Source organism: Staurois parvus, unplaced genomic scaffold, assembly GCF_062004578.1.
Source record: "Staurois parvus isolate SC_StPar_1 unplaced genomic scaffold, SC_StPar_1.0 ptg000299l, whole genome shotgun sequence".
In the NCBI taxonomy this organism is placed as follows: Eukaryota; Metazoa; Chordata; class Amphibia; order Anura; family Ranidae; genus Staurois; species Staurois parvus.
The window spans coordinates 4,675,592-4,963,949 of record NW_028318095.1 but is presented as its reverse complement, the minus strand read 5'-3'; the positions used below and the strand labels follow the sequence as shown (position 1 = coordinate 4,963,949).

The window sequence follows — 288,358 nt, the reverse complement described above, 5'->3', positions numbered from 1 at the left end:
TCAGAGATTCACGAATTTGATGAGTCCGTAAGGAGAAAGGGATCTAGTCTCCATGTTTTGGATGTAGGTGGGGCATCGGGAAGATGTATGGTCATCATGATCGGGTGATGGTCAGAAAGAATCATTGGTTCAATAGAGGCTGACTTTAATGTGTGTAAGTCTTTTTGTGAAAGAAAGAGATAGTCGATTCTGGAATAGCGCTTGTGAGGCGCGGAGAAAAAAGTGTAGTCTTTGTCAGAGGGGTGTAGGGTACGCCATGTATCATGGAGAAGAAGGTCATTGAGTTTAATTTTAATCTGTTTAAGTGCTTGGTAGGGTTTCGATGAAGAGCCAGAAAAAGTAGTACTCAAGGTCTATAATGTGCAGCAGATGGGTGTGAGAAAAAGGGGGGGCAAATGAGAGGAAAGGGGAGGGGGAGAGGAGAGAGAAGAAAGAAAAATAAAACACACCAAACAGCCCCCCCAGAGGGTAGAGGAAATGAAAAGTAGAAATAGGAGTGAAAAAAATAGAGAGGAAGAGCCAAGAAATCAGAAAATAGTAGAGGTGAAAAGTGTTAGGAGCCCACAATAAAACCCATACCATGTGGTGTTATGTGGTCCTAAAACTTCTCTTACAAAATAAACTCCGGAGACAGTGTAGTCCGGCTACGCCGTCCTGTATTAAGAATCGTATGTGTTGGTGAGGTACTTAAGGTACTGTGGGTAGATGTGAAGTTCAAATCGGAGATGTTTAGTCGGACCCAGAGGCGCCCACTGTGGGGGGGTCACGAGAGAGTCCCCGGAAGACCGTCTAGGATCTACTAGGTATATCAGGGACAAAAAGTGTGTATAAGATAGGGTCTAATAGAAGGTAGCAGTGACACACGGAGATAAGTGGATGTTAGAAAATTTTTGTAGGGAGAGGTATTCAATTTGTAATAAGGGGGCACGGGTAGGAGATGTGATATGTAGAGGTGTGTTGGTTATAATAGTGTGAGTAATTGTATGTAAATCTAGGGTTGCTCACTAATAAGAATGAAGGTATGGTATTCTGAAGGACGGTTCCTATGTGTCTAGTTGTATGTAAAACTGTCTTGGGAGGGCATCAAGGAGGGGCTGTTTAGCAGGATGTGGCATAGTCATACATTAACATTACTATCGTATCACAAGATAAACAGTATTCACTAGTAGTAAGTTTCGTTTTGTAGTTGCCCATGAGCCGTAAAGTGCGATCACAAAATATAATGTGAAAAGGTCTCCTTATACTGTGTCAGTTCAGACTTACAATATCAACCTTATATGAAACCTTGCAAGGAAACAAAACAACAATTACATAATGCAGTAAGATTCAGGGCTGCAGGCCGAGGGCAAAACCATCTGGTTAAACTGCATCCCTGAAACCTTGACAGTAGAGAAATATTGGTCCCAACTGAGGTGTTCCACGCAGTGCAGCAGGCTGTTACCATGGGTGCAAGCCAACCCCAGAATTAGCGAGGTTGTGATAAACCGCTTGACTGGTATCGTGATTCTGTGGCCTGTTGAGAGCGTGGTCCATAATAATCTATGTACACATATCAGAAACTTGCATAACCATAGAGTGAACCGGTAGTATGCATAACAGTTAGAGAAATCCTATGCCTTAGACATATCTTAACACCTTGGCCAAGGGCCGTTAGGAGGTTTGCATTTGAAGATGGCTTGGAACCTGGGTTTCGAAGGTAGTCACACTATATACTGGGAAGAGTGTGAAGGCAGCCAAAATATAGGGGGGGAGGGAGACGATGTACGGAGGATGGCGGGGGGGAAAAGTGTATGAGTGCATTGCATATAGTATCTCAGGTGTTCGTGTGTAAATCTGGGGATGATCACGAACGTGTAGGAAAGTATGGTAGTCGGAAAGAAGTTCCTATGAGCTCATATGTAGTTAAGAAGCTCATGAAGAGACACTATGGGCAAGATGTGTATCAAGGTATGGCATGGTCACACGATAACAGCACCACAGAACCACAATATAAACATTGAATAAGAGTGAGAAGGCTCGCTCTGGAATTGCCCATGGACCATAAAATGTGTTCCCAAAGGGCAATGCAAGAAGGCCTTAACCTCCTTGGCGGTATTCCCGAGTGTAGCTCGGGGTAACATTTCAGTACCACAAACGGTAACCCCGAGCTACACTCGGGAATACCCTGCGGCACTGCTCCGGCATTTGTTCTTCACTTACCTTACCCTGCGCTCCCGCGATGTGTCCCCTGCAGCGTCCCCGGCCATCTCCTCCGGCCGATGCCGGCATCCGGCTTCTGTGTCCTGTCCCTGTGACGTCGGGACGTACGGGCGCCGCTGGCGGTGGGAAATTTAAAAATTTTAAAAAATGTCTTTTTTTTTTTTACATTTTACATAGTAAAACATTGCTGTCTCAACCAATTTCACATACATCTTGTCCCTAATGCTTTGTCCTGCGCCCTGCCTGCATTTTGTCTGTTCTTTCTGCCTGGAAACTGAGAAATGTCCATGGCATCCAAAAAGTGTCCCTTTAGGTCAAAAGCGGTTTAGATCAGCTAGGAGAACAGTGATAGTAAATCAGAACCACTTGCAGAATTGAGTGATAATGATTTGTGGGGAAATTCGTCATCAGACACTGAAAACGATTTTGCGACTTTGCTCAGCAATGTGCTAACTTGGCGCTATATTTCACATTTCAGTGTTTTTGGTTTGATTATATTATTGAATTAAATGTATGATTATTATATTATTATTTTTTATGATTATTTATTAAATTATAATTTATGATTACGTGTTTCAAATTTTATCCTACCCGGGATGTTTACTAGACTCTTGTTCGGACAGATTTGTCCGGCCTCAATGTGCTCTGGGGTCTGGGACCGGAATAAATCCGGAATGCTGCGGCTGGCAGGTCTACTCGTCTGGCGGGGAGACCGCGATCGTGGGACGGCGGGTCTCCTATCCGCTTTCCTCATGTCAGCGGCGTCACTCCCTGCTGTGGTCACGTGTTCCTATCTCCGTGTGTCGAAGCTCCGAGAACTAAGCTGCCATCCTCTCTGGGCTCAAGCCAAGCCCCCCAACAATTATAAACTTGAGGTGTATGATCCCAATAGAGGCCAGGGGCCCAAATGTAGGCCTCAGACTGTGTGTGGGGGCTGACAGGCACAGGGGCTGTAAAGATATAAATTCCCTGGGGTGCTGGCTCCAGAGCCCTACAGGGGGGGTGCAGGAGGTACTTATTTTGTCCCCCAAGTGGCTGTCCATCTGCCTCAGCAGGCCTTCAGGCCCAGCAGTGGCCTTTTTCCAGCTCCCATTAAGGGAGCACCTTCGAGGCCTTAATTACAGGCCACGGTCCCCTGGATCCCGATGGTCCGGGTGGAGGGGCCCGACGGTCCGAGTGAGGGGGGGCCCGATGGCCATCAAACACCCTCCCCCACCGCAGACCGCACTCACTTGTCTCTTGCATGGGCTCGAGCCCAGAGCCAAACGATGCCTCACTAGGCCGCAACAGGCTGCGATGGTCCGCTGCCGCGGAGAGGGGCCAAAGCCACTCGGCACCCCACCACTGAGTACCAGCAGGGACGGCGGGACCTCCGATGCGCTCCATCAGTCCGCTGCTGCCAGGATGGCAGCGGATTAGGTGGAGAGGTGGCGGAGCTCCGGATTATGCGGCCGCTCTGGTCGCCATCTTGGACAAGCCCCCCGCGGCTACGTTTTTTGAGGCATCTGGTGTTGTCTGTTTGCCAGGGCTGCAGCAATTGAGGCTTAATTCTGTGTGTAGTAAGGGGGGCCAATGTGTCCAGGGTGGATGACAGTGAACTATTGTAAACAGAAGTGGCCAAGTTGGGGCAGAACAGGGCTGAGATTTTGTCATAGAGACAATCTGTTGCAAAATAAGAAGAGAAGGGTAAAGAGAATGAAGGTTTCTACGGGTAACTGTTTTGTAGTTGACCACATGGTCCTGTTGCCTGCCTTTTTCCATGTTCCATACTTGTCGTCCCATGATTGATCTCCAACCCAACAGTGACTGCATAGTTCCAGCCATGGTGTAATCCGGCCTCTAGAGAAGCAGCTGAGGATATGGAGCATGAGCAAAGTAAGTGACCACTGAACACCAGTACTGGGGCATTATCTCTCTTACTGATATTAAAGATGGGGCACCATTCCTCCCAGTGACTACAACAATGGGGTACTAGCTCTCTTACTGATACCAAAGATGGGGCACTATTTCTCCCACTGACTCCAACAGTGGGGTACTGTCACGTACCTGACCTGAGGCTGCAATAGAGAGAGGGCTCCCCTTACGACTAAGTGCAGTGCGCCCCTGGAGGTGGAAACAGGAGGTGCAGTGCCTAAAGAAGCATGGGTTGCCAGTGGTGTTGCTGCTTGGAAATGCCTGATGAGATGGAACCAATGGGTGCTCCAGTTGTAGGATGAATTTCTCAAGAGAACACGTGGATCCCAGAGGATGGGTAGAGTATTCAGCAGCCAGAGCCAGGATCACTATGGAACAGCAGACAAGAGCAACGTCAGGATCAAGCCAGGGTCATTCACAGAGTAGCAGCAGACAGGAGCAAGGTCAGGATCAAGCCAGGGTCATACACAAAGTAGCAGCAAACAGGACCAAGGTCAGGATCAAGCCAGGGTCATACACAGAGCAGCAGGAGACAGGATCAAGGTCAGGAGCAAGGCGGGATCATACACAGAGCAGCAGACAGGAACAAGCTCAGGATCAAGCCGGGTCGGTAATGGATAATCAGCAGTAAATTCAGGAACACAGGAACGGGAGGGGCTGACGATAATCCAGCAATCACTGAGTGTCAGCAATTAGTGCACCCTGCGTGTGCCGGTGCGTTTTCGTGCACAGGAATGCATGGTTACATGTAACCCGCCTATGCGCATGCTCACTTTGGCGTGGCCATATTGTGCATTGGCAAGGGTTTCCTCATCTTTTCCTCTGACAGGTACTATGTCTCTTACTGATCCTAAAGATGGGGCACTATTCCTCCCACTAACTCACACAATGGTGCACTATCTATCATACTGATATTAAAGATGGGGCACTATTCCTCCTAATGACTCAAACAATGGGGTACTATCTCTCTTACCGATACTAAAGATGGGGCGTCATTCCTCCCAATCACTCCAGCAATGGGGCACTATCTCTCTTACTGATACAGAGAATGTGGCATTATTCCCCCTCCCACTGACTCCTGACTTTTAGGCATTTTTTGCTCGCATTGATCTTACTGACCAATGGGACACAACCCACCCTGCTCCCCAACAATATGAATAACAGTGAACTTGTCCTTTGTTTACAAAGTGTGAGGATGTCTGATATTATTATTATTATTATTATTATTATTATTATATTATTATGCAGGATTTATAAAGTGCCAACAGTTTGCGCAGTGCTTTACAATATAAAGGAGAGACAGTGCAATTACAATGCATTAGTACAGAAGGAATAGGAGGGCCCTGCTTTTGGAGCTTACAATCTGAAGGACCTTCATTTTACAATAATTATTTCCCAAATGCTATTACCTCTGTTTATGCAGCCAATCAGTACTGGTTCCTTATAAAAGGTCAAAAGAAACAGTATATATTGTATTTTTACGCAGTCAAAAACAAGTAATTCAGTGGACTGTGTGCATAATGCGCCTTGATCTTATCCTATGAACTTTATTGTGTAAGGCTGAGACACTTTTACTTAAAGAGAGGAAAAAAAATGAATGTGCAAATTCATCTTTTGCCAACCTGAAGGAACTAGTGAAACTCATATGGCTGTTAAAACTTAAAAATGTTACTTGTCATTCTCTGCATTTCATCTATATGTCAGGGTGTCAGTGGAAATGCTGCCTAAGTGATATATTACAAGGGAACTCATTTTCTGCAGAAGCCTGCCATAATCAAAGTACTTTCTCTCTCCAGTTCTGACTGTCTTTGGAGTGTTTAAACTTCAGATTCCACCTAATTTTGAAGGATATTTTTTATCACCGAAAGAATAAAAAAAGGGTTATAAAATAGTTTTGTTTTAATTGGGTTTTCATTCTCTTTTCTTCAGGATGACTAGTATCATTCTCTAAAAACTGTTCTCTTTGTTGCAGGAGACAGATAAGTACGTTGACATTTCTGATCAAGATGTCTGACCTGTAAAGAAATTGTACCTTATGTTAATCCACATCAATCAGTGAGACTTGCTGCACGTTAGCTACATGTACAAACACAGAATACTAATCATTCTCTTCCCAGATCCGCTCTTCCCAATCACCCTGTTGTGTCAAGCGGTAATTGTATGGTGCAAACAAACGAGGAACCCACATCACTTCATCTGATGAGATAGAATTACATCTTTGATCATAGATGTGCAGACTAAACTTTAGATATTAACTTCTGATTTTTTTTATCTTTTTTGTTTATACATCTGTGTTAAAGGAGTACACTGGTCTAATTGGAAAACAGGTTATTGTTTTAAAAGGAGAAAGTACTACAAGCAGTAAAACTATCCAATTAAACTGAAACTCCAAGAGCACAAAATAAGTATTTAGCTAATCAGTCTCTGAAGCATGAATATGTACTGACAAGGAACATGCCAACAGAAGGAGAGAGAGGAGAGATGGCCTCATTAGTCTGCTACTGCTTCATCGTTGTCCAATCACAGGCTGTCGCAAACAGGTCGCTGAACTTCATTGATTAACTGCAGCACGGGAAAACTAGGTCACTAAACTAGTTGTGCTGTCTGTAGTGACTACATTTTATACGCTGCTCAAAAAAATTAAAGGAACACTTTTTAATCAGCGTATAGCATCGTCAATTAAATTCCTTGGATATTGATCTGGTCAGTTAAGTAACAGAGGGGGTTGTTAATCAGTAATGAAATTAACAACAGGTGCACTAGATGGGCAACAATGAAACCCCCACAACAGGAATGGTTTTACAGGTGGAGGTCACTGACATTTCTTTCCCTACTCATCTGACTGTTTTTCACAAATGCATTTGGCTAGTGTCATTGTCACTACTGGTGGCATGAGGCAGTACCTGGACCCTGCAGAGGCTGCACAGGCAGTCCAACTCCTCCAGGATGGCACACCAGTATGTACAATTGCCAGAGGTTTGCTGTGTCTCCCAGCACGGTCTCAAGAGCATGGAGGAGATTCCAGTAGCCAGGCAGTTACTCTAGGAGAGCTGGACAGAGCCGTAGAAGGTCCTTAACCCATTAGCAGGACCGGTATCTTCTCCTTTGTGCAAGGAGGAACAGGACGAGCAGGATGTCCTGAGGAACAGGATTAGCAATGCCAGAGCCCTACAAAATGACCTCTAGCAGGCCACTGGTGTGAATGTCTCTGACCAAACAATCAGAAACAGACTTCATGAGGGTGGCTTGAGGGCCCGACATCCTCTAGCAGGCCCTGTGCTCACTGCCCGGCACGATAGAGCTCGACTGACATTTGCCATTGAACACCAGAATTGGCAGATCCACCACTGGTGCCCTGTACTTTTCACAGGTTCACCCTGAGCACATGTGACAGACGTGAAAGAGTCTGGAGAAGCCATGGAGAACATTATGCTGCCTGTAACATCGTTCAGCATGACCGTTTTGGTGGTGGGTTAGTGATGGTCTGGGGAGGCATATTCATGGAGGGATGCACAGACCTTTACAGGCTAGACAAGGAATTGATACCATTGAATGACCCCCATGCTTGCCTGACCTAAATTCAATAGAACATCACTGGGATATCATATTTTGGTCCATCCAAAGCTGCCAGGTTGCACATCAGACTGTCCAGGAGCTTAGTAATGCCCTGGTCCAGATCTGGAAGGAAATACCCCAGGACACTATCTTTCATCTCATTTGGAGCATGCCCTGACATTGCCAGGCATGCATACAAGCACATGGGGGCCATACAAACTATCGAGTACCATTTTGGGTTGCTGCAATGAAATTTCAGAAAAATGGACTAGCCTGCTGCATAATTATTTTCACTTTGATTTTTGGGTTGTCTTTGAATTCAGTCCTCTGTAGGTTGATAATGTTCCTAACAGATTACCCAGTCCATATCAGTATCAATATCCAGCATGATATTTTTCCCTATTGAGATACGATGTGTTTTCAAACTGCTCCTTTAATTAAGGAAAAAAAATCCTGATCACTTGCCCAGCGTAGTTTAATGTTACTATGGTAACATTGTATTACTCTGGTCAGAATGTTGAAAAAAAATAGTAAAAAAAAGAAAACAGAATGTAATAAAAAATAAAAAAAAATTGAAAAATTAAAAAAATATATAATATATAATTTCTTTTTACATACTGTCACCAGTCAGTGTCCGTGATCACTGCCACACCAGTTATAAAATAATGCTGTACTGGACTGGTGACAATATGTAAAAAAAAAAATTGTAATTTTTTTTTTTAATTTCTTCAGTTTCCAAAAAATCGTAACAAAAAATTACAATTTCAAAAAAACTCACCATACCTCTTACTAAATACCTTGGACTGTCTATTTCCCAAAAATAGGTCATTTGGGGGGGTATTTGTACAATCCTGGCGTTTTCGGGCCTCCAGAAATGAGAGGCTATCAGTACATCAGGATTTGTTGATTGTCAGTTATACGTATATACCATGGTTTGTGGACTCTATAACTTTCCTACAGACTAAATAATATACACTAATTTGGGGTATTTCACCAAAGAGATATAGCAGAATAAATTTAATTTTGACCTAAATTTATGAAGAAAGGTTATTTATTTGCAAAATTTTATAACACAAACAAAGAAAAACGCGTTTTTATTTTCAAAAGTTTCAGGCTTTCTTGTTTATTCATCAAAAAATCAAAAAATCAGTGGTAATTAAATACCACCAAAAGAAAGCTTTATTTGTGTGAAAAAAATTATAACATTTTTTATGGGTACAGTGTTTCATGACCACACAATTTTCATTCAAAGTGTGACAACACTGAAAGCTGAAAATTGGCCTGGGCAGGCAGGGGGCAAAAGTGCTTGGTATCAAATGGTCAAAAGTATGGGAATTCCTTTTTACCCAAATCATACTTACCTAGGTGGATGCTGCGTATGTCTCCCGCTGGCTCTAAGAGTGAGAGTCTGCGCCAGGTGCCACTCCAGACTCTGGGATGGATTCCGACTTTAAAGTTGGGATCTATCCCCAGCCTGTGTGAGATGGGGAAACAGCTCTCATTGTGAATTAAATGTTTTGAAATATTTTACTGACATTCTGCGATTTAGCCACAAGATGTCACTGTTTTTCTAACACAGCCTCAGACTGCATAGATATTTCTATATTCAGGAAGGGGTGGGTTTTACACATGGGAGCTCAGTGAACAGGAAGAGAGACTGCAGCCATGTTTTGATGATGGTGAAGAAAAAGAGCCATGTGAGCAGAGAATCCGTTGGCATCCAGGTGTGAGAACTGCAGCTAGTGAAGCTGATGGTGTTCAAGACGCTGATACTGTTCAGAGAAAGGAAGATCGCTGCCAGGAAGGCTGATGAGATCGCATGCTTGTTGGAGAGACATTTGTTCTGTTCTGAGTCACCAGCGGATTCAAGGCAGACGTTGGTTGGTAAGATCGTCTACGCACCTCATTTCAGTGTTGGCGCCTCCAGAGACTGAGTCCAGGCCAATAGTTAGTTAGTTAGGGTCTCTGTTTGTGTCAGGCCGCAAGTGTTGTTACTGATTATTGGAAGGACTCCACAACTTAAAGTGACATTTCACATTGGAGAGCTGATAAAATCCCACAAACTCAAGCCAGACTGGCGTTTTGCTCAGAAGGAATACTCAGGCACATGCTACAGGACCAGTTATGGGAGGGGGAATACTGTAGATTTGTGTAAGATTGTAAGCTGTTGTGCTGCACCACAGGCTAGCCCATACCATACACCATACACTGATTCCTGCTCTTTTAGGGTAATAACAGGTAAGGTGTGGCAGCTTAGTTGTGCCCGCCAGTAGGTAAATTACTATACTTTCTACCTTCATCCATCAGAAGGCGCCGTGCTGTGCAGCACAAGGGTCTCAGCCTTTGGGCTGGGTGTATGTAAATTTATTGTATGTTCCCAGCATTTGTGGTTCTGTTTATTTGCCACATCTAAGTAAAATTCTGTTGTGGCAAAACCTGGTCTTAGGGTTGCCTTCCTCGTTTGTGGCTTCACTGTATCCTGGGGAGCCCACCCTGGTACACGGCTTACACCTGGATCGGGTTGAATGACGTCAGCTGACAGCGGGGGATGCAGCACCCTGTTTTTTTATTGATATTCAGGAACTTCTTTTTTGAACATTAAAAACTTAACAAAACAGATTAAATCACTGATATGGCCAGTACATTGAGCTGACCTTTGGTTTATCTGACCTGCGACCATTCATGATATTATAGTGCCAGCTAGAGTATTTTAGGCAGAAGACTTTGCTAATTGAAAATGCTGTGTGAGACCCAGTGGGAAGGGCTAAAAATCTCAATCAAAGTGCTTTAGAGGCAATATTTTTTGGTTTTCACAAAGAAAAGAATAGCAAGATCATCCACTGTACCTGGACCAAGATCAAGATCTAGGAGTCATGAATCCAAGATGACCAAAAATGACCTAAACTGAGCATTTTAATTTATTCTTATTAGAGTTGCACACAGGTCAATATACATTTTGCCAATGCAGTAGGTCAGTACAGTTCATGCACACATATTTGTATTGCTCTGTATATGCTATTAGTTAAAACATTGCCCAATACTACAAGCAGGGCTGTACAAATCTCAGGACTGGCTGGAAAGAACTGAAAATCCTTTGACAGGTTAAACTGCTGCTAAACTGATTATTTCACCTATGTAATAAGCATTTTGCCTTGAAGTTCAGCTATTATGTCCTGTGCACATAGACTTTAAAATGACGGCTCCTCCGACACTAGCGTATAGGGAATGCACTGTACCAAATAACTCAATATGTTGGAGAGTTTAGTAAATTGTTCACTTTGTGGTCATTTTTAGGCCAAATTTCCCTTGCAGATGATTGGATTATTGAAATAAATGCAACTTAGCTAAGTGAAAACTGTACTCCTTTATTAAATTATCTCATAATTGGTGCTTTCTGCTGGCTTTGATGTTACCAAGCTTATTCAATTTTGGTGCCCAGATCAGGACGCTGGCAAGGCAAGGGGGGATTTCACAGTTGTGCTGACTGCAACTTGGAAGCCCAAGTTACAAATTATTTTTACTTCAGGGTCAAGAAAGATGAAGGTTGTTGCAAACTCGAATAATGTTACAAGAAGACTGGATTTATTATGAGCTCATAGTCAATGCAAAATCAGATGATTGGGGCCACACAGGGCCTTGTGCTTAAAAAGGAGCTTCAAGCAAGTTAACCACTTGCCTACTGGGCACTTATACACCCTTCCTGCCAATTTTCAGCTTTCAGCGCTGTCACACTTTGAATGACAATTGCACGGTCATGCAATATTGTACCCATATGAAATTTTTATCATTTTTTTTCACATAAATAGAGCTTTCTTTTGATGGTATTTAATCACCACTGGGTGTTTTATATTTTGCACTATATACAAAAAAAGAGCAAAAAATGTGAAAAAAACGTTTTTCTTTGTTTCTATTAAAAAAATTTTGCAAACAGGTAATTTTTCTCCTTCACTGATGTGCGTTGATGAGGCTGCACTGATAGGCAGCACTGATAGGCAGCACTGATGGACACTGATGAGGTGGCACAGATAGGCAGCACTGATGGGCACTGATAGGCGGCACTGACTGACAGCACTGACTGATGGCACTGCTGGGCACTGATGGGTGGCACTGCTGGGCAGCACTGATGGGGGGCACTGATGGGCAGCACTGATGGATGGCACTGCTGGGTGGCACTGTTGGGCACTGCTGGGCGGCACTGCTGGGCACTGATCCAAAAGACACAGTGATCACAGAGATAGCTGGTTGCGTACTGCTGGGGGCAAGCGGGAGGGCGCGTTCTTGGAGGACGTCATATGACACCCTCTCAGAACCGGACAACCGCGCTGTAGCCGTCATTCGGCTATAGCGTGGTTGCCAAGTGCTAAAACAAAATTACACATTAGCAGCTTCAAATACTGTAACTGCTGGTTTTTAATAAAAAGTCACTTGTCATTCCAGGAATCCAGAGTTGTCTTTACCCAGGCCAGTTATTTGCCAGTCTTCGGGTTCCTAGTGTAGGCATATAAAATGTGTGTATCCTAACTCTGTCCCCATCTTTGAAGCAGTTTGGGAACCATGGGATATTTCCAATTCCAATTTGCCTACCTAATTATCTGAAAATGATGGCTAATTCACTGTTATGTATTGACACTGTATGTACCTATATGCCTCTCATCAATGAGCCTATTTCTCTGTTTCTTTATTGCTTTGTGCTTGTTATGGTACTCTGTTTGTTGTAAGCATTTTGAAAATCAATATAAAGTAAATTATAGAAAAAATGTGTGTATCATTGATATAACTACATATATAAAATATGAGTAAATGCACTGTATGTAAAGTTGGCACTCATAGCAGACCAAACAAACTGCATTTTTTTTCATATCAAAATAGAATAAAGACTCCTTACTAAGTTAATGTACAGTATGCACAAGGTAATTACCTTACCTTTGTTATGTTGAGCTAACCTGTTTTTAGATAAATATGTGGAAAGTCAGGGGGAGTTTAAGAGCAGGTTATTTGCAAATCTACCAGCATTGTAAAATGCAAGTTTGTCTGATTAGATTTGGAAAGGTCTTAATTATTCAATGGGCCCTTGTTTATGAGAAATAGCCTTTTTAAAGAGGTGGAGTCTTTACCTATGCAAGAAGGGTAAAACAAATACAATTTTCCCTTAAACAGTATGAGAAGTATATGGTAAATAGGTTTAAGGCATCTTAAATATTCATAGTGCACTTGTTTATGGTGAAGAGAATTTCAGCGTGAGTATCCTGTCCACCTATGTTCAAGGATGTTAAAGATTGCAGTTTTGCCATAAACAACACAAGGAGTATCTATTTAATTTTTTTTATTAAAATCTAGGCATATGGCTGTTCTAGGCCTAGACACATTGTAACACATAAGATCAAACATGCTTATAAAACCAACCAATCAGATTGCTTGATACTTTGATCAATGGGGAAAAGGTGTATATTAGGGAATGTTTTTTGGTTGAGTTGTGACAGGAGAAAGTGGGTCCTCTGAATGCGTCTGATAATTGCATGAATATTCTAAGTACCCTGTCATCTGCCTTGTCTCAGCCTCTGTCTTATGGATTGTTTCTGAGCCCATTAAATCTCTCTCTGGAAAAGAACAGTTGGACTTGTTGCTGCGAGAAAATACATTTATAAATACACTTGTCATCCTATGTGATATAAGACAACACCCAGAAAAGCCATATTGATTGTGGGAGGTCGGCTGTGCCTCTCTGCCACTTCACAGCTGGCTCCCCAATGCACATGCTCGAGCCGCGCTTTGCTCAGTCAATGGAGTTTGCGTGCTAGTAGGGATGGGTGAACTTCCTCTGGATTTCCCAGGTGATCCCAGAAAAAGTAAGAGAGGGTATCTGTCAAAATTAGGTACCTGCCCCCCCACTTAAAAAAAAAGTTTGCAATAAAGAGAGAGGAGGGGCGAAGAGGGGAATAAGCGGAACTTGCCTTTCTAAATGAAGTTCTGCTTTAAATACCCTACAGGTTAATCCCTGCATCATTAGCATGTGCTAATGCTTTCAAAACCAAGAAGAGTAACAGGGGAATCATGGCCTGCTGCAGGGAACAGAGAGATGGATCGAGGCTGGAAATAAGCAATGTCTGAACAGAGCTGGACAGATCTTTAACAGTCCTGTACTACCAGATGGTCATGTGTGCACTACCAGCAGTATGCTCTCGCATGTTGAGGAAAAACTGATTTACACCAAATCTAAAACAAGCAGTAAAGTGTTAATAATATATAACATATATTTTTAAGGGAAACCAGTCACAAGAGAAATATGTTGTTTGTTGAATATAAAATATACGGTTGGAACATATACTTAGCTTACTGCATCTGGCTGAAGGAAACGGATAAGGAATCTTTGAAATTTTCATGTGCATATGAAATAGGAAACAGGAATTTCCTTTTTACTTGACTAGGTAATTGAAGTGAATTTTTACACAACAAAATGTATGACAATTTCCAGCTCCTTTAGTAAATCAGTCTCCTGTTTCTGATGTTCTCACACCCAGGAGTAGTAACTGACTGAGCTGTGCATGCTAACCATTTTCCGTCCCGTCACCAAGTTCCAATGAGGGCATTCAATGCAGTCCCTCAGGTTAGGAGCAGTCTTTTCTTCATCTAAATTGGCTAATTGTGCTATGAATAATCTATGCTATCTCTCCAAATTATTTTGGTGGCTGTTACATGTGTTTCAGATTATGAAAATATACACAACTCTGTAATTTTATACAAATGAATATTGCCCCACCTGTGCATGAATATTCAATTAATAGGTAAATAAACTGAATTGCATAAACAATCTATAAAGTATGTATAATCCTATATATAAAAGAAAATAGTACATATATTGGTAACATGTAAATCAAGGGTGTCCAACCTTCGGCCTACGATGGATATGAATGTGGCCCACACAAAATCACACACTTACTTAACCAGTTCCCGCCCGACCGTTATTTAACATTAGGCTGGGTGGGTCACTTGTCATTCCTGGTGAATGTCATATGAAGTCCTCCCAGGACAGAGCCTCGCAAGCTGATGACCAATCAGTGTACCGGTTGCTGCTGGTACATAGTGATCGCTGTGACCAATCACAGCAGAACAAATGACAATTGTACAATATGGATGGATATTCATTCATGCCACTGATTGAGTACTATTGTGCTGATCTCTGTGATTGGTCACAGTGATCACATGGTACAGACAGAGCCAATCACAGCCCATTTGTACCATGTAATTAGCTGTGGACAATCACAGCTAAAAATAATAGTAAGTACTGAATGAATCCATTTAATTCGGTAAACATGCTTGATTATATCAGTGAAATTAACTGTTATAAGCAATCATAGTATGTAAAAAAAAAAAAACCTAATCACTTCCCCAGAGTAGTACAATGTTACTCTGGTAACACTGTATTGCTCTGGTCATGGTATGTTAAAAAAAATCTTTAAAAACTAGAAAAAATTGTAATAACAAGGGACAAAAAATATTAAAAATATGGAAAGTATGTAAAAAAAATTTAAATAAAACTATAAAAAAAACACTGTTAAAATGTTTTCATTTTTCAAAAATGTTTGTTAAAAAATTACAATCATCAAAAAAGTTCCCATACCTATTACTAAATAGCTTGGACTGTCTACTTTATAAAAAGGGGTCATTTGGGGGGTATTTGTACTATTCTGGCATTTTCGGGCTTCAAGAAATGAGAAATGAGGTCGTCAGTACATCAGGATTGATCAGTTTCCAGATACATTTCCCACAGTTTTTGAACTCTATAACTTTACTACAGACTAATTAATAAACACTGATTTGGGTTATTTTAACCAAAGAAATGTAGCAGAATACATTTTGGCCTAAATTTATGAAGAAAGATTATTTATTTGCCAAATTTTATAACAGAAACGAAGAAAAACATAAAATCCCCCCCCCCCCAAAGTTTGGTCTTATTCCATTTGTTTACCAAAAAATAAAAACCCAGTGGTAATTAAATACCACCGAAAGAAAGCTCTATTTGTGTGAAAAAAAATGTTAGTATGGGTACAGTGTTGCATGACTGCGCAATTGTCATTCAAAGTACAACAGCACTGAAAGATGAAAATTGGCCTGGGAAGGAAGGGGGTGAAAGTGCCCAGTATTAAAGTAGCTAAAAATGTTGATTTTTTTTTTAGAACTTTTTGTAAAAATGCATTGACACTTAGTAAACACATGTTGCCAAAAGAACAATTTGACAGTGTCTATTTAGTAGAGTTTTATATGTTTTATATCCCAAAGAACAATATCCCACTCCTCACAATCACACCATATTCATGTCATCAGTTTTCGGAAGCACCTATATTTGTGAGCAACTATTTTCAAGGATGAAGCTCACAAAGGGCAATACTAGAATCAAAATATCTGAGGAATCTATTTTTAAAAAATGAAGTTTTATTACTCGGATAGGTACATTGTCTTATCAGTGATCATTACCTTGTGATCTGCCCTACTTTTTTCTGCTCATTAGCTATTCATATCGTTAGTGGGTTTTATGTGTGGCTCAAGACAATTCCTCTTCTTCCAATGTGGTCCTAGAAGGTCAAAGCCCTGGTTCATGTGTGCGGTCATGCGGGCCATTATTTGTATGGGCATAAGAGCCCATTCATTTGAATGGATTCCCGTGCCCTGGGACACGCAGGGAAGAAGTTGCCTTACTTTGGAAATTGCAGCCTGCGCGGGAACCGAGGTTCCCAGTACGGTTGCGATTTCCAGAGTGGGCAGCGTGCCATTAGAATTAATGGCACCTGCAGAGTCCTGCATTCCTCTGTGTGGGCGGTGGGGCTGCAGGCATTTGTGCGGGTCCCACAGCGGCACCACCCGCATAGATGTGAACCGAGGGAAAAGATTGGACACCTCTGATGTGAATCTTTTCATAGACCCACACCACTGCAATTCTCAGCAAACATTAAAACCATTTCCTTGATCAGCGCTTTGCCCTTTTTCATAAGTCTGAAAACTCACCAGATCCTATTGACCCTAAAATTAAAAAAAGGTCATTATACACACTAAAGTCTATCCTTCACTTTTCTGACTTCTGTTTTAAAACCTCATATTTCCAATCTCTAATCTCTTCTCTTAAATCATCATCTTCAAAAACACTTCAGTCTACTCATGTGGATATTTGTTGTGCTGTTCTGGCAGCAGAGTGAGTTTCTGCTCCCTGCATTAGGTGTGAACTGCTGAGTGTAAAACAAGCAAGATAAACTGATGCTAATTTAGCACCTTTCAGTATTTAAAGGGTTTCTAAAGTCATCTTTTTCTCTATAAATATCTGAAAATCGATCAATCCTTTCATCATCTCATTTCTTGAAGCCCGAAAATGTCGGGACAGTACAAATAGCCCCCAAATGTCTTTATTTTGGATAGTAGACAGCCCACGGTATTTAGTAAGAGGCATGGTGAGTTTTTTGAAGCTGTCATTTTTGCCATTTTTTTTGGAAAGTGAAGAAATCAAAATAACTTTTTTTTTTTACATAATGTCACCAGTGAAGTAAACGTCATCATATAAATGATGTGGCGGTGATCAGGGACACTGACTGGTGACAGTACAAAAAAGAAAAAAATAATTGTTTTGTTTTTTTATTTATTTATTTTTTTATTACTTTAAAAAAAAAATGTAATATACTATGACCAGAGCAATATAATGCTATATAGTATCAATACTCTATAATACTACATTACTCTGGGGCAGTGATAGGGATTTTTATTTTTTTACACATCATTATTGCTTATAGCAGCGAATTTCATTCAGTGGAGTAGATCTACTAAAACTGGTGCACTCAGAATCTGATGCAGCTGTGCATGGTAACCAATCAGCTTCTAACCTCAGCTTGTTCAATTAAGATTTTGGCAGTAAAACCTGGAAGCTAATTGGTTTCTAGGTAGAAATGAGCCTGATTTTGCACTCTCCAGCTTTAGCAAATAAAGTTCACTGTGTATTGTTGTGACTAGCTATGATTGGTCACAGCTAATCACATGGTACAGGTGGGCTGTGATTGGCCCTGGCTGTACCATGTGATCACTGTGACCAATCGCAGCATGCAACACAATCGTACACAATGAATGGCGTGAATCAAAGATTTGTGGTGATTGGTCACAGCAATCACATACAGAAGCAAGCTGGTACAGTGATCTGTTATCGGCTGCATCCCGGGGACACAGCCAGTGACAGATCACGCCCGCAGTACAGCTGCACAGCTGTGTGTGAGCCGTGTTTCGGGAGGACATCATATGATATCCATATGATGTCATTTTGCAAAAAGCTGGGCAGTAAGTGGTTAAGGTAAAAAAAAGTTTTAGCTTTAGACCCACTTTAATGAGATGATGATTAAATTCAGAATTATATCTTATAATCTTCTGGAAGTTGGAGAAGCAGTGGATGATCTTTGGTGTGTATACTGGCCTTTTATGACTTTAGGGTCAATAGGTCTTGTTGTGTTTTTTGACTCCAAAGGTAATGCACAGCACTGGTCAAAAAATGTGAACCCTTACCTTGCAAAATTGCCCATTCAGTTTAAAATAGAAATGAAAAGCAAAACATTTGTGTATAGATATAAAAAAAATCCCTTTACTTTTCCTTTTTCCTAAGTGATCACATAGCTTCTGTTCTCAGCTGCATAAGGATCTCAGAGAGCAGGAGAAACAGCAGCACACTGGTCTTCCCAGTAAATAGCTGTGCAAAAGGGGGTGTTAGCAGAAGTCTAATCATTAAAGGAGAGCAGGCTGAATTCTCAGCACAGCCAAAAACCTGACCACGCTGTGCCTCAGTGTGGTCAGTTTGTAAACGTAAAGCAGAGGGTCTGGCAGGAATGCCAGGGATCTCACACAAAGGAAGCAATACAAAGTGGACAGGATACTTTTTCATAAAAGTACATGGTACAGCAGGTACATATCAGGAATATGAAATATTGGGTTTACATATTCTATACTGTCTGCTGAGAACAAAAGGAAAGAAGTCTAATGGTGTGAGCCTTTTTTGGGACACCATTTTCATATATATATATATATATATATATATATATACACACACACACAGTACATATGCACAGAAGTACTATATGAATTTTGCATTAGATAAATGTTCTTTATTTCCTCCGTTACACTGCTGTGAGTGGCAACTAAAAATAGCACTTATGCCTCATATACATTCTTTCAGCAGTCATGTTAGCGAGTGCATAACACTCTCTCATGGTGGATATATTTGGTGTGAAGTACTATAAATGTATGTACATACGTAGGATAATAAACATACTGTGTGTTAGAAAAAAAACTAACACTATATAGAAAGGTGTGTTAGCAAATAATTACAGATTCCGTGTCAAAATAGCTTTCTAGAAAGATAAATATGCAATGTAAATGTTTGTTACTCAGAAGGAAATCAGAATCCAGATTTATTAGATGTAGCTATATGAATGAAATTGGCTAATCTAAATATTCTCTGTAACCACTTGCCTACCAGGTACTTTTACACCCTTCCTGCCCAGGCCAATTTTCAGCTTTCAGCGCTGTCACGCTTTGAATGACAGTTGCGCGGTCATGCAACACTGCACCAAAACAACATTTTTATAATTTTTTGAGACAGATACAGCTTTCTTTTTGTGGTATTTAATCACTACTGGGGTTTTTATTTTTGCTAAACAAACTAAAAAAGACTGAAAATTTGGGGGTAAAAAAGTTTTTTCTTAGTTTCTGTTATAAAATTTTGTAATTTTTCTCCTTCACTGATGTGTGCTAATGATGGGCACTAATAGGCAGCGCTCATATATGGCACTGATAGGCAGCACTAATGGGCACTGATAGGCGGCACTGACTGTCACTGATAGGTGGCAGTGATTGCAACTGTTAGGCGGCACTGACTGGAACTGTTAGGTGGCACTGGGGGGCACTGATAGACAGCACTGACTGGCACTGATAGGCAGCACTGATTGGAACTGTGAGGTGGCACTGATGGGCACTGATAGGCGGCACAGACAAACACTGATAGGCGGCACTGACAAACACTGATAGGCAGCACTGACTGGCACTGATAGGCGGCACTGACTGGCGGCACTGACTGGCACTGATAGGCAGCACTGAAAGGCAGCTCTGATGGGCACTGATATGTGGCATTGATGTGCACTGGTTTGTGGCATTGATGGGCACTGACAGGTGGCAATTATGGGCACTGACAGATGGTACTGATGGATCTACACTGATCATCAGGGCACTGATGATCAGTGTAGATGCCCCCTCTGAGGAAAACGTCTTACCAGCTCTCCTCTCCTCATGTGCTTTCAGCGTGAGGAGAGGAATGCCTATAACCGACATTTCCTATTTACATGTGATCAGCTGTGATTGGACACAGCTGATGACATGATAGAGCATACGTCATCGGCTCTTTACTGCGATCAGTGATCCGCTGTGTCCCAGGGACACAGCGCACTACTGATCGCCGTTCCGCTTGCCCCCGGGGGTACGCACGCATGCACAGCATCATATGACGTTCTCCCAGAACAAGAGAACCGTGCTTGTCTGTCATTTGATTATAGGGCTTTTTTCACTCTATTTTTCCCTGGTGATCTGGCCAGTAACACACCTCCTGTATTAGTGTTGAATGAGCACAGGAGGCCCAGCAGATAGCAACATTATCAGTTGGGGGGGGTTAAATGTATTAGCAGATTTCAATACACTAACAAATTGAAGCCAAGCTCCAACTCACACTTTATAGTCAGTTATCTATAACCACTTGGTCATCCTCTGGCTCTATCCTTCACTATTTAACTCATATCTTCAATCTCTCCCTTTCTACTGGCATCTTCCCCAACTATCTAAAACATGCGCTAGTCACCCCCATATTTAAAAATGCCTCACTGGATCCCGCCAATCTTAGCAAACTAAGACCCATCTCCTTACTCCCTTTTGCCTCCAAACTCATTGAACATCTATTCTACAACCGGTTGCACTGCCACCTCATTGAGAATAACCTTCTCGATCCCCTTCAGTCTGGATTTTGCCCACAACACTCCACAGAAACTGTTCTCCTAAAACTCACAAACGACTTACTAACCGATAAAACCAACAGTCACTATTCCATACTCTTACTCTTGGACCTGCCTTTGCTACATTTGACCACTCCTCCTCAAAAATAAATTCCATTTACTTGGCCTCTATGACTGTACTCTCCGTTGGTTCAAATCTTACCTATCTCACCACACCTTCAGTGTTACTTACAACTCTACTTCCTCCTCTCCTACTCCTCTTACTGTCAGAGTCCCCCAAGGTTCTGTCCTTGGACCTCTTCTATTCTCAATCTACACTTCTTCCGTGGGTCAACTGATAGCTTCCCATGGTTTCCAATACCATTCTTATGATGATGATACATAAATCTATCTTTCTACTCCTCAGCTCACCCCATCAGTTTCCTCCCGTATCACCGATTTACTAACAGGCATATGAGACTGGATGTCCCACCACTTCCTAAAACTAAATCTATCCAAAACTCAACTCATAATATTTCCTCCCCCACGTGCCTCTTCCCCTGATTTCTCGGTCAGGATCAATAGCACAACTATCAATCCATCCCCGCATGCCAGGGTGCTAGAATTAACCCTGGATTCTGAACTATCCTTTCAGGCCCACATCCAATCCCTGTCCAAATCATGCCAGCTCAACCTTCGCAACATCTCCAGAATACTCCCCTTTTTAATCAATACCACAAAGCTCCTAATTCACGTCCTGGTTATCTCTCGCCTCGACTACTGCAACTCCCTTCTCATTGGCTTACCTTTACATAGGTTGTCCCCCTCCAGTCAATCATGAACGCTGTTGCCAGGCTCATCCACCTTACCAACCATTCAGTGTCTGCTACCCCTCTCTGCCAATCCCTCTACTGGCTTCCATTCGCCCAACGAATAAAATTCAAAATACTAACGACAACTTAAAAAGCCATCCACAACTCTGCCCCCAGCTACATCACAAACCTGGTCTCATAATATCTACCAAACCACTCTCTTCGATCCTCCCAAGACCTTCTGCTCTCTAGTTCCCATGTCACCTCTTCCCATGCTCTCCTCCAGGACTTCTCCCACGCTTCTCCCATCCTATGGAACTCCCTACCCCAATCTGTCCAGCTATTTCCTAATCTATCCACCTTTAGACAATCCCTGAAAACCTTTCTCTTTAAAGAAGCCTATCCTGCTTCTAACTAGTAAACTGCCTTTTATTTCCTCCATCAGCTGATCCCCCACAGCTATTACCTTTTGTATGACTCACCCCTTCCTCTTAGATTGTAAGCTCTAATGAGCAGGGCCCTCTGTTTCCTCTTGTACCAAATTGTATTATACAGTGGGGATCAAAAGTTTGGGCACCCCAGCAAAAAATTTGTACTAATGTGCATAAAGAAGCCAAGGAAAGATGGAAAAATCTCCAAAATGCATCAAATTACAGATTAGACATTCTTATAATATGTCAACAAAAGTTAGATTTTATTTCCATCATTTACACTTTCAAAATAACAGAAAACAAAAAAATGGCGTCTGCAAAAGTTTGGGCACCCTGCAGAATTTATAGCATGCACTGCCCCCTTTGCCAAGCTGAGACCTGCCAGTGTCATGGATTGTTCTCAATCATCGTCTGGGAAGACCAGGTGATGTCAATCTCAAAGGTTTTAAATGCCCAGACTCATCTGACCTTGCCCCAACAATCAGCACCATGGGTTCTTCTAAGCAGTTGTCTAGAAAACTGAAACTGAAAATAGTTGACGCTCACAAAGCTGGAGAAGGCTATAAGAAGATAGCAAAGCGTTTTCAGATGTCAATATCCTCTGTTCGGAATGTAATTAAGAAATGGCAGTCATCAGGAACAGTGGAAGTTAAAGCAAGATCTGGAAGACCAAGAAAAATATCAGACAGAACAGCTCGCAGGATTGTGAGAAAAACAATTCAAAACCCACGTTTGACTGCACGATCCCTCCAGAAAGATCTGGCAGACACTGGAGTTGTGGTACACTATTCCACTATAAAGAGATACTTGTACAAATATGGTCTTCATGGAAGAGTCATCAGAAGAAAACCTCTTCTACGTCCTCACCACAAAAATCATCGTTTGAACTTTGCAAATGAACATATAGACAAGCCTGATGCATTTTGGAAACAAGTTCTGTGGACCGATGAGGTTAAAATTGAACTTTTTGGCCGGAATGAGCAAAGGTACGTTTGGAGAAGAAGGGGCACAGAATTTAATGAAAAGAACCTCTGTCCAACTGTTAAGCATGGGGTTGGATCAATCATGCTTTGGGGTTGTGTTGCAGCCAGTGGCACAGGGAACATCTCACGAGTAGAAGGAAAATGGATTCAATAAAATTTCAGCAAATTTTGGATGGTAACTTGATGCCATCTGTGAAAAAGCTGAAATTAAAGAGAGGATGGTTTCTACAAATGGATAATGATCCTAAACACACCTCGAAATCCACGGGGGATTACATCAAGAGGCGTAAACTGAAGGTTTTGCCATGGCCTTCACAATCTCCTGACCTCAACATCATTGAAAATCTATGGATTGACCTTAAAAGAGCAGTGCGTGACAGACAGCCCAGAAATCTCAAAGAACTGGAAGACTTTTGTAAGGAAGAATGGGCAAAGATACCTCAAAGAAGAATTGAAAGACTCTTGGCTGGCTACAAAAAGCGTTTACAAGCTGTGATACTTGCCAAAGGGGGCAGTACAAAATATTAACTCTGCAGGGTGCCCAAACTTTTGCAGACGCCATTTTTTTGTTTTCTGTTATTTTGAAAGTGTAAATGATGGAAATAAAATCTAACTTTTGTTGACATATTATAAGAATGTCTAATCCGTAATTTGATGCCTTTTGGAGATTTTTCCATCTTTCCTTGGCTTCTTTATGCACATTAATACAAATTTTTAGCTGGGGTGCCCAAACTTTCGATCCCCACTGTACCTGTAATGTCTACCTTCATTTTGTAAAGTGCTGCACAAGCTGTTGGCACTATATAAATCCTGTATAATAATAATAATAATAAGTTACAGCAAATAGCTATTTCCTTTTGGAGGAAATGTCTTACATGAATAAATAAAAGCTGATCATTTTAACCACTTCTGTCAAAATGGTTTGTCTCATCCATGTAAACTGGTTAATTCTGCTGGAGAGATTGTGCTTCTGAAAAACAACAGACTTACTGGCTGGATCACCAGATGAACATAGAGGAGAGAACGCTTAAAAAGAAAATTAATGCAGCCATCACAGGTAGGAAATGGTAAACTGCAATATAATAAATGTTTGCTTTTGGGTTTAATACTACTTTAAAGTCTAACTCTTGCAATATTTTTTATTTTGTTTTAGATGGAACAGGGAGGAGTTAGTGCCCCTGTCTTGTTTTTTATCCCTTCTGTGTCCCTTTGACACAGAAGGAAGATTGACAAGGATAGCAAGAAAAAGAAATGCCTCCAACAGGGACACAGACAAAAATAAAAACACATTTTCGTAGTAATGAAGGGCTAGAACCTCTGAAGATGCTACTTTTGCTGTGTGTACCTTCCTGTCCCAGTGACAATCACACCTCCCATTTTTTTGTCCAGGTGACACAACGCAGGAAGTGAGGGAGAATCTTCCCAACATGGTCACAGGCAAGAAGTAAAAAAAAAATGCCTGGGATTAGACTAAATAGATTAAATGTAAAAGGGTTGTAAAGTCTGAAGGTATTTTACCTTCATGCATTCTTTGCATGAAGGTAAAAAACCTTCAGCATGCATCCCCCCCACCACACACACACACATCTGTTATTTAGCTGAGCACAACCTCAATCCAGTAATGTGCATGAGAGCTGTGGCTCTCTCAGCTCTCTCCCTTCTCATTGGTTCAGAGACAGCAGCAGGAGCCATTGGTTCCCACTGCTGTCAATCACAGCCAGTGAGGAGCAAGTGGGGGGCTGAGCCCCGTTCTGTGTGTCTTATGTCCACACAGAACAGGGCTGAGGTGTAAGCATGCACGAGTGCCCCTATAGCAAGCACCTTGCTATGGGGCATTCAGCAGGGGGGAGGAGCCAGAAGCATCAATGTTGGGACCTGAGAAGTGGAGGATCAGGGCTTCTGTGTGCAAAACCACTGCACAGAGCAGGTACGTATGACATGTTTGTTATTTTTTAAAAGGGAGACTTTAATATCACTTTAATCTTATATTAAGGGGTCAATTTGCTAAAACTTGGGAGTGCATAAATCTGGTGCATGGCAACCAATGAGCTTCTTACTTCAGCTTGTTCAGTTAAGTTTTCACAATGAAATCTGGAAGCCGATTGGTTTCTACACAGAGCTGCACCAGACTTTGCACATTCCAGTTTTAGTAAATCAACCCTTTTGCATAATAGTTAATCATGCAGGCACATGGGGGACATTATATATAAACATATAATTGTCAGTTATAATTGTGAACTTCTGCAATAAATAGTGCAAGCAGCAATCTGACCCACAGCGACCAATTAGAATTCACAAATTTAAAGCGGGACCAGCACAAGATGGATTCTGATCGATTGCTATTCACCTATTATCTCAAACCAAGCCTATCGACAAAGCATTCAGTATTTTATAGCTAGCTAACAGAATTCTGCAAGTGTTTGACATACTTATAGATGCTAGAAGAAAAGGAAAATGTTACAAATATATCTTCACACACCTGAGTCACTCAACAGAGATGCCATCAACAGGGATCAGTCCACGATTCCAAATATGTAGTAAACCAGTGTTGCAGCACCCAGGTTTATTTTATTATAAAATTGCTACTTTCAGATTGAGAGCTGCCTGCAACATTGCCATTTTATATATATATATATATATATATATATATATTTATTAAAGAACTCAGGACACCAACTCAGCAAATGATCAAAATGTCTAATACACCAGCAGTAAATGAAAGATTTTTGTATAGGGATGTCAGAGCTAGAAGATATGTAGAGTACTGAGTCAGGGCTTTGATTAGCCTGCAGTAAGGTTCCCGCATCCAATGACTGACAAGTGAAGCCCTCTTTCTTATTGCTTTATTTGCAGCTATATCGGTCGGTGGAGGTTCAGGATAAATCTATGATATATTTTATGAAGCTGATAATATTAAGTCAAGATGTTAACCTTTTCCTTGAATTATTGTTCCCTTAATAATGTATAAAGTGAAAGATCTTTAAGCAGTCTTGGCAAAAGTGCTTATGTTTTCAATGCAATTGCATGGAATAAAATGACATTTCATATAAAGATTACATTCATTTTACCTACGGAGAAGCCTCTTGAACTTTAGAAATGCCCTTAGCTTTCTACAATAGATGATCCGTTTCTCTGGGTCCATAGTTTTCATTTAGGAGGCTACAATAAAATACTTTGGATTTACAGTCTATGGGTAAATAATACAGAGCTGTACTTTTTTTAAAGTGAACCTGTCCTCAGAAAATGGTAAATAAACAAAGATTATCATGAAGTAACCACAACAATAAAGACAGTTGCAATGATATAGACCACTATTTTTTTAGTAAAAGGAATTTTCTCAGGGTGGGCCACAACTGCAACACATCATAAGTGATGACAGTTCATTTAAACAACTTTCACGCGTTTTTATATTAAAGTGTTACTAAACCCAGGACCCTGCATTCACTGTATCTGGTCTCCCACAGAACACAGAAATGCATCTATTGTAGTAAATATAAACTGCGAAGCACCTTTTCTCATCAGCACTATATAGCAGTCTTGTGACTTCTATCAGTGTCAGGCTGAGCACTGGTTAAAGCTTGTAGGAGGAGTTTTCATGCTCCTCTGACTGTCCTATGAGGCTGCATGATCCCTGACCCTCTGTCTGGACAGTGCTGATTTAGATCACATGCACCCTCCGCTCAAAAAAAAAATCTCTAGCAATACACACCAAACTAAGCATGTGCAGAGTGCCTCCTAGGGCTCTATACTATTGGCAGATGGATTGGGGACTGTGGAAGAAGGTGAGGATCAGAGAAGACAGGATCAAACAGCCATTTTACACAATGCGGAGGACGAACCCCTTAGGTTCCACAGTGAGTATAACAAGCATGCTTTACTGTGAAAATTTGTGAATCTTAGGTGAAAGTCATATCATTCCTATGAGAAAACATTAATCAAATAGACCCATTATTTTGCAAAATTATTACAATCTTTAAAATTATCAAAATCACTAGCAGAGCTGCCCATGTGTTCCAGTATACAAAGTTCACTGTACTGTTGTAAGGGACCACCAGACGGTACCACTAGCACTCCACTGGCCAGGCGTCCCCAGCGCACGGTATCTAAGCCCCAGGGCACGTGTTCACCAGAGCCCCTGATGGTGGGGATGGACTTGAAGTACCCCGAGACCAGGTCGTGGCTACTGAGCACGCCTGTCAGTGGTAGCGGTATTCGCCAGGGGCTCCTGCAGGGAAGAGCCTGATGTGAGGAGGTCGGGTGATCCCGTCGGGATGGATGGATGGATGGCTGAGCAAGTGCGGGGTCAAACGGGCCGGGTTGGTAACAGTGGGGACGGAGCAGTACAAGGCAGCGGGCAGAGAGTAGTCGGGTCACATGCCAGGTCAGCAACGGAAGGTCAGATCCAAACGGGGGCATTCAGGAGAGAGGTCAGGCAAAGCAAGGGTCTGGGCAGGAGAAGGCAACAAGGTCAGGTACAATCCGGGTCAATAACTTACTTAGAACAGGTTCGCAGATACAGGATACAAGGAAAGCCCAGAAGGCACTGAATGACAGCTCAGGGCCGTTTAAATATCCCGCCCTGCGCTGCCATTGGTGCCACGCACGCGCCCGCGGTCCCTACTGCGCATGCGCGAACTCCCTCGCCGCGGACGGCCAGGTCTCAGTGCCCACATTCTGACACGGGGCAGTGCACTGCGCCTGCGCCGAGCCCGTCGCAGCGGGGATTCCTGACATTGCCCCCCCCCTACGGGCAACCTCTGGGTGCCCACCCGATCTCTCCACCACGGGTGATCACGAAGGAACCTCCGGACAAGTCGGGGTGCATGGACATTATGGGCTGGTTCCCATGAATTATCCTCAGGGCCATAGCCCTTCCATTTAATAAAAAATTGGGTCTGACCCCCCCTCCTTCGGCACTTCAGGATTGTTTCCACCTCAAATTCTTCTTCTCCTTCGACCGTTATGGCCTCCGGAGGTCGAGATTCTCGTTCTGGGAAGGCATCGGGGATTACTGGTTTCAGCAAGGACACATGGAAGACCGGGTGTATCTTGAGTGTGTCGGGGAGGACAAGTTCGTATGCCACCTCATTGACCGCCCGCTTTATGCAAAAGGGGCCTATGAACTTTGGTCCTAATTTCTTTGATGGACATAGCATTTTCAAGTTCGTTGTTGCCAACCACACTTTATCCCTGGGCTGCAGCACCAGGTCCCCTCTTCGTCTTTTGTTAAACGCCTTCTTGTAGTCCTCCTGGGCCCGAGCAATAGCCTCCTGTAGTATCTTATTGTTGGAGGAGAAGAAAGCTAGCGTGTCCTGTGTCGCCGGAACTGGGCATTCAGGGACCAAGTCAGGGAGAAAGACAGGGTGAAATCCGTAGTTTGAAAAAAACGGTGATTGCCCTTTTGCGGAATGGTTGGCGTTGTTGTACGCTAACTCCGCCAGGGGTAGGAGTGGTAGCCAATTATCCTGTAGGAAGGATGTGTAGCAACGCAGGTACTGTTCTAGGGTCTGGTTGGTCCTCTCGGTCTGTCCATTGGTCTGGGGGTGGAACGCAGAGGAGAGGGATAATTTGATATCCAAGGCCTTACACAGTGCCCTCCAAAATTCAGACGTGAATTGGACCCCTCGATCCGAGACGATGTCCTCCGGGATTCCATGTAGTCTTACAACTTCCTGGATAAAAATTTGCGCAGTCTCGGCTGCTGACGGAGTCTTCTTTAACGGTAAAAAGTGAGCCATTTTCGATAACCGATCAATGACTACGAGGATCGCGGTGTGGTCTTGAGACGGGGGGAGCTCGACTATAAAGTCCATTGCGATCCTTTGACAAGGGCGCTCGGGGATCGGCAAGGGCCGCAGCAGCCCCCAGGCCTTGTTCCTCGATGGCTTGTTCTTCTGACAGATGGTGCAAGATTTTACGTAGAGCCTGCAATCCTTGGCCATGTTTGGCCACCAAAAGGAACGTTGGAGAAGTTCCAGGGTCTTCGCTGGGCCAAAGTGTCCCGCCATTGGATGGTCATGACACTGCCCCAAGACAAGGGTTCGGACCTCTTCGGGTACCATGATCAATCCTTCCTTCCAGAGGAGTCCCCCCTTGTTTTGGAGGGGTACCCCAGCTGGGGTCACTGTGGTCGTGGATGCATCCATTAGTTTGGACCGAAGGTCAGTTTGGAGAGCCAAGAAATTCCCTGAGGATAGAATAGTATCAGGTACCGGTTCTTCTTTGGAGTCTTCGAACATGCGTGATAGCGCATCGGGTTTTGTATTTTTGGACCCAGGCCTGTAAGTGATATGGAATATGAATCTGGAGAAAAACAGTGCCCATCTTGCCTGCCGCGGACGTAACCGTTTGGCAGTCCTCGGGTACTCGAGATTTTTATGATCAGTGAAGATCAAGATGGGGTGTGAGGCCCCTTCCAGCAAGTACCTCCATTCTTCCAGTGCAGTTTTGATGGCTAACAACTCCCGATCACCAATATCGTAGTTCTTCTCGGCTGGGGTGAGCTTCCTTGAGAAGAACGCTATGGGGTGGAGTAATTCTTTGGTGCCTTTTCTCTGGGACAGGATGGAACCCACCGCATTCTCAGATGCGTCTACCTCCAGTACGTAGGGCAGGGAAGCGTCTGGATGGCCCAAAATGGGTGCCGTGGTAAATAGTTTTTTCAAGGCCTCAAAGGCTTCCTGAGCCTCCGGTGTCCATCTGAAGCGGGTTCAAGTTTGGTTAGCTGAGTTATGGGGGAGACCAGACCCGAGAAGTTCCTAATGAATTTCCGATAGAAATTCGCAAAGCCTATAAAGCGCTGGATGCCCTTTTTGTCTGTGGGCACAGGCCAATCCAAAATTGCAGAGACCTTCTGAGGGTCCATTGCGATTCCCGTGGTGGAGATAATCAACCCCAGAAACGCAATGCTGGACTGCTCGAAACTGCACTTATCTGCTTTGGCGTATAACCCATGCTGGCGCAATCGACCCAATACCTTTGTCACGTGTATTCTGTGATCCTCCAGAGAGGATGAGAAGATCAGTATATCGTCTAGGTAAACTATTACAAAAACGTCAAGGTAATCCCGGAAAATGTCGTTTACAAAATGTTGGAATGTGGCTGGGGCATTGCACAGTCCAAATGGCATTACCAGATATTCGAAATGCCCAAACCGGGTACGAAATGCTGTCTTCCACTCATCCCCTTCCCTTATGCGAACCAAGTTGTAGGCCCCCCTGAGATCTAGTTTAGTAAATATTGCCGCAGCCTTCAGGCTCTGAAATAATTCGGGTACCAATGGCAGTGGGTAACAATTTTTAATCGTGACTCTGTTCAGTTCACGATAGTCAATGCAGGGTCGCAGAGATTTGTCTTTTTTCTCTACAAAGAAGATCCCCGCTCCGGCTGGTGAAGTAGAGGCACGGATGAACCCCTTCTGGAGACTGTCCTCTATGTATTCGTTCAGGGCCCCCAATTCTAGCTCAGACAGGGGAAAAATCCGTCCAAAAGGGATCTCGGAGCCGGGCAACAGATCAATTGGACAGTCATACGGGCGGTGGGGGGGCAAGGTGTCTGCCCCCCGCTTACTGAATACATCTAAGAATTCGTGGTATGCTGCGGGAATAACCTGTTTCAGGTCGGAGTCTCCCTCGGAGCACAGGAGGACCTGGGGGGCTGCAGAGCCCGCAGTGTGACAGTGTTCCTGACAATACGGGGATGGAAACAAGATAGACCCGGTTTCCCAGTCAATTTGGGGGTTATGGGCCCGCAACCAAGGGAGTCCCAAAATGACTGGAAAAAGAGGTGACGCAATGGCATCTAGGCGGAGGAATTCCTGATGCTGGTTAGCAATGGTAGTGGCGATAGGGGGAGTTTCCTGGTTAACTACTCCTGACTTTATCTGGGAGCCATCTGCCAGAAATATGTTAAAGCCCCGTTTTCTGGGCTGGAGGGGAATCCCCTGCTGATGAGCAAAATCTAAATCCAGGAAACAACTGCATGCCCCTGATTCAACTATGGCCGTCACCTCCACGGTCCTTTCTGGAAGCTGAAAGGAGAGGGGCACCACTAAGTATTGGGACGGACTGACCTTGCCAATAGCCAGAGAAGAAAAAGAGGTGCACTTACTCATTTTCTGAGGGCAGGATCGTACCATATGATCGGCTTCACCGCAGTAGAAGCAGAGGTTCAGAGAGCGTCTCCGCTGGCGTTCTTCTGGCGATAATTTAGGCCGAGCCAGGCCTAGTTGCATTGGTTCCTGCGCATCTCCTGGAAGTGGGTTCTGGATCTTTGTTCTGGTTTGTTGGCTGGGGCCTGGAATTGGACCCCATGCATTTCCGTGACCCTGACCGGACCTCTCCAACCTGCGTTCCCGCAGTCTACGGTCTATTTGAATCGTCAGGGCTATTAGGTCTTCTAGTGACTCGGGAACCCCCACTCGGGCCAGCTCATCCTTCAAGGGCTCTGACAGACCCATACGGAACTGGTGTCGCAACGCAAACTCGTTCCAGCATGTGTCCCCCATCCAACACCTAAATTCAGAGGCGTATTCTTCTGCCGCCCGGCGGCCCTGTCGAAGCGTGGATAACGTTGCTTCAGCAGAGGCTGCCCGCTGTGGATCATCATAAAGGATGGCCATAGCTTCAAAAAAACCGCTGACCGTTCCCAGGTGAGGGTCATGGTTTGCCCTTAACCGATGGGCCCAATCTTGGGGTTCACCCTGCAATAGTGAAATTAAAAATCCCACTTTCACTGATTCCGTTAGGAAGGTGCGGGGTTGCAATTCAAAAAACAGGAGGCAGGAATCCCGAAAAGACCTGAAGCGTGTTCGGTCCCCGTGAAAACGCTCAGGTAGTGGTACTCAGGGTTCAACCCTCGGTAGAGGAGCAGAGGCCCCTGAAGCTGGCCCCAGAGCTTCTTCTACTGGGGGAGCGGAAACAGGGGCCTGTGGAGCAGGGCCAGATGCAGAGCGGGTCTGGAAACGGTTTTCCAGGTGCGTGCATTTGTCCTGCAAGGTTGCCACAGCCTGTGTCAGGGCTGATAGGTGCCTGCAAATATCTCCCAGCGGGGCTGACCCTCCTCCAGGCTCAGTCATGGCCTTCTGGTACTGTAAGGGACCACCAGGCGGTACCACTAGCACTCCACTGGCCAGGCGTCCCCAGCGCATGGTATCTAAGCCCCAGGGCACGTGTTCACCAGAGCCCCTGATGGTGGGGATGGACTTGAAGTACCCCGAGACCAGGTCGTGGCTACTGAGCACGCCTGTCAGTGGTAGCGGTATTCGCCAGGGGCTCCCGCAGGGAAGAGCCTGATGTGAGGAGGTCGGGTGATCCCGTCGGGATGGATGGATGGCTGAGCAAGTGCGGGGTCAAACGGGCCGGGTTGGTAACAGTGGGGACGGAGCAGTACAAGGCAGCGGGCAGAGAGTAGTCGGGTCACACGCCAGGTCAGCAACGGAAGGTCAGATCCAAACGGGGGCATTCAGGAGAGAGGTCAGGCAAAGCAAGGGTCTGGGCAGGAGAAGGCAACAAGGTCAGGTACAATCCGGGTCAATAACTTACTTAGAACAGGTTCGCAGATACAGGATACAAGGAAAGACCAGAAGGCACTGAATGACAGCTCAGGGCCGTTTAAATATCCCGCCCTGCGCTGCCATTGGTGCCACGCGCGCGCCCGCGGTCCCTACTGCGCATGCGCGAACTCCCTCGCCGCGGACGGCCAGGTCTCAGTGCCCGCATTCTGACACGGGGCAGTGCACTGCGCCTGCGCCGAGCCCGTCGCAGCGGGGATTCCTGACAACTGTACTGTAGGTTTTCCATCGATAACTGGTTTAATAGTCTCACCCTGCACTAGGTAGTGTACAAGGAATAGTACTTTCTTTAAAAATAACTGTTCTGCTGAAATACCCATACCATAAATATTAAGCCCCATTCCACCTAACATAAAGAATCCAACCGTCAAAATGAGCAAGCTTGTATAGGACTTCAAAATTTTTTTGGGGGATTGCAGAGTAAGGAAAATGTAACACAATTATTTCAATGAAATCTAAAAAAAGGTTAATTTCTTGTACAATTTGTAATAGTGTGTTTTATGCAAGTGTAGTAAGATTGGCTTCAGAGTTTTGCATTTAACTGCAGTGTTTTACTATATGCCCTCTAATGAGTGTTGCCTTAAGGCAGTCCATTCATTCTGACTAGGCTCTAATGCATCTTAGCAAACCTTAAAACTACTTGACCCTTTTTTTTTTGGCAACATAGTACACCAACCATGGTGCAAAACTTTGCATTGTGGTATAACACACATTATAGGCAAAGCAGGCATAATCAAAGAAAATCACAATATGGCTACAGCTGGCTTTCCTATCACCAGGAAAGTCCCTTAGTCTTACTTGTGGACACAGACACAATTCAAAACTTGACAGGGGTTCTTTTCTACTATATTCAAATATTTCCAATTATTACAGTTCAACAATAATTATACATCTAAGACTTTATGGGGTTTATTTACTAAAGCTGGAAAGTGCAAAATCAGACTCACTTCTGCATAGAAACCAATCAGCTTCCAGGTTTCATTGCTAAAGCTTCATTGAACAAGCTAAGGTTAGAAGCTGATTGGTTTCTATGCAGAAGGGAGTCTGATTTTGGACTCTCCAGCTTTAGTAAATAAACCCCTATGTGTCTATACTGTAGTCATAAAGATTATATTTGCATACTGTACCACCAGCCCCTCCCTTTTAGATTGTAAGCTCCAAGGATCAGGGCCCTCCTAACCCTCTTGTATTAAACTGTATTGTTGCTGTATTGTCTCCCTTTATATTATAAAGCACTGAGCAAACTGTTGGCTCTATATAAATCCTGTATAATAATAATAATTATTATTATTATTATAATACAGTATTTATATAGCGCCAATAGTTCGCTCAGCGCTGTACATTACAATGGGAGACAATACATGAGACAATACAATAACAATACAATGCAATACACGAGGGGTTCAAGGGCCCTGCTCCTTGGAGCTTACAATCTAGGAGGGAGGGGATAGTGGTACGGGAGGAAACGCTGTGGGGGATGGAGTGGTGGGAAGAGTGGAGGAGATCGGCAGATAGCAGGGGGTGGGGTAGGCTTCCCTGAAGAGGTGGGTTTTCAGGGTACGCCTAAAAGAGAGGAGAGTAGGTGATAGTCTGATGGATTGGGGTAGGGAGTTCCAGAGGATGGGAGATGCCCTGGAGAAGTCCTGGAGGTGGGCATGGGAGGAGGAGACTAGGGAACTAGAGAGAAGGTAGTCTTGTGAGGAGCGGAGAGTGCATTATGGGTGGTATTTGGATATTAGGTCAGTGAAGTAGTTTGCGGCAGTATTATGGACAGCTTTGTACGTTAGTGGGAGCATTTTGAATTTGATCCGTTAGGCAATCGGAAGCCAGTGGAGGGATTGGCAGAGGGGGGTGGCAGAAACAGAGCAGTTGGTAAGGTGGATGAGTCTGGCTGCCGTATTCAGGATCAACTGAAATGGGGATAGCCTGTGGTGAGGGAGGCCAGTAAGGAGGGAGTTGCAGTAATCGAGTCGTGATATGATGAGGGAGTGGATGAGCTGCTTAGTGGTTTCCGGGGTTAGGAATGTGCGGATTTTGGCGATGTTGCGGAGGTGGAGTCTGCATGAGTTTGTTAGCGATTGGATTTTGGGCTGGAAGGATAGATTGGAGTCGAGAATGACACCAAGTACTCTGGCGTGCAGGGTGGGCCTTATGGTTGCATTGTTGGACGTAATGGAGAAGTCAGTTGGGGGATGCACGGGGTGGGGGGAAAACTAGGAGTTTTAAAGAGGTTCAGTTTAAGGAAGTGGAGCGACATCCAATCTGATATGTCATTCAGTAGGCTAGTGATTCGGGCGGAGACTGAGGGGGTGAGGCGAGGGGTTGAGAGATAGATTTGCGTGTCGTCGGCATAGAGGTGGTAGTTGAAGCCGTGAGAGTGTATCAGTTGGCCAAGGGAGGAGGTGTAGATGGAGAAGAGAAGGGGCCCGAGGACAGAGCCTTGAGGGACCCCGACAGAGAGGGGGAGTGAGGTGGAGGTGGTAGCGTTATAGGTAACACTGAAGGAGCGTTGTGATAGGTAGGATGAGAGCCAGGAGAGAGCGGAGTCTCTGAGGCCAAGGGAGTGTAGTTTTTTAGGAGGAGGGGCTGGTAGACTGTGTCAAAAGCCACGGAGAGGTCGAGGAGAAGGAACACTGCATAGTGGCCATTAGCTTTGGCGGTTAGCAGGTCGTTGGAGAGTTTAAGTAAGGCAGTTTCGGTGGAGTGTAGGGGACGGAAGCCGGACTGTAGGGGTTCAAGGAGGTTGTTGTCGTTGAGGTGGGAGCTTAGGCGATTATAGACTAAGCGCTCAAGGAGTTTGGATGTAAATGGCAGCAGGGAGATGGGGCTAAGGTTGTTCGGGTCAATGGGGTCCAGGGAGGGCTTTTTAAGTATGGGAGTGATGTGCGCGTGCTTCAGAGGGGAGGGAAATACGCCAGAAGAGAGGGAGCGTAGGATGGAGGAGGAGGGAGGTCCTAGGAGTTGTGAGGGGATAGGGTCAAGGGGGCAGGTGGTGAGGCAGGCTTCAGAGAAGACCTTAGTGACCTCCTCAGTGGTAGTAAGGTCAAAGGAGTGAAGTGTTGAGGGGGCTTCAGTGTGAGGGATGTTAGGTGGGGTGGAGGTCTGAAAAGTGGTGAGGCCAAGGGATTGGGGTGTTGAGGGGGTTGCTGTGTGAGAGGAGATAGGTGGGAAGGAAGTCTGAGCAGCGGTGATGTCCCTGCGAATTGTTTCAATCTTGTTTTTGAAGTGATTGGCAATCTCGAGGGTGGTGAGTGAGGTGCTGGGTGGAGGTGGGGGCGGAGAGAGTAGAGAGTTGAAGGTAGAGAAGAGCCGGCGAGGATTGGAGGAGAGGGTATTTTTAACGGACCACCTGACAGCACCTCTATCAGTCCCCTGATAGAGCCTCCCCAGAGTGCGGAGTCTAAGTACCGGAGCACTTGTTCACCAGGCCCCTGATGGTGGGGATGGACTTGGAGCGCTCCGGGACCAGGTCGCAGCTGCTGGGTATCTCTGCCAGAGGTAGAGGAGTCTGCCAGAGGCTCCTGCAGGTTAAGAGTCTGATGTGAGGGAGCCCGGGGATCCCTGAGGGATGGATGGATGAGCAGAATCAGAGTCAAACAGGCCGTGTCGGTAACTAGCGGGTCGGTGTGGTACAAGACAGTAGGCAAGGGAAGGTCTGGTCACACGCAGGGTCAATAACGGAAGATCAGATCTAAAAGGGAATATCCAGGAGCAGAGTCAGACAAGCCAAGGGGTCAGGACAGGAGAAGGCAGCTAGGTCAGATAATCCAGATCAGAGTACTCACAAACAGGCAACAGGATACACAAAGACCAACAAGTGACAGCACTGGGCGCTTTAAATATCGCGCCCCGCGCTGTCATTGGTGCCAATCGCGCCCTCACGCCCGCCAGTGCGCATGCACGATCTCCGATGCCGCAGTGGATTAAGCCCTAGCGCCCGAATCCCGTGTGAAGTGGTCTACTGCGCGTGCGCCAGGACCAGCGCCGCGGCAATCCCTGACAGTATTGATGAGGGTCAGAAAGTAGGCTTTTTTGGCAGCGTGGAGGGAGGAGGTGTAGGTGTGGAAGGCGGATTTATAGAGGGTGAACGCTAGTTGGGATCTGGTTTTGCGCCATAGTCGCTCCAGCGTCGTTTGAGAGTTTTGGTATGATTAGTCTGCCAGGGCTGGAGCGGTCAGGGTCTGATGTTTCGTGTGGTAAAGGCACTAGCGAGTCAAGGGAGGTTGACAGTGAGTTGTTATAGGCAGTCATGGCCAGGTCGGGGCAGGACAGGTGAAGGATGCTGTCGTAAAGTTGATCAGCTGCAGAATGGAGGGGGGCAGGGTTCAGGTTTCGGAGGTTACGGCCGGTAGTAGTATGACATTTGGAGGGGTAGGTGTTTGAGGACAAGGAGATAGAGAAGGTAATGAGGTTGTGGTCAGAGAGAGGGAAGGGGGTATTTGTGAGGTTGTGGGGAGCGCAGAGATGGGAGAAGACAAGGTCCAGGATGTTCCCGTCAGAGTGGGTGGTGGATTGTATGCACTGTGCGAGTGCAAAAGAGGAGGTTATAGACCCTGCAGTTCATATAATTCAATTGACAAACCATTTTTAATACACAGTATATTGACTGTAATATTATTCTGTTTTATTGAAATATTGCCTATTTTTCTATTTCATTGTTTGCTAATGAAGTACTGTGACCTCTTGGGATTGTATGTAAGATATTCTTTTCTTTGAGTCTGTTGTTTACTGGAAACCGATACTATATACAAATGGGTATATGCCCTTTGACTTTTACATTCATTACTTTTTTTTTTATTTGAATTATTGTCTTTTATATTTGTGATCTTTTATTTTTAAATTTAGAACCTTTCTATTTGTACTCATTTGGTCCCCGAAACACCTCGGTTCTATTTTGCTATGAATACATTTTATCGTTAAATTACCTTGGACTCTTGAACATTTGTTTGGTGATCTCATTGGTTTGTATGTGTGTGGATTTTCCTTTTCCTGAGTACGGTCTTGTTTTGCGGAGTTCAGCCAGTGTGCCCAGTGACAGTTTCAGTGACCCTTAGGAAGGAGCAGAGACATTAGGAATTATTGTCAATGGCAAAGCTTTTTGTGTCAGCAAAATTGAGGTGGACCAAGCCAAGTGTCAAAGAGGTCAAAGTATATGAATCCATCATGTAGAGAATTAAAAAAAAAATGTCTGTTATCACACCACAACCTAACCACGCCTCAAGGCATATCATTTTCTTGACATCACCTCCCCTTTAACCACTTATGGACCACCCGCCCGCAAAGTACTGCTGATAGGCAGCCTGTGCAGGCAAAGCAAGGTACCGTGCAAGTACCTTGCTGCCTGCTTCCGGGTTTGAGGTGCATGCATATGTGTCCCCTGCCAACACCCACTGTGATTGACAGCAAGTCCCAGCCAATGACGTTTTGGCTGGGACATGCTGATTGGCTGTGTGCAATCACAGCCCAGAGCCCTGTGTTGACATTCAGTACAGGGCTCTGTACAGAGGGATCAATCTCACTCTTGCAGGGATGAAAAACAAAGATCTCCTAGTAAAAGCAGCACACATTACACAAATTACAAATTGCTAGGCACACATTTAACCGTCTGATCGCCCTAGATGTTAACCTTCTCCCAGCCAGTGTCATTAGCACAGTGTCAGTGTATAGTATTATCACTGACCACTGTAGTGGTGTCACTGGAGATGTCAGTGGCAGGTAATCAGTTCCCCTCAGTGTCAGTTAGTGCCAGATTACCCGCTGCACTATCGCAGTCCCATTATAATTCGTTGATCACCACCATTAGTAGTATATAAATAAATAAAAATTCCAGTATATTTACCATAGTTTGTAGATGCTATAACTTTCATGCAAACCAATTAATATACATATGTGATTTTTTAATTCAAAGACATATAGCAGAATATATTTTGGATATTTTAAAAAATGTTATTGGATATGTTTTATGAGAGTTTTTTATTCAACATTTTTGGTCTTTTTTTGTTTATATTGCAAACATTTTTACTGGACATGTTTTAAAGCAGAAAGTAAAAAATATTGAGTTTTGTATTCAAAATTTTCAGTCTTTTTCTGTTTATTTTGAAAAAATTTAAAAAAAAGCAGTGATCAAGTACTACCAAAAGAAAATTCTATTTGTGTGAAAAAAATTATTGAAAGTTTGGGTACAGCATTGCATGACCATGCAGTTACCAGTTAAAATAACGCATCGCCGAATAGCAAAAAATGGCTTGTTCATGAAGGATGGTAAAATCTTCCAGAGCTTCTGAAGTGGTTAAACACTTCCTGCTAGAAAAGCAACACTTTCATGGGCATTTAAGAAACATTCTTGAAGCATTTTCAACGCTTCATAAGCACAATGAAAACATGTCATAAACACATCATAAATGCTATAGGAGTGTTAACAAGCATTGCTTTCTTCTTTATAATTAACACATGTGTGAATGAGCCCTTAGAGCCTGGTGCAATAAGCTTTTGTTTACATTAAGAGGGTTATGCGTTCTCATATAAGCCCATGTCATTATAAAACCCACTTGAAACAGGTTAAATTATAAGTTCACCTTTTGACAAAAAAATAATAAATGCACATTTTGAAGGTAAAAAAATGTGCATTATTTTTCTTTGCCGAAGCCTATAAGGCATTGCACCAGCGATCACCAGATCGCTGGCACCATGCAGGTCTCCTGAAGACCTGTCAGTATATCTGCGTGCCTGTATGGAATGCACGAACAAGCAGATATACTGACAGGAAGTATCAATGAACCACCATGGCATGCCACAGCGCTGTGGTAGTTCATTGAGAACTACAGGCCGACATCCGCTAATGCTGTAGTTTCTCATTCACGGAGCACTGTCAATGGCCGTGCTGATTTAAAAAACTGATGGCTAGTATGGGGAACGTCTCCCTATATTGTTGTCACAGGGAGGGGGGAGGATCAGGCAGCGGCTGGGTACATGTTATGTGTTCCACCCTAAAAACCAGTGAAACATGTAACATGTTCCCAAAGGTGAACTTATCCTTTAAGTGCAGGCCAAATGCAGGTCTTTCAATGAATTCAGAAAGGTGTCTGTGACACACAAGTCCAAATCCCATTGCCAATGACCCTTATTCTAATTGTTAACTTTTACTTTAATGTGATCCCAGAGTACACATGCAGACTGCAAGCATCTCTAATGCAGGAAATGACCAGTTCCATGTTCCTTATAAAGAATTCTGGTTGTGTGGGAGCACTCAATTAGGTTAACCACAAAATAATTTTTCTACGTATATCTATAAAGAGACATAGCCTGCAGAATGTGAAGTAATGTTCTCACTCTGTACATATTAGCCATGTACAGACCATTTAAAATGATTAATTGCTATTAGAAAACTAACAACACATACAGACAGGCTAAATGTTTTTTGATCGCTGATAGCAATAAACATGCCAGATATCAGCAGCCACATTAATTTGTATTTAACTGCTTGCCGACTGCATCACTTAGATGTGCAGAAGCAAGGCAGTGCTTCTGCCTGGATCACGTACCTAGTCATTTATCCAGCTCCTCTGGGTAGTGGGCCCGCGATCCCACTGCCCTGACTATGTTGTGCTTAGACACAGCACAAGCCAATCAGCAGGTTTCAGACAATGATTGATTGCCAGGACATGGTGATCGGCGAAGAGGCTAACAGGACAGAGCTCTGTGCATGTAAATACAGAACTCTGTCCTTTCAGCAGGGATGTGCCAGTTTTTCTTTCTCTGCAAAGCATGGAATAAAAACCAGCTCGTCCACTAGTAAAAGCACCACGCTGTACACACACAAAGCACTGTTAATCTTATGTTTAACCCTTTGATTGTCCCTAGATATTCACCCTTTCCCAACCAGTGTCATTAGTACAGTGTCAGTGTACATTATTTGCATTGATCACTGTATTAGTGTCACTGACTCCCACAAAGTGTCAGTGTCAGATTGACCATCGTAATATTACAGTCCCATTATAAGTCGCTGATCACCACCATTACTAATATATATATATATATATATATATATATATATTTATTTATTTTTTTCTTAAATCCACTATAAATGCTATAGTTTGTAAACACTATAATGTTGGCGCAAACCAATTAATATACACTTATTGGTATTTTTTTTTACCAAAGATATGTAGCAGAATTCGGGCCTACATTTATGCAGAAATTTGATGTAGTGTTAACCTCTTGAGGGCCGCTGAGTTTTTGTGTCCCCTTAAGCTCTGCATAGCCAGGCAACATGCATTTCTCACACTTGCATCCACAGTCAGGAAACAGCCCATGAGTTTGGTTTTTGTTATTTTATGAGGTGATAACAAATTAGATGGGGTCTAGGGGTATATGGAATGCCCAATGGAACTGAAACAACTTGGAGGACAAATTTTTAGGCACAAAAAAGGCAACAAATTCTACAAAAAGCACAGAAAGAACAGATCATAGGATATCTACTCCTTCAGGAGTGGCTCTAATTTTCTGAACAATCAACACACAGTCTTTGCAAGGAGCACTTGGTTCCCTTAAATGAACCTCCTCAGACCCTAGATGAAAATTTCCTCATCTACCTTGCTGTCTTGAGAGTATTGAGGCATTACCTACATTATCTGAATGTCTCTTACCCCTCTACAGGATTATTATGTTGGTATTCTCTACACTGTAACCATTGATTGCCATCATTACAACTGTTTGGTGGGTTGTTGTATATTCACTGTGGGTGAATTGTACAATAATATCTTATCAGATAATTTTTAGATATGATGTGATGTTGAATAAAGGAACATTGATTTTACATTTTTGTGTACCGAGCTTATGTTCCTAGAAAGTCATTTTCACATTTTCTTCTATAAATAGTCTGTATTGGGACGTGGCATTTTCTTACCTATTGGGTGTGACCTCTTATCACCCGAGGGTCACCCCATCTCTCTATTATACACAAATAATGTAGTTCCAGGGAGACCTGACCTGACCGCCCTCTCCCTTCTTTATCCCAGGGGGTGTAGAAGTAGTCCCACTGTCCTGTTCCTGTAGATTTAAAAGTTGAAGCTGCTTTCAGGCCTGATGCTGGGCTGGCTCCTTCCCTGCTGACAGGCTGTCTTTCCCCGGTAGACTGTGAGACAGCGGAGGTCCTTTCCAGCTTCCAGCCTGTAGGCAGATCCCCCCCCATCATCAGCACTTCCTCACTCCATCTTCCACCCAACTCTCCTGCTGACCAGGCTATCTCATATTTAAGGGCTGACCTAACCACCATGCAAGGCGTCCTGTCTGGGGATTGGCCAGTTTTCCCTGTATGTGTGCAGATCAGTCCCTCCTCACCCCTGCCTAATGGCTTCTAGAAACTTTCAAGTTTCTAGAGCAGGGGGAGGTATCAGAGAACTGACCTGTAGAACCCTCCAGCCCTAATCTTAAGAACCCTCGCTGACTCACGTCCAGGCTGACTCATACCCAGGCTTCTAACTATGCACACAAAAAAACTATTTTACACTAGAGGGCGTTACATTTAATTTTTTTTATTGGATATGTTTTACAGCAGAAAGTAACATATTGCTTTTTTCACCATTGACAGTCTTTTTTCATTTATAGTGCAAAAAATATAAAACCCCAGTGGCGATCAAATACCATCAAAAGAAAGCTCTATTTGTGTGACAAAATTATATATATTTTGTGTGGGTACAGTGTTGCATGACCACGCAATTGTCAGTTAAAAATAGCACAGTGCAGTATAGCAAAAAATGGCCTGTCAGGAAGGAGGTAAAATCTTCTAGGGGGCAAGTGGTTAAATACTCACTAGAGAATTCCACAAACATGCAATTGTCTGTGACTTATTTGATTTTTAAATGATTTGTAGAACCTAAAGCAGCATTAATCCCAAAAACAAAAATGTATTATATTGCAGCCTACCAGTTTTAAATGTGGTGGTTGCATTAGTTTCCTTATGTAGGCTTTTTTCCCTTTATTTTCATAGCGTAGTCCTGCCAGTGAATGTTATTTTTCAACGTAACAGACAAAGCTGTGCAGCAAAAGTGACAGTTATATGGTACTTACATTGGTCAGCTTTTATTTATTTGTGTAAAACATATTTCCCTAAAGGAAAAAAAAACCTGTTGCTGTAACTGCCTAAAAAGTGTTAGTCGGTGTTCAGCTTTAAAGTATTAAACTATTTAAGTATTAAACCTAAATTATTAAGTATTAAAAGCAAACATTTAGTATATTGCAGCTTACCAGTTCTTAGATGTGATGGCTTTTTAGGCTTTCTTTCTTCTCTTTTCATTTGGGGATCTGGCCAATAAATCTGCTGTTTTTCAGAAGCAAAGCTCTCCAGCAGAATGTATCAGTTTACATGGATGAGGCAGACTAAAATCCCAAATTTATATATCCCAAATGGAAAAATAACTGTTTGCTGTAACTGATTATAAAGTGTGAGCAGGATTGTGGCTTCAATTTGTTATTGTATTTAAATCTGCTGGTACGTTTACGACTCCTTTCCATCCATTCCATCCATTTTTGCTATTGGGTTTAATACTGCTTTATTTTCAAATGACAAGGAGAAGGCAACTGTACTAAATACATTCTTTTTCTTCCTTTTTACAAAGGAAAAGGAGGAGTATAATAAGCATGACAGAACTGTTAGTAACACTGGACGGCATGTACCCTTGTGGCTAACAGAGGCCAGTACTAAAAAAAGGTCTAAAAAACTTATTGTGAATAAGATCAAGACCAGATGGCTTACACCCAAGAGTCCTCAAAGAACTTAGCCGTGTTAAAGCCACACCATTATTCCTGATCTTTAAGGAAAGTTTACTGACTAGAATCGTAGCGGCTGATTGACAGAAAGCCAACTTAGTACAAATATTCAAAAGAGGGCCAAGATGTATACTTTGAAACTACAGACCAGCCAGTCTAACACTAACAGTAAGTAATCTATTAGAGGAGATGACAAGGGACCACATCCAAAAATTTGCTGAAAAAATAATGTCATCATTAGTAACCAGCATGGATTTATTAAAGATCCTTCCTGCCAGACCAACCTGCTAACATTGCATGAGAAGGTGAGCTATAATTTGGATTTGGAGGAAGGCCTGTGGATGTTGTGTATATGGATTTTGCCAAGCATTCGACACAGTTCCCCATAAGTGATTAATTTACAAATTGAGGACTTTTGGCATTGATGATAAATATAGTAGGAGTGGTGATGGTAGATCCCTCCTTTTTGCCCTTTCCTTTGTATGCTGGTTCCTGAATGATTTGATTGTCACTCCAGACACCTGCATGATTTGATTGTTATTTTCAGTTGCTTTGTATATCTGGAGTCATCTGACTACTGTCCACGATACAGCTCTGGGCTTGTTCTCTGGTTAGTATTCCTCTTGGCCTCCCTGCAGTCCTGGAGTCCATTATACCATTTTCCTGCCACCTTTGGATGTTTGTGTAAGTGTTTGTGTTGTTTACCTGCTTTGCTCTATTTCTGTTCATTTCCCCATTTCTTTTTATTTTCAGGTCACTTAGAAAGGCACCCAGCCACTCAATGAAGTTGGACGAGAAATGATTTAGCCTTAAACTGTGTAATGGCTTCTTTACTATCAGAGCAGTGAAGATGTAGAACTCACTTCCACAGTTGGTGATATCAGCAAAGAGTGTAGATATTTTCAAAAAGTTTTAGATGGGAATCACAGCACAGTGGGTAAATGGTTAACACTTCCGCCTGGCAGTACTAGGGTCATTGGTTCAAATCCCAACCATGGCGCCGCCCTCCTGGAGTTTGCATGTTCTCCCTGTGCCTGCGAGGGTTTCCTCCCACACTACAAAGACATGCTGGTAGGTTAATTGGCTCCTGTCTAAATTGGCATTAGTACGTGTATGTATGAATGTAAGTTAGGAACCTTAGATTGTATGCCCCTTGAGGGTTAGGGAATGTACAATATATATGTAAAGTGCTGCATAAATTGATGGCATTATATAAGTACCTGTAATAAATAAAAATCTTAGCAACCACAATATATATGGATATGGGAAATGGTGTTGACTTAATCACATACACACAAGATCACTCACTAACACTAGATGGACTGTTGTCTTTATTCAGCCTTACCAACTATGTAACTATGTAAATAATCTAAAGATTGGCAAGCTGCAATATATTTCAGTTTTGTTTTTTGATTTAGGTGCACTTTTTAGTTATGTTTGGGTGCTGGAAATCTGTCCCAGAGGAGCACAGGAGAAGCAGGATGGTGGTGGCTTGCTGGTAGGTTGACGGAAGCAGCCCGATTCAGGATGGATAAAGCGGGATGAAAACAGAGAGCTCTCTTCTGCACGTCTGCTGACATCGCTGTCCTAGCCACTCCCAACGTACGCTGTAATTGATCAAAAAACCCTGTTACTTGGAGTGATGCTACTCTTTGGAAATTGTATGCTTTCAATAGGTTTTTAAAGCACAGCAGAGCGACAATGGACAAAAATAAGTAACTCGGAACATTCTTGCAGCCTGGAGTCACCTCTTTCAAACTTAAAAACAGCTGACTTAATCCTTACTCTATTATTTCCGAGTATTTGACAGAGTATACAAATTTGGTTTTTAGACAGACTGATGAATAGCTCTCCTGTCCCTTTGAAAATATTATAGAGTATAGCATTAAAAATGCCAGTCACAAAAGGTTTTCTTATTACTAAATATTGACATTTTATGGTATTTGTTCGCCTTTTCTGCTCCTAAAATTTATCACAGATATTGAAGTGAACTTATTGAATTGCTGTCATTTAGAGAAGGAAGATGCCTGGACAAAATCAGCCGCGGACTAACACTGATGATGACAGTGAGTAGGAAATTTTTCATTTTACAAAAAACTTACAAATGACAGTTGGAACTTAAAATGTGGACTTTGCAATGACTTTGACTTTTGCATGCCTCCCTTTCTGAGATGAGAAAGATGGACACCTTTTAGTGTAAAGCATGTAGACAATGAACACACCCCTGCCACACCATCAATTATGAAGCAAACAATGAAGCAGTATGTGGAAAATTATTGTTTAAATTCACAAGTGCTTTTTTTTTCAAAAAACATTTTTTTTCTTTTTACTCGGTTTTCAAAATAAGAAATACAATAATTTGGATGTTGGATTAAACATTTAGTGTAGTATAACACTTCAGGTAGTTAAATAGTAAATATCTTTAGAGGGCTATATATTAGACCGTAATGTGGGACAATTGAAGAGGTAAGAGGGACAGATGGATTCCATTCCACAAAAAGGACATTCCCTATAAATGAGGTACAATTGGGAGCTATGCTTTTGTATATCCATTAAAAAGCTGCTCACAAAGTCACCTTGAAATGAGCCATGACTTTTATTTAAGAATAACAACCGTAAATATGGATGAGGTTTGGGTTCACTGCTACCATAAAATCGATGGCATCCTGCAAGTTTGCAATTCGCAGGCCTGGCAAATAATGCAGGAAATCTCCCTAATAGCCATAATGCCTTTGAACTTAGGTCAGCTGTCTAAGAAGGACCAATAAGGGTGGTTTTTGGAAAAGTCACAAAGGTGTGGGTTCCCAGCAGCCATAGTGACAATGTGCTTTAGCTGTGATAGAGGAAGTATAGTAAGCACTGCTGACAAAGTGCATAGAGTGAGATTAGGGTAGGGCAGGTAGGCACTGTCAGGGCTCTTAAATTAGATGGAAACCCTTAAAGTAGGTAGGTAGCAAAATGCTGTGCATCTTGGAGATTTTGGGGGTGGGGAGGAAGGGTATTTAAACCTCATTTATCCTGTGTTTTTTCTCAATGCTGCTGATGTCCTGCAGCCTCTTTACAGTCTGTCATTGTTCACAACCACTACAGTGATAACAGGCTACACATGTTTTTCATAGCCACTAATATTTGTATTGCCATACATGCCTTTGTTTGCTTGACCAAGGCAGGGGAGTCCCTCCAAAGAAAAACAATTAAACATTTAAATAAAAAAAAATCTAAACAAAGTTTTTGTAAATATATAAACAGGATGTTAAAAAAAATTGAACGGGGGTTTTGAATATGTTACTGTGTTGTGCGCTAGTCAGTAATTTTACTATAAACATGGAAGGAATTGCTTTGAATATTTTCTTATCTTGGGACATCATAAACAAAAAACCTTTATGATAGACTTTTTGCAAAAGTTATTTGCCAGGTTTGGTTCAGGGTGTATTTTTACCCTTCTGCTGCTGTTTTCTTTGCTTTCCCAGCAAGTAATGTAGATTATGTTCCAAAATCCATTAAAATATACCACATTACAAGTGGTCAGAGTATCCTGAAACAAGTCTATGACAACGTTCAAACAAGATTTAGGGAAGTGAAGAAGGCAAAAAAGGACTGCTCCATATGAAGGTGGAAGGCAGTTTGGTCTTGTTGGTAGCAGTATGACAAGGTTGGAGGAAATAAAGGAAGAGATGAAGGTGGGGAAGGAGGAGGTGGAGGTGAAGGAGTAAGAGGGTACAACTGCAACACTTGCCATCTACTACCTCCACATACATCTCTGATTTGAGGAAGGGTGGGCAGCATGTGGCCATGGGATTCTAAGCTTAACATTTCACTACTGCTTATTGTAACCATAGCCAAAAAAAACAAAAATCCCATGTCCATTTGTTCCTGCATCATGGATGGGTGGACAAGCTATGGCTGTAGGTTTTTCCCCCTGCAGATGGACCTCCAGTGCCCTATACAAAAGAGTGGCAACCACCCTAACCAATAGCTGGCCTTTGCAGAAAGATGCACGTGGAAGGGCAAGGCATATCACAAATAAACAAAGGATTTCCCAGGACACTTATCAGCCAAACAACAACAACAAAAAAATTCCTAGCTCACTATCAGCCAGCCTGCAACAAACCAAAATTGTCCTATCTAATAGTTCACATTAAAACCAGGGGTCTAGTGTGTACACTTTGCAAATATATGCGTAAAATGAAACATTTCCTACTTATTGTCATCATCAGTGTTAATCCACGGCTGATTTTGTCCAGGCAAATGTGTGTAAACAAAACCTTCTGATTTTAATGTAAACTGTTAGACAGGGCCAATTTGGTTGTTTTGCAGGCTGGCTGGTAAGTGTGCTGGGAAATCCTTTGTTTGTTTGTGATGGACCTCCTGTGCCCTGACTATAATAAAATAAAAAAAACATACATATATATATATATATATATATATATAATGAATGATAAGTGTTCGTGAAAAAAAGGTTATGCCAGCAAGTAAAGGAATTTCAGACATGTAACAACTGTAAATCTGCAACTCTGGGACAATACATTTGCAATATAATATATAGGATGGGTTGCAGCACAAAGAACCTAGATAAAGTGGGGCTCAGACCAGAGGTGAACCTTTAGGCCCCTCCGTGCATGAAAGGCCCCCCTGACTAGACATTTGCAGTTCCTTTCATTCTGAATCGAAATTTGGACAACATTTTCTTATTTGGAGATTCAGATGTATATGAATTTCTGAATTACAACAGTAACAAATTTAAATGAATCAGAAATAACAAAATTAAATTTGAATCGAATTTGAAGCACATTCAAAAATTAAGTAAAATTCGAAAACGAATTCCAAAATGTAAACATATTGTTGGCTACTGATGATTTCCTTCAAAGACTGTGTGTATTAGAATAAAGCCATCTTCTGAAAATTCAAATTTCAAGAAGAATAGACTAGAAAATAAAGGAATAGAATATAAAAGAATAGAATATAAAATAAAAAAATTGAATAGAAATAATAGAATAGAAAAAATAGAATGGATTAGAATAGAATAAAATAGAAAGAATATAGCCATCTTTTTGAACTTCAAATTTTGAAATTTGAATTTGGAATATAACAGAATAAAATAGAAAGAATATAGCTGTCTTCCAAAATCTGAATTTAAAAAATAATAGAATAAAATAGAACATAATAGAAGATAGCAAAACAGAATAGAATAAAAAATAGAAGAATAGAATGGAATAGAAAAGAATACAAATTAAGGAATAGAATAGAAAATAACGAATAGAGTAGAATAAAAAAAGAATAGACTAGAAAAGATAGAATAGATTAGAATGGAAAGAATATAGCAGTCTTCCAGAATTCAAATGTTGAAAATAATACAATAAAACAGAATAGAAAATAAAAGAATAGAATAGAATAAAAAATAAAGAAATGGAATAGAAGATATAAAAATAGAATAGTACAAAATAGAAATAATATAGCCATCTTATGAAATTTGAAATTCAAAAAGAATAGAATAAAACAGAATAGAATAGAATAAAAATGTATAGAATAGAATGGCATAGAATAGGAAATAAAGGAATAGAATATAAAAGAATAGGATATAATATAAAAAGAATACAGTAAAACAGAATAGAATAGACAATAAAATGGAATATAAAAGAATAGAATAGAAGAACAGAAAAAAATAGAATAGATTAGAATAGAATAAAATAGAAAGAATATAGCCATCTCACAAAATTTTAATTTAAAAAAAGAATAGAAATAACAGAATAGAATAGAAAATAAAGGAATAGAGTAGAAAATAATAGTATAGAATAGAATATTAAAGAATATAATAGAAAGAATATATTTGTCTTCCAAAATTCGAATAGAATAAAATAGAATAAATATAGCCGTCTTCCGAAACTTGAATTGTGAAAAGAGTAGAATAAAATAGAACAGAAAAGAATAGAGTAAAACTAAATACAATAGACAATAGAAGAACAGAATATAATAAAAAAGAAATTCAGTCTTCAGAAATTCAAATTTTGAATAGAATAGGACCAGCTATTCTTCACAATGAATTTGGATTGGATATTCAAATTTGATTTGAATACTAAAAATCCTTTGAAAAATCATTGAAAATGAATATCGTAATTTCGTAATGAATGCAACAAAATAAAATTAATAACTTAACGAAACGCTCCAGAATGAAACAAAACAAACTTTTTTGTTCTGCACATGTCTACCCATTACCACCCCTCTTCTCTCTAAGCCCAGAGCCCTCATTACATCAGAGTCCGCAGAGCACCCCCTACACCAGAGTCCGCAGAGCGGGACAGGAGGGTGGTAGAAGGAGGAACAGAACCAGCTCTCTTGTTTCTCTCCCATCTGTGCAGAGAGGAGGAGGGAAACTGTCATTGATGGCTCTGGGTTGTGATAGAGGGACTCTCTCAGCTCAGAGCCCGACACCTGCTGGGGAGCCACAATCTAGGTTCTTGCCCCCCACACACACAGTTCCGGGACTCCAGGGCCCGGTCGCAAGTGTGACTTTTGTGACCCTGGTAGTTCTACCACTGGCTCAGACTGACTGACTTAGAAGTAAATAAAGTGTAGCTTTCTACAGATGGCAGTTGATGACTGCTAGCATCTGGAGTTGCACTGTACAGCCAATGTAAAGAACTTGTGGCTTTTGTCTCTCAAATAATACTTTCTAATGTTTATTTTAAAGGAGAATTTGGCTGTACTTCTGCTGTAGATCATAGGAGGGCAGTTTGTTTTGCACTCCTGTGACCCGTATTCAGCTGACAGTGGGCTAAAGTCTGCTGTCGGCTGACGTCACTCAGACGGTCAAGGCTGAAGAAAGATCCTGACATTAAAGTTGAGATCCACCCAGATGGAGAAAACAGCCCTGAGCGATCAGTGGAGAACTGAGTGATCAGCAGTGTCTGATTGCTCAGTTCTCATCCTTAGAGCCGTCAGGGGACAGATGCAGCATCGATCCTAGGTTATCTGATAAACAAAAAAATATTCCCACACTTCTTTTTTACAATAAAACCTGCCTTATGTCACCCTAGGACATGTGCCACATGTGCCATTATCTAGCAATGCCCCTGCTATTCCAGCTCTACGATCAAGGAGCACTGACAGGAGCAACAGACAGGGAAGGAGGTGGGCGCTTCTGGTTCTGGCTCTCAGCCTCACACTGTCAATCAGACAGCTGGGATGGATCCCAATAATATTTTCAGGATCCATCTTGACTGAAGTTCAGCTCTGTCCTGTCATCCGATGGCAGAAGCCCACTGTCAACTGATTTTTTGCCACTGGATTAGAATGGCGTACTGCTTTTTTTTTAGCACACATTATCAGAGTAATCATGCACATTTATCGCACATAGCTTGAATCCTGGGAATCAAGGTCTGTAATATGCGCACATGTGGATCTTCGGAAATGGCCATACACTCAATCCTACTAACACGACATAGGCATTGTTATATCTGCACAATGAAGCTCTGCATTCACATACATAAGGTTCTACAATCATAAGTAAAGCTATAATGTTATTTGCAGACCAATGTTATAATAAAGAAAAATGGTTCTAGCCACCCATAAATAAACCATTAAGCATCTGTTAGGCTACCAGGTTGTGGCTCTAGGCTGTGTGCAGACCCTTACCATGAACTGCACTTAAATTGCTTATACCAAGCTGATCTCTTTTACATGTATATCTAAAGCAATAATGAAAAATATACTTTCCCTTTAAGACCTAGTCATTTTGCTAGATGTTAGTAATCGCACTATAGAATAGAGAAGTTGTGCATGAACAAAGTAAATTTCCTTTCCGGCTGGCTGAGCCTTGAGCAATATCACCTCCAGGAAGTTCTTCAAGTCTAAATTGCAGCACACACACATCATCCAACTACGTGACTGACAGATGATTTTCCCTCTATGGCCGTACACAGTGCTCGGCACGTCTGACAGTTTGGAGAAGTGCAAAATGCTATATAGAATGTTCTTACTGCCATTGGAGCGGTCCACCAAATACACCGTACAAGTCAGTATTAAGAGTCAATAATAATATACATGTAGCGCTACCCCCGCAGGAGCCACTTGATTGTTTGGGTCCTCTGCTCTTTGCCTCGACTCTGTGAATATCCTCAGCCCTCTGGAACACCTGGTTGAATTAAAACTGTTAAAAGCACTTATAAAAACATCAGTATAATTACCATTTAGCTTAACTGTGAGTTAGTAGCAAGAATAGACAAAAGACCATTAGGTTGTAAACTAACTCAATGTATTGAATTGTGGCAAGAGCACAAATTAACACACAGAGGAAAGATTTGGACACAGTCTGCTAAACAATGTGATCTCTAGGCCAAAGTGACTCAGGTTAGATTTCTGTACTACTACACTGGAATCAACGTATAAATCAGCAAGATCAGCAATAAGCAGTGCATATAAACAGTAACTGCAATGTGAATAATAATAGTCTAGTACACTCTAGCAGAACAGCTGAGATATGGTGCAATGTTCCCTGAGAGGTACCTCTTAGCATAAGCAATAGGTTAGGATCTCTGTGCAGCACATGTAAAGAGAGAGTCTTTAGTCCTAACTTGGCTAGTATTGGGGCCCATTTGAACCGTTGGTGCACAAAATAATAGTTCCAGTCAAGGCTGCAGGCAGCAGTAATATTACTAGATAGCTGTATGGCCAGTTCTTAAGTGTGTCTAACTCTAAATAGTAAATCTGCAAAGCAGCAGCTTGCCAGTCCCAGCGATACAGCTCACCATCTGGTCACATACAGTGATTAGTCCATTCTCTGCTCTGCACATACAACAGATGATTCTGTCTGTCGGCACTTCCATACACAACACTCCAGATCCTGCTCAGGCGGCTGATATGCAGTAGTGATGGGGCACTCTGGACAGCGATGTGCAGTCACCGGTCTCCCTCACGGCAAGAGGGAGGTAGGTCCATCACAGCCTGGGAAAATGCAGCTCTTTCCCCCTTCTCACAGCTATCTCCTCTCTGGGGAATTTAATTCAAAAGGTTTTGTCAACACAGCAGAGTCTCGCCTCCGAACTACAGTTCCCAAGGTACATTGCTACCTGATTCAGTCTTTTTAACTTTTCCTGCCCAGCAGCTTCCTCTTCTTGTTGATATTGCTGTTAACCGTTTCAGCACCGCAGTTCAGTAGCTGCAGAGAGCTTCTGCAGCCAGTATGTGTCTCATTCTTATTCATAGCTGAGCACCTGGATACATCCACAAAACATAGCGCTCATTGTTCTCACAGACAGTACTATAGATTCATAAAACAAATCCAAACTGTGAGACTGTACACCCTACTTAATACCCAACAAGCCAAACAACACACCTTAAATAATAAACAATAATACACAAAAATGTTGTAGAAAAGCTTTAGGCTGCAACCTCTTTCTTACCCATGAAATGTGGGCAAAATTAGCCCATAAAATCACCACAACAAGGAAGCAAGTACCAGGAGGACAGAATGTGGCAGGAGAAGGAAAAACGAAAGGGGAGCTTGGGCTCAGGAAAGTGAAATACAACCACTGGACTGAGCTGTTGAGTTGGAGAGCTGCCTACTGTGAGGGTTATGCCATGATATTGGAGAGAGATTGGGCAACCCCTTTCTTACCCATGAAATAAACTTTTATCTGTTGTATATTAGCAACCCCTTTCTTACCCATGAAATAAACTTTTATCTACTGTATATAACCAAACAGAACCACTGTTAACCATTAGCAGTCCAACATGCTTAATCTTGAGAACTCAAACAGCAATATCTTACACCAACCAAATTTCAGTTATCAGCCATTGTCCAATTACAAAGTGGGCAAAAGTAGCCCATAAAATGACCACAACAAGGAAGCAAGTACCAGGAGGACAGAATGTTGCAGAAGGAAGGAGGAAAGGGAAGCCCACGCTCAGGAAAGTAAGACACAATCACTGGACCGAGCTGTTGGGTTGGAGACCTGCCTGCTGTGAGGGTTATGCCATGAGATTGGAGAGAGATTGGGCTGTCACATCTGCACGGAGGGTACAGCTGTCAGAGGTTAAGCGAGCTGGACAATAGGAGAGTCATTGGTTCCATGAGAGATCACCACTATCATGTCCCAATTCACTGCCAATAAGACTGGTTCCCGAAGACAGATAATGGGAGAAGGCTTAATCACAGACTCCATAGTGGACACAGGCCTCTGGCCAAAAACCTCTTTGTCCACCTCTTAAATTAATGATGTCACCTACAACTTGGGATATAATTTGGGTAAGTATGTCTTGTTACATAGATATATAGTTAGTCTGGCTGAAAAAATAATCCTATATCCACAGCTGATCCAGAAGAAAGCAAAAAACCCAGCAAAGCATGATCCAATTTGCTCCTGCATGGGAAAAAATTCCTTCCTGATCCCCTTAGAGGCAATCGGATATTCCCTAGATCAACGTTACCTATAAATGTTAGAAACCAGTTATATTCTGTGTATCCAAGAAAGAATCCAGGCCTTTTTTAAAGCAATCCACTAAGCTGGCCAGAACCAACTCTTGAAGGAGCCTATTCCACATTTTCACAGCTCTTACTGTGAAGAAACCTTTCCATATTTGAAGATTACATTTCTTTTCCACCAATCGTAAAGAGTGCCTCCTTGTCCTCTGTGATGACCTCAAGATGAATAACTCTACACCAAGTTCACTATACACACCACTGACGTATTTATACATGTTGGTCATATCCCTCCTTAATCTCCTCTTCTCAAGAGAGAATAAATTCAGTTCCTCTTATCTTTCCTCATAGCTGAGCTCCTCCATGCCTCTTATCAGTTTAGTTGCCCTTCTCTGTACTTTCTCCAGTTCCCCAATGTGAATTGGTGCCCAAAATTGAACTGCATATTCCAGATGAGGTGTTACTAATGATTTGTACAGGGGTAATATGATATCTCTCTCTGGAGTCTATACCTCTTTTAATACAAGAGAGGATTTTGCTCGCTTTAGAAACAGCAGCTTGGCATTGCATGCCATTATTAAGCTTGTGATCTACCAGAACTCCCAGATCCTTCTCCACCATTGATTCCCCCAGTTGTACTCCCCCTAGTATGTATGATGCATGCATATTCTTAGCCCCCAAGTGCATAACTTTACATTTATCAACATTAAACCTCATTTGCCACATAGTTGCCCAATCAAACTGTGCATTGAGGTCGGCTTGTAAGCTGGAGACATCCTGTAAGGATGTTATTCCACTGCAAAGCTTGGTGACATTTGCAAAGACTGAAATGGGATTTTTAATCCAACATTTCAACAAGGTTCATAAATGTGACCTGAGAAACTTAAAATTTATGGTAATACAACAGGTTGTAAAAATTGGAGAAATGGAAATCCCATTGAAGCAGCAGTAATGAAATCTGATTTTAAACTTTTCTGTATGGATAAGCTTAAAATAAGTCTTATCTTTAGATACTGTGAATATCTACTAAACGTATGCTGTTTAGTAGATGTTCACATTAGCTACAGCAGATTACGTCACTGTGCATGTGCAGTATGTTCTATATTCCGGGATACATATTACTATGTGTAGTATGTTCTATATGCAGGATACTGAGTGGTATGTGCAGTATGTTCTATATTCAGGATACTGACTGGCATGTTCTATATTCAGGATAATGACTGGAATGTGCAGTATGTTCTATATTCATGTACAACAAAATTCCCCCCATTATATGGAAATTTATAGGCAAATATGAAACAGTATTAAAACTTACAGAATATTCTTTATTACAATTGTATTTTAAAAGTTGTAAAAAATTACAAATTCCAATATATCCATACAGTATTGTTACATAATAATATTAAAAACAAAAATTGCAATACAAAATACTTTTTGTGTTTGTAGACTCTGAATGAATACCCAACGCATTTCAGAGACAACAGCTCCTTCTTCAGGGGTAACTCTGCAGACAATACAGTATGATCTGTAGTAAGATACTGTATATTTTTTAGAACATACATAACACAATCTGTATATTGACAATCCAAGTATGAGATCATATAGTACTCACACATCAGTGAAACACAGAAAGATTAAAACATGCTGAAAACTCATAGCCAAGGTGCCACCACATCAAAGCAAAAAAAAAAAAAAAAAATATATATATATATAGTGTGGCGCTCCTAGTAAGCATATAAATAACAAAACCTTGTGAAAGTCAACCCAATATATCAGTGATCCGAACATATATAATTCACTTATACTATGAAAAATCATCAGCAAACACCCTGCTGACCATCAAACCCGTGTCCAAATGAATCCCCCCAAAATAGTAGTGCACAAAATAAATAAACAGATACAAATAAAACTTCCTATTGAAATCAAAGCAACCCTCCAAAATTGAAAGGAGGGGGAGTTTCTACATCACATTAGAGCACATCAAGAGAAGACACTGGGATCACCTAAGCGTCAACAAAAAAGAGGAAAGAGAATATATGTATGTATACCAGAGTTGACAGTTATGTTTATTTTTAATGAACACCACATTAATATCTATAATGTCTATAAAAAATGTGAAAATTAGAAGTAACCAACCTATAGATGGAGAGGGGGAAGAAGGAAACATTTTTTGTTTGCCAAGATTTTAACGATCCCCATAGAGCATTGATTGTTCACATTGTATCCCGGCAGGGAGAAAAAAATTATAATAAATAAAATAATATATAGAAAGTGGCAGTATATATAGGAGTAGTGTTGGACCTATTGAACCATTATGTCATGATAATCTAAGTCCTTATATATCATTTTTTGTGATGTTCAAGGGGGGGGGGGGGCAAAATAAAAAAGCCTAAATTATCCTTATCACAGGCTATATTGTATACAGTAACTGGTGGCAATAGCATCACAAATCAAAAAGTATTATTGTAATTAAAACAAATAATTCATTTATTAAGCCCAACTCAAAACAAATGTAGCACCCTCCTTGGTAGCTAGGGGGAGCTAGCTAGTTTTTTTTCAGCTAGGAAGGCTGAATAGCAGCCTGGGCTGAGTCAGAGGGTTATTTTAGGTCAGGGCTGGGGGGCTCTACAGGTCCGTTTCCTGGTACCTCCGCCTGCTGTAGAAACTTAGAGAAGGTTCTAGAAGCAGTGGGCGGGGGTGAGGAATAGTGGTGGCAAAAAACAAACATAGCCTATACTACATAGCATATACTGTAGCTGGATACAGTAAGTTTAAGTTATTTCTAAATTTTTTACAGCATTTATAGTTGTTTTTCTTACATTATTTACTTTTTTTAAACCTTGATTTTGGGTCTCCATCCCTCACACAAGGGCGCTGAACTTCTTAGTATGGAATTTAGAAGTTTTTTTGCATTTAAACTGAGAAATAGGGTCAGAGATGTAATTGTTGAGTCTCATTTCTGTTCCCAGCAGATTGAAACAAATGTGGGGTTTGTGTTGTTAAGGACTGGACTGATGGGGTTGTCACTTCATTTAAAGTTTCTGGTGGTAAAAATAAAGCAGAAGATACCAGTATTTGTCAAGTCATGTGCACTAATGCTTGTAGTTTAGGGAACAAACTTTGTAAGCTGACAGCTCTCATGTCTAGGGACAACTTGGACCTTGTTGCAATTGCTGAGACATTGTTCAAGGATTCAAATGACTGGGAAATAACTATACCAAGGTATACGCTATACAGGAAAGACAGAGTAGGGAAAAGGGAAGGTGGAGTTGCCATATATGTAAAAAATAGCATACAGCTAACATCAATTAAAAAAAAACAATGAAATACTCGAAACCCTCTGGGTCTGCCTTCCAACCAGAGAGGGATCTTCCCTTAGAATTGGTGTACTTTACAGACCCCCAGGACTGACTGAAGATTATGATAACTTGTTGATTGATGAGATAACTCAAATGGCAATGAAGGGGGCAGTTTTACTTATGGGTGACTTCAACATGCCTGACATTCACTGGAATTCTCAAACTGCTATTACAAGTAGGAACAGGAATGTAATAGAAGCACTGAATGGGCTTTCTCTAAAACAGCAAAACGTCCAACCTGAAGTGATCAGACCTGGTACTGACAAATGGAGATCGACTGTCTAATGTTGACTTGGGAGAAAATGTGGGTTCTAGTGATCACCAATGTCTTTGGTTTGATATTAAACTAAGAACTGAAAAATCATACAAAAACAAAAGTTTTAGATTTCAAAAAGACACATTTTGTTGAAATGGGTGAAACCAAAATCAAGAACATGGGGACATGACCTTAAATTAACTGGAGGAAAGTTCAGAACTAATCCCAGAAAGTACTGTTTTACTGAAAGGGTAGTTGATGCTTGGAATAAACTTCCAGCAGAGCTAGTGAGCCAGTCAACAGTAAATAACTTCAAACGTGTGGGACAAGCATAGATCTGCCGTAAATCCATTTTAGTTCTCGCTGTAAAAGCAATTTATTCCAATCGCCCCCTCTAGGGTTGGGATGTATCTGATCCAAAACTATAAATCTGATTTTGGGAAATTTTCACCCGTGACAGGTAATGGTATGCCATCCTAGTGGCTATTCTGGATTGCACATTTTCATTCTATAAATATGTCTATAGGCTTTCATCCACAACTCTGCCTTATATACATATATTCTTTTTTCTCTTTTTTTGTTGATGCTTAGGCAGGGCTTGTTTTCTCAGAGAATAGGTGCAGGAACTCCCCACCTTTTGAGTCAACCCTTGTCTCCGCACCCTACCCACCTCCAAGCACTGTCCCTTGGTTACACCTTTTACCCACCTCCCAGTACCACCCCTTTTAAAGAATACAGAACCAAGTATAATTTTGTGGTACTAAGTAATTTACATGTAATGTGTTAATGATAACAAGAAAAGCAGTAAAATACAGTAGATCCCCTACAGCCAGCAAAAATTGAACCCCCACACACTAGATCCCCAAGCAACAATGAACCCCCCACAATAAAATGCCACCTCAGTAATTATAGACCCCCAGCAGCAACAACAGATCCCCTAGCAGCCAGCATCAATAGGCCTTTCAGCAGCCAGCAACAATAGACTCCGCACTCAACAGGACATCCCTCTCTCAACAACTAACCCCAAGAAACATAAGACCAGGGCCAGTGCTAGACTATTTTGCACGCTAGTCTAGCCCAGCTACTCCCCCCCCCCCCACAAAAAAAAGTAAAAAAACAGTGGAAAATATTAAATCAATAAAATATGAAACTGCTAAATTTCTTTTAATTTGCAAAAATAAGTGCCATAAGATGCTACCAGCACTAATATTCAAGACAAAATCAGTGTCATGGACGAACTGTATCTGTGGCTAGCAGTGGCAGGGTGGCTGTTGCAGTGAGTGGAGCCTGATGGATCCACACTCCAACAGACCCCAGGCTGGAATTTCCCAGGCAATGGGGAGAGATGAAACGATCCCGCACAGTGACAGATCCAACACAATACAACACACCATCACCAACACTGACACTGATCAGCAGGCCCAGCAGGCACTAGAAGAGCAGGCTGTGGGATTGTGATGATGTCAGTTATCACTGACACATTAGATAGATTGCCAGCTGGATCACACTCACACAGACACGAGACATCAGGTTCAGACACCTTCCTCCGCAGGAGCAGCTCTGCCTCCAGTGATGAATGGGAAGAGAAGGACTGGAACTCCACAGTGATTAGCAGCCGCCAGCCGGCTTGCAGTAAGGGACTGAGTGACAGAACCTTGGATTCACTTCCCGCCTGCAAAGCTTGGAAAAGAGACTTAAAAATTGACTTTTCTTCCTCTGATTGGGGCCAAATCTTTATCCTTTCTCATAAGTGCTCCTTGAATGTTTTGGCACAAGAAAATGGATACAAGTTGGTGACACGTTGGTACAATACACCTTCTAGAATCCATCATTTTAATCCATCCAGACCCAGTACTTGTTGGAGATGTGGGGCTCCTGTTGGATCTCTTCTTCATATCTGGTGGGACTGCCCTATGGTTCAGCCCTTTTGGCAGGAGGTATATCGGATTACTTCTTCGGTGTCTACTCTTGATATTGAGTTCTCTCCGGCCCAACTCCTCCTCCACCACACTCCGCTTCCCAAACGTCTATATTTCAGATCTCTGGCTATGCATATGCTTAACGCGGCTAAACTCTGCTTACCGGTTCTCTGGGGGTCTGTTCACCCCCCCAAAGTGCGAGATTGGTTCATACGCTTGAACGGAATTGCTGAAATGGAAGAGCTGATTGCTTCTTCCCTGGATAACCCTACCAAATTTTCTCATATGTGGTCCATTTGGATTCACTTACGAACGACCCCTGAATATTGTTCTTTCATGGGCCTTGCTGATTGATTCTGAATCTCTCTGATACCCTGTAGTGTTTCTGGAGATATATCGGTTCTCTGTTTTCTCAAGGTTGTGATTGAGGTCCTTTGTCTCGATGTCCTGTACTGCTTGGAGCAAGCTACGCTTGGCACCCTGATACGCCTGCAACTGTCCCCAGCTCGCTTCTCTGCCAGGGTTACGTGTATCTCTCATGTCCTGGGAGTCTTGAGTAAAGGTGACTTACTTACCCTCCTACTCCTCCACATCTCCTCCCCGTCCGACCCTTCCCCAACCCGCCATCTCCCTCCCCCCCTTTTTTTTTTCTTTTTCTTCTTCTCCTCTCTTCCCTTCTTTTTCATGCTTATTCTTAATCCCCATTTCCCTGCTTTCTTACTCAGAGTTTAGCTTTCATTCTCCCCTCTCTATTTTGGTACACTTCTCTACTCACAGGAGCCCTACTCCCTATCTGCAATCCAGCTGCGCATATTTTTTACTTTTACATATCTCCTTTCCCGAACCCTTTACCCATGTGCTGACAACCTGTAGTGGGTTACCTCAGTTTTATCAAAAGTACAAGGCCATATCCTACAAGCCCTTGCACCAACCTCCACACCTACTGTATACATTTCCAATGCATACCTTTGACTCACTGGCCCTGCTCTTTGCTGCTGCTCGGTAACCAAGGTTATATATCATTGACCCTGCCAGTGCTGTGATTCCAATATGCTGAATAAGGGCTTGAGAGCAGATATTGAATAGAATACAAATGAGACAGCACACAACCCACCTAATATACAACCCAATTAAGTCGTTTCACAATCCTTCCCCTGAAGTAACAACATAAAAAGAAAATTATACAAATAGACTTAAATAAATACACCCAAAGTCCAAAGAAAGTCCAAAGAAAAGTCCAAAATTTGGAATAATATGGAAAAATATACACGTAAAGTCCTCAATCTTGATCAATAGATACACACTGTTCTGGATAATTGGTGATGAATCCCCCCAATACTTCATATACCTCAAAAGAAAAAAACCTAGACATAGTGTATTATCTTAGGTATCAGAAAACAGTGTTACACGTGCAGCATGCAAACACTCCAGTGCCACAGCAATAGTGAGGGATTACCTAAAAACCGTTTGAACCACAGCAAACAATATAGTAAAAATGCATAATTACCCCAAAGTAAGTCAAACCCAATTATAATCCATGATTTAAGAAGGAAGTTTCCTCAGAAAGACATCATCTTCTCCAGACACTTCCCATAGACCTCACAAACAGACCAGGGATCAGCGTATGAATCAAACAACATACAAATTTTATTGTAGTAACTTACATATAAAATCAATAAAAACAGCTTCCAGATCATAAAGGCTGTATATACAGCAATAATCCCCAGCGATGGCTCCAAAATGATGATTCTTAAGCTCTAAAGGATGCCAAACAGAGACTGAAAGTCCTAGGGATATGACCAACCATGTGTTCCAGACTCCAAAATGGCCACCACGGCACTTCCGGGAACGTCAATGCATCATTACGTCACGTGCCCCGTTTTTTTTTGAGACCAGATATGCCTTTAATGTTCCTGCGCTCACATGTTATCATTTTTCCCGTTTTCTTTTCCCTGGGATGACTTACGTCTGATTCTTTGTCTATGTATTGCTAGGTATCTTTTTGTTTACTGTATGTGTATTACCTCCTATTGTATTTCCGACTGATACCTTGTATTACCTATACTTATTGTATGCTCTGAGTTTATTAATAAACTTTATGGAAAAAAAAAACATACTGAAGAGTTAAAGTAGAACTAAAGGGAAAACTTTTTTTTTTTTAATCTCTTTGGATAGGCCAAGGGACTATAACAACCCCTGCCAATTTTTGTCTTGCCATCTCTCACTGGGGAGATTTATCTTTACATTCTATCCTATATCCAAATCTGGAAGTCAGTGGAAATCTCTTGAAAGTGAAGGAATCCCAGGGTGTCACTCACCAGGGTCATCAGATCTAGTGTATCCATTGGAAGATTTCCCTCTATTTCTGTTCTGGTCACAACCCTCAATTTGGGATTTTCTTTATAGTGGTAGTAAAGTACTTTTGATTATCTTTTACATAACGGGTGTAGCACCCTCTAGTGTGCTACTAATGTTAGTGTAAGTAAACTTATTTATTATGGTATGACTCGTGGTAACTGTGTGAGTCTGTAATTAGGTCAGGCTGGGTGACTCAGCAGGTTGAGACTCTATGGCCTCCACCTAGTTCTGGAGGAGCATGGGGACTTACAGAAGTCAGAAAGGGTGGAGACCTAAAGCTGTATGTTTAGGGTAGTCTGGCCAATCCCAGGTTTGGAGGCCCTGGTAGTGTGGTAAGGCTAACCCATAAATATGAGAACCACCCTAGCAGGAATGTGGGGTGGAAGATGGAGTGTTGAGGAGACTGTCGGTGGCCTGGGATAGGTCCACTAGGTCTAGGGGGTCTGGCCTCCAGGTTGGACTTGGGCCAGCTCAGGAAGATCCATTCAGCATCACTATGAACAGGATCATTGCATGGGAGTAGTGGAAGCAAGGAGGACAGTGTGAGTACATCAGCACACCCAGGGATTTACAAGGGGAGAAACTGCCACATGTAGCAAGCTTTCAAAGGACAGCATTGTGCTTAATACTTTATCCTTGTCCTGGGAGATCTTCAGAACAGCCAGTAGGGTTGGACATGTCTGCAGGCTGTGGAGGTGGGAGCAGTTCTCCCACCAGGGGAGAGGAGATACTTCTGCATGTAGTTTGCAACAATCTGTACTAACAGGTGGGCTGAGAGTCCCTAGCTCATAACGGGCTTTAGCTACTGATCCATAAAGACTGACCACAATCAAGGAGAAGAACAGTCCATGATATTTTTCTGTAACTAGGAATGAAGTTGCCCTTGTGTATTGATTCAGTCAAATTGGACATCCCATAATCTCTGTTACCCTATCCAGGTTACAATAAAATAACAAAAACTGGACTGTTCACTGGCTGTGGATGCAAGTGAGGAAAATGTATGTTGCCTGGCTGTGTGAAGCTTAGGGATACCAGAAACACAGCAGTCCTCAGTAGGGTAGCACTACACAGGTAAGCTTATAATAAGGCTTACCTGTAACTTCTGTAAATATCTCCCAGACATGCAATGTTTAGGAGATATTTACTTGTGTAGCAGCCAGTGATGTTACCGGTGCATGCACACTGCACTTTAAATGGTTGGCATGTCCATTGTGAGAAATGTGTCGTGGCCATGACTCCAGCACGCATCTTAAAAAGTGATGTCATCGTGGCTTGGCCATTCAAACACCTGGAAGGAAGAGAAGGTGAAGATGGAAGCCCTGTCAGCAGTGGCAGCATGCTGTCGGAGGGCCTTGCTTTAAGGCAAGTCTCACATAATGTGCTTTCCACACTTTACTATTGCTTTAGGCTCCGTTCACACTTGTATGACTCCAAAGTTGCACGACTTTGAAGTGCAACTTTAATGAAACTTTGGATGGGTGCAACTTGGATATGACTTTGGTTTTCATTACCCCTGGTTCACATCTGTGCGGGTGGTGCTGCTGCGAATCCACACAAAAACGTGTGCAGCCGCACCACCCGCACAGAGGAATGCGGATCTGCGGGCTGGTGCCATTAATTCTAATGGCACGCCCCCGCACTGGAAATCGCAACCGTACTGGGAACCTCTGTTCCAGTGCGGGCTGGGTTTTCCGAAGAAATGCAGGGACTTCTTCCCTGCGTGTCCCGGGGCACGGGGATCCATTTAAATTAATGGGCTCTTGTGCCCGTGCAAAACGTTGCCCAAAGGTACAAGATGTGAACCTAGCTTTAATGATGATGGACAACTGTTGCACAACTGTTGAATGTATAACATTCAGGTGCGACTTTCATATGACTTTTGAGTGTTTTCATTGCAGTCTATGGCACTCAAGTTGTATGAAAGTCGTACCAAAGTAGTGCATGAACTATTTTGACGTCGCTGCGACTTGAAATCGCACATATATGAATGGTACCCATTGGAAAACATGGGGTGGGGGGTGGCTTGTCTTGCGACTTTGAACCACAAAGTGCATGAAAAGTCGCATAGGTGTGAATTGAGCCTAATGGTAAATAGAACATACAGGGTGAATCTCCCTATGGGGGAAGACGGAAATAAAACTGACAAATGTTCTAATCCCTCTAAACTTTATTCAAATGTAAATGTTTTGCCCTTGGTTATACTTTGCAGCTCCCTACATCAGAAGAGCTTTGTGTATAGTCCCCGCCCCCTGTCATATGGAAACATGAGGGATCTCTAGACGCATACCGATTATTTCTGTTAGATTCAAGCAAAATAAATGTACGTTTGGATTTGTTTTAAATAAAGTTGGTTCATTTTTCTTTGGACGTGATCTGTGTTCCTGTTATCTGTGGTTGCTGAGTAACAGAAAGAACGTCTGAGTCCAGAGCATTGTGGGTAAATGGAAGCGAGGCTTGGTTCCCGGAAGAAACACAGACAGCGATATAGGGAGCAAATATAGTAATAGGAGAGTGAAGGACTTCTCAGCTATTGTGTGCCACCGATTTATGGTACTGTCTGTGAGGGAGGAGAGCAAGGAGCGATGCTGATTGGCCGATATTTTTAGTTCGAAGAAGTGATTGGTCAGAATCGTGCACTTTCCACCGGAAGCAGGAAGAGAACGGCTGAGTGTGTCTGCAGGGAGGGGGAGGGAGGACATTGACAGCAAGCTGGGGAGAGCTCTGCTCACAGAGAACAGCATGGACGGCAAGATGACCACGGGGTGAGGGAGATACTACACCCACCAAACTGCTGCACCTCCATAACAAGGCATGCTAAGCTTACTGCACTCCTATCTCTGTCCTATCACTGCTCCAGGGTGAAGGGGCCGCACTGGCAGGTGATCAGCAGACTTTGTACAGATTGTCATAGACAGTGCACACCCAATAATACAGAAAACAAGTACACTGACAAACATACATAGACACAATTATATTAGGAGATATACCGAGTGCAGACAATAATACAAATAAATATAACAATTTCACACACAATAATATAAATAAGCATAGCGAGTGAATACACAATAATATAAAAGACATAACAAGTGCACACACAATAATATAAAGAGATGTAGCCAGTGTACACACAATAATATACATATAGCAATTGTACACACAAATATATAAGATGTAATGAGTGTACACACAGTAATATAAATAAACATAGCGAGTGCACACACAATAATATAAATAAACATAGCGAGTGCACACACAATAATATAAATAAACATAGCGAGTGCACACACAATAATATAAATAAACATAGTCAGTGTACACACAGTAATATAAATAGAAATAGTGAGTGCACACAAAATAATATAAATAAACATAGTGAGTGTACACACAATAATATAAATAAACATAGCGAGTGCACACACAATAATATAAATAGACATAGTGAGTGTACACACAATAATATAAATAGACATAGTGAGTGTACACACAATAATATAAATAGACATAGTGAGTGTACACACAATAATATAAATAGACATAGTGAGTGCACACACAATAATATAAATAAACATAGCCAGTGTACACACAGTAATATAAATAGAAATAGTGAGTGCACACAAAATAATATAAATAAACATAGTGAGTGTACACACAATAATATAAAAAGACATAAGTTCATACACAATAATATAAAGAGATGTAGCCAGTGTACACACAATAATATAAATAGACATAGCAAATGCACACACAAGAATATAAATAGACTTAGTGAGTGCACACATAATAATATAAATAAACATAGTGAGTGCACACATAATAATATAAATAGACATAGTGAGTGTACACATAATAATATAAATAAACATAGTGAGTGCACACATACTAATATAAATAAACATAGTGAGTGCACACATAATAATATAAATAAACATAGTGAGTGCACACACAATAATATAAATAAACATAGCGAGTGCACACACAATAATATAAATAAACATAGTGAGTGCACACACAATAATATAAATAAACATAGCCAGTGCACACACAATAATATAAACATAGTGAGTGAATACACAATAATATAAAGTGACATAGGGAGTGTCCACATAATAATATAAATAAACATAGTGAGTGCACGCAGAGTAATATAAATCAATATATTGAGTGCACACACAAGAGTATAATGAGACATCGTAAGTGCACACACAATAGTATTTAGAGAAATACAAGCACACATGCAATATACTATAGAGATATAGCACGTGCACACGCAATAATATAAAGTGCACACAATAAAAGTGTAAGGATGAGTTTGAACCTACTTGAGGGAGCCCACTAGGAAGCTGTAATTTGAGTGAGCCAATCATCTGCAGCCGGAGTATTCTGCACTTTGCAGCCACACGTATGTACAGGGCATGTACATGCTGCAGGGAATGGCTTGGCCGCTTATGACGGCCCAGTACAGTGGCTGCTTCCTGGTGGGCTCTCTGGTGGGTTTGGACTGGGATCTGAACACTCCCAAGCTCATCCATTATGAAGAGGTATAGCAAGTGCAGGCACAATAATATATAGAGACTTGTCACTCTCCAGTACACTATGAATTAAGGACACTGTGGTGATGCACCCTTAGGGGGTGTTCTGTATTCATAGTAGATTCTTCAGTCTTTTGGGTTGAGTGACACTGGGCATCATTCAACCCAGAAGACTGTGAACATCTTGTGGTGGAGAAGGTGTACTGTGGGGCAGCTGTGGATGAAGCTAAAGTGGTTCTAAAGTCTATGAGGTTGATTTACTAAAGGCAAAAAGACTGTGCACTTTGCAAAGTGCAGAGCTTACTAAATGAGCAGAAGTTTTTCTGACTTCTATCATCCAGTCATGTGCAAGCAAAAATGCTGTTTTTTTTTTTTTTATTTTATTTTCCTTGCATGTGATTGGGTATTCTTTGCAAAGTGAAACTTTGCCTCATTTACTAAGCCTTGGAGCAACTGCACTTGGCAAAGTGTACAGTCTATTTGCCTTTAGTAAATAAACCCCTAAGTTTTGTTTAGCCTAAAGCAGAACGTCACTGCATCTGAGCACCACAAACCAAAAACGCTGTTTCATTTTTTAATTTTCAAAACCAAAGTCCCCCATCCATCCATGTCTTCATGCTTTATTTTGCTGAGAAATCACATTAAAAAACACCCCCTAGCATTTCTGGCTGTAGCTGTCTTTAGTAAGGTGAGATGTTTCATGTAGCATTTACTTCCTGGAATTGTTCTGCCCCTATCCCAGGCATGCAGGCAGGAGGGTGTGCTTAGCTGAGAAAACCCCTCCTCCCCTTCTGAAGACTCCTGGGATGTATGACATCACTTGCCTAGGCATGGAAAGCAGGAAGTAACTAAAGAAATGTAAAACAAAATTTTTAAAATGAGTAAATATAATATACTTTCCTATCTATTTACTAATGTTAGCAGCTAAAGGATTATAAATAGTCAGTGTTGACTGAAAAGGTGAAGTTCCACTTTAATGCATTCTATCCCTAAACACTTACCTGCCTCCCTTCACAGATTCAGTGCTCTCCCCAGCTGCATCACTGCTGCTTCTCTTGATTTCACAGGACGCAGGCTCCTGTCAGTCAAATCCTGTAAAGAGGGAAAGGTGGGTGGTTTCTGCATGGCCAACGGACATTGCTGGTGGGGGACCGCAGAAGAGGAGTTGACCACTTGTCATCCGGCCACTGTATATAAACTGCCGGACGGTGGCAGTCCAGGGGCGGGTTGCCGTTCATAAACGGCGCCCGCCATTTTGGATTGTGCGCGCTCCCTGGGAGCGGCACCTCCCAGACACAGAGGAACACCGATCGCTGTACGGGACCTCTGTGTGTGAGGTCCCGATCATGTGATCACTGATTGGCCAATCAGTGATCACATGAAGAGTAGTAAGCAAGATGTCACTTCTGACATCATTGCTTACTACGTGTGAAATCTGTGAATGATCACAGAGGTCACATGGTACAAGGCTATTCACAACAGCCTTGTACCATGTGACAAGCTGTGACCAATCGCAACTCACACAGTATTTCTCAATGGCTGCAAGAATGCAGCCAGAGAGAAGGAAAATGATTGCTTTTACAGCCTATATGGATGTAAAAGCAATCAGTGTAAAAAAAAAAAAAAATCTTCATCACTCCCCACAAGTAGTACAGTGTCACTATGGTATGTTAAAAAAAAACCCCATAAATAATATTAAAAAAAATATAATGTAAAAAATTATAATTTGGGTTATTTTTTTTACTAAAAACATAACTGAATAAATCTGGGCCAAGATATATGAAGAAAGATTATTTATTTGCAAAATTTTATAAGAAAAATACTTTTCTTCTAAATTTTTGGACTTTTTCATTTATATAGCAAAAAAAATAAAAATCTCAGTGGTGAATAAATACCACCAATATAAAGTTTTATCTGTTTCAAATAAATGCTAAAAAATTCATATAGGTACAGTGTTGCTTGACCGTGCAATTGTCATTCAAAGTGTGACAAAGCTGAAAATTGGCCTGGACAGGAAGGGGGTAAAAGTGTCCTGACATGAAGTGGTTAAAGTGATACTTACTATAGTCTTGTTTTTTTTTTTTTACTTTTAAGATAACAAACATGTCATACTTACCTGCTCTCTGCAGTGGTTTTGCATAGAGCAGCCCGGATCCTCCTTTTCTCAGGTCTCCTGCTGGCACTCCTGGCCCCTCCCTTCTGTTGAGTGCCCCTACAACAAGCAGCTTGCTATAGGGGACCCAAGCAGGCCCTCACCCGTACTGCGGCTCTGCGTGTCCATTCACATACAGAGCCGTGGCTTGGCCCTGTCCCGCCCTGTCTATTTTGTGTGCACATGACTTGCTTTTAGTTATTGCATCCAGCATTGCATTACAATTGCTTTCTGATTCACTTCCCTCATATCAGGCTTTAATTTGGCTTTCTAATGTGCATGCCTGTTTCCAGTTAGTAACTGAAAGTATTGAAGTCAAAGACAGACAGACAGCCATCCCTCCAATATTTTTAGAAGAACATCAGCAATGGCCTCTCTGTTATATATTTCTTACTATAGTTTTTTCACATAAAGCATGCTGAAACTGCAGTCAGGACATTGTTGGTTGCTTAGGAGAGTGTTTGCTTAGGAGACTATAATGTGACAGAGCCTTTAGTGGCTATAGGGACTTAGAATCCTCAACAAGAGGATGTCCTGAAAATAGCAAATGCCAAATAGTAATGGCTAATGTAACATTTGCGTGAATAGAGCTAAGAACAGAAAACATTTAGTGTGACCAATACATAAACATAAAACCCATCTTGTAGAAACTGGAAGCATGTCTTCTGGTAATAGAACAGGAACTTTAGCTTCAGCAGAACATTTCTGTGCTAGCTTGTGTTACTGTTGTGAATTTTCAATGGTAATGTACAGATGCTAGGATAGAAGTATTTTAAGTCACAAGTCATCAGTAGGAGTATGTTATGTCATTTTCTGTTACGCAGCTCTCAGTTGTTGCAGGACTGCATTTTATGACAGAACAGTGAATTGAATGCCTTGCATTACATGGTGCAGAACACGTGTGTGCCTCTTACTGGATAGTCATGCTGAGTCACTGATGCTGGGTCACTGACATGACACAGAACTGTGCCTCTGCTCTGCTGCAGCCAAGTTCATTTCAGCAAATCCCATTATAGTAGCAGATCTTCACATCCGTTTGAATACAGACAGACAAGGCTTTGTGTCTCTGTACTTTCAGTGTCCATTGCGCTGAAGTAGATGACAACATGGCTGACACAGATGACGTGCTGGTGCCTGAACTACACATGCTGCTGGAGCAGGACCCATTTCTTGCACCATACAAGAAGGATTTCAAAAGAAGGTAAAGTGACACACAACCCATGACCCCCTGAACCTTTTATCCTATGTGATTCCGTCAGCAGGGCTCTCCGTTTGGACATTGGGGTTGGCAGCCATGTGACACTACAGCCATTGCAGTTTCCCGGGTCTTCATGGTGTCAAAACTTTAATGTTATTATAACAGATTCAACATTACAGCTCTTCCTCATCACTGCATGCTTACACATAATTGTGAAATGTTGATTTCATTAACTCTGCTTTGTGAACTTGTGTCTTTTGAAACAGTTACTTTAGTTAAAAATTAAGAAAAAACTTTTAATGTTTCGTGCTCAAAGTTGTTCTTATCTCTAATTCTGAATGGCTACTTTTCTGTGAAAACTGATGGACCTGTTTGTAAGCATCAGATATACTATGTTTTTTTGTAATGGATAAGTAAAAACTACCCTGAAGTATAAATAATTTCTGCAATTTGTTTCTCTTACAATAAATACACAAGAGAAGCTTGTGAAGGAAGCTATGTTTAATAGAGGTAGAACTTTCTTAAAGATGGCATCATTTTTATATTGCTGGTTTTCTTTGCTAATTTTTATTTTTTTTTTTTACTGACACTCCATTTTTATTGTTTTTTTTTTTTTGTATTTGATGTTTATAGCTGAACCACAGGTAGATGAAAAAAATAGTGGTATGAGTTCATTAAAAATCAAGGTAAGTGTATTTTAAAAGCAGGTAGTGCAAGGTCTCCTTTCACATGGGCAATCCCTAAGTCTGGTTTTGATCTGTGATTAGATGGATCAGAAACAGATTACAATGTATCCTATGGGCAGTCAGATGTAAGCAAGTGTGCATCTGTTTACTTCTGGGCCCATTCAGGTGCTTCAAACTGAATTCAACAAGTTACTGTATGTGGGTGGATTACGGCAGACGCATGGCACCTTACATCCGGAAGCCCATAGGGATTACATGGGTCAGTTCAGAAAATTCATAAGCTGCTATTTTGGACCACCTTCTTATGGCTACCAGTTGCCTGACTGTGCTTGTCTTCTGTATGTAGAGGTGATGACCTGGAAAAAGCCCTGCAGGAAAAGTCAGAGTGAAGTCAAAGCTTTTGAACTTAATTGCTCTGATCCAGACAGCCAGGGAACTTGTATTTTCAGAAGACTAGGAGTGACAGCCTTCATACCTATTCATTACAGGATGCATTTACTTCACCCCATTATATTTAATATAATGCATATGAGCTACAGAAGATAATCTAAATGTGCCCTCTTGTTTTTTATTCTTTACCCCTTCCCTACCCCTTTAGCCACTTTTACTGTTAACCTGATTTGAAAATCAGCTGGCACGCTGAATTTTTGGAAGTTGACTGTTCTCCCCCCCACATTTTTTGAACTGAGGTGATGAAGCTCAGCAAAGGGAATTCACAAAACATAAAATTGTATCAAACACTTACCGTAATTTTCTTTTCCTAGCGCTAATCCATGGCATCATACTGGCACATGGAAAAAAAGAAAATTGTATCATTAACCATAATTTTCCTTTCCTGGCACCAATCCATGGCAACATACTGGCACGTGGAACAAAAAATTATTTCAAATACCATAATTTTTCTTTCCTGGTGCCAATCCATGGCAGCATACTGGCACATGGAAAAAAGTAAATTGTATCAAATACATAACATAATTTTCCATTCCTGGTGCCAATCAAATACAGCATACATGTGGTAGTATGCTACCATGCTGTTGCTAGGAAAGTGACTTTTAGTTTTTCACATGTATGATAAAATGTAAATTTCTTACAAGAAATTCCACTTAAAATTACAAAACATTAGATATTTTCTGCAGAGGACCCATGCAAAAATGACAAAATGATGTAGTTGCATTTTTTTATGTCATATGATATCAGTGCAAATTTTTATCAAATCTAAATTTTGCAACTGTAAAACACAAAAGATGAAACAAAAAATGGTACAACAGACTACGATTCCCAAACTTCTCCTTAAAGCGGAGCTCCATCGAAAAGGGGAAGTTCAGCTTTAATGCTCTGTCCCCTCTCCCCATTAAGGATTGGCACCTTTGGGGAGCGGGTACCCTAATTTGACAGGTACCCGCTCCCACTTCCGCTGCTATTGCCTAAGCGATCGGAAGCGGAAGTCCCCCCCCTCCTTCCCCATAGTCTTCTGGAACATGTGACAAGTCCCAGAAGAGTACGGGGCCATTCACAAAGCGCAGCACTACTCGCGCATGCGCAGTGGGCACCCAGCTGTGAAGCCACAAGCTGTCACAGCAGGGTGCCCACACTAAAGATGCAGGCGCCAGGGAGAGAAGACGGCCGGTGAAACCAGCGGTGGTGAGGATATCGCTGGACCGAGGGACAGGTAAGTGGCTATATTTTAAAAGTCAGCAGCTGCTGTTTTTGTAGCTGCTGACTTTTATTTAATTTTTTTCAGCTGGAACTCTAAGTGATTTAAGTGATGTTTTAAACCTATATGACATATCAGTTTCAAGTTAAGTGTAAATAGTTGCCTTTGAATTATTATTCTAATTCTGACATGTGTGGCAGTACCTAATACATGTTGTGTCATAATTGTTTATGTACCCCTGCTCTCCATATGCTCATGTTTGTTTTGTATTTGCATCATGTGGGGTCAGACAGCGCTTATTTTTTGTTTGGTTTCTATTACATTAATTAATAAAGTTATTTTTATATATTTTCATTTTTTAAAACACTTTTTTTCATTTAACTTTTTAACTATCACAAGGGGGTTGACAAGCCCCCTAAGTGAGAACATACAGTATATGCAGTGACTGGTACTCTTAACAGAGGTATCAGGAGTTTTTTGGACCCCTAATGCCTCCTCTGCACCTGCCCGAACCAAACAACTTGATAAAAAAAATCATGTTCTTTAGCAAGAAACCTACATTCCACATTAATAATTAGGCTACCAAAATTAGTGTGTGCTGTAAATTGCCTCCAGCATTTTTCCTGTTTCTTTTTGCCGGGGCTGCCATTTTGTTAAAGGCCAGAGCTTAATCTTTAGACTATCAGCAGATCAGCCTCTACATTTTCGGCACAATGCCTAAGAATCAAGAGCAACTGCGCATGTGCAGAGCAGGGTGAGACATTGGGGTTATTTACTAAAACTGGAGAGAACAAAATCTGGTGCAGCTCTGCATAGAAACCAATCAGCTTCCAGGTTTCATTACCAAAGACTAATTGAACAAGCTGAAGTTAGAAGCTGATTGGCTAACATGCACAGCTGCACATGATTCTGAGTGCTTCAGTTTGTTGTCGGCTGCACTTTCCTCACTCTGTCACAGCATGAGGAATGTACTGCCGATAACCGGCAATTGTCATGTCAGAGGATGGATCGGCACCGATCATCAGGGCACTGATTATCAGTGCCTAGTAGTGCCACCCGTCAGTGCCCGGCAGTGCTACCAGTCAGTGCCCAGCAGTGCCGTAAATCAGGCCACCCATCAGTGCCGTCTATCCGTACCTATCAGTGCTGCCTTTCAGTGCAGCCTCATCAACGCACATCAGTGAAGGAGAAAAATTACCTGTTTGCAAAATTTTATAATAGAAACAAAGAAAAACTTTTTTTTTCAAAATGTTTGCTCTTTTTTTGTTAATGGCGCAAAAAAAAATAAACACTCAGCAGCAAGTAAATACCACCAAAAGAAAGCTATTTGTGTGAAAAAAGATCAAAATTTCATATGGGTACAGTGTTACATGACCATGCAACTGTCATTCAAAGTGCAACAGCACTGAAAGCTGAAAATTAGCCTAAGCCGGAACGGGGTAAAAGTGCCCGGTAGGCAAGTGGTTAATTATAATTTGGCATGCAATACTGCAAATTTGTAAAGAATAATAAAAAAAAGATACAATTAGGGAGGCTTCTCACTGCCCTATTGCGTTTTGGATAAAGTTCAGCTAACTCAAGCTTTTTGTGTGGGTTAGCTGCTCTTTTCCATAGACTTGTATTTTGTCCCCAGGTTTTGGTGTGCTTTCTAAAGTGTGGGACATAATTGAAGTTTTTGGAAAAGCCCTGCTAATCTGCACGAAAAACCTTGAGTAACCTTTTGTCAAAGCCCAGCGGGCCACTGTGAAGCCATCCTAATACAATACAAAAATATTCATATTACTTTAGGAGTAAAACACAAAGTTCTTGGACTCTCAGCCTGCACAATGTTTATAAATGTACTATATGCCCCCCCCCCCCCAATCCCACTTCCCGGTGTGTATTTTTTTTTTCTTCTAATAGGTGTACATCATGTCTTAAATAGATAGGTGTACATCATGTCCTAAAATTATTTTTTACTTAAGTATCCTGCCTCTTAGCTGTTGGAAGCAAAGTGAAAACAATATATTCAGATCCAAGGCATGTTCTGAAAGTGGGTACCATATCTTTCCACCCATTACTTTTCACAGTAGGGTCTTTCGAGAGAAATCTTACCGCCTTGCCATTGTCATTCAGCTTCCTTTATTTTTCTACTCTATATGCAAAGAACTTGCTGTCATGTCCTGGCGTGATCCTGCAATGTATATATTGCTGTATGTCTAATTCTCCAGAAATAATGTCAAACTTCAAGAAGCTATAAACAAATGCACTGTGCTTAAAGTGTGTGCAGAATAAGAAAACAATGTTTTAGAACTTATCAACTCCACTTTATTTTTTCTAAAGTCGGGAGGTAGTTTTAACAGTTGCTCCAATTTCAGTGTAGAAAATTCTTGTGATCTTGTCATATTTTCAAACCTTTTATGTGAGTTAATTTAGTGGAATAGAAAGTTATTTATGGACTAATGCAGCAACAAAGTATACATCAGACTTGGACATACTGTACCTGTTCCTGGTCAAGCAAGATATCACTAGCTAAATCGCCTGGCCACTTGTCAAAAATCTTCCTGGCCGAACTTTGGAATACTTGAGCTATTGATTTCCAAGTATGTGCCCATATTCAGAAGTCCAAAGAAACAAATAGAATTGCAGATGGCCTGGTTGGGAATATTTTTTGACACATGACAATCTGGGCTGCAGTATAGCTGAGGACGTGTGTGTGTGTGTGTGTGTGTGTGTGTGTGTGTGTGTGTGTGTGTGTGTGTGTCTGTCTGTCTGTCTGTCTGTCTGTCTGTCTGTGAGTGAAAGCCTGCGGGGTGGGGTCGTGGGTGCTCTGATATAGTGGAAGTATAACTGGGCCAAATATTTAGTTTTAGTATAGCTTACTGTAAAGCTGAATTCCAAACAGATAATATATTTTATGTGATTGCCATTGTATTGCACCTAATGGTAATGTAGTTGCATAGAACCTTGTTAATTTGTGCTATTGGTATAGTGTTTGTTTCCCCTCTTGTTTTGTGCTATTTGGAACAGTCTTTATCTAGACAAGGCGTGTCCAACCTTTTGGCTTTCCTGTGCCACATTGGAAGAAGGGGAATTGTCGTGGTCTGCACATAAAATACATTAACAATAAGGATAGCTGATGATCTGATATAGATAATATACCTGTCTGAGCAATAAAACTTTATATTTTTCGTAATTTTTTAAAAATAAATAAAACGGCAGCAAACCTAGTGCGATATTTGACACTGCTTTTAATAAATGAATGCATCAATATCTGGCTCAATAAATGTAGAAGCAATTCTCAATGAATTCTCATTCAAGGTGCTCATAAGATATTTTGGTTCTAATTTTGCCCTTGGTATGCTTCATCCTTGAAAACAGTTGTTCACAAATATACATTGCTCAAAAAAATTAAAAGAACAGTTTGAAAACACATCAGATCTCAATGGGGAAAAAATATCATGCTGGATATCAATACTGATATGGACTGGGTAATCTGTTAGGAACATAAGGATGCCCCATTGTTTGTTGGAAATGAAAATTATCAACCTACAGAGGACTGAATTCAAAGACACCCCAAAAATCAAAGTGAAAAAATGATGCAGCAGGCTAGTCCGTTTTGCTGAAATTTCATTGCAGCAAATCAAAATGGTACTCAGTAGTTTGTATGGCCCCTACGTGCTTGTATGCATACCTAACTGGGCATGCTACTAATGAGATGACGGATGGTGTCCTGGGGTATTTCCTCCCAAATCTGAACCAGTGCATCACTGAGCTCCTGGACAGTCTGAGGTGCAACCTGGCGGCGTTGGATGGACCGAAACATTATATCCCAGAGGTGGGAGACACAGCAAAACTTCTGGCAATGACACGTATTGTTGTGCCATCCTGGAGGAGTTGGACTGCCTGTGCAACCTCTGTAGGGTCCAAGTATTGATTCATGCTACCAGTAGTGACACTGACCCTAGCCAAATGCAAAACTAGTGAAAAACTGTCAGAAAAGATGAGTAGGGGAAAAAAATATCAGTGGCCTCCACCTGTAAAACCGTTCCTGTTTTGGGGGTCGTCTCATTGTTGCCCATCCAGTGCACCTGTTGTTAATTTCATTAACACCAAACCAGGTGAAACTGATTAACTACCCCCTCTGCTACTTAACTGACCAGATCAATATCCTAGGTTTAACTGACTTGATTCTATACTCTGATTAAAAAGTGTTCCTTTAATTGTTTTGGCACAGTGCAGATGCTGCCGAAAACCGATAACATGAATAAGGCGTGATTGTGAAGAGTGGGTTGTTTTTCTTTGGGAAGATAAAACTTATAAAAGTCCAGTAAAGAGACACTGTTAAATTTTATTCGGCTTCATGTGTTCGCTAAGTGCAAATGCATTTTTACAAAATAAATGAAAAAAAACAATATCTTTAAGTAAGTTTACAATTTTTTTGTTTGGCTGCATTCATAGTTGTCTTGAGCCGCAGGTTGGACTCCTTGATAAAAGCTTTTTCTTCCATGTTCTTTCAGAATAGTTTCTATTTCAGAGACAACTTAGCGTGTCACTGTCTTCTTACACCTCAAAATACTGGAAAAACATCCTCCGTCCTGTACTCTGTAAAGTAAAACTGCATTGGATTAACTTATGTGCCTTAATGGAGAGTCAACGTGCCTGTGGATTCTGCTGGATCTGCAAGTAGCCATACTCTCTGCACAGATCGAGATTTAAAGGAGGTATGTAAGTGTATAAAGCGGCAGTTGAGTCAGAACACGCATCAACGCATGTGCACAGGTTAGCCATTGTTTTAAATGGTGATAGTTTATAACTATGAGATGCATTGACATGATTGTGGACAATGCATGGAAAAAACACATGAAAATACACATAGAAAGATTGAATCAATATATTGCTACATATATATAAATTAGACACTCAACCATTAGGTAATGTTCCCTGTGTGAAATGTAAAGAGAATCCATCATGAGAGAACTATAAGGGCCAAGATTTCGGGCCTTCATCTTGCTTGAGGTGATTGTAGCCGTATTAGTGCATTTGCAACAGAAACAATTGAGTACTGTCCGTGATATTTTTTTTATTTGCACTAACATACAATTTTGAGGACAAGCTTTCGGTTATGTCCCCTTCTTCAAGGTCCAAGCAGTACTATACAAATCACAAAGTTTCAGCAGAATATTAGAAGGGATGAAAAAAAAAATAAAGAGGCTAGAGATAAGAGACAGCAAAAGCAGGGGGAGGGGAGGGGGGGATACTGCACTCACACAGAGGCAGTCATGCTTGAGGTGACCTTCATCTGAAAATGCAAGTTTCTTGACTGCTATTTTGGCCTCTTGGCTTTATTACCTTCTGGGTATCAGACTATAAAAGGTGCATGGAAAAGGTATTTATCTGCATACGCTGTGACAGCCAGGCAACGCAATAGAATCCATGTTTCTCTATTTCAGGGTTTCTCATTCAGGATTCCATGGAACCTTAGGGTTCCCCCAGAGTTTGTTAGAGCTCCTTGAGCAAAGAGCAATTTCTGCCTCTCAGGTTACCATTGACACCATTGATCTTTTTATCTATCTGTAAGGGGGTAATCCTTCCCAATGACCAGACGTGTAAGTAAAATTCTGTGCACTGACCATCACACTATTCACTAATATATTATGAGTTGTATATACAATAATTATTAGCAGAGGTTCCCCGAGACCGGAACGTTTTTTCAAGGGTTCTTTTGTGTTGAAAAGGTTGAGAAAGGCTGCTCTATTCCATAATTTCTTTTAAAGAGTGTTTTCTTTTTGTTTTGCTGCTACAAAAAATGTTGGTAATTTGTGAATATCCTAAGCCATGAAAGGCACTTTCTAAATTGCACTGGGATTGAAAAGTCCAAAAGTGATATTTGTTCATGCTGTTGTTGTGTTTCTGCCTATCATTTTTTTTTTCTGTTTGCAGAGCAGTAAATTATCTGTCATCGACCTTATGGTTTCATTGCTATAAACGGTGCTTAGTTGTAACCTTGGTTAACTATCATTATAATGCTGTGGCTGATACCTGATATTTTAAAAGACAAATTCAGAGGTATACCTAAAATATGTGAAAGAAGGAAAAGAAGGGAAAGGGGATAAATATAGTACAGTATATTACCAGTAATAGCTAAGGTTCAGGATTTCTAGAATGAAGTTAAAAATGCATAATCAAAGGGTGGGGGGAGGGGTATAAGGTCACCGAGATTAAGGTTATTTCTGGGGAGTGTTATGACAGAAATGTGTAATGTATACTGTCTGTTTTATTAGCTTTTGTACATTCAATATGGTTATTTGAAACAAACAAAATTTATCATGGGAATTTCAGGGTACCAAGGAATGAATAAATGAAGTTAAAAAGATACAATGTATTGATTTTTTAAAAATAAGTCACAACATTAAAATCTTGCAACATAGTAGTAGTCCTTGTGTTTCGTTTTAGCTTTCAGGTAGACACTATGACGTATCGCCTCCTATGGTTCTGCAGGGAACTTATTGACTACATGAAGCATATACACTGTATAAATAAAAGAATAACTACTATGAGAAAAATGCCCACATTTCTGTATATTATGGCCAATAGCATCTACATGAACTAGACTGCCTCACCATTTATCCCAAACATATTACTTCCATGATTTCCTTATACTTTAGGGGGTTTTTGTAGACAAGTGATTATAATTTACATACATGCATTTGTTATAGAACTTTTGTGGGCAGCTCCCAGTGGCTCTCCTGTGGTGCTCCGATACACTTCTTGGACTTGCTACCCTGAGAGTTCTGGGATTTTTCCATCACGTTAAAGGGTTACTAAACCCACAATAGTAAAATCAGTCTGTATATGCCGTAAAGCATGCTTGTTATACTCACTGTGGCACCTTAGGGGTTAAATATATCAAAATGGGGTATGCAGCGCTAGAAGTAAATAAGAAACCAAGAGGGTGTCACCATATCAACATTTTGATAACGAGCGTTCGCTCGAAACATGTTAGGGGATCCACCCAATTGACGCCTACACCACCAGGGAACCACTAACCACCAGGGGAATCTTTATACCAGACCTGGGTGGCTGAGAATCTGGTCATATATATATTTTTTTTCTACTGATGAAACCACTAACCACCAGGGACATATAAAACAGACCTGGATGCATGTCCTTTATGCCGATGGAACCACTAGCCACCAGGGAACCTATGTGTGAGACCTGGATATATCGGTTTATGCTGATGTGAGTTCCTTCCTTTTATCTGCTTATTTTACTTTGAATAAACGTATTTCACCATTGATACCTTCTTGCCTCCTGGCTCGTTTTTAATGAGCTTTGCAAGGTGGTGATCTGGAATAAGGAATCATTGGATGCCTGGACAGCGTTGGACCTACGGGTGAGTCTGAAAGGACCCCTAAAAAGGTGTGCACCACCATCCCTGAATGCCAGCTATGGTAACCAGATACTACTCATGCTGCTGACCAGACCCTGATGTCCTGATGTGACCACATGCCGCTCAAGCTGCTGACCAGACCATGATGCCCTGTTGCTGAGGATTTACATACAATGCCTATACTGTATGTGCTTGTGGTAAGCACATAACCGCACTATTTTTCCATTCTATCGAGCTGGATTTGGAACAACATAGAATCATATTCATTTGCTTTCCAGACACACCATATGAACAATCCATGTCCGATATTATTGTTATTGTATATGGTGACACCCTCTTGGTTTGTTATTTACTTCTAGCGCTGCATACCCCATTTTGATATATTTCACATTTAAGGTACTGAGGATTACCCTGTATGTAAGCTGCTTATCCCGCTAGTTTGCGCTCACTTACCTTACCCTTTATATATATACCTTAGAGGTTAATCCTCTGCATTGTGTAAAAATACTGTTTGATCCTGAATTCTTTGATCCTCCCCTTCTTCCAGTGCCCCCCTCTTATCTCCTTATAAGACATATCGTGTGGAGACACTGTACATGCTCAATTTGGTGTGTATTGCTAGAGGTTTTTTTTTTCTTGGGAGAGTGCATGTGATCAGCACAGGGCAAATTAGCACTGCCTAGAGAGGGGTCATGGGTTCTCCAGCCTCCTAGAGAAAACTCCTCCTACAAGCTTTAAACAGTGCTCTGCTGAACACTGATAGCAGTCACAAGACTACTGTAATTGCTGATGAGAAAAAGGTATTTAGCAGTTTATATTTACTAAAATAATTTCCATGTTCTGTGTACTGTTGGAGACCAGATATAGTGAATGCAGGATCCTGGGTTTAGCAACACTTTAAGTTCTTTGTATGACTTTAACTAATCGTTTTTATTAGTATATGGTCCTTTGTAAACACCTGATGAGATTGAGATTGGGATGAATGGTGAGGCGGTCCAGTTTATGTTGATGCTATCACAATATATAGAAATGTAGGTGTTTTTCTCATTGTAATTCTTGTTTCATTTATACAGTACATGTTTCATGTAGCCAATTAATCTCCCTGAAGAAGCCGTAGGAGTATCCATAACTGTCTTACAGACTGTGCCACAGAGAAATAATGCTGAAAGTATTAAAAATACTCCTGGCCGCTGCTATTCTTGATGTAATAAACAACCATCCAATCCGGCAAATTTTGGAACAGCACTGACCTTCTCTAAAGTCACAATCAACACCGTGCGATCAATCAATTACCTCCCTATAGAACTATGCACATGGGTCTATTACCAGCTGCAAGGCAAACCTGTACTCAAACCATATCAAAGTGTAGTGAACCCTCGCTAATATAAAGTGCAAAATATTATGCAATTATCATTACTGTACAAATCCATGAAGAAAAAAATTCCTAATGGCATCTGCCCTCCCCCACTCTATCAAATGTCAATAATCCAATTAAAGTACAATTGTAAATAAAGTGCAACATATACACATGCAACAAAATATCAGCATGGCGTAATCAACTGAATGTAGCCTTAGGGGTTTGTTTCAGCCACAAATGTTAGCCTCCTGGCTAATTTAGTTCCCCAGCTTGGGCCATGCAGACTTCCTGCTTGTTTCAGTACAGTCTGTCCCGCAAGACAGTGTTACACTGGCCAGTGCATTTTTCTGTAGGACTAAACAAGTCTGAACACATACTCTTTGAGTGTCCTCATAGTCATGGTGCCTCTGCCTCACACTGCCTTCACAGGAGGAACCCCCATTGATTGGAAACTACCCTCATTTGCAAATAATATCCATCTGTCTCCAATCTGTTTCCATGGGATGACCGTTCTACTTGTTCTGGGACACATTACCAAGCCAGGCCCCTTTGCATGTTGCATACTGTATCACTACAGTTACAGACCACCTGACCTGATCACCTGTCTAGTGAGGGAACTCTGTGTTCCAACAAAAGCAGTCTATTAATAAATCCAAAACTTATTTTTTTATTTTTTATATTGAAAGTGATGGGGATAGAAACCCATTTGGGTATATTCACTATATTGGCAAAAGTATTGGGATGCCTGCCTTTACACACACATTAACTTTTAATGGCATCCTTGTCTTAGTCCGTAGTGTTCAATATTGAGATGGCACACCCTTTGCCGCTTCTTCCAGAAGCACATTTGTGAGGTCAGGCACTAATGTTGGACGAGAAGGCCTGGCTTGCAATCTACGCTCTAATTCATCCCAAAGGTGTTCTATTGGATTGAGGTCAGGCCTCTGTACAGGCCAGTCAAGTTCCTCCAACCCAAATTCGCTCATCAGTGTCTTTATGGACCTTGCTATGTGCACTGGTGCGCAGTCATGTTGGAACATGAAGGGGCCATCCCCAAACTGTTCCCACAAAGTTTACAGTATAAAATAGTCCAAAATGTCTTGATATGCTGAAGAGTTCCCTTCACTGGAACTAAGGGGCCAAGCCCAACCCCCAAAAAACAACCCCACACCATAATCCAACCTCCACCAAACCTTACACTTGACACAATGCAGTCAGGCAAGTACTGTTCTGGCAACCACCAAACCCAGACACATCCATCGTATTGCCAGACAGAGAAGCGTGATTTGTCACTCCAGAGAACATGTCTTTACTGCTCTAGAGTACAGTGGCAACATGCTTTACACCACTGCATATGACACTTTGCATTGCACTTGGTGATGTAAGGCTTGGATGCAGCTGCTCGGCCATGGAAACCCATTCCATGAAGCTCTCTATGCACTGTTGTGCTAATCTGAAGACCACACAAAGTTTGGAGGTCTTTAGCTATTGACTTTTCCGATTTCTGTGCACTGTGTACTTCAGCATGTGCTGACCCCGCTCTGTCATTTTACGTGACCTACCGCTTCATGGCAGAGTTGCTGTTGTTCCCAGTTGATTCCACTTTGTCATAATACCATAACTGTGGAATATTTAGTAGCATAGAAATTTCACCGATGGACTTATTGCACAGGTGGCAACCCATCACAGTACGATGCTTGAATTAATTGAGCTTCTGCTTTTACTGTTGGCCATGGAGGGGATTACAACATCTGAATCCAGTGATTTGGAAGGGTGTCCCAATACTTTTGGTGATTATAGTGTGTGTGTACACAATATATACAGTTGCAAGAAAAAGTATGTGAACCCCTTGGGATTACGTGGAGTTTTGCATGAATTGGGCATAAAATGTGCTCTGAACATCATCTAAGTCACAACAATAGAAGAACACAGTCTGCCCAACATAATACTGCACAAACACTGGATGTTGCCATGGTTTAATTGCACATAACATGTAAACATTCACAGTGCAGGGAGGAAAAGTATGTGAGGCCCTAGCTTAATGACTTCTCCCAGAGCTAATTGGAGCCAGGAGTGAGCCAACCTTGACTCCAATCAGTGTGATGATATTGGATGTGTTGCTGACAGCTGTCCTGCCCTTAAAAAACACACACCTGTTTTGGGTTTACTGGTTTCAAGAAGCACTGTCTGATGTGAACCATGCCTCGCAGAAAAGAGCTCTCAGAAGACCTGCGATCAAGAATTGTTGACTTGCATGAAGCTGGAAAGGGTTACAAAAGTATCTCCAAAAGCCTTGATGTTCATGTGTCCACGGTAAGACAGACTGTCTACAAATGGAGAAAGTTTAGCACTGTTACTACTCTCCCTAGGAGGGGTCGTCCTGTAAAAATGACTGCAAGAGCACAGCGCAGAATGCTGCATGAGGTAAAGAAGAATCCCAGAGTGTCAGCTAAAGACCTACAGAAATCTCTGGCACATGCTAACATTTTTGTTGACACATCTACAATAAGGAAAACATTAAACAAGAATGGAGTACATGGGAGGACACCACGGAGGAAGCCATTGCTGTCCAAAAAGAATATTGCAGCACGTTTGAAGTTTGCAAAAGAGCACCTGGATGTTCCACAGCACTACTGGCAAAATATACTGTGGACATATGAAACCAAGATTGAGTTGTTTGGGAAGAACACACAACACTATGTGTGGAGAAAAAAAGGCACAGCACACGAACATCAAAACCTCATCCCCACTGTAAAACATGGCGGAGGGAGCATCATGGTTTGGGGCTGCTTTGCTGCCTCAGGGTCTGGACGGATTGTTGTCATTGATGGGAAAATTAATTCCAGAGTTTATCAAGACATTTTGCAGGAAAACGTATGACCATCTGTCCGCCAACTGAAGCTCCGCAGAGGATGGGTGATGCAACAGGACAATGACCCAAAGCATACAAGTAATTCAACAAAACAATGGCTGCAACAGCACAGAATACGCCTTCTGGAGTGGCCCAGTCAGAGTCCTGACCTCAACCTGATTGAAATGCTGTGGCATGACCTTAAGAGAGCGATTCACACCAGACATCCCAAGAATATTGCTACACTGAAACAGTTTTGTGAAGAGGAGTGGTCCAAAATTACTCCAGATCGTTGTGCAGGTCTGATCTGCAACTACAGGAAACGTTTGGTTGAGGTTATTGGTGCCAAAGGAGGGTCAACCAGTTATTAAGTCCAAAGGTTCACATACTTTTTCCTCCCTGCACTGTGAATTTTTACATGTTATGTGCAATTAAACCATGGCAACATCTAATGTTTGTGTAGTATTATGTTGGGCAGATTGTGTTCTTCTATTGTTGTGACTTAGATGACGTTCAGAGCACATTTTATGCCCAATTCATGCAAAACTCCATGTAATCCCAAGGGGTTCACATACTTTTTCTTGCAACTGTATTTGTGTAAATATATATATATTGGCAGTGCGGTATCTTGCCACGGTCTATATCAAGTTTATAACCCAGGATTCTCAACTATACAGGTTGAGGGGCTCCAGGTGGGTTGCTTAATGTAGAGGAAACTGGTTTGTCAGTTTCCTCTTTGGTTCTTAAAGCCTGTTTTGGGACCTGGGGCCTGGAGATTTCTAAGGGATTTAGGAGGGATGAAATCTCCAATCCTGGTTCCATGTTTTTAGGACCCCCAGCACATTGATTGCACAGGTGTGTGCAGGCCTTTTTGTAGAGGCCTAACCATGGTTCTGGGCTCCACCCCGGCAGACAGGAGGTCATTGCCCAGGAGTCAGGAGGGCTCCTCCTAGGAGAGGTGGGAGCCAGAGAAGAAAGGGGCTGCTAGATATATACCTGAGAGAGCCAGGAGGCTGAATATTTGTTTAATTTGTTTTGATGGTGGAAACCCCTGCATGGGAAACATATGGTATGGAACTTTCCTCTAAATAAAATTGGGCTGAAAGGCCCTTAAAAAAGAAGAAAGCGAGTGGTTGTGTGCTGGAAAAGCTCTACCATTTGATGCAAGTTCTCACAATATATATATGTCTGTGGATGGTGTATGCTGTACATTGTTAAATTAACACACTTACACACACCTATTATATTCTGTACAAACACACACACACACATACACACAAATCGAGGCACTGTATAATGAACATTATTCATAACAATAATAATTTCAAGTCTGCATTATATCAGTCTTTAATTGCATTTCAAAGACTCTTGCATATAAGCATTTCAATTTTGAATGCTTGACTTGTTGCTTTTTTTAGTCTAACAGCCCCTAGACAAAGGTCATAATGCTGGCTACTACATGCCAATCTCCTTGTAAGAAGTTTAGATGACAAAGTGGGTCTGCAGCCATTCTAAAAATATTTGTCTTGCATTCTCCCCACCCTCAAAATTGCTGTTGACCTCTGCCTGGATCAGTGATCAGACATATTCCATTTATAAATGACCTTGCAGGCTGCTTTTGTTAAAAGCATGAAGCCAGTAGCTTTTAAAATTGGAACTGAAAGTAAATTAAAAGCATTTGACACATAAAATTAAAGCCTCGCATTTGCTGTCGACTTAAACCAAACATGACATTAAGGACATCTTAGAATTAAATGTGCTTTATGGACTATACTTCTTAACTAAATCACGTTTTAACGTGTTGCTTCAGCAAGGATAAGTTTGCTTGAGCCTGTCCATTTTTTTTCTTTTCAGAACAGGTAAACTTTTCATGCTGCTTTGTAGAAGGTAAAATTAAGAGGACCCTTACACACATTCATGTACGTCAGATCATGTAAATGTTTAGACACCAGCCTGTATTGGAATAAATTATACACCAAATAAGTGATACAAAACTAACATTAGCAAATAAAATTGTCATAGTAATTGAACACCAGCTCCCTTCATTTTCCCTTTCCTTTTTCAACCAATAGTGATGGGCAAAGCTTAGAACATCTCTTATTTTTGAATTGCAGTCAGTGATACTATTGGAAACATTTCCACTTCCTTCTTGTCTTGTCTTGTACTCAGAGCATACGTCCTTGAGACAGAAACCAAGGGAATATCTTTTTCTATTTTAATATTTTTTTATTAAAGATGTTTATGTTTTTATAATACCACAAGCTTATGATACGTCCACGCAGGGGCAGAGCAGAACAATATCATACATAAGCAGATACAAGTCATCAGGGTGTATTAGCCAAAAAACGGAACGTCCAATGACATCGAGGGACGGCAAAAAGCCGAACCAAATAGTAGCAGCAGCAATCCATCATATTACCGGATAAAAAAAAACACAGGAAAAACCCCTACCGAGAAATTTCAACTCAGAACGTACGGGAAAGGAAAAAAGAAAAAAAAAACTGATAGAAAAAAGAAAATCTAAAAACATAGAAAGAAATAAGGAAGAAAGAAAGAGAGAGAAAACATGGAAGAAAGGAAGACTAGAAGAGTCATGGATCCAGGGCTAGCACAAGCAACGACTATAAGAGGCCATAGCTAGTAGGAGGCAGGGATGGCAGGGAATAGCGTATCCAAGGTTCCCAAACCTTAAGGAATCTTGGATGAGAATCTTGAAGAACGCTAGGCATCTGTTCAGCATAGCATTCATCCAGGTCTTCACCCCCTGGAAGACAACCAAAGGGGTTCTCCAAGCTTGAGCTATAGCACGTTTGGCCCAAAATTGGGCAATGCAGGAGGGCCACCCATGCATCCCTACGGACCGTAATATGAAATAACGTTTGCAGCAAACCAAAAACTCTAGACCAGAAGCCTATCAATCGCGGGCACGACCACCAAATGTGCAAGACGTCCCCACGTAGACCACAGTTCCAGAAACACCTATCTCCGCCAGTCAGATTAAAGTAAGCAGTCCAAGCAGGGACCCAGTACCACCGCAGGAGAACTTTGTAGGCTGCCTCAAGAGTGATGGCATTGAAGGAACATTTTGCCACCATCCCCCAGGCCCTACGCCAATCCTCCGCCACAATCGAGAAACCCAGATCTCGCTCCCATTGAGAGACATAAGACAGGGGTGGTGAGGAGGACCTACTGTTAAGAGAGGCATGAATTACAGAAATTAGACCAGGGGACCCTGGGGAATGTTGGCAGACGTATTCAATGACATTATGAGGTAAGGATATGTAGAGGTACAGTGGAGGGACAGGACCCAGAGGCGCAATTGCAAATACCGAAAATATTCCCGTGGCGGGACCCCCCCCCCGTGATTCTCGAAGAGACTCCCATGATGGAAACGTACGAGCGCTCATAAAATCATGTACAATAACAAAGCCATGGGAGATCCACCAAGAGAAAGAAGGGGGATGTTCTAAGCCTGGTGGAAATAAAGGATTATGTGTAATCGGCAAAAGAGGTAGAAACGATATCAAATTACCTGAATATTTAACAGAATCCCAGGTTCGTAAACTGTGAAGAATTGTAGGGCTCAAATCTGGAGGGTGCAACTTAGGCGAGAGCAGAAGCAATGTAGTTAAGGAAAGCGGAACACAGTTGGGTAATTCCAAGAGTACCCATAACAGGATATCTGTTGTGGCATGAAGCATGGACAACTGGGGGATTTGAGTCGTCAAATAGTATCTAAAAACATATGGAACTCCCAAACCTCCTTGTAGTCTGAGTATACAGAGTGGATCTAGGCACTCTGGGACGTTTATGAGCCCAAATAAAATGGATAATCCGGCTTTGCAGTAGACAAAGAAAATACGCAGGGACCTGAATAGCGAAAAAAAGTACAGGATTTTCGGCAAGATTGTCATCTTGACGGCATGTATTCGGCCAATCCTTGGTAAAGAAGGAAACTGCCAAGAATGAAGCAGGGAAGTAACAGATAACAGTAAGGGGTAATAGCTGAAAATAAGGCAGAGTAGGAGGTAGTAAGTGTAACGCCAAGATAAGCCAGGGAATGGGATGCCCAATTATAGGGAAATTGTGTCTTGCAACCATTCAACCAGGTCAGCAGGGAGCATAATATTCAATGCCGTGGTTTTAGGCAAATTGATGCTAAGGCCAGATATAGCCGAAAAATGGTCCAATATGACCTGGAGATTGGGGAGAGTGAAAACCAAAAGAGCATCATCTGCATAAAAGTTGGCCTTGTATTGAGTGCCGGCATAGGAGACACCAGAAATATCCGGGTGATTTCGAATGGCTGCAGCTAGATGTTCGAGAGCAAGAACAAAAAGAGCAGGTGATAGTGGGCATCCCTGTCTCGTGCCCCTGAAAATAGGGAAAGATGAGGAAAAAAGCCTGCATATTTGACAGAGGCTGAGGGAGACGAATATAAAGCTGAGATCCAAGCCAAAAATGCATCACCAAACCCCCATCTAGACAGCGTATATGTCATATACTCCCAAGAAAGCAAATTGAACACTTTATAAATGTCCAGGGATAAAAGAAACCCCAGTATCCTGCAGCGTTGTAAGATATGAATGAGATGAGTGACTTTATGTATGTTATCAGCAGCTTGTCGCCCCGGAACGAAGCCAACCTGATCTCTGTGGATAAGTGAGAGTAGATCCTTATTAATTTGGGTGCTCAGAACCTTTCCCAGAAGTCCACATTTAGCAGCGTGATCGGTCTGAAAGCTTGCAGTTCAAAGGCATCTTCAGACTTCTTAGGGATCATAGTAATCTGCGCCTGAAGAGACTCCAAAGAAAGCCCGGGAACCCTGCTTCAGAGAATTGAAAAAGGCCGCCAAGTGAGGAACCAGAACGGTGGCAAATTTGTTATAGTAGAGCCCAGAAAACCCATCTGTGCCTGGAGCCTTGGAGGTCTTCAAAGATTTGATGGCTTGGTAGAGTTCAGATTCTGAGATATCCGCATTCAGGGCAATCCCGGGCTGTAACGGATAAGGAGGGTAGGCGCAGCTCAGCGAAAAATCTGTCAGCATGTTCCGCAACAAAGGTATTCGGTTTCTGGTAAAGGGAGGACAAAAATCCGCAAATCTCTGTGTAATCTTCACAGGGTCCAAGGTAAGACAACCACCCTTCACTCGGAGTTGAACAGGTTTATGCGTGTGATCCAGCGAATTAAGTTTCTTGGCCAACATTGGCACCAGTTTATTGGCGCATGTATAAAATGTCCAGCCCAACCCAAGGCCTTCTCAGCCTGTGTAGTGGAAAGAAGATCAAGTTCAGCCGCCACCACATCTCGAGCTTTCCTATTGGCCATAGTCGGGCAGGCTTTCCAGGTAGCGTCTACCACAGCCAATCGCGAAGTCAATTCCAACATCCTCTTCTCTCTGGCACGTTTCCTAGACAAAGCAATCTGAATCAGGTGACCCCTAATGGTGGCTTTGTGAGCCTCCCACAGAGAGATGGCCCAAGGATACAGAACCCACATTGTCCGTAAAATAGGATTGAATGTGCAAAACAACCTGGGAGCAAAAAGCCTGGGTGGTGAGCAGGGATTCATTGAGTCTCCACGGAAAAGAGGGCTGAGCCATACCAGAAAGACGCCAGACATCTTCCAAACCATAAGCTTGCAGCGTATCATGCAATTTAGATTCCTGAGAAAAGTCGTGGCTAGGGGTCCCTTCTGTCGGGTAGTGGCGATTGACAGAGGAATTAAGAACAACATTTGAATCACCCAGCAATAAGAGAATACCACGTTGATGGTGCAAAATTACCTTCAACAAGTGAGAACAAAATTGTGTTGAAATCTATTTGGCGCGTAATAACCCACCAGGGTAACCTCCTGGTCCCAGGGAATATCTTTTTCAACAGGGAGACAAAACTTAAAGCAGAAGTATATGAAAAACCAAACACACATACAGTACCTACAGTCAGGTCCATAAATATTGGGATATCGACACAATTCTAACATTTTTGGCTCTATACACCACCACAGTGGATTTGAAATAATACGAACAAGATGTGATTTAACTGCAGACTGTCAGCTTTAATTTGAGGGTATTTACATCCAAATCAGGTGAACAGTGTAGGAATTACAACAGTTTGCATATGTGCCTCCCACTTGTTAAGGGACCAAATGTAATGGGACAATTGGCTTCTCAGCTGTTCCATGGCCAGGTGTGTGTTATTCCCTCATTATCCCAATTACAATGAGCAGATAAAAGGTCCAGAGTTAATTTCAAGTGTGCTATTTGCACTTGGAATCTGTTGCTGTCAACTCTCAAGATGAGATCCAAAGAGCTGTCACTATCAGTGAAGCAAGCCATCATTAGGCTGAAAAAACAAAACAAACCCATCAGAGAGATAGCAAAAACATTAGGCGTGGCCAAAACAACTGTTTGGAACATTCTTAAAAAGAAGGAACTCACCAGTGAGCTCAGCAACACCAAAAGACCCGGAAGACCACGGAAAACAACTGTAGTGGATGACCGAAGAATTCTTTCCCTGGTGAAGAAAACACCCTTCACAACAGTTGGCCAGATCAAGAACACTCTCCAGGAGGTATGTGTATGTGTGTCAAAGTCAACAATCAAGAGAAGACTTCACCAGAGTGAATACAGAGGGTTCACCACAAGATGGAAACCATTGGTGAGCCTCAAAAACAGGAAGGCCAGATTAGAGTTTGCCAAACGACATCTGAAAAGCCTTCACAGTTCTGGAACAGCATCCTATGGACAGATGAGACCAAGATCAACTTGTACCAGAGTGATGGGAAGACGAGTATGGAGAAGGAATGGAACTGCTCATGATCCTAAGCATACCACCTCATCAGTGAAGCATGGTGGTGGTAGTGTCATGGCGTGGGCATGTATGGCTGCCAATGGAACTGGTTCTCTTGCATTTATTGATGATGTGACTGCTGACAAAAGCAGCAGGATGAATTCTGAAGTGTTTCGGGCAATATTATCTGCTCATATTCAGCCAAATGCTTCAGAACTCATTGGATGCCGCTTCACAGTGCAGATGGACAATGACCCAAAGCATACTGCAAAAGCAACCAAAGAGTTTTTTAAGGGAAAGAAGTGGAATGTTATGCAATGGCCAAGTCAATCACCTGACCTGAATCCGATTGAGCATGCATTCCACTTGCTGAAGACAAAACTGAAGGGAAAATGCCCCAAGAACAAGCAGGAACTGAACACAGTTGCAGTAGAGGCCTGGCAGAGCATCACCAGGGATGAAACCCAGCGTCTGGTGATGTCTATCCAGACTTCAGGCTGTAATTGACTGCAAAGAATTTGCAACCAAGTATTAAAAAGTGAAAGTTTGATTTATGATTATTATTCTGTCCCATTACTTTTGGTCCCTTAACAAGTGGGAGGCACATATGCAAACTGTTGTAATTCCTACAACGTTCACCTGATTTGGATGTAAATACCCTCAAATTAAATCTGACAGTCTGCAGTTAAAGCACATCTTGTTCGTTTCATTTCAAATCCATTGTGGTGGTGTATAGAGCCAAAAATGTTAGAATTGTGTTGATGTCCCAATATTTATGGACCTGACTGTATATCCTAGCTGCAGCATCGGTCTGATGCTACAGCTGTCCCCTGCCGGGGGACTGAGTGATCACATGCCCTCTGATTCCTCACTTCTTGGTCAGTTTAGAGCGGTGAGCAGTTGCTGCAGCATTGGTCTGAAGCTACAGCTGTCCCCTGCCAGGGGACAGAGTGATCAAATGACCTCTGATCCCTCACTTCTTGATTAGCTTGGAGCAGTGAGCAGTAACTGTCAGTTACTGCTCTCCGCTATACCCCTCCAGCGCTCACTGGAGCATCAGCCAGGAGAACTGGTGGGAGCAGCTGTCAATCAGACAGCTGGGTGGATAACGACAGTATGGTTGGGATCCTTCCAAAGTCTGAAATGGCTCTGTGACATCAGCTGACAGTGGGCTTTAGTCTGCCGTTGACTTTCTGGGTCACAGGACAGCAAGACTAAGTGTACTGTTATGGCCCAAAATAGAAGAATAACAAAAAAAGCCTCACTGAGGCTTTGATCATTCCACTCTAAAATCTAAATTAAAAAAAATGTTTTTTGCACTCTAAAAAATATTCCCCAAGTAGTTCTATGTATTAGTAGAGGCATCGTACTCACCTCTCTGATGGCCTGTGTCTTCTTATCCTGTCTTCATTGAAACTTTTTAACTGCTGTGTCCTTTAATTACAGGACAGAAGATGGAGACGAGAACCATAAGGCAAGGGGTGGATTGCACAGGCATCTGACACTCCTGGTATACATTATGGCAGAAGTGCATTTTGGCAAGTGCTTCCAGCAGACCCCCAGTCCCTGGTTCCTCTTTAACCCCTTGACGCTGACGTCACACAAATATGTGGCCTCACGGAACTGGGCTTTTTTCCATGGGGCCGCATATTTGCGTACCTGTCTTTGTGCTGGGAGTGTGCCACACTGCGTGCTCCCCGCACAAGGACCGTGGTGTCACTGAGAGCCTGGGCCCCGATCGTTAGAACTCCCGATTCCAGGTCACATGATCGCTGTGATAGCCTCTGATTGGCTATCACAGTGATCAGTCACTGTGCAGCCTGGCCCCCTTGTTTTTTTCTCACTTTATGAATGGAGAAGAGAAATACATTGTATCTCTCTAACTCCTTGCATAGAGAGAAAAAAAAGTTTGTGTAAAAAAAAAAAAAAAAGATATTAAAAAATGAAGAAAAAATACCTAGATCAAGGTTTGATCTAGTTCAGTGCCAGGGTTATTGTTTGGGTCAAGGTCATGGTCAAACATCAAGGTCAAAGGTCAGGATTTAAAAAAGAAAAAATGGTGTCAGTTAGTGTCAATATCCGTGTCAGTGTGTTTTAGGTAAAAAAAAAAAAAAGACAAAAACAAAATGCGCACTACTGTTTCTGGGCGGTACTACTGTACAAACAACAAATAACATACTCATATATGATATTGCTGCGATCGTCAAGAGCTGGAGAATTTATTTTGGGTTGTTCTTTGGTGGTAGGTTATGGTAGTAACAAGAAACACACAGCTAAATTAAAAAACAATTTTTTTTTTTACTATTTTGGGCAAGTTTTCTTTTGATAATAAAAAAAAATCAGGAGATATCGATTACTATTTACCACCAAATGAATGCCCAATTTGTTCTGAAAAAAACACAGTATAATTCACTTGGATGTACAAAGTATTTGTGATGATATGTACGGTTTTACTAACACGTCAATGTTGCAAAATTCTGCCTAGGCATTTAGATTTGTTTTACTCCTAGGCGTGAAGGGGTTAGGGGGCAAAATGAAGTTCATCAACAGGTTCTTTTTTAGAGTAGAACCCAAGTATTTGTTTAAGTACATTGACTAAATTATAGGTTTATATATATTCTATCACACGGTGATTTTTTTCAATACTTCAACCCTATGACAGTGTGTGATGCTGTATTAACTGTCTTTCATCACGTTTTTTATCCACATCTGCGCTGCATGCTCTGCCGATTATCTTGGAAAAGGGCAATGCTGTAACTGTTCAACTGACCTTTCGGTTTATTTTCTCTTGTGTAATATCAAACATGGACGAACGGTCCTCGTTGTCTGATTTCTCAATTAATATTCCTCTTTTTTCACTCCACTCAAATTAAGATATGTTCCACAGTGCATGTTACAGAAACTATTTGCAATTTCTCACGTAGAAGACAAAATTCAATAACTATAATTTCAAGTCTGAATACTTTTCTCGCTTGTGTGATGTAAAAACCTTGTTTATTTTCTGTAAAGCATCCCTCATTAATATCATCCATGGTGCATTTTCCCTCCTTATGGCATTATGCCGGCGGTGATATGCTGAAAGATGATGGCTTTGTGCATTAGGGTACTGCCAGATCAGCAGTTTTCAACTGTAGCATTTATGGCGGAAAATTGCTGTTTATGTTCCATGAAAATGTTTTGTGATTATTTTTTTTTCTGCTAAAAGTCTTGATTCACTTAACATGGATAAATGAATTTGATCTATGCAAAATTGTTTTTCTATAGGATTACATCTAAACGTTTATCTGATTCATTCCCATGCAAATGTTTCTTTTGCCTGTGAATGTGAGAGAAAATAAGTGCACTACAGGAAGACATGCCATTGGTTTTAAGTGAATTCCAGATAAATATGAAAGGCATTCGTTGGTAGCTTAAATGGTGCTGAAGCAACATGGCAGTCATGTACAGAATACCTCCAATTGCAAGGAAGGATGATTGTAATATTTTGGCAGATTTAGAAAGTCTGTTAATAACCACTTTTAATGTACAAAATGACTTGTACATGTGTTACAAAAACTTTGTAAAAACAAACTTTGCTCTTTTACAGGCTGCTTTTATTTTACTTTCAATCCTGTAGTGACAGGGTCAATTTAAAGCAGAACCCTGGGCAAAAACATATTTATATGTCCTTGTTACCGATTTCCTACCTTCGCTGAATATGTCACCATCTTCTGGTTCACTCAGTAGTTGCTCTGAAATGGCCTATTCATTTTCAAATCAAGCTGTTAATTCTGTTTGGTTTCCTGTTTGTAAGACCAGTGACTGCTATGCCTCTTCCCCCAGCCACTGGTCTTAGCACATCCCTTCTGTAGTTCTTTCTTCAAGAAGAAGTGATGTACTTCAGCCCCACTTGTAGTGCTGGGCAGACCGGAACATTCAGACTCTCAGACACATTCAACATGTAGAGGCCTAGTGTACCCACCCATATTCACTACAATTCATGGGAACCATAGTTTTCTTTTACTGCAGAGAAAGAGGAGAGGATATGATGTTATCCCTACTTTTACACCACCTCCTTGACAGAGCAGATGCTGTTATCTTTTGAATTACAGAGATGAAGTCATGAAAATTTCATTTAGACTTTTTTCCTAAATGGTAAGGATGTTCAAAATTGTATTAACTGTTTAGTGTTTTGTGTAGGGTGGTGTATTAATGGGTGATTTTTTTTGCCTATCCTGGAGTTCTTCTTTAAAGAAGATGCTGTATACCAGAGGTGTCAAATTCCATCTCATTGTGGGCCACATCAGCATTTTGGGTGCTATCAAAGGACTGGTTGTATCTGTAAGACTTAAAAATGTATTGGTGTAATGTGGTGTGCGACTATTCTTTTCAATTGGCATAGAATTGTATTATTCTCATAAAATGTATAAGCAGATGTCCAGAGCACCCCACCCCCCTTGCATCACAGTGCAACTCCCTTACCTTGTGCGGCTGCTGGGAAGAAGCTGGATTTGAAGCTGGGAAGCAGAAAGTGCATAGTCTGGAGGAAGAACAGTGGAGGGCTGGAGTTAGCTTCCGGAGTCTGCTGAATTCTGAGACCAGGGGAGGTGGAAATGAGGGGGTTTTGCAGCTGCACAGAGAAACTCGGTTTGTAGGAGGAGTTCTCTCATCCTCTCTGCTGCTATCTGTTGAGATGGGGGCAGAAATGAGCCTCTCCTCGGCTGCACAGGAAAGCTCAGGTTCTGGCGGAGGTTCTGTCCTCTTCTCTGCTGCCGGCTAATGAGACAGGGTGGGGGCGGAGACATGGGTGGTGCCGCAACTGCAGTAGAGGTGCTAGGGCCACATGAAATGGCCTGATGGGCCAGTTTTGACCTGCGGGCCTTGTGTTTAAAACGTGCTGTATACCTATTTTTCAGATTATACTTCTAGGTGTCTTAAACACCTGCTCCCCTGCTACACTCTGTGGTTCCTCTCACCTCCTCCTACATCCTGTAGGGGGAAGAAACTGCAGTGTGTGGTGCTGAAGCAGGTATTTGACACACTTAGTGTTGGATACAGGATACCTGCAACAATTGGAGATTACAGAATAGTTTTAATGCACAGGCTGCTGGAAAGATAAATATATAGCATCTTCTTTTACAGGTTGCCTTTATTTTGCTTATGACCCTGAAGTGACAGGATCCCAAAATCAAAAGTGAGTTTAGAAAAGGGGGAGACAGTTTTTTGCTCTCAGTCAATTTAGATCTGACCCATAAACCTGCTCTAATAGAGAGGGGGAGCAAAACACCATTACTGTTTAGTACTACTAAGTAGAAACAGCTGAATATGTTTGAGTAAATATGCATATGTTTTTAGACTGCTCAAAGAGAGCGATTCTGAAACATATATATCCCTAATAGTATAAAGAGTATATCCTACTTATGTTTTGACACATAACACTGCGCCTCTGTTTCCAGTTCCCCAATGGCAAAACGGGAAAAGAACATTCATTGCACTTCCCCAGAGCATCAGTGCCTGCCACAGACTTGGTAGTGACAACATGTGGACTCTAAATGCTTCTCTTCCCCTTGGAACAGCGGAGAATATTGGCTGGATTCCAAGTCTTCAGTGGCAGCCACCCTGTGCGTGCTGAGGTCTTTGAAACCACTGGTCCACTTTGAAGCTGGTGGTCTCCACTCTTCACCCTCAATTCATTGCCTCCATCTTCTCCTACAGGGGCCTGACCAGGTGGAGTAGAATGAAGGCACTACATGGCATTCTGCTTGTATGGAGTTGAGATGACAAAGTAGGCCATTCCACCCCTCAAAATTTAATGTTGATCTCTGCTTGGATCAATGGCTAGACTTATTCCATTTATAAATGACCTTGCAGATTTCTTTTGTTAATGGCATGAACTAGTAGCCGTTAAAATTGGGTCAGAAACTAAATTAAAAGCATTTGACACATGGAATTGAAACCTCACTATTGCTGTAATCTTTAACCAGACATGACATTAAGAACAATTTAGAATTTAATTGTACATTTGGCGACTAACATAAATCATATTTTAACATGTTGCTTTAGAAAGGAGAAAGTTGCTTTAGCCTCTCTTTATTTTTCAGAATAAGTACATGTGTCGTGCAGCTTTGTAGTTTACAGAAATAAAAAATAAAGCGACACTAGACTACATTGGATCATGGAAGCCTACATGGTAGTAATTATACCCCATTAAATAAGAAAAACATTGAAGATAACAAAAACCCACTTCATTTTCCCAAATTTTTTCATTTAATAGCGTGGAGTAGGGTTAGAACCTTTGTTATGTTTGTATTATTGTCAGTGATGCCATTGGAATCATTTCAACTTTCTTCTTCCAATACTCATGACATCTGTCACTGAGACAGAAAACAAGGGAAAAATCCAAACAACAGGGACACAGACTTCTGAAAAGGCCTCTCTGAGGTTTTGATCCTTCCACACTGTGGAACCTAAAGGAAACAATATTTGGTTGCAGTTTTTGTCCAGATAAATTCCCTACAGTAATTTCCTGTAACAGAAGAGATATTATACTTACGTCTCCAATGGCCTGTGTCTCTTATGTTGTCTCCATTGAAATGGGAATCATAGCAAAAAAATAAGAGTATGCAGAGGATATTGTTGCTGCCAAAGTTGAGAGTAAATCGGATTCTGCTTTGAAGTGGAAGAAGGGGATGAGTCTCGCTGACCCACAGGACCACCCTCCCTGCCTCCTACTTAAGCCACAATGCCCCCTGCCACAATCCTTACCCCCGGGTCAGAATGTTTCCCACCTACCTACCTCACTTCCCCCCCAGTTGCAACACTGCTAACATCACTCTCTCCAAACTTCCCCAAATCACAGCATTCCCCTCTGCTATCCATCTCACCTGCCACCTCACCCAAAGTGTCTTTTTCATCCACCTGCCAGCTGGCGTCACTTGCTCCCACACAATGCCTCCCTACCACCCAGCTCACCTTCCACAGCCACAAGTATCCATTTCACCCTATCCTGGTCGCACAACCTCTTTTTTCACTCTTTTTCCCAGGCACACCACTTACCCACCACTACATCACCCCCTGATCACAACTCTTCCAACCAAACTCCTTCTCTTGTCACAGTGCTTCCTGTGATCTGCCTCAACCATGAAATTTACCTTCTTCCTACTGTCAGTGCTTTGCTTCCTCATCCAACACCAACAAGACTTTAAATAAATGTATAAGCTCGTCCACGCTGATATATATAATACATTAGGAGAAAATTATATTGTGAAGCTGTGAACCAAATAACGTATTCTACTCCCAATAACCAGCAGCTGTAAATAAACATAAACTCCTATGTGAGCTAACAAAATAATTACATGCAATATTATAAAATAATCTTCAGTGTTAAAATTCATGTACAATAAATCATTCAATAAATATTGTCATCAAATAAAGTCCTCCGAACAATACATGAAAATATTTTTAACCAAAATTAATTACAGATGAAGTAAGTTTAAATAAAGTAATTTAATGGTGTAATGACTAAAATATTCCCATCACCAATATTATTCTTCCAAGTGTAAAAATATCTTTGATCCAAGGTGACCACCACTACTAATACAGGAAAATGCACTTACCGAATGTGTGTGTACAGGTGCAATCCACTTTAAGGTTTCACCTCTACTGCTCTCCCCATTCAGTGGATTTCATAGGCAGCATAAAAATAATAATAATAATAATAATAATAATAATAAAACAAAAACAGGCTCCCATAGTGTAGTATCTTAAACATCCACATTTATTTGACACAAGTAATCAAGGTACTCACAAAAGCTGTTTAAGCATAAGATTAAAATCAAGCATACAGTTGAATTGGGAAAGATGTACAGAGAAGCCAGTAGCCACCAACCACTGCAATCCTTCCCAGCTCACAGAAACAGAAAAAATGACAGGACATAGTTCTTACTCATGCCCATCTTCAGGCTCCACCCCTACATGTGTTGTCTCAGGCGTTGTTATGGCTGGACTTCTTTTTAAGGGAGAAGTTTCATACATTTAAACATGATTTATAATATGGCTTACAAGGTGTTATACTTTATAACTCTTTTTTTGAGTTCCCTGTAAACCTTTACTGAACCTTTAGTACAGGAAGCTCCCTTTTTGTTTCTGAAGGGAACATACTGCTATTGGCTATTCATTTATGTAGAATAAAGTTAGTGAGAAGTTACCATGCAGAGATGCATATTTTTAAATAGAGTTTTAAGTGAAAATAAGTCCAGATTGGCAATTGGCTTGAAAGTATAAAAAAAAAAAAGGTACCCTTTTTCAAATGTTTACTAGAATTTCTTCCAAATATCCAAAGCATTTTTTGTAGATTTGGTTTTGGAGAAGAGTAGTTTTGTTGTTATTGTCCGATTCCCAATTGAGGATTTTTCCCTTCACTTTATGTCTCAAAGACACAATAGTTAACAAGGGAAAAATCTCAACTTTTTATAATTTTCACTGGAACATGTGCGTGCAATGAAAGATTTTGCTTTGACTCCTATTCCACTGACAACAGTCAAATTAAAGAATTCTTTAATATCTGTCTTGACAACAACCCTGTGAATCATGTAAATAGGGAGTCATATGGCTGACAGGGATCTCTCCTTCCCCATTTTTAAAAAGATATGAAATTGCTATGGTTTGGATTCCAGTAGTAAGTGAGTAAGTGCAAATATTTAAAAAGTAAAAATGAATAATAGCAGGTGAATCATTTTCACTCTTCTGAAAAGTGGAAATCTGGAACAAAGCAATTATTGTACACTTCTGTCTGATTGTACACACGTGTACCATGCCCACATTGTCCTGTCTATATAGATTTGCTGTGCCTAAAAGTAGCAAACATGTTGCCTCATTGTAACTTGTCCTGCTTGTAAATCAATTGTACTGATTGCGAAATGCCTTCTGCTAAAATTGCAAAACCTAAATTAGAAACCACAAGAAGAAGTAATTTTGTACAGATTGATTTTCGCCCACATAAATGTCCTGCTTGATTCCAGGCCAACTTGCCTAAAAAAAGAATAAATTAATTGTTAGTGTTCTTTGCTGAAGAAATTCCTATTCTAGAATGTGGTTTTGTCCATGAGAGCGATTGTATGCCAGGGATCTTACATATTTTATTTTGATGGGAATGGTATAACTCGGTGACCTGAACATTAAACCTGTCACTACAATAAACTGCTGGACAAACTGAGAGGTAGGAAGGCTATCGCATTGACTTCCAGGCTTGAAGTGGTTATAAAGGCAGAAGGTTTTTTTTTTTCATTTTAATGCAAATACTTACCTTAGCCTGATCTCAATCCAGTGCTGTGCACAAAAGTAGTAACTCTCTGGGCTCTCTCTCTCCTCACTGAAAAGAAAAGCAGCAGCAGGAGCCATTGGCAGTGAGGAGAGTGGAGGGGTGGGACCGAGTCCATTGTGTGCCAACGGACACATAGAACTGGCTCGGGAGGGGGCACTCGGCAAGGGGAAGGGCCAGGAGCATCAGCAGGTAAGTATACCATGTTTGTTATCTTTAAAAAATAAAACCAGTGACTTTACAATCATGATAGATCATGTTAATCAAAATAATAATAATAATAATAAAAAAAAAAAAATATATATATATACATACATACATATATACACACACAGTGCTAAAAGTCCAAATCATTGGACTCAGGTATTCCAATCACCTCCGTGGTCACAGGTGTATAAAATCAAGCACCTAGGCATGCAGACTGCTTCTGCAAACATTTGTGAAAAAATAGGACGCTTTCAGGAGCTCAGTGAATTTAAGTGTGGTACCGTGATAGGTTGCCACCTGTGCAATAAGTCCATTCATGAAATTTCCTTGCTGCTAAATATTCCACAGTTAACTGTTAGTGGTTTATAACAAAGTGGAAACAACTGGGAACAACATTAACTCAGTGAGAGACTGGTAGGCCACGTAAAATGACAGAGCAGGGTCAGCGCATGCTGAACCGCATAATACGTAGAAGTAGCCAACTGTCTGCAGAGTGAATAGCTAAAGACCTCCAAACTTCATGTGGCCTTTAGATTAGCACAGCAACAGTGCATAGAGAGCTTCATGGAATGGGTTTCCATGGCTGAGCAGCTGCATCCAAGTGCAATCGAAAGCATTGGATGCAGTGGTGTAAAGCACGCCGCCACTGGACTCTAGAGCAGTGGAGACATGTTCTCTGGAATGAAAAATCACACTTCTCTGTCTGGCAGTCCGATGGACGTGTCTGGGTTTGGCGGTTGCCAGGAGAACGGTACTTGCCTGACTGCATTGTGTTAAGTGTAAAGTTTGGTGCAGGGGGGATTATGGTGTGGGTTTTTTTTTTCCTGGGGTTGGGCTTGCCCCTTTGCTCCAGTGAAGGGAACTCTTAAGGTGTCAGACATTTTGGACAATTTCATGCTTCAAACTTTCTAGAAACAGTTTCTGTTCCAATATGACTGCGCACCAGTGCACAAAGCAAGGTCCATAAAGACATGCATGAGCGAGTTTGGGGTGGAGGAACTTGACTGGCCTGCACAGAGTCCTGACTTCAACCCGATAGAACACCTTTGGGATGAATTAGAGCGGAGACTGTGAGCCAGACCTTCTCATCCAACATCAGTGCCTGACTTCACAAATGCTCTTCTGGAAGAATGGTCAAACAATCCCATAGAAACACGCCTAAACCTTGTGGACAGCCTTCCCAGAAGAGTTGAAGTTGTTATAGCTGCAAAGGGTGGGCCAACTCAATATTGAACCCTATGGACTAAGACTGGGATGCCATTAAAATTCATGTGCGTGTAAAGGCAGGTGTCCCAATACTTTTGGCAATATAGTGTATATATCTAGTAACTAGAATACATGAACATTTCCTGATGTTTTATCCCTTTAAACACATTGCAAGTACTGAAAAATAGCTTGATGTGTCAGAAATATAGTGTGCCTACTTGATATAACACCTTGACAACACTGAATTCCTATGCTCATGTTATTCTGTTTTAAGTGCCACGCTGTGCATTGATATACCTCCGTAGACCTAGTCTGTCTAGACAGTATGGTCACCTGCCAACTTGGCAACATCCACAGGTGGCTTCTCTGTTCAGTAAGACACAGAAGTTGAATCTAATGCAATTCTTCTGATGTGCAGTATAGAGGATGTTTTTCTAGTCTTTTTGATGTGTAAGAAGACGATAGCTTTCTTAAACTATGCTTTTATGAAGAGCGAACGCTGGTTGAGGAAACATGGAAGAAACAGGAGGGTCTATTCAGGAATTAAAAAACACTAAATAGGGGGGGCAGAGGGGTATACCAAATCCCATAGGTAAACAATTTGTAGTGTCCTTAAACCACCACTAAATGTCAGCATGCTACAGAACAATAGTAGCTGATACAGTTCAATACAACAGCAGTGAAAATACATACAGGGGTTAAACAAAAAATGGAAACACTACATGATTTGCAGGTGTGAAAATGATGAGATGTTTCACATTGAAAGCGGATGTGATGTAACATTTGTTTGCTTCCTCTGTTTGATGAGACACCTGGCTAACAGGTGGGAAGCCTCACTTTCGTCATTCACTGAGTGCACTGCTAGTAATACGGAGTCATGGTAGAGTTTACTGAGCTTCAAAGAGGGAAAACATCCTCTGATAAGCATAAGCAGGGTTGACTTGCTCAACTGACCGGAAAAGGAAAACAATTGCTGCAAAAATGACTGGAGAGCTCAATGTCAGTCTTCACAGGACTAAGATTGAGCTCTTCAGTCACTTTTGTAGCAGTTGTTTTCTCATTCCAGGTCACAGTCCTGCGCTATGTCCTTTTGTCTCTACACCTTGTTCCAAATTATTATGCAAATGATATTTTTCTCATTTACCTAAATAATTGATGTAAATAACAGTCAGCATAATTCTCATGTTATCAACTATTAAGAGTACAATTCAAATTTTATTGAACAAACCTCCTAATGATAACAGGATTTTTTTTAAACATAAAAAACTTACAATGCACTGTTCCAAATTATTACACACAGTAAGTTTCAAAACACTTTATAGGTTGTAAAGAACTGAAAATTGTCATTTGTTGTGTTTGCAGCATATTTACTGAAATCAAAAGCTATTTTAATCAAACTTTTAACAACATTTTAACTTTTTGAACATTTTAACATAGGACCCCTTATTTGATAGCAGCTTCATAAGTCTTGCATCTATTGAACTTGTGAGTTTTTGGACAGTTTCTGCTTGAATTTGTTTGCAGGATGTCAGAATAGCCTCCCAGAGCTGCTGTTTGGATGTAAACTGCCTCCCACCCTCATAGATCGTTTGCTTGAGGATGCTCCAAAGGTTCTCAATAGGATTGAGGTCAGGGGAGGATGGAGGCCACACCATGACTTTCTCTCCTTTTATCCCCATAGCAGCCATTGATGCAGAGGTATTCTTTGCAGCATGAGATGGTGCATTGTCATGCATGAAGATGATTTTATTACGGAAAGAATAGTTCTTCCTTCTGTACCAGGGAAGAAAGTGGTCAGTCATAAATTCCACATACTTTGCAGAGGTCATCTTTACACCTTTGGGGACCCTAAAGGGGCCGACCAGCTCTGTTCCCATGATTCTGGCCCAAAACATGACTTCACCACTGCCTTGCAGCCTTGTTGGAACAGGGTGTCCGTCCACCAACCATCCACTACTCCATCCATCTGGACCATCCAGGGTTGCACGGCACTCATCAGTGAACAGGAATGTTTGAAAAATAGTCTTCATGTATTTTTCTGCCCAATGCAGCTGTTTCTGCTTGTGAGCATTGGTTAGTGGTGGCCGAATAGAAGGTTTATGCACAGTTGCAAGACTCTGGAGGACTCTACACCTTTTTGTCCGTGGGACTCCAGAGGCACCAGCAGCTTCAAATATCTGTTTGCTGCTATGTAATGGTATTTTAGCAGCTGCTCTCTTGATCCGATGCATGGATCTGGCAGAAATCTTCCTCAATGTGCCTTTATCTGCACCAACCCGTCTGTGCTCTGAATCAGCCACAAATCTCTTAATAGTGTGATGATCACGCTTAAGTTTTCGTGAAATATCTAATGTTTTCATACCACGTCCAAGGCATTGAACTATTTCACTATTTTCGGCAGCAGAGAGATCCTTTTTCTAACCCATATTGCTTGTAAATGGGTGTAATAATGTGGAACACCCTCCTTTAGTAGTTTTTCCTTAAATTGGGCTCACCTGCCAATCTAATTATCACAGGTGTCCGTGATCAAAAGAGCCCTGACACACAATGCCATCCACTTAAACTGAAAAACTAAATATTTTATCTTTGTGACACTTAAATAGAATTTGCACAATAATTTGGAACAGGGTGTATTGGTCAGTTGACCATGTCAACCGCGCTTATGTTTATCAGACGACATTTCCCCAGAAACTGGATATGCCGTCATAACCTTTGATACTGTACCCCTCGACACCCCAAATAAATTGACAACTTCATTCACAGAGGCAGCAGCTAAGCGGGCAACAACAACTTGCCATCTTTGAAGATCAGTAAGCTCTGACATGATTCCGTATAAGTATTAGCACTTCCCACCTGTTAGATAGATGTCTCATCACAGAACGGAAGCAAAAGAATGTTACATCACTTCTGCTGTCATGGGAAACATGTCATCACTTTCACACCTGCAAATCATGTCGTGTTTCCATATTTTTGTCTAACCCCTGTATAGTGTAACAGAACATGTCAGCTCAGCCTACTTCACTTTTGATGGATAACAAAGAACATGGACCTCTCCTCATCTCCTCCCTCTCTTTCAGCACAGACAGAGAGCACAGCAAGCTATTGGGAGTTATTTACTAAAACTGGAAAGTGCAAAAGCTGAGGCAGCTCTGTATAGAAACCAACCAGCTTCCAGATTTTATTGTCAAAGCTTCACTGGACAAGCTGAAGTTAGAAGCTGATTGGCTACCATGCACAGCTGCATCAGATTCTGAGTGTACCAGTTTTAGTAAATCTCCCCCATTGACTCACAAGATGTGTGGCAGAATCAACATGTATTTTTGCACTTATAAAGCAGCTATAACACTTTCAATCGCATGCTTAGCAGACCACAAGGTAGGGAATAAGAGAATTTCATTGTTAAATATACATGTACAGTATCACACGTTTTACAGCTACTGACGCACTCTAGGAAAAACAAATACTGGTATATTTAGGCATGCTTAGGTGCTTGTGGAACTATTATATACTCATTAAGAATTTTGAGAGCTTTACTTTCAAAAGTGGGTTCCTAAAAGCTCCAAACACAGTCCTGCCAACTTTGATATGTACATAAACTTGCTCTTTCTTATAATTCCTTCAGTTAGAAGATTCACACTGCCTTTATTGGCTTTTACCTACCATTAATAATCAGATTAATTCATTTTTAACCCCAACCCATTTGCATTGTTTTTGTAGCTGAGTTAGAAACATTTAGAAGATTACAAAAGGTTGTGCGAAAACTATGTCTCAACTATATAAGATTGTTTTTTGGTGCTAGCCAGTATGACTTTGGGAGAAGAATTAAAACTGAGCTCCAGGCAATGTATAAAATAGCCTAATTAATGCAGCAAAGTATTCATTAAAGTGGTTGTAAACCCTTCCATATACCCAGTGAAATGACTGGCCTCAGGTGATACACAGATCCTTCTTTATAAGTTGTACTTGTTTATCTGCAGTCTTCTCTACATCCATTCAAAGTCCAGAATTTATAGAACTTGTTTGAGCTTTCAGAAAGCAGGGGGCGAGGAGCAGAAGTTACATGCCGCAAAGCTCAATGAGAAGAGTTGATTGGGGGGAAGGGACACACCCCCTCCACACAGCTCACAGGAACAGAGCTGTGGCTGTCAATCACAGGCTACATGCTGAAGCACTCTCCTCTGTCACTTTTCCTCTTGATGTCAGGAAAACATGTCAAAATTGGCTGATAACAGAGGGACAAGGGAGCAGAGAGAAATTACACTTAGTGTTCTGGATTAAGACTAATACACACTATAGAGGGATATCCTTTGTTCATATTTCATGTCAGAGGTTTACAACACTTTTTACCATTAAATGTATATTTTGACATGCAGCTTTATAAGTACCCTGATATCAAACTGTTGTAATCACCTATACAGCATTGCTCAGACTGAGAGAGGGAAGGACGGGATTAGGAGCCAATTGGGTGTTGTGCTTATAAGAAACCTGCTGATAGGGGAAAAGAATGTTGAGATGAACAGTCTGTTGATGCGCTTTCACTATCCAGTGAGGAAGCTGTGGGTGGAGAGAGGGTATCAATGTATTCTATAACTATAAGTGGTGTCATTCACATGAGTAAATCTTAGGATGGAATAAAAGGGAATATAATACTTTTAAAGGTACAACTGCTTCCATATGCGGGTTTCACCTGTGTATTTACCAATTTGCTTGGATTTTGGCTTTAGTGTTTAAGGATTCATATTTGAAATTGTCTTAAAGTGACTGTCGTTGTCTTTGCAGGTATGCTTTGTTTGAAGATCGTTTGAAAAATATTGAGGGATTTGAAGGTGGGCTGGAAAAGTTTACCAAAAGTTACCAATCTTTTGGCATCCACACCAAGGCAGATGGGGGAATCTATTGCAAAGAGTGGGCCCCAGGAGCAGAGGCTGTTTTCCTAACTGGCGACTTTAGTGAGTATTTACATAAGAATGATAAAAGATTGAATATGATTTGTTATACCTCAGGAAGACTGTTTTTTTTTAAATTAAAGCGTATCTAAACCCAAAACCAAAAATGTTACCTATTTCAGATAACCAGTCCTTTATGATATGCTTGGCCATTTTCTTGTTTCCAGCCTACTGATTGGACAGTAATAGAACAGTATCATGCTGATGTGGTTATCGCACTGACCTGTTCATCAGAGCCTAAATAGCTCACTCTACAGGTCCTTCTTTTTTGTTTTATTCTTTGTTTGCAGAGTAATATAAAGACATATTCTCTGCACTTGATGTGGAACTGAAGTATAAAATAATATTTATCAATCAGCACCACTAAATAAATCCCAATCTTAAAGAAAAATAATTCACTTCCACCCTTGAAAGTTAATCAAAATATATCAAAGAACTTTTCTTTTTCAAATACAAAAACATACAAAGTGTCCAATATAAAAACTAAATATCCCCAATGTCTTAAACACCATACGCAAAAGTCATTTTCTTCTTTCAAATAAATATTTTTCTCAATTCATGAAGTTTTCAGTGACCATAAACCCTATAGATATATTAGAAGAGCATATCACAGGTATGGGATAACATCTTTCTTCATGATCTTATAAACTTTTCCTCCATTTTCCTCATGAACAAATCAGCAGTTAGATGTGGTAGATCAAATGCAAAAACAATTTATTCAGTAACTTACATCAAAAATTGCAAAGAGCAGCTCCTCATATTAGAGACAAGATCAAGCCAAGGAACAGTAACCACATGTTCCCACTTTCAAAATGGCCAGGATCGCACTTCCGGTTGACGTTGATGCGTCAGACGTCACGTGTCCTTGACGCGTTTCGTCACTTCCTTTGACTTTTTCTGACCCTTCTACTGAATATGCTCTTCTAATATATGCTCTTCTAATATATGTATAGGGTTTATGGTCACTGAAAACTTCATGAATTGAGAAAGATATTTATTTGAAAGAAGAAAATGACTTTTGCGTATGGTGTTTAAGACATTGGGCATATTTAGTTTTTATATTGGACACTTTGAATGTTTTTGTATTTGAAAAAGAAAAGTTCTTTGATATATTTTGAAGTATAAAATAAGATGCAAGATGTTCATTGAGGAAGAGACAATCGGGGGAATTCAGTAAATCCACACCGACACTATTCTGGTGCTATGGCCCTTTAAAATGACCCGCACCAAATTCAAACATCTCTGCTGCCAGTTTTAGTACCTTTACTGACATGCTGCAGATTCAGTTAGTTCTCAATAGCGCCAGTTTTACAAAATGGCGCTATTAATGCATCGAATTAAAAAATAATTACCTCCACTTCATAAATAACAAAACTGTAGGTAATTAAAGTGGAACTAAACTGTATGTGAGCACTACAAACCAGAAAAGCTATTTATTTCCTTCCTTTTATTTTGTTGAGAAATCAATTTGAAAAACACCCCCTAGCTTTTTTAGCAGCGGCCAGCTGGAGTAAGAGCAGATGATTTATGTAGCAGTTGCTTCTGGAATCCCTCTGCCCTTATCTCACGCATGCAAATAGGAGGTTATGTTTAGTCGAGAAAGTCCATCCTCCAGATGAAAGAAAAAAATGCCCATGAAGTCTCCTGGAATGTAAGGCAGTAATCTGGAAGCAACTGAAGAAATGTAAAAGAAAGTTTAAAATAAGTAAATATAATATACCTTCCTGTCAATTTACTAACTTTACTTTATGACCAACTGTAAGTTGGTGTACAGTGACAGGCAGAGTGCCTATCCCTGTATGCAGTGTAGTAGAGTGGCATATTTGTCAGTGCTTCCCCCTCACTGTCACTGGTGTTAAAGTAGAACAATAGGCAAACTTTTTTTTTTTTGTTTTGAATAGAGTAAAGGAGGGTTAAAACCTAGGTCATTTGCCATCTGTATCCTGTTGGGGAGATTTACCTTCACTTCCTGTCCCATAGCTAAAACAGGAAGTGAGAAAATCTCTGCAATTTGAGGGTATTTCTTGAGGACCCCAAGGTCACTGCAATAGGAAAGTTCTCTCTCTATTACTTTTCCGGGGGGCAACCCAAAATGTGGGGTTTCTTATACTTTCACTTTTGATGATAATGGTAAACAGGACAAATATGGAAAGGGTGAATCTACCCACCAGGGAAACAGACAGTTGTTCGAAACCACCTCCACTCTATCCAAAAGTACAAAAATGTTTTGCCTTTGGTTGGCTTCACAGCCACCTAGCAACTAGTGCTCCTCCAGTGGGAGGATCTTGAGGAAGTTGACACCACCAGGTCTCCTTTCTCTTTGTGATTGACAGCAGGCATTGGGTGGATTCTATAACTACTAGCAGGCTGTCTTTTGGCTAAAGATCCGCCGACTGCCTACTGTCAGTCACAAGGGGAGTGGACCTCATGGGGAACTAGTGTTTGTGAATCCCCACCAGGCTCTACCCACCCTTGATAAAAAAAACTTTAATTGGGTGGGTGGAACCTGAAGGGGATTAACAGGCGCTAGCTCCCCAAGAAGAAATTCAGCTTCACTGAAAGTGAAGTGTCTGTATGCATACTCTTATCTCAGTGCACCTTCATACTCAGTGCATGCACCAAATTCATTTTGCTTGTTTACAACAGGTACATGAATCTGTTGCCCACATTGACATTTGTCAAGTGGAGGCAAGTCAGAATTCTAAATGTTGTAGATGCTCTTTATGAATTCCCCACAATGTCCCCTAGAAACTGTTATCAGCATTTTTTTTCTGCTCCTAGAAGCAGAGTAGTGCTATCCTATGTGTTCATGCACACTATTTTAGGCTAGTAGCATTTTTCTAGCTTCGGTATTTAGAAACAGAAAAAAAATTGAGTTTTTGGGAGCGTTTTTCTGGCAGAAAAAAATGCTAAACGCTACTAAAACACTCCTAACAGATTTTTTTTTCTTCACCTTTTTTTTACCTGCATGGGCTGGAAAAATGCTAATAAAATGCGAACAGTCATAAATGCTTCTAAACACTACTAAAATGCGCTATTACCGGCATTTTTTCATCCTGCATTTTTTCCAGCATTTTTTGAGCTTGATATAAAAAAAAGCAAGTGTGTATGAAGCCTGAATCTGAGTGATGGCACATCAGGGAGAAATTTGCACAGAACAGACTTCAGGAAATAGATATGTCTGTTCCACAAGCCAGGAGCATTGTAAAACCTCAACCTTTAATCAATTACAGAAGACTGATCAACTGTGGATTTTCTATTATTGCCACGGTTTCAGTATTTGCTGGATAGCATGAAAAGTGCTCTAATTACTTTTTCTTCTTTCTACATCCTACCCATTCTTTAGAATATTGGGGGTCAAGGTTTTGTTCTCTTTGAAGCTTGGAAAATTTATGAAAATAATTAGGTAAATGAACCTTAAATAATATAGATATTTTGGTGTTCTGATGTTCACACTCGTATACATTATGGTTCAACAAACTAACATTCTGAATTATTCTCAAAAGAAGTATGCCGTTTCTTTATTGTTTTAAATTAATCTTTTGGACAATACTGTCTAGAAAATTATGGTAAAAAGTATTCATATTCTGAATTAGAATTGTGTTTTGTAGACTGGAAGAAATATGCTCTGTGAAGTCATAGAAACTTTAGTTTGCTGTATTTATTTGAAGTGCTCTCCAATGTAACAGTTTTGTGATTATTCGGTTTTCTATTCTCAAACTTTTCCCTGATGTGATGATGAGATACACCAGTAAACAGCCCAAACCATTATATTAATGGCATTGTGTCGGAGTACAGTATTTTAATTTGTGGTTTTATGTGATGGTGAGTGGATAGGGATTGTTCATTAGCCTTGGCAGAAAAAGAATATATTTTATTGACTTTTATACGTTGTCTTTTCCCAATTTATTTCTAGGAGTGATAAACACAAATGATTAGGTAATAATGTAACACAATGTAAGGAAATGCCACTTCTCACTTCACACTTTTGGCTGACCTCTATGACACATGCTATGCCATAGGTACCACAGTGTTTTTTCATGCCTCCCTCCTCTTTCCTCTTTGATTCATGAATCTAGTGTCATTGCTTATAGCAATTCCACAAGCTAACAGATTCTGTAAACACAGAAGGTAGAAACTGTACTGTGCTAATATACTGTATTTTTCGCTCCATAAGACGCATCTGACCATAAGATGTGCCTAGGTTTTAGAGGAGAAAAACAAGAAAAAAAAATATCCTGAACCAAGGGACTGCAGACATAGTACAAGAAATGACCAGAGACTGCGGACATGGTACAGAAGATGACCAGAGACTGCGGACACGGTACAGGAGATGACTAGAAACTGCCGACATAGTACAGGAGATGACCAGAGACTGCGGACATAGTACAGGAGATGAGCAGAGACTGCGGACATGGTACAGGAGATGACCAGAGACTGTGGACATGGTACAGGAGATGACCAGAGACTGCGGACATAGTACAGGAGATGACCAGAGACTACAGACAGTACAGGAGATGACCAGAGACTACAGACAGTACAGGAGATGACCAGAGACTACAGACAGTACAGGAGATGACCAGAGACTGCGGACATAGTACAGGAGATGACCAGCGACTGCAGACAGTACAGGAGATGACCAGCGACTGCAGACAGTACAGGAGATGACCAGAGACTGCGGACATAGTACAGGAGATGACCAGAGACTGCAGACCGTACAGGAGATGACCAGAGACTGCAGACATGGTACAGGAGATGACCAGAGACTGTGGACATGGTACAGGAGATGACCAGAGACTGCGGACATAGTACAGGAGATGACCAGAGACTACAGACAGTACAGGAGATGACCAGAGACTACAGACAGTACAGGAGATGACCAGAGACTACAGACAGTACAGGAGATGACCAGAGACTGCGGACATAGTACAGGAGATGACCAGCGACTGCAGACAGTACAGGAGATGACCAGCGACTGCAGACAGTACAGGAGATGACCAGAGACTGCGGACATAGTACAGGAGATGACCAGAGACTGCAGACCGTACAGGAGATGACCAGAGACTGCGGACATAGTACAGGAGATGACCAGAGACTGCAGACAGTACAGGAGATGACCAGCGACTGCAGACAGTACAGGAGATGACCAGAGACTGCGGACATAGTACAGGAGATGACCAGAGACTGCAGACAGTACAGGGGATGACCAGAGACTGCGGACCTTTAGGGAGGGAGGGGGAGCGGGTACCTGAATTTGACAGTTACCCGCTCCCACTTCCGCAGAGTTGTCCTCCCTTTACTGTGGGCACCCCGCTGCGCATGCGCGAGAAGCGCTGAACTTTGTGAATGGCACAGCGTCTTCTGGGACCTGTCGTGTCCCAGAAGACGCCGGACCATTCACAAAGCGCAACGCTTCTCGCTCATGCGCAGCGGGCACCCGGCTGTCACAGATGCCAGCGCAGGAAGAAGCCGGTGCGGGAAGACTGCGCAGCGCTGGACTGAGGAACAGGTAAGGTCCTGCATCAGAGAACAGCTGAGCGGCCGGCCCGGTATTCTGACATGGTGGCGGCGGAAATACCGGACTGGCCGCTTTATATTCACTCCATAAGACGCACTGACATTTTCCCCCCTTCTTTGGGGGGAAAAAAGTTCATCTTATGGAGCGAAAAATATGGTAAATTTCTGACTACAGTATTAAAGGGTAACATCACTTTGATGGAATATATAGCAAATAAAAAGATAGCACCTACAATTGCCTCATAAGCCTTGTTGTAGTTTGATGTTAATAAAAAAAATTACCTTTTGATTTTCAATGCTCAACGATTTAATTTTCTGTAAAATTCAATGCAATGTATCAACACGGAGGCATTCTGTACATAGTTGGTGTATAGAACACCTCCAAAAAACTTTCTGCTTCTGTGATTCGATCGCTGATTTTCCAAGGCGTCTACACCAAGATAAGTCAGACTTTAGGCATCCTCTTCAATAGAAAAATATATTTTGGTAAGATACTCCCCAAGAAATAATCGCTTATAAAGGATGCAGACAGTGCATCTTCCCTCATTAACTACCTGCCGACACACCACGGTACATTTACTGCGGCAGGGCAGCAGTGACGGGCATCGTGACGTACTGGTATGTCGCTGCCTGTTTCCGAGTTTGGGGCCATACGCATGGCCCCTCCTGCCTACTCTCCTCTGATATGACACAGCGGGAGTTCATCAACAGATCACGGCCAGTGATTCATGGCTGGAACCTGCTGATCGGCTGTGGCAAATTGTTGGTAAACAACACAGAGCTCTGTACAGAGGTAGCAATCGTTTTGTTTCTTTTCCCTGCTAGGGAAAATAAATTTATCGATCTGTAGTACAAAGCAGCACACAGTAAACACATCAACACTTGCTAGGCACACAACCCTTTGACTTCCCCTAGATGTTAACCCTTCCAATGTCATTAGTACAGTGACAGTGTATTTTTAGCACTGATCACTGTATTCGTGTCACTGGTGATGTCAGTCAGTCAGTGCCCACAAAGTGTCAGTTAGTGTTAGATTGCCTTCTGCACTATCACAGTCCTGCTACAAGTCACTGATTGCCACCATTACTAGTATCTTAATAAAAATTCTAGTATATATCCCATAGTTTGTAGAGACTATAACTTTCACGCTAACCAATTAATATAAACTTTTTGGGTTTTTTTTTTACCAAAAATCGGTAGCAGAATACATTTTGGCTTAATTTATGAAGGACTTTGATTTTTTTTAATTTTTTTTATTGAGTACGTTTTATAGCAGAAAGTAAAAAATATAGCGCAGTGCCGTATAGCAAAAAATGGCTTGGTCATGAAGGTTGTAAAATCTTTTGGAGCTTAAGTGGTTAAAACACAGAAGATACATCAGCTGATTAATAATGAACCAAACTCTCCCATTCTAAATGAGTATGCAATCAGACTCTCATTGATGTTCCTGGTTACAGTATATCTTTGTTGATCTTGATATTATCCACTATGCAGTTCCAAATCTACAGACTACTTTTTCTCAACGAGATGCACTCTGAAATGCAGTAGAATATTCTAAGAAGCGCCAGTTGTAGTGGACACGTCTAAACATTTGTGAGACATATTGCAAATATCTGAGCAGCAAGGGTATAAATGAAGGGATCCCAATGATTAACAGCTGGTCGCCATGCACATTGATTTCTACTTTTAAAGCTGAACTACAGCTTTTGGTGCACTTTACATAGTTCGTTTGGGCCAATAACATGTGAGGCCACTGGATGTGCTGGCGAACTGTATGTAGCTGAGGCTACATACAGCACTGTGTTCCGGGGCAAGCTGAGACTTTACTGTCTTAGCCCCAGAACACAATAGTCTGTCTGAGTGGCACTCAGCCACTCATAGAAAGTGACATATTCTATCAGGAAATACAAAGCTTCCTCTGATTGGCTGGGTCTGAGAGGCAAGCTGATGATGGCACAACCTCTTACTCAATGAGATTCATAGTTCGTTTGGGCCAGCTTGGCCCAAAAAAACTATGTAAAGTGTACCAAAAGCTGGAGTTCAGCTTTAAACTGAATCTGTGCCAAAAAAAAAATTGTACAATAAAGTATTAAATATTCTGAACAATTAGTAAAATCATTTTAACACAAGCCCTTTTTCAGCTCTGTAGCTATAGGGAAAGATGAGATGTTCATTACCAAATTTCACAACGCAGGCACAGTGATGTTCCTATTAAGTATCATACACAGCAGGTGTTTGTAAGCTGTTAGGCCTCGTTCACATGGGTGTATCTATGCATACGCTCCACCCAGCACCTCACTCACTGCTCACGAGATTGCCACTCACTTCCAAAACAAGTTTGACGCAATCCGTAAGGACATTGTCAACTCGCAATCCACCTCTCCACCCAGCCTCCCGCTCTCCTCCAACCCCTCAACCCTCCCCTCCCCTGACCTCATAGTCGCACTACCCCCCACTATACCTAATGCCCCACACATCATCACCTCCCCAACACTCCACTCCTTCAGTCCAGCTACCCCCGAGGAGGTCTCTAAGGTCTTCACTGAAGCCCGCCTCACCACCTGCCCCCTGGACCCTATCCCCTCACAGCTCCTCCAGTCACCACCCCCCTCCATCATTCGCTCCCTCACCCACATCTTCAATCTCTCCCTCTCCACCGGCACCTTCCCCTCCCCTCTAAAGCACGCACACATCACCCTCATTCTCAAAAAACCCTCCCTTGACCCCACTAACCTTAACAACCTTAGACCCATCTCCTTGTTGCCCTTCACTTCCAAGCTCCTTGAGCGCCTGGTCTACAATCGCCTAAGCGTCCACCTCACTGATAACAACCTCCTTGACCCCCTACAGTCTGGCTCCCGTCCCCTGCACTCCACCGAAACCGCCCTACTTAAAATCACCAATGACCCGTTAACCGCCAAAGCCAATGGCCACTATTCTATACTCCTGCTCCTCGACCTCTCTGCGGCCTTCGACGCTGTTGACCACCCTCTCCTCCTTGCCAAACTGCACTCCCTTGGCATCAAGGACGCTGCTCTCTCCTGGTTCTCCTTCTACCTCTCCCAACGTTCCTTCAGCGTCATCTACAACACTGCCACCTCCCCCTCCCTCCCCCTCTCTGTTGGGGTCCCCCAAGGCTCTGTCCTCGGGCCCCTCCTCTTCTCCATCTATACCTCCTCCCTTGGCAAACTTATTCACTCCCACGGCTTCAATTACCACCTCTATGCCGACGGCAACCAAATTTACCTCTCCACCCCCCACCCCACCCCCTGACTCTCTGCCCGCATCGCCCACCTCCTAAACGACATATCAGACTGGATGTCGCTCCATTTCCTCAAACTTAACCTATCCAAAACCAAGCTCCTGGTCTTCTCCCCACCCTGTGCCCCCCCATCCTCTCCATCACTACTAACAACGCCACCATCTCTCCCACCCCACACGCCAAAGTCCTGGGTGTCACCCTGGACTCCCACCTCTCCTTCCTACCCCACATCCAACTGTTATCTAGATCTTGCAGGCTCCACCTCCGCAACATCTCCAAGATACGCACATTCCTCACCCCAGACACCACCAAACAACTCGTGCACTCCCTCATCATCTCACGCCTGGACTATTGCAATTCCCTTCTCACTGGCCTACCCAAACGAACGCTATCCCCACTCCAGTCGATCCTAAACTCAGCGGCTAGACTCATCCACCTCACCAACCACTCCACATCTGCCTCCTCCCTCTGCCAATCCCTTCATTGGCTCCCGATTGGTCAATGCATCAAATTCAAACTGCTAACTCTGACCTACAAAGCCATTCACAATGCCGCCTCAAACTACATAACTGACCTGATACCCAAATTCTACCCTACCCGTGCCCTCCTTTCCTCTCAGGACCTCCTACTCTCTAGCTCTCTGGTCTCCTCCTCCCACGCCCGATTTCAGGACTTCCCCCATCCTCTGGAACTCCCTACCCCAATCCATCAGACTGTCACCTACCCTCCTCACCTTCAGGCGCACCCTGATAACCCTCCTCTTCAGGGAAGCCTACCCCAACCTCACCTAACACCCGACCTCACCTAACAACTAATCTCCTCCACTCCTCCCACCACTCCATCCCCCACAGTCATCTCCTCCTGTACCACCTTCCCCTCCCTCCTAGATTGTAAGCTCGAAAGAGCAGGGCCTTCGAACTCCTCGTGTAGTGTATTGTTACTGTCTTGTCTCATGTTCTGTCCCCCTTGCTATTGTACAGCGCTGAGCATACCCTTTGGTGCTATATAAATACTGTATAATAATATAATAATAATAATAATTTGAAGGGCAGTGTTTGCAGCTAGTTCCAGTTTGACAGCCGTGCAGGTGTGGGGGTGTCCATGAATGCAGACAGTGTGCGTTCAAGGACATGCATGTTCATACACACGGCTGTAAGTTTGGGACCAACAGCTGTTTCTCTGCAGCCTCTGTGCTCAGTAGGCATGAGTGGGACTTCCTTATGCAGATGCACAGAACACCTGTTCTTCCCTTGCGGGCAAACACTCCCCCATCCCATATACCCATTGGAACAAGGTCTTATGGCCCATACACACGATGAGAATATCACTTTTTTTTTTTTTTTTTTTGCCTGTAGTCTCATATCGAAAGTGAAGAGGTTACTAAAGATACAAACATTTTTGTATGAGAGAAAGAAGATTCGGAAGTGATGCAATGTATTCGCTTCAGAACCAGTATTTTTTGTACGATTTTCTGATCTTGTGTGATAGGCTTTAGAAGCCCACCAAAGTCAGACTTTGAAGTCTTTATTGGGATCTTGGAGGATCTTTGAGGATAAGTAATTTCAAATAACACAGCAGCTAGAGAATTGCTGTTGTTAAGAATAGGGGCTTATTCACATTTCCTGCATGGTAAAACAACACAGTTTACATGCAGGAAGTGTCTGTTCAGGCTAGCGGCGGCTTGTCCTTGTAAAGCACAATGCATTGATTGCTTTCTGTTTTAAACTTAGAAGTTAGAATTCCTAAGTATGCAGTTAAGCTACAATTTACAGAAGGGTGACAAAGAATACATCAGTTACTATGGTGGTTCATGAGAAAGACCATAATTCCAAGGAGTGCAAATGGTGAAATTTTACCCAGGATCATGAGGTCACAGGGATAAATAAAACTCTTCCAAACATTATCAAGCAGCTCTATGCTTGTAATACATTCCACAAAAAATAAAAATGCTTTCAATAAACCACCATAGTAACTGATGTATTCTTTGTCGCCCTTCTATTTATTGTAGCTTAACTGCATACTTAAAGCAGAACTTTACCTATAACAACTTGATAAAAAAAAAAAAATGTTCTTTAGAAAGGAGCATACATTCCATATTAAAAATTTTGCTGCCAAAATGAGTGTGTGCTGTAAGTTGCCTCCAGCATTGCTCCTGTTTCTTCTTTCTGGAGGTTGCCTATTTGCTGAAGCCCAGAGCCCTGAGCAGCAGTAAATCATTAGGCTGTCAGCTGATCAGTATTTACATTTTTGGCACAGTGCCTAAAAATAGAAGGCAACTGAGCATGTGCAGAGCAGGGTGACATAGTGTATTACTGGATTTTTCACAGTATAGGCACTTATTGTTTGTTTTATGTAGCTATACCTGCAAAAGAGGCCAACCTGATCCATCAGGACTTAATTTTCTCACTAAAGTTCCACTTTAAGTGTCTTAACTCTGTCCTCTGCCTCTGTTTGCTGCCTGCTCCCAGTAATATACTAAGCAGATTTTTGCCATTGGGCTTTACCCCTCCACTCTTGTAAAGATTACTTTATTACATAAAGACGATCAGCCTACCTATGAAAGGCTAGATGATAATGAGACCAAATTTGTAATGATGAATTCCAAAACCAGCATACTAACTTGTCAATAACTTTTGTGCTAGTATAGTATTTATACCAGACATACAAAATGGTAGAAGTAAAATTCAAATGAGATTGCCTTTACAGTATGAAAAAATGTTTTCCAATGACATGTAACTTATAAAAGAAAAGACTGAATATTTAACTTTCCCCTTACTCATGCCACGAGAACACCCCTCCATCCATTAGAATCCTTCTTCCGAAATTCGTAGAAAAAAATATATTTTAGGAGTATTGAACTCCTGGGTCTCCTACAGTTCCTGCTGACTTCCATGTCACTACTCAGTCCTGCAATGTCATGTAGGGAACCAGTGAGCACTGCAGGGGACCCAGGAGATTAGACGTCCTGGAGGTGATGGCTTTCCCGTGGACTTCTAAGGAAGATTTCTACTGAGTGATATGAAATTTTGGTAGCAGTGGAGAGGTAAACATTTCCTTTCTTATTTTGTACACTTTTTTCGGAAAAAAAAAAAACACATTTCATGACAGGGTCACTTTAAGGGAAGCATACTGTGAGGAATCTGCCACTGCTGGCCTTCCTTTTTGAAAATACTAGTTCCTTGACTGTTAGTACTTTTTGGGTCACTGATACTGATCAGCTTTGCAAATCAGGAACTTTGTCCTCTCTGACTGTTTTGATCTGAATGCTACATATCAGAAAATGTTAATGGACAAGCCAGCCAGGCAGCAAGCATTTTCAGCAGAAACAATGTTTCTCTCAATGCACAACTTTCAATGCTGTAGAGGGAATTTTAGTATACTTTATTATCCCTAGCTGTTGTAATAACTTTTTATAATGCAATTGCCAGTTTAATTGCCTAGTGTTTCACAACCAGATTAATATGTTCGTATTTTGTGTGCAAAGTGCATTCGTATGGAAAATACTTTTTTCAGAACTTATTTTCCTCATTTCAATGAAAAAAAAATTGATCTGTCAGCCCTTTATCTTGGAGTTCTAGGGCAGCAGAGCTGCTTCCTGCCGGGAACCTATCACATTTACTCTGAAACCTGCTGCTGCAGCAGTAAAATTGATGCTGCTTGTACATTTTCTACCTATTGCATATAGATTATTGTTCCCTCTACCATTCCCCTACTCACCATGGGTAGCTTCCTCTTTGTCTGGAACAGAGGAATTTAAATCGCAGAGTGAACTTTGGTACCTGTACGTCTGTTGCTTGCCTCCAGCAAAAATATTGACAGAGCGTTTCATGTGAACAGAGTGCCTGGAATTGTGTATGGAGAGAAAAATAGCATTCACACAAGACCTTTCACGGAGCATAGCTGTTTTCTGTTTGTTATGTGTAAGTTTATGGTCATATTTGAATTTAAATTTGACATGTATAGCAGTAAAAGCTCAATAATGGTTATGTTTTTCATGGTTTATAGTGAAGCATTTCATCTCAATTTGATCAACTGGTGTGTGGGTGATATGTGTTTATGCAAGTGTGTGAATGTCAAATATGGTCATGCCAAATATTACTATATATATTTTTTTATTGTTATTAAAAAAAGATATATATATACATACAATGCGAGCACACACACATGCACTTTATTGCTAAAAATAATGGGATACCTCTCCAAATCATTGGAGTCAGGTGTTCCAATCACCTCCATGGCCACAGATGTATAAAATAAAGCAACTAAGCATGCAGACTGCTTCTACTGAGTCATGTGGAATTCTGGTAGCACAGGCAGTGGAGAGCTCAGTGGATTCAAGTGTGGTACTGTGATAGATTGCCTCCTGTGCAATACGTCCGTCCGTGAAATTTCCTTGCTACTAAATATTCCATGGTCAACTGTTAGTGGTATAACAAAGTGAAAGCAACTGGGAACAACAGTGACTCAGCCACAAAGTGGTAGGCCACGTAAAATGACAGAGTGGGGTCAGCACATGCTGAAGTGCATAGTGCACAGAAGTTGCCAACTGTCAATAGTTGCCAAGAGTTAATAGCTAAAGACCTGCAAACTTTGTGTGGCCTTCAGATTAGCTCAACAACAGTGCATAGAGAGCTTCAAAGGAATGGGTTTCCATGGCCGAGCAGCTGCATCCAAGCCTTACATCACCAAGTGCAATGCAAAGAGTCAGATACAGTGGTGTAAAGCATGCCGCCACTGGACTCTGGAGACATGTTCTCTGGAGTGACAAATCACACTTCTCTGTCTGGCAATCCAATAGATGGGTTTGGTGGTTGCCAGGAGAGCGGTACTTGACTGACTGCATTGTGTCAAGTGTAAAGTTTGGTAGAGGGAGATTATGGTGTGGGTTGTTTTTCAGGGGTTGAGCTTGGCCCCTTAGTTCCAATGAAAGGAATTCTTAAGGTGTCAGCATACCAAGACATTTTGGATAATTTCATGCTCCCAACTTTGTGGGAAAAGTTTGGGGATGGCCCCTCCTATTCCAACATGACTGTGCACCAGTGCACAAAGCAAGGTCCATAAAGACATGGATGAGCGAGTTTGGGGTGGAGGAACTTGACTGGCCTGCACAGAGTCCTCACCTCAACTCGATAGAATGCCTTTGGGATGAATTAGAGCGGAAACTGCGAGCCAGCCCTTCTCATCCGACATTAGTGCCTGACCTTGCAAATCAGCTTCTGAAAGAATGGTCAAACTTCCATAGACACACTCCTAAACCTTGTGGGCAGTCTTCCCAGAAGAGTTAAAGCTGTTATAGCTGCAAAGGGTGGGCCAACTCAATATTGAACCCTATGGACTATGTGCATGTAAAGGCAGGTTTCCCAATACTGTTGGCAATAAAGTATGAGTATATTTTATATATTGTTTAATTCATTATAGGTACTTGTATAGTGCCGTCAATTTACACAGCGCTTTACATATATATTGTACATTCACATCAGTCCCTAACCCTCAAGGGGCGTACAATCTAAGGTCCCTAACTTACATTCATACATTCACAAACTAGGGCCAATTTAGACAGGATCCAATTAACCTAACAGCATGTCTTTGGAGTGTGGGAGGAAACCCACACAGGCACAGTGAGAACATGAAAACTCCAGACAGGTGGTACCGTGGCTGAGATTCGAACCAACGACCCTACTATTGCCAGGCGGAAGTGATAACCATTTAGCCCCTATTGTGCCCACATACAGTGGGGATCGAAAGTTTGGGCACCCCAGCTAAAAATTTGTATTAATGTGCATAAAGAAGCCAAGGAAAGATGGAAATATCTCCAAAAGGCATCAAATTACAGATTAGACATTCTTATAATATGTCAACAAATGTTAGATTTTATTTCCATCATTTACACTTTCAAAATAACAGAAAACAAAAAAATGGCGTCTGCAAAAGTTTGGGCACCCTGCAGAATTTATAGCATGCACTGCCCCCTTTGCAAAGCTGAGACCTGCAAGTGTCATGGATTGTTCTCAATCATTGTCTGGGAAGACCAGGTGATGTCAATCTCAAAGGTTTTAAATGCCCAGACTCATCTGACCTTGCCCCAACAATCAGCACCATGGGTTCTTCTAAGCAGTTGTCTAGAAAACTGAAACTGAAAATAGTTGACGCTCACAAAGCTGGAGAAGGCTATAAGAAGATAAGAAAGTGTTTTCAGATGTCAATATCCTCTGTTCGGAATGTAATTAAGAAATGGCAGTCATCAGGAACAGTGGAAGTTAAAGCAAGATCTGGAAGACCAAGAAAAATATCAGACAGAACAGCTCACAGGATTGTGAGAAAAACAATTCAAAACCCACGTTTGACTGCACGATCCCTCCAGAAAGATCTGGCAGACACTGGAGTTGTGGTACACTATTCCGCTATAAAGAAATACTTGTACAAATATGGTCTTCATGGAAGAGTCATCAGAAGAAAACCTCTTCTACATCCTCACCACAAAAATCATCGTTTGAACTTTGCAAATGAACATATAGACAAGCCTGATGCATTTTGGAAACAAGTTCTGTGGACCGATGAGGTTAAAATTGAACTTTTTGGCCGGAATGAGCAAAGGTACGTTTGGAGAAGAAGGGGCACAGAATTTAATGAAAAGAACCTCTGTCCAACTGTTAAGCATGGGGTTGGATCAATCATGCTTTGGGGTTGTGTTGCAGCCAGTGGCACAGGGAACATCTCACGAGTAGAAGGAAAAATGGATTCAATAAAATTTCAGCAAATTTTGGATGGTAAGTTGATGCCATCTGTGAAAAACCTGAAGTTAAAGAGAGGATGGCTTCTACAAATGGATAATGATCCTAAACACACCTCGAAATCCACGGGGGATTACATCAAGAGGCGTAAACTGAAGGTTTTGCCATGGCCTTCACAATCTCCTGACCTCAACATAATTGAAAATCTATGGATAGACCTTAAAAGAGCAGTGCGTGACAGACAGCCCAGAAATCTCAAAGAACTGGAAGACTTTTGTAAGGAAGAATGGGCAAAGATACCTCAAACAAGAATTGAAAGACTCTTGGCTGGCTACAAAAAGCGTTTACAAGCTGTGATACTTGCCAAAGGGGGCAGTACAAGATATTAACTCTGCAGGGTGCCCAAACTTTTGCAGATGCCATTTTTTTGTTTTCTGTTATTTTGAAAGTGTAAATGATGGAAATAAAATCTAACTTTTGTTGACATATTATAAGAATGTCTAATCTGTAATTTGATGCCTTTTGGAGATTTTTCCATCTTTCCTTGGCTTCTTTATGCACATTAATACAAATGTTTAGCTGGGGTGCCCAAACTTTCGATCCCCACTGTATATACAGTATGTACACCTATATTGTACATTAACATCAGTCCCTGCCCTCAAGGAGCTTACAATCTATGGTCTCTAATTTATTTTCATATATACACATACAGTCAGGTCCATAAATATTGGGACAGCGACACAATTCTAACATTTTTGGCTCTATACACCACCACAATGGATTTGAAATGAAATGAACAAGATGTGCTTTAACTGCAGACTGTCAGCTTTAATTTGAGGGTATTTACATCCAAATCGGGTGAACAGTGTAGGAATTACAACAGTTTGCATATGTGCCTCCCACTTGTTAAGGGACCAAAAGTAATGGGAGAGAATAATAATCCTAAATCAAACTTTCACTTTTTAATACTTGGTTGCAAATCCTTTGCAGTCAATTACAGCCTGAAGTCTGAAACGCATAGACATCACCAGACGCTGGGTTTCATCCCTGGTAATGCTCTGCCAGGCCTCTACTGCAACTGTCTTCAGTTCCTGCTTGTTCTTGGGGCATTTTCTCTTCAGTTTTGTCTTCAGCAAGTGAAATGCATGCTCAATCGGATTCAGGTCAGGTGATTGACTTGGCCATTGCATAACATTCCACTTCTTTCCCTTAAAAAACTCTTTGGTTGCTTTTGCAGTATGCTTTGGGTCATTGTCCATCTGCACTGTGAAGCGGCGTCCAATGAGTTCTGAATCATTTGGCTGAATATGCAGAGCAGATAATATTGCCCGAAACACTTCAGAATTCATCCTGCTGCTTTTGTCAGCAGTCACATCATCAATAAATACAAGAGAACCAGTTCCATTGGCAGCCATACATGCCCACGCCATGACACTACCACCACCATGCTTCACTGATGAGGTGGTATGCTTAGGATCATGAGCAGTTCCTTTCCTTCTCCATACTCTTCTCTTCCCATCACTCTGGTACAAGTTTATCTTGGTCTCATTTGTCCATAGGATGTTGTTCCAGAACTGTGAAGGCTTTTTTAGATGTCGTTTGGCAAACTCTAATCTGGCCTTCCTGTTTTTGAGGCTCACCAATGGTTTCCATCTTGTGGTGAACCCTCTGTATTCACTCTGGTGAAGTCTTCTCTTGATTGTTGACTTTGACACACATACACCTACCTCCTGGAGAGTGTTCTTGATCTGGCCAACTGTTGTGAAGGGTGTTTTCTTCACCAGGGAAAGAATTCTTCGGTCATCCACCACAGTTGTTTTTTGTGGTCTTCCGGGTCTTTTGGTGTTGCTGAGCTCACTGGTGCGTTCCTTCTTTTTAAGAATGTTCCAAACAGTTGTTTTGGCCACGCCTAATGTTTTTGCTATCTCTCGGATGGGTTTGTTTTTGTTTTTTCAGCCTAATGATGGCTTGCTTCACTGATAGTAACAGCTCTTTGGATCTCATCTTGAGAGTTGACAGCAACAGATTCCAAATGCAAATAGCACACTTGAAATGAACTCTGGACCTTTTATCTGCTCATTGTAATTGGGATAATGAGGGAATAACACACACCTGGCCATGGAACAGCTGAGAAGCCAATTGTCCCATTACTTTTGGTCCCTTAACAAATGAGAGGCACATATGCAAACTGTTGTAATTCCTACACCGTTCCCCTGGTTTGGATGTAAATACCCTCAAATTAAAGCTGACAGTCTGCAGTTAAAGCACATCTTGTTTGTTTCATTTCAAATCCATTGTGGTGGTGTATAGAGCCACAAATGTTAGAATTGTGTCGATGTCTCAATATTTATGGATCTGACTGTATTAGGGCCAATTTACACAGGAGCCAATTAACCTGCCACGTGTTTTCGGAGTGTGGGAGGAAATCCACACAGGCAGAACATGCAAACTCCAAGCAGTTAGTGCTGTGGTTGAAATTTGACACGCACGCGCACACGCACACTCTCTCTCTCTCTCTCTCTCTCTCTCTCTCTCTCTCTCTCTCTCTCTCTCTCTCTCTCTCTCCAGGCCCCCCTTCACTTTTTTACATTTTGTCATGTTACAGTCTGATACCACTGTTGTTTAAATTCATTATTTTCTACACTGAAATATCACATTGGCATAAGTATTTAGACCCTTTGCAACAACACTTGAAATTTAGTTCAGGTGCCTCACTTTCTTTTGATTGCTGCTGAGATGTTTCCACACCTTGATTGGAGTTCACCTGTAGCAAATTAAATTGATGTACATGACTTGGAAAAGCACACACCTCTCTATAAAAGGCCTCACAACTGACAATGCATACTATATCATAGCAAAAGTCAAGAGGTCAAAGGAAATGACTGCAGAGCTCAGAAACAGGATTATTGCAAGGCGCAGATCTTGGGAAGTCTACAGTAACATTTCTGCTGCACTGAATGTTGGCGTGCTGGACTGAAGCCTCGCATTGGCAAAACACATGAAAGCCCACATGGAGTTTGGGAAAAAAGCACCCGAAGAACTCCCAGACTATGAAGAACAAGATTCTCTGGTTTGATTAAATCAACTGTTTTGCCGCAATTCTAAATGTTTTGGAGAAAACTAGGAACCGCTCATCACTTGCCCAATACCATCTCAACAGTGAAGCATAGTGGTGGCAGCATCATTCTGTGGGGGTGTTTTTCAGCAGCAGGGACTGGGAGACTGGTCAGGGTTGAGGGAAAGTTGAAAGGAGCAAAGTACAGAGATATCCTCAATGAAAACCTGTTCCACAGTGCTCAGGACCAAAGACTAAGCCGAAGGTTCACCTTCCAACATAACAATAATCCCAAGCACACAGATAAGACAACACAGGAGTGACTTAGGGACAACTCTGTGAATGTCCTGGCCCACCCAGAGCTGTGACTTGAACTCCTATTGAACATCTCTGGAGAGACTTGAAAATGGATGTCCACCAACGTTCTCCATCCAACCTGACTGAGCTTGAGAAGATTTGCAAATAAGAATGACAGAAAATCTCCAAGTCCAGGTATGCAAAGTTTGGCTTGAGGCTGTAATTGCTGGCAATGGTGCTTCAACATAGCTGCGGCTATGGGAACATATTACATGTTCCATCCTAAAAATGGGTTCACAGATATTTCCAAAATTCTGTTTTCATTTTTTATTATGGGGTACTGAGTGTAGATTGAGAAAAAAAATTAATTTAAACAACTTTAATATCAGGCTACAACATAACAAAACTGAAAGTGAAGGGGGTCTGAATAGTTTATGAATGCACTCTATATTTCAAAATATACATACACTAAATTCCCAACACTTAATAATCTATAATACTTTGTGGTAGATAACTTGATTAAGATTTAGAATGTACTTTGCAAATACATCTGTAACATGATCTTGCAAATTCTGCTCAAGTATTCATCCTGCGCCAATCATGGGACCTCTGCTGAATGGGAGAATGTTTGTTCAGGTTTGCTAATCCCACTTTTTAGCAGAGATCATATGGCTGACTGTCTAAGCTTAAAGTGGACCTTGCACCCATGTGCAAAGTTTGTTTAATAAATAGCAACCCACTCTCCCACTGCATATTGGGGACAATTCACTAAAGGTTATCGCATGCGTTTTGTCGGTCACGTGACCACATATTGCATGCGATACTAAAAATGTCAATTCACTATTGCTAGTATGCGGTATTTACCACAAATAGCAAAAATTCTTCGTAAATACTGCATAACTAGACAAAGTAAATTCACAGAAAGAAGTAAATAATTAAATGCATGTGGTAATTAAGTAGTGGTTGAAACATGCGGTATGTACTGGTCGTTAAGGAGTAGGCGGTCGCCGGCATGTCATGATTGTTAAGGAGTGGGTGGCCACCGCGTCCTTCACAACTAATGAGTCATCAACTATTAGGCGGGGTTCCCTACTTACAGCTGAATGTCGCAAAAAAAAAGGATTGCCTGCAATTAAAAATTAAGAAAAAAAGGGCGTTGTGTTCCCCCCAATCCTTACCAGGTCCTTAAGGTCTGCTATGGATTTTGAGCAGAACCCCCATACCAAAAGAAAAAAAAAATGGCATGGGGTCCCCCCCAAAATCCATACCTGACCCTTATACGAGCATGCAGCCCAGCAGGTCAGGGAAGGGGGGGACATGCAAGTGCATGTTGATGAGGACAAGGGCCTTTTCCCCACAACCCTGGCTGGTGGTTATGGGGGTCTGCAGGCAGGGAACCCACTGACAGCTGATGACTCATTACAATACTGCATGTTTTCACTACTAAAGTACCACATGAGTTAATAAAATAACTCATGCGATTTTAGTGAATGCCAGCAAACTTTTTGTGCGGTATGTTACCTCATACTTGGATACAATAAGGTACCGTTTTCTAAATTGTCCCCACTGCCATAAAATTTTGGATTGGCAGTAGTCTTGCTTGTAACATATGCCAAGTAGTGATATCTTTCAAATAAAGCTGTTATGAAGACTCCGGTGAAATGTCACTGTGTTGATTGATATGTGAACTATATGAGTTTGTGATTTGTTACTAAAGTTTAAATTTAAAGGACACTCATCCTTGGGATGTATGGGGACTGTCATTATAGACATCTTTAAAGGTTCTGGATATAGTGAGAAAGGATAAACCATCTATTAAAGTTTTACAGCTTTCTGGAGCACAATTGAAGAGATTTCTCTTCACTTACTAGAATGGTGACTATGGTTTCACCAGGCAGGAAGTAAGGACAAATCTGCAACACAGTTGTCAGCAAAAATCTGACAGGGGTTCTAACCTTTCCTTTTCTACTAATAATTCTGTATTGCTGTTGGAGATTCCCCTCACCTCCTGTCTGTTGAATGTCAGTGAAGTCCTGCATAGCAATTATAACCCTGGCTCGCTCACAAACAAAAAAGTTTTGGCTGGACGTACACTTAAAAACTCTGATCAGGAAGGATCAACAGCTGCATTTTTGCACTAGGCCAAAAGCTCTGAAGCCAGTATGACAACAGGGGGAAGTAGCTCCTTCAAAATTGAGGTCATCAAGGGCTGTGTCTGTTCCCTAAGGTTTTGTTTGTTTATCAAAGTAGATTTTCTAGTAGTTTTATGGTGGCTATACATGCTTTGATAAAGGACCGATTTCTTTTCTAATAATTTGCTTTCCATAGGAATAATCAATCTATAGTTGGCTCTAATGATCAAGGCCTTCTATTTCTAACTGTATTGAATTGTATTGTAATTGTATTGTCTGCCCTCACGTTTGTAAGCTCTAACGAGCAGGGCCCTCTGTTTCCTACTGTTTTGAATTGTATTGTAATAGTACTGTCTGTCCTCACGTTGTCAAGTGCTGTGCAAACTGTTGGCACTATATAAATCCTGTATAGTAATAGTTGATAACCCTTTCGAATGATAGCCAAACCCGTGGGGAAGTGGATTTTGATCGATAGTTGGAAGATACAATTATACTTGTCAGTCACATCTCTGTTTCCATCATGCAATCTTATAATCTGGTCAATCACATTCATCAACGAGGTATCTGGAAATGCAAAATAATTGATAAATTTCTGCACTTGCAGATTGACTCAGTTTGATTAAATCTGATCTAAATCAAGTCTAAATCGAATGGAAGGAAAGTTATGGCTGTTCTTTTTTTTGCTGATTGGATAGTTTTGATCAGATCGCACATTGTTTGCATATTACAATCAAAGCATGTATGGCCACCATTAGTAGGGCTCACAGATGTCCCAAGAAGTCAGTAGGTTAATGAACATGCTGGTTTGCAAACAAGTCTGTGTTTAAGGATTTTTGGCAAAATGTACCATTTTAATGAGAGGTTGTTACCTTATCAAGGATTATACCCACATTATAACAGATATTACCAAGTAATTGATATGTCTACTACAGATAAATTGGAGATTTTTAATTGATTAATTGATTGCATTCTAGATGACTGGAACCCCTTTTCACATCCATATAGAAAGTTGGATTTTGGAAAATGGGAATTACACATTCCTCCAAATGAAGATAAATCCCCACTTATACAACATGGATCAAAGATAAAGGTAGGTTGAATTAAAAATATTAGTGTTGATTGCAGACTCAAGTTAAAACCTCATCAATTACGCAAGCCATTGTAGTGGTAGAAAAAAAATAACTAGAATCTCTGAGTTTTAAAAATTAATATATAAACCATATATTCACTGCGCAAATAAGATGTGAAAATATATGAAAAAAACATCTAACACCTGAAAAAATGCATAATAAATCTCTCACGTAAGTCAATAAATGAGTGCATAAAATGTGTAAGCATGCAGCTGCCCTAATAGTGAATAATGCAATAATCACCTCATGAAACAATGATGAATAAAATATATATATATAAACACACTAGCCGAGTGAAAATATGGCACACAATATAACACAGTAAATATACACAAATATAATATCATTTGACTTAAGTCCATCAACTGAAACCTTTTTATAAAGTCAGGTGATGAAACGTGTCAGGTTCAGGCCGCACAATGTATTCTGTAATGTGGCATCCACCTTGCATCCCCCGCCGGAAGTGACGTATCACTTGCATGCAGCGAGGAAGATCGGGTAAGATGCCTGCTTCATGTGTACATATATATATATATATATATATATATATATATATATATATGTATGTATGTACAGTGGCGATCGAAAGTTTGGGCACCCCAGCTAAAAATTTGTATTAATGTGCATAAAGAAGCCAAGGAAAGATGGAAAAATCTCCAAAAGGCATCAAATTACAGATTAGACATTCTTATAATATGTCAACAAAAGTTAAATTTTATTTCCATCATTTACACTTTCAAAATAACAGAAAACAAAAAAATGGCGTCTGCAAAAGTTTGGGCACCCTGCAGAGTTGATATCTTGTACTGCCCCCTTTGGCAAGTATCACAGCTTGTAAACGCTTTTTGTAGCCAGCCAAGAGTCTTTCAATTCTTGTTTGAGGTATCTTTGCCCATTCTTCCTTACAAAAGTCTTCCAGTTCTTTGAGATTTCTGGGTTGTCTGTCACGCACTGCTCTTTTAAGGTCTATCCATGGATTTTCAATTATGTTGAGGTCAGGAGATTGTGAAGGCCATGGCAAAACCTTCAGTTTACGCCTCTTGATGTAATCCCCCGTGGATTTCGAGGTGTGTTTAGGATCATTATCCATTTGTAGAAGCCATCCTCTCTTTAACTTCAGGTTTTTCACAGATGGCATCAACTTACCATCCAAAATTTGCTGAAATTTTATTGAATCCATTTTTCCTTCTACTGGTGAGATGTTCCCTGTGCCACTGGCTGCAACACAACCCCAAAGCATGATTGATCCAACCCCATGCTTAACAGTTGGACAGAGGTTCTTTTCATTAAATTTTGTGCCCCTTCTTCTCCAAACGTACCTTTGCTCATTCCGGCCAAAAAGTTCAATTTTACCCTCATCGGTCCACAGAACTTGTTTCCAAAATGCATCAGGCTTGTCTATATGTTCACTTGCAAAGTTCAAACGATGATTTTTGTGGTGAGGACGTAGAAGAGGTTTTCTTCTGATGACTCTTCCATGAAGACCATATTTATACAAGTATCTCTTTATAGTGGAATAGTGTACCACAACTCCAGTGTCTGCCAGATCTTTCTGGAGGGATCGTGCAGTCAAACGTGGGTTTTGAATTGTTTTTCTCACAATCCTGCGAGCTGTTCTGTCTGATATTTTTCTTGGTCTTCCAGATCTTGCTTTAACTTCCACTGTTCCTGATGACTGCCATTTCTTAATTACATTCCGAACAGAGGATATTGACATCTGAAAACGCTTTGCTATCTTCTTATAGCCTTCTCTAGCTTTGTGAGCGTCAACTATTTTCAGTTTCAGTTTTCTAGACAACTGCTTAGAAGAACCCATGGTGCTGATTGTTAGGGCAAGGTCAGATGAGTCTGGGCATTTAAAACCTTTGAGATTGACATCACCTGGTCTTCCCAGACGATGATTGAGAACAATCCATGACACTGGCAGGTCTCAGCTTGGCAAAGGGGGCAGTGCATGCTATAAATTCTGCAGGGTGCCCAAACTTTTGCAGACGCCATTTTTTTGTTTTCTGTTATTTTGAAAGTGTAATTGATGGAAATAAAATCTAACTTTTGTTGACATATTATAAGAATGTCTAATCTGTAATTTGATGCCTTTTGGAGATTTTTCCATCTTTCCTTGGCTTCTTTATGCACATTAATACAACTTTTTGGCTGGGGTGCCCAAACTTTCAATCCCCACTGTATATGTGTGTGTGTGTGTTTATGTATATATATGTGTATGCACAATAAACCACTACCTCCTTAGTGTGTTTTCACATGAATGGCTTGATCACAAGGATAAAGGAAAGAATCTGAGTTGTTCAGGTTAGAAACGTAAAAGTATGTGTATCAAACCAAATACACATAACTGAATATACACTATATTGCCAAACGTATTGGAAAACCCTTCCAAATAATTGGATTCGGGTGTTCCAATCACCTCCATGGCCACAGGTGTATCAAATCAAGTACCTAGGCATGCAGACTGCTTTGGAAAACATTTGTGAAAGAATGTTTGCTCTCGAGCTCAATGAATTCAAGAGTGGTACTGTGATAGGTTGCCACCAGTGCAATAACTCCATCGTGAAATTTCCTTGATACTAAATATTCCACGATCAACTGTTAGTGGTATTATTGCAAAGTGGAAGCAACTGGAAATGGCAGCAACTCGAAGTGGTAGGCCACGTAAAATGACAGAGCAGTGTCTGTGCATGCTGAAGCGCACAATGCGCAGAAATCGCCAACTGTCTGCAGCGTCAGTAGCTAAGACCTCTAAGCTTCATGTGGCCTTCAGATTAGTACAACAACAGTGCATAGAAAGCTTCATGGAATAGGTTTCTATGGCTGAGCAGCTGCATTCAATACTTACATTGCCAAGCGCAGTGGTGTAAAGCAAGCTGCCACTGGACTCTAGAGCAGTGGAGGCATGTTCTCTGGAATGAAGAATCACACTTCTCTGTCTGGCAATCCGATGGACGTGTCTGGGTTTGGCAGTTGCCAGGAGAACGATGCTTGCCTGATTGCATTGTGCAAAGTGTAAAGTTTGGTGGAGGGGGGATTATGGTGTGGGGTTGTTTTTCAGGGTTTGGCTTCGCCCCTTAGTTCCAGTGAAGGGAACTCTTAAGGCATCAGCATACAAAGACATTTTGGACAATTTCATGCTCCCAACTTTGTGGGAACAGTTTGAGGATGGTCCCTTCCTGTTCCAACATGATTGTGCACACAGCAAGGTCCATAAAGACATGGATGAGCGAATTTGGGGTGGAGAAACTTGACTGGTCTGCACAGAGTCCTGACCTCAACCAAATAGAACACCTTTGGGATGAATTAGAGCAGAGACTGCAAGCCAGGCCTTCTCGTCCAATGTCAGTGCCTGACCTCACAAATGTGCTTCTGGAAGAATAGCTAAACATTCCCATAAACACACTCCTAAACCTTGTGGACAGCCTTCCCAGAAGAGTTAAAGCTTTTATCGCTGCAAAGGGTGGGCCAACTCAATACTGAACCCTACGGACTAAGACTGGGATGCTAGTAAAGTTCATGTGCGTGTAAAGGCAGCCATCCCAATACTTTTGGCAGTATAGTGTATATCAAAATGATGAAAAAAAATCCTAAGTCTGTGCACAGAGCTCCCTTCTCTTGTGATTGTAAAGGCTCCAGGTTTTTTTTTACCTTCATGCCTCCTGTGCATGAAGTAAAAAACCTTCTGTATGAAGCACCCCCCCCAGCCCCTCTAAAACTTACCTAAGCCTCATCTTGATCCAGTGATGTGCATGAGAGCCTCAACTTTCCCAGGTCTCTCCTTCCTCATTGGTTGAGACAGCAGCAGTAGCCATTGGCTCCTGCTACTGTCAGTCACAGCCAGTGAGAAGAGAGCAGGGGGGGAGTGGGGACGAGCCGCTATTCATGTGTGAATGGACATACAGAGTAGAGGCTCAGGAGCGAGCCAGTTCCCCAATAGCAAGCTACTTGCTTTGGGGGCACTTGGCAGAAGAGAGGATCCAGGAGTCCTGGCGGGAGAGCATAGAGTTTCCCAGATCCTGCTCTTCTCCAGTCCCCTGCTGGCGCTCCTGGCCCCTCCCTCCTCTCGGGTGCCCCCACAGCAAGCAGCTTGCTATGGGGGCACCCGCTGTTCCGTGTGTCCATTCACATACAGAGCTGTGGCACGACCCTGCCCCCTCTGTCTTCTCATTGGCTCACTGGCTGTGATTGATAGCAGCAAGAGCCAATGGCTCCCGCTGCTGTCTCAGCCAGTGAGGACAGGGAGTCCTGGGATAGCTGAAACTCCAGTGCACACCGTTGGATCGAGAGGGGGCTTAGGTGAGTATTAGAGGAGGCTGCTGCACACAGAAGGTTTTTTACTTTCATACATAGACTGCATGAAGGTAAAAAAACCTTGAGCCTTTAGAACCTCTTTAAGTTCCTATTTACCTAACAGATCATACAACATAGACACATGATGGAAGTTTATTTTGATTAAGTTTATATAGAACAATATTCGTTTTTAGCAGGTATTCACCAAAATATATTCAAGCTATAGTTATACAATGGATATGGGCTGAGAGTGCACACTCTCAGGTTTAATTTAAGGGTATGTACATCCAAATTGAAGGAAGGATTTGGGAATTACAGCTCTTAAGAGTAGCCTTCCCCCCTTTTTCAAGGGACCAAAATTATTTGGACAACTGAATATAATCATAAATAAAATGTTCATTTTTAATATTTTGTTGAGAATCCTTTACTGGCAATGACTGCCTGTTGTTCTTTGTTTGTGGGTCTTTCCGCCTTTAGTTTTGCCTTCAGCAAGTGAAATGCATGCTCAGTTGAGAACAGGTGATTGACTCGGCCATTGCAGAATATTCCACTTCTTTTCCTTCAAAAGCTCTTGGGTTGCTTTTGCAGTGTGTTTTGGATCATTGTCCATCTGTACTGTGAAGTGCCATCCAATCAACTTTGCTGCATTTGGCCTAATCTGGGCTGACAGTATAACTCTAAACACTGCAGAAGTCATCTGGCTGCTTCTGTCTTCTGTCACATCATCAATAAACACCAATGACCCAGTGCCACTGGAAGTCATGCATGCCCATGCCATCACACTGCCTCCACCATGTTTTACAGATGTTGTTGTGTGCTTTGGATCCTGAGCTGTTCTAAGCCTTCTCCACACTTTTTCTTCCTGTCATTCTGGTACAGATTAATCTTAGTTTCATCCATCCAAAGAATGCGTTTCCAGAACTGGTCTGGCTTTTTTTAGATGTTTTTTGGCAAAGTCTAATCTGGCTTTTCTATTCTTCAGGCTTATGAATGGTTTGCACCTTGTGGTGATCCTTCTGTATTTGCTCTCGTGAAGTCTTCTCTTGATTGTAGGTAATGATACGCCCACCTCCTGGAGAGTGTCCTTCACTTGTCTGGATGTTGTCAATGGATTTTTCTTTACCATAGAGAGGATCCTGTGATCATTGACCACTGTTGTCTTCTGTGGACGTCCATGCCTTTTTATGTTGCTGAGCTCACCAGTGCATTCTTCTTTCCTCAGAATGTACCAAACTGTTGATTTGGCCTCTCCTAATGTTTGCTGCCCATCTCTCTGATGGATTTGTTTTGTTTTTTTGAAGCCATACAATGGCCTGTTTCACTTGCATGGACATCTCCTTTAAAGGCATGAGGTAGGTTCATAGCAATAGATTCCAAATGCAAATACCACACTTAGAATCAACTCCAGATATTTTACCTGCTTAATTGATGAGGAAATAATGGAGTAGCCCACACCTGGCCATGAAATAGGTTTTGATTCAATTGTCCAATTACTTTTGGTCCCTTAAAAAAAGGGGGGGGGGCTTTTCTTAAGAGCTGTAATTCCTAAACCTTTCCTCCAATTTGGATGTACATACCCTCAAATTAAACCTGAGAGTGCACTTTCAGCCCATACCCATTATATGCAGTACCTGCTGTAGCAATTGTACGTACGGATATGGACACGGTCATCCATCTTGCTCAAGATTCCCCATCTTGTATCATTCTCTCTCCCTCCAATTCCCCTCCCTCAGGAATGTTGTGTGTGTGTGTTGGGTTCACAAGGGCATCAGGCACAGCTGGATACACTTCATGGTTGTAATCCCAATTAGCTGGTGCCCGGGTGTCTGTTAGCTTCTCGATCTGAGATGATCGTAAAGCTATAAACCAGTCCTTCACTGGTCATGAAAAACATTCCAGAATAACCGTAAAACATACATCCCATTTAAAACCCACTTTTCATAACTTAAAATAGGGAATACATACAATCGAACAAGCATATATTTTGATAGCTCAGTTTAATGTGAGTCGCCTGATATCTTACACCCCTAGATTACGTACCCAAGAGCAGAAAGCGATATCTCTTTAACCGTCAAAGGTAGATATGTCATATCTAATATCTGAACGTTCAGCAGATGATTCTGCATATTATCCTACCCGTGGATAGGATGCTACATGTACCCATGGAAGTTTATTGACCATGGTATAACTTGGGAGGGATTTGGTCATAGCCTGAGTTCCCTGCCTAAACACCCCTCCCCAAATGAAGCGATTGGTTCTCTGCTTTAAGGAGACACCCTGCTGGGTTCCTAGAAAAAGGCTGTTATGCTTGGAGAAGTAAGATGAAGAATTCTCCCTTTTTAACATCAGGAACCAACTTGGGAGAACGGTAACCTTTTGTTCAGGACCTTGATCTGCTTAAACCAAGGCAGACGGCAAGTATTCTACCTCTCTAAACTTCTTTCTGTTATCTCTCTGTTGTGGTATTGCTCTCTGTATGTGTGTGTGTGTGTGTGTGTATATGTGTATATATATATATATATATATATATATATAGGCTACATCTTTATCTGTAAATATTTTTATTGCACCCTCTTGACCTTTTTAGTAATAAATCTTATTTTCTGAAAAGTGTTGAACTGTTTCTTAAGCTCTTTAATGCAAACTAAGAATCCCTATCTCTAAAGAGCGCTACTGTGTGTTTTAAACTTCTGCATACATCTGCCTGCAGTGACAGTGTGTATACAGATGCTTATAGTGTTACTGCTAAGATTGGCGAGTTTCCTCCTACTCTGTACAAAAAGGTGGTGGTGACAGTGTGAAGGGTTAATTGCGTAATTAACCTGACCCAGTAACATTTGCTCTCAGGCTGCGGTAAATAGATTGTGGTCCATTAGCTGGAAAATCTTTGTGCAGGGTGCAGCTGAGCGTGGTATTGTTACGCACATGACAGCGCGGTTTTAGATTGGCTAGTCCTTCGGTCAAGAGTTGGTGAGAAGGGCTGGGGGTCTGACGCCGCGCCCGTCACACCTACAGCTTGAATATGTTTTGGTAAATACCTGAAAAAAACTAAAATTGTGCTTGTGTCCAAATATATATAGACCTAACTGTGTGTATGTATATGTGTGTGTGGGTATATATATATATATATATATATATATATATATATATATATATATATATATATATATATATATATTGTGGGGATAGCTCAGGTGGGGGATCTCCTTCCCTGGGAAAAAGGTAGACCGCACAGCAGGCTTTCGTCAAAATCTGACTGGTTGTCAGTTTTTATTTAAAAAGGTTTGCAGAAAATATCAAAATAAACAAAACATCAAAATAAACCCTTGCCATCCAGGCACTAACTAAACAGAAGATGTTCCTCTCTCAGAGGTGAAGGGCTTCTCCCTGTCACCAAAAACAAAACAAACGCAAACCTTTTCTTGTAGGTATAGTACACACACAGCTCTCTCAGAATACCTCTCTGAGTCCCAGGCCACGAGCGACTCCTTGCTCCAGCCCTGCCCTTTTTATACCACCTTTTGGTGGTCATCAGTGGAGCCCAAACTCTGGTCCGGACCCACCTGCTTAACTGTGGCCCCGAAAACCCGGAGTGGACTCCACCTAAACTGTCAGGTATGAGCATATGCGAGGTGACACATAGCGTCCCTCTATCACCTCGCCGTTCATCCTGTCACAATATATACATATATATATATATATAATGTCCTTTTATAGCTTCTTACATTATCAAAGAACCGTTAGAAATGTGTGCACTGTTTTTGACAAACAGAATTGCAATGTTCTTTTTGAGGAGGAAAGAGGGGAGTGAAGTTGAAGGGCATCTTCTGTTTCAATGGTTTTATTAGAGTTTAAACAAAAGAACAGCTATACCATTTTGTGCCTAAGACGTAAAGTCAGGTAAAACCCCCGCAGCGCAGACGGGACATATCAGAGGGATGTACATAACATATGTGAGGCAAAGTATACTGTCAGAAGCTAACTGAAGATAAACAAATGAAAAGCTCAGAAGCAATGCAAAAGAAGCCAGGGAAAAACTATAGTGATGGGAAGGTTTTCTAAACTATGTGACCATGTTTTCCATAGAGATCTGTTGGGTGGGAATATCTAAAGCTGCCTGGCAACTTGAGATCATTTACCAGTTGAAGTGGGCTGTGATCTTATTCCTGTAATCACCTTTATTTCTGATCTTTGTAGATTGTTTTTTATTCTATTTACCAAATGCAAAAGTTTTTTCCCAAAGTTTTTTTTTTTTTTTTTTTTTTTCACTTAGGACTTACCACATATTGAGTTAAGTGGCACTTTGTAACTAGTGAAAATGCTGCATACAGGCATACCAGATGTTTTATCCATTGTTCTTATACAAAGGACACTGAAAGCAATACAGAAGATGCATTCTTATAGTGTACACTAGTACTAGTTGATGATAGAAGCTAAGAAGAGCCCAGTAGATTTGATCCAAATGACAACCAGATTTTGGTCTGTTCTTCAAATGTGAAAATTATAACATATTTAGTTGTCCGTGGTTACTAAGGGTCACAAACCATGTTCTTTCTTTCAGGTTTTTATCTTGCCCCTTTTTTCTTCCAAGAGAGCAGGAAGCATACATTAAGAAAGGGGAGGAGATATACTGAAACATTAGCTACTGCATAGTTGAGTTAGCAAGCTGTTCCCATCCAATGGTGTAGCTTCATTTTGCTTTTAAGCCAAACTTTGCTAAATACTGAAATCCACACTTCTGACAACATCAATGGAGGATTTTTGGAAATAAATTAAATCCGTTGGTGTTCCTTTCAATACTGTTAACCATTCTGTTGTTTTAATTTTTTTTTTTAATTGCCACTTTTACCTTGTGGGTTTTATACTGCATCATTTTAAGTCCCAGGCAAATTACAGTTGCTGAAAACTACCTTGATTAGTTGAACTCTTTAGAAAGTGTGCACAGCTGATTTTCGGAGCCAGAATTGCATTTCAGTGTAATGACATGCTTGCCCTGCAGGACAGAAATTAGTTATCTCAACTATTTTACATTTGCATTAGAAATCAATGTGCAAATACAAGCTTGGCAAATAGCTGTATCATAACCCAGCAAAGTGATCTGCCTTGGTGTTCTCCTGATGTGCACATTTGTTAATATGGATACAAAGATACTCCATCTTTTATTATGACTCCATCTTTTATTATGATATTCAGTATTTTAACCACTTGCCTACAGGGCACTTATACCCCCTTCCTACCCAGGCCAATTTTCAGCTTTCAGCAATGTTGCACTTTGAATGACAATTACGCGGTCATGCAACACTGTACCCATATGAAATTTGTATATTTTTTTTTTAGACAGATAGAGATTTCTTTTGGTGGTATTTAATAACCTCTGGGTTTTTTATTTTTTGCTAAACAAACCAAAAACAACTGGAAATTTTGAAAAAAAGTTTTTTCTTAGTTTCGGTTATAAAATTTTGTAAATAAGTGATTTTTCTCCTCACTTATGTGCGTTAATGAGGCTGCAGTGATGGGCACTGATGGGGAGGCACTGATAGGCATTGACAAGCATCAGTGATGGGCACTGAAAGGCAGCACTCATATATGGCACTGATTGGCAGCACTGATAGGCGGCACTGACTGGCATTGATAGGTAGTACTGACTGGCACTGATAGGTGGCACTGAAAGGCAGCTCAGATGGGCACTGATATGTGGCATTTATGTGCACTGGTAGGCACTGATATGTGGCATTGATGTGGCACTGATTGGCACTGACAGGTGGCACTGCTGGGGCTACACTGATCATCAGGGCACACTGATCATTGCCCTGATGATCAGTATACATGTCCCCTCTAAGGAATGCCGATTACCGTCTCTTCTCTCCTCACGAGCTGTCAGCATGACAGCTTGTGAGGAGAGAAGTGCCGATAACCGGCATTTCCTTATCTACATACGATCAGCTGTGATTGACCACAGCTGATCACATGACAGAACCGACGTCTTCGGCTCTTTCCGTTGATCCGTAATCCGCTGTGTCCCAGGGACACAGCGCACCACCGATCACCGCACTGCGCGCCCCTGGTTAGAGTGGGAGGATGTCACATGACGTCCTCCCAGAACGAGATAACCACCTTGCGCTCATCATTTCCTTATATGGTGGGCGGGCAGAAGGCGGTTAAGCAGAACATACAAATATGGCATTTAACTTTAGCTTTGTAAAGAAAAAAAAACTTTATTTAGTGCAGTAATGCGAGGCATCCTATCAGAATTCACCTTGTACTGGTCTGATTGTAGCAGAGTGCGTTGTTTTGGTTGTTGCACATTAGAATAAGGGTGCCTTATCGAATTGACCCACTGTGGAATTTTCTGACTTATTCAGATTCTAAAGTAATTTGGGACCTTTCGCTTAGAACAGGTTATGAACATTACAATAGCTGAAGCATTTGCACAATATTACAACTAACTTTTTCTGCATATTGTCACATAGGGTTTAATGTATGAAATGTGTGCTGAAGAGAACACTAAAATCAGTTTCAGAAATTAGGAATCCATACTGAATTAATTTATTCCACACTAAGTATCCTTTACAGGGTAGCTACATAACCTTGTCTTATTTACTTTTTTCTGACTTTTTGTACTATTTATACAGTACATCCTTAACATTGTCTTTTGTATAGAAGTAAGAGAATACATTTTAAAAACTTTTTATCATATGTTGGATCTCATATCCCAGAAGTATGACCTTTTTAAAGAATAGAAGCAAATATTTTCTTTTTTCCTTGTCCATTAAAGGATATGGGATGTTTTGCACCTTCAGGCTATACTGTCACCTACAAGGTGATTGAACACAGACAAATAAAATAAATTGCAGGCTAGGCCAGGATAATCCCTCCTACTACCCGCATGCCTCAGTTTTTGGATAGTATCCTAGGAGAATGAATGTCTTGTCTTCAGCGTTGCTGTCTGAAAGACTAATTTTTTTTCTTTAAAGATTTTTCTGTGATGTGGTAGCTTTCTTTGTCTTTCTGCTGACGGTTTTGCTTCAGTCATGAAAGACTTTATGGCCCAAATCACACAGATACCAGCTTGCTCTGACTTCAGAATGCTCCCACACCTCCTGCAGAGTTTGTATGATATTTACTTTCAGCCTTGGTGACCTCTGAACCATCAGCCTCTGAGACTCTGTCAGTTTCTGAGTTGCTGTAGTCCTGCCATGAAATAAGAGGTAGATCAGATCCTGTCCTAGGCAGAACTGCACATTCCTCCCTTGTCTGCAGTGTAAATCCCAAGGATACAGTTGTCAGGCAGACTTCCTTAGCTGATGGCACCTGGTCTCTATACTTATGTCTAGGTCCTGTACTGCACGTTAGGGAGGCTGGATGTGGACCTCTAGCCTCCAGGTTCATCAGCAAACTAGACTGGCTTCGCTCCAGGTGCAGTGATCCTCTAATGGAAGCAGAAAATGTTTTGGTGACTTTGTGGAATCACTACATCTCTGATCCATGTCTTTCCTTCCCTGAAGCTACTTTCTCCCCTGCTTTGCAGGATTGGGATGGAAGGGATTTAGGTTATTCTCATTGCTGTGGAGTAGCCCAGATAAATGTGGTTTGCTCACTTGGTAATTCTAGTGCATGTTATATGAGATCATCCGGATTAACTTTGCAAGGGAAATTTTTGAACTGGCTACTCTGTCTTGCATAGAAACATTTCTGATTTAGCATAGAAATAAGGTGATATTGAGGCTCAGGACTTACTTCTTGCCTAAGGTAGTTTCTGCCTTTCATCTCTACCAGGACATTGTTTTTCTGTCCCTCTGTCTAACTCCAGTTCACCACAAGAAAATTTCCCTTTTGTTGCCTGGATGTTGTTTCTGCTGTTAAAACTTCTCAGCCACTGCTTCCTTTAGAAAAGCTGAACCATTTTTTATAATGCTGGATGGACTCTGTATGGGTGTATCAACTTCTCGTTCCACTGTGTCTAGGTGGCTTAAGCAAACCATCATCTAACCTTATGGTCTCAAGGACTGGGTTCCACCACAAAGAGTGCATCCAAGGTACACTCTAAATTTGTGGGCAATTCTTGGGCTTTTTGGCATGCAGCAAACATTTACCCGATTTGCAAGACTGCCACTTGGTTTTCTGCTAACGTTTTCTTTAAGTTCTACAAGGTCGACTTCTGATACCAGCTTTGGACATAAGGTCATTGAGGTGGGCAGGCAGTGCCCAGTCCTCTGTTTTTTTTCATGAGCTTGTTAGAGTGATTTTGCTGTATTTACTACCCCTTAGTTGGACTGCTTTTTGAGGTCCCGAATGTGAAAGATGTTCCTTAATGGATGGGAAAGAAAATAGGCTTTTTTTAATGTCAAAAATTCCTTTCTTGGAGTCTATTGTTATTGAAATATTTATTATACAGGATTTACATAGTATCAACAGCTTCCACAGTACTTTAAATAATGAAGGTAGACAATACAGTTACAATACAATTAAATACAAGAGGAATCAGAGGGCCCTGCTTTTTAGAGCTTACAATCTAAAAGGGAGGGTCAAATGACACAAAAGTCACTAACTGAGGGAGATGAGTCCACTGAAAGACACAGTTCCCACCCCTCTGTGCTTTATGATTATGCTTTTTGTACTGCTTTGCTCCAAAACTGAGGCATGCTGGTATCAGAAGAAGTTATCCTGGTGGACATGCTTTTTGGCTTGCCAGTGTCCACTCTGCCTGTAGGTGGTAGTTTAACCCAATAATGAAGGCCTTCCTGTGTCACTCAGTGGACTACAAAAATAACATTACAGTGAGTTAAAAAAATTACTATTTTTCCCTCTGACATTAGAGCAGTAAAAATGGTTTCTGGATATCAAACCTCTAAAATTGTACTATGCTGTTTAAAATGAATCACAAAGGCTGGTTGAAAAGCAGAATTAAAAAGCACTGGCTGACATCAAAATGTGTGTGAAAAAAGACACTTACTGTAAATGAGAAATGTCTATAATAATTAACTTAGAAAAGCTAGGGATAGAAATAAAATTGTCATAAAATTGGGCATTAAAAGGAAGCTTATGATACAGCATTAGCTCTCCATAGGACTTTGTGCTTAATGGCTGTACCTGAAACTGCAGTGACTTCATCTTAATTTATTAACTGGATCCTCTAACTCCTCTTCTTATTTTACAGTCAGGTTTGTGTGCTTTTCATTTTCCTTCTTTAGAGAGTTAGCAACTTATCCAGTTACAAAGTGAGTTGGGGTAAACTGTGGCCTACAGGACCACATGGGCTTTATTTACCCAGATTACATTTTTGTTATGTAGAAAACACTATTGTTGTCTCAGTTACTCCAATGAGATGCATTTTAGGGGGGGCAGTGTGCTGGCACAGTTCTTGCTTGCACCTGGGTGCTTCAGTTTCTCTTACAGTTTGAAAGATTATTATTATACAGAACTGCCTCCTTAAAGATACTGTTTAATTAACCACCCTTCCTGATCAGGCCATTTTTTGTGAAACGGCGCTGCGTTACTTTAAGTAACAATTGTGTGGTCATGCAACGCTATACATAAATAAAATTTATGTATTTTTTTCCCACAAATAGAGCTTTCTTTCGGTGGTATTTGATCACTTCTGCGGTTTTTATTTTTTGCGCTATAAAAAAAAAAAAGACTGACAATTTTGAAAAAAAAAACAATATTTTTGACATTTTGCTATAAATTATATCCAATAAAAAAAAAATTTTAAAAATCTAATTTCTTCATAAGTTTAGGCCAAAATGTTTTCTGCTACATGTCTTTGCTAAAAAAATCTCAATAAGTGTATATTATTGAGGTTTTTTTTTTTTTAGCAAAGACATTGGTTTACGTGAAAGTTATAGCATCTACAAATGGCGGTATATACTGAAATTTTTATTTTTACTTTTTTTATTTTAGTAATTGTGGCGATCAGCGACTTATAGCGGGACTGCGGCAGGCATTCTGACACTGGGTGTGACTAACTGCCACTGATATGCCCAGTGGCACTAATACAGTGATCAGTGCTAATAAAAAGCACTAACAGTGTGCAAATGACGCTTGGAAAGAAGGGGTTAACTTCTGAGTCGATCAAAGGGTTAACTGTGTGTTTTACATTGTGTGCTGTTTTACTTTGGAGACTTGCTGCTTTGTATCTCTGCTGTGACATACAAAGCAGCATGTCCATGCTGACAGGAGAGAGACCTGTGTTGTTTACACACAGGTCTCTCTCCTGTAAGCTTTGCCGACAATCACGGAGTGCCAGCCAGGAATCGCCGGCTGGGACCCGGTAATTGACATCCCCAGCCACCATTAGTGACGTGGGTAGGGCGGCACTCTTCTCCCTTCCCGGAAATGCAAATCACATATATATACGTGATATTACGCAGCCGTGCCACCCTGTAGCAGTACTTCTGCTATAGGGTGGATGGCAAGTGGTTAAGCAAATGCCACTGAGAAGCCTTAGATTGAACCAACTATTCCTTGACTCCTGCTTAAAATGGAGCTTCAGGCAATGCACTAAATACATAGCTGATAATTGCTTATAGTTTCACCTATCCTACCACACAAAGCCACCTAGGGTATTGTTTCAAAAGTCAGATTTTATCTTAAGATTATTCATTTAAGCTTTAAAAATGAAAAACAGACGCTGATTGGTTGTCCTGCAGAGCTGCTTCAATTTTGGTAATTTTTCCCCATTTTATTGTACATGCTGTTGTTGGTGAAGGGGCAGCTGTGCCACCTGCGAAGAAAAGCAGCTTTGTGGGGCTGGTTATCCAGCCAGAAGGAAGCCTACAGAAACAACTGCTAAGCTAATTAATTATGTTCCATTCCCTTAGAATAAAATAGTGTCAGAAGCTTACTATTCAGGAAGGGAGGCAAGACCTACCAAAACTGTTTTTTTGACTATTTAAATTATTGCTTGTGATAATTTTTTTCTAATCATAAAATGAAAATATAAAATATTATAATAGGTAACTTTATGGATGAAATATAGTTTTAATCAAGTATTTGATTGAAATATTTTGTAATGTTTAATTTTTTTTCCCCACCACTAGCTGCTTTCTTGTATTTCAGCATGCCGTTATTACTCCCTGAGATTGTTTTTGAGGCTAGGACCGAACGCCATAAATCTCTGCTGACCAGTACATTTATCTTGAGTTCTAACGTGATAGACTGATAAAAGTGGCTGCTCCAGGCAGCAGATAGACTGGCACACTTTAAATCTAAAGCAACTTTTTTACATACTGTATCTAGCTGTATTGAAACTAAACCTGCAGACCTGATTATAGGGAGCTTCGGGCTATGATTCACCTTCATACAACGTGGATTGTCATTGAATGCAACAAATACTTGCCAACGATCCTTTGCAAACTTTATGATGTGCTATATCAGTAAATGTGAATATAGATGACAGAAAATATTGCATTGGTAAATACCACAAAAAGGAAAAAGTAAAGCACCTTAAAAAGAAAACTGTAATGAATATTAACTTAAATTTAAAGCACATTTTTTTTAACTATAAATCAAACCTTCACATCGGAGGAGCTAGAATTAAGACTTTGCCATCTTATCCGAGCCTAGGCAAACTCACTAATTTGGACAAAACAATATCTGTTTTGGGGGTTTACAAATATTGCTGCAGTCTGGACAAATTTATGAACAGCTATAAGGGCTTGTTTACACTTGCTTCAAAATGTGGCATTGGACACACTTTTTAAAGCGCTCTGAATACCAGTCAAAGCACCTGTTACTAAATTAAATGGTAAGCTTACAGTCCTGTTTACACGTTGTGTTTGCTTTGCTTCTCTGTCACCTTCTTGGTGCTTCAAAGGTCTCCATAGAAGTCTATGACAAATCTCTCTAACAGCACCTGCAGCTTTTGAGAGACTTTTATACAGCTTTAGCTTCACTTTGTTTTTGAGGTAGTTCAGGTATGTGATATTGCAGAATGCACTGGGAAACCAACAAGCAAACTGCAACAACGTCACCATCAGTCAGCAGGGGAAACTAGTAATGTTACACGTGGTGAGCAGCGTGGGAACAATATAGTGGGAGGTGAGTGGGGACCAGAGAGAGAGGAATCCGCAAACAAGAAGATCAGCAGAGCTGGGGTTACTAATGAGAGGGGATCATCAAAGCTAGGGGTTACTATTGAGTGGGGGATCAGCAGAGCTGGGGGTTACTACTGAGCAGAGAGTCAGCAAAGCTGGGGGTACCATACTACTGAGTGAGGTATTAGCAAAGCTGGGGGTACCATACTACTGAGTGAGGTATTAGCAAAGCTGGGGATACTATTGAGCAGAGGATAGGCTTAACAAGGGTACTAATTATTATATTATCATTATACAGGATTTATATAGCGCCAACAGCTTCCTCAGCGCATTTCAATATAAAGGGAGACAATACAGTTCAATACAAGAGGGTAAGGATGCCCTGCTCCTGGGAGCTTGCAATCTAATAGGGAGGGGCTGGTGGTACAAGAGGTAATAACTGTGGGGGATGGAATGATGGGAGAAATAGAAGATTAGGTTATTATCTGAAGGCAGGATAGGCTTCCCTGAAGAGATAGGTATTCAGGGCTCGCCTAAAAGTGGGCAGAGTAAGTGTTATTTTGACAGATTGGCGTAGAGAGACAAGATCGGTGATGTAATTTTGGGCAGAGCTGTAAATGGCTTTATATGTTATTGTTAATGTTTTGAATTTTATTCGTTGGGCAATGGGAAGCCAGTGGAGGGATTGGCAGAGAGAGATGGCAGACATGGAACGGTTGGTAAGGTGGATGAGTCTGGCAGCAGCATTGATGAAAGATTGAAGAGGGGAAAGCCTGCAATTAGGTAGGCCAATGAGGAGGGAGCTACAATAATCAAGGCGAAAGATAACAAGGGAGTGAATAAGTGGTTTCAATGGTTAAAAAGGGGCATATTTTGGAGTTGTTACGGAGGTGAAGTCTACAAGATTTGGACAGTGACTGGATTTGGGGCTGAAAGGACAGATTGGTGTCTAGGATTACACCTAGTACCCTGGCATGAGGGGAGGGACTTATGGTTAAATTATTGATCTTTATGGCAAAGTCAGGGGAGGGGGCATGGGCTGGAGGGAATATTAAGTGCTCGGTTTTAGAAAGATTGAGTTTGGGGAAGTGGCATGACATCCATGGTGATATATCAGTTAGTAATGCGAGAGGAGACTGAAGGGGTGAGATGAACAGTGATAGATTTGTGTGTCACCAGCATAGAGATGGTCCTTGAAGCCATGGGAGTTAATCAAGTGACCAAGGGAGAATGTGTAGATGGAGAAGATAAGGGGCCAAGGACAGAACCTTGTGGGACCCCTACAGCAAGAGGAAGTGGAGAGCAGGAGTCAGAGTTATAGGTAACACTTAAGGAGCACTGTGATAGGTAGGAGGAGAACCAAAAGAGAGCTGTGTCTCGCAGGCCAAGAGAGTGAAGTTTTTTGAGGAGGAGGGGATGGTCAACAGTATTAAAAGCTGCAGAGAGGTCGAGTAGTGAGAGTATGGAGTAGTGGAGAAGAGGATTGGGAGAATATCATACGGTCAGATGAAACCAAAATAGAACTGTTTGGTAGAAACACAACTCGTCGTGTTTGGAGGAGAGAGAATGCTGAGTTGCATCCAAAGAACACCATACCTACTGTGAAGCATGGGGGTGGCAACATCATGCTTTGGGGCTGTTTCTCTGCAAAGGGACCAGGACGACTGATCCATGTACAGGACAGAATGAATGGGGCCATGTATCGTGAGATTTTGAGTGCAAACCTCCTTCCATCAGCAAGGGCATTGAAGATGAAACGTGGCTGGGTCTTCCAACATGACAATGATCCCAAACATACCACCCGGGCAACGAAGGAGTGGCTTCGTAAGAAGCATTTTAAGGTCCTGGAGTGGCCTAGCCAGTCTCCAGATCTCAACCCCATAGAAAACCTTTGGAGGGAGTTGAAAATCCGTGTTGCCCAGCGACAGCCCCAAAACATCACTGCTCTAGAGGAGATCTGCATGGAGGTATGGGCCAACATACCAGCAATAGTGTGTGACAAGCTTGTGAAGACTTACAGGAAATGTTTGACCTCTGTCATTGCCAACAAAGGATATATAACAAAGTATTGAGATGAACTTTTGATATTGACCAAATACTTATTTTCCACCATAATTTTCAAATGAATTCTTTTCAAATCAGCCAATGTGATTGTCTGGATTTTTTTTTTCTCATTTTGTCTTTCATAGTTGAGGTCTACCTATGATGCCAATTACAGGCCTCTTTCATCTTTTTTAAGTGGGAGAACGTGCACAATTGATGGCTGCCTAAATAAATTTTTGCCCCACTGTATATAGTAAACTCAAAGTTAGTTATAAATATAGGCCAAATTGTATTCTTCTACATGTTTTTGGTAAAAAAAAATCCCAATAAGTGTTGCTTTGTGTGAATGTTATAGCATCTACAAACTATGGTATAGATACTGTAATTTACGCCTTTTTTTTGGTATACAGCGCTGCACTAGTTTAACTGACAATTGCGCGGTCATGCAATGAGGTACATAAATGAAATTTATGTCCTTTTTTTCACACAAATAGAACTTTCTTTTGGTGGTATTTGATCTCCTGTATGCTTTTATTTTTGGCGCTAAAAACAATTTTTTTTTAAAACAATATTTTCTCATTTCTGTGATAAAAAAATATCCAAAAAAATAAAAATGTTGTCAAATTTAGGCCAAAATGTATTCTACTCCTTGTTTTTGGTTAAAAAAAAATCCCAATAAGTGTATATTGATTGCTTTGTGTGAAAGCTATAGCGTTTACAAGCTATGGTATAGATAATGGAATTATAGTGAAGAAGAAAAAAAAGAAAGACGGCAATTGATTTTTATAAAATCAGCACTGACATACACTTCGTATTGTGAAAAAAATTTGTAAACCGAGGCTTTATTTTCAATGGATTTTCAATCGTAAACCGAAAATTACGTTAACAGAGGCGTTCGTAAACCGAGGTATTACTGTATATGCTATGTTTTTTTTTTTTTTTTGTATGCAGCCTGTGGACTGAATGGGAAAAAAAGAGAAGAAATCTCTGCCAGAAAAAGTGTGTGGTATGCCCACCATTAGAATATACCGCCCTGCATCCACCCACTACCAATGGTGGGCACACGGTGCTACATGCGCCAGTTCCAAGATTGTACAAATATCTAAATAGTAGCACACTTGAATAAAAATTGTCCATGTATAAGTGGTACCCCATATGGAAAAAGGATGACACCAAGTCCCAAACTATCTTGCCACTGCTCCTCATGTAGTCTGGGCATCTGGGGGGCTCCATGTGACTATCTTTTCCGTCTTAAATCCGAAACTTATAAGTATAGCCTGTTGCCCTCTTACAGGTGTTCTACATCTTGACCCCATATGTGGCACGCTTGCTGGGGAGAAATTGTTTGAATGCAAGGTGGCCAGAAAAATTAATGAGGGACTCATCAACGCAGATGTTTTGCTGGGGAGTATAGACATCTGCACATTTTTGGTTAAGTTGATTTGTGAGGGGCTGAATTTTTTTGAGCTGAATTTTTTTGAATTTTTAGAGCCGGTCAAATTCAGGGTCACCCCAAGGATGACAGAGTGTATTGTTGTTGAAATGCATAAAAGATATGGCCATGGCAGCAGAGAACACGGGCATATGATGAATCGGGTCTGTGGACCAATACAACCGCAATTCATTTTTTTTAGTAATGCCCATGTTGAGGGTTAGGTCCAAAAAAATGTAAATTCGGAAACCGTAATGGGTTTCCATGCGAATGGTCTGGCAAGGTTTGATTCTGGGTTGGCGGCGATAAACTGTTGTGCATATTAATTGCTTTGATCCACAATCCATGCGTACAAATCTTCCGTGAAAAACAGCTCCAAAAAATCAAGGGGAGTAGTTAAATTTGCTATTTCCACCTGAATTCCGGGTTGGGCAGTGAAAGGGGGAAGTACATGTGCTGCAGAATTTGTGGGCTACCAATCGGAATTTGCAAGCACAAAGGATACTAGGGACTCTACGGGCCTTTGTGCGAATTCTTGGTGGTTGCGGGACAATACTTGTGCTCGCCACCGCACCAGCTTGTACTACACTTATGGGACTCGCCACGTCACCAAGTGATACTGCAGTGCTGGTATTATTATTATACAGGATTTATATAGTGCCAACAGTTTGCTCAGCACTGTACAATGTAACGGGAGACAATACAGCAACAATGCAGGTCAATACAAGAGGGTTAGGAGGGCCCTGCCCCTTGAAAGACCAGGAAGTACTAGGCCACTAGTACTCAACAGTTCACCAAAAGGTGGCGTGGCACTTGTACTGGCACTCTGCTGCATATGAGAGTCATCAAAATTTACCGGTAAGTGCTAACAGAGATCAGGCCTGACTCTGCCAACACTGCGGTTTTTTTGCTTGCAATGTATCAAGTGACAGTGACCTACTGACACTGCACTTGCTGGGGGAGAAGGGGGGGAGCGTAGGGGCTAAATGCAGGTGTTGGCAGGTACCGGGGCTGATCCCGCTAACGCTGCATTTTGGGGGACGCTAAATTAATGTGAACGCTGGTATAGTGCTGATCTGATCAAACATATTGATCTGTTCAGACACTATACTAGCAATGGAGGTTCATTGTGTATGAGCGTCTTCCTGGTAATCGAGGGGTTAAATGTGATGACTGGTGTACTGACGGGCAATCTGATGCTATCTGGGAGGGGAGTGAAAACCAGGGGAGTGCGAATCACGTGTGTGTGTGTGTGTGTGTGTGTGTGTGTATATATATATATATATATATATATATATATATATATATATATATATATAAAAACGTGTGTGTGTGTGTGTGTATATGTGATTTTGCACACCTGTGCCGCCCTGTAGCAGTATTTCTACTATAGGGCGGTCAGGAAGTGGTTACATAAGCGGTTTGTGTTATGGCGCTGCATCATTTTAATTGACAATTGCGTGGTCATGCAACTCTGCACAAACATGACATTTACATCCTTTTTTCCCCATGAATTGGGCTTTCTTTCAGTGGTATTTGATCACCTGTGCGTTTTTTATTTTTTGCACTATAAAAAAAATTGACAATTTTTGCTATAAAACGTACAGTAAAAAAATGTAAAAATCTAATTTCGTCATAAATTTAGGCCAAAATGTATTCTACGACATGTCTTTGCTCAAAAAAATCCCAGTACGTGTAAATGAATTGGTTTACGTGAAAGGTATAGCGTTTACAAATGGCGGTATAGATACTGGATTGTTTTTTGTATACTAATAATAGCGGCGATCAGCGACTTATGGCAGGACTGCGGTGGACATTCTGACACTGGGGGGGAACTGACTTGGGGTCACCAACATCCCCAGTGACACCAATACAGTGATCAGTGCAAAAATAAAACACACTGACACTGTACTAATGGCACTGGGCAGGCAGGGTTACCATTTTTAGGCAATGAAAGGATTACCTCTGTGAGGGGAGTGTTTTACTAGAGGGCGGGGGTGTGTTCTTCACTGTTGCACTCTGTCCCAGAAAGCTAAGTTCTGCTCTCTGGAACAGTGAGCTGGGAACTGACAGGGAGCAGAGCTGCATTGAAAACAATACAACTGTGCTCTGTGTCAGTGTTTGCCGGCAATCACCGCGATCCAGCGGGTAATCACTGGCCGGGATCCGGTGATTGACACCTGTGGCCACGATCAGTGCTGCGGGCAGGGCGGTCGCGCACCTCGTGCGCGCCCCCTAGCATTTAAACAATGATCACATTTATATACGTGATCCTGCCTACAGGGGCTGCTTTGCAGCAGTATATGTACTGTGGGCGGTCCCCTAGTGGTTAAAGCAATGCTCTGAATGCCAATTAAAGCCCCTGTCACTAAATAAATTGGTAAGCTTACAGTCCTGTTTACATGTTGCGTTTTGTTTTGCTTTGCTTCTCTTCAAAAATTATACCCCATGTCGCTTTCTTGATGCTTTAAAACCTCTCCAAAACCTCCATATAAGTCTATAACAAAGCTCGCTAACAGCACCTGCAGCTTTTAAAAGTTTTTTTTATTCAGCTTCCATGTCAGAGCTCACTGAACTTCAAAGAGGGCAAATTGTTGATGCTGGCGCCTCTGCGACTGAAGTTGCCAATTTATTTGCCGTGTTGTGAGGTTTCCAGGAAAATGGCGTCTGCTGAGCATAAGCGCAGTCAATATGGTCAACTGACCAAAAGGACATTGCTCAGGATTTTGACTCAGAATAAGAAAACATCTGCTGCAAAAGTGACTGCTGAACTCATTCTCAGTCCTGTGAAGACTTGAGATGGAGCTCTGCAGTCACTTTTGCAGCAGTTGTTGACAATGTCAGTCACTGAGGTACCAGCTAAGCGGGCACCAACAATTTTCCCTCTGAAACTCAGAATACATAGTGTGCTCTTTAACCAGTTACCAACCGCATATAGCCGAATGACAGCTACGCTGTGGCCAGCCAGTTCTGGGAGGGCGTCATATGACGTCCTCCCAGAACGCGCTCTCCTGCGCGCCCCTGGCAATCTCCATGATCGGTGTGTCCTACGGACACAGCTGATCACGTGATGTGGTAAAAGGCCAATCACAGCAGCCTTTTACCACGTGATCAGCCGTGTCCAATGAAAAGAAAGCTCTATTTATGAGAAAAAAATGATAAAAATTTCATATGGATACAATCTTGCATGACCTCGCAATTTTCATTCAAAGTGCGACAACGCTGAAAGCTGAAAATTGGCCTGATAAGGAAGGGGGTATAAGTGCCCGGTAGGCAAGTGGTTAAATACCAGTAATAAAATAAATAGCTGTATCAAGACACTTAGTATTGATACAGCTATTATCATTGCAGTTTACCAGTTTACAGTTCTATATTGCGGCTTAGCAGTGGCTGCATTAGTTTGCTTTTTTAGGCCTTGTACCTCCGTTTTCTCCTGGCGATCTAACCAGTAACACACTTCCTGTATTAGAATGCTGCCTCCACTCTGGATGGAGGAGCACAGTGGGTAACAATATCTGTCTGAGGGGAGTGTTAGATGTACTAGCAGATTTAGGTATGCTAACAAATTAAAGCCAAACTCAAGGTCACACTGAAGTTACACATAGTGTTACAGCAATATTTTTTTTGGTGGGGATAAAAGTTTCAACCTTTTTACTGCCAGGTCCATTAAAGCTGCAGCCACCGGGAGCGTGTGTATATCTTACAAGCCAACTGCCATCTGTCAGATGGAAGTGATCTGGTGGCTGGGTAGCCACCCAATCACTTTCAAACACACCTGGTAATGGCTGACATCACCCTCCCCCCCCCCCCCCCCCCCAAAAAAAAAAATCCATGGCCCTACGAGCCCACTATCATGCCTGGGACAGTTGTTGTTGGCCGCATGAAATTGTGGATAGTTTCATGAGCACTTAGTGGTGTTGAAACGAGAGGACTATTACACAAGGGAATTGAAGAGACTTTGTGGACATTGTTATTTTATTGTTTTGTATGTGATTGATCATGATATAATAATTTGGTTATTTTATAAAAGCACTACAATATTGTGGTATAAAGGTTTACACCCAAGCACATAACCCACCTTCCCAACAAACACACACAAAATTGATGAGCTGCAATATATTAAACGTTTGCTTTTGGGATTAATATCGCTTTAATGAATACGTACAGTCAAAATGTTGACCACACGTTTACATTTGTTTTTATTTAATTATTTTTTTTGCAGGTAGTAATCAAGACCAAATCAGGAGAGGTTATATATCGTATCTCACCATGGGCAAAATATGTGGTTCAGGAAGAAAGAAAGGTGGTTTATGACTGGGTGCATTGGGAACCTGCAATTCCTTACAAAGTAAGGCTCTTTCTGAGTGTAATATATTATGTTTGCAGGAGAGCCTCGGCTGTTGCATTGGTGATTCTCTGTCTGGGCATTACTAATCTGCAGATATTGCTGGCCTGATGATTTCACTATTTTAACTTTGTAATCCCCTTGATGACCAGGGTTAAAATACCCAGACCCAATTTTGCAACTTTTGTTAGTGAAACCACATATGATTGCAACTACTTTGTGTATCCAGGTGGATCATGCCTAGCTATTTTTCAGGACAAAATTGGGCTTTTGTTTTGGTGGTAAGTGGTAATTGATATCTATATATATCTATATATCCATCCCCACCATCTTTATCTGAGTCATATCTCAATATACCTGCTCTAGAAGGGCTAGGCACAGAGCTGAATGAAGAGGACCTAGAGGAGGTGTTAGAGAAGGCTGCACAAAACAAATCTAATCCCTAGGCTCCTATACAATTGATGTTACGGCTTGAAAGAAATCCAGCCATTTCTTTTTGAGCAAGGCTTGGAGTACAAAATTCACCAGGTCTATTCCAAACCCCTCTTCCTAATGAAGGGGTGCCCTTACTCCTAAGTTAGGGGACATCTTTTTCAGTTTTCCTTTCTCTAGGTCACAGACTTCCGAGACCTTTGATTTTGAAGGGGTACAAAATAGAGTTCTACTCCTTAACCATTTTCTTCTCTCAAAGAAACCAAAGATTCCACAGTCAGAATTGCAAAATGCTGTGAACCATCTCTTGTCCCAGGGAGTGGTTGTTCCAATACCTCTGGGAGACAAATTCATAGGATTCTATTCTAACCTGTTGATTGTACAAAACAAACAATAGGGGTATTCATCTTACCAAGTATCTTTCTGTTTCAAATTTTTATATTGAATCTGCTAATGTCTCTCTGAGAAAGGTGGAATCCCTGGCATCCCTAGATATCCAAGATGCCCATCTGCATATTCCCATTTATCCATTTCATCAGCACTTTCTGTGCTTCACATAAGGAGACAAACACTTTTCAGTTTGTTGCACTGTAGGACTCTCTTTTGCTCCCAGAGTATTCACAAAGGTACTTGCACCCCTTCGAGCCCCTTAAGAATTTAGAGTTTAAGGTCACAGGGTGTCTACAATAGGTAACCTTTGTCTGAAGGACTCCTTGCCCTTCCAGCTTTCTGCAAATGTATATAGGACTTATCAGGTACTTTTTGGTTGGGTAATCAATGCCCAAAAATCTGATCTCCAACCCCCCGTTGCATGGAGTACTTGGGCCTCATCCTAGATGATATACTGGAGAGTGATAAAAATGGCTCTGCACCACAGGATCCCTTTCTTCAGGGACACCCAGTCAGGGTGAAATCAGACAACGCCACAGCTTTGACTGACAACAATGATCAAAGGGTTACCAAGAGTCATGCAGCCTTAAAGCAAGCAAGACAAAACACTGTCCAGGGATTTGTGCTGTCCACAGTCAAGGAGTGTACTATAGGAAGGCGGATTACCTCAGTCGTCACCACCTGAATCAAGGGGAATGGGCCCTCAACTTGACATTTTCTTCAACCATGGACAGGTTAATCACGTCTTCTGGCGTGCGTAAATCTGACCACTGAGTTCAACAAAAAGTTACCTCTGTTTATGGCTAGGACCAAAGATTCTGTAGCACTGGCGTTGGATGCTGTACTCATTCCCTGTAATCAGTAAAGGAGGCGTATTAGGGCTTCCTTGGCAATTCAGAATTAAGCTTCTCTTCAAGTTTTAAGGAAAAAATCATGGCCAAATTTTTATTTTCCCTTTCAATTGTGCTCTGCCTGCACAGCATGAGTTAACTGCTTGTTTTTGTCTAGGAGATTGCAGAGCAGAGATATACTTATCTAATCTGCCAATCCTCTTGAACGCAAGACAGGTCTTGTGAATGGATTGTTCCTTACGTCATCACACCCATACACCGCCTTTAGACATGAGGGCGGCAGGAACAGTCCACCACTGGGGGAGCACAGTTTTCTGGAGGTTCGAAAGGATCGGGTAAGTATAGCTTTTACTTGTGCCCCTTGACAAAACCAGCAGTTAACCCAAGCAGTGCGGGCACAGCCCCACTGCATGGGAAAATAACATTTTTGCCCGGAATCCTTCTTTAAGGCAGCCACCTGGTCTTCTCTTCACACCTTTTCCATTTTACACCAGGTAGATTTTCACACCTCTGCAGATTCCAGTTTTGTATGAAAAACCTTTTAAAGTGTCTTTGTAATGCCATTTTCCCCTGTTCTCTTTAGCATTTTGATGTGTTGGCCTTGTTGCTCTGTTACCCACCCTTCATGTTCAGGGCTTTGAGACATCCCATGTAGTCATGAATTTGAAGTACCCTGTGTCCTTTGATGTGCGATAAAGAAACTAGGATTTTTGGTTTACTTGTAAAGTTCTTTTCTTGGAGTACAATATGAGACGCACGAACCTATCGCTTTTTTGTCTGTTCCTCATTACTTGCTACAAGACTGAGGCTAATGCCGACCATAGACTGTTCGAAAATCGGCCGATTTTTCGGCCGGAAAAAAAAATCGGCCGATTTTCTCACTGTTAGTGGGTTAATTGGTTGGCTGTTTTCGGGTTTTTTTGCACTGAGATTATCGGTCATGTTGGAAAATGTTTGGCTGATTTGGACGATCGGTCGATTTTCCCGGCAATGATGGCCAAATCGGCCTATCGTTTTAACAATAAAAAAATCTGCGCATGAGCTGTGACCTGCAAGGGAAAGAAGTTATGGGGTGAACTTTATGATTTAGTTGGCCAATTTTTTTAATCGTTGGTAGTAACGTCGAACGAACCGATTTTTCGTTTATTGTTCGAAAAATCGGCTGATGTTTGACCCGTCTATGGTCTGCATTAGCTGAGCTGGGAAGGATTATGAATAGGTGGGAATTTCTTGCCTTTTTTTGGCCAGTTTTTATTCACCTGTAGGTGACAGCACAACCCGAGCAGACATCAATACAAGTACCCTGTTTCCTGTAATGTATTCGAAAAAAGGGGTTTTACAGGTAAATCAAAATGAATAAAAGTGCCGGACAAACATGTTGCTCCTGGGTGTTCCTGTCTTTTTTATAGTCTTCAAATGCCATTTGAACTTGTCCCCTTACAATGTACACACCATGTTTGTGATTATATACAGTGCATTCATAAAGTATTCAGGCTCTGTTCACTTTTTTCAGTTTTGTTATGTTGCAGCCTGATACTATAGTTGTTTAAAGTTTTTTTTTTCTCATTAATCCACACTCAGTACCCCATAATAACAAAGTGAAAACAGAATTTTATAAATGTTTGCAAATGTATGAAAAAGGAAAACTGAAATATCACATTGTCACAAGTATTCAGAGCCTTTGCAACAACACCTGAAATTGAGCTCCGCTGCCTCCTATTTGTCTTGATGGTTGCTAGAAATCTTCTACACCTTGGTTGGAGTCCACCTGTGGTAAATTAAATTGATTGGACATGATTTGGAAAGGCACACTCCTCCCTTTAAAAGGCCTCACAGCTAACAATGCATACTGTATGAGGGCAAAAGCCATGAGGTCAAAAGAACTGCCTATAGAGTTCAGAGACAGAATTAATGAAAAATCACAGATCTGGGGAAGGCTACAAAAATGATTCTGCTGCACTGAAGGTTCCCAAGAGCACAGCAGCCTCTATCATTCTCAAATTGAAGAAGTTTGGCCCAACTAAGATTCTTTTAAGAGCTGGTCGCCCGGCGAAACTGAGCAAAGGGGGAGGAGGGCCTTAGTAAGAGAGGTGACCAAAAACCCGATGGTTACTATGAGTGAGCTCCAGAGATCCTGCGTAGAGATGAGACAAAGTTTTAAAAGGACAACCATCACTGCAGCCCTCCACCAATCTGGGCTTTATAGCAGAGTGGCTAGATGGAAGCCTCTCCTCAGTGCAATACACATGAAAGCCCGCTTGGCGTTTGAAAAAAAGTTGAATGGTGCAAAGTACAGAGATATTCTCAATGAAAACCTGTTCCACAGTGCTCAGGACCTCATACTGGGCTGAAGGTTCACCTTCCAACATGATCATCCTAAGCACACAGCCAGGACAACACAGGAGTCGCTTAGGGACCACTCTGTGAATGTCCTACAGTGTCCCAGCCAGAGCCCTGACTTGAACCCTTTTGAACATTTCTGGAGAGACTTAAAAATGGCTGTCCATGGATAGTCCCCATCCTTCCTGACTGAGCTTGAGAGGGTTTGCAAAGAAGAATGGCAGAAAATCCCCCAATCCAAATGTGCGAAGATTGTTTTGTCATACCCAAAAAGACTCAAGGCTGTAATTGCTGTCAAAGATGTTTCAACAAAGTACTGAAAAAAGGGTCTGAATACATAACTACATGTGATATTTCATTTTTTTTCTTTTTAATAAATTCACAAGACCTTTCTAAAATTTTGTTTTCACTCTGTCATTATGGGTACTGAGTGTAGATTTAATGAGATTGAATTTAAACAGCTGTAGTATCAAGCAGCAACATAACAAAACTGAAAAAAAGTGAAAAGGGTCTAAATACTTTATGAATGCACTATAATCACAAACATGGTGTGTACGTTGTAAGGGGACAGGTACATATGGGGGCACCTGATCAGCCAGTCGTCAGGCACTACAATAAAAAGTGAGACAGTTGGAAAAGGGAAGGGAGGGGCAAATGTTTCAAAATGATAGGCACCAAGATTATGTAGAAGTCAAATTATTGATAGCCTGGAATGTATAAGTATCAGCAGCTCTCTTATGTTTGATGTATTGGAAGTTTAATGTTAGATGAGAAGCTTTCACATCTGAATGGATGCAATGATTCTCAATGCAACCATGAACTTGACTGTGTGCCCCTAGAAAAAGTATTTCTATCTACTTGTCACTTGTTTAGAGTGATGTCAGTGGATACCCTAGAGTAAAGGGTACAGTGTGTGTACTTTAACCTGGAAGGTTTGTATCAAAATTAGTTTGTTCGTAAAATATATTTTTATTTTAGCATCAACATGAGCGTCCACGAAGACCAAAAAGTGTACGAATATATGAGTCACATGTTGGAATTGCATCCCCAGAAGGAAAGATTGCTTCCTATAAAAATTTCACCCATAATGTCTTGCCCAAAATAAAGGAACTGGGTAAGTTACATTAATAATTGTCTGGTTCCCTGTAGGTTGTCACATTTTGCTGTAGAATCAGTATGTTTCCCCTCTTCAAACCTAGAACTCACTTTCTATCCTAAAGTTCACCTTTTGTCTTTTTCACCTAGAAAATATTCTAAGCTTTGAAATACTGCCTGTAGGATCATGGGAAATGATGCATTTAGTTCGAGACCTCAGTATTCCTTTAATAGCTAAGAGAGCAAAGTTCTTTTAAAGAATACATTTCTTTTGTCTTTGACTGAAAGTTTAGCTAAGTACATATTGCTATAAACTATTTTTATTAGAAGGCCTTTATAGGGATTATAAGAATAAAATATACAACAAAATTGCAGTACCACTTTTTACATTGAAACAATGCCTTACACATATATAAACATTTCACTCTATAAAAAAATAAAATAAAAAATAAGTTAAACATTTGTACCATTAAAATGTAACAATACAGTTCCATACTGGTATATAATCGTATAGTTGATTTTCTCAATATCTGTTGGTATAAATTGCATACAGACAGTGCTTTTCTTAGTCCCTACTATTTTTATGTGTTTCTCCTATGTGGTGTGCCTGCAACAGACAATTTTCTTTCTTTCTATTATGAGAAGAGATATAAATGCTTCTTTGTTTTATTTTATTTTATCTTTTTAGTTAGTTTTACTTAGAAAGCAGCCACAGCTCGAGAAGAAAAGACTGTCACCTGCTAGCAGTCTGGCTTGTTCACACCATAATGCACATGCGCTGGCATATGTTTTTATATTGTGCCACTCTGCAATGCATTTTAGCTAGGGTTGCGCCAATACCGAAATCAGAGGTGACACTAAGCATTTGCACAAGTAAGAGCACTCGTGCAAATGCTCTCATATCTGAAACCGATGCCTTTTCAGTGTGATTTGAGCCCATACAAAATGAATGGGCTCATATTGCACTGCAAAGAATCACATGTGACTTGAACAGAAATATGGTACGATTCCTTTCTGAATCACATGTGGTTTCCCTGCGACTGCTCAAATCGCACTGGAGATCATATCGCACCCACAGGGAAACTGCATGTGATTCAGACAGGAATTGCACCGCATTCCTGTTCAAATCACATGCGATTCTTTGCAGTGCAGTTTTAGCTCATTCATGTTGTATGGGCTCAAATTGCACTGCAAAGGTATTGGTAATCAGTATTGTTGAGTGTTAAGCACAAGTATCGGTACTCATACTCGCTGATAAAAATATGGTATCGGTGCAACCCTAATTTTAACACTTGTTGAATTGCATTTTTTTAACCTTATTTTGGATTTATATGGTTTTACCATGGGCTGCAATGCACTGCAATACAAGAGCCGCTGGATTACGTTTAGTGGCGGTGACAGGGGGCCCCCCCTCCCATCTTTAACAGGCTCTCTCAGATGATCGGGGAGCCCAGAAAGGATGTGACGGGCTGCATCTGACTCCAGGCACAGAGTGAGAGGAACAAATGTCATTCCTTCCACATTGTCACATTATGAACCCGAAGTGTCAGGGATTTTGTCACTTCCAGTTTTGGGTCTTTATTTACAATCTAGTTTTAGCTTGTGAAACATCAGATTGAACTGATCTGGGTTTCATCCAATGTTTTCAAGGGCAGTGGAGACATCTGGGGTGATAGACCCCAGGGGGTTTATTTACTAAAGCTGGAGAGTCCAAAATCAGACTCCCTTCTGCATAGAAACCAATCAGCTTCTAACCTCAGCTTGTTCAATGAAGCTTTGGCAATGAAACCTGGAAGCTGATTGGTTTCTATGCAGAAGGGAGTCTGATTTTGGACTCTCCAGCTTTAGTAAATAAACCCCCAGATGTCTCAGTAGAGAGGACCTGTCACTGCTTATTGTTATCACAAGGGATGTTTACATTCCTTGTGATAGCAATAAAAGTGATCAAAACAAAAATTAAAAAAAATGTAAGTGATTTCAAAGCAAAAAACATGTTTTGCCTTAATGCATTCTTTGCATTAAGTTAAAAAACATTTTCTATCTTTGAAGCCACCCCTGCCAACCCCCCCCCCCTTTCCCTGTGTAAAGGGGAAAACAGGGGAGTAGAGATCCAGCGCTGTTCATGGCTGCATCTCTTCTTCCCTCTCTTTCTCTTCACACAGTGCTCAAGCAGCCTTCTGTTGTCAATCAAATGCAATGAGGAGGAAGTGGGGGCAGGGCCTAGTCCTGTTTGTGTGTCTATGAAGCACGGCTCCATAGACACACAGCTCAGGAGGAAGCGGACACCTTGTGCCCCCATAGCAAAAAGCTTGCTATGGGCACACACAAAGAAGAGGAGAAGCCAAGATCACTGGCAGAGGGAGACTGAGAAGAGGAGTATCAGGGCCACTCTGTGCAAAACCACTGCACAGAGCAGTTGAGTATAACGTGTTAGTTATTTTGCTAAAAAAAACCTTTTGACTTCCGTAGCACTTTAAGGAGCCAGTGTAAAAATAAAATAAAAAGTTAAATAAATAATACAATTTAGATAAAAATTTAAGGCCCCCTCCGTCCCACTGTGCTCAAACAATGGTGATTGCCCATGTCAGTCCCGCACACATACATAAACGACAATCGCACCACACATGTGAGGTATCACCATGAACGTTGGAGCGAGAGCAATCATTCTAGCAGCTGACATCCTGTGTAACTCTAAAATGGTAATAAAAAGAAAATAAGGATATAATACGCATGCACTGCCACAAATAAATGATAAGCTGCTGCAAACACCTAAATGTGTTCCCACATCAATAAGACTCTCCAATAATAGTGCTGCACTGCCCCCTAGCAACCCAAGAAAATACACTAATAATAAATAAACACTTTCCTGAGCATCAAACCCAATGTGTAATAGAATAAATCTGTGAAACAAAAACAGTAGTAAATACATAAAAAAAAAACTGTCTGACCCACTAAATCCAAATGATATGTGAAACATATATCAAAAATAAACCAAAATCAAGTAGCAATTGACACCTGGCCAGCCTATAATAAACATCCAGCTAAGCTGAAGAATAAAGTGTATCCTCTGCTTCCACAGGTCTCTCCAGGCACTCACAGGAACAATCCTGTACTTCCCCTCTCTGATGGAAAGCTGCTCAAAAGATAAGGAACTCCTCATAGTGTAGTAAGGCTTTATCACCATAAAAAATGGCACTCACATAGATACATGGTTCACAAAACCTATTGCACACAAGTCACATCGATTCTTCAGGAATCCCTGAGGTTTTTTTTTGGGGGGGGGGGGGGGGGGGGGTTTAAATTGTGTTTGAAAAACCTCTGTACAAACACCGTGTGACATAAAAACTAGCAAAACACACCATTTTATTGTCTAGGGCCTCTGCTTAAAAAACAAAACAAAACACATACATATATATATATATATATATATATATATATATATATATATATATAAAACGTGTGGGGTTTCTGATTAGTTTTTTAGCAAAAATGTATGGTTTTTACATGTAAGAGAGGAGAGTCAGAATTGGTACAGACTGGAAGTGGTTAAGCAAAATAAGGTGGTAAACATAAATGTGTATGGAGTGGGCCTGCACAGTTATTATAAATTAGGATGCACTAATTAGGTTCTCGCATAGGCCCAGTCCTGTAATCTATAGAAGAGCTTTGTTGTTGAAACACCATTTTCACTGTCAAATTATTTTTCACTGTGAACAATGTTGAATCATTAAAACAAGCTTTTCATAAACACTGTAAAGATAGCTGCAGTATGTTCACGCTTCTCCATGATCAATAAGACAGGATGTTCAGAATTTCAGAGGAGGGGAAAAAAACAGAATTTATTACTGTGCTCTTAATAACCTGAAGGTTATCCTTTAGTGATATTAATCATTTGCTGTCTGTTTGAAGGGGGATCTCTTTTTCTGACATTAAAGTTTGACTTGAGAAGGATTTGTTCTAACTTCTGTGGATTTATCACTTAACTATTTTCCCTTCAGGTTTCCTTCATTTTGTATCAAAGAATGGCAGTTTAACTAAGTGACAAAAAGTGGGTAGGGAGGTTTTTTTTACAAACTATTTTCTTTTTGTATTGAATTAGGTGGGTTTTTTTTGTTTCTTTTTTACTCAAAGAGATCTACACTGACTTTTATGTCTGTTCATTTTAAGAGCTTCCTTGAGGGACTAGAATGTGATAAGGAATATGTAAATGATTAAAGATATAAGTTGGAAACGTATTTACGAAAAAAAAAAAGCCCTGGTTAAGCATAAGGCACAGTACAAAACAATCAATTACTTCCGCCTGCTTTCATGATCTACCTTGCAAATATCAAAAGTGCAAGTGAAGTTCAGGACATGCAGATGGGCATAGTTAGTATTCAGAAGTCAAACTGCTTTTTGTATTTGCATTTTGCTCATTTTTCCTTCTTATTAAAATAGAAAAATGCTACATTTGTTGGTCTTTTGGACATGTCAAAGTGACCTTTTCCCATCATTTACATGAAGGTCATTAGCATTAAAATATTAAGCTGGCTTTAATGTTAGTTTGCTGCTTGGATTTCTATTTACATTCTAATGAAAAATATCGATTTGAGGCTGGTGTACTTTTTGGGGTGGAATTTTTTGACCTGCTTATACCATAGAAACCTGAATATATGTTGAGGAATCGCCTAGAGAAAATGGAATTCCTTATGTCAAATATTTATTTTTGTTTTAGTTTTTTACATTAAAGCGGAACCACACTGCATTTGAGAACCACAAACCAAAAGTGCTATTCAATTCATTTTTTTAGTCAAAGCAAACTTCCCCATCCATCCATGTCTTTGCTTTATTTGGTAAGAAATCACTTTGAAAAACAACCCCCTAGCATTACTGGTCGTGTCCATCTTGAGTAAGGGCAGATAACTCATGTAGCATTTACTTTCTGGAATTCATCAGCCCTTACCTCAGCCATGCAGACAGGAGGGTGTACTTAGCTGAGAAAACCCCTCCTCCCCTCCTGAAGACTCCTGAGATGTATGACATCATTTGCCTAGGCATGGAAACCCGGAAGTAACAAGAAATGTAAAAAAAAAAGCTTAAAACAAGTTAATATGACATAATTTCCTATGTATTTACTAATGCTGTCAACGTAAGGATTACATATAGTCCATGTTGATTGAGAGTGTAAAGTTCCACTTTAAAGTAAAACTGGCCTCAAATTGAAATAGGTGCTACAGCACTTAATTGTAAGAGCCAATCAAAACGCAGTGTGCTGCAACAAATGCATTGTGACCCATCATAATAAAGTAAATGGATGTAAACACACCTCAGTGCACGTTAAAACGTTTGTAAAGGTTTTTTAATTAAAGTAACAATCATGTTATATTTGCTCTGTGCAATAGTTTCGTACAGAGTGGTTCCAAACCTCCTCTTCTGGGGTCTTCAGCAGGCGGCTCCTCTTCTCAGTGTGCCACAATAGGAAGCTGCTTCCTTTGATGGCACATGTGCAGGCTTGATCCCAAGTCGGGCGGTGTGCGTCTATTGACACACACAGCGTGGCTTAGCCCCACCCCCTGCTATCTGTTCATAGGATTTGATTGACAGCAGCAGAAGCTAATGGCTCCTACTGCTGCCTTTGTGAGCAGAGATCCGCTTCAGATGAGCATATTGCTGGATCGAGATAGGACTCGGGTAAGTATAAAGGAAGGGGGGGGGATGCGATAGGAACACTGGTACATATTTTACCTTAATACAGGGAATGCATTAAGGTAAAAAATGTCCAGGCTTTAGAACCACTTTATTTTGGCAACCGCTTCATTTTTTACAGTGCAACGCCCAGGACACACAAGACACAAAACGTGCAAGTGATGTGACTGAACCCTAAGTGAATCTTAATTTACAGTTTTTCCTTAGATCCCTTCAAAGCATAAATACCTGTTAATCCCTCCATTACAATCTGTCTCATGCAACTTCCTGTTATGGGGTGATATTACTACTGAATACAGAGCAAGGTTGTTACCTTCATGCATGCTGGGCCTGCTTGCACTACAAGGGGGTTGAGGTGCATGGTGTTGCAGGGTGTATATCTATCATTATTGTTACTGCTTATTGACAGGCCTGTAACTTGTCAATCAGCAGCTGCCACACCTAGTCCTCTTCACTGCTTTTCAATTGGCAGTGTTGCCTTTGCTGCTGAAACTCTCCAACTGTTAGTGGCAAATTTGGCTGATTTAGATAAGGTAAAGGATGATTTTCACTTTATAAAGTTTTTGCATCACATAGTAACTGGATTTGGGCCTTTAGCACCCGGTTGAGCCAGAGAAAGCATGGATTATTACAGATGTCTATCTATATGTTCCATTGGAGTATGCATGCCCGCTGACTACTGAGGAGCAGGGTCACATCTGGAAGTGATGCTTCTAGTCCTCACTAGACATACGCACCAGCTGCCCTTAGACTTGGAAAGGAGGGTGATTGCAGTTGCATGAAAAACAGTGAATCCTGCAAAATAAAGGTGTAAACACTGTGATTTTTGCATTTTGGGACATAATGCTCTGCTTAGCTTACAACAATGATTCCCAGGGAGTGTTTATGTATACATTTTTTTTCCTTTTTAAGTACATATAGGTCTCTAAGCTTAATACATTTATCAACGTTTATTTCATACAGGCTATAACTGCATACAAATGATGGCTATCATGGAACATGCATACTATGCAAGTTTTGGTTACCAAATCACCAGTTTCTTTGCTGCATCAAGGTAAAAATAAAAACTTGTACTTTAAAAATATTATCTGTAAAAAAAAAAGTTGCTTTTACCTTCATTAAAAGCATGATAATTTTTTTGGCCTGCCAATTGCTGTAGTGATTTTGAACACAAACATACATAATTTCAAAACGTAAACTGAGGGTGAATACACTATATATCACAGTAAATCACAATAAATCACACAGTATATATCCTTTTATTGAGGGTGAATACACAGCCATGTTCTTTAACGTTTTCTATATGCTTACTTTTACAGTCGTTATGGGACACCAGATGATTTGAAAGAACTAATAGATGTAGCTCATTCTATGGGAATTGTAGTTCTGCTGGATGTAGTTCATAGCCATGCATCAAAAAACAGTGAAGATGGACTCAACCAGTTTGATGGTACAGATTCCTGCTTCTTTCACGATGGACCAAGAGGCAACCATGATCTCTGGGACAGCAGGCTGTTTGACTACGCCAAGTGAGTATAGGTTTTATTTGTAATGTGCTTTTTTGACACTTTTATTTTTTTTTTTATTCTTTTGTTCTTTATATCATGTGAGTCAGGGGTAGGCAGCATTTGAGAAGTGGAAGTCTGCCTGAACAACATGGAAGAGATCACAAATCACCAAGATGCAGTGTCCTTTTTCTTTTTTAAACAAGTTAGCAAGGTTCCAATAACAAGTAAAAGGATGGCATGAAGAAAAATATAATAAGAGAAATGTCACTGTGAAAAACATAAAACTTAGGCAAGCTTAAAAGTTATTTTCAGTGAAAAACTTGGCTTCCATTCACAATTTTTGGAGAGTAATTGGCAGACAAATCTGATGCAGGAGTCCATCCTTGCTAGACTATTTTCAGGCCTAGCTGGCCTCAATTATAGCCTGGCTATCTGCTCTGAGTTCTGTCCCAACTGGCTGGGTTGAGTTCTAGTCAGTTTAAATAGTGTAAGAGCAGTGTCTAAGGGTCATTAGTATGTAGGGCAATTTGCAGGGATCATTGTAGGGCAGTGTACTGGGGTCATTAGTATGTAGTGCAGTGCGCAGGGCTTTGCAGTAAGTATGGCAGTGCACAAGGGTCATTATTATGTAGGGTAAAGTACAGGTGTCCTAGTTTGTAGGGCAAAGTACACGTGTCTGAAGTAGTAAAAGAAGTAGTAGAAGAAGTAGGGCAGATTATAGGGGGCAATAGGGCAGTATACAGTGGTGGGTCAACAGGGCAGTACACAGGGACTCTGTAGGTCAAAGGATAGAGGTCAGCAGGGCAGTGTACAGGGGTGAGAGTAGAACAGTGGATAGGGTCAGTAAAGCAAAGGGGTCAGTAGGGGGGAGGGCGGGATGTTAGCAGGATGGAACACAAGGGTCAGCAGAGCAGAGGACAGGAATCAGCAAGGCAGTGCACAAGAGAGACAACAGGTCAGAGGACTGTCCTACTGACCCCTGTCCTCTGCCCTGTTGACTTGCAGTGCATGGCAGAGATATAGCATAAAGTTACATTGATAGGACCAAAAACATACTTCAAAGGAAGCATTTTGTCTGTAGACCATGAACATGGTCTGTGTGTATGTATCTGTACAGTCTTAAATGACTCTACATGATTCTATGGGCCAGCTATCTGGGTACCAAGTCTAATATATGAAAGCTTTTTCAAATTTTCTTTGCAAATTATGAGGTAGGTCGCCAGGTGTTTCTCCAAAACTCGGCTTGGGACTGGCGTGCATAATGTGATAAAACATTTCCGTAGCCAGTTTGTACATAAATACTAGGGCTAATTTAGACAGGAGCCATTAACCTACAAGCATGTCTTTGGAGTGTGGGAAGAAACTGAAGTATCTGGAGGAAACCCACAGGAAAACATACAAATTTCATGCAGATAATGTCCTGGCCCAGACTTGAACCAAGGACTCCAGTGCTGCAAGGCATAAGTACTAGCCACTATGCTGACCAATTAATATTAAAGTAGATTTAAAATAAATCACTAAAATCTCATAAGCTTTACAATGCTAATATACACTCACCAGCCACTTTAATAGGTACACCTGTTCAATTGCTTGGTAACAAAAATTGCTAATCAGCCAATCATGTGGCAGCAACTCAGTGCATTTAGATGTGGTGAAGATGACTTGCTGAAGTTCCAATCGAGCATCAGAATGGGGAAGGTAAGGGGATTTAAGTGACTTTGAACATGGCATTGTTGGTGCCAGACGTGCTGGTCTGAGTATTTAAAAAAACTGCTGATCTGCTGGGATTTTCACTCACAACCATCTCTAGGGTTTACAGAGAATGGTCCGAAAAAAAGAAAATATCCAGTGAGCGGCAGTTGTGGGGATGAAAATGTCTTGTTGATGTCAGAGGTCAGAGAAGAATGGGCAGACTGATTGCTGCGACATTCAGATGGTAGGGTCAGAATTTGGTGTAAACAACTTGAAAGCATGGATCTATCCTGCCTTGCATCAAAGGTTCAGGCTGTGGTGGTGGTGTAATGGTGTGGGGGATGTTTTCTTGGCAGTAGCAAGGTGTACCTAATAAAGTGGCCAGTGAGTGTAATTTAAATAACAGTCCAATGTGGTCCACTACTCCCTGTCATGAACCCATTCCAGAGAAATGACACACAGTCGTGTAGATCAAGGCTTGAAATTTCCACTCGCCTGCTCGTCAATGGTGACTGGAAATTATGGTGGGGGCGAGTGTGTCCCCCAGGGCCGTCTTGCTGAGCAGGCTCGGATCTCAGGCCTGATCTGTCATTGGCACTGGGAGCCGTCAGACTGCTCAATAGCTGAGCGCAGTGAAAGCAAAGGAAGGAGTGTGTGCTGTGCTCTCTGCCTCCCCCTAGAGTGCAGTACCCGGCTCTGTGAGTGAACAATGAAGTTCTGCAACTTTTATAGGGGTGTGTGTGTTTGTGTGTGTCTGTGTATGCATGTACATGTGTCTGCGTGTATGTACATGTATGTGTGTGTGTACATGTGTCTGTGTGTGTGTGTGTACATGTGTCTGTGTATGTATGTACATGTGTCTGGGCCTGTGCATTTCTGTGTATGTACATCTATCTGTGTGAATGCGTGTCTGTACATGTCTGTGTGTGTGTATACATGTGTCTGTATGGGTGTGTGTGTACATGTGTCTCTGTGCGTGTGTGTACATGTTTCTGTGTGTGTATGTATGTACATGTCTGTGTGTGTGTACAGGTGTCTCTGTTTGTGTGTGTTTGTTGGTGGCAAGTAACTCTTAAGGCCTGGCTAGTAGCTCAGGACTGGAAATTTTAAGCCCTGGTGTAGATAAAAGCAAGTGTATGTAGACAGGGAGTGACTAAAAGAGGTTGGAGAGGATCAGTGACACAGATGTAGAAAAGGATCAATAAAAAGTTAAAGCAGTGTTTAAAATATTGTCATATACACACACAGTATATGACAATTTGATACACAGCATTTCAGCAAGCTAGATGTATCAAAGTTAGGGATTAGATCTGCTTTAAAACTGCTTGATAAACCTTTTATTCTGCCAAACTTTAAATAACACCTCTTTTAAGTGTGGCTAGCCCAATTTGCTTGTATTTCTGTTATTCCGTATTTGTCAGAAGCAATCTGTTCATTGTGCACGAGCTGTCAATGTTTGTTTTGTTCAGCTAAACACTATGTTATTTTTTTTTCCTTACCACTTAGTATCTGCATGTTAGTCAAGCAGAGCACACATAATGAGATTACTTCCTAAGTACATTATGAGGAAGAAGCTCATCTTGTATGGTGCTTAGATTCTGTCTGGAAATATTTAAGACATCTAAATCTTTTAAGGTGTTCCTTGTTAAATGACTGTGAGATGACAAATAGCCTCTGTGTATATGATGCAGCTGTCTTTTAGCAATAAGTGAACAGTCTGCAGTTTACTTTTGACAATAATGGCCCTGTATTGTAGTGTATTTGTGTGTGGTACAGCTAAAGAAGTGTATTAGTATGGGATTCTGGAGAACAAAAAAAGTAATTTTGGAAATGAGCTCAGGTCTGAGTTATAATTCACTGAGTGTTAAAATTTACAGTTCAGACAGAGTTCTATTTTAACTGCAGTTAAGGTAAACTTTGATAGAGAAATATACAACAGTCATTACAGAAAACCTTCTGAAAATGCTAATTACCTGGTTGTCATTCAGATTCTTTGGCTTCAGCGCTGAATCTAAATACCAGGTAATTAATTCTGATCTGTTACATACTTGTTTCTGGTTACTACTTAATAAAGTGTTCTAGTAAGGGAGTCAGCAATGGTAATAGTTTTATCTTAATCGTTTAGTATAGGACAAAGGGCTGGTATTTATAGACCAGGGGTTATTTGCTTTTAGCCTTCAGGTGATTGGGCAGTGGGAAAAAAAACTTTTGCTAGGGCCACACCTTGATTGTACCCATATAAGTCTGCCCACTCCTTGATGCTCCACTTTTTGCTAGTGTGTTTAGGTGATGGACCTGTTCTCCTCTGGAGAAGTATTTTTTTCTTTTTAAACCAGTGATCTTACATTTTTTTTTCATCTGACTTCTCCATCAACATCTGACTGCTTATTGCCTTGTGCTGCCTGGCGGTTTCTGGATCGTTTACCCTCAGTGTGTAATTTGGGAACTGTACTCATATATGTGGTTTGGCCACTAGGTCTAGGGCCGTGGTCTATTTTTGTGGTTTCCAGACCCTGAAGACCCCTTTGAGGTATATGCCCACTGTGACCTTAATATGGCCCAGCATTGTGGATAAGGAAAGACAGGGTTTCCCTGTACATGGACTTCATTTACCAGCTTTACCAACATTGTCTGCAGGTCATAACACATTATGCAGTTTAGTCAGCAGAGGTTTGGGTATTATTCACTTTTTTTTGTGGCACCCTCTGGCTTTTGACTCTAATTTCTTAGCGAACAATTTTAAATTTGGCATTTTACCCTTCCTATCTGGACCTAGGATGAGTGTAGCCACATTGCGCGGCCCAGATGATTGTTTCCAGCCACCTCTTCTGCCAAAAATGCAAACAGTACAATGCTGCATTGCCGTGGCCATCTTATACAGAGACACAACCATAGGAACTCAATTAGTGCATGGGTTTTAGCCACTCTTTCTCTGGACATACACACTTCATCCATTCCACAGTCTTTGAGTACCACACTGGATATCCACTCACCTTGACAAAAAGACATAATTGCATGCTTTCCGCAGACAGACTACAGAACACTCCTCAGTGTGATAGCTGTTCCCTTGACCCAGAGCAATGTTCTATTCTGACACTGCTCCCCTCATTTGTCTCTGGATCCCTCTCGGGCATACGCCACTGTCTGACAAAAACATATTTCTCTTCCCCTTTGTCTGATAATAAATTATTATGCAACATTGTGTGAAAATCCACCACAAAGTGCTGATTAACCGTTGTGCAAAATGCTGTCTTCTCAGTGTATCCTGCATACTGCGTGAACTTCACCTCCATATGCTGAGTACTCGCCAAGTTTCTTTCAAACTCAATTCATGAAAGCAACCAACAGTGTCCATTTCAAGTAACTACCCAATCTTCTGACTATCACATCACATAAGCTTATAATAATCAGTATGTCTCTGCAGCCTCCAAATCCCATCCAGAATAAAATGGCACATTCATCTTTCTCATCCTAGATCATAGGCAATAAAAAAAGAATATAGCATAAAATCCTCTTTATTCACAATATTCACAATATTTCTTCCCTAATGTTTAACTCAAAGACTCTCAGGTCACAAAGGCTCCCCTCAATATGTTTCTGCATGATGGTTCTGGGTCTCATTGTAGCCACCTTCAAGGCAGCCTCCTTTGCCTAATTTCACTCCAGACCCCTTCAATCCAAAATTCTCAAGATGTACAGCAAGCAAATCCAATCCTTGAATTGTCCAGTGCTTCAGGCGAAGATCTCCATGACACAGTAAATCTCCAGTCCTGCCCTGGAATTAGGGAAGTCATTCCCTCTCAGGACGTGGAGACTACAGTGTGAGCCTTACAGGCTGGGGTAGGCTTTTCAACTCGCTGACTCTTTTGGGTACATAATCCTCACAGGCGCCAACAACTTTGGATCTTTCTTCTACAAGGTCACCCAATTAGAGTATAATCAGACAATGCCACATCAGTGGATTACATAATCCATCAAGGGCACCATAAACCTTACAACCGTGACAGAAATTATTCTTATGAGCAGAATCTTACATTCCAATTCTCTCAGTAGTTCACTTTTCAGGAGATAACAATTGGCAGGTAGGTTTTTCCAAGCTGCCAATGTCTAGATCCAAGAGAATGGTTTCTGCCCACAAAGATTTTTCAAAATGCCTGTCAAAGGTGGGGAAAACCAGATGTAGACATCCGAGAGGTTCAGCAACAAGCTGAACAAATTTGTAGCCAAGACCAGAGATTCTCTAGACTTCACAGTAGATGTTCTGATAATTCTTTAGACTTGATTCCTACCTGTTAATGTCTTTCCTCTAATGAAGATTGTCCCTTGATTGCTGTGCAAGATAGAGGAGGAAAGGGTGCTGGTGATTCTCATTGCACCAAATTGACCCAGAAGAATGTGGTACACAGACATCTGGTGGACAAACCATTGCCCTCTTCCAAACATTCCAGACTTTCTGACCCCAGACCTCCTGTTTCATCCTATTTCTCAATCACAAGCTTCACTGGTCATGGAAGCTCATGTCCTGAATCACAGGAGTATCTTTGAGCAAGGAAATCCAACCCCAAGAAGATTTTCTATCACGCATGGAAGTCCTTCTTTGCATGGCATGAGGACAGAAGCCTTAACCCTGAGTAATACTCTGTTTGTTTTTTGACATTTCTTCTGGTCTTGACCAGCTTTTGGCCCTGAATACCCTCAAGAGACCAGTTCTTGCCTTATCTTCCTTTTCCAGAAACTCTTCACCTCCCAATCCTTTTCTTTAGGCAGTTGCTCATGTCATTCTCCCAATTAAACTTCCTGTGTAACTTTGGGATCTTAACCTAGTGTTCTTTGCTCTTAAAGTAGTAGTAAACTGGAAAAAAAAAAAACCTTTTTCCCCTACAAAGCAAAGTTATAATGTGCTAGTATGCATCGCATGCTAGCACATTATGTTAACCTTACTTAAATTAAGCCGTCCAGCAGTGCGCTGTCACCTCTGACAGGGTTTCCATCTTCACATAGTTACATAGTCTGGCTGAAAAAAGATAAAAGTCCATCCAGTTCAACCATTACAAAAAAAAAGTTATAATCCTACACCCACAGTTGATCCAGAGGAAAGCAAAAAAAACACAGCAAAGCATGATCCCTTTTGCTCCTGCAGGGAAAAAAATTACTTTCTGATCCCCAGTAAAAATAGACTTTACTGCCACTTTAACACACTCTAGGGGCGACCCTATCAAACATTTTTGCCAGTGAGCAGTCACCTAAAGGTTGCAACATATAACCTATAATCTTTGAATACCAGTCTTGTGTACTGTTCTCCAGGATGAGGAATTAACGGGTAGGTCAAAATTCCTTTTTTTCCATTTAGAAGAAACTCTAGTCAAGTCTGACACATCAGTAAACTTTTTTATCTGGGTATGTGTTCTTGCTTTGTCCATTTGTGTCTGTTAGCTGAACCTGAAAACAAAACAAAAGGTTGCAATTTACAATTCACCATCCCCTGCTGAGGGTAAGTCTATCATTGCTGATAAGGGGCATAGATGTTGTGCATGAAACGACATTTTTTTTTTAAGTGCAACTAAAGGCATACTGTTTTATTTTGGGTTTTGGATAGAGTGGAGAGGGATTAGGACTCCAGTCAGTTTTTATTGCTGCCTGTGCCCCCATTAGGGGGATTCACCCTCTCCATTTGTCCTGTTTACCTTTTATCAACGAAAGTATAAGTAAAACAAAATCCCAAATTTTGGGATGACATCTGAACACTAAGAGTGGGGAAATCTTCCAAAGGGAACACTAGTTCTGGTGAAACATCGGGATTACCTCACTTTGGAGATATTTCCTCTCACTTCCTATTTTGGCTGTGGAACAGGAAATGAAGGGAAATCTCCCCATTGGGACACAGATGGCAAAAAAACTGATAAGGGGTTTTAACTCTCCATTTACTCTATCCCAAATAAAAAAAAAATACCATCAGCTACACGTTAGGGTTTTGTATGCTGTCAGCAATCCAAAGTCAGCAAAGAGTTTTGCCAGACAAAGCCTTAATTTCCTCTTACAGGAATAGAAAACATTTTTTCTTGGAACTTATTTTTTGCTCTAAATGTTTCCATCAAAAACAGACCCATTTAATTTTTCTTATGCATGACAGAATTTCACATGTGCTGCAGACTTCTCCTTTAGGTTGGCTATGTTTGGTATATGAATGATTTGATATGCTAATGATATTCAGGCACAGTATGTTCGAGTAGAACTCAAGTTAAAACATTCATTCATCTGCTTTGAATGGAATAGTCTGGAAGGCTTATAATGTATTTTTTGTCCTCCTTTCAGAAGGTAATGACACAATAAATTCAGTTGTACAGTATGGAAGGTTTAGAATTATGGGCTGTTTTTGCCTGTTTCCCATACTTCCTGTTCTGAAGCTTACAGTTTCTGGGACAAAAACTAAGGACAACCTATCAAAAAGATACAGACAAACCTTAACGGAAATTCCTGCTAAAAAAAATGTAATGGTCTAGGGTCAGTTAATATACAAAAATAGCTTTGGTTGCAAAACACACTTTTAATCCCACCACCACCAATAAAATTCCTTTCTATCACTAGAAGTCCTCAGTTTGAATGACAGGCAGGTCTGTTGAACTCACTTCCTGTAAAGCCATCCTCTGGACCAACCCTGGGAATAAATTCCAGCTTTATGGTGAGTGCCATTTAGTGCAGCAATAAGGATCACTCTGGGCCACCACTGGAGGTGTCAAAGGATTCTTGATGTCACTGCACTGGCCAGAAGATTCATGGTGTTTGTTTATTTTATTTCAAACCTTAAGTTTCACTGTACCAATTTGAAATAAAACTAAAAGCTGCTTTTGATCTCTTACTTAAAAATACCAGTTAGCTGGTTGTACTGCTGATGTGCCGCATAATGTTTCAGAATGTGCAGGTATCTGACTCTTAATGAATATGCATTTTGGGAATATTGAAGTGGCTTGCTGTGTACTGATTCAGGGTCAGTGACCTAAAAGCATTTGAAATTAGGGGATCAACACGTCAGCCAAACAGCTAGCATTACCATAATAAGCAATAACAATGTTGTATTTGACTCATATCAGAGTTCTTGATAAGTGCGGAAAAGTGCAGTACAACCAGTGGATGAGCAGATTTGATCGCAGTTTCAGTAAAAGCTTTACTCACTCTCCTCGAGATTGATGGTCGGGTCAGACTAAGTGGATTTTCAAAAGGTCAGTCCACCTAAAATGGACCATTAACTGATATTTCAGTTTTTTGGTCTGCGCACATTACAGCAGTTATGAACACATCTTGCTATCACTTTGAGGACTCATCCTTTAATGTAGTAAATGCATATTATCTCAAAAAGCTTAAAATGCAACCCCAGCGATGCAAACCTGTACCCAAATTAATTGTATGTTTTAGATAGCGCTTTCTTTTTGTGGTATTTAATAACCAATAACCACTGTTTTTTATTTATTTTTTTACTTTATAAAGGAAAATTACAAATAAAAAAAAAACAATTTAAAGAAGAGAATATTTTAAAGAAATATTCTCTAGGAAAGACCCCAGAGAATATAGCAGTTATTCCCTCCCCGTGTGGCTTGAACCAGCAAAAGTGAATTAAAAAAAGAACACTCTAGGGGGTAAATTGCAATATAAATCTCTTTATTACAAAATCCGATAAGTAACAGTATACAAAAAGCACTAAAATCAAGGATACTCACCTATTCTCCAACAATCCAATGTCCAAGAGGTCCCTTGCTGGCATGTTCTCCTTGTATTCTTCTGGGAGCCAGTTTTTCGGTGATCTTGACATGAATGGGAGTGCAGTCATCTCAGCACAGTGGCCGTTTTAAGTATAAAGCTGGTCATACACTAGTAGAATTGCATTTGAAAATTTTCCTTTTAATTACATTCATTTGATTTTCTGATGATTTGTGGGGTCAAATCGACTATAGTGATGGGAAAATTCAGAGGAGCAGGATAGAATTTCTTTTTTTGCAAATTAATGAAATTCTAACTGTGAATGTGGTTTTCTTTTGGCAACAATTGTACATATTGTAACATATATGTTCTAGGATGAAATGAAAAGGGCTTTTGAGCAAAATTAGTTAAAATGGAATGATAGTCAGAAAATAAGTCCTGCTAGGTCACTTAATGCTGGCCCCTTTTCAAGTATAGCTATATAAAACATTAAAAATAAGTACTGTTTAAAATCCAGTAATACACTGTCTCACCCTGCTCTGCATATGCTCCGTTGCTCTCTATTTTTTGGCACTGTGCTGAAAATGTAGAGGCTGATCTGCTGACAGCCTAAGTATTTACTGCTGCTCAGGGGCTAATGGCTTCAGCAAAATGACAGCCTCCAGCAAGAAGAAACAGAAACAATGCTGGAGGCAGTTTACAGAAAACACTACATTTGGTAGCATAATTATTAATGTGGAATGTATGTTCCTTTCTAAAGAACATTATATTTTATCAAGTTGTTTTGGGTTAAGTTCTGCTTTAGCTTGGTTTTACCAATGAATACTCTGGTGAATGATTTCTTAAACTTTCCATACGAATACTCACAAATTCTACTGTTATGTGGCCATTTTAATTCTAGGTTTGTTTAGAAATTACACTTTCCTTTAAGTCAACTATAGACATTGCAAAGATTTTGGTAAACTTTGTTGCAGATTCTTACTTTTACTGTTCTGAAGAAATTGCTGCTTGTTTCACTATATCCCTTATTTATTCCTAAATGGAAAAGTCTGCCTTCACTTTAAGCACCTGAAAAAGATCTCTGCATTCAGAGGAGGAAAGATGCCTTAGATGTCTTAGGGAATATCTCACCAAATGAAACTCTAGTCAAAAGGGACACCTAAAGTGCAGACTTAGTGAGAACCAGTGAGACCGTCGCACAGGCAGGAAATTTAATTTTTAGGACCATTCTGCAGAATAACAATGTACAGAATATACTGTAGGTTACCATACTGAAATGTAATTTTTATTCACATTTATTTCAAAATGGCTTGTATAGCAATTATATACGTTATATTTTGGTGAGTGAATTTAAGCGAGTTTGTCTTTAACTGCTTTGGCACAAAGGACTGCGCACAAATAACATAGCTTGAATGTTTAACTCCTATTCTTATTTTATTGTGGTTGGTCAAGGGCAATTTTTCCATTTCGCAGGCATAGAGTGAATCAGAATTCACCCATGTAGCTTATCCCTAAATCAGAACAGCTATTTAAATTGTACAGCAAAGGTACAGATTTTTTTTTTTATCTATAAAAAATTATCATCTATACATTTTATTGTAATATTCTACTTACCTACCTCTCTCTCCTTAAAATTCTAGGTGCTCTTTTGTATATGGCAGTGCATATTGAGTCCCCTGTGCCATTCACCTTCTTATCTCTTTCATCTAATTCCATATTGGCAAGTCAGATACAACACAGAAATTGCTTATAGATTTTTAGCATAGCCGCATAATGTCTTCAGTGATTGTTAATACGTTTCAGAAAAACCTAGTTGTGTTTTCTTATTAGTCCTCTGATTTACAACATATTAATATGTGATGGCTTTATAGTGGATAGCCTACTGATCTATCATCTAAATTCTATGGCACTGAGATAATTTATAATGTGCTAAAATATTGATTGGGTCTTTCCCTTCCCTCCCCTTCATTCTGTTTCTGCTCATTGTAATTCCACAAGGCAGAAGATTTTTGCTACAGCAGATAGTTGATTTCCAACAGGCTTTATTGTAATTCAGAGAAGTGTTATACGTATAGAAATACCTCAGACAAAATGTGTACACTGCTTTATTAACCTTTTAGAATCCTAGAGCTTAGATTTTACATATGAGATAGTATGAGGGATGATAAGCAGTATGTTTGATTTATTTTAATTTTTCTTTGCATATTTTTCAAGGAAATATACTTTTCATTGTGTTTTGAAGACACAGTTCTGATTTTATATGGATGTAGCGGATGCATCTCTAATATTCTAGGGGAAATAAAAAAGAAATTCTCTATGTAGTAACATGGAGGGTCTGCACCCCATGCAGGCAGCTGACATGCAGCATGACCCTTACTCTGCTGTTGCTTGGCAGACTATTACTGTTAATGGTTTGTATAGATGTAACGTCTGCTTTGGTTCTCTACCAAATAATACAAGCAATAGTGAGCAATATAGATAACAGAAACATTTTGGTGCCAAATACCTACCATTGTTTAACATAAACAAATGCAGCAAAAAAAAGAAAAAAAAAAGAAGAGGGACTGTGTCCTTTCAGTTTATAGTCTAGAACAGGGGTGTCAAACTCATTTTCATTGCAGGCATTATAGTTGGCCTCAAAGGGCCAGTTGTATCTGTGAGACTATATAAATGTATCTACTCTTTATCATATTAAATAATTGCCTCTGCATTTGATTATTACTGGTTTTAGCTCTAACTTTAAAGTGTTGCTAAAGTCTGAAATATTTTTTCAATCAAACTAACAAACATGTTATACTTGCCTGCTCTGTGCAGTGGTATTGCACAAACTGGCCCTGATCCTCCTCTTCTCGGATCCCCTGCCAGCGATCTCGGCTCCTCCTCTTCTTTGTGTGTCCCCCAAAGCAAGCTGTTTACTATGGGGACACACACACTATGCGTGCACGTTCACAACCTGTATGTCTATGGAGCCGTGCTTCATAGACATACAAAGTGGGACTTAGCCCACCCACTTCCTCTTCACTACTATTGACTATTGGCTCCTGCTGCTGTTTGAGTCCTTGTGTGAAGAGGAAGAGAGGGGAGATGAGATACAGCCATGTGCATTGCTGATCTCTTCTCCCCTCTCTTCCCATTCACAGAGGGAAGGGGGAGCACAGGAAAAAGAAAACTTTTTTTTACCTTAATACTAGCAATGCATTAAGGTAAAAAAACGTTTTTAGGTTTAGTATCACTTTAAGACTTAGGCTGTGAAAGGCAGGTGCAGATCATCTCAGAGTCCCCTCACATTCCTATAGCAGATGATGCAAGTCTGAAAAAGGAGGGTCACACACTGTTGGTATCATCCACAACAAACTTTATTGTAGACTGCTCACACAAATGGTTCTACCATGGTGTTCTGTCTGAGCAGTCTCCAATCAGGTTTCTTACATGATACCAGCGGTGTCATCTCCTTTTCAACTTGCATAGAATTGTATTATTCTCATAATAATTATAAGCAGATGTCCAGAACAAGAAAAAGAGAGGAAGGCGCCTCTAAGTGCAGTATTGACAATTTATTCAGCAAACAATGGAAAATTTTCACATACAAGATAAACGGTTAAAAAGACTCATCGTGTGGTAAGTGGATCCAGGTGGGACATCCAGCCGTCCAGCAGCAGACTATGCTTATAGGATCAGGCAGTAGACACCAGGATGTGCCTGTGCATCAAAAATGAAGCTTGGAGAGCAGAGTCAGATGTAGCAGGTGAAGGGGGCGGTAATGCATTTCGGAGCATGCTCAATAGACTCCTTCTTCAGACCTTAGGAGTAGCAGCTTTTATTTTTTTGTTTTGTTTTGTTTTTTGAACGTTGACTTTGGACGCTTGGCTTTGTTTTTGCCTTATTTCTTTACCATTAAAGTGGACTTTATTTACCTCATTTATGACATGGTTTCTGCCTACATATGGATTAGTTATGATTGCATCTCATTAGGATACATGCCATTTGTCCTTGCTATATTTTGGTGTGCTGCAATTACTGACTTTGTTCCTACATAATGTACCTACAATTATTAGTTTAGATGGGAATTAAATAAAGAAAAATAATTGGGGCCCCCAGTTTGTACCAAAATGAATGATCCCACACCTCTTATGTGCTCTAAAAGTGGACCCTTTGTCGACTTAGTAGTTGACGTATCTGACAGGCTGGAGACTGACCGTAACATTTTAGTAGATTCCAAGGGGAACACTTTTTATTATGCAGTTCATTGCAGTACTAGATTTCACCAGCAGGGAACACTGAGGTCAGCCTGCACTAAGTGGGCTTTTTGCTTACCGCACAGAGGGTTGTGAAGGAAATAAGGGGTTTCCAGTTTTCCTTAAATCCCCCTTTAAATCCTCCTAACGAGAAATACATTTATTTAGGGCCAGCTTTAGAAGCATTGATTTTAAGCAGAAGTAACACTTGTACACTTACAGCATTAACCCACCTAATCCAGGGCAGCTTACTTTTTTTCCCTGTAACTTGGTACAGCTAGCCCTATCTAGAGTATATTTAATCAATACATTGCATCTTTCACTTACATTCACACAGCTGCAAGCCGGTCTGACAATAAGAGTTTACTCTTCACAAATGATAATCCTGTTGAATTTAAAAATAATCTACTCAACAGAGCCCCAGTGTTCTACATGCTGCTTTTCTATTTATGAGAATACCTGCAATCCACCCCATTGGTGATAGCCTCCTGCTATCTCATTTTAGCAAATCCATAGGATCTTTATCAATTTAATTTGCCAGTGTATTGTTGAAGTGACTGTGCCAAAGTAAATGTGGCCATAAAATTAGCTGTATGATGGAAAATATATTTTTTTTGTGCGCTGTCACCACACATGCTCATTAAACCGTTACTATAACATATTTTTTTACTTGTACGCACATTGTAAAAATAATGATTGTCGTGTCTTGGTATTGGTGGACAGAGTGAGTTTATTGTTTTAGATGTTCCGTGGATAAATGTGTCTGTTTCTGCATTTTAACTGTCATTTTCTTTGATTTTACATTTGTGTTACTTTTGTTCATCTCAGTGATTGCAGTTTTATAACGCTTTGAATACAAATAAAGTAATATTTCCTGGTACTCTTTTATTGTTTGGTATAGGTCTGAGCTATCTGCTTCTTTAGGATACTATCAGGAGAAAGTGCCATTGGAAATTATTATATAGATCTAATGTTTCTTCTAGAAAAAGAAAAAAACGCTAACACAAATTAGAGGGAATGGAGAACAGAAATATTAGCACTTCAGAGAGTTTAAAGAAGTTGTGAAGGTGTTCTTTTTTCTCCTAAAATAACAAACATGTTATACTACCTGTTTTGTGGAATGGTTTTGCACAGAGCAACCCCAAGTCTCCTCTTCTGGGGTTGCCCACCAGCGAAAGTTTGCCCCCCCCCCACCTCTCTGAACCTGGAACCTCCTGGAACACATGACAGGTCCCAGGAGGGATCGCAGCTCCATTTACAAAGAGCAGTGCAACTGGCTCATTGCTGACTGTAAAACAGTAAGAGGTCACAGCTGCCTTCCCACATCCAAGATGGCAGCACCGTGAAGCCGATCACTGGTGAGGACAACACTGGATCCATGGGCTGGTAACTGTGAGTTTTATTAAAAGTCAATAGCTGACTATTTTTTGACTGAAAATCTTCTTTAGCCACTTACCTGCCACCGTATAACAGATTACCCGCCGGCGCCCAGTGATTACCGGCGATCACCGACAGGGAAGGAAGGCTGCTTTGTTTACCAACAGTCCTCCTCCCTGTCGATTTGGACACACTGCTCTGGATGACTGAGCAGAGCCTCCGCTCCCTACTAAAACACTCCCATCACACATTTAACAGTTAGATTGCCCCTTATGTTAACCCCTTCTTGCCCAGTGCCATTAGTACAGTGTCAGTGGGGATGTCAGTGACACCAAGTCAGTTCCCCCCAGTGTCAGAATGCCTGCCGCTGTATGTCTCAGTATCTATACCGCCATTTTTAGACGCTATAACTTTCACGTAAACCAATTAATTTACACGTATTGTTTTTTTTTTTTTTAAACAAAGACATGGAGCAGAATACATTTTGGCCTAAATCTATGACGAAATTTGATTTTTAAATTTTTGTACTAAACATGTTTAATAGCAAAAAGTTCAAAATATTGTATTTTTTTCTCAAAATTGTCAGTCTCTTGTTTTTTTATAGCGCTAAAAATAAAAAAAAGCACAGGCAATCAAATACCACCAAAAAAAAGCTCAATTTGTGTTAAAAAAAGGACATAAATTTAATTTGGGTGCAGCGTTGCATGACTGCACAATTGTCAGTTAAAGTAACGCAGCATCGTAACGCAAACCGCTTCCTTCTGCAGCACCCATACTTCCTCCATTCACTGCCCAACACGGAATTCAGGTGAAAACAGCAAATTTAACTACTTCCCTTGATTTTTTGGAGCTTTTTTTCATGGAAAATCTGTATGCATTGATTGTGGATCAAAGCAATTTATATGCACAACTTATCGCCTCCAACCCAAATTCAAACCTTGCCAGACCATTTGCATGGAAACCCAATACGGTTTCTGAATTTACATTTTTTTTGGGCCTAACCCTCAACATGGGCATTACTAAAAACCGGGGATGCTGTGAAAAAAAATTTGATAGGTGAAGGGTGTGTTTTCTAATGAGGTCAGTGCAGGATGCCTGTGCTAATGAGATCAGCTGGTAATCTGCTTCCGGGTTCCTACTGGCTCCTCTGTCTTGTGTCTACATTTCAGCAATTGAAAAAGCTTTCTAAGAAATTTACCAAGGGCTAAGGTAAGGCCTTGTTCTTCAGATCAAAGAGTGCTTATATATTTTTGCAACTGAGGTACATTAATGGTATATTGGTGCATAGGGGAGCTGTATTTTATGTACACTAAGAACAAAAGTGAACTTAACCTTCAGCTACATTCAGTTTATATAGCACTTAGAGCCAATGCAGCACTTAGTGAAGGAAATAGTTTGTTTTGACCAGCTTGATCCAAATGAAGTATTTAAAGTGACAGGTACCTGGAGATCAGCTTTAGGCTAGGTTCCCACCATGCCGGTGATTGCCACTACAGGACCCAAACCTGTTCTCGCAGTTGCATCCACCCTCATAATGAAATATAGGAGATGCGGGTGGGTGTTATTAATCCTAAAGGCACATCGCCCACACTGGAATACAAACCTGCACTGGGAACTGCACTGTACATGCGTTTCCCTTGCAGACTGTGACTTCAAAGATGGTGCAGGGACCTTTTCCCTGCCTTGCAGGAAGCACGACAGCCCATTCAAGCAAAACAGCTGCCATACCTATGCAAACCACAGCTCGCAGAGCCGCACATATGTGAACCTAGGCCTAATGTCCACAGCCTATCCTTTTTAATAATTGGACTCCATTTCTTTCAAACATGGAGTCTTAGCATCATGTAGACATTATCACTGCTTCCTGTTTTGATAAGCAAGGTATATAAGGAAAATAGAATGGTTTATTTAATAAATAATGTTGATTGGGATGTGGGTGGGTTAAGATGGGGGGTGTTGCAGGGAGGGCTAAAGTATAAGCAGATTAAGCTTCAGCTTTAACCTGAAGACAAGGTTCATGAACAGTCTGTGCCTAAAATTCAAGCAGACTTCAAGGGGATCAATATGAAGACTAACCCAAGTACTTGTAGGCATTAAAAGGAGCTTGCACTTTAGCTTTGTTACCTTAGAAACATTTTAGACAAGTTCAGACTCACTGAATGTCAGTCTGAGATGATTGTTTAAATTTAAACCTAATATGTACTGTATAGTTTATACAGTGTAGCCTTCACATTGGGAAATTAAGAACAGCTGGTACCTAGGTGCACAAAGACATTTAACTTTATTGTAAGACCTTCAAAGCCTTGTATAGTTTGTGTTTCATAAAGATTTTCAATATTCCTATACTTTAAACATCATAGAATTAGTACTTATATATTGTAGACTATGAATATAAGCCATATCAGTGTCACATTTTGGCATAACACAGTTCTATTATATTCAATGTCACCTTGCATTTCAGCATTTTATTAATTAATATTCTAAAAAGGAACAGCTAATCGCTGATGGGGAACAGATTTTGCAACCAGATTATTGCCGTATAAAACCTAATATTCTTTTCTCGTTTTACAATGCACAGCCCGTCCAAGACTTACCTTTTAACTTCTCCACTTTAAATGATTATCTCTAGTTTTAAGCCCATGGCAATATGGTGCTTGCTGCTGGTCGGCTACGCACTTAAATGGAAGGAAAAAAAGAAGTAATTGTGTTATAAGAAGTATCTTTCATGTAACGGTATGCCCACACGTTTCACAGTACACCTCACAAAATACAATGACATTTGGGAAATGAAAGCAAAAACTTCTGAGAATCTGTCAAGGTTGGAAATGCCAAAATGAACATTAATTTAACTCAGGTTAATAATAGGCGCAAAGTGGGGAAGTGAAGTTAGCTGCTGGAGGGAAGCCAGAAATGATAACTGAAAGAAGGGGATGGTAACAAGCATAAACACATAAGCTAAAGCAACCCCGTCAGTTGCTTTAAGATATCAAGCTGAAAGCCTCTTGAGTTAAGCCGGCCATACATTGGTCGAATTCCAAAAGAAATTTCATTCGAAAATCTTTTCTAAGAATTTTCATTTGAATTTTGCATCATTAGTGGGCCACAGCAATGGCGATTTGCAAGGGACCATCAAATTTGAGTGATCGGGAAATTGGAAATTTTTTGAAAAATGAACAAATTTCTAATCAATGATGGGAGAATTCTGTGAGAAATGTAATTGAAAAATAAATAAGCATGAGCTGTGACCTGGAAATAAAAGAAAATTCTTGGCCACAAAAATTCTTTTCTTTAGCAACATGAGGTGAAATTAAAGGCTTAGTTGGTTGAATTTATAAATCAATGGTGGCACCATCGCATTACAAAACGCACTAAATTTTTTAATTTTCTACAGAAAATTAATTTAGAATTGGACCCATGTATTGCCTGCATTACACTCACCTCTCCGGAGGCCCACGTCTCCTACTTACTTTCTGTTCCAGCTCTTCAGCCTCCGTAATACTTTTCAAGCAGCTGCTACAACCAGCCGCTGTGAAGCTTATGCTAATCAACACATCAGTTTATGTATCTACAGCTATTTTATCCCAACGTTTGATTAGGGGGACAAGAAAACAGCGCTGTTTGAATTTACAGCATCACAAACTTGCATCTGAAGTTTAATATTATGGTGTGGTGAGTTAATCTTAGATTTACTATAGTTATTTACAACCCAGGAAAATCGCAAAAGCCTTTGTTATGTGCAGAAGCCGCCTTCCCAGTGTCCAAACACCTAACACCCAGTCTCCACCTTTTAGAGTGTTAAGGAAAACTACAGGGAATACAGAGCCACCCACCCACTTTCTTAGGCATCCTTAAGGTCACTTAGGGATTTGAAGGTAGGAGACACAGGCCATCAGAAAGGTGAGCAAAGGAGCTCTTCTTTTGCAGGAGTGATAAGTATTAATGGTATGTAAAGTAATCGGTTGTAAAATAATGAAACTGAGACTTTGAAACCCTAGGTGGACTTGTATGTGGCTTTTTTCGCAACCATGGGCTCGATTGATACCTATACAGGCAGTATGTGCCTTTATTACAAACTAGAGTAGCTTAGTAGCAGATCAAGAGTGAAAACATCTCACACGCAGTTAATGCACCATGCAACTAGGGAGGTTGAGAACACAGTGTAGTCTGCGTACATTAATTAGGAAAGTACTCTTTATTTGCCAAGTAAACGGTTGTCCTTTTTCATATGTAATATTTCTGCATTAAATGTTGTGGTATCAAAACATTTTAAGAAAAAAAAAATACCTTGGGATAGTAAATCGTTACATGGCCTTGATAACCAAGTTTCAGGACCTTCTGTAGTAATCAGCAGTCACTCTGGAAGTTTAAAGAGTGACATAGCTGTTATAGATCCTACTGATTTTCTTTGGCTGCTCAGCTGGAGAACTTTTATAGTCCGTTTTAAATATGTAGAATTATGCATCTTAATATACTGTATGCTGCAAACTCATAGACTTAGAATGTGTGTGAAATACAGTATATTAACACAGCCTTTTTCAGCCAGGGTGCCTTGCAAAATGCCCTCAAGTTGACCAAAAATTGTATACAAACCAGCAGGTGGATCAAGCCTGCCTTTTAGTTACACAAAGCCACAGGTTTTCATTATGCACCATTACGATCTTTTAGCCACCAGCATCCCAACAACCAATGACATTGTCAGTTGATAAGAAGGGTGTCGGTCATCTGCACAGCATCCTTTTTTGCCCCTCTCAATTAGTGCTGGGATCACATTAGCTAAGTGAGGGAGAAGAGAAACAATTGTATACTAGTCAGTACCAGTGTGCAAAAGTGTATTTGATTTAGAAGAGTAAATCACCTCCAATGTTGGGTGTCCTATGTATGTGGATGTTGATGCATTATATAAAACTATTAGAATAGTTTTTTACATTTTAGAATGGGGTGCCTTGAAGCTGTCCATAATTTTAAAGTGTGCCTTGAGTGAAAAAAGTTTGAGAAACACTGTATTAACATATAAGACTTACTTTTTCCCCCTAAAATGTTCTTTTCCCCCTAACAGCTGGGAGGTTCTTAGGTTCCTTCTGTCTAACCTTCGGTGGTGGATTGAAGTATATGGTTTTGATGGTTTCAGATTTGATGGTGTTACTTCTATGCTTTACCACCACCATGGAATTGGTAAGTATATTGTTTCAAAAGTAATTTTCTTTTGATTAATCTTCTGTAGCAGTCATTTGTTTCTACTATGGTTAACTGTGAAATACCATTGAAACCTATTTGCTTTTTTTTTTAAATGAATTGAAGTATCTGCAGGTAGGTATTTTTTGCACAACTACACTTAAATCAGAAGTAAACTCTACAACTCTGAGCACCACAAACTGAAAATGATCTTTGAATAATTTTTAATATTTAGAGAAAACTCACCCATCCATGTCTCCATACTTTATTTTGTTGAGAAATCACTTTGTAAAATTTCCCCCGTAGATTTTCTAGTTGCAGCCATCTTGAGTCAGGGCAGATGAGTCATGTATCATTTACTTCCTGGAATCCATTTGCTCTTAGCGTTAGTATGCAGGCAGGAGGGTTTGCTTAGCTGAGAAAGCCCTTCATCCCCTCCTCCAGATGTAAGAAAAAATGCCAATGAAGACTCACAGGATGTATGGCATCATTTTGGCTTAGGCCAGAAACCAGGACTTAACTGAAGAAATTAAAAAAAAAAGGTTTTAAGCAAGTAAATATAACATACTTTCCTATCTATTTACTAATGCTAACAGCATAAGGATTAAAATAGTTGATGTTGATTGAGAGATTTAGTTCCCATTTAAAGGTCGAGCAGCACAGTGGCTAAATGGTTAGCACTTCCGCCTGGCAGCACTAGGGTCGTCGGTTCGAATCCCAGCCACGGCACCACCTGCCTGGAGTTTGCATGTTCTCCCTGTGCCTGCGTGAGTTTCCTCCGGGTACTCCGGTTTCCTCCCACACTCCAAAGACATGCTGGTAGGTTAATTGGCTCCTGTCTAAATTTGGCCCTAGTATGTGTATGTATGAATGTAAGTTAGGGACCTTAGACTGTACGCCCCTTGAGGGTTAGGGACTGATGTGAATGTACTATGTGTGTGTGTTTGTAAAGTGCTGCGTAAATGGACAGCGCTATATAAGTACATGAAATAAATAATAACTAAAAGGTACACTACAGTCAAGTTTGACAATGTTATTTTGCATTAATACTGACTTAGATGACACAGTGGACTTTCTGGGCTGAAGTGTTCATCCTTCATATCTGTGGCTGGCTGTTGCACTTGCTGAAATCGTGTAGTTGCCAGTTTTTCTTCCAAATTGCCCTGTATTAAACTATTCTAAGAAGTCTGCTGAAAAGGCAGTGATATTTATAAAATTGTTATAATATGTAAACCCTAACAGTGAATTCTTGTTTGGTCCTTTTTTAGACTTTTAAATATAATATTGTTTTATCTATTTCTTAAGTAAAGATCTAAGAAATAGTTAAGAAATCTTGTAAGCTGACAACCTTCTGTGTTCTCTTCAAATTCTGTTGTCCTTGAAGAAGGGATCTGGAGGTGTTCTGTAGTCCTGGGTTACAATACTGCTCCTCCAAACATATGTTACAGTGAGTGAGCCTTGTCACCCTAAAACAGGAAGTATGCTTCTTTTAGGATTGCCGGTGAAAAAAAAGGCTTGGAATAAAAAAACTAATGCTGCTACCACATCTAAGGTCTGATAAGCTGCAATATATTAAATGTTTTTGTTCTTGGGTTTAGATAGGCTTTTAGCTAAAATAAATAGAATGGACTTTCTGACTTTAGTATAATTTCACAGTAACCTGGATCAGATTAGCAGTTACTGAGTTTGTCTGGAGTTAGGCCCTGTTCATGCCTATGCTTTATCATTGATGTGCTCTCTTGCAAACGCACATTATTTAAAGTTCAATTGTAATGCACCTAAAATGCAGCACATTTGTAAACAGCCCTAAATCTTTAATACTTTTTAGTGCAGCATCTAAATTTGCCTACCAAGGGGACAATAGAAACTGTTGTATTTAAGTCAGTCTGTGCCCAGACTATGCCCATTAAGCGCTTTAAAACCAGTCAACACATATGTGGGGCGGATAGGGTGGGCTTTAGGGTCCACACGCCACATGTGTTGCTGGGCAGTCAAAGTTTATGTGCTAAGAGCAGCTCTTGGGCCAGACTAAAGATCGGTAGTCGGCATAGTCCATAGACACAGACAGCGCAGCTCTGCCCCGTCCTCTGCTCCCTCGTCACAGGATTTGATAGCCAATGGTTCCCACTGCTGCCTTTTTTGTCATGTGGGGAGGGAGAGAGTCTCCGCAGTTAGGCACAGCGCTGGATTGAGATCGGTCTCCGGTATTAGGGGAGCTGTACACAAAGGGGTTTTTTTTTACACTAATGCAGAAAATGCATTAAGGCAGAAAAAAACTTTTTTAGGAACACTTCAAATGTTATAACTGCACATAATGTTAAGGATGAACATTGATGATAAAAATACTATTTCTATTCTAGGAAGTGGATTCTCAGGTGACTATAATGAATATTTTGGTTTGCATGTGAATGAAGACTCTCTTGCTTACCTCATGCTGGCAAATCACATGGTTCATTCCCAATTCCCAGATTGCATCACAATAGCCGAGGTAGGTTAAGGACTTTTCTTGACAATATAATGCAGTTTAATAGCTACATCTGAATAACAGCACGTAACCAGAAGATAGATTTCAATTCTTCTTCAGAAACTTGACATTTTTACGTTGTCTAACATGTAATTAAATTGAGTATGAAGACTGAATGCAGCATTCAAGACCTTGATGTATTAAGCTTGGTGCGGTTGGGACATTATATAGCTAATTAAATTTTAATTAAAAAGGGACAACCTTCTATAATGTGCTGGAATAATAAGCTAATATAGAGATAAAGTAAAAAAAATCCTCTGTTATTTAGAGTGAGGTAAGTGAATAAGAATTCTTCAGTATTTTCTTTCCAAATCAGTTAAATCTATTTTGAATAGCCGTGTTCCAGATAAATTTAAAAACATTATGGGTTTGTTCTCTATATTCAGCATTGGTATTTCTTTAAAGCTGAACTTAGGCAAATGGCTAAATACACAGATATTTGGCTGTGTACCTTCTAAAGAATTTTATATGTATTGTCCTTACCCTTTCCTCCTGTCTGCATGTTCCTTGATAGCAAAGGAGCACTGTAGCATATCTGAGTGGTTTCGTATCCTACTTCTCCATTTTCCAGTTCTGCTGTAAAGGGATTACAAGAGGTCAGATTCAGGTGCTTACTCCGTTTGCAATAAAAATACATTTAAAGGTCAAGTTCACCTTTTGAAAAATAAATAAATAAATGCTCATTTATTTATTTTTTTTTGCTGGTAAAAAAAAAGTGCATTTATTTATTTATTTTGCTTAGGAGCCCACAGAGCTTTGCATCCATGTTCAGTAGATCAGGGGTACAATGTCCGACTCCTGCACACACTGCCCAGAACCTTCTGCCCATAGCTCTGTACAGGCAGACAGTTCCTGAGCTGTAATGTGAATGAACTGTGAGCGTGCTGATTAGTGTGCCCGTAATTCATTCAAATTACAAGTCCGAATGCCATGGTGGCAGACAGGCTTATAGTTTTTTCATTCATAGATTCCAATGAATGAATGATGTGGCCGTGTGGGCAAAGACTCACAATTTTCAAAATGTGATAGCGGCCGTTTGGAGAAGGGTGTAACATGTTACTAAAGGTTAGCCTTTAATGAGGCCTTCATGAATATAAAAACTGCTTTAATTTGTGTCACTTTTTGTCTGCCTGAAGTTCAGTTATTAATTTAACTTTTAGATTGCATTTTTTGTAGTCTGGTGTATACATTTAAAAACTCTTCCTATAGTCCCTCTTTATATATCAGACTGTTTAGTTACTGACGAGGTAACAAGACATATCAACTAAAGTAGGGGTGCTCAACTGGTAGGCTGCAAAGCCCCCTGGTGTGGCCCTCATGCTCTGGGATGGTGGGTCAGCAAGCCCAGGTCGTGGGTTGCTCACTTGGCATCCCAGAGCAGCAGAGTGGATGGAGCCGGCGTTGGGGGGAAAGCAAGCATCTGTGGAGGGAGCAGGAGCCACATAAGCCGATGATTCCTCTGTAGCGCCAGCTCCTGTCTCAGGCGAAGTGCATTTGGTATCACTCCGCCTTTAACAGGAGGCTTTCTAAGAGCTTATCGATGCCAGCAGAAGCTGAAAGACAAAAATGTTAGTTTCTTAAACATGACATCATTTTGCAATGGATATATTATCACTTTTAAAAAAATATTTATTAGGCTGCTTTCACACTGGTCTGCAGGTACAGTTTAGCTGCACTGAATCATAGACCTGTATTATATCCTGCTGGTTTGGTGTGCATTCTGAATGCGCTCCAAAACTTTGAAATGCAGGAGTTTTGGTGTTCTTTCAGAAATTGTACCACACCCTCAAGATATAATAGAAGTCTATGACAAAGCACAGATAACCCTCAGGAAAGCTGCAGGTGCACTGCGCTGCACCCCCGGTGCTGCTAAACTACAGAGCATCAGTGTGAAAGCAGTCTTACAGGGGGCTCAGGATAGTAAAAGCTTGCTTATATTTGCTGTTTGGGGGGCAGTAAAACCCCATAGTTGAAAAGTGTTTTTGCCACACGCCCCCCAATCACTAGTGTAGCGACCCTGCCCCATGCTCCAGGGGGCCCGTGTGGCCTTCCTGTCACATTCTGTTTTACACTTCGACAGGCGGTGTATACAGGAACTGATCATCTCCATTTCCCTTCTGCAGCCACTGAAAGCTTGCTTTCCCTCTTCTTCCTCCCGACTGCATTCAGTAACTGCCAAAAGAAATGTTCATTATGATAATGGATTGATCTGCACTGAGAAAGAAAAGTAGTAAAGAACTGTGCAGCAAAACAAGCCATGAAGTATAATAAACCCAGCCTAAGCAAACATGACTGCTTCATGTGCATTTATCATTAACTATGACTATTGAACTATAATCAAAGATGCTTTTCAAACATTAGTACACATTTGTGAGATACTGCATATGCACCAAGCTTATCACATTAAAAAAAATTCAATGGCAATGCATTCCCTTTAAATCTGTCCTGATGTGATGGCATAGTGCCATGTTAACTGTCCCATTTTTTTGTGTTCCCTTTGCGGTTTCAAAAGCTTGATTAGTAGGTAAATAAAGTGAATTGATTTTATGTTACTGTTATTTAGGCAGATAAATACACAATAAAGGCATTTTCCATATTGTCAGTGTCCTTGATAAATAGTTGTCTCAGAAAGACAAAAAGCACAGATCTGGACACATTTTTTGGATTGTACACTAACAACCGTAAAATTTTAACTTTATCATGCTGGGTAAGATACTATGTAATGTCTGAAATCAATGGTCATTGAAATAACCTTGTTGCTTATTGCTCAAGCATTGCGGAAGAGAGAAAAAAAAATTTGGAAAGCGTTTTGATGTTCTTGCTGTGCAAGCAGGCAATATTAATTTTCCTAAAAGTAGTCTTTTGGGGGAAATTATCTATCAGGATATGCTGGCTGTTGAATTCATATGCCAAGCTGAAAACAGGATGCAATCAAAGAATTGATGAGTAATGACTGTATTATGGGATTATTGCAAAGCACATAGAACGGAATAAGTTGCTTTGAATGTTCTTGTTAAAGTGTAGGAAACATGTTCTATTTAACAAAAAAAAAATATAAGCACATCGAAGGTGCCTTTGTTCAGATTTTTTTTTTTTAAGAGGAACACAATTATTCATGTAATGAAAATGTATAAATATTAAAATATATATTGAAAAATATGTACTTTTTTAATGTTTTGCCCTGTAAGCCTAAACCACTGTTGTACCTTTTTGATCTCCTGGAACACCATCTCACCTTAAAGAAAAAAAAAAAAATGGAAACTTTGTAGGTTAGCTAAGATTTGTCACACAGGCTTATACTCAGCTCAAGTTGCCATAGCAGGTACAAGTAAACTATATCAAACTGTCAGTTGTATCCCTGAATAGGGCCTATATGTCTGCTCCCCCACCCTGCACTAGATCCTCTGTATAGTGTTACTAAAGGTAATTTAAAAAAAAAATTAAAATAACAAACATGTTGTACTCACCTGCTCTGTGCAATGGTATTGCACAAAACAGCCCGGACCTCCTCTTCTAGGGTCCCCTCTGGCAGTTTTGGCTCCTCTTCTTCCTGTGGCTTTAGAACCACTTTAAAATAGTGATTTGCAATAGAACCCAGTATAATGGAGGTCATACCTAGCTAGTAATGAATGGGCCACCCAATGCACAATTCTGTAGACTGGGGTTGGGGTTGTAAGCTGCAGTTTGGGCAATTTGGAAATAGAATAACACTGGGTTGTGGTTACTTCTTAAAGTGGAGCTCCAGTCTCCTGTAAAAAAATAAATAAATAAAAGTCAGCAGCTACAAAAACTGTAGCTGCTGACTTTTAAAAAACAGCCACTCACCTATCCCTCAAGCCATCGGTGTCCTCACCCCAGTTGGGCTTACCGTCTGTCCTCTGTTCCCAGCCCTAGCATGGGAAGTGGGAGCGGGTACCTGTCAGAATTGGGAACCCACTTCTCCAAGGTGCTAATGCTTAAGCAGAGGACGAGTCATTAAAGTGGAATTTCCTCTTTTGGGTGGAGCTCTGCTTTAATCATGTAGTGTCATTTTAAAAATCAACTGTGGAGAGAGCATGCAATTTCAAAAAAGACTATATAGTATCTTCCAGTGTGGATTTCTTTACAAAATGTCCCTTTGCTCCATAGTACTTACTGGAGCTTTCAGAGTGCATGATGTAATCATCTCCTTTGGAGACAACTGAGCATTTCCTTTCATGCATCTTGTCTTCCCTCTGAGTGTGTATTTGTTGAAGACAGATATTGCTTAACATGATGTGTTGGAAACCACCAAAGAGCACCCAATAATATGTAATGATCTGCTTGTCGGCAATCTGAGCTCCCTCTCCCTTGGTGTGCCAGTTAGTCTTATTGGTGTTTCAGAAGTGTAGAGAAAGGGAAGGGTGGTTACCGGTATACCCAACAGTTCTATGCTACAAGACATTTGGGGCTATTTACACTCCTTTGCTTTAGGTGTACTTTTTTGCATCTTACATGGCATGCAGGCTATAATACCATTATTTTCGGTTATATAGTTCACACAAATGTGTTTTCATGCAGTGTAATTACATAGGGTTGAACTTATGGGGAGTTTCATGCAAGAAATAGGAAGTCCTCCTGTCCCTTCCTGTTAAAAAAACAAACATTAATATGTGTTAATGCAAAAATGCAGCACTTGATTTTGTCAAAACAAATCATGAAAATCCATGATTAAGCAGAAAACACAAACATAATTTAGGCGGATCTATACATTACTAAACTCCCCTGCATATCCCTAGAAAAATATTTACGCTCTTTTTAAATTTTTTCACATACTGCAATTAGAATGTCAGAAAGTATAAGTCGATAATTGTTGCTGATGATGCATTTGTTTTTTTTTCATTTCCTAGCCTGCCTTTTGCTATTTTCAATAAATAAAATATATGTGCCATAATGCAGCTATTTGTGTTTTTGTTCAGGATGTATCTGGGATGCCAGCACTTTGCTGCCCTACATCCCAGGGAGGTTGTGGATTTGACTATCGACTAGCAATGGCAGTGCCTGATAAATGGATCCAGGTAAACTCTTTACATTGCGTTTTATGGAATTGTATATCAAAGCTAAGAAATTTATTGTACAGTATATGTAGTAACTGTGCTCACTTTTTTAATGCAGATTATAAAAGAGCTGAAAGATGAGGAATGGGATATGGGAAATATAGTATATACACTTATTAACAGAAGATACAATGAAAAGTGCATAGCCTATGCAGAAAGCCATGACCAAGTAATGTATACTTTTACAATTTAAAATAAAAAAATATCCTTTATATTTGACATTATAGGTATGGGATTGATATATGTTGTGTTAATCGGTAAATGCAGTACTCCTTCAAATGCATTTTCCTGCATTTGAGCCTGGTTTGGATGCTTCGGTGCTGATTCACAGATACATTTGCAGTTCAGTGATTTAACTGGCTTCAGTCTGCTTTTACTTTCCTGTTGATTAGTATGGAGACAGAAAAGCAGTTCTGAAGTGAGCAAAAGCATGCGTAAGCAGGCCTTTAGGTAGACACATGCACCTGTTTCTGTGCGGAACAGTTTATGCAGCTATTCTATGTAAAGAAAAGATCTGTATGCTTACCGATTATGAAGCCGCTCTAATCTGTTCCCATGATCAGCTGACAGCGGCGGCTTCTGTGTAGAGGTGGGACAGCTGACAACGGATGCCCTATAGTAAGTCTATGGGTGACATCATCTCCCAGGTATTTCCAGCCATTGTCGGAAATCCCTCCTGTACACAGAAGCAGCCGCTGGAGACTGGGCCTGGAGTATCTTCAGAATAGGTAAGTAAAATAATCTTTTCTTTACAGGGTTAGATAGAATAGCCTTAGAATGGGGTGGGACTAGTTTAAGCCTTAGTTAGGTTTTGCCTGAACTTCCACTGTACGATACTTATTAATGTACCAGTCATTACTGCTTAGTACAGAGATTGCATTGACTGTTGAGAAAAGTCTGTGGCTATCTTCAGTATACCCAGTAAGGTTCTCATGTCTAGCCTGAATTAAATTGCAAGCAAATTGTTTGAGCCAAAATCAATACAACCCTCTTCCCTAGCCCCCACAGTACAACTAGGTAGTGTACATCCTGGCCCCTCACAGGTCCATGCTATCTCCTTTGACAGCTGGCTGCAGCCCAGCCAATAGAAGCTGCCCACTCCTATGTACTAACATCTCATAGACTTGAATGGGATGCTGCTCCATTCAACTCTATTGGACGTAAGTGCCCAGGTGTTGGCTGTAGTGTGGGAGGTGTCGATGGTCATAGAAGGTAGGTGTGCTTTTGCTGGGATTGGGGGTATCTAATTGTACTAAGAGGACTGAAAGGATTTGTCCAAAACATTTGTTTGTACTTTAGGTTTGTTGGATGAGACCTTCTTGTATAAGATTCCTCCTGAATTGTATGTCTATGTCCCTGTTCTAATAGCTGTGACCTAAGTCGCAGTGACCTTAACAAAGGTTCCATCACTACTTTTGTGCGACTTGCATTGAGCTGTATGATTGAAGTCGCCTGATGTGGCAGCAAGTTGCACTGTATAGTTTATGTTAAAGTCACGCTGGTGTGAGCCAAGAAATGAGGAGCCCATTCGGTGCCGTTCCTAACCAATAAGCATGTTACAGTATTTCACACTTACTATTCATTATTAAAGAAACTTCTATTTAGCTAAATATATATGATGCTGTTGCTCCCCTTGCCTGTGAAAAGACAGTTACGTAATTCTCATGCCAGTAAAGTGATTTTAAAGTATTTCTCCAAACACAGTATTTTTCCTTGGAAGGGTTAAAAGCCCTGTCTGGTTTTCACTGCTCCCCAGGGCTCGGTTAGTAAGATTTCCCCTCACTTCTTTTCCTTATGATAGTGGTTTCATCCAACAGGGTATAAGGGTATTTCTCTAACAGCAACACACAGCTTTTTATTTCTCTCTTTGTCCCTCTTTCAGATTTTCCCTCAATTTCTGTTTGGTAAAATGTTGTCACAAGTAATTATAGAGATTATCTTTAACAAAGCCCCAAGTAGTAAGAATTAATCAGGGGTTTCTAATCCTTCCCTATTCTAACTTCTTTGGTTGCTGCATACTTGTTTTGAGTCCATAATTTGAAAAGTGCTGAATCTAGATAGTCAGCCAACTATAGAATTTGTTGTAGGAGGGCTGCTATTTCATACCAGGTTTCTTTCCTCTTCTATGTAACATAAGAGGAGGAAGTGCTTGAGTCATTTTGCTTCTTTATTTCTGACTTCAGAGACAAATAGGCAGTTGATAAGCAGAGTGGCCATACCCCATGCTTGTCTAAAGCAATCTAATTTTTTCCATTTCTTCAATCAAATGTTCTCGTTGTACAAATTCCTTATGTGGGATGGTCAATTCTAAAGTAGTTGTACATTTTAGTTTCTAATCATATCAATATTTAACCTGTCATTGGTTACATTGCAGATGCATAGCTCATTCAATATAGTTTCTGTATTAAATGCATTACCACCCTGTCTGGATGTCTCAGGCTACTGTCCAAGTATTAATATTGAATATTGTTGTTCTTCTGTCTCCTAGATTTTTTTTGGTGCTGCACTAATTACAGGAGCCTGTGGCTTTGAGTCAATGACAACGTGCATATTATAGAGCTAAAGCTTTTATAATTATAAAACTGCATAATGAGCCATTTTAGCTTCATACATCCCACCCCTACTGAATACAAAATAACTGATAAAAAGTTATGTGTGATTGTATATTAGATTTGTACATCACATTCATATTTAAAAAGAACATGGGATAAATACTCAGTGGTATTGAACCCAAATATTTATTATATTTCAGCTTAGATGTGATGGCTGCATTCTTTTTTTAGGCTTTATTTCCACCTGGTGATCCTGCCAGTAAGTTTGTATTTTTGTTTTTTTTTCCTCCCTGCAAATGTATCAGTGTTGAGACAAACCAATTAACACTTGCAGGGATGCTTACAATGATCAGATTTTATTCATGTAAAACCTTTATCCCAAAAACCTTTGACCATTCCTGGTCAGGACAAAGTAATGGTAGATGAACATATGTATATAAAGAAAAAAGTAGGTGTCATTATAACTACAGCAGCATGATGGATGAAAGCAATTACAGCTAAATGTCAACTATATTATAGGTAAGCTTCTGCTTCCTTACATGTGATTTTGTACTTGTGTCATTTTGAATTGTACAGGGGGTGCTGGGACCCTGCATCCTTTGCCATGAAAGTACCTGATTGATAAAGCCTTTTGAAACAGTGACATTTTTGATTATATACACCCGTTGGTTGCATTCATTACTGCCTAAAACTTGCTGTGGATTCCAGTGTTCTAATTCGGCAAAAAACCATAAACAGACCTTCGATGATCTTTGGTCCTATAAGAATAGTCTGCCTGTGTATCTGTATGGTAGAGTAACGGTACATTAAACATTTGCATTTAACCTTTGTTGTAGAGAGTAATTTAAACTGTTCATTGTTTTTCTGACTAGGCACTGGTTGGTGATAAAACACTGGCATTTTGGTTGATGGATGCAGAAATGTACACCAATATGAGTGTCATGTCTCCTTTAACACCTGTGATCGATCGAGGAATTCAACTCCATAAGATGATCCGTCTGATCACCCATGCTCTTGGAGGAGAGGGATATCTCAATTTCATTGGTAAGTGCAATTAGAACAGAATCTGTTTTGAATATACCACTGCTTGCCTAAGAGCATGACAGAGACGGGAATGTCTGTATACGCCAGGGCTTGAAAAAAGCCACTCGCCAAATGCAAGGAGAAATTCCTTTGTGGCGAGCGGCTGCGAGTGGTGAGCACAGATGAAGCTTGGAGCGACTGCACCTGCGCTCCAAGCCTCATTGTGAAGCCGAGTTCCGGTTTCCGGCTTCTGCGGCACCGCCGCCAAGGGGACAAGTTCAGGAGACGTCCGCTCTTCTCCGCTGAGAGGAGACACCCTCTCCACCGCCGCGGGGGACTCGGGGGGACAGTAAGTACTGTATACAACATGTCCTATCACTATAATGGAGTACAGGGGAGCTGGGATATACATTACTGAGTAATGTATATCCCAGCTCCCCTGTACTCCATTATAGTGATATGACATGTATATAGTATGTATATCCCAGCTCCCCTGTACTCCATTATAGTGATATGACATGTATACAGTAATGTATATCCCAGCTCCCCTGTACTCCATTATAGTGATATGACGTGTATACAGTAATGTATATCCCAGCTCCTCTGTACTCCATTATAGTGATAGGACATCTATACAGTAATGTATATCCCAGCTCCCCTGTACTCCATTATAGTGATATGACATGTATACAGTAATGTATATCCCAGCTCCCCTGTACTCCATTATAGTGATATGACATGTATACAGTAATGTATATCCCAGCTCCCCTGTACTCCATTATAGTGATAGGACATCTATACAGTAATGTATATCCCAGCTCCCCTGTACTCCATTATAGTGATATGACATGTATACAGTAATGTATATCCCAGCTCCCCTGTACTCCATTATAGTGATATGACATGTATACAGTATGTATATCCCAGCTCCCCTGTACTCCATTATAGTGATATGACATGTATACAGTAATGTATATCCCAGCTCCCCTGTACTCCATTATAGTGATATGACATGTATACAGTAATGTATATCCCCCCTCCCCTGTACTCCATTATAGTGATATGACATGTAGACAGTAATGTATATCCCCCCTCCCCTGTACTCCATTATAGTGATATGACATGTATACAGTAATGTATATCCCAGCTCCCCTGTACTCCATTATAGTGATGACATGTATACAGTAATGATTACTGCATACATGTCATATCACTATAATGGAGTACAGGGGAGCTGGGATATACATAATTGTGTACAGTTTTATATTTCGGACTATTTATTCTAAAGAAAAATTTAATTTCATAAGCTTTAAGGGGGCATGGTTGGGGGCGGGCCGGGGGTGGGGTTGGGGGCAGGCCTGGGCAAGGTTGGGTGGGGCAACTGGTGGCAAGTAAGTTTTGTGACCGGCTAGTAGGTCTGGACTCAAAATTTTAACCCCTGGTATACACCATAGCTTCTCTGCCATTCCTTCTGTTCATTGCAAAAAAAAGGACTTGCATCCTGTGGACCTCCAGTACAGGGTATCTAGTGCAGCAGTGAATAAAACCTATAACAGTCATGGGCAGTGTTGACGTGAAAGGTCCCTCACTCCATATGTTACTTGCATGTGATCACCCAATTAAACAGTCATAATCTTATCTACAACTAAGCCCTAATGGGTAAAACACATTAGAGGGGGACTTTCCTAGGACGGGGTCTTTCCGTTCAATGCCTGTGGATGTTCCATGCAATAAATGTTGATATCAGTGATCCTAATGGTGTGCGGCGGCTTCCTCTTTTTTGCATCTAGTCATAATATTAAGTTTGCATATAAGCATATACTGCTTTTCCATTTACAGGTGTACCTCGGTTTACAAATTTAATGCGTTCTCCGGGACGATTTGTATTGCGAAAAATTTGTAAACCGAAACGTGGTTTCCCATAGGAATGCATTAAAAACCAATTAATCCGAGGTGAGAAAAAAGTTAAATAAAAGTCGCTGTCACTATAGGTCAATGCTGGTTTGTAAATGCAATTACTGGATTTTTTTTTCTTCACTATAGCTCAGAGAATCAGCTGTCACTTTCCCCCCAGCTAAACGAAAGAAAGTTTCCTTTTCATTTATTTCTCCAAGTTAAAAGAAACAATGTTTCCTTTTAGTTTGTTTCCAGACATAAAAGAAACAAAGTATCCTTTAGCTCGTGGAAAGTGACAGCTAATTCTGTGAGCTATAATGAAGAAAAAAAAAATCCGGCAAATGCATTTAAAAATCGGCACCAACATACACTTCGTATTGTGAAAAAAATTTGTAAACTGAGGCATTATTTTCAATGGATTTTCATTCATAAACCAAAAATTACGTTAACCGAAGCGTTCCTAAACCGAGGTATACCTGTATATCCATTGAAAGATAAGAGATTTTCTTTACATTTTAAAATCTGAACTCTGGACACAAGAAAAAAAAAAATCCTCAATAGCCACTAAGGATATACATCCATTCTGTGTACACCAGATTTTCAGGCCCTATTACACCCCAGTCACACCAAATCCGACTTTGAAATCGTATGACTTCACTGTAAGTCGCAGGATTTTAAAGTCAGATGACATGCCAATTTCAGCTGCGATGTGCAAGACATTTATTGCACTTCTATGCAAACCTCACCAAAAGCAGTGCATGTACTACTTTAGAAATCAGTGTGGCTCCGACCAAGTCGGAACTGCACCAATATGACCGCTGTCATTGCGAACACTAGGGTATGCAGCTTGCAAGTTGCATGGCATGCAAATCGCATGCCAATTCGCATCCAGTGTGACCAGGGACTTATTAACTAACTAATTAAAAGTAGAGGGGACATTATCACTGTACTGCACATAGTCTAAGGAGGCTGCTGTAATAACCCAGCAGGCCCTCCCACTACACTCTGCCTGCAGAAAACTACAGGAGAGGACGGATACAAGTCAGCCATCCTGCTCAAGTAGAGAAAGCAGCAGTGACTGGTCTGTATTATAGGAAGATCCTTCACAAAGGAAAGTTTCACACTGGATTGCTGCACATATCTAGAAGAAATACAAAAAGCACACCAAGATTCAAGTAATGATACACATGACTAACCTTTTCTTATCCCGGAGTTCAGCTATATGCAAGGTAATAGACATACACAACTGAAATACGTATTTGTGAACTCTGTTACCAGCTGAAAGATTTATAACTCTGTTCAGCCATTCTTTGCTCTATATGTACCTTTCAGACAGCATAATCAGATAGGTGTCCTCTGTTTTTTTTTTTTATCCTAACCTAAGTAATACAGCTTGGTCACCGATCCCTCTCAGTCAGCTGGACAGTGGAGGAGCTCAGCATACCAGTTAGGTCATAACTCTCAACACTCAGACAACACTGTGCAATATACAAACAAACTGTGCTTAGTACAACAATAGTAACAAACAACAAAGAGTGAACAAGAACAGCAGGGCTCACAGATATTTGAATGCCCCAATACCAAAATAGTCTGCAAAATACGTGTTGCGTTATTCACATACTAAATTGTGATTAAAGTCCAAAATAATCATAAGTAAAAAAGTCCACAATGATTGGCACACTTCTAAATAAAAAAAAATTCACCATGTTTAGTGCTGAAACTACCACCAGCGAATCTGCTTACCAGATAGTAAGACCCCAAAGAAGGAGAGGTCTTACAAAGCTCTGAACTGGTCCCCAGCAGGATAGATGGTTATCTTCCTTGAATGTACAGGTGATAGCCACGAAGGTTAACTTATCCCACAGCTACTTTAACTGAACCCAGGTAGGATGTATATCTCATCTTCACTTGTAGTGGTAATCACCATCAGCATATATGCACTCTCAAATACATAAAAAGAACAGAAAGGCCCACATAGTATAGTGATCCCTGCTTTGTTTATTAAAACCAAAGACATAAACTCACAAATGTGGATTAGACAGACTGCTTATTCAAACACTGCCACTCGTCCAAGTCGGCATAATGACGTCACCACTTAGCTCCACCCTTATGCATTTTGTCCTACAGAACATCTTCAAATGGAGACACTGTGCAATGCCATGGAGCCTGAATGGCTCACTCTGCTCACCTTTGCTCTCCCAGTACTGTTGTGCAAAGGCTTACAGGAAGCTAACAAAAAGATAGAACAGGTATTAACTGTGTTTAAAAATATGTTACATTTTTAATTAATAATTAAGTGGATTAACTTGTGCAGTTTTTGTCTAGAGTTTTTTTTAAGCCTTTAGCCTGGGAACACTTTACCTTTCCTAATGTGAAGGCCATAATGTAATCATTCTCCTTGTATTCAATAAACTGATTTCTATAGACTTTAACATGATGGCAATTGCTCATAAAGCAGACATATTCGGGCTGATTTAACAAGATATTTTCAACACATTTTTAGTGGCGTGTATGCAATAGAAAGCCTTGCTCCACATTCATGAAAGCCCTGCTCGCTAGCACCAATGTATTCCTAAGTCAGATCACAACAATAGAAAAAAAAAGAATTTGGAGAAAACTGAGAACAGTAGAGGGTACTTTTTGATTTGGGAATACATACTTGAATACATATTTTTTAACCAGAGTTAAGTGTTACAGGACAAGAGACTTGAAGTATGTACTATGTTATTATATAGACAACTGACAGCTGGAGTTCTAATGGATCTTATGGGTAGCAAAAACACTTTCTCCTTTTAAACACTGTCAACATAAGAGGCCCAGTAGTGTTTTTTGTATGCAAATATTAACCTTGAAATGTAAGACACATGTACCCAACATTATTGAAGTTATTTTATTGCCGTTACTGAGCCCATAGCCAAAGGCATTTTCAGCTGTACTGACTGCTAATGTTCTCTGCTTTTTTCAGCTAGGTTTGCATTGAATTTCAGGTTAAACAACATCAATGTTATTTTTTTTTCTTCTTCTTCAAAATGTAACTGTACATGTGGTGAAAAAATAAATGCAGCTACTACAAGTACATGAGCTGAACCTGCTATTAGTCTCCTGTAATCACCTACATAGCAGCACTCAAGAGAAATGGAGGAGTAACACTAGTATTAAATCTGTAGTGCATATGTGATGATAGGAGGAGAGAGCAGAGTGAGCAGATGGGTGAGATGCTGCTGCTTTTTCACTGGTCATTTACAGGCTGGGGGCAGGGAAATGACCTAGCAATGAAAATCGGCCTGTATGTACAGTCTGGCAGGGCTGTTCACATCTCAGAACTGGATAAAAAGAAATTAAAAACTTTTAGCAGGTAAAACAACTCTTATATGTGTAGTTCATATGGTACTTCCTATGTGCATCTGGCATTTTCTCAGAGTTCAGCTTTATAGTAGAGATTGTAATTGTTTTACAGAAACTACTTTTATCATACACATTATTGTTACCAATATAATTAAAGTATATATAAACCCTCATCTTGTACAACAACCCATTTAGTTTAAAATAGAAATTAAAGGCAAAACATTTGTGTATACAGTAGATATAAAAAAACATTGTAAATGATTATTTTTTTCCTGTTTTTTTAGTGATCACATACCCTCAGTTATTTTTTTAGCTGCATAAGGGCCTTAGATGGCTGTACAAGAGGGGGGAATGTCATCACAAGCATGACCATTGGATTACCCCCCAGGACAGTTAAAACACTAACCACACTGTCCTCTCATACCTAGTGTGGTCAGTTTTTATTGAGAAAGCAGGGGAACTGGACCGGCAGTAACACCAAGTATTTCACACTAAGGAAGTAATGCAAAGGGAACAGGATACTTTTTCATACAAGTACATGGTACAGCAGGCACATATCAGGAATATGAAATTTCAGCTTTACATATTTTTTAATGGAATCAAAACCATTGTTACAGTCTAGAGAAAAATAAAAGGGGGAAGAGTGGTTTGTAACATTGGTGTGATGCAGGTGAATTACTCACAAGAAAAATGTGGATTGAAATTGATTCTTAAACCTCCTGTGTCCTACAACAGGAAATTAGACAAATAATATTGCTTGTGATACCCTGCACGCTCTAAATTTAAAAAAATTACCACGTGGAGTCTTCTTTAAAAACAACTTGCCTATAATGCAGCCAGTGTTATAATCTGCTTGACAGAAGTAGATTCTAGCTGGATTTTGCAACTAGTAAAAGGCGTGTGTGCTACTTTACTGGCTTAATTTCTGCTTTTGGGCAATGGTGTGAAAGCAGTGTTTGCCCTCTTGGTAGAAGTCAATGTTGTTACAAGTAACAAAGATGAATCACCTATTTTAATCCAGTTTTCTGCTCAAGAGACTTTGATTTTAAGAAATATGATTAGATAGAACCAGACAGCAAGATCACTGGAGTGTAGTATTTAGTTCCCTAAAGGTAAATACATAAGCTGTTTTGTTAAGAACACATGAAAAAGCTTAAAAATATGATGTGAGTGCATTTTCTTGAATGTAAACAGCATTAGGCACTACATCTTTTTATGATACCTTTTAGACTAACCATATTTTAAAATATATTATTAAAACTTTGCATAGAAAGTTCAGGTCTAATTTACGTGGTTATAAAAAAAATACAAACTCTAAACTATTGTGTTCCCAGACTTAAAGTAGAACTATAAGCAAACCTTTTTTTTTCATTTTGGATAGAGCAAGGGTGGGTTATATCCCCGGTCAGATTTTTATTTTTGTTTCCATCTGTGTCCCATTGCGGAGATTTCCCTTCACTTCCTGTCAATAGCCAAACAATTAAGGAAATTCCTTGGGAACCCGCAGGTAACCAGAATTAGTGTCCCCATGGGAAGCTTTCCTCCCCATTATTTTTCTGGGGACAACCCAAAATTTGGGATTTTCTTTACTTTCACTTTCAATGATAATGGTAAACACAACAAATAGAGCGGGTGAATCTCCATAACGGGGACACAAACAGCAATAAAAAGTTACATATTTTGTAATTCCTCTTCACTCTATCCAAAACTAAAAAACAGTTTTGCATTTAGTTATACTTTAAAGCGACCTAAATTTATCATGACATTTGATTTTAATACTTTTTTTTTGTTAACATGTTTTATAGAAAAAAGTAAAAAATATTGTGTTTTTTTTTTTTTCAAAATTGTCAAGTCTTTTTTTGTTTATAGCACAAAAAATAAAAATGCAGAGGTGATCAAATACTACCGAAAGAAAGCTCCATTTGTGGGAAAAGGACATAAACTTATTTTGGGTACAGCGTTGCATGACCGCGCACTTGTCAGTTAAAGTAATGCAGTGCCGTATCGTAAAAAATGGCCTGGTCAGGAAGGGGGGTAAATCCTCTGGAGGGCAAGTGGTTAATGACTCACATACAGTGAGGAAGTTCCCGCTCTGTGGCTTACATCACAAACAACAGGCAGGCGGGATTATGTAACAGCAAGCAGGTGGGTGGGCAGGATTACTGACACAGGCAGCCTAACAGTGTACGCACAGCAGGGAAGTAATTTCCCCATCTGTGTGTGCTGTGTTCCAGAACCAGTTGGAGATTTGACAGCGGCTCCCAGCTGGATCCTCACTGTAAAACTGAAGCTGGTTCTAGTACACAGCACACAAAGCAGTATCAAACCCAAAACCAAAAATGTAATATATTGCATTTCACCAATCATTACATATAGTGTCTGCATTTGTTTTCTTTTTTTAGTTTTTTTTTCCCCCCCTCTGTTTTCACTTGGTGATCTGGCCGGTAACACACCTGTATTAGAGTGCCTACATTCGGAATGAAGGAACAAAGACTCCTCTGGACAGCAACAATTAATTTTGGGGGAAGGGAGTGTTGAATGCACTGGCAGATTTAAATACACTTACAAAATGAAGCCAAACTCCAGCTCACACTTTATAAGGGATATGGGATATTAGTTTTACATAAATAAAAGCTGATCTTTATAAGCAACTTTGTAAGTGGCAAATGGTTTGTCTCATCCCTGTAACTGCTATATCTGCAAGATGGCTTGTTTTATTGAAAAAGAACAGACTTACTGGTCTGATCATCATGTGAAAATAAAAGAAAGAATTCTAAAAAAGAAAAATAATGCAGTCATCTAAGAATTGGTGAGCTGCAATATAATATTTGCTTTTGGGTTTAATCTTCTTAAAATCGCAATTGAACTTTTAATTTAACTAAATACATGTCAGGTGCAAAGGCTAGCATATCTGGCATCCCACCCCCCACTCCCTCAGTGCATGGCCATATTGTGCAAACAGTGGTAGGGGCTTAAAAATGCAGTTAAACCTGCGCCTACCCCTCCTGTACACAGCACACATAAGCTAGCATATTAAATATTATTTAATGACTGTGTCACAAGCGAGAGTCTGACAAACCTCAGCACACTCATTTTAAAAAATGAAACTGTTCCATTATACAGAGGAACTTTAGTCAGAAAATGAAGTCCTTCTAGATGACTTCAGGCTGGCCCCTTTTGCAGGTATAGCTACAGGTGAAACTCAAAAAATTAGAATATCATCCAAAAGTTCATTTATTTCAGTAATGCAACTTAAAAGGTGAAACTAATATATGAGATAGACTCATTACATGCAAAGCAAGATAGTTCAAGCCGTGATTTGTCATAATTGTAATGATTATGGCGTACAGCTCATAAATACCCCAAATCCACAATCTCAGAAAATTAGAATATTGTGAAAAGGTGCAATATTCTAGGCTCAAAGTGTCCCACTCTAATCAGCTAATTAAGCCATAACACCTGCAAAGGGTTCCTGAGCCTTTAAATGGTCTCTCAGTCTGGTTCAGTAGGAATCACAATCATGGGAAAGACTGCTGACCTGACAGTTGTGCAGAAAACCATCATTGATACCCTCCATAAGGAGGGAAAGCCTCAAAAGGTAACTGCAAAAGAAGTTGGATGTTCCCAAAGTGCTATATCAAAGTACATTAATAGAAAGTTATGTGGAAGGGAAAAGTGTGGAAGAAAAAGGTGCACAAGCAGCAGGGATGACCGCAGCCTGGAGAGGATTGTCAGGAAAAAGCCATTGTTGGGGACTTTCACAAGGAGTGGACTGAGGCTGGAGTCAGTGCATCAAAAGCCACCGCACACAGATGGATCCTGGACATGGGCTTCAAATGTCGTATTCCTTTTGTCAAGCCGCTCCTGAACAACAAACAATGTCAGAAGCGTCTTACCTGGGCTAAAGAGAAACAGACCGGGTCTGTTGCTCAGTGGTCCAAAGTCCTCTTTTCTAATGAGAGCAACTTTTGCATCTCATTTGGAAACCAAGGACCCAGAGTATGGAGGAAGAATGGAGAGGCACACACTGCAAGATGCTTGAAGTCCAGTGTGAAGTTTCCACAGTCTGTGTTGATTTGGGGAGCCATGTCATCTGCTGGTGTTGGTCCACTGTGCTTCATTAAGTCCAGGGTCAACGCAGCCGTCTACCATGAGATTTTGGAGCACTTCATGCTTCCTTCTGTAGACGAGTTTTATGGGGATGCTGACTTCATTTTCCAGCAGGACTTGGCACCTGCCCACACTGCCAAAAGCACCAAAACCTGGTTCAATGACCATGGGATTACTGTGCTTGATTGGCCAGCAAACTCGCCTGACCTGAACCCCATAGAGAATCTATGGGACATTGCCAAGAGAAAGATGAGAGACATGAGACCGAACAATGCAGAAGAGCTGAAGGCCGTTATTGAAACATCCTGGTCTTCCATAACACCTCAGCAATGCCACAGGCTGATAGCTTCCATGCCATGCCGCGTTGAGGCAGTAATTGCTGCAAAAGGGGCCCAAACCAAGTACTGAGTACATATGCATGCTTATACTGTTCAGAGGTCCGATATTGTTCTATGTACAATCCTTGTTTTATTGATTGCATGTAATATTCTAATTTTCTGAGATTGTGGATTTGGGGTTTTCATGAGCTGTAAGCGATAATCATCACAATTATGACAAATCACAGCTTGAACTATCTTGCTTTGCATGTAATGAGTCTATCTTATATATTAGTTTAACCTTTTAAGTTGCATTACTGAAATAAATTAACTTTTGCACGATATTCTAATTTTTCAAGTTTCACCTGTATATAAAATCTTAAAAATAAGTGTATATACTGTTTAAAATCCCATAATACACTGTCTCACCCTGCTCTGCACTTGCTTCGTTGCTCTCCATTTTTAGGCACTGTCGAATTTATAGAGGCCAATCTGCTTCCAGCCTTAGTGTAATTAAACCCTCCTATCCTTTACAGCCAAGGAAGCGACTTCTCTTTGATCAGCATGCCATGGTGCTGCTGTGATCAGCTAAGATCAGCCATTTTATGGGTAACATTTTGGTTGAGGACACACGTTAGAAAGCCCGGTATTCCAGGAATGTAACTATTTTTTGAAACCATTAATTGATGGGTTTATTTTTGCGTTATGATTTCCTGCTGCTCAGGGGCTCTGGGCTTCAGCAAAATGGCAGCCTCCAGTAAGATGAAACAGGAGAAATGCTGGAGGCAATTTATAGCACACACTAATAATTATTAAAGGATAAGTTCATCCCCCATTAGCCCACCCGGCTGCTTCACTCATTCACAGTCCACTGTGAATGAGAAGACTACAAGTCCCCACAGCCTTAGCAGATGTCACCTTGTAGTTCTCAATGAACTACCACAGCGCTGTATTAGTTCGATTGTTCCTGTTAGAATGTATCGGCTTGCTCATACGGGCAAGCAGATATACTGACAGGTCTGCAGAAGACCTGCATGGAACCAGTAATCTACTGATCGCTGGTGAAATGCTTTACAGGCTCCTGCAACAAAAAATAATAAATGCAAATTTTTTATACGTGCAAAAAAATGTGCATTTATTATTTTTTGTCAAATGGTGAACTTATCCTTTAGTGTGGAATATATGTTCCTTGCTAAAGAACATTTTTTTTTAGTAAGTTGTTATGAGTAAATCTCTGTTGTAAGTAAGAAGTTCAGGATGAATGTACTTAGAGTGCTGTGGTCAGGAGTATGTTATATATACAACCCAGAGTGTAGTCAGAAGTATGAAATGTTCAGTGTGGGGTCTTTATGAAAACTGGAGCAGCCAGAATCTGAAACAGTTGTTCATAGCAATTAACTGATGTGGCTGTCTGACATGTATTATTTTGTGTTGCATAAAAACACAAAAAAAGTGTTGGCCAGCCACATTACCCATAAAGAGCTGGCACCTGGTGCAGATCACACCCGACTTAGAATGCCACTGGCCAGGTGTAGGTAAAAAATAGATGTACAGACTGATAAAGCAGCAACAGAAAGGTATGTCCTTTCAGCAGTGAAGCATTTTTGTTCTCTGTGGAATGAGTGGTCCTACTGCAAAGGTTAAACACAACACTGCTCTAAAAAATTAAAGGAACACTTTTTAATCAGAGTATAGCATAAGGTCAATTAAACTCTTGGGATATTGATCTGGTCAGTTAAGTAGTAGAGGGGGTTGTTAATCTGTTTCAGCTACTTTGGTATTAATGAAACTAACAACTGGTGCACTAGATGGGCAACAATGAGGCAACCCCCAAAACAGGAATGGTTTTACAGGTGGAGGGTACTGACCTTTTTTTTCCTACTCATCTTTTTTTTACTGTTTTTTGCTAGTTTTGCGTTTGGCTAGGGTCAGTGTCACTACTGATAGCATGAGGCGATACTTGGACCTACAGAGGTTGCACAGGCAGTCCAACTCCTCTAGAATGGCACATCAATACATACCATTGCCAGAAGATTTGTGGTGTCTCCCAGCACAGTCTCAAGAGCATGGAGGAGATTCTAGGAGAGAGGCAGTTACTCTAGCAAAGCTGGACAGGGCCATAGAAGGTCCTTAACCCATCAGCAAGACCGGTATCTGCTCCTTTGTGCAAGGAGGAACAGGATTAGCAATGCCAGAGCCCTACAAAATGACCTCCAGCAGGCCACTGGTTTGAATGTCCCTGACCAAACAACCAAAAACAGACTTCATGATTGCGGCCTGAGTGCACGACATCCTCTAGTGGGCCCTGTGCTCACTGCCTGGCACCATAGAGCTCGATTAGCATTTGCCACTGAACACCAGAATTGGCAGGTCCACCACTGGTGCCCTGTGCTTTTCACAGATGAGAGTAGGTTCACTCTGAGCACATGTGACAGACGTGAAAGGGTCTGGAGAAGCCGTGGATGCCTGTAACATCGTTATGCTGCCTGCAACATCGTTCAGCATGATGGTTTTGGTGGTGGGTCAGTGATGGTCTGGGGAGACCTATCCATTGAGGGATGCACAGACCTCTACAGGCTAAACAATGGCACCCTGACTGCCATTAGGTATCAGGATGAAATCCTTGGACCCGTTGTCAGACCCTACACTGGCACAGTGGGTCCAGGGTTGCTCCTGATGCATGACAATGCCCGACTTCATGTGGCGAGAGTATGCAGGCAGTTCCTAGAGGATGAAGGAATTGATACCGTTAAATGGCCCCCACGCTCGCCTGACCTAAATCCAATAGAACACCTCTGAGATATCATGTTTCAGTCCATTCCGACGCCACCAGGTTGCACCTCAGCTCAGTGATGCCGTAGTCCAGATCTGGGAGGAAATACCACAGGCCATCATCTGTTGTTTCATTAGGCGCATGTCCTGACTTTGTCGGGCATGCATTCAAGCACGTGGGGGCCATACAAACTACTGAGTGCCATTTTGAGTTGCTGCTATGAAATTTCTAGCCTGCTGCATCATTTTTTTCACTTTGATTTTCGGGGTGTCTTTGAATTCAGTCCTATGTAGATTGATAATTTTCATTTCCATCAAACGATGGCACATCCTTATGTTCCTAACACATTAGCCAGTTCATATCGATATAGATATCCAGCATGATATATTTCCACATTGAGATCTGATGTGTTTTCAAAGTGTTCCTTTTTTGAGTAGTGTACTTACAGTTGTGTTCAAAATAATAGCAGTGTGTTGAAAAAAGTGAATAAAGTTAAAAAGCCTTCTAATAGCTTTTATTTCCATACACACAAATGCATTGGGAACACTACACATTCTATTCCAAATCAAAACATGAAGAAAAATATATCAAATTTGTGTTGTTCCTCTAAAAAAATTGAAGAAAAGTGAATATTAGTCTGTTCAAAAAAATAGCAGTGTTTGTATTCTTCTTTACAAACTCAAACATTCACTATATAAACTGAAAAATGTTTGAAGATTTTGCTTTCTTTTGAATCACTTAATAATTAGTTGTATAAGCACTGTTTCTGAGAACTGCTGTACATCTGTGTTGCATGGAGTCAACCAACTTCTGGCACCTGTGAACAGGTATTCCAGCCCAGGATGATTGGACTACATTCCACAGTTCTTCTCTATTTCTTAATTTTGCCTCAGAAACTGCATTTTTGATGTCACCCCACAAGTTTTCTATTGGATTATGATCCGGGGATTGGGCTGGCCACTCCATAACGTCAGTCTTGTTGGTCTGGAACCAAGATGTTGCACGTTTACTGGTGTGTTTGGGGTCGTTGTCTTGTTGGAACACCCATTTCAAGGGCATTTCCTCTTCAGCATAAGGCAGCATGACCTCTTCAAGTATTCTGATGTATTCAAACTGATCCATGATCCCTGGTATGCAATAAATAGGCCCAACACCGTAGTATGAGAAACATCCCCATATCATAATGCTTGCTCAACCATGCTTCACTGTCTTCACAGTGTACTGTGGCTTGAATTCAGTGTTTGGGGGTCGTCTGACAAACTGTCTCCGGCCACTAGACCCAAAAAGAACAATCTTACTTTCATCAGTCCACAAAATGTTGCGCCATTTCTCTTTAGGCCAGTCAGTGTGCTCTTTGGCAAATTGTAAACTCTTCAGCACATGTCTTTTTTTCAACAGTGGGACTTTGCGGGGGCTTCTTGCAGATAGCTTGGGTTCACATAGGCGTCTTCTAATTGTAACAGTACTCAGAGGGAACTTTAGACCACCTTTGATCTTCCTGGAGCTGATTGTTGGCTGAGTCCTTGCCATTTTGGCTATTCTTCTATCCATTCGAATGGTAGTTTTTCGCTTTCTTCCACATCTTTCAGGTTTTGGTTGCCATTTTAAAGCATTTTAGCTGAGCAGCCTATCATTTTCTGCACTTTTTTATATATTTTCCCCTCTCCAATCAACTTTTTAATCCAGGTACGCTGTTCTTCTGAACAATGTCTGGAACAACCCATTTTCCTCAGAATTTCAGAGAGAAATGCACTGTAACCAACATGTACAACATTTGCTGCCTTCCTTCCATAAATAAGGGCAATAATTGCCACTTGTTTTTCAAAGAATGAATGACCTCACTAATAGAACTCTACGCTGCTATTATTTTGAACTATTATTTTGAACATGCCCCTTTCAATTAGTGATTCAATTACACAAAATCAGCAGTATGCATGTCATGACTGTTGGGTTTGTAGGATTTCTATTACTCTACTACACCTGCTAGTAAATTATTTGCCATGTAGAAATATAATTTCTACCAAAAACAGTGATTAAACAGGTTAGTGATGTCTGAATGCTATTATTTTGAACACAACTGTACCTATAATTATCAAAGCTTGTGATCCCTACTGATTGGAGGGCCTTAGGTCTGACTCAGCAAGAGGTGTAGCGAATCTCTGCAGAGACTACTGCTATCACATGGCGAACAATGGTCCTTTCCTACGGCATGCTGAAAGCTGGGACTCTGTTTTTTGTTCCCATATACTTCTTCGGGCTTTTGAAATATGCATTGTACCTCTTAGGCAGGTATCAGTTTTGATGGTTGCTATGTTTTCATGTGCTGTGATTACTTTCTGAAGGAAACAAAACTGTAAAGCAGGGTATGCAATCACAGTTTTTGTTTTTTTTTGCTTAACCAGTGAGTTGAATAGAAAAAAACCTTACCTATCCCTGCATTAACACAAATTTTGACAGCGGGGACACCATCTCAGTCAGAATACAAAAATTAGTGCGGTAGCCATTGACTGCAAGCTTTGATCGAAAGCTGGTTTTCAAGAAGGACCGTTCAACAGAAGTTGGTAGTTAGACTGGCTTCTGTTTAACAGACAGCGTTACACACATGCCAAGAGTTCCTGCTTAACCAGCTGAATTTCGGTATGTGTATACCCAGCTTAAGACTTTTCACACCTTTAGATTTGATCCGACTGGATGTTTTTAGCTGATTCAAACTGAAAATTCAGTAGGGCTTTTTTAAAATAATGTCATACTTGCCTGCTCTGTGCAATGGTTTTGCACAGGACAGCCCCAAACCTCCTCTTCTAGGGTCCCCTGGCGGTGCTCCTGGCAACTCCTCCATTCTGAGTGCTAAGAGGGCACTCGTGGGTGCTCGATCCCAAGCCAGACTTTGTGCATCTATTAACACACAGTGCAACTCGGCCCACCCCTTTTTCTTCTCACAGGATTTGATTGACAACAGCAGGAGCCAATGATTTCCACTGCTGCTTCTGAGCCCTTTGAGGATGGAGAGAGAGTAGTGCTGGATCCAGATCGGTCTCAGGTAAGTATTTGGATGGAGACTGATCACAGAAGGTTTTTCCTTTACTTCAATACAGAAAATGCATTAAGGTTAAATTAAAAAAGGATATAAATATCACCATCAATCAAACCAGAATTAGTGAATCAGAATAGTTCAATTCTGTGTATAAACCAAATAAATGAGCATCCACTGACTTCTGCATATTTGGACCTGTTCATATTTGTGTGCTCAAAAAACATGGGAGAAAAAGAAAAAAGATCTTTGGGTGCACTGTGTCATGTCCAATGAGAGACATTGTACAAACTGCTACAGACACTACATGAAAATAGCAAGAAAAGCGCAACAGCCTTGGGTCTAACCTCCAGAACCATGTATGCCCTCTTCCTCAGAGCATCATCTCTTGCACCTACTGTTTAGTATTGTGCTTCTGAATTGGACATCCATATTTTTGACTTATGACTGTGGTTCAGGTTATACTAAAGACTTGTAGCCACATGGCTTCTGTGAGTATTTGAATGGTTTTAATCATTAAATGGTTCTTGAGGTAATACATAAGGCTGTTGCGTCCTTCCTACTGTTTTGTCATTTAGAAAGAACTACTTTCCCAGCATAATGCTGCAGTGTGTGCACATCTATTGCTGACAGCAAGTGCCATTTCAGCTGCCATTTTGTGCCTTTGAAATGGTCATTAAAAGTATAAACGAACTATACGCATTGAAGTGACTGCTCTAGACCTGGCTGCTGGTGGAGGTGGATGGGAAGTGTAAACACATGGGGCTTGCATTGAACTAGAACTTTCCAATTGTACACTGGACTTATGTATGTGTGCATGTACAGTATATATAGTACTGTATATATTGTAAAGTTCAGGGGTATAGCACCTTGGGATCACGTACAAAGCCATTTGTCTTAAACATAAAAAGTCTTTATTTTTCTTTAAAGCAAAACAAAAACAGCTTCCAGCAGCTAAATGAAACTGACTTTAATTTCATCAACACAACACAAAAGTCTGCTTGTCTTCAGCACAAATAAAATATAAGACATGAAAAAGTTCATGTAAGGGATTTACCAAAAGTTAGGAAAGTCCAGCTTTACTGTAAATGTTTGGGAGCTTGCAGCACACAGACAGGTCTCCTCTTCAAACTCCTGCTACTCCACCCCCAACACTGGGAACTTCCTATCTTCAGTGCTGCTTCCTGAAGGCTGCTTATCCACTTGTCGACCGCAGATAGCCGAATGACTGCTTCACCGTGGCTGGCCAGTTCTGGGAGGGCATCATATGATGCCCTCCCCCGGCAATCTCCATGATCGCTGTGTCCTATGGACACAGCTGATCACGTGATGTGGTAAAATGCCAATCACAACGGCTTTTTACCACGTGATCAACCGTGTCCAATGACACAGCACATCACCGATAAATTCTGTTGCCGGTTATCGACTGCACTTTCCTCACGCTGTCACAGTGTGAGGAAAGTACTGCCGATAACTGGCAATTGTTAGAGGACGGATCTGCACTGATGATCAGTGCCGCCCACAAGTGCCCATGAGTACCACCCACCTGTGCCATCAGAGCTGGCCAGCAGTGCCGCCATGCAGCGCCGTCAGTCATTGCCGCCTATCAGCGGCCATCATTGTTGCATATCAGTGCCACCTATCAATGCTCATCAGTGCCTGTCAGTGCTGGCTATCAGTGCAGCCTCCTCAATGCACATCAGAGAAGGAGAAAAATTACCTGTTTGCAAAATTTTATAATAGAAACAAAGAAAAAAAATGTCAAAATGTTGGCTCTTTTGTTTATTGCTAAAAAAATAAAACACCCAGTGGCGAGTACATACCACCAAAAGATAGCTCTATTTGTGTGAGAAAATTGACCGCACAATTGTCATTCAAAGTGCAACAGCGCTGAAAGCTGAAAATTGGCCTGGGCACAAAGGGGGTATAAGTGCCTGATAGGCAAGTGGCTAATCCCAGTAATCAGAGGTGGAGGATCTTTCCCACCTGAATATCACTCTGAACTTCCAAAATTCTTGGTCCTAAATAAGCAATTACTAATGCAGAGAGAACTGCAAGTCAGTCCTCTCCTCAATGCTCAAATGTCCTGGTACCTCTCACCTTGCATGGGTGAGAACCCCTGACTACAGCAACCATTTCCCTTTAAAGAGACCATAACCCAAATATAGGTGATACATAGCACCTGTCCATGTGTCCATGACCCATCTTCAGCATCCTTTGTATATGAAGAAAAAAATATATAAATATATATATATCATCATAAATGAGTAAAAGTAAGATTTTAATCAATATCCAAATGAGCACAAAAACATTTTCCTAAATTTTGACAAAATTGAGTCTTATAGAACATTTGTTTCGCTCATTACCTGAAAATAAGATTAATAATATAATTTATTACAAAATCTTAAGTTTTGCTCAAATTAGTTAATGCAAAAATGAATACACCCCACAACATAAACTACTACATCTAGTATTTTGCAAGATGATTTGTAAGGACAGCACCAAGTCTTGTAGACGTGGAATGAACAATTTGGTGACATATTGCAATATCTATCTTTTTCCATTTTTCAAGGACAACCTCTTTTAGAGCTTGGATGCTGGATGTTGAGTGATGCTAAACTTGCCTCTTCAAAATTCCCCATTGTTGTTCGATTGGGTTCAGATCAGGAGACATACTTGGCCATTGAATCACTTTCACCCTGTTCTTTTTCAGAAACGCAACAGTGTTCTTAAATGTGTGTTTTGGATCATTGTCATGTTTGGAAAGTGTACGAAGACCAAGGGTACGGAGTGATAGTAGCATCTTCTCTTTTAATGTAGAGCAGCACATCTGTGAATGCATGATACCATCAATGAAATGCAAGTCCCCGACACCAGAAGCACTCATGCAGCCCCACAGAAGGACACTGCTACCACCATGTTTCACTGTAGGCATCATGCATTTTTGTTTGTACTACTCACCTTTTGCGACATCAATCAGTTTTGAAGTCATCATTTCCAAAAATATTAATCTTGGTCTCATCACTCCAGAGTACAGAGTCCCAGTAGTATTCTTTTTCAGTATGGGCCCTGTCTAATTCTAGGCGAGCCTTTTTGTGCATGGACTTTACTAGAGGCTTCATTTGTGGACGATACCCATGCATGCCATTCCTTTGCAGTGTACACCGTATTGTGTTAAGGGAAACAATCACCACAGTTTGGCTTTCTACTTTAGCTAAATGCAGTGAACTTGCATGGTGATTTTCTTCAACTCTTCTCATCTCAGAAGACGCTCCTGTAGAAATGTTAACTTCCATGAATGTCTCTGTGAGATGGCTGTAGGTCTTTGTTAAATTTTTGTATCACTTTTCCTACAGTATTCTCACTGATAAGTAAACCTTTTCTGATCTTGTAGCCTTCACCTTTCTTGTCTAAAGAAATTATTTTCTTTCTTAGGCCTTGTGACATTTCTCTTCCAAGTGGTGCCATTGCAGTTGGTGATGTAAGGCTTAGATGCAGCTGCTCGGCCATGGAAACCCATCCCACGAAGCTCCCTACGCACTGTTGTTATGCTAATCTGAAGGCCACATGAAGTTTGGAGGTCTTTAGCTATTGACTTTGCAGACAGTTGGTGGCTTCAGCATGCGCTGACCCTGCTGTTCTTCCCAGATGCTTCCATTTTGTTATAATACCACTAACAGTTGACAGTGAAATATTTAGTAGCTAGGAAATTTCGCGGATGGACTTAGGTTGCCCCCCTGTGCAATATCATGGTACCACGCTTGAGTGCACTGAGTGGTGATTAGAACACCTAAATCCAATGATTTGGAGGGGTGTCCGAATACTTTTGCCATTACAGTGTGTGTGTGTGTATATATATATATATATATACACATACATATATATACAGTGGGGATCGAAAGTTTGAGCACCCCAGCTAAAAATTTGTATTAATGTGCATAAAGAAGCCAAGGAAAGATGGAAAAATCTCCAAAAGGCATCAAATTACAGATTAGACATTCTTATAATATGTCAACAAAAGTTAGATTTTATTTCCATCATTTACACTTTTAAAATAACAGAAAACAAAAAAATGGCATCTGCACAAGTTTGGGCACCCTGCAGAATTTATAGCATGCACTGCCCCCTTTGCCAAGCTGAGACGTGCCAGTGTCATGGATTGTTCTCAATCATCGTCTGGGAAGACCAGGTGGTGTCAATCTCAAAGGTTTTAAATGCCCAGACTCATCTGACCTTGCCCCAACAATCAGCACCATGGGTTCTTCTAAGCAGTTGTCTAGAAAACTGAAACTGAAAATAGTTGATGCTCACAAAGCTGGAAAAGGCTATAAGAAGATAGCAAAGCGTATTCAGATGTCAATATTATTAATGTAATTAAGAAATGGCAGTCATCAGGAACAGTGGAAGTTAAAGCAAGATCTGGAAGACCAAGAAAAATATCAGACAGAACAGCTCGCAGGATTGTGAGAAAAACAATTCAAAACCCACGTTTGACTGCACGATCCCTCCAGAAAGATCTGGCAGACACTGGAGTTGTGGTACACTATTCCACTAAAAAGAGATACTTGTACAAATATGGTCTTCATGGAAGAGTCATCAGAAGAAAACCTCTTCTACGTCCTCACCACAAAAATCATCGTTTGCAAATGAACATATAGACAAGCCTGATGCATTTTGGAAACAAGTTCTGTGGACCGATGAGGTTAAAATTGAACTTTTTGGCCGGAATGAGCAAAGGTACGTTTGGAGAAGAAGGGGCACAGAATTTAATGAAAAGAACCTCTGTCCAACTGTTAAGCATGGGGTTGGATCAATCATGCTTTGGGGTTGTGTTGCAGCCAGTGGCACAGGGAACATCTCATGAATAGAAGGAAAAATGGATTCAATAAAATTTCAGCAAATTTTGGATGGTAACTTGATGCCATCTGTGAAAAAGCTGAAGTTAAAGAGAGGATGGCTTCTACAAATGGATAATGATCCTAAACACACCTCGAAATCCACGGGAGATTACATCAAGAGGCGTAAACTGAAGTAAGTTTTTGCCATGGCCTTCACAATCTCCTGACCTCAACATAATTGAAAATCTATGGATAGACCTTAAAAGAGCAGTGCGTGACAGACAGCCCAGAAATCTGAAAGAACTGGAAGGCTTTTGTAAGGAAGAATGGGCAAAGGTACCTCAAACAAGAATTGAAAGACTCTTGGCTGGCTACAAAAAGCGTTTACAAGCTGTGATACTTGCCAAAGGGGGCAGTACAAGATATTAACTCTGCAGGGTGCCCAAACTTTTGCAGACGCCATTTTTTTGTTTTCTGTTATTTTGAAAGTGTAAATGATGGAAATAAAATCTAACTTTTGTTGACATATTATAAGAATGTCTAATCTGTAATTTGATGCCTTTTGGAGATTTTTCCATCTTTCCTTGGCTTCTTTATGCACATTAATACAAATTTTTAGCTGGGGTGCCCAAACTTTCGATCCCCACTGTATACAGTGGGGCAAAAAAGTATTTAGTCAGCCACCAATTGTGCAAGTTCTCCCACTTAAAAAGATGAGAGGCCTGTAATTGGCATCATAGGTAGACCTCAACTATAAGAGACAAAATGAGAAAAAAAGTCCAGACAATCTTATTGGCTGATTTGGAAATAAATTATTTGCAAATTATGGTGGAAAATAAGTATTTGGTCACCTACAAACAAGCAAGATTTCCGGCTCTCACAGACCTGTACCTTCTTCTTTAAGAGGCTTCTTTTTCCTGCACTCATTACCTGTATCAATGGCACCTGTTTGAACTTGTTATCAGTATAAAAGACACCTGTCCACAACCTCAAACAGTCACACTCCAAACTCCACTATGGTGATGAACAAAGAGCTGTCGAAGGACACCAGAAACAAAATTGTAGACCAACACCAGGCTGGGAAGACTGAATCTGCAATAGGCAAGCAGCCTGTTGTGAACAAATCAACTGTGGGAGAAATAATTAGAAAATGGAAGACATACAAGACCACTGGTAATCTCCTTCGATCTGGGACTCCACGTAAGATCTCACCCCGTGGGGTCAAAATGATCACAAGAACGGTGAGCGAAAATCCCAGGACCACACGGGGGGACCTAGTGAATGACCTGCAGAGAGCTGGGATCAACGTAACAAAGGCTACCATCAGTAACACACTACGCCGCCAGGGACTCAGATCCTGCAGTGCCAGATGTGTCCCCCTGCTTAAGCCAGTACATGTCCGGGCCCATCTGAAGTTTGCTAGAGAGCATTTGGATGATCCAGAAGAGGATTGGGAGAATGTCATATGGTTAGGCGAAACCAAAATAGAACTGTTTGGTAGAAACCCAACTCGTCGTGTTTGGAGGAGAGAGAATGCTGAGTTGCATCCAAAGAACACCATACCTACTGTGAGGCATGGGGTTAGCAACATCATGCTTTGGGGCTGTTTCTCCGCAAAGGGACCAGGACGACTGATCCATGTACAGGACAGAATAAATGGGGCCATGTATCGTGAGATTTTGAGTGCAAACCTCCTTCCATCAGCAAGGGCATTGAAGATGAAACGTGGCTGGGTCTTCCAACATGACAATGATCCCAAACATACCACCCGGGCAACGAAGGAGTGGCTTCGTAAGAAGCATTTCAAGGTCCTGGAGTGGCCTAGCCAGTCTCCAGATCTCAACCCCATAGAAAACCTTTGGAGGGAGTTGAAAGTCTGTGTTGCCCAGCAACAGCCCCAAAACATCACTGCTCTAGAGGAGATCTGCATGGAGAAATGGGCCAACATACCAGCAACAGTGTGTGCCAACCTTGTGAAGACTTACAGGAAACGTTTGACCTCTGTCATTGCCAATGAAGGATATATAACAAAGTAATGAGATGAACTTTTGATATTGACCAAATACTTATTTTCCACCATACAAATAAATTCTTTCCAAATCCGCCAATGTGATTGTCTGGATTGTTTTTCTCATTTGTCTCTCATAGTTGAGGTCTACCTATGATGCCAATTCCAGGCCTCTCTCATCTTTTTAAGTGGGAGAACTTGCACAATTGGTGGCTGACTAAATACTTTTTTGCCCCACTGTGTGTGTGTGTGTGTGTGTGTGTGTGTGTGTGTGTGTGTGTATATATATATATATATATATATATATATATCAAATATATTCATATCCCCTCCCGCAACGTTTCTGCAGCATGTTGATAGACTGTGTGACATTTTATTTTCTGTCACAGATAATAAAATTTATAGATGGTATAATTCTCTAAGAAACAGTTAAACTTGCTCGACTTACAGAGCAAGAGGTTTTTTTGTGATTTACAGTTCTAGATCATCCACAGCAGAGAGGAGAGTTGTCTGAGGTCTCAGACAGTGTTTGAAATCAGCCCTGCTGACACAGTAAGCTGTTGAAAAGGTGCCACCATCGATACCTGTTTTTTTTTTTCGTACAAATGCTTATAACAGCAGTTCATCTAACAATCCGCCAGGCTGAACAGTGATGACCTGTGATAGAAGCTGACACTCCATTTCTTGTTCCCATATACTTCTTTTGAAATATGCATTCTACCTATTAGACAGGTCCCAGTTTTACTGGTTGCTATGCTTCCTGTACACAGCAGTCTTTACAAGTGGATAATATCTAACAATAGTGTGGATATGCTAACAATTTATTTTCATGGAATATGGTAGACAGTCAATATAGCTACCAGAAAAAAAAATATTCTGTTGGACATGCTATATATTTCAACAACATTTCTAAGAATTTCAATATAGATAACAAATGCTGTTTACAAAGTTTATCATATTATGTACATCCTTAAAACTGAACTCCAGGCAAACCGCTACATACCCAGTTGGAATTCATATACAGAAGGTGTTTTACCTGCCCATCCTGTTCTGAAATTTACACAGCCCTGCAAAGCGCCACAGTCAGACTATTGACCACATTTTATTTTGTGACAGTTAAAGCCTAAGTTTAACACAAGAGACAGTACTTACAATTAGTGAGAAATGTTACTTCTGCTGGTGTCTTAGCCAAAATCTTCAGTCCTCTGCCCACCCAAGCCCCCCTCCCCCATTCCCTCACAGTACTGGAAGTTCACCTGTCATGGACACTCATCAAGAGCACTGACTATGCTCACCTTTTCCACTCCCACCTCCACTCATAGAAGCTGTACTATAACTTCCATCAACAAAAAGCACTCCAAGATTGGGGGAGGAGAACCTTTGATTCATCCACCAATCCTGCATTCATAGAACACTTTTCTTTGATGGAAGCTATAGCACAGCTTCTTTGAATGGAGGAGGGTGGTGAAAAGGACAACCATAGTCTGTGCTCTTGATGAGTGCCTATGATAGGTCCAGTGGCTGCATTAACCCTACAGCACTGAATGATCACCACTGCCAGTGTATAGGGGTTCAGAGGACTGAAGATTTGAACGAAGTCAGCAGCCCCAGCACTAGGGACAATGCTCCTATGAGTGTTACTTGTCATCACATGTGCATTCCAATGTAACTTCTCGGCTACTAGTGCTACTCTTCTCTTTGTCAGACTTGAGTGCCACTGTAGAAGAGTTTATAAGAGGCTGATGCCTGGTCAAATTCAGGAATGTGTACTAGCTGTGCTATATAAATATCACATTTATAAAATGAGTACACACCACATTATCTGGTGTTGTTTTATAGCTACCTTGAGTTAAGCTTTAAATTTTACTTTGTTGTTTTAAACATTTAAAAGTTATGTCTTTTACGAACATCACATAATGGCTAATATTCGTTTTAGTAGTCAAAACACAATCCTCTCCAGAGAGACACATAACTGCTTTTTACTTTGCTAAGGGCTTGACATCAGGACTTACGGTAAAGGAGAAATGTGGGATTCTGTAAAACCAAAAACACATACTCTCGTCCATGCTGCAGCATCGGTCCAATGCTGCAGCTGTCCCACATTGACTCTAACATTGAGAACTGAGTGACCACTGATTACACAGTTCTTGGTCTGCTGAGAGGCTCCGCTAGCTTTCAGTCAGTCATCAAGGTTGATCCCCACATCATTATTGGGATCCTTCCAGTGCCTGGAATGGCTTTGTGAAGTCACCTAGCAGTTGGGTTTAGCCTGCTGTTGGCTGATTCTGAGTCACAGGCGAGCACAAGTAAGTGCATTCTTGTGACGCAGAAGAGAAGTATGGCCAAAAAAGCTTTGGCCATGCTTCTTTTTTAAAGTATATATTAACCCAGTCATTAAAGTTTGATACTCAATTCTTTAGCTAATTGTCATTCAGGTAGCTGTTTCTTCAGCCAAGTTTGTGTGTGTATATATATGCTTGTGTGTAAAATTTGTTCCATTTTTTCATTCTGCATAAACATTTTTGTAACTGCTTGAACCAGCCATTTAATATGTTCATCCTAATCTATTATTGCATTTAGGCTGGCCATATACAGGTGTATGTATACCTGATAGGATTTGTAACCACACTGTTATTACAATCACTACCACCAGCTTGAAAATTTTGCTCTCCAAAAAAAATGCATTCCTTTTAAATTTATCAACCTATACTTAAAAAAAAAAAAAAATTCTATATGTGGCCACTTAGCAGTCTATGCACAAAAGAAATTTACTATGCAGATTACTTCACGCAAGCATTCTTATAGACAAGTCCAGAAAGACTTATCCAATACTCCCACCCAGATTGACTGTGCACTTTATGATGACTGGCTCAACTTTGAAATTTTTTATACTTCTCCTAATGGTTTTGCTGAGATCTGTCCTATGGAAAAGGATTTTAAAAAGACATTAACTATTCTGGTAGTACATCCTGCTATTTACAGTTCCTATTGAGGATGTTCTCTCTTCTAGGGAATCTTCTGTTGGGTGTTTTGAAGAACTTTTAAAGCCTTTTTTTGCTCTTGCAGGCCCAGCCCTGCTACCGGTAATGTCTGCCATGTCTAGTTGCCATACTATCACAACCAGGCTGCACAGGAAAATAAACAGTTGTAGAATGCCACATTCATTATCAATTCTTGCTTTATTGTTTATTTTTCCAGGAGTTGATATTAGCCATTTTCCATTCACCCTATAACAGATTTACTGCTACAGGGTGGATGTTCTGTGCAAAATAACGTTTAGCACGTCCGCCATTGGGGGAGTGCGCCTCCCGCCGGAAATCCGCTTCTGCTGTGAATGAGCACCAGCATTGCCGAGGAGACAGAACACAGCTCTGCCTAAGTAAACAAGGGAGAGCTGTGTTCTGTCAGCTGTGATCTGCTAGATTTTATGCAGGAAATAAAATGTAGCAGATTGCCTAGTGAAAACTGCACACTGTACACACAAAAACACTGGCTAGGCACACAACCCTTTGATCACCCTAGATGTTTAACCCCTTCCCAACCATTCTCAGTACTGTGTTAGTGTATATTTTTAGCACTGATCACTGTATTGGTGTCACTGGTTCCCACAAAGTGTCAGTGTCAAACTGCTCGCCGCAATATCGCAACCCACTATAAGTTGCTGACCGCCGCAATTGCTGCTATAAAAATAATTCCAGTATATATACCGCTATTTCTAGATGCTTTTATAACTTTTGTGCAAACCAATCAATATACACTTATTGTGATTTTTTTTTTTTTACAAAAATATGTAGCAGAATACATTTTCTCCTAAATTTATGAAGAAATTAGATTTTATAAAAACATTTTTATTATATATGTTTTATAGCAGAAAGTAAAAAATATAGGTTTTTTTTTTAAATGTCGGTGTTTTTCGTTTATAGCGCAAACAACATAAAAAACCCAGAGGTGATCAAATACCACTAAAAAAAGCTCTATTTGTGGGAACAAAATGACATGAATTTTATTTATGTACAGCATTGCTTCACCACACAATTGTCCGTTAAAGTAACGCAGCTCCATATTGCAAAAAATGGCCTGGTCATGAAGTGGGGGGGGGGGGGTAAATCTTCCGGAGGTCAAGTGGTCAAGGCTTTCTGTTTTCATTGAGGCAAGTGGTTGTTGCTTTATGCCACATTTAGTCCTCACTGCTTTTATATGTTCTTAGCACCTTATGCTTACAATCACTCTATATTTGCATGGTCCTGCTCCTTTTCTGTTGCCTCTGCTATGTCCTCCCACATTGCAGACTTCTACAGTATTTGAAGTCCACAAGCAGTGATCAGTCCAGTTCCCTTTCTGAAGTGATATTGTCACTAAAAGCTCAGCTATCCTGCTGCTGAGTGCTGCAATAGTAAGGATAAATCAGTAGCTGAAGAATCGTCACAAAACAACTATTTCAGGAATGTCGATTTCCATGACACAGTAATGATGCAGGGGTTGATGATAAGAATGAAATTACCAGAAATGTCAGTTTCTGAAGATTCTTTTTCTTTTCCTTGCCACTGCTGTGCATAGTTTTTCTCACTCTGAAGTTGCAAAGTTTGTTAGGTATTTTTCACTTTGATTATGTTTCTATAACACCCTACAGCAGCCCTTTACCCAGCATTGTGGAATTTTTAGCTCCCACCAGTAAACCAATCCTAGGGACTTTGCTCATTGCACAAATATCCAACACCATCCCCAGAGGTTCTGGTGATACAGGTATTCACATAATCTTCAGCTTAACCATAGCCTATCTACATCCTCCAATGGCTTTGAGTATTCTCCGCCATCCTTGCTTCTCAGTAGCCTTCACATTGTTTGCAAGGTCTTTTAAATGTAATACTAATTGGTACTATATCTAACATACAAATATATCTGCTTTCCCTAGAACCTCTGCTTTCCCTGATAATTACCACTTTCCATCCACATTTACTGCTACAGGGCGGACGGTCTGTGCAAAATGACATATATAATTGTGATTTTGCATTTCTGCCACAGGGGGCAGGTGACTGTCACTGGAATGCCGCTTCTGCTGTGATTGAACACAGTAGAAGCCGATCAACATGTGTCGGCCAATGATGCAGGGGTTGGTGAGAAGAATGAGTGCAGTGGAGACCAGGAATCTGACATTCCCAGAAGTGTCAGTTTTTGAAGATTTTTTCTTTTCCTTGCTACTGCAGTGCTTAGTTTTTTCACTCTGAAGTTGCAAAGTTTTTTAGGTTTTTTTTGTTCACTTTGAATATGTTTCTATCACATCCTACAGCAGCCGTTTTCCCAGCATTGTGGAGTTCTTAGCTGCCACCAGTAAGCCAGTCCCATAGCCCATCTTCCAGTAGCTCTGAGTATCTTCCACCATCCTTGCTTCTCAGTACCCTTCACATTGTTTACAAGGTCTTTTAAATGTAATACTAATAGGTAAATATATCTAACATACAAAAGTATCTGCTTTCCCTAGAGCGATTAAAAATCATCTGCAATGAAACATTTATATTTTTGCTGTTCATTAGCACCCGATTGTTTTAATTTAATTAACTGTTCTCCTTGTCTTTGACATTTTATAGTTTCATAAGAAAAAACTTTAAATTAATTACAGAAAACCAAATCTCAGTTGTATGTCCCTATACTTACCTTCATATTATCCATGCTTCACATGTTGCTGTTTACAGAGGGATCATGAGGATAAAAGCCTTTAGATTTTTTTCCCTGCGGAAGTTGTTAATTATCTTTTGCATTGTTTTCCATCTTTTGTTTCTTGACTCTGTACCTGGAGTATGATTAAACTTGAAGTTTTCAAAACCAGGGACATGCAGTGTTGATAAAAGACATTTATAATGTTCTGTAAAGGCCTCTTATTTTGAATCAGGAGAGTACTGCTGGAAGGGGCTTTCTTTGGAGTATTATTTGATACCCTTTCTTTATTCTGTATAATAGTACTTTTATTGGTTAAAAAGAAAAAATAGTTTCAAATGATGCTTTTAGAACATAGTCAAAGTCAGTTAAAAGTTGTATAAGTGTCAGTAGTATGTCAGTAGGCATCTCCAGCTGCTTGCATTTCATTTTATGTTGCCTACTGAAAGCCCCAGGAACCCCAAAATCTGGGGATCTCTGGTATGCAATTCTAACCAGCACCTGTGGTCGAAAGCCTAGCCTTGTCATCTGCTGCACTTCAGTATTTGCCTAATGGATGGTCCTGGCCAATAGTGAGGTGTGGGGCAAAGCAGATCCAGATTAAAAACCACAGAAGCAGTCAAAAATGTACACACTAGGTGCCTTAGGATTTGGACCTTCCAGAAAACATAGTAGTAAAGGTAAACTGATGTGTAGTCATGTGGATACACCTGTTATGGTATACCAACTTCCTGACTTCAGATATGCAATACGAGCAAGTGAAAAAATAGAAAACCCAAGGTATTAAAGCACTATGGTCAACCACTGGTTTTGCAAATATACCTGAAGAAGAGGATATAGTGTTTTTTTACTGTCTCTATAACAGAGCAATCTGGGTCTCTGGGGTCCTTGAGTCCTATGGGTGTGTGGGGGATCGGGGGGGGGCGGGGTTGACTTACAATTATGTCAGAGCTTCCAGCAGAGAGAGCAGTGAGCAGCACAGTATTGATATCACCAAATGTCACTCCAAATCTCCTGCACAGTCAGAGGCAGCAGTGCCTTAGGTCTCACACAAGTGGGCAAAAGGTAATTTTTTTTTTGTGGTACTGCTTAATCACAATTAACATTTCTAAATTATTCCTTCAACATAGAAAATGTATATTTCCACGTGTCGATGAGCATTACAACACATATTATAGCATGCTTTAAAACATTTGTTCATGTGAATCCATTGATTTCAATGGGCCCATCAACCTGCAGCGCCAGGCATTTATGCATAGGTGTGAACTCAGACTAAACATTATGTTCTGTACGTCAGTTTAGTATTCAGTCTCATTTGCATTATATGTTGATACACTAATGTTACTTTTTTGAGTAAAAATACAAATTTCACTTTTAAATACAGGTAATGAATTTGGGCACCCAGAATGGCTGGATTTCCCGAGAAAAGGAAATAATGAAAGTTACCATTATGCCAGGAGACAATTTCATTTAGCTGATGATAATCTTTTGCGCTATAGATTTCTATATGCTTTCGACCGAGATATGAATAAATTAGAAGAAAAGTTTGGTTGGTTGTCTGCTCCTCCGGTAAGAACTTTGAAAAATGTAATTTGTAAACTATAACTTGGTTGTCAATCTGCTTATACCACAGTTTGCTTGTCTTTCAGTTTATTGATTCAGTGTTGTATGAAAGGGCTGAAGCGCTAGATTTTCTCCCTCCCATTCTCTAAGATCTTTGTAATCTGACGGTATGAGGCATGGATCTTTGATGAATGTCAATGTAAATACTAGTTTAATTGAATTTGACAATAATAGACAAGTTCTTTAGAAAATGGACCTGTAGCTTTGAATAACCTCTGAAGGAGAGCAACTGAAATTTGCTTATGGATGCAAGAACAGAAGCCCAGAATAAAGTGATCAGACATTTGAAAACTGCTGCACACTGATTAAGCATGATTTACTTCAGCAATGTATTAGGTATTTTGTATATTATTGCAGGCATATACAGTTAGGTCTATATATATTTGGACACAGGTACAATTTTAGTTTTTTTTCAGGTATTGACCAAAACATAGTCAAGTTATAATTATATAATGGATATGGCCTGAAAGTGCACACTCTAAGGTTTAATTTGAGGATTTGTACATCCAAATTGGGAGGAAGGGTTTAGGAATTACAGCTCTTTAGAGTATCCATGCCTCTTTTTTCAAGGTACAAAAAGTAAATGGACAATTGATTCAAAAGCTGTTTCATGGCCAGGTGTGGGCTACTCCATTATTTCTTTATAAATTAAGCAGGTAAAAGGTCTGGAGTTGATTCTAAGTGTGGTATTTGCATTTGGAATCTACTGGTGTGAACCTACATCATGCATTCAAAGGATCTGTCCATACAAGTGAAACAGGCCATTGTAAGGCTTCAAAAATGAAACAAATCCAACAGAAAGATAGCAGCAACATTACCAGTAGCCAAATCAACAGTTTGGTACATTCTGAGGAAAGAAGAATGCACTGGTGAGCTCAGCAACAAAAAAAGGCATGGACGTCCATGGAAGACAACAGTGGTGGATGATCGCTGTATCCTCTCTATGGTAAAGAAAAACCCATTCGTAACATCCAGAAAAGTGAAGGACACTCTTCAGGAGGTGGGCGTATCATTGTCTACAATCAAGAGAAGACTTCACGAGAGCAAATACAGAGGGTTCATCACAAGGTGCAAATTATTCATAAGCCTGAAGAATAGAAATGCCAGATTAGACTTTGCCAAAAAACATCTAAACAATCCAGACCAGTTCTGGAAAAGCATTCTTTGGACGGATAAAACTAAGATTAATCTGTGCCAGAATGATGGAAAGAAAAAAGTTTGGCTAAGGATTGGAACAGCTCATGATCCAAAGCACACAACGTCATCTGTAAAACCTGGTGGAGGCAGTGTGATGGCATAAGCATGCATGGCTTCCAGTAGCACTGGGTCATTGGTGTTTATTGATGATGTCACAGAAGCAGCTGGATGAATTCTGCAGTGTTTAGAGATATACTGTCAGCCCAGATTCAGCCAAATGCAGCAAAGTTGATTGGACGGCGCTTCACAGTACAGATGGACAATGATCAAAAACACACTGCAGGAGCTTTTGAAGGAAGATATGTGAAATATTCTGCAATGGCCAAGTCAATCACCTGATCTCAACCCAATTGAGCATGCATTTCACTTGCTGAAGGCAAAACTAAAGGCAGAAAGACCCACAAACAAAGAACAACTGAAGACAGCTGCAGTTACAGCCTGGCAAAGCATCAGAAAGGAGGAAACTCTTTGGTAATGTCCATGGGTTCCAGACTTCAGGCAGTCATTGCCAGTAAAGGATTCTCAACAAAATATTACAAATGAACATTTTATTTATGATTTTATTAAATTGTCCAGTTACATTTGAGCCCCTGAAAATGGAGGGACTGTGTATGAAAATTGTTGCAGCTCCTAAAATTTGTACTTGATATTTATGTTCAACCCCTTGAATTAAAGCTGAAAGTCTGCACTTTAAATTAATTTGGATTGTTTCGTTTTAATTTATTCTGGTGGCATACAGAGCCAAAAGTATGAAAATTGTGCCTGTGTCCAAATATATATGGACCTAACTGTACCTGTAGTTCTCCAAAGATTTGTGAAGGGACACCAAAGACATCTTCAGCATTTTGTTTGTATGTCCTTTAGAGTATCGGGGAATCCCAGAAACCCAAATCACCGCATTATGGAGACTGCAAACACCTTCTTCTGTTATCCCAGGCCCACACACTCCCTCATTCTTCTATTTGCCCATCATTCTAATATGTGGCCTTACTAACCAGTAGTAAATTGCAAAAGGAAAGGACACATCAGAGCAAGCGATCATGGACCCTGGTCACTGTTTCTATAATAGATTGATCCGTTGGGCCTTAGGCACTCTACAAGAAATCCAAATAGACACGCATCTGGAGATGTCTACAATATGGTGTGTCACAACATGGTTAAAATATTTTGCAAGGCCCTTAGGATTGCTTTAAAGCATCTCTTATGTCACTGCTGAGCTCTGCACTGACTCAGGAAGGAACCATAGCATGTGATGTTGGATGCAGGCATTTAATACTTCTGGAAATGTCGAATATTGAAGTCCTTTTTTTTTTTTTAATTTTTACATGAATGGGTTGTGCTTTAGCGATGAAGTCTTTTGTTCAGGGAAACGTCTGAAGAGGAGACAAGTACAGTTTTTAAATTGTACTTAAAGTAGTGTTTGAATCCAGGGGTGACATTTATGATGGCCCTAGCTTCCTAAACAGCTGCATACATTGCTGAATAAAGTGAACTTTTTGCACATCATTTATATGTTGCTCCGTTAACATTTCTGTTTTGGAGAGTCACATTTTTCATATCTTATATAACACTGTAAGGGCACTTTGGATACTGATACCTTGCAGACACCCTTGGCTGATTGATCTCAGAAAGAAGGACATTTGTTGGGTTATGATCAGCCGAGATGAACTCTTCTGTTCTCCCAAAATAAAACTGCTTCTAAGATTTCTTCTGAGTGTATAAACTTAGATTGTCATCCACTAAGTAACAGAAGAATTTATTGCTTGTTGGGTTACATTGCCATTTACCAGAGATATGGACACTGAAAAAAAAAAAGCATTTGTCCTAGATAACCCTGCTCCTGATTATCGTGCTTCAGTTTTTTGCTAGTATCCTCAGGAGAAGGGATATGTCGTCTTCAGCTCTGCTGTTCTTTTGAAAGAATTTTTATTAACAGGTGCTGGCAGATTAATGCTGGATATGTTAAAGCCCAACTCAGTGATTTCCCAAAAAACTATCCTACAATTGCCCCTGCAGTGCAAGGGCTAAATGCTTGTTAACTTTAGGGGATGAGCAATAAGGTGTAATAACTTACTCCTTGCTACAGCAGGCATCCTCAATTTGTGTGACAGGTCACCCAAAGTCTCCTATGTGATCCTCCGGGCCATGATTGCACGATAAGGCCAATGCAAGTGCAATAGCCCAGAATCATATGGAAGGATGACAAGGTGACTGTCCACCGCAAGGGTGGAGGAGAACGCTGAAGCCTGTCGGAGTGAAGAATACAGTAAGTATTGCAACTTATTCCTCATCATCTACAATAAAGAGCATTTAACCCGTGCAGTGTGAGGAGGCCCCACTGCAAGGGTAACTCCTTTTCATGCTGACTATGAAAATCTTGGGATGTTCTTCAGTTAGTTAAACAATGCAGATTTCTAGTGTGTTACCTATGCCATAGTTCTGTCTGCAACAGTACTTTGGTCAGCAGTGACTACTCATCAGCATCCAGTTCATATAGTACTCGGCTATTCAGGTCAGGCCAGTGTGTCTGCGGACTCCTATGGAGTTATCGGTCCAGAGCTGTTGCAGTTTTTCTGTCCCTGTCTCTACAAACTTGGGTAGCGAATTTATTGTTTTTAGGATTTCAGCTAGCGTAAACTCTGTTTAGCTCTTGAAGTTGTGTCAGAGTTAAAGATGGCAGATTGAGTTTGCTAAGGAAATCTATTATGGCTGTATCAGAAGGTTGGGTGGTGGTAGGATCACCTTTAAAGTATAGAGAACTATAGCAGTTGGAGAAAGAATCGGCTATTTCCTGTGGATTGATTATCTTATTATTATCTGCCTGCTGATACAAAAACTGGATTTTTTAGCTTTGGATCTTTGTGTTGCAATTATATTTGCCAAGAGTTTACCTGCTCTATTTCCTGTAGCATAATGGTTAAGTTTCAGGGTTCTGACAATGCATTCATATGAGTCTAGTAGGAGCCTAAGTCTAAAGTCTAAGCAGAGTTGTGTAAGATCTGAAGATAGTTTGGGACTAGGGGATTTTTTGTTTAATACGTCTAGATTGTGTATGGGTTGCAACAGATCATTGAAATGTTGCTTTCTTTGGCGTTTGGCTCTGGCAGTCATTTGAATGCATACTTCCCTCATATATGTGCTTTATGGGCATTCCATAGCATGAATGGATTTTATACAAATCTTATTTTATTGGAGAAATATTCCTGCAGATGTTTAGATAGATCAGTATGAGATTGTGGTGTGTGTAGCAATCTAGAATCACATCTCCATAAATACATCTGAGAAGTGCACTCCTTCTCCTCGATCACTAGAGTAATAGGAACATGGTTGAACCATGTTATGTTTTGTATCGAGGAGGATGAGACCTTCTGCACAGTATGTTTATCTACAAAAAACATCAATTCTTGAGTAAGTCAAATGTCGTGTGGAAAAGAAAGTGATGAGGAGTCCAGCTTTGAGTCCATAATGGAGTTGAAATCTTCACAGAAGACTAGTTGGCTGTCCTTAACTGCAGATATTTTCTTGTAGAGACATTTAAGGAAACGTATTGGATGGGAATGCAGAGCATAGATATTGACCAAGGTGTAGGGCTTGGAGTTGATGAGGCAAACGAAGATGATGTATCTACTACTTTGATCCATGTGAAAATTCCTTAGAGTAAAAGAGATCAAGTTTTTAATGGCTGTAAATACGCCTCTTTTCTTAGCTGGAGCATTGGCCATACAAATCATACGGAACTGTTTGTGGGAACATCTAGAAGGAGAGGATTCCAGAAAGTGTGTCTCCTGTACACAGAGGATATCACGTTGAAGTGAACAAGCTTCTCGCCATAAGGAGGACCGTTTAGCTGGGTGGTTTAGGCCATGTGCGTTTATGGAATTTTAAACACCATTGAAGATATGCAAAGGCCAAGATGTAGTAGATACAGAGTGTTTCAATAGTGGATGTGGTAGCTGAGAAGTTCACGGCTGCAGATCACAAAATTGTCGATGACTGCTATGCTGTTGGTTCTGTGCTGTGGAAGATAAACGTAGGACCAGGAATATAGAAAAAGTTTCCCAACTGGGGAAAATGAATAGAGAAGTAAATATAAAAAATAATGATCCAGGTGCACCTGAAAAGGCGCAGGAAAAAAACGAGGGGTCTTGAGCTATGATGGACATATGCAAACCACTGTGTTGATCTCAAGTAAGAGGTGAGGTCGATGTAGAAGTAAGAGGCCGATTGCCAGGTGTTTTCTTAGTTTTCTTTTTGTGAGAGACTGTTTGCCAGGCCACTGTTAGAGGAGCGGAAGAGGTTGTAGCCAAGTTGGGAGTGTGAGTGTCTGGTAGAATACTTTGTTGTCTGAGGAATTGTAATCCTTTTTCAACAGTAGAAAGTGTGGTTATTGTTCCATTGACTGTAACCATAAGATGGTTGGGATGTCACCACTTGAACAGTATGTGATGATTGTGTAAAGCTTTGTTTATCATAAGCATGTTTTTCCTCATCTGCATGGTATAGCGAGAGAAGTCAGGAAAGACTTTTAGAGTTGCATATGATGGAGGTATCGATTCAGATCTTCTGAATAATGAGAGGGCATTCGGGTCGACTTAGCATGTTCCTTAATGTGGAAGAAGTGAAGTCTAAGAATTGCATCTCTCAGGATAGAATCAGGGAGGTGAGATGGACGTGGAATACGATGGCTTCTGTCCACAACTAATTCTGTAGAGGAAAGATAAGGGAAGATCGCCCGGAGCATCTGTTGAGCGTAAGTGGTTAGTTGGTCTGGGAGTACGGATTCAGGGATACCCCTTAATTTAAGATTGTTTCTTCTTGATCTGTCTATAAATCCACAACTTTAGCCTTAAGCCAAGCAATATCTTCTCTTTTTTCAGTATTTGAGTCTACTAATGCATTGTGGGAAGAAGTCATTTCACCCATTTTTGTTTCTATGTAGCTCATCCATTTCCCAAATCAACTACTCTAACTTTCCTTTGTGAGGAGGTTATGTCCGCTTATAAAGAGGACCTCAAGGATACAAACATTTCTTTCATGGTGGAGTCTGGAGTCCAGGATAGGTGTATTAGTGCTAGGGAAGGCAGCTATAGTATCTGTATGAGAGACAGATTCATCCATAGAGTCACTATGGTCACTCCCTTCTTGCTCTATTTGACAGGTCTAGGTCCAATGTCATCCACGGTTTAGACTTGACTGGACTCTTTGTAGAAGGAGTAGAAGACCCAGAAGTAGTAGGAGTGTGTGTTGAGGAAGTATATTCTGTCATCTGTGAGGTTGTTGCAACCGTTTCTGTGTCAGGAATCGGCTCGAGGCTGCCGCCATTTTGTTGTGGCCTCTGAGTAGCGCAGTCACCACCATTTTGTTGTGGGCCGCGGCCTGCAAGCAAGAAGAAAGCCGAGACATTCTGCGGTTGGAGGCGGTCTTTCCTCTTACTGAACATGGCAGCAGGTTGAGGAGCAGATCCAGAACAGCTGGCGGAGGTAGGCAGCAGGGTGATGGCTGCTAATCGGCCGCAATTAGAGTGAGATCCCGGAAGTGAAGCAGAGCTCTAATATGGAGTGGCCATCTTGGGTCACGGTCGCCACACCCCCCCGCTTTAACTAGTTTTTTATTTTCCTTTTTAATTTTATCTTCAGCTTCTTTAGTCAACTCCTTACTGACTTCTCCTGCCAGAAATAGAAAAAGTGCATTCGGATCAGCTCAACCTCAACAAACCTTGGAAGCCATTCACTATAAAATGCTTTTCTTTGAGGGACAAAGGTCTCAACCCTTTGTGTTTATTGTTATGGTCTTTGTACTGCTTTGCTATAACGTAAGCCATGGGGTTATCCTGTTTTAGCTAAAGGCTTTATTACTGTCAGTATCCATTTCTCCATAAAAGTTTGCCATTGCAGATTTATTTTAAAGGGTAAACAGCTACAAGTATCCATTGAACTCTCATTCTCTTGAGTCTTGCTATAACCCATATTTCTATCATCATAGATATCATGCCAATGTACTGATGGGAAATAGATTGTTTAATTATTGGATCGTTTATTCAATTAACCTTATATCACTGGTCAATCCTATAATTTTTTTTTTACCTACCTTATATTTCTGTCTGCATAATTATTTTGCAATTTCCCCTTTGTAGGCCTACATCAGTACAAAGCATGAAGGTGATAAAATTATTGCATTTGAGCGAGGAAATCTACTTTTCGTCTTCAATTTCCATCCTTACAAAAGCTTCACTGGATACAGAGTGGCTGTAAATTCACCTGGAAAATATCCTTTCATGAGTGTTGTCTTGCATGGTAGATGTTTACCTGGAAAAATTGAGTAGTTCTTGTTATTAGTGAGCTTAAAGCAGACCTTCATTAAGGAAAGGAACTACCCTTCCTCTGCTTCCTCCCCTCTTTTACATTTTCAATTTTTTTTATGTGAGCTGCCACATTCAGCCAAAAGAAAAGGAACTACACCTGTAATGAGGCACAACAACATTGCAAGGACTGCTTGTTTTTGCCCTGAGGTAGAGGAGTAAGGCGTTATACCTTACTCCTCACCACAGCAGGGTCCCTCCAGCGGTGCAACAGGTCCCATAAAGCTTCCCCTCGTTTGTGCTCCCAGCCACTGTTCTGCTCCCATCTCCTCCACGTACAGTGCACTGAACCCTGCACAGTACATTATGACAATGAGGTTTTGCCCACAGCCCAAAATGCTAGAGGCAGAACAGGACAGCACCATAGACAGCTGGATCAGGATGTAATGTAAGCAATTCAGCCTTTTCATCTACCCCTAAACATTTACTCCTTACAGTGTCAGAGGACTACCACTGCAAGGGCTTTTCTTTTCCAGCTTAAGTTTGTGCATTAAAATGTACATTTTTCCTTTTTTTGTATGATAAAAGCAAAAAAACTGTTGATCCTGTGAAAAATCAGTGCCTCACAGAGCATCACTCTGATCTATCCTGGAAGTGCTGCACAGAGATAAGGGAGAAGAACGGGGATTTAAAATCCCTGAACCACTGGACTGGCAGCTCAGCATACTTTGAGGTACGTACAGTGGGGAGGGTGTAAAGTGTTCACCTTTACATTTTTCTGTAAAGCTGAATTAACACTTTAAGTTTAAGTGGAAAACACTATGATCCTGTCTTATAATGTTATCACTATTTGTTCTATAAGCTTATGCGATTAGCTACCTAAAGGTGGTCTATACCACATATACATGTATAGTTCTCTAGTTTTCTTGGGTGGAACAATTCTGTACTACTTGTTGTTTTTTATTTTTTCAAGCTGGCAGTTTAGTGGGGAATAATGTGATGGGGCAGAATATAATTATTAATATTAGTATATTAGTATTATATTTATATTACTTCTGAAACTGCTGTGAACATAACCTTGCATGAGTGTCGGTTACAGGTTACAATTAATTATTTTTCTAAAATTGTGTACAAAACTTTTCTTTAACAAAACCACATCAAGTGTCCAAAACAAATCCCTACTCGTGTAAACTAAAAGTTCAACCAAGTCTCTTTATTTTCTTCTTTCAACGACAAATCTTTTTCTCAACACCCGCAAGTTCTGATGACAATATCCCTCAAAGGAAAAAAACTTAACATAGTGTCATACCTTTTTAAAAATTCAATACTCACGTGCCCCTTCCAGTGCAACATGCAATATTTGTGAACAAACAAACCCAAAAAAAAAAAAAAAACTAATATATATATAATTTTCTCCCCTTATTCAGTGAAACACTCACAAAACGTGTACACTCTAAAATCTGTGTAGACAACTCAAAAAGATATCACTGCAAATGTGTAACACCACACTAAATATGCATCAGTGATCACTATTAGTGTGGTGTTACACATTTGCAGTGATATCTTTTTGAGTTGTCTACACAGATTTTAGAGTGTACACGTTTTGTGAGTGTTTCACTGAATAAGGGGAGAAAATTAAATATATATATATATATATATATATATATATATATTAGTTTTTTTGTTTTTGTTTTTTTTGGGTTTGTTTGTTCACAAATATTGCATGTTGCACTGGAAGGGGCACGTGTGTATTGAATTTTTAAAAAGGTATGACACTATGTTAAGTTTTTTTCTTTTGAGGGATATTGTCATTAGAACTTGCGGGTGTTGAGAAAAAGATTTGTCGTTGAAAGAAGAAAATAAAGAGACTTGGTTGAACTTTTAGTTTACACGAGTAGGGATTTGTTTTGGACACTTGATGTGGTTTTGTTAAAGAAAAGTTTTGTACACAATTTTTGATTAACCTTCAAGGGTGGAGGTGGATTACTTTTCTGGGAATTTTTTGTGCTGTGTATTTGAAAATATAATTATTTTTCTAGTGATCATTTCTGGGATCCATGTATTCTGATCACAAGTAACAACCTATAAAAGCTGATATAAAACTGCATAAATATTGAAAAACAAATCGTATGGCTTGAAACATTATGAAAGTAGGATTTAAGGAGATCCTTTAGCAGTACTTCAGTTCTTCAGGCATGGCATACCAGGTAAAGCATGTTACTCATACATCCTCCCCTCTTCTGCTGCTTTGCCAACAAACTCCTCACTGATTTTGAGAAATTGTCGCCCAAAGTCTTCGTGGAAACCACCACTTCTGGGAGTATCGATATTCTGGTCCCCTGCAGCTCTAACAGGTTCCTCTTGCTGACATCCACAACTCATCAATATAGGAGACAGCTGTGACATAGAGATCATCAGGAGGAACCAGAGAGAGCTGTGGGGGACCAGGAGATTGATACTTCCTGGCGGCATAGGTCGCATGAAAGGTTAGTATGTACTTTCAATGGTATGTCTTGCCTCAAGAACATTATTTTAGTGACAAGGCTGCTTTAATATCAATTGTTTATTGGTAGGAGCAACGTCACCCACAAAGATGTTCATACAGTGCAGTCTGCAACAGCTGAAAGCCCTCAGGAGCTTGACTTGCAGTCCATAGGTATAAAATCTATAACAGAATGGTGCAAATGTAAGTTTTAGCATGGCTGCCTTGAACAAAAAAGAGAAATTGATCCTGGCTAATTACCTTATAAATCTAAACTAAATTGGTTGCTGGTACTGAATGTTAAGTTGTGGTATCTTAGGTCGTTCACCTTATGTCAGTGATTTTTATTACACTCCTTTATTTTCAATTTGGAATGTCTGCCTAGTTTCAGAAGTGGTCAGTTTGCCAGCTTGCATGTTATATGGTATTCTAACGCAAATCCAAAGTTTTTCTATGCATTTTAAAGTATCTAAATTAATGCATGGACAGAAAGCTACACTGACCAAGTATCCAGAACTTTAAACATGTTCTTCAGATATCACTGTCGCATATGCATTTAAAATGTAAATGCGCAATTCCTTGACATTTTTCAACTTGAGAATCAAACTTTTAATTAGGAAAAAGGTCATTTAGAATGAGTACGCATTTGTGATTCCTGAGCGCGTGCATGTTGCTTTGTTGGTTAACTACAGGTCTCATTTAAAATATAATTATATAGCCGGTGCCCTGATGATCAGTGTACATGTCGCCTCCGCGGAAAGCCGATTACCGGCTCTTCTCTACATTGCATTTCCCTGTTTACATGTGATCAGCTGTGATTGGACACCGCTGATCACATGACCGAGCTGGCATCTTTGGCTCTTTCCGTGATCGGTGATCCGCTGTGTCCGAGGGACACAGCGCACCGCTGATCGCCACCCTGCGCGCTTCCTGAACGAGAGAGCCACCTTGCGCCCGTCATATTACTATATGGCGGGCGGGAGGTGGTTAACCACTTGCCTACCAGGCACTTATACCCCCTTCCTTACCAGGCCAATTTTCAGCTTTCAGCGCTGCCGCACTTTGACAATTGCGCGGTCATGCAACATTGTACCCATATGAAATTTTGATCATTTTTTTCTCACAAATAGAGCTTTCTTTTGGTGATATTTAATCGCCACTGGGCGCTTTACTTTTTGCGCTATAAATTAAAAAAAGTGCAAAAAATTTGAAAAAAAAAAAAAGTTTATTTGTTTCTTTTATAAAATTTTTCAAACAGGTATTTTTTCTCCTTCACTGATTTGCGTTGATGAGGCGGCACTGATGGGCACTGATGGGCACTGATAGGCGGCACTAAAGGGCACTGATAGGCAGTACTAATGAGGTGGCACGGATAGGCGGCACTGATAGACAGCACTAATTAGGGGTCACGGATAGGCGGCACTGATATGCAGCACTGATAGGCGGCACTGATAGGTGACACTGATGATGGGTACTGATAGACGGCACTGACTGGCATCACTTCTGGGCACTGACTGGTGGCACTGACTGGCACAACCCCTGGGCACTGACTGGTGGCACTGACTGGCAGCACTGCTGGGCTGCACTGGTGGGTGGCACTGGTGGGCAGCACAGGTGGGTGGCACTGGTGGGCACAGGTGGGTGGCACTGGTGGGTGGGCACAGGTGGGTGGCACTGCTGGGCACATGTAGGTGGCACTTCTGGGCACAGGTAGGTGGCACTGCAGAGTGGCACAGGTGGGGGCACTGCTGGGCACAGGTGGGGGCACTGCTGGGCACAGGTGGGGGCACTGCTGGGAACGGGTGGGCGGGGCTAGTGGGCGCACTGCTGGGCGGAACTTGCGGGTGTCACTGCTGGGCACCGATCATCAGGGCACTGATCATCAGTGCCCTGATGATCGGTGCCGATCCCCGCTCTGACAACTGCCGGTTCTCGGCAGTACTTTCCTCACGATCTGACAGCGTGAGGAAAGTGCAGCCGAGAACCGGCACTTGCATTTCCCTGTGATCAGCGTGTCATTGGACACCGCTGATCACGTGGTAAAAGGCCGGTGGGATCGGCCTTTCACCACATCACGTGATCAGCTGTGTCCGTAGGACACAGCGATCACGGAGATCGCCGGGTGCGCGCCCCCTGGGGCGCGCAGGAGAGCGCGTTCTGGGAGGACGTCATATGACGTCCACTCAGAACTGGCCGGCCGCGGTGAAGCCGTCATTCGGCTATGCGCGGTCGGCAAGAAGTTAAAGAAATTATCATTTTTTCCCTTGTTAATATCAATGTTTTCTATTTCCACCAAAGATGCAATGATCTAACATTAGCTTACTGAGGATACCTAAAGGGGTTTTCCAATTTAAGCCATACAGTTGGAGCATTCATAGCAATGAGCTTCGAAGACTGGCATCATAACGCAATGAAAAGGCTGAATTGCTTCAAGCAGCCCCTTAGCTGTTTTTCAGTGCCATATATCAACTGTTCGGTTGAGATCAGTGTAGGGAGAATTTTGCTGTTTAGTATCATCTCACCAGTGGAAGAGTTTTCCTTATGTTTGTTGAAAATAGAAAACCTTTCAACATGCTAATACTCCAACACATGCGCACACACTTACAGGTGATTTTACTGGTTTGATACCCACACTTGAAACCTAATGTTCTTTAAATGGGTCGGTTAGAATAAATCATTATTTCATTTAATTAATCTGCCCATTTGATATCATAGAATGCTGTTTTTTTTTTATAGAGAAAGGTTGCAACACGTCAAATCATTTTTTGATGTCTGTGTCCTGTTCAGATTTCTCTTCACTAAGTGTAGAAGACTCCTAGACAGTCTTCACCAAAATAAATGTCACCATTATAAGTTTTTTCTTACCCTTGTTCTGGTGGCAGTTATAAAATTCAGAATTTAGTGTCACTTTCCGACTTGCTGACAATGGTCACCAGGTTAAAAAGAGTAGATAGAGCTTAACAGGTTTTGCATATACATAAACTTTAAAATATGCTGTAGGCAGTACCAGGCACTTTCTCCACAGTGACAATACAGTTTGTTGAAGAACCTGTCTATGAAACTTTGTAGTCTGCTAAAGAGAGGTGGAAAACATTAAATGTTACCTGTGCTTATGTGCACATGTTCTTTTCTCCTGGGAGTTCAGCACGAATTGCGCTTTAGATGTACAATATATTTTGGATAGAAATTTTTCAGAATGTATAGCCATTTTTTCGGATAGAAATGGGAAGGGTTAAAAATCTGCCAGGTTATTTTTGGCTGTCTGTGTCCCACTGGGAAGATTCCCTTTATTTCCTATCCAAAGATGAAATGAGAGGAATTCATTCAGTGATGAAAATTGCCCTCTTATACAGTTATCACTAGATAGTAGAGGTATCCCCAATGGGAGATTAAGCATCACCTCTTGTTTTTGGCAACTCTAAAATTTTGGACCTCTCCACACTTAGTTTTTTTTTTTTTCTTACAGTGTCACTAAAAATAGAGATGGGGATATTATATACCCAGTAAGGAACCAGGCAGAATTAAGGCCTAATCCTTCCCTACTCTATCCAAAGCTAAAACAAAACCCTAACCTACCTTTTAGGGTAATCAGACCAAAATGCTTGTTCTGCTAGATCAACTAAAAAATTATGCTAGGGGGTTTAAGAAAATTTCCTGATAGTAGTGTCGGTAATAACCAAACATACTCAAAATTAACTCAATAGCAGGTTTTTGCAATCTATTTAGATTTTTGGGGGAAACTTTAAAATGTGCTAGTGATGCAATTTTCACTATAATACAGTTGAGCTAAAAAGTTTGCATTAGCACAGTAAAGGCTTCATTCTAGCAACTTGACAATGCAGCTCATTTTTGTTAAAGTATCATCATATTGTGCTCCTTGAAACAACCACACCGACCTTTTCCAGAGCAGCCTGGGTTTCTCTTTGTATCCCGAACAATTCTTCTGGCAGTTTTGGCTGCAATCTTTCTTACCCTAGCTGACCTTGGCTTGGTATCAAGAGATCCCCAAATGTTCAGTATCTAGCCTGCTCAGTGCATCCACATGAAAGCTAACAAATTCATTGACTATTTATACATAGACACTAATTGCAATGCAAAAAAGCCACATGCTGTATATGGGAAAGTATCCTTTTAATTGCCATATTAACCTGTGTGTGTCTGTACCAATGCAAAACATTTGTATGTAAACTTTTGATGGGGTCCATTTAGGTGATTTGTTATCATTATTGTTTAAAACGTAGCCAGACAACTATGTGATAATAAATGGGTTCATATGATCATTATCCTTAAAGTGGTACTAAACTCACAATAGTAAAATCAGTCTTTTTATGCAGTAAAGAATGCTTGTTATACTCACTGGAACCTAAGGGGTTAATCTTCTGCATTGTGTAAAAAGGCTGTTTAATCCTTTCTTCTCTGCCCCTCCTCTTGTTGAAATGACCACCTGGCACAGACTGAATTCTTAGTCACATGTACATGCTCAGTTTGGTGTGTATTGCTATAGAGGTTTTTTTTTTTTCTTGGGAGAGTGCATGTGATCAACACAGGGCCAATCAGCACTGTCCAGACAGAGGGTCAGGGGTTTCACATCCTCCTACAGTAAAAAAACACCTACAAGCTTTAACCAGTGCTGTGCTGAAGTCACAAGACTGCTCTAACTGCTGATGAGAAAAGGTATCTAGCAGTTTATTTTTACTAAAGTAATTGCACTTCCATGTTGTGTGTACTGTGGGAGACCAGATATAGTGAATGCAGGGTCCTGGGTTTAGTAACACATTAAATAACATGGATCTTGTTGCATCTGCCCTTTGGTAGACTTCTAGATTGAACCCATTAACCATTTTAATTATTCTAAATGCAGCTTATCGATCCACCTCACTGCCTCTTTGTATGGCACGTTTTTTATGGCAGCAACAATTGTAAGATACGGAGTATTGTAGGACTGATTCCACCAGTAGCACTAACCAGCACCATGTAATATCCAAGGAGCTCAATGTAGCTTGAGGCCTGGTTTTTATCTATTTTATCCAGAAACATCCCCCAAACCTCCATACCCTGTTACCTACTCTATGTTACATGACTGTGGCCTTTGTAGATTGATTGTGTTTGTACAGCATACAATGGAAGGCTAGAGTGGTTTGATGTTACACATGCATTTTTTAATAAAGGTTAAAATGTGCAAGGTCATAAGTGGAAGTTTTACTTGTATTCTTCTGTGGGCATTGAGTTTAGCTTTTATCAGTTTTACTATATAATGGATATTATTCTACATGATATGTGTACATATTAAATACTTTTCCTACATGGTAAGTGTCCCTTTTTTAGCTATTGATATCATTTCCCTAGCAAGGTCATCTGATTACAGAAGAATAGAGCAATGATGCACCGCTTTGCATAGCGTTGTAGACTCTGTTAGCAAAGAGGTAAATTGCATTTTAACTATACCAGTTAATAACCTACATAAACTTTAAACTATCCCAGATATTCTGTAGTTCTCATTTAATTGAGTTAAAAAGAAAATGGATCTGTTTAGTGTCATTTGCATTTTGTTATTGTGAAGCTTTATGTTTCATTATGCTTTCATGATGTACAATACATCATTTTGTTTGGGCATTTATATTCCTGATCTCTGTATAGGCAAAGTAGTTTAATAAGTAATTAACCTTATAGATAACGCAATGCTCACTATTTTAATGTTGTTGCTGGAGACGAGTAATTTTATTCCTGCTTTACAGTACAATGGACAAAATAAAGTTAACCATAAACCGAATGAAACTATAATCCTCCTTTGTAAAGGAAATGTATTTGTTTTATTACAGACTAGGCAATTTCAAAACCTGCAGCAAATGCGTGTTGTCTAATTAACAGTGATTTCCAGAAATTGCTGCTATAATTTGAAAGTATTATTTGGATTTAAACTCCATTAATGACCACTCGCAAAAACATAAGTAATGAGATTGGTTTTCTTTGGAGATTTTGTTTGCATCATGGTTTGGTATGTGAATAGGTGATTATTTAAAACATATCCAAAATGAAGAACACAAAATGTTGTATATTGCTGTTTGTCCGTGCTTAGATGTGATTGCTGCATTTGTTTTCTTTTTTTTCATTATTTTTTTAACTTTCATTTTTACCTGGCGATCCTACTAGTAACACACTTTCTGTGCTAGGATGGCAATGTTAACTGGCTGTTCTTTATCTATTTTCAAGCTAGGATAGGGCTACAAGCACCTCCTTCTCTTTCAACTTTTCCATAACCTAGGGAGAGATATTCTGTGTTTCATAAAGAAAGCTGAGAACATTGCTAACTGATAGGAATGCAGATCAACCTAAAATATTTCTTTTAGAATCCACCAGTATTTTCTTAGACATACACTGCAGGACATGGGGTCTTTAGTCTTTAACCATGATTATATACAACTACTATCTAGTGATTGGGAGCCATAGTCATTGTGGCTCTTTTTGAAGCTTCCAAATCAGTTGGATTCTTGGCTGAGCATTGTACCCAGGCCCTGCTTGCATGAAGATACAAAGTCAGTCTGTAATATGGACAAAAGGTTGAAAACCCTCTTTATGGCCCTTTTTCCATAGGCAAGGTTTGGCATACAACCTTTAGTTGCTTCCATAGTAGTTCACCAGACCCTTTCTTCTCTAGTCAAAGTGCATGGCTTGAGACCCTAGCTCTTAGTGGATTCCACTATTCACTATCTAGAACTTTTACTTGTGGCCGTATGGTACTGCATGAACAGTTTGCCATGAGCATCAGCCTTTTGAAGGCAGAAACCTGTCTGGTCCCTCCTTAGATAAGTACAATAAGGATATCAGGCTTGTTAGACCCAGTGGAAACAGGGGGTTTAACTTTGCAGTGAGTGCAGTGTCAAAGGGGGAGCATGTGTGGAAGCACAAGTTTTTTATTATCACCCACAGCACATTGGAGCACAAGAAATGTGTCTAATGGACTATATTTGTTCCTGATTCAAAATATCTGATTTATGCACGGTCATTTATTTGCCATGTCTATTGCATAGTGCTTACTGCATTTTTTTCACGTATATTGTTTATTGTTCATTTGCATTGGTGAGTTTATGTATGGTATTCTTAGGGGAGGTGCACTATAGTACCACACCCAGGTACGTTCACCCTGGAGGGGGAGACATTGTTCATGCACTTCATTTTTGCAAAGGAGGAGGGTGGCTTGTAGATTTCACATTAGAGACTTAATTTGCTATGTTTATTGTACAGTGTTTACTGCATTATCTCATCTATATTTTTATTTTTCATTTGCATTGGTGAATTTATGTATGGAATTCCAAGGGGGAGGTGCACTATAGTACCACACCAAGGTACATTCACTTTGGAGGATGAGACATTGTTTATGCACATCATATTTTGCATGGGAGGAAGGTGGTCTTTTTATCCATCTTTTATTTAACATATGTTGGATTAAGCAGGGGAGGTTTGTAGTTCCTGTGTGATATACTTGGTCTACCCCAAGTAGGAAGGTGTCCTGTAAGATGGCGTGATCCTTTTAGGGAGTTACACTTCAACACATATCATTTCACATTATTTTCTTCTGTTACTACTACAGGAATAGAAAGGGGGAAGGTGTTGTGTACTACAGAGTGGCTTTTTTATTTCGAGTCATCAGAAATCGTCAGTGCCTGGGGTACCCTAGATATGGGAATTACGGTTCTCGGTGGTATTAGGAATAGGTGCAGTTGGCTCTCAACTAACCCTTTAAAGACATGTGAAACAGAAGCACTGTCTTACCTCTTCAGTGCTATCAGAGACCAGGAGTTACAATAATCGCCTGAGACTCAGTTTTTGAAGTATATTGGTTCCACCTACTGTATAAGGTTATTTACAGAGTCTGTTTCTCCATTTCCAATAAATCTCCGATAGGAGAGAGCACTTGTGATGTAGGACAGGCCTCTGATACCCATTTGTAGTAAGCCAACAACAAGAATCTTCATAATAGCATAAAAGTAAGCAAGAAGCATATAGAAAAACACTCATCACAATAACTTTAACGATAATGCGAGGGGGGGAAGGTAAACATAGGCATACAGTTAGGTCCATATATATTTGGACACAGGCACAATTTTAGATTTTTTCAGATATTTACCAAAACATATTCAAGCTATAGTTATATAATGGATATGGGCTGAAAGTGTACACACTCATGTTTAATTTGAGGGTATGTACATGCAAATTGGAGGAAGGGTTTAGGAATTACAGCTCTTAAGAATAGCCACCCCCCCCCCCTTTTTCAGGGGACCAAAAGTAATTGGACAGTTGAATCAAAAGATGTTTCATGGCCAGGTGTGGGCTACTCCTTCATTATTTCTTCATCAATTAAGCAGGTAAAATGTCTGAAGTTGATTCTAAGTGTGGTATTTGCATTTGGAATCTATTGCTGTGAACCTACATTATGCGTTCAAAGGAGCTGTCCATGCAAGTGAAACAGGCCATTATAAGGATAAAAACTAAACAAATCCATCAAAGAGACTGCAGCATTATTAGGAGTGGCCAAATCAACCGTTTGGTACATTCTGAGGAAAGAAGAACACACAGGTGATATCAGCAACATAAAAAGGCATGGACGTCCATGGAAAACAACAGTGGTGGATGATCGCAGGATCCTCTCTATGGTAAAGAAACAACATCCAGAGTGAAGGACACTCTCCAGGAGGTGGGCGTATCATTGTCAAAGTCTACAATCATGAGAATACTTCACAAGGTCAAATACAGAGGGTTCACCACAAGATGCAAACCATTCATAAGTCTTAAGACCAGATTAGGCTTTGCCAAAAAAACATCTAAAAAAGTCAGACCAGTTCTTGAAAAGCATTCTTTGGACGGATGAAACTAATATTAATCTGTACCAGAATGAAGGGAAGAAAAAAGTGTGGAGAAGGCTTGGAATAGCTCATGATCCAAAGCATACAACGTCATCTGTAAAACATGGTGTTTAGAGATATACTGTCAGCCCAGATTCAGCCAAATGTAGCAAAGTTGATTGGAATGCGCTTCACAGTACACATGGACAATGATCCGAAACATACTGCAAAAGCAACCCAGGAGCTTTTGAAGGAAAAGAAGTGGAATATTCTGTAATGGCCGAGTCCCAACCCAATTGAGCATGCATTTCACTTGCTGAAGGCAAAACTAAAGGCAGAAAGACCCACAAACAATGAACAATTGAAGATCGCTACAGTTAGAGCCTGGCAAAGCATCAGAAAAGAGGTAACCCAGTCTTTGGTAATGTACATGGGATCCAGACTTCAGGCAGTCATTGTCAGTAAAGGATTCTCAACAAAATATTACAAAAGAACATTTTATTTATGATTATATTAATTTGTCCAATTACTTTTAGTCCTTTGCAAAAGGGGGGGTGGCTACTCTTAAGAGCTGAAATTCCTTAACCCTTCCTCCAATTTGGATGTACTTACCCTCAAATTAAACCTGAGAGTGTGCACTTTCAGCCCATATCCATTATATAACTATGGCTTGAATATGTTTTTCTAAATACCTGAAAAAACTAAAATTGTGTGTTTGTCCAAATGGGAGGAGTAGTGCCACATCACTGATGTCAGTGGGAGGAATAGTGCCCCATCTTTGGTGTCAGTGTGGGAGGAATAGTGCCCCATCATTGGTGTCAGTGGGGGGGGGGAATAGTGCCCCATCATTGATGTCAGTGGGAGGAATAGTGCCCCATCTTTGGTGTCAGTGTGGGAGGAATAGTGCCCCATCATTGGTGTCAGTGGGGGGGGGAATAGTGCCCCATCATTGATGTCAGTGTGTGTGTGGGGGGGGGAATGGTGCCCCATCATTGGTGTCAGTGGGGGGGAGGAAATGGTGCCCCATCATTGGTGTCAGTGGGGGGGGGGGAATGGTGCCCCATCATTGGTGTCGGGGGGGGGGGATAGGGCCCCATCATTGGTATTAGTGGGGGGGATAGGGCCCCATCATTGGTGTTAGTGGGGGGAGAAATAGTGCCCCATCGGTGTCAGTGGGGGGAGGAATAGTGCCCCATTGCTGGTGTCAGTGGGGGGAGATATAGTGCTCCATCATTGGTGTCATGGGGGGGGGGAAATAGTGCCCCATCATTGGTGTCGGTGGGAGGAATAGTGCCCCATCATTGGTACTAGTGACACCAGTGATGGGGCACTATTCCTCCCACTGACAGCAATGATACCTTGCTGACCCCTGCTCCAGCCTGGGCTCGCTCCCTCCCTCTCCCATCTACAGCCAGCATACCTGGCTGCAGCAGAACCCTCTACATGGTACAGACACTTACCGGTCAGCTTTCTTCCTTCTCTGGCCGCTCCCTCACTCGATCTTCTTTGATCTTCGCGCTGCCGCTCGGCTCCTCCTCTCCAAGCTCCATCTCCTCGCCGGTGATTGGCTGCCTGTGTGCCTCTCCTGAGCTACAGTTTCGGCGGCCAATCACCGGCGAGGTGGCGGAGCTGTTGAGTGATCCCGGGGGTGTGGCCAGAAGACAGGGGCGGCATGTCATCCTGCCCACACATCGCGGTCCAGGGAAATGTGGGTGTATCTGCATGTGGGCGGACCCGCCTGGAGACGGAGAGGAGCGGTGTCTAGGTTCCTAAGACTATTAGAAATATTAAGGTGGTTTTGATATTCGCTGCAATATTTTGTAAATCCGCCATTTGTGGCATCTGAAAGATTTCAGACATGGAGGTCAGCTGTTCCCCTGTGCTAGAACTCGTGGCAGAGGCCTGTGCGATTGCAGCCGGAGGCGACTCCGAGCTCCGTGGGGTGCATCTCCATGTTGGGACCGGAACATAGGTGGAAGTTGCCAGCCCAATTGAGAATGAGTCTATCGGTACTGAGAGGGAGCTCTTCCTATCTTCCCCATGGTCGATTTGTGCCTAGGATGCTTTGCAGGGCGGTTAAACTCTCTCACGCGGTATCGGAGCTTCTCTACAGAACGTCCATTTTGGCTGCCGCCGGAACCATGCCCCCCCAGGCACTCTTGATAGGAGTGTGTGTCACTGTTTCCTCAGTTTTATTGACCCCTGCTGCAGGTGTAGGTGGCATCATAGAAGGAAGATTTCTACTGAACCAGAAGTCAACAGCACAAGCGACACATCGCATTGAAGGTAATATCTCTTGTACTGATTTTTTTTTTTTAGGCTTCTAAGATCCTGGGTCTACAACTTAAAAAACAGGATTTTGGACTTATAGGTAAAATCTGTTTCTTGGAGTACAGTACAGGACAGTGGTCCCTCCCCTCTGTTCTTTATGATTTTCCTATTGCTTGCTGCAAACCTGTGGCTAGCTAGGAGGGGTTATATGAGGGATATAAGAGATGTCCCTACAGGTTTATTTTTGCCAGTGTCCAATCCCCTGATGGTAGCATTCTATAATTATGGTTGAGGTAGAACTATAGGCAACATTATAACCCCTGTCAGTTTTTTTTTTCTGCCATCTGTGTCCATTTGGGGAGATTTACTTTCATCTCTTGTCCCACAGAAAAAACAGGAAATGCCTACAAATTAACACCTGGTTCACTAATGTTCGGGCCACAATTTGCATGGGCAGGAGAGCCCATTCATTTTAATGGACTCCTTTGCCCCAGGATACGCAGGAAAAAGGTCCCTGCACTACTTGGGAAATCACAGCCCGCATGGTAACCGAGGTTCCCGGTATGGTTGCGATTTCCAGTGCTGGCGGCGTGCCATTAGAATTAATGGCACCCTCCTGCGGGTCCTGCATTCCTCTGTGTGGGTGGTGCAGCTGCAGGTATTTGTGCTGGTCCCGCAGTGGCACCACAGATGTGAAACAAGCCTTAGGGAATTCTTAGTGGCCCCCCCAGGTCACCAGAATATTTTGCATTTAAATATACTTAAAGGCTCCATGCACGCTAGTGTTTTCTTAAGCTCCTAGAAGCTATTATGAGCATTATTTTTACTCCTAGAAGCTAATAAGGTTATTCTCTGTGTCCATGCACTATTGTATGCTAGAAGCATTATGCGCTTCAGCGTTTAGGAGGAAAAATTGTTTTTGTGGAGTTTTTGAGAGCGTTTTCCCAGCAGAAAAAAATGCTGAGCACTCCTAAATGCTTCTAAATACTAATAAAATGCTCCTAACATCTTTTTTCAAGGTTTTTTTTTTCTTTCACATACTGTTAAAACACTAACATTCCTAAACGCTACTACAAGCTGGCACAAAAATGTTTTTATCAGTAGTTTTTATCCAGCGTTTTTTGGAGCTTATAAAAAATGCTAGTGTGCATGGAGGCAAAAAGTTTTTTTCTTCTGCTCCTAGAAGCTGAAGCTTTAAAAAAATCTCTAGATTGAAATAGTGTGCATGGACACATAGGATACCACTATTTGCTTCTAGAAGCAGAAAGAAAAAAAAATGCTCAAAAGCTGCTGCTAAGAGCATTTTTTTATGCTAGTGTACATGGAGTCTAAAAGTTAAAGATCCTGTGTCCTCTACTGTACTCCAAGAAACTAATTTAACTAGCATGTCAAAAAAATGTTTCTTCTTTGCACTTATCAAACATATTAAGAAAAACACTCTTGATGGTATATTTAACAGGCCAAAAGAAGCAAATAAGAGAATTGCATTGTCAGGATTTACATAAACCTTATAGTTTAGTTTATAAAATAAATCCTTTACAGGTTAGTTGTATACATTGCATAGAAATTGGCATATATTGTACAATCATGTCTTTGTTCTGAAGCTGGTGTTTGCTTCCTCATTTCTTAAATTATCTTCTACATGATAAGCATATACCCTCATTATCACTGCCTGAACTATCTTGCATCCTATTTATAAGGAAATCACCAAAAGGATTGCCTTTGCAGCTGTGTTTTACTATTTCACCAGCTGTTTTTCTTATGATTTTATAAACCCGTGAAAAGGAAATCGTCAGAAATGATCTTTAGAATTTTCTATTATAATTTGAATCTATTGGTAAAAAATTATGAAAAGCATTTCAAGCTTCTATGGGGTCCCCAAAGGTGGCATGCTTTTCCCTAACTTTTATTAATGAAGTATATCAAACTAAAACTTTTTTTTTTTTTTTCATTTTTTAAGTAGTGTATGAAAATAACAAAATCCTGAAATTCCTATCAGAGTTTTTCTTTTTTTTTTTTTGCTGTCTTGTGTCCTATTTGGGAGTATTCCCTCTAGGTAGGGAGTTGAAGAAATTCTCTCCAAAGGGTAGAAAATTCTCTCTTAGACTGGGGTCACCTATTCAGGTGTTCCCTGTGGAAGGTTAAGGCCCCTTTTACTTGACTGTTCTGATCAGGCCCGCCTGTCAGTTTTTTAGGCGGACCTAACCATTCAGCCCTATGGACCGGCAGTTGTCATAGGACACAAGTCTACCTCCCATCCGGTCCACTGAAAACAAACAACTGCCCCCCTCCATCTAGGTGGATCAGTTCGGAGGACATTCAGGTATAAATGGAAAGCTGGTCCGTTTACACCCAGATGCCCATAGAGCAGAGCAGGTTCGGTTTGTGTCCGCTATGCAAAATCTAAGTGGACACAGACCTTTCATCCACCTGCTTAGCTCTGCTCAGGAGGGGATCCGTGGACGGATCCCCTGCTGAGCAAATCGAATTCTGCCCCCTGTGAAAGAGACATTACTCTCTATTCTTGTTCTGCGGGTAACTCAGAATTTTAATTTCCCGTGACAATTGACAGGACAAAAACAGAGGGTGAATATCCCCAGCAGAGACCCAGACAGCAATAAAAACTTGACAGGAATGCTGAGCCTTTTCTCTCTAGGGTTAATTTAAAAAATGCAAAACTGGCATCCCTTGTAGCAAATAGTTTTCAAATATGTCTCAACTCCTCTAGCAGGGAATACCTCTAATATGATTTAAAGTGGACCTTAGCTGGAAGTCCAGCTAGATCACTTCAGGCTGGCTCCTTTTGCAGGTATAGCTATGTAAAGAATTAAAAATACTGTTTAAAATAAATTCTTAAAATAAAATCATTCCACCCCAAATATACAATATATACTACAAAATAAACACATACATTGCTCCCTTAAAATTCACAAAGCTCACAAAATGGCAGTCCATTCACTTCTGGGTTGTGCGGCGTGATGTCATTGGCTCCTTCCTAAGCATTACATCACAATATCATGTGGCTGACAGTACAGTGCATGTAACCATGTGAGTGTATTTTTTATTTGCAATTTGATTTTAATAACATTGTGGTTTTGAGGCAAAGAGCGCTATGATCATTTACTTTTTTTGGGCTTCTGGTATTAATTTATCTGTGGACAAACCTGGATAGAGATGGATTGAGAGAGCTGGGAGTCACCCTGCCTAAAGGAGAAGGTGCATTAGACCTATAATTTTAGGTCAAGCAATAAGGTGAGAGCATTGGATTGAAGGTGGTGTGATTGCCCTGTGTATGGTGAAATTGGTGTTGAAATAGTATCCAGTGGAAATTGGACACAATGGGGATGATTTACTAACACTGGAGAGTACAAAATCTGGTTTAGCTGTGCATGGTAGCCAGTTAGCTTCTAACTTCAGCTTGTTCAGTTAAGCTTTGACCAAAAAAAACTGGAGGCTGATTGGTTTCTGTGCAGAGCTGCACCATATTTTCCACTCTGCAGTTTTGGTAAATCAACCCCAGTGTGTGTCATAACAAGATAAGGAATATGGAATATTGATTAGGAATGAACACTAACATATATTTGTGGTTGACTGATAGAATTTATTTTCGCTGTTTTTTATCTTTTTTTTTTTCAGACTTTTTTCCACTATTTATACACATTATTTAATATATTATATGCAGCATTGTATGAGTTTGGTATAATACTGCACAGCACTGTTCTTGTATTGATTATATGTGTGAACACATAGGGTTCGATGGAGCTGGATCAGCTTCCAGGTTTTATTGCCAAAGCTTAATTGAACAAGCTGAAGTTAGATGCTGATTGGCTACCATCCACAGCAACTGTGCAGCAACAGTTTTTGCACTCTCCAGTTTTAGTAAATCAACCCCACAGAGTGTGAGCAGCAGTAATAATATTTGTGTAGAAAAGGCAGGAGACTTTTGAAGGTTGTTCTGGAGGTTTTTTCAGTTATTTTTATTGTACTATGTATGTTTTTTTTTGTGGTGTGCAGGCTTTTGTTTTTTTTAAACAGGTTTTGGATTTTAATTACTTTTTTACAGTCTTTATAGAATGTTCCTTAACAGTCTGGTTTAAATATATGATAGCACTGGATACTGATGCTTCAGATTATGGAGGTCATCAAAGAATTAATCACAGGACAGAGTTCTTCTCAGAAAATACCCATTTCAACAATCGTTCAAATTCACTTTTGGTGAGTATTATATTTCTATTAATCCGCATGTAAATAAATATCTAAATCAACACAGTTCTATTATTGAGAAAGGCCTCTTCCAAATGATTTGTATGCAATAAAAAGATTGCTTAGAAACCAACATGGTTATGAGGATTCATCTTTCTTCCTGATGAATACATATGACCACAGAGAGCCAGTCATGCCTTTATTTTCTCTCCTGAAACATGTCTTGAGATAAAATATCAGCTACACTGGGGGTGCGTTGTTTTCAGTGAGATACTTATTTGCACATGCCTCTTAACCATCCATCATTTGGATCCAAATCCCTCCATCTTTCTTCCCTCCTCAGTTGTCCCTCTTTTTGGTCTGATGTGTAACTAACCATGAAAATGTACTATGTAACTACCAAAAGTTAAATAGTTAATAATTTTATAAAGTGAATGGGTGCAGCGCCTAAATAAAGTACATATGAGATATAAATATCTATAATTAAATACATTAACATAAATTCATAAGTGAAAAGCTTAACTTAAATCTAAATTACCACCATAAAGTGAATCAAACTATTAGTTATTAGAAACAGAGTGCTCAGTCTGAAAAGAATGTCCAGAAATCAAAATTGAACTCTTCATATATAACAATTCATCTGTGCAGATAGTCAGACAGTGAAATCTGCTTGCATAAATCTACCATTATGCACTCACCAGAAGACAAAATATAATGGCATCCAATGTGTGCTAAAACCTCCACAGATTGCTCATCTTTCAGGTATTGCCGCAAACGGCCAACCATCCTATAAAAAGCAGCTCACTCCTAGGACAAGTTTACTGAAAGAGAAATACCTGAGACACCAGGGAGGAGACATGTCCAGCATCGAGAAAATACATTTTAGGCTCAGTGTGGTGAGTTTCTTTTCGTAGGATCGTTGGCCATCTGCGGCAATACCTGAAAGATGATTTGGAGGTTTTTTAGCATATTGGACACTATTATTGTTTGTCTTCTGGTGAGTGCATAGTGGTGGGGAATTTATGCAAGGAGATTTCACCGTTTGACCATCTGCACAGATGAATTGTTATATATGAAGAGGTCAATTTTGATTTCGGACTGAGCACTTTGTTTCTAATCACAAATAGTTTTATTCACTTTATGGTGGTAACTTAGATTTAAGTTAAGCTTTTCACTGATGAATTTATTGAATTAATTTTTGAATTTATTTATATTGATATTTATATCTCATATGTACTTTCTTTAAGCACTGCACCCATTCACTTTATTCATTAATTTTTTTTGCTTGTCACCAATTTTGAACTAGCTGCTTCCCCCTCTAAGCGCTCACTTTTTGTTGTTGATCCTAGTTAATAATTTTAGTTATTCTGCAGTAAAACTTTCATCCTACCTATTAATTCATTTGCCCTTTTGAGAACCCACCATAAAAGAGATTTAATAGTAGAAAAAAAACTATTCTGGGTTTAACTCTTGTGCTGCCAGGCCTTGCGCTCCACTTTTAAACCCAGGTGGCCAGACCATTTTTGCAGTTTTTCCATTGCTTTTCCCTTACAGCTTATAGGGTTTGGAAAAGACCCCCCCCCCCCCCAAAACCATATATATTCTGAAGGCACGTGACCAGTGGAATAAGAAGAAAATGCTACTGATTTTTAGGGCCCCATGATATTTGCGCAAATGTTATAAATCATTATTTTCGCTAAAAAATACATTATAATCATCATTAACAGATACAAACACAGCACATTTTACAAAATTCCTAGTAAATATAAAAGCTTAACCTGTAATGAGTTAATAAATAACAAATATTTGTAAAATTTAAATTGTGCCTTTTTGCGAAATGGTGGAAATTGAACGTATGCAAAACTGTAAATAACCACATTTCTCTAAAACTCTGGAGGTTTTACTTTTTCACTTACAGCTTTTAGAGTTTATAGAACCCCTAAACCATATATTTTCTGAAAGCATATGACTAGTAGAATAAAAGGAATGTGCTACTGATTTTTAGGGACCCATGATATTTGCACAAATGTTCATCAAACAATATATACACTAAAATCATTATTAGCAGATACAAACACAGCAAATTTTACAAAATTCCTGCTAAATTCCTACTAAATGTAAACGTTTACAATAACCAAGTGTGTCACACTGCGCTGTCATCCAAATAAAACCAAAACTAAATCTAATGCATATAAAAAGGATGCAAAATCTGAACACATATAGGCTTTACACAATTTACACAATAAATTATCAAAATGAAAATAAAGTATAGCGCAACCCAATGTGCAAAATTAATATATAAAATAATTATAACCTAAACATATGTACAATATTCATAAAGTAAGTAAATGTCCATGAAATCCATGTGATATGAACAGTTCCCATTCACCAATCCGTGATTCCTTATAATCTTCATATTCATCAATATGTGACAAACCACCTCCACCAGAAGAATTGGCCACTCACCTTTAGAAACTGACCCCTAAACCAACAGGTAGTCAAATATGTTTTCCTGTTAATGGCATATAGAAGATCCAGGTTAAATTCTGCTGCGTTACCGTACACTCCCAGCAATATCAATCCATCGTAGAATAGAAAAAAGAGCCCATAGTGTTCTCCATATAACACATTTAATAAAATAAGTGGAAATATACTTACAATAAACGGCACTCCACTGTGCGGGTTTACACTCCAAGTAATCACAATCAAGATGGCTGCGGGATGATGTCACATGCTTGGCACTGTCCTCCTACATGCGTAACATCCAAAGGCGGGGCTTCCTCAGTAGATGATTTCCTCATAGTTGTAAAAGACCCCCAAACAATATATTTTCTGAAAGCACATAACCAGTAGAATAAAATGGTGCTACTGATTTTTAAAGCCCCACAATGGTTGTGCAAATGTTTATCAAAACAATATTTTTGCTAAAAATACACTAAAATCATTATTAGCAGATACCAACATAGCAAATTTTACAAAATTCCAGCTAAATTTCTTATTAATGCAATACAGGTTAAGCTTTTATATTTAGTAACAAATATTTGTAAATTTTAAATTGCGCCTTTTTGAGAAATGATGAAAATAGAACGTATGCAAAAATGTCTCTAAAAATCCAGAGGTTTTCGTTTTTCACTTAACAGCTGTCAGAGTTTGTAAAATACCCTTCAAACCATATATTTTCTGAAAGCACATGACCAGTAGAATAAAAAAATGGTGCTACTGATTTTTTTAGGCACCATAATAGTTGCGCAAATGTTTATCAAATCGCTATTTTCACTAAAAAAAAAAAATCCTTATTTGCACACAAAACTACAACATAAATTACAAAATTCCTGTTACATTCCTACTAAGGCCTCGTTCAATGGGGTGTGGTAAAGCGTATGTTCATGGAGGGCCCTGTTTACCTTCACGGGGATGTACAGGTGTTCCAATTCATGTCAACTGGGACACAGCAACTGCAAGGACAGATTTGACATCTGCATGGCTCCAAACACAGACAGTGTGAGTTAGAGACATGCACCCACATGGATGTCAAGTTGGGAGCAGGGGCTGTGTCGATGCAATTGATATGGATGGGACTGCCTGCACAGGAATGCACAGAACACCTGTGCATTCCAATGCAGTCGCTGTCTCCCAGTGACACTGCCTGTGTGGGAATGCATGGAATACCTGTGCATCCCTGTGCAGATAAACAAGGCCTTGCTGTATTATGCCCTGTGTAAACAAGGCCTTAGGCCTTGTTTAGACTCGCGGTTGGGGGCTGTAATTACGTAGTTGAGCTGCATTTTTGCTGACTGCCAAACTCCCCCGTTAAGCTGCAGTAGGCAATGGAGTTACAACTGGCTGTGAGCAGGCGTCGCATAGCTTCCTCAGCGCCTCTTAGTAGCCACTGGAGCACGATCCCAATGTGGATTGGGCATCAGAGGCAAGGGAGATTTAGACGCATCTAAATCTACCCTTACGATGTTTTTTATTTTTATTCTTTTCTTACAACTTGATTTTTTTAGCCTCATGCACACTGCTGCTCTTAAACGTGAGTTCAAGAGCTTTACGTGTTTTTTTTTTTTTTTGCCAACTCCCCTGAACTCAACTCAGTAAAAGCCTATGCGTCCATGCGCACACAGACTTTTATCAGAGTTTACCAACAGCAACGTTTAGTGCCAGTTATTCGTCCCTCTCTTGAACACAGAAGAATCAAGTTCAGAAAAGGAACGTTTTGGCCAAAAAACACTAAACGAATCATAAATTAATCTAAATGCGCCAAAGTGCAAACCATTTTTAGCGCTTGGGTGTGTATTCATTTTAATTGGAAGTACTGGCCAATGAATGAATAAACGTTCAAGTGTTAAACGCGGTACAGCGTGTAAATATGTTTTGCCACGTTTAGCAGAAAACCGTTTCAGTGTACTTAGAGCCTTTTTATGTTTGAACAGGTACATGTTTATTTTAAAGATTTGTTTTTGTTTTTTTTGGAGGGGGGGGCTTTGGAGAGACATCAGTGGTCCAAACAGACCTCTACTGTCTCTTTTTTTGAAACAGGGAAAGGAACTGAAGATGAATGAGATAGGAATCAGACTCCTAATTTATTCATGAAATATTTCATTTGCAAACTGACGCAGAGCAAATACAATTTACTCTGTGCCAGTGATGAAAGAATACAGGAGTGATCAGTAGTGATCTCTGGCTGTATTCAGGATACACATTCACCAGCCCCCCCCCCCCCCCACACACACACACACACTCCATGCTGACAGCAATCTGCCATGCTGACAGCAATCTGTCAACAGCTGCAACCAGTGGGAGAGGAATGAGGGAGCTCCAGCTAGCAGATTCCAGGAGAAGGCACCCGGCTATAGGGGAGGTGGGGGGCACTAAAAGGGGGTCAGAGCGGTGGGTATCTACTTTAGATGATTGATCCCTGTGCAGCATCCAAAATCGGCCGGAAGGCAGAGGAGAGAAGCCAACAGCTACAGGGCAGCCACAAGGGGATCAGGGTTTGCAAGGGGAGTATCAGTGCTGGGGGGAGGGGGGAACAGAGTAGGGGAGGTGAAGCGCAGGGTAAGGGAGAGTTGGGGGGTGGGAGGGCATTTTAGGTGACAGCACAGGTGGGTGGAGGGGCGGGAGACATATCGGTGGGGGGGGAGGTCACATTTCAGGTAAATAGCTCTGATTAATGGTTTGTCAGCCACTGATCAAAGTTATCAGTTTATTGAGCAATGTATACTGAATAATTCTGCCATAAGTTCATGGTGACCAAATGAGCTTATAGCAGAGGAGGACCGCAGGTCCATATGGCGTACAGCTAGAAGCAGTGCTGTAGGGCTGTACAGACCTGGCAGGGAAAGGGTTAATTATTATTATTATTTTTTTTTGTAATTAACTTTTCATTAATTTTCAAATATTTACAATAAACAAGTTGCGTAGGTAAACATAAAGTAAAAGGAGAGAAAGCCAAAAAATAGGCTCATCGATGAGAGGTTCATAAGTACATAAAAACGCAGGAACAGAATCAGCGTGTAAAGCAATTAGGTACTCCATCTTTCTAATATCTGCTATAACCTTCATCAATTCCAGCAACATGGGGGGTATAGAAGAAAGCCGATGCATGGGAATGGTTCTCCTGGCTGCCGTTAAAATGTGAGTGGAAAGTTTCCGTGCATATTTGGAGAGATCTGAAAAAGGTAGGCCCGGCAAAAAGTGAATGGGCTCAAATGGGATAGGAGCCCGCAAAAGTAACCACAATAGGGTAAGGCCCTCTCTCCAAAAAGGCGCAATGGACCAGCAATTCCAATAAATGTGGAAGAGATTGCCAGTTTCCTTGCCACAACGCCAGCAGGCAGAAGAAACATTTGGGTTACGAGAATAAAGAACCTCAGGAGTCCTGTACAAAAACATCAGAATTTTATAAGTATTTTCTTTATATACTACATATATAGAAGATTTAGAGGTGGCTTCCCAAATCCTGTTCCATTGATCTAAACCAATATCTCATTGGAGGAGTCGGGGCCATTTACGCATATAAAGGTGAATATTAGTAGAAAGGGGGCAGGCATCTAAAAGCAGCTTATACGTGGCGGAAATTATGCCCCGTTGGTATGGGCCTTGGATGCAGATATGCTCAAAAGGAGTAGGCATCTCGAGTCAGAGAAGAGGCTTTGGAGGAGAAAAAATGACATATCTGTAGATAAACAAAATACTGGTGGAGTGGCATATGAGCGGCTTTTTAAACATCAGGAAAAGATTTAAGCTTGCGAGTCGCTGGATTGACCAAATGTCGCAATTGGAATAGGTTGGCCTCAGCCCAAGGACGCAGACGAGCCATGGCCAGACTATCCGGGAGGTTTGGATTGAAAATGACATTGTTCAAGGGAAAATACTTGGAGCCTTGGGTGAATCTAACCCTACACCTCCTTCATATAGATAATGTGAACTGCATGGGTCCAAGCAGGAAACGTTTGTGAGATGATATGTCAGCATTGGTCATAGAGACCAAGGGTGCGTTGGACTGAGTTGTAGTGATTCAATCTCAGTCCATTTATTAGGGGAGTGCTTGGAGGACCACGAGACAAGGGTCCGGAGGTGGGTAGATAAATAGTATGTTACAATGTCTAGAGCCCCCAGACCCCCCTATATCGAAGAGAAAGAAGAACAGTGCGGGCAATCCAGTGCAATTTGTTTTCCCAGATGAAACGGAGAAAAAACTTCTGAAGAGAGTGCAATTTGGGCATGGGGATAGGGACAGGAAGTGTTTCAAACAGATACAGAAGCTTGGGCAATATAGTCATTTTTAGTACGTTAATCTGTCCAAGGAAAGAGATTGGAAGAGTATCCCAGGATTTTAAGGACTGGGAAATTGCATGGAACAGAGGGGGGAAGTTACCCACATAAATGGAGTGATATGAGGAAGTAAGGTTGGTACCCAAATATTTCAGGGAGTGAGGACACCACCAGTAAGGATAGTTTAACTGAAGGGAGAATTGGACTACAGGTGAGATATGGAGTGGTAGTTCTTCAGTTTTATACGCATTAACTTTATATCCCAACAAGGCACCAAAGAGTTGTAAAGTATGGTGCAAAACAGGTAAGGAAGTTTGAGGCTCCGTCAGTGTCAGTAAGATATCGTCAGCGAACAGGGATAATTTAAAATCACAGTGAGTGCGTATCCCCTGTATATTCGGGTTGGATCTAATGGCGATGACCAAGGGTTCCAGAGGATAAACAGCAGGGAGGAAAGCGGGCATCCCTGGCGCGTACTGTTTGACATCCAGAAGTAGGGGGACAAGAATGATGCTAATTTGACCTGGGAGGTGGGGGTGGAATATAGAGCTTTCAGGGCTGCCATAAATAGGCTGCTAAACCCAAATCTCTCCAGGACCAGAAACATATAAGGCCAGCTAAGTCGGTCAAATGTTTTTTGGGCGTCTAAGCTCAACAAGAGAGCAGGAGCCGAGGACTTATTAACAAGATCGATCAAATCAATAGTCCTCCTAGTATGCGCGTGTAAAATCGTGTGGGGGCAGACCTTTCGAAAGATCTTGGAACAAGGAGAGAAGATGGGGGGCCAGGGTGCCTATAAAATTCTTGTAGTATGAGTAAGAAAGACCGTCCGGTCCTGGGGATTTGTGTGTAGGGCAGTGTACTAGATGACAACATCTAGTAAATCCTCAGAGGAGATGTCCGCATCTAGAGCCAAGACATCAGAAGGTGACAAACCTGGAAGACGCAAGGGGTTGAAGAAAGCATCAAAAGCCACCTTCTGGAGGGGGGGGGTGGACATCAGGGGCTAGGCAACTATATAGCATCTCATAATATTCCCCAAAAACTGTAGCCATTACGTGCAGGTCATATGTGGGTCTGCCATCCGAATGGAGTAGGTGACCTGGCAGTGAGGGAGACTATTTACACACGTGATGTGGTTTGTTAGAGAATTCATAGAATTTCTGCTTAGCCCAGGCAAGGGACTGGGCAGTTTTGTGGAGGTCAAGGGCTTAGATTTGGTCACGCAGGAGGGATACTTTCCGAAGCCGAGCGATAGACGGTTTGTCTAGGAGCCGTCCTTCGGCTAAGGACAGTTGTCTTAAAAGGGATTGTCTGGTGCTTACCGAGGCCTTCTTTAAACGAGTGCCCATAGAGATACAAAGGCCTCTAAAGACAGCCTTGTGAGCCTCCCATAGGGTTGCAGATGAGGCAACTGAACCAACATTGCATTTGAAAATATGCATCCAGCCCCTGAGAGAGTTCCTCCCGAAGGTTTGAATGCAGAAAACTCTCATTGAGGCGCCAGTGACAGACTTTAGGGGGAGAGGTAGGAAAAAGGAGATTAAGCATTAGAGAAGCATGATCTGACTAAGTTATAGGGTTGATCTCGGAAGAAACCAAAAAGGGGATCAGGGGGGCGGTGACAAAAAAATTATCTATTCGTGAAGATACGCAATGGGGAGTAGAGTAAAATGTGAACTGTCTATGGAGAGGATGCCTAACCTGCCAGGCGTCAAAAACGCGATGCTCCCTTATCAGTTTACGGAAAGCTTTTGAAGAGGAACATTGCCTTTTCGAGGGAGTAGATGCAAAGAGAATCTTCCTATCCTTGTGAGGAGACATAATCAAGTTAAAATCTCCTCTGATCATGTGTGGAGTAGATAGCAAGTACAGTTTGTCTAGCGTTTGAGAGAGAAATGTCAGCTGACCAGAATTAGGTGCATACAGGTTCAAAAGGACAAGCAGGAACACTTATACATACATTCCAATAAAACATAGCGACCCAGTGGGTCACCCCTGGAGGAGGAGACCCGTAGGGGGAGTTTTTCCAAATCAATACAGCCACTCCAGCTTTCCCAGAGGGGTCAAAAGCTGAATAGGACTGTGGGAAGTTCCTACAGGCGAAACGAAAAGAGCCACCCTGTTTGAAATGAGTTTCCTGAACAAATATAATATCTGCTCCCAAGGATCTGAACTCCTTCAGAGCCATCCACCATCTTGGAATGGAGTTAAGACCTTTGACATTATATGACAACAGCCTTAAAGTCATCATAAAACAACATTAGGTATATCAGCTGCGTAACCGGAGTATGCAAGAAAATTATCATCCATGAGGTAAACAGAAAACAACAGAGATAGAGAACCAGGCAATTAACAAGGCAAGGAGTCTGTTGCATGGGTATATAATGAAATATATCACTCAAAACAAAGGATCACAGCTAGAAACAAAGATATCATCAAAGATATACACCCAGGAAAATTAAAATATCCCGAGTCGTCAAGGCCTGGCGTTCCAGGGGTCGACACGGCAACTGGTCCATTATGGCAGATGCCTACCTCAGAAAAATGCAAAATGTTTATAGTTAAGACATAGTAATACAAACTTTGTTAAGGCACACAGAAAAAGTAGACCAATTAAGAGGGCAGGAGACCCTCCAGACAAGAGCATCAAGTGGCAGAGCTCATCAAACCAGGAAGTCTTGGACTTTGAGGAGTGCAAGGGAAGCGCTTCCTTCCAGGTTTAGCTGGTGTACAGATCTTCCACAGTGCGATGGAGGATCAGGATGGGATTGGAGGTAGCGGAGATGCCTCGTCCAGCAAGGGAGGGAGCCCCAGCTATTTGAAAAAGAGTCTACTTCATGTAGGTCACGGAGTGTGACTTGGGTGTTATTCTTGGAGACAAAGAGCTTGAAGGGGAACCTCCACTGGTAAGGAACTTGATGCTGTTGGAGATGAATGGTGACCGGCTTCAGGACCCGTCTTTTGGCCAGGGTGATGGGAGATAAGTCACTGAACATTTGGAGCCTGTCTCTCTTGAATTCCAAAGAGGGCTTATTACGAGTAGAAGAGAGCAGGGCTTCTTTACAGTCAAAGTAATGAAATCGTACGATAACAGCCCTAGGTTTTGTGCCCTTGGAGGGTTTCGGACCTAACAACCTTTGGGCCCGATCCAGCCACCAATCAACCTCTGGGACCTTAGGGTCTAGAGTGGTGAATAGGGACAACCGGTGGCGTTGGAGTTGAGAATCAGAGACTGTTTCAGATTTGCCACGAATACGAATATTCTGGTGGCGCTCCCTATTTTCCAAATTTTCCTGTGTAAGCTGTAATTGAGACACAGAATGTTTCAGGCTGGCATCATCTTCCTCCAGAACATGGACATATTGTACCAGTTAGTCAAATTTAGTCTCAAGATGGTCTGTACGGTCACCTATCTGAGTAATCTCCCCCCTAAGCTCCTGGGCCAATTTCTCAACTTCAGCAGAGATAGTGGCAGTAATGTTACACAAACATACTTGCAGTTTATCTTCCAAGGTGCCCACCGTCAATGCTGGGGTCGCTGGCGAGGATTGTGAAGTTGCAAAGGGGTCTGCGTGCGTCTATAAATAACAAGCTGAATGGAGGCATAAATGTTTGTGGGTACCACTAATGGAAATAGGTACTGTCCAGTAACCTTATGAAAAAAAGAACAATATGAACAGAGTGTTCACAAAAAAGCGATTACATAAAGGACAAGGTGGTACACCAACATGTAATCATGTAATGCTTTTATTAGCAAAATTGCAGTATCAAACAGTTTAATGAAGACTGCACAATAACCATCACCTCACCTGTAGACAGTATACACAGTACAACCTAAAAACAAAAATAAAAAAGAGACATCATGGCTAGGCCAAAGTGCATGGAATGCTGAATGGGCAGCAACTAAATTGTCTTCTGCCAAAACAGCAAACACATCGGGGTGCACCACAGGAATAAATTTGTAAACCAGATGAATTGTAAATCAGTGCAAATAGACCAACTGTATATATGTTGGCAATATGCTGTAATGGATATAAATCTAAGCCTATCACAATATGTGAAATATCACAGGCCCAGATATGGGATAAGTCACTTAGTAAAGCAGTTCCTGGTAATAAATCAAGGCAAGCAGAGTCGATATTCAAAGATGTTTGTAGAAGTGGCGACAAACTTGGATGAAACCTCATCTTCTCAGCAGGTTGCTGAAATAAGTATTAATGACTTTGATGCACGTCATGCAGTGATAGTAATGATAACCTCACAGGATCAATAGGTAATTGATATAGCGTAGTTGTATCCGTAGTGTGAAGTGCGGTGTCGTCCAGGTATGAGTGGAGTGTAACAACTCAACACCTGCTTGGCCACTTGAAAACAAGGTCAGCCTTCCAGGGATGGACAATTCCTTGAGGGGAGTTTGTATGGCAGCCGCCTTATCGGGACTCTTACAGGCAGAGCCCTGCCTCCAGATAGGTGTGCCGTCCGTCAGTGGTCTGCACTGGAAAGTTGCCGTGACTCCTCGTGTCACCTCCCGGAACAAGGTGTGTAGACTCAGTGAATGCGGCCAGCTGTGACGTCACTAACATATGACATCAATGTGTTTCACCGATGGGCGTGTCTCACTCAGCTTCATCAGGACCAATGGGAGACAAGTTAATATGATCATTTATAGCAGGCAACCCTGCCCATTTATGTCAGTCATATGCTGCTAACAGCCGTTGGTATTTCATTAAAAACATCAGTACATTCATTCTACACACTTTTAGGTGAATCAAAGGGTAAATGAAATAATAATCTTAGAGTGAATAAAAGAAAAGGAAATATGCAATACTAGCATACAAGGTATTTGACTTTCATGGGATCCGTTAAAATCCCTAAGATCCCAATTTTTAGTTTTACAGACAGACTTGGAGATCTAATTCCACATTTAACCCTTTAGGATACAGAGTATTCAGTTTATAAATTCAATGTTTTTCGCATTTTAACGATTCCCTATCAAAATCTCCTCTTAATGGGAATTAAGGGCATAGAAACCCTTTACTTTGGTCCCCTCCAACTTACTACCATGGAATATCAGGAAATGTTGAGCCAGGTTACTATCTGGTTCTTTTGACTTAATATCCCTAAAATGTTCACCTATATGTATTTTAAGTTGCCTTCGTTTTCCCCACGTAAATCTTATTACATGGGCAAGTTAACATATAGAGCACTTTAGATGTAGAACAATTAATACGACTTTGAATTCTATATTGAACATTATTGTCAGAATCTGAAAATATGTCTGTGTGGTCAACATATCTACACATCTGACATTTACGACAGCTAAACATTCCTTTTGAACGTGAGGATAACCAAGTGATCTGCTCTATAGGGTTATAGTCAGAATGGATTAGAAGGTTGCCAAGATTTGGAGCTCTCCTCGCCACCATCTGTGGGTAATCACTAATTTTCTTAGTTTAGGGCATTCCATGAGTATCCTCCAATGTTTTTCGAACACCTTTTTAGAAAGGCGATTTTAAATCTATCATAGATGTAAGTTTAATATTCATTGTGTTGTAATTCAATTCCTGTATGAATATTTATTTATTTCAGGTACTTATATTGCGCCGTCAATTTACGCAGCGCTTTACATACAGTATATATTGTACATTCACATCAGTCCCTAACCCTCAAGGGGCGTACAATCTAAAGTCCCTAACTCACATTCATACATATACATACTAGGGACAATTTAGACAGGAGCCAATTAACCTACCAGCATGTCTTTGGAGTGTGGGAGGAAACTGGAGCACCCGGAGGAAACCCACGCAGTCACAGGGAGAACATGCAAACTCCAGGCAGGTGGTGCTGTGGCTGGGATTCGAACCAACGACCCTAGTACTGCCATGCGGAAGTGCTAACCATTTAGCCACTGTGCTGCCCATATGAATAGATTTAAATCCTCAACACTCCCTTCCCAAACAAGAAATACGTCATCGATATATCTCAACCAAATTTTAACATGAGTTAGAAATAATGATGATCTGTATACTAGCTGCTCTTTCCAGTACCCCAAATGTAGGCAGACATATGCTGGGGCCCATGGTGCTCCCATACTAGTGCCTCTAATTTGTTGATAGAAGCTATTATTGAACTGAAAGAAATTGTTATGCAAAGCAAAATCCAAAAGTTCAACAATAAATTCGTATTGCCCGCCCATATTGGGGTAATACATCTCCAGAAAGTAGCAGATGGCTTTCTGTCCACATTCATGGGGAATGGACGTATAGAGAGATTCAATGTCCACTCCCACTAGAATGGAATCGCCATCGATTACGAGTTCCTGAATTTTTGCCAGAACATCCTTTGTATCTCTGACATAAGATTTTATATTCTGAATCATTTCCTTAAGAAATAAATCTACATATTTACCTGTTCTCTCAAGGGGTCCATTGATAGCTGAGACTATTGGCTGATCTGGTGGATTTCGTAAGTCCTTGTGGATTTTAGGTATTAACATATTTTTCTCTCCATAAAATGCACCTAGATTTTCCTAGGAGGAAAACAAGAAAAAAATCTGTACAGGAAATGACCAGAGACTGCGGATGTACTACAGGAGATGACCAAAGACTGCAGACATAGTACAGGAGATGACCAGAGACTGCAGACATAGTGCAGGAGATGACCAGAGACTGCCGACATAATGCAGGGGATGACCAGGGACTGCGGACATAGTGCAGGGGATGACCAGGGACTGCGGACATAGTGCAGGGGATGACCAGGGACTGCGGACATAGTGCAGGGGATGACCAGGGACTGCAGACCTTTGGGGAGCGGGTACCCGAATTTGACAGGTACACATTCCCACTTCCGCTTTTGCCAAGGCGATCGGAAGAGGAAGTTGTCCTCCTTCCCTGTAGTCTTCTGGGACACATGGCAGGTCCCAGAAGGCTATGGGGCCATTCACAAAGCGCAGCGCTTCTTGTGCATGCGCAGTGGGCACCCGGCTCTGAGCCGCAAGCTGTCACAGCCAGGTGTCCACACTGAAGATGCCGGCACCGGGGAGAGAAGACAGTCGGTGAAACTAGTGCTGATGAGTGAGACCGAGGAGCAGGTTCTGCTGCACAAAAGAGCCAAGCAGCCGGCCCGGTATTCTAACACGGCGGCAGCGACGGGGGGAATACTGGGCCGGGCGCTCCATATTCGCTCCATAAGCTGCACAGACATTTTCCCCCATTTTTGGGGGGAAAAAGGTGCGTCTTATGGAGCGAAAAATATGATACATAGAAGGTTGGATAGTTAAATTCATCTACCCTCAAGTACTTTTCTAGTGAGTAATTTAGCTTATTTCCCTAGAGATAACATAGAGGTACGTTTTTTAACCAGGATGGGGAATGGATTTTCAGATACTTTACGATATGTATTCAGATCTCCTAGTTGGCGTTTAACTTCACATAATTTTCTTCTTTTAGAGTTCTATAGCTTGCTATGGGGGTGCCCGCTGCTCTGTGTGCCATTCACACATGGAGCTACTGCTTGGCCCCACCCCCTCTTCTCATTGGCTGACTGGTTGTGATTAACAGTAGCAGGAGCCAATGGCTCCCGCTTGTTGTCTCATTCAATGAGGAGGCAGAGACCCAGGATAGCTGAGGCTGTCTTGCTCATCGCTGGATTTTGATGGGGCTCAGGTAAGTATTGAGGGGGCTGGGGACACTGATGCACAGATGGTTTTTTACTTACAACCGCTTTAAAAAATATTTATGGAATTTTCACATGTACTGTATGTCTAGCATTAGTACTTGAAGGGTTTTAAATTAGCTCATACAAAAATATTGTTTTTTTTTTCTCAAAGTTGTTGGTCTTTTTTTTTATAGCGCAAAAAAGAAAAAAACGTACATTTGATCAAATACCACCAAAAGAAAGTTCAATTCATGGGAAAAAAGGACGTAAATTTAATTTGGTTGCAGCATTGCATGACCGCTCAATTGTCAGTTAAAGTAACACAGCGCCGTAATGCAACAAAATGGCCTGGTTAGGAAGGGGAGTAAATTCTCTTGACGACAAATGGTTAATGTGACCTATAAACTGTACAACTCAATATAAAAACAAACTGAAATATTTTAGGGGGAGAAGTAAACATAAAAAACTAAAACAATGTGGTTGCATAAGTGTGCACACCCTCTTATAACTGGGGATGTAGCTGTGTTTGGAATTAAGCAATCACATTCAAAATCATGTTAAATAGGAGTCAGTACACACCTGACATTGTTTAAACTGCCTCTGATTAGCCCCAAATAAAGTTCATCTGTTCTAGTAGGACTTGCCTGACATTTTCTTAGTCGCATCGTACAGCAAAAGCCATGGTCCGCAGAGAGTTTCCAAAGCATCAGAGGGATCTCTTTGTTAAAAGGTATCAGTCAGGAGAAGGGTACAAAATAATTTCCAGGGCATTAGATATACCATGGAACACAGCGAAGACAGTCATCATCAAGTGGAGAAAATGTGGTGCAACAGTGACATTACCAAGAACTGGACGTCCCTCCAAGTTGATAAAAAAAAAACAAGAAAACTGGTCTGGGAGGCTGCCAAGAGGTCTACAGCAACATTAAAGGAGCTGCAGGAATATCTGGCAGGTACTGGCTGTGTGGTACAATAATCTCCCATATGTCTGGGCTATGGGGTAGAGTGGCAAGATTTTTCTTTTTTATAAAGAAAAACATCCAAGCCCGGCTAAATTTTGCAAAAACACATCTGAAGTCTCCCAAAAGCATGTGGAAAAATGTGTTATGTTCTGATGAAACGAAGGTTGAATTTTTTGGCCATAATTCCAAAAGATATGTTTGGCTCAAAAACAACACTGCACATCACCAAAAGAACACCATACACACAATGTAGCATGGTGGTGGCAGCCTTTGGACTGCTTTTCTTCAACTGGAACTCGGGCCTTAGTAAGGGTAGAGGGAATTATGAACAGTTCCAAATACCAGTCAATATTGGCACAAAACCTTCAGGCTTCTGCTAGAAAGCAGAAGAGGAACTTCATCTTTCAGCATGACAACGACCAAAAGTATACATCCAAATCAACAAAGGAATGGTTTCAACAGAAGAAGATTGAAGTTTTTGAATGGCTCAGCCACAGCCCATAACTGAATCTGATCGAAAATCTGTGGGGTGATCTGAAGAGGGCTGTGCACGGGAGATGCCCTCACAATCTGACAGATTTGGAGTGTTTTTGCAAGAAAGAGTGGGCAAGTATTGCCAAGTCAAGATGTGCCATGCTGATAGACTCATACCCAAAAAGACTGAGAACTGTAATAAAATCAAAAGGTGCTTAAACAAAGCATTAGTTTAGGGGTGTGCACACTTATGCAACAATATTATTTTAGTTTTTTATGTTTACTTCACTCCACCTAAAAGATTTCAGTTTGTTGTTCAACTGAGTTGTACGGTTTATAGGTTACATTACAGGTGGAAAAGTTCTGAAATTATTTATCTTTGTCTCATTTTTTACATCACAGAAACCTGACATTTTAACAGGGGTGTGTAGACTGTTATATTCACTCTAAATAAATATTCACTCCAACCAGAAAACCGTTTGAACTTCATATATTTATGAAAAGAAGCATCATATAAATACATAACAGTAAATCTAGTTACATGCACAGAATCTCCCCACAGTTCCTCTATTTAAGCCAGTGGTTCTCAACCTTCCTAATGCCGCGACCCTTTAATACAGTTCCACATATTGTGGTGACCCCCAACCATAAAATTATTTTTGTTGCTACTTCATAACTGTAATTTTGCTACTATTATGAATTGTAATGTAAATATCTGATATGCAGGATGTATTTTCATTGTTACAAATTGAACATAATTAAAACATAATTACTATCACAAGGGGGCAGTATTCACATCAACCACAGCTGAATATAAAAAGACCGATCAGCATCCAGATTACGTTCCCATGGTACAGATATTTTTTTTTGCAATAGTTGATGATTTTACAGTACATGTTTTTACATTTACCCAGTAATTATAATTCATGAAGTGTCGTTTTACCTCCAATACTGCTGCTTTCAACACAGTAGCTGCTTTTAACAGAGTATGTGGGCGTATCTGCATTAGGGCAGACCCGCCTGGAGACGGATAGAGGAGCGGTGTCTCGGTTCCCAAGACCATCAGAAATATGTGTTTTCTGGTGGTCTTAGGCGACCCCTGTGAAAGGGTCGTTCAACCCCAAAAGGGGTCGCGACCCACAGGTTGAGAACCACTGATCTAAGCCTTCCTCAACCTTTTCAACACAGAGGAACCCTTGAAGTAACTTTCTGGTCTCAGGAAACCCCTGCTACCAATGACTATATCTACAACTCATGATGCATTAGTGTGATGTTCAGTGGGAGAATGCTCCTTACACTTGTGGTCATTGGAAAGAATTACCCCCTTACAAATAGCTAAAAAGATCATTGCTGTCAGTGGGAACTTATCTGAGAGGCAGAAATTGCTCAAGGAACCCCTAGCAACGTCTGGAGGAACACTGAGGTTCCTTGCAACCCTGCTTGAGAAACTCTGATGTAGACAGAGGCAAACTCTAAGCTACAAGTAGCATACATATTTTCATTAGAACAATGTGGAGATCCAGGCTAAGGCCTCATGCACATTGAACTTTTTTTAATTTGGCGGTAAAGGACATCTGGCTTTTTCTGTGGCGTTTAGAGGCAGAAAAAAAATCCACAGCCGGTGTGCCCAGGAGCAGCAGCGTTTTGGCAGAAAGAAATGTTTGATTCATCTAAATGCGCATTAACACTAGGTGCGTTTAGCACTTGAGCCTTAATTTATTTCAATGGCCAGAATAAATTATTATTCTGGCCAATTAAACGAATAATGAAATTAATGACCCACCTAAACACATTTACATTTAGGTTTCAAGCATTTTGTGTGCTAAAAATCTGCTGCCGGGAGGAAAGGCATCTAGGAGGGATGGTAAAATGTTCAGTGTACATGAGGCCTAAAGGTCTAGCAATTAACAAACATCAATACACATAGATAGATACCAGAAGAAAAAAACATCTGTTGGCATGCAGACAATCAGGGTCAGGTGAAGGTGGGAATCACGACTGTTTAACCACTTCAAGTCCGGACACTTTCACCCCCTTCCTGTCCAGGCCAATTTTCAGCTTTCAGCGCTATAACATTTTGAATGACAATTGCGCGGTCATGCAACACTGTACCCATATGAATTTTTTAGCATTTTTGTGAGACATAAAGCTTTATTTTGGTGGTATTTATGCACCACTGGGATTTTGATTTTTTTTGCTATATAAATGAAAATGTCAAAAAATTTTGAAAAAAAGTTTTTCTTATAAAATTTTGCAAATATTTCATCATAAATCTTGGCCAAAATGTATTCAGTTATCTTTTTAATAAAAAAAAAAAATAACCCAAATTAGTTTATAACCAAAAATTATAATTTTTAAACATTTTTTTACACATATTATTTTTATATTATTATTTGTTTTTGGTGACACTGTACTACTTGTGGGGAGTGATGAAGATTTTTTTTTTTTTTTACACTGATTGCTTTTACACCCATAAAGGATGTAAAAGCAATCATTTCTCCTTCTCTCTGGCTGCATTCTTGCAGCCATTGAGAAATTCTGTGTGAGCTGTGATTGGTCACAGCTTGTCACATGGTACAAGGCTGTTGTGAATAGCCTTGTACCATGTGACATCTTTCTTACTACTCTGCATGTGATCACTGATTGGCCAATCAGTGATCACATGATTGGGACCTCGTACAGAGGTCCCCTATGACGATCGGTGTTCCACTGTGTCCGGAGGGCACCGGATCGCGGTGCTTCGCGCTCCCAGGGAGCGCGCACAGCTTGAAAAGGCTTGTGCCTTTTATGAACGGCAACCCGCCCCTGGACTGCCGCCGTCCTGCCATTTATAAAAAGCGGCCGGACAGGATGTGGTTATAGTAAAAAAAAAAGCCCTTTCTCAAGTGAGATCTACCACCACCTTCCAGCCATGTTTGATAATTGCTGTACTTTGTGCCTGGGTCTCCTCCGTGTGTTAATGGAAATGTATTTGATGCTTGTAGCTGAGCTTTTTCCTTTGTCTAGATAGATGAACTTTTTCATGTATTTTGATTTACTGTTATGTCTTTATATGATACTTCCTTTCATAAGTATAAAATTCAAAAATTTAGATGCCTATTATTTTTTAGAGTGTATTATTCTTAGGGTTTTCTTGAGGAAACCCAGTCTATGGTTTCAGCACCCTTATTTATGTAATTAACCCTTTATGCCCCATTGTTGTGATTTGGGTGGGCATTAGTTTACTTTTTTTGTACTAATATACTATTCTTGTACCAGCAACTAAAGGCCAGGCTCCTCTTTTATGGACTTTCAATTAAAAGGCTTGTTATGCTTCTGTTCTGTAGTGTACAACAAAACACAGGTAATCTGCCATGTTACTCAACCAATCTAATTTGTTGCTCTGAACCTTTTTTTTTTTCCTTTTTTAGCTGCAAATTATAGATTATAAGAGATGTGATAACACCACACCTTCTAGTCCTCTTACTGAAAGCACAATTTAATACTTTTGTTTTTTCAGCTCTTCTAGATGACTTGCTGCACTCTAGTGGTTAACATTTACCACTTCACTTAACGCTTCACTTTTCTTACTTTTTTCTTACAACACTCACACAATAGGAATTTACCGATATTCTGGTTATTTGTAAAAATATACCCTTTGCTAACATTTTACCTGTCTTTCTGATTTGTTTTTTTCCATTCCAGGTCTACATTCCATGCAGAGTGGCTCTTGTTTTTCAAAACGTGGACAATTACTGAGGAGCACAGTGGCATCTTTATCTAAACAATGTAAGCTCAAGGTGTTTAGAAACAGAATCATTCACACAATGCCGAGTGTCATAGAATGTGCTCAGGGTTATTTACAGAACTTTAATGGATAGAGATTGCAGGCTGAATTATCCTATACTGAAAGAGATGGCAAACATTTGGAGAGAGAATAGTGTTTTTGAAAATGTTTTACAAAACAGAATTCAGGAATGTTATTTTGTGCTGGTTGCATGCAAAATGTAAACTGAAGGCTGAAAGGGCTATGCCACACGGGGATCAATTGCAGGCTGTAATACAGTGGAAGTCCAGGGACCAAACAGTTGTAAAATTGCTTTTAAATAACTCTGGTCTAGTTAAAACAGTACATTTGAAAATTCAATCTGTAAGCATATATAAATGGTTAAAGAACTTTAAGGACTTTTTGAAATGTAAACTGTCCATACAGCAAAACCTCAGTGCAGTCTCAGGATAACAACATTCTTTATGATAAAACACTTTTGTGTATGAATGCTTGAAGCCAGTCATTTACATTTCAGAGGATTCAAACATTTTGGACTTGTGTATGACCATTTCTTATCCTCCAGGATGTCATATCTGAGCAGGTGTCAACCAGGGGGATCAAAGCTCTGCTATTATGAATCAATAGGATTCTTCACATCTGTGCTATATGCACAGCGGTATCCAAACAGACCTATGACTTCCTGCTGCCGACCAGGGTTCCTAAGGCCAAGCTGGACCAATCCATGTCTCCAAAGTGGTTAGATATACCACTTAATTCTTTTTTTTTTTTTTCAATGAATTGAAAGAGCTTTTTTTTTCATAGAGGATAACACCTCCCATCAGTCTATTTTCTGAAGTGAAGTTGGGAACTTAACCATAGAGGTACACCGGAGGTGTTATTCTCCATAAACAATAAAGTTTTTTAATTTCTCTACTCTGTATATTTAAGAAACAATTTTATTTGAGAAATGTGTGACTTTGAATGTGCCAAAAGAGGACATAAATGTCACAATAAAATAGTATAACGCAATATCAATATCTGCGCTAATGGACCAATACGCTATCAAAACTATACATGTGTGGCTGTTTTCACCCCTTTTATATCCCCAAGGACATAAAAATGCAATATCAAATAAATGGTGTGGCGCTGAAAACGCATCCTATGAATACTGTGTATACCTACAAGTGCTTACTTAATAATAAAGTGACAAAATGCACAGTGGCAAAATCCGAACTATAAGACACCTCCCTCATCACAGGGAGTGGCTCCTAAATCACTAAAATATCTGAATATAATGTGTAAATTCTACTACTACATACACTATATTGTCAAAGGTATTGGGACACCCCTCTAAATCATTGGATCCAGGTGTTCCAATCACCTCCATGGCCACGGGTGTATAAAATTAAGCACCTAGGCATGGAGACTTTCTACAAACATTTTTGAAAGAATGGGTCACTCTCAGGAGCTTAGTGAATTCTAGCATGTTACCATGATAGGTTACCACCTGTGCAATAAGTCCATCTGTGAAATTTTCTTGCTATTAAATATTCCACGGTCAACTGTTAGTCGTATTATAACAAAATGGAAGCAACTGGGAACAACAGCAACTCAGCCACGAAGTGGTAGGCCATGTAGAATGACAGAGCGGGGGCAGCGCATGCTGAAGCGCACAGTGCACAGAAGTCACCAACTGTCTGCAGAGTAAATAGCTAAAGACCTCCAAACTTTGTGTGATCTTCAGATTAGCACAATAACAGGGCGTAGAGAGCTTCATCGAATGGGTTTCCATGGCCAAGCAGCTGCATCCGAGCCTCACATCACTTCTCTGTCTGGCAATCCGATGGACATGTCTGGGTTTGACGTTTGCCAGGAGAACGGTACTTGCCTGATTGCACTGTGCCAAGTGTAAAGTTTGGTGGAGGAGGGATTGTGGTGTGGGGTTGTTTTTAAGGGGTTGGGCTTGGCCCCTTAGTTTCAGTTAAGGGAACTCTTAAGGCGTCAGCATACCAAGACATTTTGGTATATTCATGCTCTCAACTTTGTGGGAACAGTTTGGGGATGGCCCCTTCCTGTTCCAACATGACTGCGCACCATTACACAATGAAAAGTCCATAAAGACATGGATGAGCAGGTTTGGGGTGGAGGAACTTGACTGGCCTGCACAGAGTCCTGACTTCAACCCAACAGAATACTTTGAGATGAATTAGGGTGGAGACATCAGTGTCTGACCTCACAAATGCGCTTCTGGAAGAATGGTCAAACATTCCCATAGACACAGTCATAAACCTTGTGGACAGCCTTCCCAGAAGATTTGAAGCTGACATAGCTGCAAAAGGGTGTGCCAACTCAGTATTGAACCCCACGTACTAAGACTGGAATGCCGTTAAGTTTCTGTGTTTAAAGGCAGGCTTCCCAATACTTTTGGCTATATAGTGTGTGTGTGTGTGTGTATATATGTGTGTGTATGTATATATATATATATACATACACAGTGCTCGGCATAAATGAGTACACCCCTTTTTAAAAGTAAGATTTGAATCAATATCTCAATGGACACATGAACAGTTTTCAAAATTTTGACAAAACTAAGTTTTATAGAACATTTGTTTAGCTCATTATATGAAAGTAAGGTTAATAATGTAACCTAGATTACAAAATATTCAGTTTTACTCAAGTTAGTTGATGCAAAAATGAATACACCCTACATCAAAAACTGCATCTAGTATTTGTATGACCTCCATGATTTGTAAGGACAGCACCAAGTCTTCTAGGCATGGAATGAACAAGTTGGCAATATACTGCAACATCTATTTCCATTCTTCAAAAACGACCTCTATTAGAGCCTGGATGCTGGATCAAAAGTGATGCTCAATTTGTCTCTTCAGAATTCCCCATAGGTGTTTGAATGGATTCAGATCAGGAGACACACTTGGCCACTGAATCGCTTTCACCCTGTTCTTCTTCAGAAATGCAACAGTGGCCTTAGATTTATGTATTAGATCATTGTTGTGTTGGAAAAGTGCACAACGAACGAGGGCACAGAGTTTTTTTTAGCATCTTTTCTTTCCATATAGAGGAGTACATCTGTGAATTCATGATATCATCAATGAAATGCAGCTCCCCAACACTAGCAGCACTCATGCAGCCCCACAGAAGGACACTGCCACCACCATGTTTCACTGTATGCACAATGCATTTTTCTTTGTACTCCTCACCTTTGCAGCGCCATACAGTTTTGAAGTCATCCGTTATAAAAACATCTTATCTTGGTCTCATCACGCCGGAGTACAGAGTCCCAGTAGTCTTCTTCTTTTTCAGCAAGGGCCCTGGCAAATTCTAGGTGGGCTTTTTAGTGAATGGGCTTTAGAATAGACTTCCTTCGTGGATGACACCCATGCATGCCATTCCTCTGCAGTGTACACCATATTGTGTCACAGGAAACAATCACCCAAGTTTGGCTTTCTACTTCTTTAGCTAACTGCAGTGAATTTGCATAGCGATTTTCTTCAACCGTTCTCATCAGAAGATGCTCTTGTCGAGGTGTTAACTTCCTTGGACAGCCTGGACTCCATGAGATGGTTGCAGTTCCATCTTTGTTAAATTTTTGTATCACTTTTGCTACACTATTCTGACTGATAAGTAAAGCTTTGCTGATCTTCTTGTAGCCTTCACCTTTCTTGTGTAAAGAAATTATTTTCTTTCTCAGGCCTTGTGACATTTCTCTTCTATGGGGGGCCATTGTTGACAGCATGAAATGTGAGGGGTTTTTCTTTGTTAAGTAACACCCTTTTATAGTCAACTGTCTGCTGGACACCTGTTTAATGAATAATTAGGCTCACCTGTAGTTGAATTCTTGTTCATTAGGATTTTGTTGTCTAAAATGTAGCTTTGCTCCTAAGACTTTCATTGGGGTGTTTTCATTTTTGCAACATGGTCTTGAATGAATTTGTTAGGAAAAATACTTTTTTGTGTGTGCAAATTAACAAAGCTTGTTTGCAAGCAATGGCCCACATTTGCGGTAGTATGTCGTAGTATAATGTCCCATAGAAAATATTGATTCAGAAAGGAAAGTAAAGGTTTTCTGACAAATCTGTCGGGGTGTACTCATTTAAGCCGAACACTGCATATGTATGTGTGTGTGTGTGTATGTATATATGTGTGTATGTATATATATGTGTATGTATATGTGTATATATATATATATATATATATATATATTGTAACAGGGTTAGCTCGGCAGCGGGTGTGTGTGACCCCCTGGATGGGTGCACAACACAAAAAAAAGATAGGCACAGCACAACAATAGTGGAGGTGAAAACAAACAGGTGCAATTTATTTACAATATTTACAGAAAAAATGATAAACAAAAAGAGACATCAAAATAAATCCTGGCCAACTTGGCTACTTACTGCAACAACAGCTTTTCCCTAGCTACCCACTAGGTACAGCCTGCTGCTATACCTAGTTGCTAGTACTGGGAGGTTAGCCACACAGGCTTTGGTCTCTCTGCACACAGATAACAGGTCAGCTCCCCAGACAGTTCAGGCACAGATCTGGTTCCAGGGTGGAGCAACTCCCTAAGCACTCTGGGAAGCTTTATACAAGTGTTAATGAGCCCACTACCTTCAGCTGGGCTCATTATCTCAGTGCTGAAGGACTCAGCACTTCCCTCTAGTGGTACAAATCCCCATAAACCCTGAATCTCGGACAAATATATCGTCCATCCAGGACGCAACCAGGTGATTTCACCTGCCTACTGTCACATACCCCCCCCCTCTTGTTTCAACCTTGGGGTTGTAACACCAGTAGCCAGGCAGGCATGTACCCGGGATAAAGCATCCACATTTCCCATCTGAACACCGGGGCGATGCTTCACCGTGAAGGTAAATTCCTGTAGGGCCAGAAACCACCTATTTACCCTTCTATTGGTCTCCTTATTTTGAGCCATCCATTTCAAGGGAGCGTGATCTGTGATCAGGTCAAAATGTCTGCCCAGCAGATAGTACCGAAGGGAATCTAGGGCCCACTTTACCGCTAAACACTCCTTCTCAATCGTGGCGTAATTTTCCTCGTGAGACTTTAGCTTTCGGCTGAGATAGATTACCGGGTGCTCCTCCCCCTGCCAAACCTGGGACAGCACTGCTCCTAAGCCAACATTGGATGCATCTGTCTGGACCACAAAGTCTTTTGAGAAGTCTGGTGAGTATAGGACTGGCTGGCTACATAAAGCCCTTTTTAAAGACAGGAAGGCTGCTTCAGCCTCAGGGGACCACTTAACCATGAGAGACTCCTTCCCTTTTGTCAGGTTGGTTAGGGGTACTGCCATAGAAGCAAAATGGGGAATGAATCGCCGATAGTAGCCAGCAATTCCTAGAAAAGCCCGTACCTGCTTTTTGTTATTTGGGCGTGGCCAATTCTGTATTGCTTCCACTTTGTTTATCTGAGGTTTTATTACCCCTCTCCCAATAGTGTACCCCAGGTACTTGGCCTCCTCCTGTCCAATCGTACACTTCTTTGGGTTGGCCGTAAACCCAGCTTTCCATATTGAGTCTAGCACAGCCTGAACTTTTGGCAAATGTGAGGCCCAGTCTGCGCTATGGATAATCACATCGTCCAAGTACGCTGCAGCATACTTCTGATGGGGACGAAGAATCTGATCCATTTTTCGCTGAAAGGTGGCCGGTGCATTCTGTAACCCGAACGGCATTCTTTTATACTGGAATGACCCTTCTGGGGTAACAAATGCAGTCTTCTCCTTTGCCGACTTAGCTAGGGGAATTTGCCAATAACCTTTCGTCAAGTCTAGTGTTGTCATGTACCGGGCTGCTCCCAGTCGGTCGATTAGTTCATCTATCCTTGGCATGGGGTAGGTGTCAAATTTTGTAACTTTATTCAACTGTCGAAAGTCGTTACAAAATCGCCAGCTCCCATCTGGTTTGGGCACCAACACTATGGGGCTGGACCAGTCACTTTGGGACTCCTCTATCACCCCCAAATCTAGCATTCTCTGTACTTCCCCACGTATTGCCTCCCGTCGAGCCTCTGGGATTCTATAGGGTTTCAGTTTTACTCTTTCACCCGGTGGGGTGATAATGTCATGCTCCACCCCCGAGGTTTGTCCCGGCAGCTCAGAAAAAACCTCTGTGTTGCGGAGCACAAACTCTTTAGCCTCCTGTTTTTGAATTGTAGACAAGGTGACTGCTATTCCAACCTCCGGAACCAAGCAGTTAGATGGCGCTGGTGACAAACCCTCAGCAACTAGGGATTCCCTGTCCCTCCAGGCCTTTAGCAGATTGATGTGGTAGATCTGCTCCGGTTTCCGCCTTCCTGGTTGTCTGACCCTGTAATTCACCTCACTCACTTTCTCAATCACCTCGTATGGGCCATGCCATTTGGCCAGGAATTTGCTTTCAACCGTAGGGATTAGCACTAGCACTCTATCTCCTTCAGCAAACGACCTGGTCCGGGCCCCCCGATTGTACACTCTCTGCTGCGCTAACTGTGCTTGGGACAAATGTTCCTTTACGATAGGCATGACCTGGGCAATTCTATCTTGCATTTGGGCGACGTGTTCAATCACACTCCGGTGGGGAGAACTCTCACTTTCCCAAGTTTCCTTGGCGATATCTAACAGCCCCCTTGGGTGTCTCCCATAGAGCAACTCAAATGGTGAAAACCCTGTGGAGGACTGGGGTACCTCCCGGATGGCAAACATCAAATAGGGTACTAAATAATCCCAACCCTTTCCATCCTTATCTACCACCTTCCTTAGCATTTGTTTCAGGGTTTTGTTGAACCTTTCCACCAACCCGTCAGTTTGGGGATGATACACAGAGGTGCGCAACTGTTTTACCTTGAACAGTTTGCAGAGCTCTTTCATCACCCGGGACATAAAGGGGGTTCCCTGGTCCGTCAGCAGTTCCTTTGAAATACCCACTCGGCTGAAAACGAGGAATAGCTCCTTAGCTATTGTCTTGGCAGAGGTATTTCGGAGTGGAATTGCTTCTGGATAGCGGGTGGCATAGTCGAGTATGACCAACAGGTACTGATGCCCCCTAGCGGATTTCACCAGCGGACCTACCAAATCCATGGCAATCCTTTCAAAGGGGACCTCAATGATGGGAAGAGGTACCAGTGGACTACGGAAATGGGGCATAGGGGCCGACTTCTGGCACACAGGGCAAGAGGAACAGTAATTTTCCACCTCCTTAATGACCCCAGGCCAATAGAACCGCTGCAGTACTCTTTCCCGTGTTTTCTCCGCCCCCAAATGACCCCCAAGGATGTGTCCATGGGCCAACTCCAACACCAACTTCCTGTAAGGTCTGGGCACCACCAGTTGCTCAATGGTTTCTTCTGCCCCCTGAGCAACTCGATAGAGTAGGTCCCTTTCCACAAGGAAGTATGGATAAGCAGCAGTTTTCTCAGGACTCACTAGTTGGCCATCTACTTTTACTACATTTTCCCGGGCTTTTATCAGCGTGGGGTCTTTCAGCTGTTCGGTGGCAAAATTTTCCCTATGCACCTCTAAGTCCGAGAAATCCAAAACCGGCAGATTTTCATCTGAGGAGGTGGGCTCCTCCCCAGTTCCTTGGGTCTCCCCAGCTAGTACCGACAAGGGGAACTTGGGAGAGACCTCACCACACTCAGACGCTTTCTGGGATTCACCTTCCTGGTCTGCAGGGGAGACAGTGGGGGGGTCAGAACAATCCCAGAGTTCCCAGAATTTTGGAAAATCCCTCCCCACAATGGCATCATGTGGTAAATGAGGTACCAATCCTACCTGATGAGACAGGTTACCTTTGGGGGTCTCAAAAAACACAGTAGCCACGGGATACTCCCTAGTGTCCCCATGCACACAAATCACTGCCACCTTTTTATGCCCAGAGACCTTTGTAGTGACCATCTCCTCTCTTATCAAGGTTACCAAGCTACCTGAATCCAGCAACCCCACAATATTTTTTCCATTAACAGTCATTTTGCACAAATGTTTCTCAGTGCCCGGGCTGGCCGTGCATACCACTGTCGCAAACAGCGACTGACGTCTATTGCTCAGAAAGTCACACTGCATAGGCTCATCCACCACTGGGCAATTAGCTGCAATATGTCCCTCTTGCCGGCGGCGGTAACAAATAATTTTTTTCACCGCTTCTTGCGGCCTTGGCCTTCCTGGCTGCTCTTGCCAGACATTGGGTAATACTCCCACCCTCTCACTCTCTCCACCCTCACCCCTTGTAGTCATCTTACCCGCCGCTGGGGATGGTCTGGTCTTAGGGTGGAAAGTCCGTGAGTCTCTGGAAGAGGAGGTCAGGTTCTCAGTAGCCAAGTATCTCTCCACTAGATCCACCAGCTTGTCTGCAGTTTCTGGGTCTCCATGGCTGACCCACTTTTGAATAGTATTAGGCAGAGACCTTAGGAACCGATCCATGACGACACGTTCCACAATTTTTGGGGCGGTCAAAGTCTCTGGCTGCAGCCACTTCCTGCTCAGGTGAATGAGATCATACATCTGTGACCTGGGAGGTTTCCCAAGCCGAAAAGTCCAATTATGTACCCGCTGAGCACGGACAGCGAGGGTAACACCCAACCGGGCCAAAATTTCCACTTTTAGCACATCATAGTTTTTGGCTTGGTCTGGCTCCAGGTCATAGTAAGCTTTTTGCGACTCTCCAGTTAATAATGGGGCCATCAATCCAGCCCACTGTTCTTTAGGCCACTTTTCCCTTTCAGCAGTCCTTTCAAAGGTGGTTAGAAACACCTCCGGATCATCCTCTCCTGTCATTTTTGGCAATAAACGGCCCACAGAAAATGATGGTGTTTTACCAGAATCATCACCAGCCTCAGTCTGCTGCCTCTGCTGGAGCTGCTTCAAAACAGCCTCAATTTGTTTCTGGTGTTTCTGGTCCTGTTGCACCAGCAATTCCCTATGGCGGACCTCTGCTTGTTCCAAGGCCTTCTGCTGGGCTGCAATGCTCTGCTGGAAACTTGCATTTGCCTGCTGTTGATTGGCATTTGCCTGTTGTTGATTGGCATTTGCCAGAGCCAACTGTCTGATTATCTCCTCCATGCTGGCCTTTAGTTACCACAACTGCCCGCATCCTCCACCATATGTAACAGGGTTAGCTCGGCAGCGGGTGTGTGTGACCCCCTGGATGGGTGCACAACACAAAAAAAAGATAGGCACAGCACAACAATAGTGGAGGTGAAAACAAACAGGTGCAATTTATTTACAATATTTACAGAAAAAATGATAAACAAAAAGAGACATCAAAATAAATCCTGGCCAACTTGGCTACTTACTGCAACAACAGCTTTTCCCTAGCTACCCACTAGGTACAGCCTGCTGCTATACCTAGTTGCTAGTACTGGGAGGTTAGCCACACAGGCTTTGGTCTCTCTGCACACAGATAACAGGTCAGCTCCCCAGACAGTTCAGGCACAGATCTGGTTCCAGGGTGGAGCAACTCCCTAAGCACTCTGGGAAGCTTTATACAAGTGTTAATGAGCCCACTACCTTCAGCTGGGCTCATTATCTCAGTGCTGAAGGACTCAGCACTTCCCTCTAGTGGTACAAATCCCCATAAACCCTGAATCTCGGACAAATATATCGTCCATCCAGGACGCAACCAGGTGATTTCACCTGCCTACTGTCACAATATATACACACACACTCTCCTTGTGCAACTCTGTATAAGTGCAAGTCACAACATTTCTATTGTTCAAATATTACATAAAGTGCAATATAAATTACAGTACTTTTAGTATACTTTACTATACACTGTAGTACGTAGGACATAATTTAAAAAAGTTAGAGATAATCACTAAGTAGTACGATTTCTGTTACACAAATTCAAGGTGTCTTATGTGTACACAGATGTTATTGTAAGTAGTGGTTGCAATACAGAAAAAAAAAAAAAGCTACTTACAATAACATCTGTGTAAACATAAAACGCCTTGATTTGGTATAAGGGAAATTGTACTACTTCTAGTAAATATATCTCACTATTTTAAAATTATGTCCTATGTGTTTCAGTGTATAATAAAGTATGCTATTTTATGTGTGTCCTTTTTTTGGCACGTTTCTCAAAAAATGTTTCTTGAATTGTTACGGGAAGTATTGCCTTTTGGCCTTCCCTCTTTCTATTACATCTCTATATTCTTTGTATATCTAATCATTTTAAGCAAGTGGACAGATTCCACTCGGCTTGAGCAACCATGGCTGACAACTGGAAGCCATAGGTCTGCCTGGACAGGGGTCACTTTGGAAACATATGTTTAGCATTTCAGTGGTGTGAAATAACTTTGTATATCTAAGTAAGATGCCAGCAAGTTTAATGCAGAGAAATGGGGCAGAACAAACACTATATTCAGGATGTCAGACATTGCCTTAGCTCTACTTGCATTGTAAGGAAATTAGGTACAAATGTCACAGTTAAGACGGCCATAGACAGAGTGATTTTCTTTCCTGCAACCATGAATTGCAGGAAAGAAAATCACTTAATTCCCCATCAACAAGTCAGTGGAGCCATTGTTTTCTCCCAGCAGGTGTAGCCTTTCCCTCCAGGAGAACACAGTGATTACTGCTAGCAGCTATTATAGCCACTAGCAATAATCACATATAAAATCCAGCAGGTTGGTTGTCCCTGCTGAACCGGCTGAGATTTGATCCGTTTATGCTTGCTTTAGTAGTCTTTGTTGTCTGCATCTAAGGTCTACACTCATCGCTCACTTTATTAGGTACACCTTGCTAGTACTGGGTTGGAATCCTTTGCCTTCAGAACTGCCTTAATTCTTTGTTGAATAAATTCAAGGTGTTGGAAACATTCCTCAGAGATTTTGGTACATATTGACATGAAAGCATCATGTAGTTGCTGGAGATTTGTTGGCTCTACATCCATGATCTCACGTTCCACCACATCCCAAAAGTGCTCTTTTGGACTAAGATCTGGTGACTGTGGAGGCCATTGGAGTACAGTGAACTCATTGTCATGTTCAAGAACCCAGTTTGAGATGATTTGAACATTGTGACATTATCTTGATGGAAGTAGCCATCCACAAGAACAGTAAAGATAATCTCCACAAAGTATTGGCAATTGGAAGCATAGGGGTTGCTTTACGAAAGGCAAATAGGTTGTTCACTTTGCAGGGGAATTTGCGCTTTCCAAGGAAATTATCCCTTAATTTGGTAAATGTGTTAACATTTCATTGTGCAAAGAATCTCATGCAGTAAAAAGAGAAACATTGTTTTTGCTTCACATACTTGGATGATGGAAGTCAACAGAGTTAACTAAGCTAAAGCTAAGGGAAAACTCCCTGCAAAGTTCAAAATCTCTTGCATAGTGAACAACCTATTTGTCTTTAGTAAGTCAACCCCTTAGGATTATCTTAAAAAGAAACAAATCTTACACACAATGGTTTTAGTTTTTCTAAAATTGCACATGATTTTGGTTCTTTATGACTAATAAATCCCCACGTTGTTTAACCCATAGACTTTGCTGGTATGTTTACATTTTGCTTCAACAGTTGTGCGTGTAGGTGATTTTTTTATAACGTTTGTGGCTTGAACCTTAATCAGTGTTGTACAACTTTTGGATATTGTACAAAACCACTTAATTTAATGCACATTATAGCAATTGTGCTGTGTACAGGGATCTTGTAACTTGCCAGTACTATTCATTGCACTTGTTTTGGTGTTTGTTTGCTCTATTTGGTTTATTTAAAGCAACACTGCCATTGAAACTGTATATTCATTTATCTTTATTTTCTTTTGAAAGTTAGTGTCTTCTCTGTTTATTTGCCTTTAAAAGACTATAATATATAACTGAAGGAATTTCTCTATGCTGGTTGGTTCTATCAACCTTTACTGAACATACCGTATTTTCCGGCGTATAAGACGACTGGGCGTATAAGACGACCCCCTACTTTTCCTGTTAAAATATAGGGTTTGAGCTATACTCGCCGTATAAGACTACCCCTCTTCCAACGCACACCAAATAAAAATGAAAAAACATCAGATTTGATTTCAATATGGTATGCTATTTCAGTATGGTATTCCAATGATGGGATGCTATTCCTCCCACTGACACCAATGATGAGGCACTACTCCTCCCACTGACACCAATGATGGGGCACTATTTCATCCACTGACACCAATGATGGGGCACTATTCCTCCCACTGATACCAATGATGGGACACTATTCCTCCCACTGACACCAATGATGGTGCCCCATCATTAGTGTCAGTGTGTGAGGAATAGTGCCCCATCATTAGTGGGAGGAATAGTGCCCCATCATTAGTCAGTGGGAGGAATAGTGCCCCATCATTGGTGTCAGTGGGAAGAATCGTGCCCCATCATTGGTATCAGTGGGAGGAATAGTGCCCCATCATTGGTGTCAGTGGGAGGAATAGTGCCCCATCATTGGTGTCAGTGGGAGGAATAGTGCCCCATCATTGGTATCAGTGGGAGGAATAGTGCCCCATCATTGGTATCAGTGGGAGGAATAGTGCCCCATCATAGGTGTCAGTGGGAGGAATAGTGCCATATCATTGGTATCAGTGGGAGGAATAGTGCCCCATCATTGGTATCAGTGGGGAGAATAGTGCCCCATCATTGGTGTCAGTGGGGAGGAGGAATAGTGCCCCATCATTGGTATCGGTGGGGAGAACAGTGCCTCATCGTTGGTGTCAGTGTGGAGGAGGAATAGTGCCCCATTGTTAGTGTCAGTGGGGGAGAGGAGCGGCTGCTCCTTCTTCCAGTTCGGCCGCTCGATTTTCGCGGGGCCGCTCGGCTCCGCCTCCTCGCCGGTGATTGGCCGCCTGTGTGCCTTTCCAGTGCTGGCGCCCAATCACCGGTGAGGAGGAGGAGCCGAGCGGACGCGTGACCATCGAGCGGCCGAACTGAAAGAAGGAGCAGCCGCTTCCTGGACCGGATCGTCGTGGGACCGGAGCCTGGTAAGGTACAGCAGCCCCTCTATCCAACCCTGTACTTTGTGTCCGTTGGAGGAGGAGGGGGGCGGCGCCGCGCCGCCCCTCGAAAAAGTGCCGCCCTGACACCGGCTCGCACCGGCGTATAAGACGACCCCCGACTTTTCAGAAGATTTTCAGGGGTTGAAAAGTCGTCTTATACTCCGGAAAATACGGTAAATGAAAGTTACAGGGGTGTCACAGCAAACAATATTTAAAAAGAAAAATGGGGAACAGCATTTTTTACCATGCAGCCTTCTTTTGCCTGTGATGGCAGCTTAAGCAGATTTATGTGGGCTGTTATATAAATGTCAGATATCTCAACTTCTGTGTAGGTGTAAGAACTTTTACACTGATTACAGTTTAAATTCCTGGTTTTTTTTTTTTTCTTTCAAGCAATGCATATAATATATTAGAGACCTCAAGACCTAAGAGAACATCACATTGGAGTCTTGAAATTTTTGAGCATCTCTACTTTACCTTCCCAGAGCTCTTGTGTGCCCATATCTGTCATTGGCCAATTAGCTTTCTGTGTCAAGAACCCTGTGCCAAAGTGTTTAGGCACATTGCTAAGCTGTGTACAAGAGTTACAAAAATGGAACACTATTTAGATAATAACTCATCTGCCTGACTACCAAATCTACTATTTGAAGCTAGAGAAGGCTCGAAGAAGGGGCTGTTGCATTAAAACGGAGAACAGCATGCTTGAATCTCTTGCTGGGTGTGTGCTTTAAAGCCTAAGTTTAGATTTAAATAAATAAACATGGAGATTACTTACTATAAGTGTGACATGTCCCTTGTGCTGCTGTCTCCTGGTTTAGTAAATGTCTTCCTCCTCTGAACCTTCCACTAACTCATCACTATAATCTTCCGGTGCAGCAGGCGGTTAGAGATGAGTGAGCTGTGATATTCACTCACCAAGAGTGCCCAACTATGCCCACCCCTACTCCATTCATGGAAGCTGTACTATAGCATCTGTATTCACTATCTCTAAACCGAGGCGGTGTGGATGAGTACAAAATCCATCTCCGCCCATTCTTAGATTGCATTTCAATCATAGACAGCTATAGACAGCTTGCATGAATGGAGGAGGTGGGCATAGTCAAGCATGTCACAGCTTCCTCGGCTCTATTAACCTCACTGTAAGATTATGGTGGGGGGGGGATGGGGCAAATCGGAGTAAAAAGATTTCTAGTAAACCAGGAGACAGCAGCACAATGGACACATTACACTGATAGTAACATAGTTTGTGCTATTTTTATTTTTTTTTATTAAGCTTAGGCTTTAAAAGTGAAGCAAAAGTGCCTGCTGTAAGAAAATAAAGGGAAATAGGTTTTGGATAGCCCGTGTAGGTGTATAATTCTATCTACCCTTTTCTAAACCTGGCCCCACATGTTACTCTCTGTACAATCTTCTTTAGATCTAAATAGATTGGATTGTTAAGCTAGGCCCTTGGACTGCACAGTTGTAAATCTTAAGGTGTTTGTTGTACAAGTTGATTCAAAAGTATATGACTCGTTTTTCAGATGATCTACCTTGGAACTAATTTTTCTTCTATTTTTTTTTCCATTCATTTTATTTTCCAACATTCTTTATTTATTAAAATTGAACTGGAATCTGGTTGTTTTTTGCTCTGCTGTGCTGAAGTATTTATATATATATTTTGCTTATTTTCTCATTTTAGGTTCCGCCTTCTTTAGTGTTTTGACAAATATAATGTGTTTACAATAATCAGTATTTGTAAAGTTTTATCATAATTTTTTCCATCAACATATGAAATGAATACCTCTACCTGAATGAAAAGCAATAACGTGCGATGTGTACAGTGGTCCATGATGACAGAACAGTTCTGACTTGTATGTGAAAAGCACTGCGTACTTTTCAAAGCCAGCGTATGCATGCTCTTTATCGGTTTCAGTGCTGTGTTACTGTAGTATTAACCAATACACAAGCAATTTAGTTGTTTAGAATTGTACTCAAGACACTTTGCACAAAATACACCATCTGTCACTTTATTTTGTGAAATAGAATTGGGGGGTATCTTGCAAATGTCACTTGTGAATTTCTTATTAATATCAATACATGGTCACCAGCTGTTTTAAATACAATGGGGCAAAAAGTATTTAGTCAGCCACCAATTGTGCAAGTTCTCCCACTTAAAAAGATGAGAGAGGCCTGTAATTGGCATCATAGGTAGACCTCAACTATGAGAGACAAAATGAGAAAAAAAATCCAGATAATCACATTGGCTGATTTGGAAAGAATTTATTTGCAAATTATGGTGGAAAATAAGTATTTGGTCAATATCAAAAGTTAATCTCAATACTTTGTTATATATCCTTTGTTGGCAATGACAGAGGTCAAACGTTTCCTGTAAGTCTTCACAAGGTTGGCACACGCTGTTGCTGGTATGTTGGCCCATTCCTCCATGCAGATCTCCTCTAGAGCAGTGATGTTTTGGGGCTGCCACTGGGCAACACGGACTTTCAACTCCCTCCAAAGGTTTTCTATGGGGTTGAGATCTGGAGACTGGCTAGGCCACTCCAGGACCTTGAAATGCTTCTTACGAAGCCACTCCTTCGTTGCTCGGGCGGTATGTTTGGGATCATTGTCATGTTGGAAGACCCAGCCACGTTTCATCTTCAATGCCCTTGCTGATAGAAGGAGGTTTGCACTCAAAATCTCACGATACATGGCCCCATTCACTCTGTCCTGTATATGGATCAGTCGTCCTGGTCCCTTTGCGGAGAAACAGCCCCAAAGCATGATGTTGCTACCCCCATGCTTCACAGTAGGTATGATGTTCTTTGGATGCAACTCAGCATTCTCTCTCCTCCAAACACGACGAGTTGTGTTTCTACCAAACAGTTCTATTTTGGTTTCATCTGACCATATGACATTCTCCCAATCCTCTTCTGGATCATCCAAATGCTCTCTAGAAAACTTCAGATGGGCCCGGACATGTACTGGCTTAAGCAGGGGGACACGTCTGGCACTGCAGGATCTGAGTCCCTGGTGGCGTAGTGTGTTACTGATGGTAGCCTTTGTTACATTGGCCCCAGCTCTCTGCAGGTCATTCACTAAGTCCCCCCGTGTGGTCCTGGGATTTTTGCTCACTGTTCTTGTGATCATTTTGACCCCACGGGGTGAGATCTTGCGTGGAGCCCCAGATCGAGGGAGATTATCAGTGGTCTTGTATGTCTTCCATTTTCTAAATATTGCTCCCACAGTTGATTTGTTCACACCAAGCTGCTTGCCTATTGCAGATTTAGTCTTCCCAGCCTGGTGCAGGTCTACAATTTTGTTCTGGTGTCCTTCGACAGCTCTTTGCTCTTCACCATAGTGGAGTTTGGAGTGTGACTGTTTGAGGTTGTGGACAGGTGTTTTTTATACTGATAACAAGTTCAAACAGGTGCCATTGATACAGGTAATGAGTGCAGGACAGAGGAGCCTCTTAAAGAAGAAGGTACAGGTCTGTGAGAGCCAGAAATCTTGCTTGTTTGTAGGTGACCAAATACTTATTTTCCACCATAATTTGCAAATAAATTCTTTCCAAATCAGCCAATATGATTGTCTGGATTTTCTTTCTAATTTTATCTCTCATAGTTGAGGTCTACCTATGATGCCAATTACAGGCCTCTCTCATCTTTTTAAGTGGGAGAACTTGCACAATTGGTGGCTGACAAAATACTTTTTTGCCCCACTGTATATATCTATAAGTAATAATTAACATTTTGACATCACACTCTACAGATGAAATGATAAGTTGTCATGTCCTGCTATATTGATCTTGTCCTCTCTTAGACCTGGTTCACACCTATGAGAATTTAACTGCTTTTTGCAGATACTCACTATAGTCCATTTAACATGGTTTCCTAAGGGACCCATTCACGTCTGTGTGTTTTTAGCTGCTGCATTTTTGGATAGGGTCAGGGACTTTTTTCGCCACAGCAGATTGCAACACGTAAGGTGTGAACCAGGCCTCATATTAGAGACATTAGAATATCACTAAATCCAGCCTGCTTACAACTATAATTAGGGAAGATTTATAATGGTATCATTGTAGTAGATTTCCATCTAAAGAGTATCAAGTCCACACATAGATTTTAGGAAGCTGTAACACTCTTTATAGGGGTTCTCAGGTAGTTTAAAGGGACATAAGCCAGCTATTATACACAGTGGCAAGAAACATGCATCCTAAAACAGAGCCCACTGGTTCCCATCTAAAAGAAGAGCCTACAAGCTAGGATTCACTGCAGCATCCAAAGCATAGCCAGTGAGGGTCCTATACAAAGTTTTTGTGTTTGGTATATGGTAGTAATAGGAAGGAGGGGGGGGGGTTCAGACACTGGGTCATTGTTACCATGATGTGTACTTATTCTTAAACGCAGCTAGGGATCTGTATATGTAACAGGGAGATTACCATTTCCCACAAGCCCCTGCTCTCTTTCCATGGTCATTAAAAATACTACTGTCTTTATTGTAAAGCTGTAATGGTCTGTAAAATGTTTATAATAATAAAGGTACAATCTGGTTTAATTCTTTGTTAAATGTTCATTTTAGATTACCTGTTAAAGTTAAATAAATGACCATTGTAGTGGTCAGAAAATAATATTTGTTTTGAAAAAGTAATTTGTAATCTTTTCATTATGTGCATAAAATAGGGAAAAATACTTTCCAACCAAAGTGCTGGATTTATGTTTTCAAATAAATACAAGAAGTTGAAACCCTGTATGTGTATCTTGTTTTGTGTATTTTTTGTGAGTTTTTTGGAGTTTGATTGAGGTGATTGTAGCTGTATATCATGAAAATATGCAGCGCTCATAAATTAGAGATTAACCAGATCCCATATGTTAGAGAAACCTGATCGCATATAATAGATATAGATTAGATAAAATTCATGATAAAAATAAAACATAAAAGGTAGACATAATAAACTAGTGACTTCTGTGCATCCAGGGTTGGGAAACCATAGAAAAAGTTTGTGACTGTTGTGTTGAAAAACCGAGAATAGCTTGCACTAACCAGATGTCTCAGCACATGGAGCATGGAGTAATTAAGACCTACTCCTGGTACTCTGAAAAAAAGCCACTGGAAGGGATGATGTCACCTGATCTCTCGCCACTAGATGTCATGTTCCCAGGACAGCAGGACGGTGATCACGGAGATATACATCAGCCAAAGGA

The 288,358-nt window shown here is 41.0% G+C and overlaps 1 protein-coding gene across 5 annotated transcripts; it reads left to right on the top strand.

The window, feature by feature from the left end:
- The first annotated feature begins 64,169 nt into the window (after window positions 1–64,169).
- GBE1 (1,4-alpha-glucan branching enzyme 1) lies at window positions 64,170–285,324 on the top strand. Of its 5 annotated transcripts, none has more exons than XM_089682912.1 (18): window positions 64,170–64,298; window positions 69,296–69,418; window positions 105,617–105,786; window positions 127,752–127,871; window positions 151,940–152,061; window positions 157,050–157,185; window positions 163,815–163,905; window positions 164,171–164,380; window positions 184,412–184,527; window positions 186,888–187,015; window positions 191,989–192,087; window positions 192,185–192,295; window positions 195,551–195,722; window positions 225,056–225,240; window positions 232,625–232,759; window positions 250,484–250,597; window positions 270,142–270,225; window positions 284,857–285,324. In XM_089682912.1, exons 1-17 carry the CDS (start codon window positions 64,276–64,278, stop codon window positions 270,193–270,195), a joined length of 2,109 nt encoding a protein of 702 aa, XP_089539038.1. In that variant the 5' UTR covers window positions 64,170–64,275; the 3' UTR covers window positions 270,196–270,225; window positions 284,857–285,324. The 5 variants fall into 5 exon arrangements, with proteins under 5 accessions (XP_089539038.1, XP_089539039.1, XP_089539040.1 ...); XM_089682913.1 differs by having other exon boundaries at window positions 284,820–285,324; XM_089682914.1 differs by lacking the exon at window positions 284,857–285,324 and adding an exon at window positions 283,569–284,813.
- Window positions 285,325–288,358: the final 3,034 nt, after the last annotated feature.

Bases quoted from the DNA above. Each gene is read 5' to 3' on its own strand.
- GBE1 (XM_089682912.1), top strand. From the start codon at position 64,276: ATGGACGGCAAGATGACCACGGG. The intron at 164,381-184,411 runs GTGAGTATAGGT...TCCCCCTAACAG, and splicing joins AGGCTGTTTGACTACGCCAA to CTGGGAGGTTCTTAGGTTCC. The intron at 187,016-191,988 runs GTAGGTTAAGGA...GTTTTTGTTCAG, and splicing joins ATTGCATCACAATAGCCGAG to GATGTATCTGGGATGCCAGC.